The sequence below is a fragment of the Lygodium microphyllum genome, chromosome 25, assembly GCF_053477565.2.
Source record: "Lygodium microphyllum isolate KBCC chromosome 25, Lygodium_microphyllum_v1.1.10, whole genome shotgun sequence".
Taxonomy (NCBI): Eukaryota; Viridiplantae; Streptophyta; class Polypodiopsida; order Schizaeales; family Lygodiaceae; genus Lygodium; species Lygodium microphyllum.
In genome coordinates this window covers 87,038,625-87,326,982 of record NC_141159.1, presented here as the reverse complement: position 1 = coordinate 87,326,982, position 288,358 = coordinate 87,038,625, and the positions used below count along the sequence as shown (strand labels likewise).

The 288,358-nt window shown below is 40.1% G+C and overlaps 1 protein-coding gene and 1 long non-coding RNA gene across 7 annotated transcripts; one reads left to right on the top strand and one right to left on the bottom strand.

The window, feature by feature from the left end:
• The first annotated feature begins 91,400 nt into the window (after positions 1 to 91,400).
• On the top strand, positions 91,401 to 92,245 carry LOC148014464 (uncharacterized). Its single transcript, XR_015688604.1, has 4 exons — positions 91,401 to 91,495; positions 91,613 to 91,698; positions 91,785 to 91,880; positions 91,985 to 92,245. It is a non-coding gene; the product is annotated as an uncharacterized LOC148014464 (long non-coding RNA).
• Positions 92,246 to 122,999: 30,754 nt separating this feature from the next.
• On the bottom strand, positions 123,000 to 260,757 carry LOC148014463 (protein REVEILLE 6-like). 6 transcript variants are annotated; one of them, XM_087666135.1, is made up of 8 exons: positions 260,277 to 260,755; positions 257,110 to 257,167; positions 248,901 to 249,015; positions 248,617 to 248,790; positions 191,281 to 191,390; positions 185,056 to 185,168; positions 184,898 to 184,934; positions 123,805 to 123,932 (listed from the first exon to the last, which is right to left on the bottom strand). In XM_087666135.1, the coding sequence occupies exons 1-6, from the start codon at positions 260,405 to 260,407 to the stop codon at positions 185,163 to 185,165; spliced, it is 594 nt and encodes a 197-aa protein (XP_087522261.1). In that variant the 5' UTR covers positions 260,408 to 260,755; the 3' UTR covers positions 123,805 to 123,932; positions 184,898 to 184,934; positions 185,056 to 185,162. The 6 variants fall into 6 exon arrangements, with proteins under 6 accessions (XP_087522262.1, XP_087522257.1, XP_087522261.1 ...); XM_087666131.1 differs by lacking the exons at positions 184,898 to 184,934; positions 185,056 to 185,168 and adding an exon at positions 123,001 to 123,726 and having other exon boundaries at positions 260,277 to 260,748; XM_087666132.1 differs by lacking the exons at positions 184,898 to 184,934; positions 185,056 to 185,168 and adding an exon at positions 171,198 to 171,521 and having other exon boundaries at positions 123,820 to 123,932; positions 260,277 to 260,757.
• Between the last annotated feature and the right edge of the window lie 27,601 nt (positions 260,758 to 288,358).

The window sequence follows — 288,358 nt, the reverse complement described above, 5'->3', positions numbered from 1 at the left end:
TTGTAGAGTAAATTTAGCTCATACACTTTTGTCCATTTCCATCACTAAGCTTTCAAGAGTTCCTCAAGCAATCTTAGGTTTGCACCAAGGTTATTGCATAGTTTATTTTTTGAAAATTCCAAAACTCTAATTATCTTCATTTTGTTTGTAGGCACATGGTAGATTATTCTAGGAGCTACATGTATGCACCTTACCATCATACAAATTGAGATTGATGATAGGTCTTTGAGATGTGTCTTTGTTACTTCTTTTGTTATTTTGCATGGTTCACTTTATCGACTACCCTTGTGTAGTTATCCTTGTCTTCCAAGAAGGCCAAGTCAATAGTATCAATAATGGCATTCGCTCTTGCTCATCATCAAGATAGGGGATGTATTTTGTGAGCAAACCATGGTGCAATTTTAGTATCACCCTTTAGTAAGGTAGATATGGCATCTAGGTTGACTGGTTAGGTCTTCCATGTATCCATCTCGATCCTAATTACTTCATCCAATTTTTGAAGAGCATTCAACCATTACCCCAATCCTTGATTACTTATGCGCTTCTCATCCAAGGTCTATTGGGGGGCAAGGCACCTGTGTTGAGCCACCCATGTATTAGTTACACTGAAGACAATACCTGTATACCCACATACCTATTGGCACTACAGGTGGCAGGCGCCTATCATTGTTACTTCATTCTTTATTCTTTCAGTGACATTTGAATAAAGCGAATGCCAGTCACACATTGTGACTATTGTTAGTTTCCACATCTTGTGTGTGTCTCTCTCTTTCTCTTGCTTGTTCCACCATAGCTCTTGCTTCCACTCCACCCTTCCACTTCAAGGCTCACTCCCTTCAAGATCAACCAAGTAGGGTATTATAATCCATTTCCTTCATGAAAATTCTAGTGTCATTTGCTTGGGTTGTAGTCATAACATTCAAAGGATTTAGAGTGGCATCATCATTGCAATTTTCAATACTAAAGAGTATGAGTGGTATTGATGGTATAATTACTGAGCTAGTGGAGGGCTTTCATCTAAGGCAATCGGGATAAAGGTATGTAACATCATACTCTGGACATCTCAAGTTGGCTTTGTTCTTATTCACTTGTTCCTTTTTCAAGCATCCAGATGAGATGTGACTTGCATGACCACAAGTCCAATAGATGAGAGGTTTCTGTGTTGGTTCCCTCCCATGCCTCGACCTTGTCCCTTTTCCAAAGCCATAACTAGAAATAGTCCAATAGGTGAGATGTTTATGTGTTGGTTGGTTCCCTCCCATGCCTTGATCTTGCCCCTTGTCCAAAGCCATAACTAGAACTAATCTAAAATCCATCAAGATCATATATCCCTCATAGTTATAAGTGAGGCACAGATTCACATGTGGTTCTTCTTCCAATGGCTCTTCCATGAAATACACATGAAAATCACTAGGTGGATGGATAACAATGGTTCCATGTGGTCATGCTATTCTTGTCAGATTGATATTACCCTAGGAACTATAGGTCTCCATTCATTAGGTGTAGGTGTTGCTAGTGCAAGTGAAACTCCTCTAAACACATTGGAGATAGCTTTTTGAATAGGTAATTTAGCTATATGAATCCTCTTGTAGAGATGTAGATGTGGGTAATCTAATTACAAATTTATTCCTTGTCTTCCTAACCTACATTCATTAGTTTGACAATCAACTTGTTTGCATACCTATTTTCGATGATCTCTTGAAGAGTCCTTAAGTATGTCAAAGCTGTTTTTGCATGGCATTGTTAAGGTTGATAAACCAAGTGTTTCCTTTTCCCCTAGGTATAACACAAAAGCTTATGCATGTTGGCCTGTTGAAGATTGTTGGCCTTGTAGACCTATTCAAACTACTCCATGAAGCTATAAAGATAAATTTTCACTTTGTACTTCTTGACTTGTTTTGTGATAATAGGGATTTTTTTTGGCACTGGTGTTGGACATTATTCCCAATCCATCTCAAATTGAGGCAACTAATGATGCCAGGAGACATATTCCACGGTGGATTCCATGATTTTTTTTATTCCATCATGGATTCCATGAGGTTTTGCGGTGGATTCTGTAAAACTATATTTATTGCAGGGCTTGTATACAAGGTGGATTCCTTCTGCGAGAAGTTGATAGGGACGTCTGTCCTTTTCGAGCATCAGATTAATTTAATGTACACGTGGGTGATTCCGCGGCGGGTGATTTCGCAAAATACATATTTAAATTAATGGACGCTTATGAGTTTAGAGTGCACTCCTATTAAATTAAGGTTAGGAGAGAGTTCCAATCTATTTATTTATTTTGTAGTTGAAGACTGCTAGGTATTCACTTTTGTTAGTTTAATTTTATTATTTTCTAACAATTGTGAATGCTTGAGTTGATGTGTAGAGCAGGTATAGCGGTGGTGTTGGGTGATAGCGTGTATTCAGATTATCTAGAAAAAATTATCATTTTTGATGGGCGTGCACCTTATCATTAAAGGCGTGGTGCTAATATTTATTTAGGTGCGTTTATTTATTAAAGCACTTGACAAACATTTATTATTTTGTATGAGCATAGGCACTCGGTTTAAATATTTTATTATTGGACATTGTATTTGGGCATAGCCCCGATTCTTGGGGAACCCAATCACTTTATTCTTTATTTGGACAAAAGCATACACAAAAGCTAAAAGCATGCTAATTGTAAATTGGACTATTTTTGAGCTTTGAGATGAATAATTTATAAATATATACCTTGTGAAGTGCTCACACAAGGCATGGGGGGAGATTGTACCCAATTTGTCTCTTTTCTTCATGTTGTGCAAATCTTTCTTCTTGTTTTATGAGCTTTGGTAGAGTTCTTTTGTTCTTGGAGACCTTCCGACACTCTCTACGTATGCATCCAGCATTTGATTTGTGCACCAGTGGTATCAGAGCGAAGGTGAGATCAAGGGCTTCCAATCACTTACCATCTCGTGCAAAGGCGAAGCTCTTGGAACGAACGGGCTCTACAAGCAGACTCGCAACTCACGACGAACCGTCAATGTCAGTGTATTCCTGGTGGTGAAGAAACCCCCTGTTGTGATGTTAGATCACGAAGGACCACTCTCTGGAAGCGCATGACTAGTTGGGAAGCTCCTTCATAAAGACATTTTTAGCAACTTTCAATTAGTTTGATTACAAAGCTTAAGCCCCAAATTTCATTGTGAGCGGCGGCAGTATGGACTAAACGGCGTTGACGTCAGCTAGAACACGCCGCCGTCCTGTCAAATTCCCAAAAATCATAAAGCTTTTTATAAAGATTAAAGTCTTTAAGCTTACTAAGGCTCAAAACTCAATTTTCAATCTTCCCATAGCAGCTGTTCACACCAAACTCTTCCCGAACTACTCTCAAAAGCTTCAACAAGCCTCTGTTCGTGTACTACACCCTGACAGAGATAGTTTCTAGCAAGCAAACTAACACATGCAGTCTGTTTTCCAATTGGAAGAAGACCTTTGTCAATTGGAAGAAGGCCTTCATCAATTACTGTAACTGCAAAGAAGAAAGATCGCAAAAAGTCATATATAAAAAAGAAAAGTAACTTGTAAACCCAAACTTGAGCTACGCTCCTTCCTCTAACGAGATTTTGAGTGTGTGAGGTTGTTTGAGATTTTGTAGGATGTTTGATCAAACCATGGAATATTTTATGGCCGAAGGTGATTTATCGGAACTAACGGTGGAGCAAAAATTGGACCTAATCATGATGCAGATATCAGAGGAATGAAGAGCACGTCAAACTTTGCAAGCTCAATTGGCTACTCTTCAATGGTCCACTGCTAATCAATATGGTTCGCAAGTTGAAGATGTTATATGATGTACGATCGATGTGACACTTGAAGCACATACTTTTAATGAGCAACGTGATGGAAAAACTATTCTCACTTTTATTAGTCAATTTGATGATTACTTCCATGAAGAGCAGTATGCTGAGAAAGATAAACTCAAATGTGTCACTAACCATTTAGTGGATAGAGCATCGTTATGGTGGACTGTTGTCCGCAAGAGTATTGATTGAACTACTACTTGGGAGGCTTTTCAAAACAAATGTTTGCAAAATTTTCTTTCACCTCAATTCCATGAAAAAGCAATCAAACAGTGGGATCTTCTGCAACAAAGAGATCATGAACCTATTCCGCAATACACTGAGTGTTTTTGGAGTGCCTTATTGCAACTTCGAATGCTTGAAGATGTTCCTAAGGTGATCTACAAGCACAAGTATATGTCTGGTTTGCTTAGTCACTTCTATGCGGAGGTGAACATGTTCAAGCCAATGACTCTAGAGGATGCGATTTCTCTAGCCCATGATGCTGAAGACAAAAATTCGTGTACAAAGTTTGGTACAAAGCAATTCAATTCTAACTTTTGAAGATTTAATCAAAATCGTTTTGTTTCTTCTTTTTTCCATAAACCCCGGACGACACGACCCCCTACTTTACCATCAAACACAAATTCAAATCCTAAGCCATTTCTCCAACCAAATCCCAACATACCTAAACTTCCAGCCATTACCAATAATGTTTCCAAAGCTAAGCCTATAGTTTGCTACAAGTGTCAACGACCTGGACACTTAATAGTGAATTGTCAATCCAAAAAACCACATGTTCAAATCAATTATTTGGGAGTGACTGAAGACGAAGACAATCAAGATATGCCAGATTTTATGGAAGATGATGATGATATCTGCGATGCTTCAGATATTTTACCAGATAGGAAAATTCCTCATTCATTATTAACAATGAAATGTCTTGTGTATGGTAAAGAAAAGATTGTTTTGCATGATGATGAGAGCATACATGATTTCATTTCTGTAAAATTGGTCAAAGAATTGAATTTACCTACCGTTCCAACTCATTATCACATAAAAGCTGCATTCTTAGGCACTAGATACAACGGTACACAAGAAGTTCATGATTTAGAAATTAAAATTGGTGATTATGTTAAACACAGAAATTACTTGGTTGTGCCTTTGCAAGCTAGTGACATCATTTTAGGAATGCCTTTGCGTCACAAATATAATCTCGATATAGATTATTCCATACATTCCATGAAAATTTATTCTTACGGAAAACAAATCATATTACTCGGAACACATACTTTTGATAAATTTTCCTTGCTTAGTCACACACAGGCTAAACGTGCATTAAGAAAAGGTAGTAAATCATATTTAGTATGGGTGAATGAAATTGAAGCTAAGGAAAATCAGATGCATCCTAGGCATGCACAATTTCTTTCACAATTTAAAGATTGTTTTGGTGCTGATTTACCCCTTGGTTTACCACATGCACCTTTTGAAGATCATAAAATAGATTTAATCCCAGGTTCTCAACCACCATGTAAAGCACCTTATAGACACAATCAAATTGAATAGAAAGAAATCCAAGCCCTAGTTGAAGAACTGTTAACCCGAGGACTCATAAGGCTCAGTAGTTCTCCTTTTGGTGCACCTGTCCTATTAGTCAAGAAGAAAAATAATACCTATAGGATGTGCATTGACTATCGTACCCTAAACAAGATCATTGTCAAGAATAGATATCCGATCCCTAGGGTAGATGACCTCATGGATAAACTACAAGGAGCCACTATTTTTAGCAAGATAGATCTTAAATCTGGATATCATCAAGTATGATTGGATACACTTGAAATTTTTAAAACTGCATTTAGAACTCAGTTTGGTCATTATGAATTCCTTGTTATGCCTTTGGGTTTGACTAATGCACCAGTTACATTCAGTTGAATGATGAATCGAATATTTTTGAAATATCAGCATTGTGTAATTGTTTTTTTTATAACATATTGGTTTTTCAGTAAGAATGAGAACGAACATTGTGAACATCTATCTTTGGTTTTCAAATTGTTGAAAGAGAATTAATTTTATGCTAACCTTGAAAATAGTGAATTTTTCAAACCCAAATTGAATACTTAGGTCATATCGTGTCTTATGATGGTATTAAAGTTGAACTGGCCAATTCCTAGAAATGTGCATGAGTTACATTCTTTCTTAGGTCTTGCTAGCTTTTACAAAAAATTTGTGAGAACTTTTTCATTGCTTGCATTACCTTTGACAAATTTTTTAAAGAAAGGTGTTGTATATCATTGGTCTGATAATCAACAAAAGTCTTTTGTTTATTGAAACATGCTTTAACACATGCACTTGTTTTACAATTACCTGATTTTAATTGATCATTCTTTCTAGTAGTCACTAATGCTAGCGGATCAAGAATAGGAGCTGTCCTTATGCAAGACTCACATCCAATAGCCTATTCTAGCTGCAAACTTAAACCCTCTAAACTGAAGTATTCTAGATATGATAAGGAATGGTTAGATGCAGTACAAGCTTTATGTCAATGGAAACATTATCTGATGGGATCTGAATTCATGATCAAAATTGATCAACAAAGTATCAAACATCTCCTTAGTCAACAACAAATCTTTGACCGTCATATTAAATGGGCTGCTTTTATTCAAAGTTTTCATCCACTTATTCAATATCAACCTTGAAAAGAGAATGTTGTGGCCGATGCCTTAAGTAGAAGACCAAGTATCCATAATATTTCTGTTCTATCTTTTGATTTCCTTACCCCTATGAAAGATACCTATGACCAAGATCCCAATTTTCAAGCTGATTGGAATAAATTAGTTGCTAATAACTGGATTCCAATTGATTCTTTGTCTTATTCTGATGGATTTATGTTTTATGAGAAAAGATTGTGTGTCAGTGTTCCATTTAGATCATTTGTGTTGCACAAAATTCATTGTCCCCCATATCAAGGCCATAGAGGTATTATTTCTACTTTATGTACATTGATTGAAGATTTTTATTGGCCACAAATGGAATCTGATGTTTCTAACTTTGTATCTGAGTGTTTAATTTGTCAAAGAGTCAAGCGACACCATGGTAAGCAATATGGTTTGTTAATGCCTTTATCAATTCCTAAACGACCATGGGAATATATTTTAATGGATTTTATAACTAGTTTGCCTAACACACAAGCTAATCATGATATGATTTGGACTATTGTAGATCAATTTAGCAAACAAGAATATTTTCTTTCATGCAATAAAACATTAATTGCATATCAAGCCGCATAATTGTTTTTGAAGACTGTTTTCACTAACCATGGTTTGCCAAAAGTTATTATTATTGATCGTGATTCTAGATTCTGTAACAACTTTTGGACTACTTTGTTTGGTAATTTAGGTACTAAGATTGATTTCTCATTTGCATTTCATCCTGAAACCAATGGGCAAACAGAAGCTACTATCAGTACAATTTCAAAACCACAAACATGGGATACACATTTGCACCTACTTCAATTTGCACACAATAATACACCACATACAACTACACAAAAAGCACCTTTTGAAATCATTTATGGACATAGATTGCCTACATCTGTTACATCATTGTCAAACAAAATTAAAGCTACTGATGATATTGCCAATATGCATGCTATTATTTTTGCTGAAGTTAAAGACATGATTGCGAAAGCCTAGCAATCATACATGAAACAAGCTAACAAGAGAAGAAAAGCCACGAGTTTCAATGTTGATGAATATGTTTGGTTATGCATTGAAAAACGAAGATTGCAAAGTGTTGAGAGACACCCTGTTGTTAAGTTAGCCCCTAGATTTTATGGATCTTTCAAAATAATTCACAAGTTCAATGACAATGCATTCAAATTAGAACTACCCCCACATTGGAAAATCCACAATACTTTTCATATCATTTTGTTACGACCTTTTAGAGGCCAATTACCTGTCCATCCTGTCTATGAAAACCCTCATTTGTTAGAAGAAGAAATTGAAATCCTTGAACCTGAAACTATTCTAGATATTGACTTTATGACCACTAGAACTAGCCGTAGACATTCTAGATATTTGGTTAAGTTTAAAAATCATCTAGTTAAAGAGGCCCAATGGATGCACGCCCGCGACCTAAGTGCTTACCCCTCACTGCTAGCTCCACATTGAGCTAATAGCAATTGACAATTGCTATTCCACTTGGGGTATGATGCCAGGAGGCATATTCCATGGTGGATTCCGTGAGTTTTTTATTCCACGGTGGATTCCGTGAGGTTTTGCGGTGGATTCCATAAAACTATATTTATTTCCGCGGCTCATACACAAGGTGGATTCCTTGTGCGAGAAGTTTACGGGGACACCTGTCCTTTTTGGGCATCAGATTAATTTAATGTGCATGTGGGTGATTCCATGGTGGGTGATTTCGCAAAATACATATTTAAATTAATGGACGTTTATGAGTTTAGAGTACACTCATATTAAAATAAGGTTAGGACAGAGTTCCAATCTATTTATTTATTTTGTAGCTGAAGACTCCTAGGTATTCACTTTTGTCAGTTTAATTTCATTATTTTCTAACAATTGTGAATGCTTCAGTTGATGTGTAGAGCAGGCATTGGTGGTGTTGGAAAGCATTGGGCGATAGCGTGTATTCGGATTATCTAGAAGAAATTGTCATTTTTGATGGGCGCGCATCTTATCTTAAAAGACATGGCGCTAATATTTATTTAGCCCGTTTATTTATTAAAGCGCTTGACAGACACTTATTATTTTGTATGCGCATATGCACTCGGTTTAAATATTTCATTATTGGACATTGTATTTGGGCACAGCCCGACTCTTGGGGTGCGCAACCGTTTTATTCTTTATTTGAACAAAAGCAAACACAAAAGCTAAAAGCATGCTAATTGTAAATTGGGCTATTTTTGAGCATTGAGATGAATAAATTTATAAATACATGCATTGTGAAGCGCTTATACAAGGCATGGGGGAGATTGTACCCAATTTGTCTCCTTTCTTCATGTCATTCAAATCTTTCTTCTTGTTTTATGAACTTTAGTAGAGTTCTTTTGTTCTTGGAGACCTTTCGGTGCTCGCTATGTATGCATTCAACATCCGATTTGCGCACCAAACTAAGGCCTACTACCCTGCTCGTGGGCCAAATTATCCAACAACTACTTGATCTTCAACTAGAGTGAGCTTTTCCTCGAGGGCTCTTTCTCTAATTACATTGGCTTTTGGGTGGCTCATGGAACATTGACGGCTAAGGTCTCTATCACTTATTTCTCTCAAATGTTTCCAATAGTTGGCTTGTGTTTCTTTACATTTTCCTTTTCTTGGCACAAAGTATTTGTTATTTCAATATTGTATATTCAAGTTTTCATTTTTCCCTTGGTCTCTATCAGTGTCATCTAGATTTTGTCTTATGGTTCCTTTCAAATTAGCCCATTATGTATTCTATATTTATTTTAGTGTTAAATACAATGCACTACCAAACTTCCAGTTTTTGATAACAATGTGATTGAATGCTTATGCAACTATTCGTGTGACAATGATGCTTCAATAAAATCTTTTTACTTATTTTAGCACAAGGTATAGAAAAACATTAGCCCCTAAAAGCACAATACATTTAAAATTTTAGCTTCAATTTTGATGGATTAAACACTCGAACTAGTTGTGTGGGTCAAACTTGTCACTCTCTCTCTTGGATTGAGATAATCAAATCTACTTGTGGTAGCTCCTTAATTCATTGTGTGTGCATTTGCAATTCCTATCCTTTCAACCCCCCACCAAACCCCTTTCAAATCTCTCTAAAAACAGAGTCGAATGATCCATGAAGAGCCCTTGCATCATTCCTTGTATCTCTCAACAAGTCTCAACCTTTCAAAAGGTCCTCCTTGTGATGGAGGAGGGTGGATCTCTCTCATTTCTTATTTCAATTTTCTTAGAGTTGCAAGGGTTTCAAGTGCTAAGATTTCCACTTCTACTCTTAGTCATCACTCAAAATGGCAATATGCTCCATATAAAAAAAGATTCCCAATTTGTAGAATTTACTAACTATATTGGCGTTGCAGTTGGATATGTAACCTTACACTACCTTGATTCTTCTAAGTCTTTGAGTCAAGCTCTATGCAACTCTCACTATAAAAGCTTGTGGCATTGCACGGTGGGCGATCGTTATGGGTAGCTTCAAGGTCGAGATTTCAAGGAGACGATGGCTCAAATGAGGTATGCTCCTTGGTACTAGGAGAAGGGAAGTTTTCATGAGATCCATCACATAGCAAGAACTTCTAAGGTTTGAAATATGGTTCAACCTAGGAAAAATCACTCAAAATCATCCCAATTCCCTTGCAAGGTTTTTTGGCCCCCAGATTCAAGGGTCTATAGCTCAAATTATGCCTAAAAAAGTGATCTAAGCTTTGATTTTTTTAACTACACAATCAACCCTTCTCAAGGTGTAAGTGCTTGTCTTCTTAGGGGCTAGGGCTTACCCACAATGCACAGAGTCCTAGGGACTTTTCCTGACCTATTACATGGGTTTGTTCCAATGCTTCCAAAGAATCTTCCTTGTTTGGCCAATGCATCCCCTATTCTAATATTTCTTTATAGAAACTTTACTATACTCCAAGTCCCTTATGGTATAAGTCATTGAAGTTTAGTGCCATATCATGTTGGTGGTGCAATTCAGACCTAGGGTCTTGGATTGATTGCTAGCATGCAAGTAGCTACAGAGTCCCTATTAGAATTTTCCCAAGAATATTATTTTGAGCATGGCTATCCAACGAGTCCCAAAATTCGCTCAATGTGTTCAAATCCTTCTTGGCAAGCTCACTTTTGCAAGTTATCCTCTATGTTGATAGGGTGGTTCTTCCAAGCTCCCTTGCTCACAGATCCTCCGTAAGACACAATATAAATAAAATAGGCCCTAAGTTGTTGATGGCTCTAGTGGCTCACACTCAAGCAAGTGTGAATAGGGTTCATAAGAAGCTAGGAAGGGATATAAATACTCATGGGGTTCATGACCCAGGCAAACAAAATATTGGGTTGCACATAATTATGGCCCCCCCTTCCACAAATTTCTTATGCAATAGGATTCAAGCCTCTCAAACGTGAGATAGTGTGATCACTTGCTCAAATGGCCAAACCTAGTAGAAGACCAAGCTTAGTGTGTCAATAACTTTGTGTCCCCTTAGCGGCCGCTTAGTGCATGGCCTTTGAACAATAAAAATGGTCTTCAAATTGGTCTTAATTGGCAATAATTAAGGAAATGAGAGAGTAATATAGCCTTTTAATGGTCTTAATCAAGCCCTAAGTTGGCCATAGGCAAGTATTTGATTGTTCGCCTAAGTAAGGCCTAATTGGCCCCTATTTGGCATGTATCCTTGGTGTTCAAGTATTATTCACCAAATTGATGCCTTTGTTACCTTGATTGAGTGTTTTTTTTTGCTAAGGCTCTAATCAACTAGGGTTATATCAAGCCAATTGATTTTTAAAAGGCTCAAATGAAAAATGCCATGGCCAAATTGAGCAGTCCTATGAGCAATAAGGCCTCATGGACTTATGAAAAGTCACTCGACCCCTTTTTTTTCTCTCTTATGCCTTATGTCCTTGTCGTCGACGAGCCTATGGACCATTGAGGCCAAAATTTGACTTTTGGTTAGGGTCTAATAAGGGCCAGTTTGCATATTTGAAATTGTTTTTTTAAAAAGTATTATTGTTGTTGTTGTTGTTGTTATAATTGTTAAAAGGAAAGTGATCATTTAAGCCTTTAAGAAGGTCATTTGTGATCAAATGAGGGCCTTTTAAAAGGCCCATTGGCCTAATTATTGACCATCTAAGTTTTCATTGAGGCCTAAAGGCCACATTATTACGCAAGGCCTAATGCCTAGCCTCATGATTTAATCCATCTTTTTTAACCTAAAAAGAACAAAAGTTCCATGGCTGCAACAACTCATGTCTATTATGACCAATTATACTAGCTTGGAAATGTTTTACAATCTACACTAGAGTAAGCCCAAATCTCTTTTTTAAATAGTGCCACTCCAAAAGTAATGTACCCTTGCTTCCAACACTTTTTCTTTTGTTTTCCTAATTTCTTAAATTTTTTCCTACCTTTACAAAGAGAGGTTAACCATATCCCTTCCTAGAGTATTGCCAGTCCCCTGGCACTCCGTAGCCTAGTTGGTAGCATTGTGCTTAGGCTAGTCATAGTGGAGTATGAAAGGAGTGGTAAAGGGAATTGATGTTGCAGCCTAGCTTATCTTTGTTGCAAAGGGAATGAAGGTGTTCATGGCATATCTCATAGAGCTCAGGGAAGGAAGGAAGCAGAGTTGCAAGGGACCCCTGATGTCATTGGAAGTCTTCTTGTTGCATTTATGTTAAGAGCCTACAATTGATAAATGTGCACTCCCTATGGGGTGTGCTTACCTTATTGTGCTATGAGGGTTTATGCAAGTGTGAATGCAACTAGGAGATAGGTCAAACTCCAAGTAAGCTTGGATTGTTATTCCGCACTTGATGATCAAGTTGATGTGAAAGGAGGACCTAAGGAGTGTCACCCAAGGTGATAGGTCTATCAAGTGAGCCCAGGATGTCCCACCCTTGATGAGCCTTGAGATTTGGTCACAGGTAAAGGGATAGGGAATTGGGAGTAGAGCATGTTGATTGAGGCCAGAGGGACACATTCAACTTAAGGGCCCCTAGGTGATGTCATTGTGGGTGTACCTATTCTACATTAGATATTTTTATTTATCTAATTAATTTTTCTTTTTCTTTTCTTTTTTTCCATTTTTTGGGTGGTTATTACTTGTTAGTCCTTTTTCTTCTCTTATTTGTTAGAGGAAGTGGCTTCAATAACTTTTCAATATAGGCTTTGCTTATTATGTAATTATTTAGGGCTTGCCTTGCTACCAATGGTGTTGTAAGGATGGAATAGATGGATACAATTTGTGAACCTTGTAGCACTCATGTCCCCCAACAACTCGAGACAATATATCGGTAGAATTGTTGGTGTTATTGAAAAGAAAAATAAGCATAGTACAGAGATTGCATGAGCCTTGAGTGGCTAAAAAGAATATGCCTAGTTATTATTGTGTTGAAGTTGTATCTATGGCTGTGCATATTATGTAGGACTCCCACTACTACTAAACATGATGTGAGACTAGAGGAGAAGTTTACTGGCAAGAAACTAGATTTGTCACATGTTAAAGTATGTGGATGCATTGCATATGTACATATGCGTGATGAGCTAAGAAAGAAGTTGGATCTAGAAGCTAAAAGACATGTATTTGTTGGCTATTTACTTAAGCAAAAGGGTTACAAGTATGAGCAGAGATGTTATACTTGATAAAATGAGCAATTGGTATGTTGCTAGAAAATAGATTGTTATTTCATTATAATGATGCAAATTGGGTAGGTAGTGTGTCTAATAGGAAGTCCACTAGTGGTTATGTATTTTCCCTTGGGAGTGAAGCTATGACTTGGAGCAATAAGAAACAACCCACTATTGCATTATTGAGCATAGAGGTAGAGTATAGGGGTGTTGCTATAGCAGCATGTGAGTTAGCATGGATGTGAAAGCTAGTTGATGATTTGGAGATACATCTAGACAAGAGAGTCTTCATTTATTGTGACAACATGAGAGGCATATAGTTGGTGAGGAATCCAATGTTTTTAGCACACATGAAACACATTAAGATTCGTTATAATTTCATCAGAGGGCGAGTCGTGGTAGGTGACATTGATCTCATATATGTGAGCACAGAGGAGAAGGTTACATATATCTTCACTAAGGCCCTAGGAGTAGGAAAGCTTTGACAATTTTGGAGCTTACTTGGAGTACTGCCATGGAGTTGAGCTTGAGGGTGTGTTGAGGTATCAAGCTCAACATGAGCTGACACTCATGTACTTGGATGATCATTTTCACATTTATATCATTGATGTGGTTGGTACCTACATTGGTATATCATTTCAATGATATTTTATAGCTGGACATCAATTAGTTCACCTACCCAAGTTACGGGATATCTATCGAGTCACATTTGTATTTAGCGTATTCACACTACGAACCACTCATATATTATGTATGTTATAATCTCTCTTTATTCTTGGTAGATTGTTATAGTAAAGAAGAATAAGAAGAAAGACTAGGGTTTTCAACTTTGTATCTTGTGTGCATTCTCTTTGTATTGCATGCCTTGCAAGAGCTCAAGCTCCCTCTCTCTCCCCCCATCTTTTCAAGGGAAAAAGACTGGAGTCATAGAGCTTGAAATGATTGACTATGACATAGATGGGCACATAATAGAACAAATTATTATTGAATCTAAACTAAGGAAAACACATGCATTGCTTGATGTAGTCAGAAATGGAATGTAACATGACATGGCCAGAGTATCTAGAAGTGCTACATTATGAGCTATCCAAACTTAGCCAAGCTAATTTAGTATCATTATATTAAATTGGGGTCACCTTTAAGCTAGGACTGCTTGGAGAAATACCCTAATCTAGTGAAGTCTAAGACTTTAACTTTGAATTTGATGGTGGCTCTAATAGTGATCCCAAAATCCATTTGCTACTTGGGTAAAGGTGCCTGTGCCTAGACACTCGTGTATTACTACACTAATAGTACCTGCACCTGCATACTGCAAGCGATGGGCACCCATCACTATCACTTCGTTCTTTATTATTTTACTAACATTTGATAAAAGGGAAGACCGATCACACATTGTGACTATTGGAGTTCCCACATCTTGAATCTCTCTCCCTTGCTCCATCCACCATAGCTCACACCTCTCTTGCTTCCACTTGCTTGTGCTTCCACTTGGGGTTCTCCCTTCAACTGGTATTAGAGCCTTCTTTGTCATGAGCTCAAGCTCAATCCAACATTGCTTCAACTCTCATTAGAGCTACCTACTCACCATTGGCAGCCATAGCTCCATCTCTTGAGGTTCATATTGAGTTCTCATTGCTCTAGAACTTCTTAGGACCTATTGGGGCTATCTCAAGGCATTCTTGAGCCTACATTGAGATTATTTTAAGGATTATTTAGCTCAACATTCAGAGCTGGAAATAAATTGAGCTTATTTCAAGGAGTATTTAGCTTAGTATTCAGAGCTGGAAATGCAAAAACTTTTTTTCCCAGCTATGGCCTTTTTCAACCACTTGTGCTTGCTCAACCATTCCCTAACATTGGACAAAGGCTTTGGCATTGTTGTTTACCACTCCCAACATTTACCATTAACATTGAGAATTGGTTTTGAGTAATTGAGCTTTAGCTATTAATTGTGCAAATAGGGTAGAATGCTGTCATAAAATATGGATAGCCATATCTTCAATGTTTGGAGCTCATATATGCTTCTCGAGATGCTCATATACCTATGTTTTGTTGCTGGATACAGGGGGGATCATATGTCATTGGTTTGAGATGCTATTGGATTGATTTGAGCACTCTTTTAGCTCAATGTTCTCATAGATATCACTACTATCATAACAGGGATGAATACTATTTGTCTAGGAAATGTCATGCTCTTAGCTTATGTGATGCTCCTAAGAGACTCATTTGATGCTAGACACTTGGGGGAATGTTTGGCCAATATATTGGAATACTTTTGGACTGATTTGAGCTCATATTTGGCTCAATTTTATTATCATTTTTACTATTGTAATAAGCAGAGCTGAAGGCTATTTTATCAGTGAAAGCATATGCCTATTGCTTGATGCTTCTTGGCTACTTGGGATGATATATTGATGTCTATGGTTGATGCCACATGCTTGGCCATGCTCTTGCAATGATTTTGGGACTTGATTGAGCTCACTTTTACTCAGACTTGACTATCATTTTACTATTGTATATAAAGTGGATAGTAATCTTTTAACATGGGTAGTTTATGTCTAATGCTCTTTCATGCTATTCAGGCATTCTATCGGATGTATTGAGGCATGCCATTGAAGCTCTATACTTGGTTATGCTATTGAATGCATTTGAGCTTTGATTTGAGGTAAGGATGTTTGACATTGGCTATAAGTTACTTCATTGGATGCTCTAGAGGATTATGATCTTATGGGCTTGAAGCTTTTATTGGGTCTTATGCTCTCAACTATGTACTTGATGTATCTTGGATGCTTGGATACCACTCACATGAGGATTTGAGCTTTGTTTGCTCTGACATCTGACTTTTATTCCAGTGGAAGCCACTTACTTGATATTTGGATGTTACATTGAGCTTTGGATTTTATTTGTAGTTGAGCTTGAGCTACTTCAACTTTTGCTCGCATAGTATTGCAGGTTGTTTTGTATCAATGATTGCCCTTGTTTGGAATTGATTTCTTACTACTATACCTCATTTTCAGCATGTTGTAATTATAGACTACTGTTGTATTATTTATGAGAGAAGTCCCCTCCATTTAATGCTATTTTGGTCCATAGTTTGTGGACAACTCATTATTTGGTCCATATCTATTGTTTTCAACTTGTTTTGGTAGTGGTTTTGGGATTGTTTTTGCAGGTATTACAATAGCCTGTTTGGTTTGTACTGTGCCTCTTTTTTCGACAATAGGCTTGGTCATTGAACCATATTCAACATTGAAAAGTTGGATGGTAGAAATTATGACTATTGGAAGACCCAAAATTGGCAGGTTTTGGTACAAAAATATCAGATTAGGCCAATCAAATGCAAGAGCATTAAGCCTGAAGGCCAAGATCATGATGTATGGGATGACTTAAAAGAGCTTTGCAGGTCAAGGATTATCCTATCCCTCAACAAGTAGGTTTATTATAATGTTGTCACAGATGGATAGTTTACATGGGATCTTTGGAGAAAATCTGTAATCTCTATGATAAGTAGAGCCCTGCTTCTTAGATGTATTGCCTAAAGCAGCTTATGGACCTTTATATGAAGGAAGGTATTTGAGTTTCTCAGCATTTGAGTAAGTTTCATGCTATCATTGGCTAGCTATCATTGCATGGTATTGACTTTAAGGACAATCTTCCACCTTTGTTTTTGTTGGTCACACTACTTGAGACTTGGGACATATTTCATACTGTTATGTGTGCAAATATACATGAGAATGGGTTGAAATTGTCTCATGTAGAGGATGCACTTGTGATAGAGGAGATAAATAGGAAGAATGTGGATGCTTCTCATACTGCTCATGCTTTGACTATTCGGGGTTGCCATGATGGTAGGAGCAAGAATGACTGTCATGGTAGAGACTCGTAGAAGTCTCATTCTAAGTCCCATGGACAATCTTACAGTAAGTCTTGTAGTTGTAAGTCCGATTTGGCATGCCATTATTGTGGGAAAGTAGGACATATAAGGCCTCAATGCCATAAAATGTGCGATAACAAGCACAAGGAAAAGGACAAAAGTGCAAGACAAGCCTAATGATCATAGCATTGTCCTTGATAAGTCCACTGCTAAGATCAAAGAGATCAATATAGTGCAGCAACTTGACTTTGATGATGACTACATACTTGTAGCTTCTTCTTTGGATGAGTCATAACTAACTAATGTCTTGCTTGGTTTTACTCAGTGTTGATTGATGGATTTAGGGGCTTCCTTTCATGTGACCCCTCATAGAGAGTGATTCCACTCCTATCGCAATATGACTGGATCTATATGCTTGGGGAATGACTTGGCATTGTAGATAGTTGGTATTGGTGATATCCAACTATAGTTTGGTTCAAGAAGTATGTTTACTTTACATAATGTTCAACATGTGCTAGCTCTCATGAAGAGTCTTATCTCTTTTGGCACACTGGATGATGAGGGTTACTTTGTTTCATTTAGGGATTCTTCTTGGAAGATCACTATAGTGGGAACCTTGTTCTGACATGTGGTGGCAAGTCTCGCACTTTATATCCCTTGGTTGTATCTAGATCTGTAGATCATATTCCACTCCTATCGCAGTATGACTAGATCTATATGCTTGGGAAATGGCTTGGCATTGCAGATAGTTGGTATTGGTGATATCCAATTGTAGTTTGGTTCAAGGAGTATGTTTACTTTGCATAATGTTCAACATGTACTGGCTCTCACGAAGAGTCTTATATCTTTTGGCACACTCGATGATGAGGGTTACTTTGTTTCATTTAGGGATTCTTCTTGGAAGATCACCCGTGGTAACCTTGTTTTGGCATGTGATGCCAAGTCTTGCACTTTATATCCCTTGGTTGTATCTGGATATGTAGATCATGTTTTGTCTATGGCTATAGTTCCACATGTATCTCTTTGGCATCGTCACCTTGGGCACATGTCCTTAAAGGGAATGAAAATGCTTACTCATTTGCAGTAACTTCTACCCCTTGACTATAAATGTTTTGAGTCATGTGATCATTGTTTGTATGGCAGGTAGACACGTAGTACGCACGAGAAGTTTTGCACTCTGTGCATGGGTGAGCCTTTGGCTCTTGTTCATTTTGATGTATGTGGACCTATGCCCTGTTAGTCGTTAGGAGGTGTGAAGTACTTTATCACATTCATTGATGATTACTCACATAAGGTTTGGACATATCCCATAAAGTTGAAATATGATGTTTTGGCTACCTTTCAGCATTGGCTTGCATTGGTTGTTGAGAACTAGTTTGGGTAACAGCCGAAATGCTTATGAACAATTTTGTTTTGAGAGGGGTATTAAGCGTCAGTTGATAGCCATGTACAACCCACCCCAGAATGGTATGGCTGAGTGCATGAACATGACAATATAGGAAATGGTCCATAGTATGCTTAGCCATGCAAGCTTATCACAATAGTTTTAGGCTGAGGTAGTGTCTATTGCCATACACTTGATCAATCGATCTCCTTGCAGTACTATTAACTTTCAGGTTGCAAAGGAGGTGTGGTCTAGAAAATCTCCATTCTATGTTCATTTGCATCTCTTTGGTTTTCTTGTGAGGTTTTCTGCCATGTACCCAAGGACAAGTGCACAAGGTTGGATCCTAAGTTCGTGAAATGTATTTTCTTAGTTATGAGGATGTAGGTGAGATGGGCTATTGCCTATGGGATCCACAGGCTCAAAAAGTCATCCGCATCCATGATGTAGTTTTCCATGAGGAAAAGATACATAAGTAGCCTGAGCGGATAGTCAAGATATGTAGGGCTATATTTCAAGAGGAGCCTCCTGCTCCTGTACAACCAGCTAGAAAACCTGCATTGTGGCAATTGATGCTCCAATGGCCTATGACCATGATGTTAAACAAAATGTGTAGGTCTTAGCTTGTTGCCTCAAGACATTCTGCAAGAGCTAGACATTCTCTTGGATGGTTTGAGCCCTCCATTGATTATGTGATGGTGATAGATGCAGGTAAGTCTCTCACTTATGATGAGGCTATACGCCATAGTGATAGTCACTCTTGGGAGAGGGCCATACAGTTAGAGTTTGACTCTTTACAGAAACATCATATATGGGAGTTGGTTCCTTTGCCTGGTGGAAAGCGTGCATTGCTATGCAAGTGGGTGTACAAGTTGAAGAGCACCACTAGACGACCCAAGCCTACTGATAAGGGAAGATTGGTTTCTAAGGGTTTTAAATAGGAGTATGGTGTTGACTTCGAGGAAGTCTTTTTTCCTGTAGTTAAGATGACACTATGCTTGGTACTACTGGCATTGGTTGCTCAGTTAGACCTGGACCTTTATTAGATGGATGTTAAGATGGCTTTCTTACATGGATACTTGCATGAGAAGATTTATATGTAGCAGCCTAAGGGCTTTGAGGAAAAAGGTAGGGAATACCTAGTATGCAGATTGAGAAAGAGCCTTTATGGCCTTAAGTAGGCACCTAAGGAATGGTACCACAAGTTTGATGCTTTTATGCATTCACAGGGCTATACATGTAGCGATATGGATCCGTTTTTATACAAGAAGAAGGCTTGTGATAGCATCCTTTTGATTTTGGCACTCTATGTGGATGACATGTTAATTGTTAGGAGAGCTCTTGATGAGCTGGATGCTTTGAAAAGTCAGCTCAAGAAGATATTTGAGATGAAAGACATGGGACATGACTCACATATTCTTGGGATGTGCATTACGCATGACTGGTCTCAAGGGCTCCTTTACTTATCACAGAAGGAGTATATCCAGAATGTCAATTTCATATGTACAATGTTAAGCATATTGGCTGTCCTGTGCCTTCTCATGTGAAGGTGAGCCATGCCGATTGATGAACAAAAGACTAAGATGGCCAAGATCCCTTATGCATTCGTAGTGGGTTTTTTGATATATGCCATGATAGCCACTCGTCTCGACATAGTCTTTGCAGTGGGAGTTGTGGCACGCTATATGACTATACCTGGCAAGACAACATTGGGATATTGTCAAGGGTATCATGAGGTATCTGAAGGGCACAACAGATAGGTGCATATGTTATGGTCTCTAGGATATAGGAGTCATGTGGGATACAATGAATTTGATTATGCAGGACATGCAAACAATAGGAAATCCATCTTTGGCTATGTGTTTGCCTTTGCTAGGGGTGCTCTTTCTTGGATGTTCAAGATGTAGAAATGCATGGCCCTCTCTACTACTAGAGAGGCCGAGTATGTTGTGGCCACCATTGAGGCTTGCAAAGGAGACTCTTTAGTTAGACCATTTACTTTTTGTAGACCTTGGTATAATGAGTGACATGGTCCCTACATTGCATTCATATTCTATGAGTTCTATCTAGTTAGCCAAGAATCCAGTCTTCCATGCAAAGAAGAAGTACATTGAGGTATGGCACCACTTTATTAGAGATGTCATTGAGGAAAAGTTTGTTGACCTTGTCAAGATCTCAACTGATTGAAATCCTATAGATCTACTCATGAAAAGTCTCTCAGCAAAGAGTGTTGCCTTCCTTACGAAGTTGATGGGCGTTGGATGAGATGGCCTCTATTCCTCATCCTATTGTACTCTATGTACACATTGTATTTTGTCACTTTTTTCTTGTTTCCTCTTCACTTGAGGAACATTCACCTTTAACTGCGAAGTTGTTTGGGAGTAAAGGCACATGTACCTAGCCGCCCATTTATTACTACACTGATAGTATCCACACCTACATACTGTAGGTTGCGGGCACCCATTACTATCACTTCATTCTTTAGTCTTTCATTGACATTTGAAAAAAGGGAAGGCCAGTAACACATTGTGATTGTTGGAGTTCCCACATCTTGAGTCTCTCTCTCTTCCTCTCTTGCTCCATTCACCATAGCTCACACCTCTCTTGCTTCCACTCATGCTTCCACTTGGGCTTCTCCCTTCACATGCACTTGCGGTGTAAAAGATTAGAGGAGGAGAGAAAAAATATTGCCAAAAGCTGCAACATTGCGAAATACATTTTTTTGTAAGATCTCCCTAAATGCTTCATGAAGTTTAAAATAGGAGACCATATAGTGGTGTTTCTAGGGGAAAAAATGGTAGGGATAGACCAAGGAGCCAATAGAAGGGCCAACCAAAGTAAAAGAAGTCAATTTAGCTAAAGAAGGCAACAAGCCTAGACTAGTCTTCATAGTTGATGACATTAGCAAGGACGAGAAGACTAAACTTATAAGTCACTTATGAGAGTTCAAGGATGTATTTTCCTAGTTACTTGAGAAGCTCAAAAGGACAGACCCCAACATAATCACCCACAACATTTCCATAGTACCACATGTAGTGCTTGTTAAACAAAGCATTAACGCAATAAATCCTAGGCATATTCATGTTATCAAAGAGGAGATTGACAAACTTCCAAATGCCAAATTCATTCATGAAGTTGAGCATGGATTGGGTCTCCCCTATTATCATTGTGCTAAGGAAGAATGAAAAAATCACACAGTGTGTTAACTATAAAAAAGTTAAAGTTGCTACGAAGAGAGTCAAGTATCTGCTACCCTACACTCAGCACTTATTGGAAAGGGTTGCTAGAAAAGAAATCTACAATTTTCTTGATGGATTCTTAGGCTATAATCAAGTGCAAGTTCATCTAAACAATAGGCGTAAGATTGCCTTTGCAATTGAATGGGGAGTATTTGTATACATAGTGATGCCCTTTAGCTGGCCAATTCCCTTGCCACATTCTAGTGACTCATGTGCAACATCTTCAAGGACATGCTTCAAAAATGGTTGGAGGTTTTTGTGGACAATCTCTACATACACACGAATTGGATGGAATACCTAGAAAACCTTGGAGCTATCATTGAATGTTATAGACAATACAATCTAACCTTGAAGTGCCATTTTTGGGTTAAACATGATTGTATCCTAGGGCATGTAGTCTCTAATGCAATTGGATTTTCAAAGGTCAAGATTGTCAATCCACCACCTCCAATGAACTACAGCTTAGTGTTTCCTTGACCATAAGAGATACTATCAAAAGTTTATACTAAACTTGTGTTGATCTCTCCAATTATTGATTATTTTTGGATGGGCCCAGGCAGCTATGAGGCACTAAAAACAAATCTAACAACAAAACCAATTTCACAAGTGCTAGACTATAATGCGACCTTCCATGTGCATGTTGATGCTTCAAAGTTTGCCATGGAGGTAAATCTATACTAGCCTAACTAACAATCTAGACTATCTAGTGAGCTTTGTTAGGTGCCATTTCACTAACATTGAGAGTAACCACTCTACCATTGGGAGGGAAGGATTGGCAAAGGTGTTTTTCATAAAGAAAAATTCCCAATTATTTATTATCAACACCATTCACTTTTATGTGGACCACTAGGCCCTACTATACCTTGTAAATAAGCCATGCACTACATGACAGATAGCCATGTGGTTGCTACTCCTTGAATTTGATTTCTTAGTGGCTATAAGGAAAGGAAAAAAGCACTACATGGCAGATCATTCATCTCAACTGCCTCATAGCAAAGACCCTATAGGGAAAGGCATTGTAGATGGTCTCTCAGATGCACACATATTTAGAATTTCCAAAGAAGAGGAATGGCCTTAACCCTTGTTGGGCTAATATGTTATTGAGATGTTAGAAGAAGGGATATTAGATTGCCAAATTGAAAGCCATCTCATAATCAAAGAGAAACCTATAATCTTATTGCTAGGTGGATGTTGACTAGGCTAGGATGGCCTGCTAAGACGATGTGTTTGTGAGCATGAGATGGATGACGTTTTAGATAAAGCATATAGGGAGTTGTAGGAGATCATTTTTTGACAGAGATTCCACTTCTCACAAGATTTTGCAATCTCAAATGTGGTGGGGCCCACCCTCTTCCATTGATGTAGCTAAGTTTATGAAACATTGTGACAAATGTCAATGCATAAAGGAGGTAATAGTAAGGAAAGATAAAATAGAACTTACACTAGTATTTACATAATTTTTTTTTGAGAAGTGGGAAATAGATTCTATTGGGCCTATAAATCCTATAGCCCAATATTCACCTCATATTCGAAGGCTAGATGTATTATCATTGCTACTGATTATCTAACCAAGTGGGCTAAAGCTAGAGCCACTAGAAAGAATGATGCATGAACCACACAAAATTCTTATGGGAGTAGGTAATCTCTTGATTTAGTTGCCCCATCAAGATCCTAAGTGATCGAGGCATGCATTTCATGAATAACATAATCACACACTTATTGTCTACATCTATGGTTATTGACTTTTCCCTACTACCTGCCACAAACAAATGGCCAAGTTGAAGTAACAAAAAAGACTCTAATCAATGTGTGCAAACCAAGATAGTCTCAACTTCTCAAAGCAATGGAAGCAACAAACTTATGGCAACATTGTGGACATATTGTATAGCCTACAAGAGTGAAATTGACCAAAATCCATTCAACTTGACATGTGACATTGATGCTATCATGTTAGTTGAATTCTTTGTCCCAAGTATAAGAGTGGTGGTGGTTGCACATGCTAGATGAAAAGGTTAGGAAGCTTTGGACTAATTGCTTAGTGGAGCTCGAAAGGCTATCTTAATGTTGGCATCACACACTCTCATCTATGAGAAATCTTGACAGAAGGGATGGTTTGGCAAGCATGTCAAACAAGGGTATGTCCAAATAGATGACTTAGTGTTGCTTTATTCTATCAAGGACCATAAATAAAAACTAAGGTTTAAAGGTATCAACCACTTCCATGTGTGATCAATGAGTAGAACCAACAATGTGACTTAGTGTTGCTTTATTCTATCAAGGAGCATAAACAAAAACTAAAGTTTAAAGGTATCAACCCCTTTCATGTGTGATCGATGAGTAGAACCAACAATGTGGAATTGGAAAAACTTGATAGTGAAGGTATATGTCTTTTTAACAACAACTAAAACAAAAGATACTACCCATTAGTACATCCACTATTAAAATTTCCAATGGTATTGGCACCTATTGCCATATGAGCAATTAGAATCACCAAGATCAATCTCAAAGATAAAAATATAATACTAATTTCTTCTCTTAGGGTCAAGTTGATAGCAAAGAATTTGCACACAAATCAAGGCCTTGATGATGAAGGTGCTAATCATAAAGTCCTGACATATGTAATGATTGGATAAGCATTGGGTAGCCTTTACTAATTTTGACAATATCAAAAGAAAATCCATAAGGATGAACTCCTTATACATTATTGGGAAAATGCCAAATCATGTTGACCATTGAGACTAAAAGTCTACAACCATCTTCTATGTGCTAGCTAACATTGAAACAATTGGAGATGAGGTAATGTTGGGCTACCCACTTAAACAATAAACCAAGTGTGTGGTCAATTTTGAAATCCAAATCATTCTCTTGGAGCCACCCAATGTCAAGATTATTACAACTTTCAACAAGGGTGCTCTTGATCATTCTATGAAAGTACCACCAATGATGCCCTCAACATCTTTGAAAACACCTCCTAATGAGGGGGTGATATTCTTCTAAAAACACTACTCAAAGCTCATGTAGCTGAAAGGATACCAGTTAGTCATAAATCCCACCAAAAGTGGATTTCCAAGGCATGATGTTTAAAAGGAGAGGTCTAGTCTTGTATTGGTCACTCACACTCTAAACTCCATCAAATAAACTATAGGTAGCTATAGATCTCTCTTTTGTCTAGTTCATATTGTCCACAGTCATCACACCATCTGCTCCACTGACTATGAGGTAAAACCAATAACTATGCAAAGTTTTGTGTCCCACTTGAATCCTCAAACCAATCCACCAAAGGTGGTTTTGGGGAACTCATCTCACTCTTACCACATGCTTATGATAGATAAAACCATTGACAAAATGCAAGCAGCTACTGCTATGAACCCAAACTAGCCCAATGAAGTCAAACATATGACCCTATTGTAAGGGATAATCCCTCTTAGCAATAGTTGCTTGCATGGCCATGGATACCAAAAACAAAGGCATAATCAAATTGTATCTGAAGATTGGATAACATCTTTGCATCGTTTGCACACAACTATGAACAACTTAACCTAGGCCTCTTAGACAAGAACACTGCAAAGGATATGAAGTCATAATCCTACTCATGGGAGGAATTTGAATTCATATTCATTAAGGCCTTCTTCATCTCATTGATAAGCTCATCTCAACCCAAATATCATAAGAGAAAGTCTTAAAAGGATGCATAATTACCTTCTTCAAATGTAGCTATATTAAGATAACACTTAAGGATCTCACCAAACTTGACAATTTAGCACAATCTGAGTCCTTGTTTTTATAACAATGGTTTACCTTACAAGCATAATGGGAATGAGTAGGCCATCAAATCATGACCAATGGCAAACAAGATTGTGCCACGAAGACATCTAAGTGTATCCAACTTCATTTTAGGTCACCCATAATAGACTATTACAAGATAATATCATGCTACATGCATAGATGGACCATATCCTTAGTAAAAAAGATCTACATATTGCTAGATGAATAGGTTCACACGACCTTCTTGCTGATGTCCTGACTACAATACCCATGTTGGTATACACCCACAAGATATAGACTATTATGCTACATTTGAACACAACCCTCACTTTTATGACTTGCTGTTAAAAGGTAAGTGGATATCCCTTTGTATATAAAAAAGTGCTCATGCACACCAATGCCAATGTCAAACCACACACTATACCACTTTCCCCACCACTTCCTTTGAACAATCTTGGGAAGTATGGCAAGAAATTAGGAGGGGGAAGAGCATTTCACTCAATTGAAATTTTTTGAGTCTTATTAGTGTAAGCAAGAATGCAAACTTTCAAGTTTTGTTAGTGTAAGTTGTCATAATGATGTATAAATATGTTTTTTTGAAATTCTCACCACAATGAGTTGTTAGAATTTTGAACATGGTAGGCCAAGGAGAAAAGGAGAACACAAGCAATTCACTAATTCCATATATTGAGGAAGAGAAGGTTGATTACAAGCTAAGAATGGAGGTCAAGGGGTATCACCACGTATGGTACTAGTAGATTCACAAACTGAGGAAAGTGGTAACCAAGAATCGAGACACTAAAGATCTAGTAGATCAATGTGGGTTAAACACTTACATGGAAAAATTTGAAGGACATGTTATGAAAAGTGCATGGACCTACAACCTTGATAAACACAATGGGATAATGATGACAATGAATGTTAAAAATGGTCGATAATGGGTGGAAATCCCACTTATACTAGAGGTGGTCCATAAAGCCTTGTGCCTCCAAGACAAAAGGGATAAGACACCAAAAAGAGACATTCATGAAATATTGGGGGTGGAAAAATATAAGGTGTTCACCAATGATGGTGTAAGATTGGGGGATATCCCAGACCTTAGTGTAAGATTCCAAGCAAAGTTAATACATGCTTTGTTTTCCAACAACAAGTACAATTCCATGATGATTAGGATCCAAGTAGAAATGTTGGAAAGTGTAGCTACATAGACAATACATAGTAAGGATCTCAATGCCTTTGTTATAAAGTCCATCCATAATGCAACCAAGGTACTTGAGTTTGGTGCATAAAGCATTGAAAGATCAAGATCCATATTGGGAACAAGTAAAGAAGCAGAGAGATAAAAAACTACAACCAAAGCCACATTAATAGGATTCAAAGATGTGTTAATGAAAATCATATGAGAAATCATCAAGGTCCACCATGATAGGAGAGGACAACAAGCATCCCAAAAATCCCCAAGCATATCAATACTGGAGGTGCTTTCACATACACAAGAACATTGGAGCTTGAATCCTTAGGATAGGAAAATAGAAAATCTAGAGATTGTAGCTGCAAGTGGAGGAAACTACTAGAAGACTTGAAGTAATGCAACAAAAGCTCAAGAATTAGCAAGGATCTAGCACGAAAGCATCAAATCCCATGGCAAGCCCAACTAGAGAAGAGAAAGTGAATCAACCAAAACACATAGAAGCTATTCTTTAAGCTTAGGTGCTTGAGTGACCACCACAATTGAGAAGCAAAAGATTCCATGACCCATGACACCTGAGTTGAGAGATCCAATAGCAATGATCAGAAGAGTGATAAAAAGTGCCAAAATTAGCCATCTCCGATAAGGAACAAATGACAAAGTTTATTATTATAGTATCGGTTACATGAGGAAAGGCCATATAAGAAGAGGAGAAGGAATTAGAAAGAGACAAGGAAGGAATAAGAGGAACATAGGTTGAAGCAGGAGGAGTGATTTGTGAGGAGGAAGAATGATTTAAAAAATAAGGAGAGGAGCACACAGTCCTGGCCATTAGATGGTTAGTTGAAAAACCCTTGAGAGTGGGAAAACTGATATTAACGAGCCTCAACTTGGGAAGCTCATTAGAAAAAAGTCCTAGTGTAGCAAGACCTTTAGAAAGGTCACCAATCATAGGCAAAGGCAAAGGTTCCACTAGAAACACCTCTTCTACCAATTATGGTAACCACATCCTCAATCTTAGTCCGTAAAATAGAACATGTGGCTTGAAGTATGTTCAAAGAGTAGAGAGAGAGAAAGGGAAAGACTCCATATCCATGAGCCTTCAGGCTCTCAAGCTCATTCCTTCATTTCCACACATTATACTGAAAAGCACACTCACTCTACAAGATAAAGTGACCTAGTGTAAATGTAGACTAGATTGACTAACTCTAGTCAGGTCACTGACTGACTACTAACCCGACTTATTTAATGTAGTCACATGTAGACAGATGTACACACTAGCTGTCATAGATGTCGGTCATAGATGAAGACACACTGACGGTGAGCTTGATTTCTAACACTCCCCCTCAAGCTCAAAAACAAAACTCAAATCATCTGCATCACTCCAAGTAGCTGTCTAAAGTGAATGAACTTATCTTTACCAAGTGATTTGGTAAAGATGTTTGCTACCTGGTCTTCAGTCTTCACATGCTCCAAGTCAATCTGATCTGCTAAAACCATTTCCCTGATGAAATGGTAGTGAACCTCAATGTGTTTTGATCTTGCATGATAAACAGGATTGCTTGCTAACATAACACTGCTCAAATTGTCACAGTACAGCTTGACTTTGCTGTCCAAGTGTACTCCCAAGTCATTCAGTAACTTCTGTAACCACTTAGCTTCACAGGCCGCTAAGGCCGCACCACGATACTCTGCTTCTGTACTAGACAGTGCAACAGTAGGCTATTTCTTACTCTGCCAACTGATCATGCTACTTCCCAATCCAAATGCATAGCCGCTGGTTGACCTCTTGTCATACGTGCAACCAGCCCAGTCAGCATCAGTGTACCCCATCAAGTCAAGGGTTTTCCCATATGCATAAAACAACCCATGATCTGTGGTACCCTTTACATATCTCAGAATTCTTTTGACTGCATCCAAGTGTGGTTTGCGAGGCTTCTGCATGAACTGACTGATCAGCCCCACAGCATAACTCAAGTCAGGTCTAGTGATCGTGAGATAGATCAAGCTGCCTACCATCTGTCTGTACATAGTAACATTCTCAATCTCTATCCCAACATCAATCTGCAGCTTGACATTCTGCTCCAAAGGCGTATCCATAGGCTTGCAATCAGCCATACCATATTTCTGTAACATGTCATGAGCATACTGCTTCTGTAGCAGCCATATGCCTCGAGGTGTAGAAACAACCTCAATCCCCAAAAAGTATTTCAGCTCTCCAAGGTCCTTGACCTTAAACTCAGCCTGTAAACATGTCTTTATTTCTGCAATCCCATTTTCATCATCTCCTGTAATGATTAAGTCATCAACATAGACAACTAGAAAAACATAGCCACTATCTGTCTTCTTCGCAAACAGACTATGATCAGCATCTCCCAATCGGAAACCATGGTGCTGTAAATAACTACTGATGCGAGCATTCCATGCTCTGGGTGCCTGTTTCAACCCATATAATGCCTTTTTTAGCCGACATACATGTGCTGGAAATTGTGGATGTACATAGCCTTCAGGCTATTCCATTTAAACCTCTTCCTGTAATTCTCCATTGAGAAATGCATTCTTTACATCCATCTGCCATAGTTTCCAGCCTCTAGCTGCTGCCAAAGCAATCACAGTTCTAACTGTAGCCATCTTTGCTACAGGGCTGAAAGTCTCCTCATAATCAAGACCATACTGCTGCGCATACCCTTTTGCAACCAGCCTGGCCTTATATCTTTCCAATGATCCATCTGATTTACATTTTACCGTATACACCCACTTGCATCCAATAGGTGTTTTGCCCTCAGGCAATTGTACCAAATCCCATGTACAATTTTCAGCCAAACCTGAATATTCCTCATCCATAGCAGCACGCCAATTCTCATCTGAAACTGCCTCATCAAACTTACTTGGTTCTCTAAAACCTGTTACTTTCGTCATATAAGCATAATGACGGGCTGAATATCCAATGTAAGTATACCTGTCAACAGGTCGTCTGACCCTCTCTGATCTCCTGAGCTGTGGCTCACTGTGAGCTTGCCTCTCATGAGGCAGCACATAACGGCTCTGTCTAGCACCTGGCGTCATAACAGACAGAATCCCCAATTCACTATCTAAGCTGTCACTGCTAGATGAATCATAACCTATAGTGAGTGGACCTATTACATCTTCAAAAACCTTTTCTTTTTCCTTATCTGTTCTTCCCCTCACTGACATATCCGTGTCAGTGGATGCAATAGTGCGACTCCGTAATCGTCCTGTCCAAGGACTCACTGTAGATGATACATCACCTGTCTGGCCAGTCATGGAAGTACTCTCTGCAGGAGTATTTTCAGCATTACTCATACTGGGTGAGCCATCAGTAGGCACTGCAACAGGATTCCCATACCAAGATGCTAACTCATCAAATACCACATCTCTGCTTATGAGTGTCTCATGCGTAGAAGGTACATAACACTTATAAGCTTTCCGTTCCTGTGCATATCCAATAAACACACTTTTCACTGCCTTAGGATCCAATTTCTTCCTCTTCTCATCCGGTATATGCACATATGCAATGCTGCCAAATACCTTCAAGTGTGAAATATCAGGTTTATGACCATACAGCTGTTCATACGGAGTGACCTCATGAATCCCTGCTGTAGGGGTTCGATTCAGCACATATACAGCAGTCACCACTGCTTCAGCCCAATAACCATTTGGCAGACATTTTTCATTCATCATAGCTCTAGCTGACTCCATCAAAACCCTGTTTTTCCTCTCTGCAACACCGTTTTGCTGCGGTGTATAACTGCATGTGAGCTGTGTTCTGATCCCATGTTTAGCAAGATACCTGCCAAAGTAGTTTGAGACAGATTCACCTCCTCCATCTGATCTCAAACATGATATGTAACAGCCCAATTCATTTTCAGCATGTTTCTTGAAGTCTTTGAATGCATCAAACACATCATCCTTATGTTTCAAGATATAAAGCCAAGTGTACTTGCTGAAATCATCAATAAATGAGACATAATATCGTGCACCGCCAAAAGAAGCATTATGTGAAGGACCCCAGACATCAGAGTGTACCAACTGTAAAGGCCTAGTGCTGTTTTTTAAATGTCTCATGAAAGGAAACCGTGCCTGCTTCCCAAACTGACATGTAGGGCATACATGACCAAAATCATTATACTTGAATTTAGGTAATCCAAGTACTACTTCTTTCTGCTGCATAGATTTTAACTTTTGTACATTGACATGTTCGATTCTCTTGTGCCAGATCTCTACATCTCTGATGGCACTCTCATCATGAGCAAACATAGCCGCTTTAAGTTCAGGAATGGTCGCTTCCAAAGTAAACATCCTGCCATCCCTTCTGCCCTTGGCAATTAGCTTGCAGCCATTTCCATACTCCTCAATGAAACATCCATCCTTGTTAAACCTCACTTGCAGATTCTGTTCTGCCATGTGACCCACAGACAACAAATTCTTTGTTATGGTCGGTACATGTAAGACATCATGCTGACCTTTCTTCTTGCCATCAGGCATCATCAATGGAACAATCCCTTTATGCTTTATGTCATGTTGGGTATCATCCCCAGTACATACATGACCATGTGTACCTGCAACCATCTCATCAAACCACTCTCCATGCGGGGTCATGTGGTTTGACACTTCAGAGTCAATGTACCATCTGTCATCTCTATCATGTCTTGATGCATTTTTAGATACATGCTGCATGGAAAAGAGTCTTTCAACTGACTCATCATGAGCACCACTGGAAGATGCATAGTGCCCATGCTGTCTGCCCTTTGCCTTCATATCTCCTTGCTTCTTGTAACAATCCTTTGCAATATGCCCATACCGGCCACAATAATGACAGTCCATGTCCTTCTTGGACTGATCAGTAGATTGCCAAGATCCAGATCCACCTCCTCTTCCTCGACGTGATCTCCCCCTGCCTCTAAAACCACCAGATCCTCGCTGGCCCTGTGTATTGGCACCATGCCAATTACTCTGCTGCTGCTGCTGTCCATATGTATTACGAGTGTCACCACGACCTCAAAATGAACCACGACCTCTAGATCCTCTGCCACGCTGGCTAGAGTACAACACAGTGTCTCTACTCTAAGATGCACTAGAACCTGTATTCAAACCAAGTTTGACTTCCTCATGCAGCAACAAAGCAACTAGCTCTTCCCAGCTAGGGGGCCCTTCTCTGATAGAAATGGAAGTGTCAAAAGCTTTGTACTCTTTGCCTAAGCCATTCAAAGCAACAGCAATCATATCATCTTCTGATACACTTGAGCCAATAGTAGCAAGTTGATCAGCTATGGTCTTAATCTCCGTGGTATACGTCTGGATGCTCTTGCCATTCCTAGACATGTTGTTGAACTGCTGTTTCAACTGGATCTTTCTTGCATGTGTCATGGTTCCATAATTTTTCATCAGTATGTCCCAAGCATCCTTCGGAGTCTCACATCAAGTGATTTGAATTACCATAGCATCAGATATACATAAGGAAAACCAATGCAGCACCTTGCATGCTCTTTCATTCCATAGCCTGTAGGCTCTTTTCTATTCATTTGTTGGATTGTGTGCAGGCAACTCAGGAGCAACTTCATCTCCTGTACATAAATCCCAATAACCTCTGCCAACCAGAAAATTTTTCATTCTGAATTTCCATAATGTAAAGTTCTTATTATCCAACTTCTCTCCAACTATCTGAGTGATATTGTCAGTCCCATGTGCATTAGCCATGATGCAATAGACTGTCTATCAAGTGCCTGACTCCCTGCAGTCCAACAGTTTATGACAGTTTTCTGCACTAAATTGCAGGAAAAAACCAGGGTATTTCAGCCCACTGACACCCCAAAACAACCCTCAAACAAGTGGTCTCAACTGTAGATATAACTGTCAATACATAAGCTATGTGTTTGCTTCAGCTTAAGCTTATGTAGCCTCACTGCCAGGGTACATACATGCAGTCTGAAAACTGTAAACTGTGAGTAACCAGCAGCAATTTCAAGTCCAAAACTGAGTGTGTCAACAAATTCAGTTTCAGGTTGCAGTCAACTAGAATTCAGCATACCAAGCTCCAAGCAGCTCCAAAATGTCTTTTGACCATGTCATACATTTACTTTGTAGTGGCAAGTTCAATACATGAGCATCTGAGTAGGCATAGACAACCTGTCTTCATTGACCAATGGCATAAACCTCATGAGCTGTTTGTAATTAACCAGGACAGTGTAATTGCATTTATTTTAGCTTCAAAATTCAGTTTTCAATGATGCTCATTGCTTGCTTCAATTCTCCATGCATTCAGCATGTATAGGCGAGTTCATATAGATGATGGAACCCCCAAGATGACCTGTATTGCTTCACCAATGCATAGTACTTGTCATTGACTGTGTATGACAGTTTTCAGCCTGTCATTGATTTTCAGATCTGAGTATTCTGTCATTGACTGTGTATGACAGTTTTCAGCCTGTCATTGATTTTCAGATCTGAGTATTCTGAGCAACTGTGTATGACAGTTTTCAGCCTATCATTGATTTTCAAATCTGAGTATTCTGACATTGACTGTGTATGACAGTTTTCAGCCTGTCATTGATTTTCAGATCTGAGTATTCTGAGCAAGAGATCTCAGCTTCAAGACATTTGATCCAATGTATACATGCTTTGACACATTCTTGTGCTCCAAAGATGCTTTCTGAGTGTAGTACAAGGCTCCTGTGTGTCAGTAATGACTGAATGCATGCAATCCATTCATGTTTACAACAGTTCAAAAATGATTACAGGTCTGTGTCTGTCACTCCAACTCATAACAAAGCTCCCACATAAGCATTTACTCCTTGCACACTTCAAATACCTTCAATAGTGAGCATACATGCTCTATGAACCTTGTCCAGGTGCCCCACTGAAGATTGACAGGTTGCTATCCACTCAGATCAGCAGGCGCAGATTTTCAGATACAGGTTGCTGTCCATTCAGATCAGCAGGCGCAGATTTTTAGATACAGGTTGCTGTCCATTCAGATCAGCAGGCGCAGATTTTTAGATACAGGTTGCTGTTTTTCAGGAGGCAGTCCACGATTTTCAGACACAGGTTGCAGTCCACGATTTCAGGACACAGGTTTCAGGAGGCAGTCCATGATTTTCAGACACAGGTTTCAGGAGGCAGTCCACGATTTTTAGAAGGCAGTCCACGCTGATTCCTTCCTTTGACTATGGCTTCATTTGCAAGTGTCCAGCTTCTTCCTCATTCCTTACTTTCATCTCCTTTGCATTGCAAGTTGTCATGCCCATTCTCCCACAGCCTCATGGATGAAGCTTTGATACCATGTTCAAAGAGTAGAGAGAGAGAAAGGGAAAGACTCCATATCCATGAGCCTTCAGGCTCTCAAGCTCATTCCTTCATTTCCACACACTATACTAAAAAGCACACTCACTCTACAAGATAAAGTGACCTAGTGTAAATGTAGACTAGACTGACTAACTCTAGTCAGGTCACTGACTGACTACTAACCCGACTTATTTAATGTAGTCACATGTAGACAGCTGTACACACTAGCTGTCATAGATGTCGGTCATAGATGAAGACACACTGACAGTGAGCTTGATTTCTAACAAAGTAGGCTAGAGAACATGGTCTAAAAGCTATCAATGCAAGTTCCATCACTTTCTTAGGGAGATTCGAAGAGGCCACAACCATAGGCACCAAGAGATTAGCAATTGCAGATATCAAGTCAGGACAAAAAACACCAAAAAAGACAAGGGTGGAAGAATCATCAACTTCCATGCCTATAACCACACTGAGCCCATTGAAAGGTTTTGAAGAGCTATTAAAGGAGATGGAAGAGTAGAGGGATTAGCTAGACAAAGAGAGAAAGACAACCTTAGTAGCATTGGAGAGAGAGAAGAAATTACATGCAGCATATCCACAATAGAAGAGTAGACAAATATTTGGTCTAAAGAAAGAATTGGCCATGTTGAAAGAGAGAAAGGATAAAGGAAAGGGATATGAGGAGTTGCGAGAGCAATGTGAAGTGAAAAGAGAAAACTAAGTGTATCTTGAGAGTTAGTATGCCAAAATCATAAAGGAGAAGGCCAAGGTGGAAGGAGAGCTAGAGGTGTTTAGACAACTCCAAGGGCAATAGGTGAGAGAGTTAGAAGAAGTAAAGCAAACAAAAATGGAGGCACAACAGAGGATGAGAAAGCTTGTGGAGTCAGCAAATAAAATAGAAAATGCCACATATAATAACTATACACAACTCCAAAAGCACTAGAATATAAAATGCAGCAAAGGTAATAGCAAACCACATTAGAAGTCCTCACACAAAATGGAAAAACAAAGGGCAAGAGTAGGCAAAGGAGAAGATGAACAATGGGAGGATAGAAATACCAATGCCATGTGAGACTTGGCCATCTACTTAGGTCAGATTGAGTGTGAAAAGAATTTGGCAACCAAAAGGGCTAAAGCAATAGAAGGGGTGATACAAGCACAACAACAAACTTCACCAACACGTTTTTTGAAGTGTGTGGGAGCCATGTGAGGAGGATACTCTTGATAATCTTAAAAAGAAGTTGCAACTCACTATAGCCAAGCAGTCAAGCATAGTCTAGAAATAAGAGTATCCCAAGTGGAATATAGGATGATGAAGGAAGATTAGATGCTATGACTTCAGCAAACTAGATTCTCAATAGAAGATCTAAGGATGTTTGGGATTGTGGCCAGTGATGATGAGGATCCACTCTAGCTATGGAAGAGTTACCAACATCATCTCTTGCACCTAAATTAGTCTAAAAGCTAGAAGAATCTAAGGGACTTTTATCACCACAACCAAAAACCATCATAGAAGCTAAAATGGAATCCACTCCTTCAAAAGGAATTATAGAGGCCACGCAAAGAAGAAGGGAGAGGGTGGAGAGAAATAGAAGAAAGCTCACTATCACATCTTGGTCAATACTAGATATGTCCTTCCCATAAAAAGGGGAGTATATCTCAATTAGTTGGGATAAGAAAATCAATGCCTAGAAGTAGTGGGAGACTCAAGAATTTCTAATACAATTCTCTTTTAACTTTACCCATGGACTTAGAAAGGTGCTGCCACTCACTATAATGCAAAAAGTAATTCAAGTATCCTTAAGGCTAGGGAAGAAATGGCTAGAGCAAAAAACTCATGACCCTAGAATGTGGTAGGGAGAATGAGTCAACCACTAGTAGGAAAAAATGTTTGAAGTACCAAGGACCATGAAGGGCTACGACTCCTAACCAACATGGAGAATGGATATTTTGGAGGACAATATGGAATCATGATGGGTAGCATTTTGCAGTGCACTACTCTTTGGGATTCTAACTTGATTCTAATTATGTGTCTTATCTTAGGAGGCACGAGGTTGGACAATGACTCTAAATAGCATGGTAGGTATGATTTCCCTCTAATCTTTAATGTCAATGTTGACAAGTCGAAAGACAACTTCAAGCTCCCTAAGAAGAACTTGATTCCTTCTCTCAAATGGTTCATGGAGGAGTTCTTAGCTTGTTTAGAGTTTGCTTTCATTACCAATTACAACCACCTAAGGTTACTTCTCCAACAACAAAATCAAAGAAGGTGGTACAGGAAGAGGGTTTGCATCTACTCTTCTTTGACATAAATGCAAGAATAGATATGATCCTTTGTGGATAGAATACAACGAGAAGGTAAATTAGCAAGTTCATTACTTTTTTTTAATAGAGCACGCAATAGTTATGTGAGAGTCAACCACATCTGTGTTGCTTGAAGCGCTTGAAATGATAAGTGTTCCATTAAATCTATCATGCATAGCTTGTGAAATCAACGATATGCATAAATGTTGAAAAGTGAATGGATAAGCTCATTCTTGTGGTTTGCAATCTTGAAAGAGCTCTCTTTTTACTCCTTTCTTGTATGGAGAGTCTTAAGAGATAGAGAGAGAGTGTGTGTTTGTGAGTGTAAGGGAGAGTGAGTAACTGATATGTGAAGTTCTTCTCCTTTTCTTTTCTTTTCTTTCGCTTCTTCTTCATTGTGAGCAAGCTTCGAGAGATTGAGGTTACATGTGATGATAGAATCACTAACTAACCTCCTTTTTAATGCACCACTTGAAATTCAAGGTCTCATTTTTATGAATTCCATCTACAAAAGCAAGTGTGAAGGTTTTTTTTTACATGTGTAGATATAGATTGATTTTCTCTACTAATTTTTTCCTTTTTCAATTTGGAAAAATAGTTTTTCAACTTACTAACAATATTCTCTCTTTCTCTCTCTCTCTCTCTCTCTCTCTCTCTCTCTCTCTCCCCCCCCTTATTCCTTAGAAATTTAGTCATTTGTTCTTCTTCATTAGCTTCATTGTTTATCTTATTCTCCTTCGCCTTCCTTATTTTTTTTGTTTTCTTCTTTTCTTTCATCTTCTTCTTTTTGCTCTTTTCCTTCTTCTTACTATATATATATATATATATATATATATATATATATATATATATATATATATATATATATATATATATATATATATATATATATATATATATATATAAAATTCATTACATATGTCATAGTTGTAACTTTGTGCAATTACGTATTGTTTGTGTGTGCAAATGAGTCTCTAGTAAATGTGAACATGCAACATAATTGACAACACCGTAGGAGTAAAACAAGGGTGTCCACTCTCACTCACATTATTTGGATTATACATAGATGAGGTGTTTGAATATATTGATAGGGGAGGAGGGATTGGAGCTAACTTAGCTGGAGTATTGATATCGATACTACTTTATGCAAATGATATTGTGCTTATCTCCGACTCATTAGAAAGCTTGCAATATCACTTGGATGCATTTCACACTTTTTGTAAGGATAGAGACCTCATAATAGTGAACCTTGGAAAAACCAAAGTGATGGTATTTAAGACATTGATAGCATGGGTGTCTTGATCTATGTATCAATTCACATTCAGAGGGGATGTAGTGGATCGTGTAAGGGAGTATGTATACTTGGGAGTCACCTTTTTTGGCGTGTGATTTTCATCGAGGGGATAGTTGAAGCCCGATTGGCAAGAGGTTATGCAACACTTGGGGGCCTTGAGAGCCTTTGCACTCATGTACAATTTCAAGAACCTTACACCAAATTATGGTTGTTTGACATCTTAGTTACTCCCACTCTCTTGTACGGAGTTGAAATATAGGGTTCTAGCCTATATCACAAACAATTGACCCTACTCATAGATCACATAGTCCCAAAAAGAGAACACTATGATGGTTGGGATTGCATAGAGAAGCCACTAATAATGATGATATCACATATGATAAGAAGAAAGGCTTCTACACCACACCCTAATATTAGAGTGGAGCTAGGGGCAACACCCCATGGTAGAGGCACTCTTTAGAGCTATGACATTCCTACATAGGATATGGGAGCTTCCACACCATAAATACTCTAGATTGGCATTGGTCTTTTCCAAACACTTAGCAAAGGAAGGGGAGAAAGACACTGGGTACTCACAAATGACAACATGGATAATCCTACATGGACTAGACACTAATCAGCCCCCTTGTTTGACTACAGTCTAGATTGATGTAAACCCCCCCTTACCTTGAATTCAATTAGTAGAGTTGACATTTTGAGAGTGGAAATAAGGATCTAGCCACATCTCCCTCTAGGATCAAGAATGGAGTATTATTGATATCACTTTCTACATCTTTGTGAGGATAAATTCATTGTTCGACCATAGTACATGGACACACCTCTCCCATGGTATGTTTGCTGCTATTGGAAAGACGCACACCTCCTCCCACTAGTTGAGGTCATAGACATGCAAGAATATATATAGTACAACAAATGATAGGATAAGTCAACTTTAATATCAAGAGCCCAAAATAGAGGAACAACTATGTATGCAAATGCATAGTTTACTATGATATACAAGGGAGATATCATTATCTCTTCCATGAAGGCTTTGGTTCTCTTTGGTAGGTCATGGAGTACGAGGACCAGAGATGCTTACGAATGTTCCTCCTAAAGCTCCAAACATATTGCACATCATTGTTACAGGATAGGAGACTGGCCCATCCACATGGATTGAGGCAGAGGCTAGTGATGGACTTCTTTCACAGATTAGATTCCATGGGTACCTCTAGCTCAACAACAACAGATGCACCCCCATCTATGCAGACTATGTCTACATCACACTATGGAGTCACATTAGACTAAACCATTGCACTTTGTAGAGCAGGAGGATCTGCCAAGTTGGCTGACGATGACTAAGAGGCCCATACCAGAATTAGACGAGAGCCATCATTGTGAGACATAGGGGACTCACCCCTTAACACATTAGCAGCGTAGCCTTGAACCATTTCAAGATGGAGATTCTATGTTGATTGTAGGACCTAGAGAGGGATCACTCTAACTAGATATCTCATATATAGATATAGTTTTCAATTTTAGAACCACTTTTTTAATAGATATTAGCCTTATATTAGGATATATGTATTTCATTTAACTTAGCTTCTTCATTGTGATGGGAAGACATTGGATATAGATGTATTGGTTTTCATCTCATAGGCCATTGTGCATACGCTAATCTCTCTCTCTCTCTCTCTCTCTCTCTCTCTCTCTCTCTCTCTCCATTTTCTAATCAGCATGGCCCATGACAACCTCACCTAGTCTTTCTAGCCTTTATTTGGAGAGATTTTTGCTTGGAGTCCCTCCTCACTTCCACAAGCAAATATTCTTGCGTGGGGAGGGATCCTTCGCAATTCACGCTCCCGGCTTCCTTCGAATGTGTGCGATGGAACCTCACAGAAATCATGGTGGCTTTGGTCTCTGGGATGGAGGACGTGAGCTTTAAATGCGTGAGAGACAAAACCTCACAGAAATCATGGTGCCTTTGGTTTCCGGGATGGAGGACATGAAGAGTTTCTACGCCTACACGCATGATGGATTGTCATGAAAGTCAAGACTCGCAGCATGGACAATCTTCCTATGTTAGCACAGTTTCAGACTGGTTTGGAAAATCATTGCACACCCTGTGTGGACGAGGACAGCTCGAGGGTGCTCTCCGTGTCCTCTGGCACATCGATGTGCCTCCTTTAGAGTCTATCTGTCTGTATTTGTTGAAGACATGCAACAATACAAATGGCCGTAATCATGCCAAGTTCATCCATGCACACATTTTTCATATCTGTGTGCCTGTCACGGGCTCCCTTGATGACTCTTTAGTCGTCACAATGGCTAAATACGAGGCAGATGATGATGCACTCCATATTCTCAAATCATTGCCATGCCGTACTATCTTTTCTTGGACAGCCTTAATCTCAGCATACACAAATTGCTTCTAGGGCGACAAATCTCTAAGAATGTATCGTTCTATGTTGGAGGATGGTGTGCAGTCAGATGAGTGCACGTTTGTCAGCCTTTTCAAGGCTTGTGGTACCATTCCTGATCTTCTAGCAGGCAGAATCTGCATGAAGATGCACAGAAGAGGGGATTTGATTCAGATGTCTTTGTGGGTAGTAGCCTTGTGATGATGTACAGCAAATGTGGCAGCATTGTGGAAGCAGAGAGCACATTTGGTGACTTATCTTGACATGATGTTGTGCCATGGAATACTGTGAGTAGGGCCAAGTGGAGAGAAGGCTTCGAGTGCTTGCATTTCCATCGTCTCTTAGGATGCTTAAACACACGCCTTTTGCAACTCTTGTTGCTGTATGTGGTCTTTTGCAGGTGAAATGGCACCTGGATTCGAGATCCTTGGTTTTATGTCTCAAACTTGTCATGTTGCATGAGGAAATTGCTTTTGCTATTAAAAAAATGTGTCACTCTAGGTATCCTCTACCTTGTTCAGGTCCCATGCACATCCTAGGAGATCTATGACAATGGCATGATGCTTCAAGTTTGGGATGACATTGAAATTTGTACCCATTCAAAAAATGCATTATACCTTCGTTGATGAAGTCAACATGATTGCATGAAATGCAGACAGACACGAATGCGACTTTAACTGGTATTAAGCCCACTACTTGCATCTCTTCCAATGGTTGTAAGGTCTCTGTAGTATTGTCTTCATCAACACAACCAATGATAAATGTAGTCCATGATAAGACATCACGTTGGATCCATCCATTAAAAGTTGCACGAGCATTGATCATGCTTCTTGAACTTCCATAAACACATCAATGTGTTTGTCAAATCATTGAAATCATAGCTTGCACATGCAATGTCAAAATGAATACGCCTGCAAATCTCTGAGTTTCATGCTTCCCTGTAGGCTTGTAGAAAACATGTGCATGTTATATAATCCATAGGTACAACTTCCTTTAGCATGCATGTTCTCATGATCACAATGACATTATCTATATGATATCTATTGTCTCTCTCAAGCACTTGTGCATGCATATGCACAGACTCTCTCTCTCTCTCTCTCTCTCTCTCTCTCTCTCTCTCTCTCTCTCTCTCTCTCGTGCATGAGCGAGAAGCTGAGTGTGTGTGTGTGTGTATTGTATGCTTCCCTAGTATTAGTTTAGCTAGAAAGTGCACAAGGGGGGGAGGCAATCGTCTTTTGTCTTGCAAATCAGTATTTAATGTTATCGAATGTCTAAACTTTACAAATATTGATTGCTTTTAATGCCAACCCCAACTGTTACTAATTGATGAGAGAACAACCCCCACCCTCCAATAATCACATGCATAGAGTTGTGGCACTACAAAGTCAGGGATTGTTGTGCATGCCACGTTTCATTATATGTTAGGCCAATGCTTTTTGACAAAATTGACAACATGTTTTTTGTCATCATTTGAGTGTACATACACTACCATTAAAAAACCCCTCTAGGCTTGTGCTCTCTCGCTTATATGGAGTGTGAAAGCACCACGATAGGATAGGAGAGGGAGGTGGGATGCTTGTGATGGGGGCCCTTGGGGGGGATCCACCTCCCACCTCAATTTCAAAAGTGCTTTTGCAATTTAGATTTTATAAAGCTCTTAAGGAAATCCTTATGCATTTGCAATACATTGTGCATAATAGTATCACTAAGAAAATACTTAATAATAAAAAGCATCTGCATGGGCATGCAATATTTTTACCCCAATATTTTTTAATAACATATGCCTTATGTATAGCATGGTATTGAAAAAAGTGGCTTGGCTTAATGTCATGTTTACAAGCTTGACTATATTCAATATTAAAGGTTGTTCTCAATTCATTCATATTCAAGGTTAGTCCATCTTTTGAAAACTCAAAACAATAACTTATTTTTGAAAATATTTTGTAGAACAAAATAGTGCAAAGCAACACATATATTTATTGGAATGCATATGGGGGAGTAGCACCTCCCTTTATAATTATGAAAAAAGGAAGAGAAGTGTACTAGCCCTTTGCCATGTTATTTAAATGTGTATTGCTATGTTCTAACAAATTTATAATATAATGTTTGTGCAAATACTAAAACACTTGAATTCCTTAACCAAGTCTCATGCATTTATTGTTATTATGCTTTGCAAGGTAATATTCATCAAAGGCAACATAAAGTACATGAGCAAACCAAATATCACAAGGTACGCCACTTGTCACAATTACTTGTTAATGAATAACTAAGGTACTTGTGGGTTTTATCACAAACTATTTTTTACAAAATGCAGATACTTTTTGAATTGTTTCAACATGATCCCCAAGAATGAATCTTAAGCCCATAGGTAATTTATTCAAAGTATATTCCTCCATTTTTTAAAAACATTTGCACATGCAATGAACAAAGGCAACAAAGTGGGTTCATTTTATCCCAAAATTATGGTATGCAATGAACTAAACAATTATGAACATCACAACCTTCCAATACTCATGTAATGACTAAAACTACCGTTACTTATATCGACATAGTCCAATAGAAAAACGAGCTCTATACAAGTGTCAATTACTACTACAACATCACGAAGAACTTCAAGGAAAAGAAAAGTAATGGCTCTAAGAAAAACTTTACTAAAACCATGTACAATAACTTGGTACTATATGTGCATGATAGAATCCTCCTGGGCTAAGGAATGTGCAAAGATAATTGGCACACTAGTGATATGTCCTATTTGCATGCTAGTCTCAATGTATCATCAGTCCAAACTTTTCCACAAGAATGAAGAGCTTGTAGAAACAATGGAAGTTACAATGGCCCTTGTAAGTACTATCCTTATCCTTGCTTGCAAAAAAACATAATATGGACATTGTTATTAAAAGTGTACTACTTGCCACTCAACCAAATAACGTAATGCATATGCCATTTCATTGCTACCATACTATATAAGAAGGATCCTATGGATTGAGCCTTTGTGATCACAACTTTTGAGTATCATTGATGTTTCAATGTCCGTTACCAAAATAGCAAGGGGCATTGCAAACTAAACACTAGATCATAGATCAATAGTTGGTGCATTAGAATAATACTAACACATGTACCACAACAACTGGTTATGAGCTCATAAAATCGAGTGCAGCTTCTATATTTGCATTCAACATGTCGCACAATCCAATCATCCAAATGTACATGAAAATATCTAACCATTGGCATCCAAAGAAAGGGCTCTGTATCCTTAACAAAGAGTTTGTACAAAGGATTATACAATTGCATCATGACAATTCCCCATTCTACACAATGTTACAAGTAGAGAACACTTCAAGCTATAGTGTATTGGAGAACATAACTGAGCATAGTTGAAGACATGCATTTCAAAAGTTCGATTGACATAAGTTTACATCTTTCATATTACACAACAATGATCAAACTATAGAAATAATGGAACTATTTAGGATAGATGGTTTATCGGCACCAAAGTTGCCTTGCATTGACATCACCTTGAAATGGAGTATTCCCATTCTTATTTCCATTTGGGTGTGGCTTATTTAAGGGTACAAAGTATCTTAGTGAATACATCAAGATACACACATCGACCTTATTCTCAATGTATATTATGCATAAGCCTTACATTATGATTCTATACCAATTGAAACAAGCTACCATGGCTGCAAACAACACGGCAACATGCCTACAAGGAGACATTGATAACTACAAGCATGCAAAAAAAAAAAAAAAAACTCAAATGAAGAAATAGTGCAGTATATACTTTGCTATAATGTTCCTACATCAATACAAGGCTCTCCATCATGGCATAAATGAAACTTGAAGGACCTAATTATAATGGTCGACATTTGGGATATGCCACACCTCTTCTTCACATTTATTGTAGACAAAGTCACTAGTATATGATGGTCGGAGATCCACACATTGGAATCAATAGCAACAAGTTCAATCCAGAATTCTCATGGAAAGATTTCCCCATAGAAAGCACATCCTATTCCACACTAAGTTTCATCTTTTTTTCAACGAACACATCGTTGTAAAGGGTGGTTAACTTGGATGTGATTATGTTGTCAAGTACAAGGTCCAACATAGAGGCTCATTGCATGCACACATCATTCTTTGGATACAAAAGGAAAACATTGAGAAAAATGAGATTTACACATACATCCCAACCGATAATGAGGAGTGAAACGTAACACGAAGACTACAAAGACTAGTCCTAACAAAATAGCTTCACACATGCCACCGAGTTTGCTATGTATTAAGTATTAACGAGCAAGAAAAATGCAAGTATGGGTTTCCATTCCCACCATGCCATACAATGGACACAACAATAGATCCTAAAACACAAAGGCATATAACTATCAACCTGGAAATGAGCATAGAAATGTGGTCCCATACCACCCACCAATACTAATTCTCTTTGGGATGTCCACATGAACATTCAATGAGTCACAAACTCATCCATCTCATTTTATTTTATTAAGTATGCAATGAAAGAAGAGCCAATGGGAAAGCTAAACATCAATGTTGAAGATACACAAATAATGGGATTGTAAGAATTGGACTCAAACAAGTTGAAATTAATCTCGGTTGCAATACTCTCAAAGCTAGTCTCACCTACTAAAGCAGCCTTGAATAACATGCAAGTTCTGATCATGATAAGAAGCGAAACTATTAAGTATATTGATACATCCCCTACAAACATATGTCAACGAAAGCTATCAAGGTTAGGGGGTAGCACTATCTATCATGTCGACCTGTATTGTGCTAGACCAATAGGCCTTGAAAACCTGACATTCTATGAGTATTACAAAAGTTGCAACATTACAAAACCCATATCTAGCCAAAATCTCACTAACACTATGCAAGACACATATTGTACTATCCTACAAAAGCATTAAAAATTGGTGAGATTCACCAACTCCACCCAATCATACACTCAATTGGGACTATCTTGGAGTTTGTCTATAATGACACTCCAAATTTAGCTACTAGTTGAGACGCTTATGAGGTAATATATGACAAGAAATTACATATCCCTATATTGAATATATCTATTGATGTACCAACAACAACTAATCTAGCTACTAATTATATTGTGGGAGCTCTCGCTCAACTGCCAAGACCCACGAACTGTTTATTGCTTCAAGTGTTTCAAGCCAAGTGTAATGGCTACCTCTCACATAGCCATAAGCGCTCTTACACTGACAAGTGTAGTGAGCTTACCTTTATCCTCAATCAAGTTGCCTCCTCCCCCAAGCTCTCTGGTAGCTTCACGATCCAAGGTGCTAGCTCAAGTAAGCTAGATCCTCAAGCTCCAAGCTCCATGCTCCATTGCCGCACACACGAGACAAGATAAGAGAGAAGAAGAGACGTGAAGATGGAGAGCTTCTCCACCACGATCCCTCACCCTCACACACTCACTCCCTCAATCCCTCACACTCCCTCTCTCAAGCACAAGCTCAAGAAAGTAAGAAGAAGAAGAAGAGAAGAAGAGAGCTAGTTTTGGCCACACACAAGAATGATCCTCTTCATTCACTTTTTCCCCTTTTATGCATGCCCTCTTCCTCTTTGGGCACCCATCCTTTTTTACATGACTGACCGTTTTGGCCTAGGCTCTCTTTCCTTATTCCTTTACATTTTCACGATTCCTTCACCCATGCATGTCTATGTTTACAAATTACATAGGAGGGAGCTTGGCACTCTTTTTCAAAATGAATTACAATGCACCTAGCTCTTTCCTTACTAGAATATTTGGTGCACTTGTTATTGTGTGCTTCCTTTTACATTGAGGCTTTTTTTGCATTTTTTAAAGCTTTCCTTTCTCTTTCGTTCTTTTCTTGCGTTGGGCTGTCTTCCATTTTCGTCCCATGGCACTTGTTGGTAAAGGCTTGGGTGGCTAAAGGCCTGCCACGTGGACCAATGATGGGTGGCAATGGAGAAAAACATATTAAAATGGATGAGAGGTTGTGGATGCTAAGGATGGATTGAGTGGATGATGGGGACCTATGATGTCAGTGGTGGTTGATCATATATTGCCAAATATACCTGAAAGGAAAATGAAGTGCACTACTTGGGGGTGTGCTTACCTCACTGTGCAGTGCATGGTGTCTATGCTAGTGGAATTGGGAGTTGGGTCAAACCTTAGGCACAAGCTTGTGGTGTTGTCCTATACTTGAGGACCCAGTTCATGTACAAAGGGAGATACGATGGGTGTGACTTAGGGAGACATGTCTAATTGTAGGTGAGTGGGAGCTCCCTAGGTGTGTCCTATGCTTAAGGTGCCCTAAGTATGTGAAGTGGGGGAAGGGCTAGGGTGGTCCCTAGGTGTAGTGCTTGTGATGCTTGTAGAGTACAGATGGGTTGATTTCCTTGCTATGCTTCTTTTCTTTCCACCTGTCCTTTTTCTTATATTTTTTTCTCTTTTTTAATTTTTTTTCTTTTCCTTTTTTTTGAATGAATAAATTTAATAAGGGAGCATGCTAAGAGGCATCCCATTACTGAGTGGGGGCCAAGTTGCATGGCGGCTTGAGAGCTTTACTGAGAAATGCCTTGCTCTGTAGTTAAGTTGGTTCTCATGTTGAGAGGGGTAGATGACAAAAATGGGTGGTTACACTCGGTGAATCTACTATCACTCATGTCTTCTAAGAGGTTCATGAAAAATGTCGACAACAAGAGAGTGGTTCTCATCATGAGGTGCACCATTGCACAGGAATGTATCCCAACATTAAGATTAAAACAGAGGGGTGGCAACCGCTCTTCCTCTGCAGTAGGTTTCTGTTTTAGTAATACTTGTAGTAGGCACATGTAGAGGAGAAATCCTTGAGGAAACCTACTATAGATGGGCAGAGGTCCCTTTCAGTGAAAGTTATGCTCTTTTTTAGGGATTGAGGCATTTACATTGTAGATAAGAGGGAATTCGCATCTATCATGCACCTCTTAGTTAAAATCTACTCCAAACCTTCTTGGGTAGGGAATGTAGATAGGATGATCTCGCTGATGGGGTAAGGTGCTACAGAAAGCGATCCAAGACTCTAAACTAGAGTCTTAGATGTTCCTACACCACTTAGGCTATGCCTCATATCTCTCTACCCTCTGGGGTACCTCCATTGCCTTATCTTCCTAATAGTCCGCAAATTCGTTCAGCCACCTTGTGGGGTGCCTCCTTTGTTCCTCTAGTCATTGCCTTCCTAGTCCTGGTGAAAGCTTGATGACATCCTCCACCACCCTAGGAGATAATACTCTGTCCAATGTGTGAGCGAAAGTGAAGGAAAACTCAAAGGGATGGCCATGGTTTTCCCATTGCTCCCACACTGCAAGTTCTTGGCCCAGTTGACGGGATTACACTCCTGCTTGTGTGGTCTTGGCTTTCAACTTCTTGTGTGCGTATTCCACTTGCTTTCTGCACCTATGCCTCATCTCTAGGTGGCCTTGCTTCCTCCCCTTACTCTTCTAGTTGCACTTGTAGTTGCATAGGGGGACTTGGTTCGTGTACTTGTACTTCTTCTTGATAGTTTGGTTCAAAATCAGGCCCTTCTTCCCTGACCAGCTATGGTGGCTCCTGTTGAGGTGGCTGCACTTGTTGCTCTGGCTCCCCAAGCCCTAGCAAGGCGAGTTCTTGTGTAGTTAAATCATCTAACAGTAGGTGAGTGCATTGCTCCTCTACTCGCAAGCTGGTACTAGGCTTGGGTACCTTGTCATGAAGTCCACGTTGTAGGGCCCTCCTTGTTAGCTCCAGTTTTCTTCTTAGTTGCTTAAGAACACATTGTTGCTTAAGAACACATTGTTGCTTTAGCATTCCCATCTTGACAAGCCGCAGCTTTGCTTTCCACCAGGAAGTGCTGACTCTCAGAATGGGCCAACTTGTAGGCTAAGTTTTTGATTCACTCCATTTTTGGTTGCCCATTCTTCTGCTTTTTCCTTCATCTGATCTAATCCTTGGTTTTGGTACTGGAATAGGGTGGCAATCACATGCTCTTACTCTCGACACAATGTATGCATTTGCTCTTGCTCTTGATTTTTTCATTCCACTTGCTTTTTTAGTATGTTTTCTTCGTGGAGAACTAATTGTAGTTGGTTGTGTAGCTCCATCAGTTTCTTCGTGTTCTCCTCATCCCTTTGGTTCCTTGCCTCCTACAGCTCTTTTCTAGCCTCTTCTCTTTGCCTCTTCAACTCCTTTATCTCCAGCACTAGCCATTTATTTTTACGAGAGTTGAAGACACACTTGAGATTGGGAGGGTTACTCCACGGATCTTTGAATGGCCAATGCAATCTCCTCTTCCTCCTGTTGCTTCAACTGTTCTTCCTCCTCTTCTTGCCTCTTTTTGCGCTCTTCTACTAGCCTCTTTGACTCCTCCTCCATCCTTTGCAACTCTCTATTTTCCTCAATGGTGAAGTGAGTTTTTTGTATGGGGATTTTGAGAGTGATCTTTTTTCTCTCCCCTTGGCTTAAAAACTATGAACCTTGTTGCTCACAAACTGTTCTCTCGCTTGAGGTTTCTTGCGATCGAGAAGGTTGGATGTTCTCCTCTCCATTATGAAAGGGAAGTGAAACCCAAGAGAAATAAGCTTGGTGGTGAGAGCTATGGCGGATGGAGAGCAAGAGCCAAGAGAGAGAGAGAGACTCAAAAGTGGGAACTCCAACAACCACAATGTGTGGCAGGGCCTTCCTTTATTTAAACTGTCACTAAAAGAATAAAGAATAAGTGACTGTGAGACGGGCGCCCGCCATCTACAGTGTGCAGTGGCGGGTATTGTCATCAGTGTAGTAATACACGGGCAGCTAGGCGGAGACGCCTTTACCCTCAATAATCTCCAACTTAAAGGCAAATGTGCTCTAGTGAGAGAGAAAAAAGAAAGGACAGTACAACATGTACACATGTACAATAGGATGAGGAAAAAGACATCATCTCATCCGATACCCATCAATCTCTTGAGGAAGGCAAAGTGCTCAGTAATGAGGCTTTTCGTGAGCAAGTCTGCAAGATTCTGCTCAGTTGGAATCTTGACAAGGTCAACAGACTTGTCCTCTACGACCTTGCAAATGAAGTGATACCTCACCTCAATATGTTTCATCTTTGCATGGAAGATCGGATTCTTGGCCAACTGAATGGCACTCATAGAATCTGAATGCAGTGTAGGCATATCATGTGTCATACCAAGGTTTGTAACCAAACGGCCTAACCAGATAGCCTCCTTGCAGGCCTTTGTGGCTGCAATATACTCAGCCTTTGTAGTAGAAAGGGCTGTACACTTCTGCGCCCTCATCCAAGAGATAGCCCCTCTAGCATAGGTGAACACATAGCCAGAAGTGGACTTCCTACTATTTGCATGTCTTGCATAATCAGAGTCAGTGTACCCCATGACTCCTGTATCCTGGTTGCCATAACAAAGACACATATCTGCTGCGCCCTTTGGGTACCTCATGATACCCTTCACGGCATCCCAATGTTTCTTGCTAGGTGTAGCATATAACGTGCCACAACCCCAACTGCAAAAGCTATATTTGGACGAGTGGCTATCATGGCATACATAAGACTACCCACGGTTGATGCATAGGGAATATTGGCCATCTCGGCCCTTTGCTCATCTGTCTGTGGACAATCGGCCTGTGAAACCTTCACATGAGAAGGTAATGGATAGCCAATAGGCTTAACATCCTGCATGCAGAAGCGCTCAAGGACTTTATGAATGTACTCCCTCTGTGACAGATAGAGTAGTCCCTGAGATCGATCGCGTGTAATGCGCATACCAAGTATATGAGAGGCTTGTCCAAGATCTTTCATCTCAAAGCTCTTCTTGAGTTGAGCCTTAAGAGCATCTAGCTCCTCATGAGTTGTCCTTGCTAAAAGCATGTCATCCACATAGAGTACCAAAATCAATAAAGAACCGTCACAGGCTTTCTTCGTGTACAAGCACGGATCCATAGCACTGCGGTTGTAGCCTTGTGACTGCATGAATGCATCAAACTTATGGTACCATTCCCTAGGTTCCTGCTTCAAACCATATATACTCTTCTTTAGCTTGCACACTAGGTGTTCCTTGCTAGGGTCTACAAAGCCCTTAGACTGCTCCATGTAAATCTCATCATGCAAGTCCCCATGTAAAAAAGTCGTCTTGACATCCATCTGGTACAAGTCCAGGTCAAGCTGTGCAACCAAGGCCAAGACTAAGCGTAGGGTGGTCATCTTGACCACAAGAGAAAAGACTTCATCAAAGTCAACGTATGTCGGCTTGGGGTGTCCAGGGGTACTTTTCAGCTTGTACGCCTACTTGCATGGCAAAGCCTTCTATCCTGAGGTAAGGAAACCAAATCCCAAGTCTAATTCTTATGCAATGAGTCAAGCTTAGACTGCATAGCCCTCTCCCAAGAGTGACAATCACCCCTGTGCATAGCCTCATCATAAGTGAGAGGCTCTCCTGCATATGTAACCAATACATAATACATAGAGGGCGAAAAACCGTCAGGAGGTCGTCTATCTCTAGTAGAATGCCTCAATCTAGGCTCTGCTACTTGACCAACATCTTGTCTAACATCAGCATGCCTAACATTTGGGCCATGAGCATTAGGTGATGCTGCACGCTGTCTAGCTGGCCATGGAGCGGGCTGAATGGGAGCAAGTGGCTCTGCTACTTGACCAACATCCTGTCTAACATCAACATGTCTAACATTTGGGCCATGAGCATTAGGTGATGCTGCACACAGTCTAGCTGGCCATGGAGCGGGCTGAACGGGAGCAAGTGGCTCCTCTTGAAAGACAACTCTGCGTACCTCAATCACTTTTTCAAGCTGCATATACATTTTGTCCTCATGAAAGATGACATCATGACTGCGGATCACTTTCCGTGCCTGCGGATCCCATAGATGATAATCCATCTCTTCTACATCTCCGTAGCCAATGAAAATGCATTTGACACTTTTAGGATCTAGCTTATTGCCTTTGTCCTTGGGCACATGGCAGAATACCTCACATCCAAAGACACGTAGATGATCATAAGAGGGGGGCTTGCCTGCCCATACCTTCTTTGCAACCTGAAAGTCTATGCCATTGCTAGGCGACCTGTTAATGAGATGCACTGCAGTAGTAATTGCCTTAGCCCAAAAGTGCTCTGGTAAGCTAGCCTGGCTAAGCATGCTACAGACCTTGTCCTGAATGGTCCTATTCATGTGTTTAGCCATACCATTTTGGGGTGGGGTGTAAGGGGTGGTCAACTGACGCTTAATTCCCCCCTCATCACAAAAGTGCTCAAAAGAACGTGATACATACTCACCCCCATTGTCTAACCTTAGGCATTTGAGCCTTTTCCCACACTGGTTCTCTGTCAATGCAAGCCAATGCTGAAATGTGTCTAAGACACCGGATTTTCTTTTTATGGGATAAGCCCAAACCTTATGTGAGTAATCATCTATGAAAGTAACAAAGTACTTTGCCCCACCAAGTGACTGACAGGGCATGGGCCCACATACATCTGAGTACACAAGAGCTAAGGGATCACCCATGCGTTTTTTACCAGACTTTTTATGTGTGTTTCTAGTCTACCTACCATACAAACAATGATCACAAGAATCAAAATGCAAAGAGGAAAAAGACGGAAGATATTGCAAAGCACGGAGCATTTTCATTCCTTGAAGAGACATATGTCCCAAAAATGAGCATGCCAAAGGGATACATGGGGAATAGAACCCACACACAAAACATGATCCAATGTAGCTCCTGATACAAGTAAGGGATAGAGGCTGCCGGACTTGGCACCTCTTGCAAGTACAAGCCTGCCACAAGTAATCTTCCATGTAGAGTCTCCAAAAGACACAAAATACCGTGCATCATCAAGTTGTCCAGCTGACATAAGGTTGCGAGTCAACGTAGGTACATGGTGTACATTATGCAAAACAAAAGAACTGCCAGAAGGAAATTGCAACCTAACATCTCTAATACCCATAATGTCAAGAGATCTGTCATCACCAAGACGCACAGAACCAGAGATGGTACGATAAGTATGAAACCAATCTTGACAGGGTGTCGCATGAAAGGACGCACCCGAATCCAAGAGCCAGCACTGCGCATACATAGAATGTATCTCAGAAGCCTATAAGGCATCGCATGAAGAAGCTGCAAGTATGTAATCATCATCTGAATCAGTGGCCTACATGACATTAATCTCTTCTATCTTGACACTGGACTTTGCAGGTGTAATACTACACTCAGAAGACTTTTCTTGCACTTTTTCTTTTTCCTTTTCCTTGCACTTATTATCACGCATTTTATGGCACTGCGGCCTAATATGTCTTGCTTTTCCACAATAATGACAGGTAATATCAGACTTTCGTCCACGGGACTTATTGCGACCATGTGACTTGGATCTGGACTTCTGAGAGTCCCTGCCTTTATGGTCATTAGCATGCCTGCCATTTCTACCACCTCTAATGGTCAATCCATGTGAAGAGCGGGAAGCATCATTGTTTCTCTTGTTGATTTCCTCAGTCAATAAAGCACTCTCAACATCTTTGATTTTCAGTCCATCAAGCTTGTTTGTGCATATGGCAGTACACGGAATACATCCCATTAGCTGGGCCTTCCTTTATTCAAACTATCACTAAAAGAATAAAGAATAAGTGACTGTGACAGGTGCCCGCCACTTGCAGTGTGCAACGGTGGTACTATCAGTGTAGTAATACATGGGCCGCTAGGCGGAGGCGCCTTTACCCCCAACACATTAATGATTATTTGTGTGTTGTCTTGTTGCTCTTTATGGGTTTATTCTTCCCCTTGTTCTCCTATACTGAAAGAGAGATGCTTGGGCTTGCAAGTGTGGGAGAGCAATGCTCCTCATCGCAGAGATTGGTGACGACTCTAATGTCTCCTCTACGACTTCCCTTTTCGCCTCCTCTAGAGCTTCCTGGATAATAGCCGTTAACACTCCAAAGCCTGTGGTTGAAGCCTTGGAGAAATGTATTTTCCTCTTGAACTCTGCGGTGGTAGCTGGGGACTCTCCTCCTACCACCCTTGGTGTTGTGGCTAGTGCCTTTGTCAAGGCTTATATTGTTTTTCGGATGCAGGCATTCCAGTTCACCTCATCTAGGGCATTAGCTGTAAGGCTTTCTAGCAATGGTACACTGTTCCTATTCGTAAGGGCATTGTATCTATGGCTTGAAAAAAGTGTGTGGACCATTTTAGCTTGTAGCCAAATGGTGGGGTCTGGAATATCGGCTAGGCTGATTCCATCATTGGTGTAGACCTTTCTTTTGTCCATCCCTAGCCCCGGGGGGTCCACATTAGAACATGGAAGATACCACATGAGTTCAAAAAAAATTATATTATATTATATTTAGTAAAATTTCCAAGATTATATTTATAAAAGGGGTTTTTCAATTACAATTTGAAAAAAAATCCATAAGTTTAGTAAAGTAAAAGGGATCATTATAAGGCCTTATAACATGTAAAGAAAGGGTATTTCTTAATATCCTTTGAATACATGCTATATAGATGATTTCTTATAGGTGGACTCGTCGGGTCCTTAGCATTCCATACACATCCCTCTTGGGCCTCTTATCTAACTTCTCTACTAGCCCCAATGCCTTCTCTATGATTAGTGGACTAAGGGCAACCTCCACACTTCTAGAGGCCTCGCATTGCCGGATAGTCAACATGCCACTATTTCTTTGTTGGACATCAAAAGTCCTCGAAAATTCTGTACATTTATCTATGTATTGTCCCACCTTTTCAAAGTACTTGGTAAGGTTACATCACTCTACCATTTGTTTCACAGCCTCTTTGGATGTCACCACTCCTTCCAGATTGTGGATGCTACGATATTTTAATTCGTTGAATGCTCAGATCTCTATGGCTAATTCATATCTTCTATGTTCCTCCTCTAAGAAGGGGAGCCTATTGGCTTTATCTTGTTGTCTTGCCATTTAGGTTATTGTTGCTACACAATATCCCACAATTAGTTTTCTTTAAAGGGCATCTCTTGCATAGAAAGTAAGATGACTAGAAAGATTAGTGCTTGAAAATAAGAATTCTCATACAATGAGGAATATAAGCCACAAAATAAGAATTCTCATACCACTCAATCCACACATTCATTCTTTTCTTTTAGAATTCATTTCCTATTTTGAGTTTTCTTCCATTACTCCCCTTTCCCCTGGAAAGGATGACAGTATTTCCTAGGATTGTGGAAATCAAGGTATATGGGCATTCAGTGTGTCCGTGGTATGCCTTACTTTCTCAAGAACCAGTCATAAATCTTGGGGTTATATTCAAGAGTGGAATAATAGTCAAAATCCTATGGGTGAATGCCTACTTGTGTGATGTAAGTCAATACATAAGTTAAGAGGTCACTTGAGTTGAGTGGACCTGCAATGTGGAGTTCCTCCTCCATTAGAATCTTATCCAAGTATGGGTGAAGCATGACATTGTCTTCTAATGGCCGATTCTTGGTTATGGCCAACACTCAATGAGGTGGGGGCCACATAGGTCGGGTTGTACTAAGAAGTCTTGATGGCATGTCCTTGCTCCTCATTGGTCATGATTTGGTATCCCTCTTGAGCCCATGAAAGGTGAAAATTATACCACTTGCATAAGAAATTAGACTTATATTCAACGAGACGTTGGAGTTTAGAAAGTTCCTTTGGTGGCATGGAAATTTTACCTTTTTGATAAGATGTGATCAAGCATTCAACGCTTAAGGCTTTTTCTTGTGAGATTTCATTGCCAATCATCTTGTTTGCAATAGTGGAAGTCTTAATAAAGATGAATTTGTATTCTTCCCAAGAACACGGTAAGGAACATACCTAATTTGCTATAGGTTTGTCAAGTAGGCCTAGGTATAAACATTCATAACTTCTTGCAAATAGTGTGAAAATTGAATCCAGCCATCATTAGATGCATGTAGCCAAGTCATCCCCTATGTCCATGTCCATATTCGATGTCACTTCAAGAATGGATTGTCGTGGTTGCTGTTAACGGTATTTTGAGAAGGCTGCAGAAAGCGCAAGTGCTGGATACTATTTTTTGGTGGATTACTATTTTGTGGAGCTTCATTGTATTACTTTGGGCACTTGTGTATTACTTTTTACTCATGGACATCATCAGACTATCATGGTTGTATTATTTTGTGAGAGCCGGGCTCACTCCCGTGCACATTGTATTTATCACCCGTAGTTGTTATTGTTCGCACCCGCATGTGTTGCGTGGGTTGCGCACATGTAATTGTAATTAGAATAGTGTAGGCTTGGTCTATTTAGGCTAAGGTTCAAGCATGTTTCAAGGATTGACCGGCCTAAAGCCCACTATGTGGGTAGGATGCCCAAAGAGGGTGCAAACCCTAATTCACAGTTGTGGAAACCCTAAATGCAAAAGGGACGTAAACCCTAACCCTAACCCTAAGCGCAAAAGGGGTGCAAACCCTAACCCTAACCCTAATTCTATGTCTATATAAGGGTGGGAGGTCTTAGTTGTATGGACCCCCTTTGGCACATTCATGCTGCGGAAGCTCTGTTAGTGCAACCATTCAATCTTTCTATTCTATCATCTTGCTTCCATTGTGTTGAGAGTGACTGAGAGGGAGAGAGTGAGAGGTGTGTTGAGCGAGGGACTGAGGGAAGGTGAAGCTTTTCGTCGTCTTCTTGCTTTTCTCGTCATCTCTACTAGCTCTTTGACTCGTTGGTGTGCTTGGTGGTGGATGCGAAGGAGCGACGGCATCGGATCGTGTTGATCGTGGTCATGGAACTATCTTTGAGCCTTTGAAAGGTAAGTTAGGTGAGTCACTACAACTCGAGCTAGTCTTGTGTTCTTGCTTCCTTGGGTTGGAGAGGAGAATGCTTGGTTAGTTAGAGCGGAGAGTGAGAGACAAGGTGAGAGATTGTTGCCAACGTGAGTTGCAGCTTCTGAAAGAATAGAAGTCCGTCCAAAAGTCCCGACTGTTGGTGCGTTTGCCTCAACATTTTGGTTCTGTTGCCGGGACCTAGGATGGTGCAACAACCGAGGTTCTCACACTCCCACCGTGTGGTGGAATAGGAGGCTTGTGCATGGGTGTGGATAGGATCGATGTGGTTCCGATCGTCCGCGTTTGTGGCTAGCTTCCGAAACCCATGCGGCTAGGTTAGGAAGGGTCAAATCGGAAGGAACCGGTTTGTTGGATTGAGATTGGAATAGGGTAGAATAGAAGAAAACACAAACCATAAACTCAAAAACACAAAAACATAAGAAAACACAAAACACAAAACTCAAAGCGCTCTTCTTGTTGTTGGACATCTTGTGTGGGAATGTTGGGAGATGAGGGTTCATCGTTCTTGCTTTTATCATTGGTTACATACATGTTTATGGTTGAGATCTAACCAAATATACTACTTGCCTTTGTACTCGTCTTCTAAAGTTCTTGGCTTGTGAGGTAGAGGAAGGAGAAAGCAAAGAAGGCCAAGAAGAAGTAGATAGAAGATGGTTGGGAAGAAGAAGAGATAGATGAAAAAAAGGGTGAAATAGAGAAAAAGGAAGGGCAAGAGGTAGTGAGGAAGAGAGCTAGAAGAAGAAGAAGAAGATGATGCAAGGATTGAGATAGCAGAACGATAGAAGAAGAAGAAGAAGAGGAGGATAGAAAAACAAGGAAGAAGAAAGTAAGGAGTGAGGAAGAAGAATAAGAGAAGTGGAAGAAAGAGGGGAAGAAGGTGAGGTAGATGAAGGGAAAAAGAGGTGTAAGTAGAAGGTGAAGGGGATAGAAGAAGAGAAGTGTTCCAAGAGTAAGAAGAAGAAGGTGAATAAGAAGAATAAGAAGAAGGGGATAGAAGAAGATAAGAGCACGAAGAAGAGGAAGCGTAGGAGAATATGAGAAGTTGAGGAAGAAGACTAGGAGAGAAGGGAAGTGGAAGCAGTTGAGAAGGAGAAGCGGATTAACGAGAATAACTAGGGAAGTCGGCCAGAAGGGTCGGTAGGGGAATAGGAAAGAGAGATATATATATATATATATATATATATATATATATATATATATATATATATATATATATCTCTTTTTTTCTCACCCTTGCTCTAACACATCAATTCGCACCACCTCACTTACTCACACCACCATCCTTGAACCGCCTAGGGTTTGTATATGAATTTTGTTAGAATACCCACTAAGATCTTGTTTGTGGATTTGGCTTCTTGGCCATTGGCTTGCAGTGAATAATTGAAAGGTGAGAAGGATCGAAGCTTGCACGTGATAGCTATGGCGGGAGAGCAAGAGCATGAAAGAGAGAGAGACCAAATGGGACAATCACAATGTGTGACCGGGCCTTCCTTTATTCAAACTATTACTAAAAGAATAAAGAATAAAGTGACGGTGATGGGCGCCCACCACCTACAGTGTGCAGTGGCGGATACTGTCAGTGTAATAATACACGGCTGGCTAGGCAGAGGTGCCTTTACCCCCAACAACTTTCCACTTAAAGGAAAATCTGCCTCAGTGAGGAGTGAAAAAGAAAAAGAAAAGATAGTACAATGTACACATGTACAACAGGATGAGGAAAAACGTTATCTCATCCAATGCCCATCAGTCTAGTGAGGAAGGCAAAGCGCTCAATAGTGAGGCTTTTTGTGAGCAAATCTGCAGGATTTTTATCAATGGAGATCTTGACAATGTCAGCAAACTTATCCTCCACAAACCCACGTGTGAAGTGATATCTCACCTTAATGTGTTTCATCTTTGCATGGAAGACCCGATTCTTGGATAGCTGAATAGCACTCATAGAATTCGAATGCAGCGTAGGTATAGAATCAATCCCAAGGTCATGAACCAAACGACCCAACCATATGGCCTCCTTGCAAGCCTCAGTGGTTGCAACATACTCGGCCTCAGCGGTAGAGAGAGCTGTAAACTTTAGAACCTTGGACATCCAAGAGACAACACCTCCAGCATAGGTGAATACATAGCTAGAAGTGGACTTCCTACTATCTGCATGTCCTGCATAATCAAAGTCTATGTACCCCACAACTCCTGTATCCTAACTGCCATAGAAAATACACATATTTGCTGTGCCTTTCACATATCTCATGATACCCTTCATGACATCCCAATGTTTCTTTCTAGGTGTATCCATATAGTGTGCCACAACATCAACTGCAAAGGCAATATCTGGTCAAGTGGCTATCATGGCATACATCAAACTGCCCACAACTGATGCATAAGGGATCTTGGCTATCTCAGCTCTCAGCTCATCTGTTTGCAAAAAATCGGCCTATGAAACCTTCACATAATAAGGTAATGGATAGCCAATAAGCTTCACGTCCTACATGCTGAAACACTCAAAGGACTTTATGAATGTACTCTCTTTGTGAGAGGTAGAATAGTCCCTGATGCCTTAATGCGCATACCAAGAATGCGAGAGGCCTGTTCCAAATCCTTCATCTGAAAGCTCTACTTTAGCTAAGATTTAAGAGCATCCAGCTCATCTCATGAGCTTTCCATGCTATCAGTATATCATCCATATAAAGTACCAAAATAAGCAATGAGCCATCATGGGCTGTCTTAGTGTAAAGACATAGATCCATAGCGCTCCTGTTTTAGCCATGTGACTGCATAAAGGCATCAAACTTATGATACCACTCCCTAGGTGCTTGCTTCAAGCCATAAAGAATTTTCTTCAACTTGCACACTAGGTACTCCCTGCCAAGTTTTGCAAAGCCCTTAGGCTGCTTCATGTAAATCTCATAATGCAAATCCCCATGCAAAAATGCAGTCCTGACATCCATCTGATACATGTCCAAGTCAAGCTACACGACTAAGGCCAAAACCAAGCGTAGGGTGGTCATCTTGACCACATGAGAAAAAACTTCATCAAAGTCAACTGCATGCTCCTGTCTAAAACCCTTAGCAACAAGTCTTGCCTTATAAGCTATCTTGGGGTATCTAGGGGTACTTTTCAGCTTGTACACCCATTTGCATAACAGAGTCTTCATGTTAGCAGGCAAGAAAACCAAATCCCAAGTCATATTATTATGCAAGGAGTCTATCTCAGACTACATAGCACTCTCTTAAGAGTGATTTTCACCCCTTTGCATAACCTCATCATGGGTGAGTCCCATTCTCTTTGCTCTTCTCATTATGCAACTAATGACACTATGGGCATATGTGACACTTCTTGCCACAATGATGACATGTCACATTAGCATTTCTTCCACGAGACTTGTTGTGCGACTTACCACATGACTTAGACCTAGACTTCTATGAGTCTCTGCCATGTCCATACCCACGGTCATTCTTTCCATTACCATATCCGCCTCTAACAGTCAAAGCATGCAACACATGAGAGGCATCCAAGTTCTTACAGTTGATCCCTTCCCATAGAAGAGCACTCTCTACATCACACAAGTTCCAAATAGTAGCAAGAGCACATATGGAAGTGCAAAATACATCCCATGACTCACTCAAAGTCCCAAGAAAAAACAATGGAGTAACCTGATCATTAAAGGTAATGCCTTGCAAAGTCAAGTTCTTGAGGATAGCATGAAACTTGCTCAAATGAGAAGACATTTCATATTCTCCTTCATGCATAGGTCCATAAGCTACTTCAACCAATACATCTGACTTGCTGGACTTTTCTTGTCATAGAGTTTCTTAATTTTATCCCAAAGCTGCCAAGCACTCCGTGCTTCCTACACCAAATTGTAATGCACTTGTTTAGTGAGAGACAAGATGAGGGTGGACTTGCATAGCTCATCAAGCTCATCCCATGCATCATCAATCATAGTTTCAAGCTACTTACCATGCATTCTTAGTGGCTTTATCTACGATTTCCGCACCAATACTTGCCAAACTTGGCTCTTCTAGTAGGCATAATTCGTACCGTCAAGCTTAGTGTTGTTGAAGATAGCACTATCAATAGAAGAAGATGCCATATTGCAGTCCAAAATGGTGCAGACAGTTCAAAACTGCTTACTGTTTTCTATTGTAAACAACCAAAATACCACCAAAACCAAGGCAAAATGACAACAAACTGATAGCTAATGATGCTGCCCACCAAGGACCATCAAAAGTACATAAAATCAAGATGATTCAACATGAAAATTCCACATCAGTCCATGCATAACTGCTTGCTGTAGTAAATTACAGCCATGAACAATGAGAGCAAACTATAGGCAAAATGAATGCACCAAGTCAACCACCGACTATCAAAGCATAACCAACATTAAGCAGACATAAATCAACATGTGACAGTCATACGAACATCAAGAAAATACCCAAGCATGTCAAATGAATCCATCAATAAGCCGGCATACCCTCAATGTAATAGGGCAAAGTGTACACAACACTAGCAAGACCTAACACAAAGAGTTGTATGCTCAGGGAGTGCAAAGCCCAAATCAGCCCAAGTACATCTGTGAGGACCAGGGCATATCAACCATGCAACATCCAAGTGAAGATCCTAGTCTCAAGTATCTGAATGCTCAAGTAGCATAAACCACTTGGTCAATGTCTATCAAGCATATCAAGATGCTCCCACTAGCACAAAAGTCGTAAATATCAAGCAAAGAAGCTCAACAAGGGCATATGATAGCATCAATGACAAAAGATCCAAGATCAAGCATCAATAAGACCTCATGAGCATATAGCCGTGTAGCATCCGTACATAGAATCCATAGACCTCAAGTGCATTCAAATTGTAACTCTAGAGCAAGCCAAGAAATAGCCAAAGTAAGCTTCGAGCAATCAAATGTCAAGCCAAAGCAAGGCTCAATAGCATCCAACTCCAAACAATGTAATGGGCATGTAGTAGTGGTATAGGCCAAGCATGTCAAGACCGGTCAGACATAAGCAAAGTATATGCCATGAGTACATCAGAGATGAAGATCCCAATGTTGTGCAAAGCGAGCTCAAGCTCAAGCAATAATTTGAGAGAAAATGCAAGCTCTATGTCGATCCCTGAGAGTCACTACATCAATGTATACATCCAAGACATAGCTTGAATCCAATAGGCATATCCAAACATAAGCAAATAAGCTTCAGTCTTGAATATTCCAATAGCAAGTAAACGTCCCAAATTGAGCAAACAATGGCTCAATCCGAGCTCAAAACCATAGACAAACCATAGGCATACTTTCCCATATGTATAGGCACCAACCATGTATAATTAGGCATCAAATGACTATGTAGCATGAGCATAAAGTGTAATGATAGGGGGCTTCCCTATTTTTGGCTGCTTGTGGGCTGTGTAAAATAGTCAATGACCCAGCAAATTCATTCCCAAAAGCATATCATATCATAGGCATGCATTCCCCTACCATATGGGGAGCATTCAGGACTCACAACCGAGCAACCAATGTCAATGCCAACCAAACATAAACATAAAGTGCTGATGTAGCACTGCTTGTGGCTGCCTGTGGACTATGGAAAATAGTCCTAGACTAAGATAAATTAGTCCACAAATCAATGCCAATGATAACCACTAATTTCAAGCATCAAGGGGGTGTTTCCAAGTGCTAAATGAAGTGTTTTCAAGCTGCCAATGAGTGCCAAGGGACGACTGAAGTAAAAAATGAATTTTTTGCAGGTCTCCAAGCCTGCCCAAACTGATCTAGGGCCTGTGGAAGGATTGGGCAAGGTCAAGGCAAGGTTGGGGGAGTAGTCAAGGACCCCTAGGAGCTCCCTCTTGAAGGGCAAAGTCACCGGTAGAGAGTAGGCATCACAAGAAGCAAGAGGACATGGCTGCCCTGCTTCACAAAACTTGTGGATTTAAGTAAAATAACAAAAGAGAGCTACAATACCTCTGAAGGAATGACTTGAGGGTTCCCAAATGGGCCAGGTAGGTGCTTAGGAAGTGGGGGAGTGACATGAGCTCGGGAGAGTTGGCTACGGGTGCGGGGAAGGAGACCCAATAAGTGTAGGTAATCGATAGGAAGTTGAAGGAGTCATGAATCAAGTTTGAATGCTTGAGAAACCATGCTTTGATACCAATTGAAAGGTGAGAAGGATTGAAGCTTGCACGGGAGGGCTATGGTGGGAGAGCAAGAGCAAGAAAGAGAGAGAGATCAAATGGAAACTTCAACAGTCACAATGTGTGACCGAGTCGTCCTTTATTCAAACTATCACTAAAAGAATAAAGAATAAAGTGACACTGACGGGCACTCGCTACCTGCAATGTGCAGTGGTGGGTACTTTTAGTGTAGTAATACATGGGCGGCTAGGCAGAGGCGCCTTTACCCCCAACAATAATATGGAGAGGAATTTGTGTGGATTATTAAGAAGGTGGATAACAAGTGAGTGATGACTTCATTGATGAAGTGTGTGCCTTGGTCACTAACCAACTCTATGTGGCAACTAGACCATGAGATTACTTGCTCCCATAGAAACTTGGCTGCCACAGTCCTTGCATCATTTTTGCAGGTTGCTCGAGCTTCCACCCACTTGCTGAGATAGTCGTTGATGGCAACAATGATGTATTCAGCTTGGGAGTATTGAGCTGTAGAGGTGATTGGGCCAATGAAATCAATTTTCCACTTCTCAAAGGGGTGGCATGTGATCACTCAGTTTAACTCCATTTTGTCCTTATGAGTAGGGACTTTAGTCCATTGTTGGCACTCATCATAATGTTTTATAAACTTGATTGCATCGCAGAATAGCGTTGGCCACCACAATATGGACTGGAGCACCTTGCATGTAGTAGTGTCCCCACCACTGAAGTGCCCTCCATCTATCCCACCATGTGCTTCTTTTAGCACATCATACATTTTGTGCTCGCAGACACATCTCCTTAAAAGGCCATCCTGTCCTACCCGATACAGTTGACCTGCAATCAACTGATAAGGTTGGATCTTCAAGATTAGTCTTTTTAATCTGACTTTGTCTATATCGGTTGATAGTCCATTCTGGAGTATGTGGACTATGTCATCTACCTAGTATGGTGTGAGATTGGCTCTAAAAAATTCTCATTCGTTGGATATTTTAAAGGTGCACATTTGGTAGATCACCATCACTTATTCCTTGTCTAGTACTCTCTCCTGTGGTGGGTACACATGACATATGATCTGCTATATAATGTTGTTTGCCCTTGCATAGTATGACCACAGAGAAGTCAAATTTCAAGAGCAGAAGTAACCATCAATGTGTCCCATTGCGCAAGGTTTATTCACAAGATAAAGCAATGCTTGATGGTCCACAAAGAAGGTAAAGGGTGTCACTAGAAGATAGTGTTTAAACTTCTTTATAGTGAACCATGGTGAACCCTTCTCTCTCTATTGTGGAGTAGCTTATTTTTGTTTCAGTGAGTTATCTGCTAGCAAAACTCATTGGATAGTCTAGGTTATGTTTGCTAAGCTGGCACAACACTATGCCTATGGCAAATTTTGATGCATCAATGTGCATGTGGAAGGTAATGGACCACCAACCTAGGGCTAACAAGATAGAATCTAAAGTTAGAGCCTACTTAAGTCTTTCATAGGCATGTTGACATTATTTAGTCTACTCAAAGACTATTAGTAGCTTGTACAAGGGTTTAGCAATTAACGCATAGTTTAGTAAAAACCACCGATAATATCCTATGTGACCTAAGAAACATTGAACTCCTCGAAAGTTGGTCGGAGGGGGGAAGGTCTACAATCACCTTGACTTTGGAAAAGTTTATGGATTTCCCATTCCTTGACACAATGTGCCCTAAGACGCACCCATGCTTTATTTGAAACTGGCACTTTAAGGGGTTCAACGAGAGACCGTATTATCAATATCAAAGACTATTTGTAGCTTTTCCAAGTGCTCTTCCGAGTTGGTGTGGACACATAGGTCATCGACAAAGACTTCCAACCAATGCCTATGTATGTCCTTGAAAATGGTATATATGAGGTGTTGGAAGGTAGTGGGGGCATTAGTCAGTCCAAATGGCATGACTATGTAGGCAAGCACCCCCCATTCGGTGGCAAATTCCATTTTGTGCCTATCCTCTAGGGGGTGGACTTGCACTTGGCTATAGCTTGAGAAGCCATCTAGAAAGCTATAGGATTCCTTTCTTGCCACTCTTTCTAGCATATGCTTTGTGTATGGTAACGAGTATTTGTCTCTCTTAGTGGCCGTGTTAACCTTCTTATAGTTTACACATACTCGTATCTTCTCATTCTTTTTCATGACTATAACAATGGGTGACACCCAGTTCGCATGCTTTATCATCTTGTAAATGAATCCAGTCTTCAATAGCTTATCAATCTCCTCCTTTACGGCATGTGCATACTTAGAATTCATTGAGTATGGTCGTTGCTTGATTGCTGGTGCTACATCGGGGATCATGAGGATGTTGTGAGTCACAATACTTGGATATTTCCCCTTTAGCTTATCTAAGGACCATGCAAATACATTGTCAAACTCCCTTAGGATATTTATGAGATCATGCTTGTCCTCCTCAGTTAGGTCGTCTAATATGTACATGGGTCGAGGCTTATCCTTCTCCCTTGCCAAGTTGACCTCCTTAACCTTGGCTCCTTCGATGGGTTCACTTGCTTGCCCTTTCTGTTTGGCCCCCACTAACACCAATATTCTATTGCCCTTTTTGTACTTTGTGAAATGGTTGGGTAGGTCCTAGGGTTTCTTCTGCCTTCTAGCTTCTAAAAACTTGGACCGTTTTCCTTTCTCCTCTCTTAACCTCCTATGCCTTAGGTGGATTGGAAGGTCCTCCATGGTGCATCGGGTCCTAGGTGCTTGAGGTATCTCCAAGTCATTATCAAAGTTTACCTCTGACTCATAATTGTACTCGCGATCCTCACTATAAGAAGTTGTCTCCGTTAGTGCTCACAATTCTAATGCTGACTCAACTCCAAATAGTGGTGAGGTACAATGATGAAATAGTCCTGCTACCACCTTAAGGCATTCTAGCCAAGCTTGATCACAATCTACCTTGGCAACTCGTTTTCTTACTCGGAACATGTTTACCTCTCAAGGTTTAATGTCCACTCTGATCTACTCAATTACTCTTTCCTCCGTATCATAGTCTATGGTCTCTACTTCCTCTTTGCTCTCCTCATTGGTGGATTAGTAGTCTTCGTACTCATCGTTAGAATTCTCAAACTAGGACTGTAGGTCACTTGCAGGATTCCCACTTCCGAGCACTGCCGCACTTGTCATGGGAGCCCAATTATATGACAAATTTAGGTTGTGCACCTTGGTCTATTGCCACGCTCTACTTCCCATAAGATCCTTGAGAGGCTTCAAGTTGGCAACTGGGTTACCCACAAGATGACTTGACAAGTACTTGAGGATTTTGTGAAGTTCAAGTTTTTTTGGTAGGACATGACATGTGATTGGTGTTGGTTGGCCCATGGAGCTTTCGACCATCATGCACACAAGGATACTGTGGGCAGGCTACAAGTGATGGCCCTTTTAGGTTTGCTAGTAGAGTCTACGACTTGCCTAAGTTCATTCACATCCTTCGAGAATGGAAGATCAATGGTTGACAATATGTGCATCCAATCCCGCTCATCCTCAGGACAAGGAATGTACTTTGTTAGAGGCCCATAATCGCTTCTAGATTTTGAGTCACCCTTCATCAAGGTAGAGATGGCATCTAAGTCCATTGGTGAGGTTCTCCAAGTGTCCATCTCTATTCAAACTACTCTAGATCTATTGCCCAAGAATGTTAGGCCATTACCCTAGTCCTCTATTACCCTAGCATTTCTCATCCAAGGCCTACCCAGAAGGATTCATAATTCACTCCCTTCATAACTATGAAGTTCACGGAGAATTGGATTCCCACTATCTTTAGTGGCCAGTCCTTCTGGACTCTAAAGGGTCTAACCTTCATCCTGTTGCTAATGTGACATTGAACCTTGCGGTGTCCGCTACTGGGTTTCCCCAAGCTTGTAGGACTGAGTGACTAAGTACACTAAGCCCTACTCCTGTATCCACTATCCCCTGCCATGTAGTGTCTCCTAAGGCAATGATAGGTAAGAGTGCGTGCATCTTGGTGCCCTCGCAAAAGGCATTCATCTATGGGGACTGAGACATTGGATTCAGCATTAGACTTGGTATGTGTGTCATGACATCGTGGTTTGGAAATTTTTGTAGCTTCGTATGGTCATTACTATGTTCTGCCGATTGCTTCAATACTTGCCAAAGTGTGGAGTTTTGTCTGAGTAGTTCTCCCAATGACAATGTTACAAGAGTTGTTATAAGTGTGGTAAGCAAGTTTCCATCCTCTTTTCCTCCCCAGCCTCATGGGCTCCTTGCAAATGTTCTTGAACTATTTATGTATTCTTGGCCCTCTCATTCTGTCCCATGTAGTTGTTCACACGGTGGCCTTGTCTCTCCTGCCCTCAAATATGTGGGAGAGACTAGTGGACTCATGGTTGAGAGTTCGTTAATCTCTTCCTCAACTGTAGGTTTGACATCTTGAAGGTGAGCATGCGCTTCTTTTATCCACTCCTTGACCTTATCTACAACCTTCAACTATTGATCGGGGTCAAGGTACTCTCCAACCTTATGTGCTCCCATACTCTCTCCTCTTAGGAGCAGATGTTTCTACTTCAACATCCATGACTTGCTTTCCCTTGGTTAATGTGGTCTCAGTCTTGGTCTTGAGCATTATTTTGGCCTCAGTTCTCTTTTTTCTCCATCGACGACTCTTCTTTCCTATAGACAATGCATTTGAGTTGCTAGGCCTAGGTAGTGAGATACCAGCTTGCTTTGTTTGAGCTCATGTCATGACATTTAGGGGAATCGGTGTAGCATTGTTGTCATACAACTCCACACAAAAGAGTCCGAGTGTGGCACAGATGATATGATTGTTGAGATTATGGAGGGCTTTTGCCTTGGGCATGACTCCACACTTGGGGCACCTCAAGTTAGCCTTCTCTCTATTTGCTTGCTCTTTTTTAGGGCAACTAGACGAGATATGCCCAGGGTGGCCACATGTCGAACATGCTATGGGTTCTTGGGTCTGAGCTCCTCCTAGGCCTCTACCTCTTCCTCTGTCCAAGGCCAACGAGACGAGATATGCCTAGGGTGGCCACATGCTGAACATGCTATGGGTTCTTGGGTTTGAGCTCCTCCTAGGCCTCTACCTCTTCCTCTGCGCAAGGCCATGACCAACACAAGTCTATAGTCTATCAATATGGGGTTGCTTTCTTTGTCATAAGAGACATAAGGGTTCAAGTAAAAATCTTCCTCTACTAGTTCCTCCACAAAGTGCACTGGAGCCTCACTTGGCGGATGGGTCACAATAGGTGCTGGAGGTTTGGGAATTCCTATAGGGTTGATATCTAATCCTCAAGGAGGTTGGCTTTAAATTGCTACGTACAAGGAGAGCCAATGGGGCTCCCCTTTTAAAATATGGTTATCTAACTCCTAGATATAGTATGGATGAGTGTAAGTCTACCATCTTGGCAACCAACAGTGAATGGTGTCCTGCCCAAATCTTCCATAATTGGCACAAGGCCTTGATCTGGGCTCAGGGGATTCAAAGGGCAGGTGATCCTTTCCATAGTGCACACATTGCATGTGGGGTTGTACTGGTCTTCGTATTGACTCTTGTAGTCTAGCCAGCTCCGCTTTTAGGTTGGCTATAGCTTGGGTCTAGTCAACACTTTTCCCTTTTTCCTGTTCATTGGAGACTCACTCATTCACCAGTTGTTGTAGCTCTCTTGGTGTTCCTAATCGCATTACTACTCTCCTGTGCCTTATGAGTGCTTCTCTTCTTAAGCAATCCATCTACTCGTATGGCTTCCTCAAAGACTCTCGCAAGCACGTCTCTTTGTATGTTATAGTTCCTTGTTGCGGATCTCATCAATGAATATGGTAGAGATTGCTCTCTCATCAGGCTGCTTAGTTGCAAGTATCTTCTTATATAGAGACTCCTCACATGGGTGACGTAGTCTCATATGTCCTCTTTGTCCTTTTGGCTAGCATTCATCAACTTAACAATGAGGTTGTCGAAGTATCCCACCTCTGAGAATCTCTTAATGAAGGGATCCTTCGACTGGGTGAATTCATTGTATATGGTGTTATCTAGACTAGTGAACCACATCCATCCCTTGTCTCCCAAGCAAATATAAAGAATGCCTATGCTCGTTGAGTGGGGTTCGTGAGGCTATTAGTCTCAATAATTGCTCAAACTACTGAACGAAGCTATGGGGGTCATTGCTTGCCTAGTATTTATTTAGTTGGTTTGCAACTATAGGTATTTTCATTTGGCCCCTCGCATTTGGGGTAACTCCTAGCCTTGCTAGCAATGATGCTGCCAAGGCTGCCCCACTTTGCTCAGTGCTAATATTATCCAGCAATATTTTGGTGAGTGTTAGGACTTGAACTTCACCGTATATTTAGTATTATTTTACACCTTAGTATTAGTATGCATGTATTCTTTTAGATCAGCATATGTAAAGTAGTCCTTATACTTCATATGATATTTTGCTTGAAAGTCAGGGCGTAGGTTAAAAACATTAGGTAGTTGTATTCAAGCAGTTTCTTTTTTATCAGAAATGGAATACGGCTGAGTGCAGCGCCCAGAAGTGGTGGCTGATGTTTGATCCCATTATCTTTTTCTTGTCTCTTGAGTGTTAATGTTATTCTCTTTCAAGTAGTTCAATCAATGATGGCTATGGAGATTGGAAACATCACAGTATTTGATGATCACCAACTCTATGTTGCTGAATATTTCTTGAACGTTATGAAGTGCTAATGGCCGTAAATCCATTCAGGAAGTTCTCTGCTATATTGTGATGTTCTCTCAGGTAGAACACTATGTCTGAATTGTTATGAGGGCAGAACACTTTGGCAATCCCTGCCAGTTTCAAGAAAATAATTTCTTGATTTAGGAGCAGATCTGGAACCAATTCCTGAGAGATTTACGTGACAGGAATGCTGATGGCATTTATCATGTACCAAGTGCCTTTTATGGGCAGCATTTATGTCAGGTAATTACCCTTATTTTTCAAACCCTATCCTTACCAGGAGTAGATCACATGAATTAAGGGAGGCATTGGAAAGGTGGAAAGAGTAGGAATTTTTTCTTGCTGATGCAGAGGTTGTTGCAGCATTAGATAGGCTAGATGAAGAACAGACTGTACCTGATAGTCAGGGTGATCAAGCTGTGGGTCCCTCTGGGGGTACAACAACCGTTTATAATTCTCCTACTGGTTCTGAAGAATCTTTTCCAACCCCTATGACTCTTGAAGTTTCACCTAATGTTTCAGAAGATGAGGAACTATCATTACCATTTAAAGATCAAGAAACCCCTCCTAAGCAGGCACTTGAAAGACTACAACATATAGTGCTTGGGAGATCATTTTTACTGTGAGAGGTACAGTTCATCAATCTAAGAAGTCTTTAAAATTTAATCCTCTACCACCATTGCAGAGGCCTTATAAGCCAAATATAGTGAATCCAAATCAGATTGTTAATCCAAAAGTTAGAGCCTCTATGTTTTCAGGAAAGAAAAAAGAAAACCTCGATTGTTTGTCATGTGGCCCAGTTTGAGATTAGATGGATAGCCATTGGCTTCAACCAAATGTATGGGGACTAGGTAAAAAAGAAACAGTTTGCTGCCACCTTTCAAGGGAAAGCTATGGATTGGTTTTACAATTATGGTATGGTAGCCTTCAATTCATATGATGCTTTAAAAATAACATTTTTAGGCAAGTTCCATAAGGACAAAATTCTGGGAGATACTCTAAGGAAGATCAAACAAAAGGCTATGTTGGTGGAGGACTATGCCCAGAAATTTAGGAACTTGTTGAATAGGCTAGATGTTGATGATACACCTTCAGTGGAAATGCAGATTACCTATTTTATGAAGGGCTTGAGAGGTAAGATTCGGAATCCTATTGCCAATGTAGAGATGGGTTAGAATGATACATTGGACACATTGATAAGGGTGGCTATGAGAGTGGAAAAAAGACTTGGTACCTCTGGATCTAAGAATAGTAAAGATGAGGACTCTTCGGACTCAGATTCTGATGCAGATTCAGGGTCAGATTCAGACACAAACAGTGATGATGAGGATAGTGATTACAACTCCGATTCAAATGATGATTCAAGTGACTCTGATGAGGATAACTCCAATAAAAGGAGGCATAAGAACAAAAAGAAGAAATCGGGATTAGCCAAGACTAAAAAGAAGAAAGCAAAGGACAAAGATAAGAGGAAGTCAGAGGACAACAAGTTAGATAAAATGATAAAACAGAATTTAAAAGATTTGGGTATTTTTGAAAGTAAGAAGAAGGAAAAGCATTGTGATATATGCCAAAGAAAGGGCCATGAGACTAGGACTTACTGGTATAATCCTAATGTCAGGATGGCACATCGATGCCAGTAATGCAGGCTAGGCCAAGACCTATTCAGCCAGTTGTAGTAAATCAGATTATTCCTGACACCATGTTTCAGAGACCCTTCAGAGGACCTAAAAGAATGCAAGCTAGACAACCTTGGGGAAATTTTTAGGCACAGCAGCAAACTACCCAAACGGGAGCATGCCACTATTGTGGAGTTCAAGGCCACTTTGTTGGACCAAACTGTGAACTTTGGGCAAGGCATAGGACTGAGAGAGGAATGCTAGTAGCAAGGTCTCACAATGATGGAAGACATGCAGGAGCATCTCATCAGCAGCATCCACCTGCCCCATTTATAGTAGTCCTTATAGAGTTACCTTATCAAGATGAGAAAATGCAATTTCTTGATGGTACAGGAACTGCTAGCTGTAAGACAATTCAGTAAGAGAAGGTTCAAGAAGAGGCAAAGGAGGTGTCATGTAACACTAATGCTATAAGTATGCATGTTCATTGTGATTGTTCTAACTGCATTGAAATAGAGGAATGTTAAGAGGAACCAATGGTTTTAGCAGTAACCAGAAGTCAAGGTGGTATGAAGCTTGATTGGCAGGAACAAGAGTAGATAAGGAAAAAGGCAACAAAGCACGTGAGAAAGGTGCAAAAACTTGTTGAAAAATGTGAAGTTGATCAACTTGATGATGTAGGGAATTCAGGTCTGCAGAGACCTGAATTGTAGGAGCAGTTTCTCGAGATTCAGGAGTATGCTCTTGAACAATAGAACCGGTCTCTTAAAGATTAGGAGTAGTTTCTTGATAGTATTGTTGCTCAAAAATTACAGTAAGGAGGCTCGGAAGAGCTATTCCAAGCTTTAACAAAGTGTCCTTTGCATTTAACTTTGGAGAAAATCTTGGATCTAATATTGAGATTTAAGGATAAGTTACTTTTGAAGATCAGGTAGAAACAAAAATAAGTCCTTAAAAGTATAACAATTCAAGATCAAATCATTCCTAACTGCCAAGCAGTGATACTAACCCAACAGGAAGTGGTGGATTATCAAGTACCTACCATTCAGGTTGAGTATGCAAGTAGTAAGTATGATGATGTTCTGTTGGATAGAGGTTCATGAGTTAATATACTTCCTAAACATACATATTTGGCAAATAGCAAGAAGATTTATTGCCAGCCTCATTTCAAGTTTGGATGGCAGACCAAAGGAGGTTACAGCCTTTGGGTATTCTTAGAAATCAACAAATTCGAGTTGTTGGCTTGAAGTTTAGGGTCAGTTTTGTGGTCTTGAGAATGTTCGAAATTGGGGATTCTTATACAATGCGTTTAGGGAGGCCATGGTTTAGATTGGCTAAACTCAAGAGGGATTGGGGAAATGATTATGTGTGTATTCCAAGAGGACTCAAGGAAATCAGGTTATCTACAATGAATAAGGTTATTTTGAAGAGTTCATCTAGACTTGTCGTGGCCCAAACTATTAACCTTGCAACTGAAGTAGAAGATGATGAGGAGGAATTATATCTTCAAGCAAATCCTTCCATAGTTCCATTTTTTGAGATAGATGTTGATGGTATTATACAAGGGTATCAAGAGCAACCCAATATGGCTAGAGTTGTATTTTTCGAGTAGCAACATGTTGAAAATGCAGGTCAAAATCAGCATGCACAGCAATCAAAAGGTTTTCTTGAAGGCTAGGAGAATCCTGAATTTCAGGATAGGTCAAGGCATGAAATGAATAAATTAATTCAGGACCGAGGCACCACTCATCCTAAAGTTTTGCAGCACGAAATACATGATAAACAACAAACTAGTATGGACAATTTTAGGGACACTTCTGGTACAATGGATGAGGAAGGGCAGAGAGCTATTTTTTAGGCTGAATTAAGATATGAGCATGCACTGAGAAGATCAGCAAGAGTGGCTGAAGATGAGGTTCAAGAGGTTAGCCTGAATGTTCAAGACGAGCTTAAACCCATCAAGGTTAGTATTTTTATAGAAGATAATTTCAAGCAGGATCTAATTCAGTTGTGTAGAGAGTTTCAAGATATTTTTTCTTGGGATTATGCAAACATGAAGGGATTCGATCCAGCTATGTGTCAGCACAGGATAAACTTGAAAAAGGATGCTAAGCCTATTGTTCAAAAGAGGTATAGAATGAATCCTAATTATGCCAAACAAGTCAAGGAAGAAATTGACAAGCTTTTGAGAGTTGGGTTTATCAAACCAGTTAATGAGGTTACTTGGTTATCTCCTATTATTGTAGTGCCAAAGAAGAATGGGAAGATTAGAGTTTGTGTGGATTACAGGAAATTAAATGCATCTACCATTACTGATTCCTTTCCCATTCCTTTTACTGATTCTCTTCTGGATGATGTAGCAGGTCATGAGATGTATATTTTCTTGGATTGTTTTTCAAGATATAATCAGATTAGGATGCACCCAGAAGATATGAATAAGATAGCTTTCATTACAAAGTGGGGAGCTTATGTTAGCACAGTTATGAACCTTGGTTGAAAAATAGACCACCTAAATTTCAAGGAGCTACTCACAAAACCTATGCACCATATATAATAACTTTTATGAGAGTATTCATTGATGATTTTTGTGTTTTTGGTAGCAAAGCGAAGCACTTAAAACACCTTAGACTAAACTTTCAAAGATGTAGAATGTTTGATATGTCATTAAATCCTTTCAAGTCAGTGTTTGTAGCCAAAAGAGGTGTGTTATTGGGTCATATCTTGTCTAACAAGGGTATGAGTATAGACCCTAGAAATATTTCAATTGTGTAGAAGGCTAAGGCTTCCAGTAATGTGCAAGAAATCATGAGGTTTGTGGGGCAGGTTAAGTGGCATAGCAGATACTTAAGATAGCTGTCACATATCTCTTCTCCTCTTACAACTCTCACAAAGAAAGGAATGCAGTTTGTTTGGAGGGAAGATCAGGAGAGAGCTTTTAGTGTTTTGAAAAAGATGTTGGTGGTGGCTCCAATTTTACAACCTCCAATATGGGATTTACCTTTCCATATTTTTGTTGATGCATCTGATTTGGCTGTGGGAGCTGTTCTTATGCAGGATAAAGTGTCTGGTTGGTACATACCAATTTATTATGCAAGCATGAGATTGAGTGTTGCGGAGAAGAACTATTCAGTTATGGAAAGGGAAGCATTTGGAATGGTCTTCTTGGTGCAAAAATTCAAACATTATTTACTGGGAAATCAGGTTGTTTTCCATATGGATCATCAAGCATTGATGTTTTTTATTAATAAGCCCTAGTTGACAGGTAGATTGTCTAGATGGATGTTGCTGCTGCAAGAGTTTGATTTTAAGGTTATTCATACCCTTGGAAAAGAGCATGCCATTGTTAATTATCTAAGTAGATTGCAAACCTATGAGCCTAAAGCAAGAATTCATGATCAGTTACCTGATGCTGAACTTTTTGAGGTTTAGGTGCTTGACCCTATTTCATACTATGACCGGATGTTGCATTTCTTGAACTCGGGAATTATGCTTGTACACCTTTCAGCATATCAAAGAAGAAGGTTGGCATTAAAGATTAAATTATTTCACGTCATTTTGAAAACACTCTATAGAATGGGAGTTGATAATGTATTGAGATGATGTGTTCTTGAGTTTGAGCAACCAGCAGTATTGCATGAAGCTCATTCCAGATTATTAGGAGGTCATTTTTCAGGAGAGATTAGAGGTAGGAAAATTTTGCAGGTAGGTCTTTGGTAGCCTACTGTATTGAAAGATGCTCATCAATATGCCAAAGAGTGTTTGTAGTGTCGGAAGGAAGGTCAACCACTTAATAGGGATAGGATGCTAGATCATCGTGTATTACCACTTGAACCATTTTAGAAATGGGGAATTGACTTTGTCAGGCCCATCAAACCAGCGGCTAAATGGACAAGTTATAGATACATTTTGGTATGCACTGTCTATGCTACAAAGTGGGTAGAAGCTTAGGCATTAAAGGATAATAAAGCAGCAAGTGTGGCCAAGTTTTTATACTCTAATATTATGATCAGATTTGGTAGTCCTATTGAGCCAATTAGTGATTGAGAAAAGCATTTCTTGAATCAAGTGATCAGATAACTGACTATTAGGCATATGATTCTGCACAATAAATCTACTCCCTCTCACCCTCGAGCTAATGGTCAAGTTGAAAGTTCTAACAAGATTTTACTCTGCATCTTGAAGAAAATTGTCAAGGATAATAGGGAGGATTGGGATATTAAACTTGATTCAGCATTATGGGCCTTCGGGACAACATATAAAGTTTCCATAGGGCTTACACCTTTTAGGTTGGTTTATGGTTTGGAAGCAATGGTTCATATGGAATTTGTAGTTCCAAGTCTGAGAGTTGCTGCTATGCACAAGATGGATCCTGAAGAATCGTTGCAGCATATACTAGAACAACTTTTGAAATTGGAAGAGGACCAGATATTAGTAGCTTATATTACGGGTGTCACACAACAGAGGAGATATGCATGGGTTAGTAGTTATGTTAATAAGAAAAATTTTCAGGAGGGAGACTGGGTTGTAGTATATAACTCTCACCTTGGCAAGTTTCCCGGTAAGCTGAAACTCAGGTATGCATGTCCCTTTGTTATTTTCAAGGATATGGGTCAGGGTATTTTTTTGCTGCAGGACTTGCAAGGAAAGGTTTTATACCCTGCAGTGAATGCATTTAGGCTTAAGAGGTTAGTACAACCCTATTATTCAAATGTTCATGTTATCATTCAAAATGGGACAAACAAATTAGTTATTGGTTGTTACATGTGTGAATGGTCTAAATCTTATGATGTTGAGGTGACACTTAGCACAAAACAGGGTACACTGAGAGAAGACTTGAACTTTAGCATGCAAATGGAAAAGGGCATGTGTTCATTTGGGAGTTTTTCTCCTTCTCCACTCTCGACTCATTCTCGGTTTGCAACTCTCACTATCATGGTGCATACTCGCCGCTCTTTAGCTCGGAAGCTGTCCATAACCAAGCATGGCCACTAGGAGGATGACGATGATGAGCTCTATGTGGCCAATGATGATGACATGTTGGTGCAGCAGGGAGACGAAGAGGTAACACCACTGAAGGTTCCATTTTCTAGTCCTAGTGCTATTGGAACTACCTTTGTGGACTCCACTTTGTATTTGAATGTTAAGGTAGAGGTTCATCAGTCATGGTTGCAAAATATTGGATTGTATGATTATGCTCATTTGCCATGGGATCGGTGGGCATCAAATATTGCAGGTCGTCTTGAGTTGACCCTTGCCATTTGCACTTCCTATGAATGATAATCCGATTGCATATTGGTGCATGAAAGACCAGATGCATTATGTTTTCAATGACCCAATGGGGCCCAAGAATGTTTATGTGTTAAAACTCATTGATGGTGTTAAGAAATTGCAGTTGCATTGGTTTATGGAACGCTTTATGATGTTCATCAAGATAGATAGCATTGCTAGAGATACTTATGGGATTCTTTACTATGCAGAGAATTTGGGGATGCCAAATTGGGCATGCCTTATGTTTGAGAGGTTTATGGCTGACATTAAAATTTCAAAAACCAAGAATATTTTTCAAAAATCTCGAATGGGTTGTTTTCTAGCAGGGTTGTATGAGCATGCACGGGTTTTGTATCCAGGGCTTACGGCTAAGTATTTGTTGAAAATGGATGTTACTTCTTTGGCCAAAGATCCAGTGGAAGTCGATTATAAAGTTGATGTTTCTCATGAGCGTAAAAATGTCAATGATGTTCATGATATGTTATATGGTGATGTTGGAAAACATGCTATTTATCGTGACTTGAAACAGGTTGGATATGATGAGGCATATGCCAAGCAAGTGGCCTCCGAATTTGTTAAGGGAGACCATAGAGATGCAGGTATTAAAGATGTACTTCATGTTGGTAAGCAATATGATGGGAATGCTTCTAAAATGGATGGTAATTTTTATGCAAAGAAGAAGAAAATTGGGAAGATATGGTTGAGGAGTAGGTCGATATCAGAGGAGAAAAAACAAGACACTAATCTTGATGCTCGGAATCATCTTGGCAATGACTTTGGTGATCAGCATGTGGTTGAAGGTACAATAGAAATTCCATTGGGTTCAACTGGTTGTTAGATGTATGATGGCCAATTTGACAATTTTTCTAATGTTGCTGGAGTTATACAGAAACTCATGGCATACTTCCAGGATTATGATAAGCGAAATGCTCAGACAGTTGTTTGGGTTACTGAATTGCAGGATCATTTGGATGCCAGAGGCAGAAGGAAATTGAGGAGTTGAATCAGAAGCGCATCACAAGCAATCAGAGTATGATGCATTAGAATTGGATCTTGGGGTTAAAATTGCATATATGCAGCAAATGTTGGATAGAAACAAAATGTCTACTGCACTTTTTGAAAAATGGACTAGTGAACTTAGGACTCAATGTTTGGAGGAGATGCAGTCTTTTATGGGGAAACATGTTCAACTTCAGGTTGATTATCAAATGCTATTGGAGAGATTTCAGCCATTGTAGGGAGTGGAAAGCAAATTTTGAACAATGTTGAAGTTGAAGTGGATGCTTCACTGGTATTGAAGTTTGACTTTGAGGATATTAGAAATGCATTGGTGGATGATATCAAAGTTGCATGGCAAATGGTTGCAGATAGGTTTGATGGTATGATTTCTCGGCCTTATCATATGCTTAAAAATGTCTTTGTGTAAGCTGATTATAAGGATCTCATGCATGAGAGAGATGCTTTGAGATCGAAAGTGGAAGAATTGGAGACAAAATGCATGAATCTAAATGCAAGATTGGAGAAGGCATTGGATGCAAAAAGAGCAAGTGAAGAGTATGTGGCTTCTTTATTGTAGCATAGAGATTTTTGGTCTGATGAGCATGATTCTGCCATTAAGGAGGTGGTTCATAAACTTCATCAAGATTTTTATATTATGGATCATGGGATAGTTCAAAATCATGATGTTGGAGTTGTGGCATCTAAGATATCTTCGTGCACAGACATCATTTTATATACTTCTAGATGTGTCTAGCTATTACTTTGGATGTAGTTTTGTTTTGTTCATGACATCTTTTGATCATCCCACTGGCTCTTAGAACCAATTATGTAACTGCACAAGAGGATTATGAGTATCCTAGAGGGGCTCTACTCATGGTAGCTCAATGTGGCATTAGGGGAGTTTTGAGGTCTCGAAAATGCCCTGTAAGCAATCCTAGAGAGAGAAAATATTTTAGGAAATAAAATCATTTTTTAATTTTAAAAAACTATAATTTGGTAAGTAAATATATGAAAAATTATTAATAATTCATTGTCGCGATATCCTCATGGTCACATCAAACCTAGAAATCTAGGCAGCCATAAATGTGACAAAGATTGTCATAATCAAGATCTTACTCATCCTCATTAAAGCAAAAACTAATATTCAATTTGAATTTTGTTTGACGTTTGATTACTTCCCTCCATTCTCAGTCTCTTCTTTCTTTCCCATCCTTACTAGTTCCTTCTTCGTTTTCCTTCTTGTTTCTAAATCATATACTTTTTCAATCCAATCTTCTAATCACATCCTTAGCTATGGATCAGGCATCCAATGATCTCTATAGCTCTAGTAAAAGGCCTCTCTATCATCTTCATATTGAGTTGGATATAGTGAGTATGAACCAATAAGGAAGAGAACAAAACCCATTACCGTTACAGAGTCTACGAAACATATACTCAGGTTTGAAGGAAAGAAAACTCTTGATCTTTGGTTAGATGGTAAGCTATATCCCAAAGATCCTAGTAAAAAAAGCACTCCGCCTTTTTATAATAGCTTTTCATTGTTGAGGTTCATTGGTGATGGTTATAATGGGTTTCTAGGCTATACACTTAACTTGGTTGCAAACGAGGATGTCCTCAAATTGGAAAACCATATTTTATCAAAACATAACAATGAGTTACTGTAGAAGCTAGAAGGCTATCAATAGAGGATTCATTTGTTAGAGAAATGCATCAAATCTTATCAACGAAAGCAAACTATTTTAGGACTTTGAAATCGACAAAATGATCTTAGAAATATTGAGAGTCTCAATCAAGGAGGAGGTGGTTTGTAGTAAAAGAATCCAAGCAGCAAGGTACATTTTTGTTCCACTTTAAAAATATGAAGTATGACTTTGTTTATAATTAATTGTATTGATTTGTGATGTTGATTTTGTTTAGGTCTCTTCTTCAACCGAATGCAAGTGAAAGATATTCTTTCAAAGCATCTCAGTTTTATTATCATCATCTTCCTTTAGTAGTTTCAAAAGATATTTTGGAGAAGAAGAAATTTAAAAAGGCAAAGAAACAATGCTTGGAGTCATTTATAAAGGATCTCTCATTGGATACTGAGTTAGTACAAAAGACACTAGATAATATTGGTATCAGTCGAGATGCTTATATACACATATTTCAGCTTTTACTATCAAATATGAAGCAAGGACAAGTACGTAATTGCATACGTCCAAGGCCATCTGTGATTAGAACTATTAGACAAAGAGTGAATAACAAGGTAATGGAGATTTTGGGTGAGCCTTTCCATATCAGGGCTAGCTTCAAGGACAAGAAAAAGGAAGTTTTATTCAATGAATTTAACAATATTTTCCTTGACTTTCCCATCCTACAATGCTTAATGATTAGATTCTATGACTTGTCACTAGAAGAGACACAAGGAATGGCTAGATCTATGGTTAAACTTGATGAAAGTGAGATTGTAAAGTGTACAAAACTAGAGAGGGTCTCTATTACCTTGATGAATAGAGAACTTTCATCAAATCATTACAATCACTCAATGTCATTCAATGTTCAATCTAAACACAACATCTGGTGGCTAGGAGCATTCGAAGTAGATACAGAGGATTTTATATATTGTATTGGGTTTTTCATTGAACACCAATACATGATGTTATTAAGAGACAACAAGCAGGAGAAGAGCTATTTGTTGAAGGATTTGGGAACTATAAGATTGAGTGGTACATAGCTGGTGACTTAAATACACTTAAATGTATGTACAATGTATCAAAGGGAGCCAAATCTAGATCTCCTTGCCTATATTGCATGTGCTTAGCTAGAGAGTTGAACTCAGCAAGCAGTTGGAATAGAGCTCTCTCTAGGCACAACAAGGATTCACATTTTAAGCTAGTCCTAGATATTCCTTCAATGAATGCCCATATCTATACACTTCATGCACTTTGTAGGATAATTAAAAAGCTTGTTCATCTTTATATAGGATTTTCATGGAAGCTGAAGCCATTATCAGCTAGAACAGATGCTATAACAAAGATAGAAAAAGTTTTATCTGCAATTGGTTTGCATGGTGGTAATGTTGTTATTGAACTAGATCTTCGAAAGTCTAAGGATAGCAATTGTGTCCCCAAAAAGGCATCTATTGGTGGAGTGAAGGCTAGAAGGTTCCTAAACTTTCATGGAAGACTTGGTAAGATAGACTCTAGGAATGGTGGCTCAACTATTAGATACAATCAATGGAAGTTCCTACATAATGCAGTTAAGGATCATGCTGATAATGGACAAGCTCAAAAAAGAAAAGCCAATGTTTGGGAAAAACTAAAAAAATTATTCTTTTATTGTGATAAAACAGAGTGGAATGATGATGATCTCAAAGACTTCAAAAACCAATTGAACCTTTTTAAAAAGGCAATGACAGAAGCTTGGGGTAATCAACACTTCACTCACTATATGGTAATAAGTTTGCATATGTATGTCTCTTTATTGTCTGACTCATATAGGGTTTTCTAATTGAATTTCTTTATATTGTTAACTATGTAGCATATTTTATACAACCATGCTCCATATTTTATCAAGAAATATGGATCTCTATCTATTTGGTCAACCCAAGGTATGGAAAAATCACATTATCAAGCAAGAATAAAATACTTTAGACACACAAGACATGGAGGTGGAAGATACAAAGCAAATAGTTTATTAAAGGTCTTTTAACACAATATTAGTGAGTTTGGGAATCTCCCAATTCCCATTTTTTGAATACTAAAAAGGTAGCACCTGGATAACATGCCCATAAGTTTCTCAAAACCATATGATATAACCTATCATTGGAAAGTGCTTGAAAAATGGAATCTATTGAGCTATAGAGCGCTCGATTTGGAGTTATATTGTTCAAGTTATGAAAAATCCAAAGATTTGACCACGTGTCCCAAACTTATGGAAAATTTCCATATTCCCCAATATGGTGTTTTTTAATGATTCTACAGATAAATTTGGCACAAATTCAAGCTCAAAGACACAAGCGCATCATGTAATACATCATCTTTGGCAAGGACTATATCCACTATTACCCAAAGAAGAAAAGAGGGATATTTAAACTCTTGTGCAAAGCAAAGATATTCTGAATGGTTACAAACTAGACAAAGAGATGGAAAATGATGGGTTTCAAGAAACCCTTAACATCTTTTAGTCTGACTCTATTGCAGAAGAGTTTTTAGTTTTAGGGAATTCATTGGGTCCTCTAAGGGAATCTTGTGTTTCATCCCACTCGATGAGACCTCTACATTTCAGAAACTCTTGTTTCCTATAGCTTGGAAGGAGCTTCAAATTCTTGGCATCTCCTACATGGAAGAGCAAATAAGAGGCAAGAACTCCAAAGTATCCTACCCTAGATCCATTATATCTAGGCATGAAGCCAAAAACTCTTACAGCTTCTTCCTTCTCCACCAAAATTATCTTGTCTGAACCTCTATTGAAAGCTTGGGATCCAATCACCTTGGAGATAGCTTTCAAAGCCATTATTGGTAAGCTTGGAGAGCTTGACAACCTGCTATGATAAATTGCAATTGTTTGATTATTTAAGCTTCCAATATAATGACCAAGGCCTTAACTTTTGCCAAGCTTTAATGGCCTTGAGCCCTTGGCTCCTCCAAGAAAGTTGTCTGCATCTTCAAATTTCTATCAGCACAATAAACCACAATAGTATAAGATGTCAGTAGATAAATATTAAAAAATATTTGTGTATAATACATAACATACTCTAATATAAATCACAATGGATATCTTAGAATTATCTTTCATACCTTAGGGTTTTCATATTCTTCAAAAAAACTATCATTATATAGATTTATTGAACTTTTTGGTTTCTCCTTTAATGGAGACTTCAGTTTTTGTGCATACCCCATGTTATCAATACCAAGTCTCTCTTGAATTTGTAAGCACTCTTCCTCTAAAGATATCCCCCCATTTTCATATTCCACGATCTAAGTAATACAAGAATGCAAGGCTACACAACTGTCTTGAAAATTCTCTCCCTCAACATCAATAGTTGCTAGCAATTCCTCTTCATAACCTATACAATTCTTATCATTTTGACCCCATGCAACAAGGATTACCAAGCGGTAATATTATTTAAGATCAAAAAGGTGTTGAATATCATTTAGCAATATATATATCTTTTTGTTGATGAGATAACTTGGAAATGTTGGAACACATTCAAGAGTGCGTCTTTCAATCTCTACGCTCAACTCTATCTCCTTTTTTTCCACTTTTGTAAGGTTCTCACTTTTAAACAAAGCAACATCAAATTCCTACACTAACTGGTTCTCAATATCCTCCTGAAACATTTCACCCTTCTCTTCAACTTCTTTGTCTTTGCATGCAATATCATCCATCTTCTTCTCTTGTATTGTATCTGAACAACAACTATCCATATATTGAAGATATACTAGAAATCCAACATCCTTTTGTACAAGAAGACATTGTTGTTGATTCTGATGAAAAGGGCAATCCGCTTTCCACTTCTTGAATTCTTCATCAATAAGGCTAAAACTTGTTTGCAAATTTGTTCTAGCTATTGAGACTTCAAGCTCGTATGGTATGTGATCGTCAACAAAGTCTTACATGTGTCCAGCTGAATCATCAAGTGTGGGACACTAAATAAGTCGGCAACTTTAGACTTATTCAATACTTGGTGTGAATGGCCTTATAGACCTTAGTGTGTTGTAATCATTTGATATATATGGGTAATTGAACATAAAGAAGAGTGTGTGAGCATACGGATCCTCACAGTTGTTCCAATTCTCTGTCTTTCTCACTTTTAACATGGTATTAGAGCTTCATCTGGTGGACTCTCAAGAGCAAGAGGAACCAAAGAATATCTGAAGAAGTTGAAGACCCAGGTTTGTCAAAGGTCAAGTAGGATGCCATTGTTTCTTGGAGGTATGCATTGTAAGGTTGTGGTCTTCATTGGATGAAATAATGGCAATGGCTTGTTGGGGAGTCTTGTAAGACCATTGAGCACATTAGAGTGCCTGGGCATCATTAGTATCTTCATCACGAGCTGCTAGAACAAGATTACAAATCTGTGTGATTGCGCATGATGCAGACTGAAGCTTCCTTGCTCATAAATCAACACATTGGTTGCATTCTAAGTGATAGAATGCTTGATTATGCCCTTGGGGAGGTGCTCAAAGATTGTAAGAGGAAAATGCACTGATGGGAGCTCATGTGTAAGCTATAATAATGATACACAGATTTGAAAACAATGAAGACCTGCTATTATCAGTGACATGGCAACATATACTTGACCTTGGTTGATGCATTGAAGTCATATGACATGTACTTTGGCCATCACTGAAGCATATGCATTTACTTGAAAGACATATGTACTTGCTCCTGTGCATTGAAGCTGCAATTTGTGACAAAAGCACTTTGATCTGAGAGCTTGTGGCAGGCGGAAAATTGTCATGAATCTATGAGAAGCAATCACTTAATAGCCCTGGAATATTAGATGACTTTGGTTAGTACTATGTAGTACTGGATGACTTGGCATATAGCTTGCAGATGTCTTGTGGATCAAGAAAGGAGTTGAATGCAAAAGTTTGAAGCCGAAAATTAGTGCAGTCATATTGTATTGGCTGGTTATAAATAGTTCGTGTTTCTATGCCATTGATCATTGAAGACTGGAAGAGTATGATTACCTAAATGCTCATGTATTGAGCCTAGCACTTCAAGGTGAATGTATGATATGATTTGGGGTTGTTCTGGGGTTGGAAAGACTTGATTTTACAGAGTATTTGTTCACTGCAATATGTGAACAATATATTTGATACTTGTACTTGTTGGTTATGGGATGATTTGTGCCTGTATGCTTATGTTTGGACTGCTACATATACTAGCAGATGTTTATGAAGCAGGCTGAAAATTGTCATGAATCTATGAGAAGCAATCACTTAATAGCCTTGGAATATTAGATGACTTTGGTTAGTATTATGTAGTACTGGATGACTTGGCATATAGATTGCAGATGTCTTGTGGATCAAGAAAGGAGTTGAATGCAAAAGTTTGAAGCCAAAAATTAGTGCAGTCATATTGTATTGGCTGGTTATAAATAGTTCGTGTTTCTATGCCATTGGTCATTGAAGACAGGAAGAGTATGATTACCCGAATGCTCATGTATTGAGCCTAGCACTTCAAGGTGAATGTATGACATGATTTGGGGTTGTTCTAGGGTTGGAAAGACTTGATTTTACTGAGTATTTGTTCACTGCAATATGTGAACAAGATATTTAATACTTGTACTTGTTGGTTATGGGATGATTTGTGCCTGTATGCTTATGTTTGGACTGCTACATGTACTAGCAGATGTTTATGAAGGTTTGGGACATCTATGATGTGTATACGACTCAGTTTTGGTACTAAATAAGCTGCTGGTCACACTGACAGTCTATAGTTTACAGACTGTATGTATGCATTTTGACAGTAAGGTTGAAGGAGATAAAGTTGAAGCTACATTGCGTATGCATTAATCACTGTACCTACAGGAGGGACTACCTATTTGTGGATGTTTTTGAGCTGTCATTGGACTGAAATACTTTGGTTTTAACAGTGAATTCGGTGCAGAAAACTATTGTAAACAGTCAAAGTCTATAGTTAGTCAGTTAGACTTGTTGACTTGTAGGTAGTCGGGCATTGTTTATGACATGGCAAATGTTGATAGGACAGACAATATTACCCAGATTGTGGGGGAGAAATTGGATAGCCATAATTATGCCATATGGAAGTTTTGCATGGAGAACTTCTTAATCGAGAAAGGATATTGGGAGTTGGTGACTGGAGTAGAAGCCGAGGCTGATCTTCAGAGAGACCTACAGCTGATCAAAGATGACTACACCGAGCTTGGACAAAAAGAGCTCGCACGGTGTTGCATTGGTTGTCTCTATGTATATCAGATGCCATAGTAATGCAGATAATGAGCTGCAACTCTCCTAAGGATGCTTGGGACATCCTGGTCAAGTACTATGGCATGACCACAAGTGCTAGGAAGATCCAGTTAAAGAAAAAATTTAACAACATGGAGAGAAAGAGCAGATCTATACAGGATTATGTCACGGAGATCAAGACCATTGCAAATCAGTTGGCATCTGTTGGATCACAAGTTGAAGATGAAGACATGGTTGTTGTGACTTTAAATTGCTTGGGGCATGAGTATAAGTCTTTTGATAATTTTGTGTCTGTGCAGGCTGAAATGCCTAATTTCAATGAGATGGTTGCATTGCTTATCCATGAGGAGGTTAAACTTGGCTTGGTTACAGGGTTAAGCAGTTCCAAAAGCAAGGATGCAGTCTTTTATTCTAATCAATGCGGCCATGATAGCCGTGATAGAGGCTATGGTTCTGGCAGAGGAGGCCAGCAAAATGTATCCTATGGCAATAACAACCAGCAGGTATCGAATGAAAGAGGTGGTGAAAACTTTAGAGGCAAGGGGAGATCTATCCCTAGAGGTAGAGGCTCCTAGCAGTAGCACCATCATCCACTTGACAATCCGAATAGGATAAGGATTGTCATTACTGTGGGAAGTATGGTCATATTGCCAAGGACTGTGTTTGCTATTTTTCAGTAGTTTAAAAAGTAGGTTGAGAAGGAATTTGACCACTATATCTCTTGCTTGAGATCAGATAGCAGTGGGGAGTATGTGTCAAATGAGTTTGACAATTTTCTGGCTAAAAATGGCATACGTAGGTAGCTTACTTGCAGCTATACTCCACAGCAGAATGGAGTGGCTGAACGTAAGAACAGAGTATTGATGGAAGTTGGTCGTGCCATGATGAATGAGAAGAAGATGCCGGGTTGAGGCTATTATGATAGCCATGTATATATTGAATCAGACTCCCATTGCAGTAAATATTCATGAGGTGACACCGTTTGAGAAGTTGTATGGCTATAAGCCAGATGTAAGTCACATGAAAGTTTTTGGTTGTCTTGCTTATGTGCACATCCTAGATGAGAAAAGGAAGAAGCTGGATCCAAAAGCGCATAAGTGTGTTTTCATTGGATATTCGCAGGAGAAGAAGGCATACAAATGCTATGATCCCTCTACCATGGAGACTTTGGTGAGCAGAGATGTTATCTTTGATGAGATGGCCTCTTGGTATGTATCACCGGCTCCAGTGTCATCGGATATGCCTTCTACTCATGTATCTACAGTTGATTTGTAGCAAAGTACTGCTCATGTCCTAATGGCCAAACGGTATCTCCATGGACACGGAGATTGCGGAGCTTTGGCTCACCATCCACTGACACTACTATGTTAGTGAGGGGGAGATATGATGTAGTGGACATCAAAGGAAAAGGAAAAGTCATTGATGATATATCTGGTGTGATGACACCTGGTAGGATGACTTCAGGCTATGACTCAACTGATAGTCTAGACAGTGAGCTTGGTATTCCAACTATGTATACGCTTGGTACTAGGCAGAACAGGTACATTCTGCCTCATGAGAGAGGGGAATCAAGCAGTGCACCACAGCTTAGACAATCGCAAAGAGTCAAGCATCCTGTGGATAGGCTGACTTATAGTGGTTTTTTTGCGAACCATTTTGCTTATATGACAAAGGTGACTGAGGTCAAAGAGCCTGCTACATTTGTTGAAGCAGTGATGGATAAAAATTGGTGCATAACTATGAATGAGGAGATAGATGCCTTGGCTGAAAATAGTACTTGGAATCTTGTACCACTACCAGAAGGAAAGAAGACCATTGGCTGCAAATGGATCTACAAGATTAAATGCAAGTCGGATGGCAGTGTAGAGAGGTACAAAGCCAGGATGGTTGCTAAAGGATATGCTCAGCAGTATGGGTTAGATTATGAGGAAAATTCAGCCCTATTGCCAAGATGGCAACCATACAAACAATGATTGCATTGGCTGCTACTAAAGGCTGGAATTGCAGCAAATGGATGTGAAAAATGCTTTTCTCAATGGTGACTTGGCAGAGGATGTCTACATGGATCAGCCCGAAGGGTATGTTCACCCTGATTTTCAGCATTATGTGTGCAAGCTGAAAAAAGCATTGTATGGGCTGAAGTAGGCTCCAAGAGCTTGGCATGCAAGGATCAGTAACTACTTGCAAAGCTTGGGATTTACTGTTGGCAGGGCTAATCACAACCTATTTATGAAAAAGATCGAGAGTGGCTTGGTAGTGCTGGTCATATATGTTGATGATTTGATCATTATTGGGGATGATGACTTGGGCATACATCGTGTTATGAAAATGCTAAAATCAGAATTTGACATGAAAGCCTTAGGTGATTTGAAGTATTTCTTGGACATTGAGGTGGTCAAAGCTGAAAATGGTTTATGGCTGATGCAGGAGCACTATGCCATGGAAATGCTAAAGAAGTATGGCATGGCTAAATGTAAACCATTGGATACACCTCTTGATCAGAATGTAAAGATAGACATGAGCATTGGGGCTGAGGTTGAGGATGTGACTATGTATAGGCAGATGGTTGGCAGTCTGATTAACTTGACCATCACTAGACCTGACTTGAGCTATGATGTAGGGCTCATAAGCCAGTTTATGCAGAAGCCCAAAAAGCCGCACATGGATGCAGTTAGACACATTATGAGATATGTTAAGTCCACTCTAGATTATGGGCTATTCTATGTGAGAAATAAGCACTTGAAACTAGTTTGATACACGAATGCAGATTGGGCAGGATGCTCATATGACCGTAGATCTATGAGTGGCTATGCTTTCGAGTTTGGAAGCGGAATGATCAGCTGGAGTAGCAAGAAGCAGCCTACGGTTGCTTTATTGAGTACTGAGGCAGAGTATAGGGGTGCTGCATTGGCAGCATGTGAGATTTCATGGCTGTTTAAGCTTATGGCTGATTTGGACATACAGGTAGATGCTCCAGTGACTCTGATATGTGACAATCTTAGTAGTGCACTCCTAGCCATGAATCCAGTATACCGTGCTAGGACAAAACACATTGAGGTACACTATCAATTCATTAGAGAGATGGTTCTTGCAGGGAGAGTTGATCTCATGCATATAAAGACTGATGAACAAGTTGTGGATATCTTTCCCAAGTTTCTAGGTAAAGATAAGTTTAGTGTTTTCAAACAGCTGCTTGGTGTGCAGTTGATGTCTTGAGCTTGAGGGGGAGTGTTGAGACTTCAAGCTCGTATGCTATGTGACCGCCGATAGAGTCTTACATGTGTCCAACTGTATCAGCAACAAGTGCGGGACATTAAATAAGTCGGTGACTTTAGACTTATTTAGTACTTGGTGGGAATGATCATTTGATATATATGGGTAATTGAACATAAAGAAGAGTGTGTGAGCATACGGCTCCTCACAGTTGTCCCAATTCTCTGTCTTTCTCACTTTTAACACTAGCAGCATTAGAAGCTTCCATTACATCGCTATAATGGACAAATCCCTCAATCTTCCACATGTCTATTATAAAACACCTTAAAATCCTTCAATTTATCTTCAATATCCTTCAAAAGCTATTGCAAATCAAAGGGAACATTGAGCATATCTCTGATGAAAATAAATCTAGATGAATTTCTAGTTACATGAAGAAAATCAAACAACTTTTCATCACAAGTGACCTCCAGATCCTCCTCCTCCATTCTCTCTAATGAAAACTTCCTCTTAGTCATCCTGATTACTCACAAAAGAAAATCCAAAAAACAAAAGTAAGGGTCATAATATACAAATCCACATTTGCTCATATGCAGTAGACTAAAGAAAGATTGCTAAGAAAATTAAGGAAACACAAGATGAAAGAAATGAATTAAAACTTTATGCAACAGAGAAAGCATGAAATTCCAAGTCTCATCGATCAAACTTTGTTTAACATTTTCGACTCATGAAACATGAAAACAATGATTTAGACCGCCTCACAATTCACAAAATCGTGTTTCACATGTCACTTATAAAAAAAACTTAATGAATTCACGTTTTATACATCCAAAAAATTTGAACAAAACAATGCCTCAAGAACATCAAAACCCCATCGTTTTACATGTTTACCGGACCAAGATGAAAGAAATGAATTAAAACTTTATGTAGTAGAGAAAGCATGAAATTCCAAGTCTCATTGATCAAACTTTGTTTAACATTTTTGACTCATGAAACACAAAAACAATGATTCATGCCACCTCAAAGTTCACAAAATCGCATTTCAGACGTCACTTATAAAAAAAACTTGACGAATTCGCTTTTTATACATCCGAAAAATCTGAACAAAACAATGCCTTAAGAACATCAAAACCCCATCGTTTTACATGTTTACCAGACCAATATTTCTAGAAAAACAAAGTAAAACCAATACAAAATTTCTAAGTCCATGATGTATCTTTCTCCTTTTAAATCAACTAACATCTTCAATGCTTCAAAATTCAAGATTGCAGAGAAAAATATTAAGAAAAGTGTGATATCTAATATTTGCAAGCCTTGCCTCCTGAGAATAAATGATTTTTTGTAAGCATATGCTTGGTTTGGCTTGTGATGCTTACAAGATAAAAATCTAGTCAAAGACAAGACAAGATACGTAAAAGAAATAGTAACCAAGACCCGAACCTAAGTGTTCATATATATATACCAACGGACACCGCACGTTTGATCAAAAAGTACGCTGCACTAATTCGAAGGACATGCGCTTAAAATGAAAAAGAAAAAGGAAAAAACTTGAAAATTGAAACTATAAAAGCACTATCATGTTAAAAAAGTAAGTGACACATGGTACAACTTCCCAAGTAAAATAGTCTTTGATCGCACATGTGAAATTAACTATGCATTACAGCGGCCACACGTGTAAACCAACATCATTATAAACCCAATTTTTGAACCGAAAAAGAGTTTTTTCAAAGAAAAAACCCTCTCTATACTCAACCACATGAACACAACGCTAATTTGATTGCAGTACAAAATTATTCTTCCGCGCAAGGGTATCAAAGAAGGTTTCATCGACAACATATGCACTCAACACTCAAGAATGTAAGTTTTTTTCTAAAATATGAGTAAGTTTTGAATCACTTGAACGCTCCTACTAAATCATCCCCAAAAATGCCAAATTTATGAAACATGATGGGTGCTAGGTTTCTCTTGTCCATATGAGGCCTCCTCGCATTTCATACGACTAAGGCCTACAAGTTTCTATTGTAATGTGGGTGCTAGGTTTCTTTTATCCATTAAAGCCATACTTGTGTTTCATGCATTTAACTTGATGCTTTTTTAGAACTTGGAATCTCTTTTAAGTTTCATAAATTATAGAACTTTAAGCTTCAAGTAAATAACTAAGTTGAAATGAAAGAATCTCTTTTAATATTTCAAATGCATGTGTGTCTGTTGGAAAATCATATACTACAAAGTCAAAATTTAAAAAAATTATCAATCAAGAAGGATAAAGATGTTTAGGGTAAATAAATTTTCCCAAAAAGTAGTCTAAAGGATGAGTTGATTCTCCTAGAAGGTTAAAGGTGAAGATACCTCATAGAATACATGAGTTGAACATGACTAGGATTGCCATGTTTTTCATGTGACATATGAAATGCGAACGGTGTTATGTTCTTTTTTTTTAGTAAGGCCATATCGCATTTCATCCGACTTGAGCTTGCATTGTTCCCCTTGTGCCATATGAAACGCGATATGATGTTGAGTTCCCTCTGTCCTTCAAGGCCTACTCACATTTCATACATCTTTGTACTGTTTTATTGAGATTGTATTTAGACTTTGTGATTACTGTTTGCCTATTGCTTCGTGATTGTAGATATATTGATATGAGAGATTAGGAGATCTTTCCTAATTTGTTAGTATTATTTGTTTTTTTGGATGTTTCAGATGGTAGAACTAAGCCCATTGCAAGGAAGCAGAAAGTTGATCCTAGAGGTCTTGCTTCAAATATACATCAGTCCTCTAAGCCTTCCAAACTTTCAAGGAAATCAAAACTAAGAATAAGGTTCTCACAACATGTGAGATGCCTTAAGGAGATTAGAAGTGCAATGAAGGCTCTGAATAATGCAATTCCAAAGCTATCTTTTTAGAGGCTTGTCAGAGAAATCTGTGACAAGCATAGTGTATAGAGTTTTAGATGGACTAGGGCAGGTCTCAAACTGTATTCAAGAGGCTACAGAGGATATTTTGATTGAGTTTTTCCAAGATTCTTATATCTGTGTGGCTCATGCACATAGGATTACGCTTATGGATAAATACATAATTATTCTTAGGAGATTGAGATACATGTTTTCAAAGGTCCTTAAGCCAGTCCCTCTTTCTGATGTCAAGGCTTTCAATATTTTGAATGTGCCTCCATATAGAAAGAAGAAAAATGATACTGGTTTGAAGGTTGAAGATGTTACGCATGAAAATGACACAAGACAGCATGAGAAAGAGGAAAAGGCCATAGGAGAGTAGGGAGATAAATGGAGGGAGTTTAAAAGAAAGAAGACAGAAGAAAAGGAATCAGAAAAACTCCCATCTTTTGAAGAGGAGTTATCTACCCTTCTTGAAAGGGCTGACCCTAAGGGCTTCAATGTTTCTTGCTTTTTACTTGCTGATATTAACAAGAGATCTAATATGATATTTTTGGACTTTGATTGTGTTCCGATTCTCCAAAATAAAATGAGAGAAGTAAATGACTTGATTCTTCTTGTTGGGATGAGGTATAGTTTACCAAAGTTTGTTTAAACTCACCATATTTTTCTAGCAATAAACTTTCATGTTGATGCTTACTATCTCCATTCCTTTGCTAGGTGTGTAATGCATGAGTTGCCCTTTGATATACAACAAAAGATTGAGGTTCTTGATCTATCCATCTCACACTAAATGAGGAGTGAGCTTGATGCAAGTGCTTTTTACCATTGGTTCAATTCAATTGACTTTGAATCTTTCGAGCTTCTTCTAATTCCATACAATGAAAAGTAAATAATTTGATATTTTTTTAGATTTTATGAGATTTTTTTTGCTAAATTATTGAAAGATTTTTGTTTTCAGTTCTCATTGGAGATTAATTGGAATAGACTGTGTGGAGAGGCAATGTTTCTGCATCAATTCTATAAAAGGAAGCCATGGAAATGCCAAGTTGTAAGTTATGTAATCTAGGGTCTTCTTGATATTTTAATCTTTTTGTTGTAGGTAATCTAAATATTTTGATCTTTCTTTTGTAATAACTCTAAATTTTATTGCCTTTTTGGTACAAAGTTTGCAAAAGATTGATTGAAGTGCTAGAGAAAAGGCCTCCCATGCCTTCTGACTTACTTGCAACAATGCAATATAGACAAGTTGCGGTAAGTTCTTGATTAATATGGTTGGAACATACTAAGAAAATTTATTCTAAAAACTACCATAAACAAGTTACTCTTGTTGATTGCAGTGTCCTCATCAGGATGATAGTTACTCTTGTGGTTGGAGAGTAATTGTAAATGCCAAAAGATTGGTTTAGTTTATTTATCTCAATGATGATACAAAGGTAATGTGAAATATACTAAATTTTAAGATAGAGTTTTATTGCAAAATAGTCCATTGTAAAAAATAACAATGAACTAAAAAGATTTTCTTACAAATGTATGGCAGTTTACAAGGGATTGTTATACAAGTGAGCACGTTTGGTATATAAGAGCAAAGCTCTTGAAGTACATAATGACCAATTGTATACAACCAATGCGGGCTTGGACATTGAAGGAGAGGAGGTGCATGTAGCTACAACTGGTGAAGCTATGCCTTCAACAACCAAAGCATCAAAGATAGGCAAAAAGACTCCTAGAAAGGATGTTCCTTCTCAAAAAAAGTAGCTTTGCCTCAGATTGTAAGCCCCTTGTGTATAAGTTATGGAGATGGCTGACAAAAATTTGTGCATGTATTCTATATTGATAGTAAAGAGATCTTTTCTTTAATAACCTTGCATTGTATATTTTTCTCTCTCCTCGTTGATAAATGTTATAAATGTTTATTAACCATGAATATAAATGTTGGTTTAAAAAAGTTATAAATGTTTATTAACCATGAATTGAAATCAGATATACACCTAAATGAATATAATATGAAATAAAAACTTAATCATTTGTTATTAAGCTGGAACACAAATGAGTATGGTAGTTCAATATCTTCATTCTGTAAATCCATCCTCACTTGATGTAGCGTACATGATTATCTAACCTTTACAATTGCAATAATGTCCTCATTGTATCAAACATCAAGATCCACTATAGGATCTTTGCTAAAATTATCAAGATTTTGGTCTAAAGCAACCAGACTACCGCCAACATAACGCCATCTACTGTAATAAAAGATAAGGATGAAATTTTAAGGAGCAATCATATATTTACAAGCTATAGAGTCTTGATCTATCTTACATATAATTTTTCCTTATGTCCTAGTGTCCCATCCCTCATCAACAAATTGTATAGCATGATCATGTGTTAGTCTCTTCATTGAAAGCATAGCCTTTGATTTTCTTATCTCAGTATTAGAAAAGAAGTCAACAAATATATTAATTGGCATGAACAAAGTAACTTTGCACAACCTACTTGAGATACTAGGTTTTAATGCTCTCTGTATCTCAGAAAATATTTTACATCTATAGCCCTCACTAGTAGCTGGACTTGGCAAAGGCCACTCAAAGCTTGAAAAATCTGGCAAAGAAAGGAGGGATATTGATCCCCATTGGCTATGTTGCATGGGGACAATATAAGAATGGTCATAGAAGAATATTCCAGTCTCTGCAAGCTCTATCTTCTTTCTACCTTTGTACATCTCTTCTTCAATCAAGCCTTGCATCACATCAATCACATCAACAATAGACTTGATCGGTTGCCATTCCTCGAGATTAGAGGGATAGACATCTACAAGACAAATGAGTAAATTTTATAATGAAAAACCTTAAATCAAGTTCAAGAAAATAAAGACTTTAAGAATTAAATCCTTACAATTTGGTTTATGCATTGGGAGATTTGAACTTCCAGGTTCCAAATATAGCTCTCTATGCATAAACACATGTTGCACCAGAATCTCTTTTATGCTATTCTTATTTACTCGAAGCTTGAAATCTCGGATTCTACCCTTCCAAGCAAAGATGAACGAGCTCTCATATCTTCACCTTTTCCCACATTTTGCATGTTGTATGGTGATCCAACTGCCTTTGCCAATGATTGTAGGAATCCATCTTCCATCTTTTTGGAATGAGTTAAATACTCATATGGATGTGATTTGGGAGCTTGGACGCCTTATTGAAGGTCGAATTTCTGTATCCATAGCACAGAGAGAGAGAGAGAGAGAGAGAGAGAGAGAGAGAGAGAGAGAGAGAGAGAGAGAGAGAGAGAGAGAGAGAGAGAATACTAGGCTATCACGAGAGGGACAAAAGAAAGGAGGGAAAAAAATATGTGCCAAGATTTTTACTAATTTGAATTTAGAGTAAACATGTCATTATCATGAATTCAGACATATCATTAAATAAAAGAGGCGGGGACTATATATCATTAATGCAAAGAATGTCATAATCACGAATATAAGAGGCTAAAAATAGATATTGATAATACAAATTCATATTATTATTATATATGTATCTTTTTGTAAAATAATTTTTTGCCTTTTTTAAAATAGAAGTTTAGTTATGGAGGCTCCTATTGGTCTAGAGCACTCTCTTTCTATCTCCTAAAAGGCATTTTTGAGACATCAAAACTCCCCTAATGCTTGTTAAGAGGTGCAAGGCCTCTGGCAAGGCATAATTATATTCTCTGATTAGTTCTTTATCATATTTAGTTTTCCTATGTTCAGTTAGCCATCTACATGCTTGTGGGTTCGAGTCATGACAATTCTAGTTATCCATCAGGTTGTGCTAGGTGTTAGGACTTGAACTTCACCGTATATTTAGTACCATTTTACACCTTAGTATTACTATACATGTAGTCTTTTGGATTAGCATATGTAAAATAGTCCATATATTTCATATGATGTTTTGCCTGAAAGTCAGGGTGCACGTTAAAAATGTTAGGTAGTTGTATTCGAGCAATTGATTTTTGATCAAAAATGGAATACGACTGAGTGCAGCGCCCAGAACTGGCGACCGATGTTTGATCACATTATCTTTTTCTTGTCTCTTAGTGTTAATGTTATTCTCTTTCAACTTTTTCAATCAATGATGGCTATGGAGATAGGAAACAACACAGTATTTGATGACTAACAACCCTACGCTGCTTTGAGTACAATGTGTGCTTTGTGTTTGAATGTATTTCTTGAACATTATGAAGTGCTAATGGCCGTAAATCCATTCAGGAAGTTCTCTGTTGTATTGTGATGTTCTCTCAGGTAGAACAGTGTTTGAATTGTTATGATATTCTAAGAGGGCAGGATAGTGAGTAGCTCGCTTAGTGTGAGATCGCCCTCCAGAATTCTCTCTCAATCGTCTTTGCCTCCCATCCTGTGAACCTCATTGAGCTCTCTCTCATGACACAGTCTTGGAGCCCTTTCCTCCTAGCTATAACTTGCCATGTGTTACAATGCCATCCTTGCTAGTCTCCTCTCTTTCTCAAGGTCGACTATGACATCTACCATTGATCTTCCATGGTGCGCTATCCACGTTTGCTTGTCGTATTGTGTGATAAGTCATCGGATATCATCAGGGTGCTGAGCCATGCTAAGGTCAAGGTCAATTTCTAGACTATTCTCATTCGAGCTGGTGCTTGCCATAGTAGTTGCCTCTTGACCCACTAGTGTGTCTATGAAGTCAATTAAGTTGGCTAGAGACGTATCTCTAATCTTAGTGGGCCTTTCCTTTTCTTGGCAATATGATGGTTTAGTCCCCTCTATGTCTTTATTCGTTGTTTTCTGGGTCCCTTGTCCAATTCTTTGGGGTTGTACTCCTATCGACGGGTTTGTTTTTAGGTTAACTCCCCTTAGTATGTTCCTTGTTGATCCAATAGTCTATGATAGTGCAACACTTATATACCATCAGTGCATCTTGATGTGCACTGTGCAAAATCAAGCTTCCTAGTTTTCACACATGATTAAATCTACATCATCGAGTGTGACCTTTGATGGAGTCAACTACTTCAATCAGTTCCTAATCTTAATGCTTTTGGAAGGGGTTTTGATTACTCCCGAGCAATTGAAACTAGGTTCTCTATGGGTCAGCAGGTGGTCAATCGTTAGCTTGGGTCTCTACTCAATTAGTGGCCAAAGGTCCCGAGTCTTTGTCCCCCACAAGCTACTAGTTGAGGTTCCTTCTTTCTCTGGGTGCAGGCAATCCTACAATTTCATTCACAAGTTTAGACCACTAGTCAGTTGGAAGCAGGCCCTAGCAAGCCTCTGAAGGGTTGAAAAAACCCAGTCAAAAAAGGTTCTAAAAATTTGGTTTGAGTCCCAAACTCGGATGTCCGAGTAGTCAAGCTCAGATTCAGAAGAGGGTGCCCATCTGAGTGTCCGAGGTTAGTTATTCGAGGCCCAATGGTTTTTATCCAAGTCAGACATCCAAGAGGGTCACTCCAATGGCTTGGACATCCAAGTCATTGTCATGAATTGGCCATTTGAGGCATGTGGTCATTGTCCAAGTGGCACTTGAAAACCCACCAAATGGCAAAAACGTTCTATTCAATGATTTAATGCTATTATTCAATTCATCGAGGTGTCTAGATCAATATAACACAATCAAGAACCAAGATTCAGAACATACTTGGAAGAGCTAGAAGTGTCGAGGAGAAGGATCATTGGTGTAGTAGCCTCCTATGGACCTGTCACTCACTATCTCACTCTCACTAGCTCTCTCTAGGTCTCACTAAATGCAAATGAGCTCTCCCCACCCCCCTGTTTCACTTTTTGTGTTTTCTCTTTCTCCCCTTACCTTCTGTTTTTCTTCCTAGACATGCAAAATCTAATTCCTTTCTTCCCATGTTGCTCTATTTCCTAGTTATCCAGAGAGTTATATTTTCCTTATTTTTCCTTCTTTTCCAGACCTTAGTGTCTCAAATCTAATACAAGACACACACTCCTGCTCTAATCAATGCACATAAAGCTTTCTATACCTAAACTAATCCACAAAAGAGATCGAATAGCTTCAGACTCCCTTGCTCCCTACCTAAAACCAAGTGCCAGTTTGGAATTGAACTCCTACCTTGTCACTCAATTTAAATCATGCAAGCACTCGAGGCTTGAATTTGTTGGTCCCGGCAATGGAACCAAAATGTGGGAGCTCTCGCTCAACTGCCAAGACCCATAGATTGCTTATCGCTTCAAGTGTTTCAAGGCAAGTGCAATGGCTACCTCTCACATAGCCGTATGCACTCTCACACCTACAAGTGTAGTGGACTTACCTTCATACTCAATTGAGTTGTCTCCTCCCCCAAGCTCTCTAGTAGCTCCAAGATCCAAGGTGCAAGCTCAAGCAAGCTCGATCCTCAAGCTCCATGCTCCATTGCTACATGTGCGAGATAAGAGAAGAGAGAAGAAGAGAGGAGAAGATGGAGAGCTTCTCCACCATGGTCCCTTGCCCTCACACACTCACTCCCTCACACTCCCTCTCTCAAGCACAAGCTCAAGAAAGTAAGAACAAAAATAAGAAGAGAAAAAGAGAGCTAGTTTTGGCCACACACAAGAATGATCCTCTTCATTCACTTTTTTCCCTTTTATACATGCTGTCCTCCTCTTTGGGCACCCATCCCTTTTTACATGACTGGCCGTTTTGGCCCAGGCCCTCTTTCCTTATTCCTCCCCATTTTCACGGTTCCTTCACCCATGCCTGTCTACATTTATAATTTTGCACAAGAGGGAGCGTGACGTTCTTTTACAAAATGAATTACAATGCGCCCAATGCTTTCCTTACTAGAATATTTGGTGCACTTGTTATTGTGTGCTTCCTTTTACATTTAGACTTTTCTTGCATTTTTTTGAGCTTGTCTTTCTCTTCCATTTTTTTTTCTCGTCTTGGGTTGTGTTCCATTTTCGCCTTTTTGGGGCTTTTTTGTTTTGTCTTGGACTTCCAAAGGTGTAACACATATGGAAATTTTGCATGAAGTTACTAAAAAGATTAAACAATCTCAACTAAGCTACATTTTTCATACTAATAAAATACAAAATCATATCATATTCAATGAAAATAATTTAGTATAATTATGTACTAAAACACAAAGAGTTAGGTCTATTGAAAGACATCCAAAAATCAAATTAGCTTCAAGATATTATGAGCCTCTTTGAATTATTCATAAAATTATTGATGGTGCCTTTTGTTTAGATATTACAAACGATTGGCAATAAAGACTCATTTTACATTATTTTGTTGAAATCATTTAAAGGAAATCTATATTGTGTCAATCATGGATGATTCCATATTGCTTTAGAAGGATACATAAATTTTAGTCTCGTAAATTATCCTTGAACATCATAAAAAGACTATCCACACTTGCCATGAATATTGTAAGTATTTGGTTAAATATTAGAATCAATGTATTGAGAAATCATTCATAACCGTTTAGTTTAATATAAAAATCACTCTATTGAGAAATCCCAATGGATTCTAAAGTTATCTCTTTTTGTGATGTATGACTATCTAATCTTTGCATACCATCACAAGTACATTAAAATCTATATCAAACATAAATCTAGATAGTTTTTGAAAAAATCTGATGACACTTATTTTCATGGTAATTGTGTCGATTCGCTAAATGAGGCAAGACATATTCATTGCCTTTTATATATATCTATGTAATGGGGCTCATATTTTTGTTAGTTCCTTGTTAATTTAGATCAAATATGCTACATGATGATGTAGTAGCACGTGACTGATTACCCATGCTACTTTATTTTCTTTTAATTTACTAAGGAAAGTTTCTCTCTTACCCAATGCAGTGGGTTTTCTACCCAATGTTTTGTCGTCCTCTTTTGCTTACCTCTTTCTCCCAAGTTTTAGCTTATGTTGATCTCAATTTACGTATGGTAAATACAATTTAGTTGAATAATTGTTAGTCTATGGTGGAGATTTTAACACCTTGTGCCACTAGAATGAGCTAGAGAATGGTCATTATCATGAATATATATATATATATAACCTAATGAAATTCATGTCAATATTTTTTTAATGGATTGTTAAACATTTAAAGGATTGGTGCACGTGAATGTAATAGTGGAGCTCACAATTTGCAAGATTCTTATGTTCTATGATCCTTTCTTTCTCTTAAAGATTGACGTAGCCCACCTTTGGTTCTTCTTGAGTGAAACACCTCTCCACCTTCATTTCCATTTGTTGAATGCCATGCCTTCTTTAGATGTCCTTAAGATATTCATCTTTAGATGTCCTTAAGTTCTTCTTTAGTAGGGATCCTCTCCATTAATAACTTCTTCTCCAATATAAATGTTCTCTATGCGAGGTTCCTTTGAGGCTTTTGCATTAACTCATATTTCCTCTCCAATGTATGGATCTTCTAAGGAGTCTGTTGACCAAATTATGTGGTGAGTATTTGCTTCTCCTCTACGAACTCCATTTGCATTGAAATGAGAAAAAAAAAAATCCAAGAATAGGGTAAATTAGCAAAAGTTGACCGTAAATTTGACCCATAACCTACAATGAACTGGGAGAGGCAATTCGATATTGTTGGATCACCTCCTAGTGTGCCATGAGGTTTGGATGAAAAATAACACTATTTTTGTATATTTTGCATGTTTGTAGACTTACGAATGCATATTGATGTAATTTTGAATATTGCATAATGATATTAAACAAATTTTTGGATGGGGATCCCTCTTTATTGACTAGTATTGTGCATAATGACTCACATCACATTCTAGAATTGCATTGCACTAGAACAAGTCACATGTTGTATACTGAATATCATCACAAAATTGCATGGCCATAATATTCCCAAGTATCTCTTTGAGTTAATTTTAGCCATTTGGAAATCATGAAAAACACTCAATACTTGTTTGGTCAATTATGAAACTTCATTCTGGCAAGGTCATAACACTCATTGCCCCTTACTTGGTTACTTTGTTTGGAAGTATCATACCAATTCCCTTGAGCACACCAACCAACTTCCATATGCCAAGGCAAAAATCAATTTGACCCCCATCCCAAACACTAACAAAGTCATAAGGTAGGTATCATCTAACCAAATGGCTTGCACCCCTCTTGAAATTAAGAATATCTTCTTTGAAGTTGATATCATTACTCCTTCAAAGCCTTGATTTTAACCATGGGAATTTCAACGAGCTCAAAGTAGCTATCAAAAATTCATCAAGAAAATCCTCTTGTTGAATAGTAGGGCCATCAATGAGGCAATGGAAATGTAGAACCTTCAAGGAGAACAAGATGAGTTGTATGCGAAGTATTACCATATTGACCAAAGAAATGAACCTAAATCCCTATTCCAACTAGGTAAGTTTGACAAACCACCCATGGAATAGTAATTCGCTAGAATCCCAACTATAGAAAATTTGACGGATAAATTTCATGACCTAGAATACATATGACTTCATATACTAGTTCAAACAAACCTATGATGTCGTGTCAAGTGTTCTATCAATCCTCCATATGGTTAAAAACTTAGGGCTCTATTTCATAGGCATAGCTTGAGTTTGGCCAACACCCTTAATCTTACCTTGGTATCAAATAACCCATTACTTGAAATTAATTACCACAAGATCTAGCCCTTCTAGCTATAGTGATAGTTTGGTTGTATTGTTGATAGACTCTAATCAAAGGTGAAATGAAATAATTTTCCATACATGCCATCATCTGAAATGCCTTCCTCCTTTATAATAAGGGGACTACTAGCAAAGATTGTGTGGACGAAGTAACCCCCCCCCCCCCCCCCCACGTGCTAGATAGAGGTGGAAAGTTGCAAGTTGATGAGATTCCCAAAGATTATGCAAGTCTCCCAAAATTGGGGTATGACAATAATAGGAACTAGAAGGATTGTACTAAGCCTTACACCTTCTACTATTGTCCAAGCTTTAAATATACAGTTGGAGATAAGCCTTTAGTCTTATAAATGGAGACTACCCTTGAGTTAGTCCAAGTGGTAAGGAAAGGAGGACATGCAATATTTGGTTAAAATTTAAATGAACTTACTTCTTTCCCTCTCTATAAGCAGGAGAATGACAAGTCCATATGATTAATAGAGGAGAAGAGAAGGCTTGTTTTGGAAAGGGAATCCACTTCCAACTCCAGGGAAGAGAGGATCTTAATTTGATGAACCAAGGGGCATTATCTTGGATCAAGAGACAAAAGAATGCTCCTTGATGATGGTGGTGATAAAGATTTGTCGTGCATTTGAGGAAGCCATGACTAATAGTGATGGCTCCACCAATCAAACCTCTTCTTTGATATTAATATTAAAGTCTCCACCATAGACTAACAGTAAATCAACCAAAGTTGTATTGAACACAAAGAAATTGAGATGAACACAAGCTAGAAATTAAGAGCAAGAGATAAGAGAGAGAGCATTGCATGACATTGGAGTACCATCTTCTCTTGTGCATGAGTAAACACCTTCCTCACACATGTATCTGGTATATTCCAAATTCTTTTATGCTTAGAATAGAATGTTGAATCAACTTTCTACTCTTTTGTATGAATGATCTTGTTGCATTTCACAATATGTAAATCAAATCCTAAATTCTAAATAACATATTGACTTAATAAAAATATGCATAGTTGTAAGGCTACAAAATATTGAATAATCTTGTGCATAAGCATGCTAATAAATAATTCATTATACATCAATAATATCTAGAATATTAGTATCTCACACCAAGATGCTCTCTTGGTAGATATAAAAATCATAAAATCTTCATTTGTTTGACCACTAATTATTTTCTCACCAAAGACATAAAAATTATGAGATTCTCAAACATTTCCCTAGCACATTGCAACTTGTGCTACACAATTACATGTGCAATAGGTCATGTTATGCAGTGAATAATTGAAATAAAATTTTACAATAAATCCAAAAGTTGAATTCACTTATTTTCATTAAAAGTGAAACTAAGCTACTTTCCATAACATAAGGGCTAAGTTTGGGATTGATTCTATAATTATCCATTACTTTGTAGAGACTTTGATAAGCTTATGCTAAAGATTTTTGTTTAATTTGGGCTTTTCCCATATACTTCCAAATAGAGCTAAGATTATACTTATTGAAAAGTATGTTGCAATTAGAACTTTTGGCTTTATGCTTTAAACATTAAAGAAGTGGATACCCTATGCTATAGGGCTTTTATTATCCTACTGCAATGTCTTGGACATGGTCTTAAAGGATAATGTTCTTAATTGGTAGTGGGATTTCTCCACTCTTCAATTTTCCATATTGACAAAATGGTTTATACTTCTCTCAATAAAGGATGTTTCAAACCTTAATAAAATGTGCTCCATAAGGGAAAATAACACATTAGGGCTACAAGAAAATGTAAAACTTATGAGCTCAATTTGAAAATCAAAATGCGATATAGTTTTATCCAAGCCTTTACCATTTTGTTTAACCAAACAAAACATTATATCCATACATTATAATCATGGATTTATTGTTATTGGCCCCCCAAGATTCCATACATTTTTCTGTTTTTTCTCCTCTTTAAGCTCCTCTAATTGCACCTTCTATGCTTCAATCTACCTCAAGTAATGCACTTACTTGTTGACTATATTTTATGTCATATGCATGCTAGATTTGAAAAAACATTTATCACACTTTATGAACCTCCATTTTATGTTGAGAGTGCAAATTCTTATCATATCCTAGTAATGCACTATTTTAGTCTCTAATAAGCCTAATTGAATTATGAAGTGTCCAAAATTAAGGTCACTCCATCCACCCAAATGTTAATGGATTTATTGGATATAACCCTCCATACACCCAAATATGAATGTGCTTCTTACCATCATCTCTTAACCTTTGGGCATCAAATTGATCACATTGAGAACCTTATGATTCTTTCTACTCCATGTGGAAAACAATTCTTTGACTAGAATGCATATTTGGCTCATCATTTTCATCAAAGCTTCATCCATGTCTCCTAGAAGGAAGAGAAAGGCATGAAACATTCAAAACTTCTTAAATGTACATAAAAATAGATGAAAATAAAACAAACACTTGAAGGTAAAACTATTGATAATCCACATAATAACATTTAACTACTTCCTTATGGCATATTCAAGTGCTCGATATTCAAGAGAGAGAGAGAGAGAGAGAGAGAGAGAGAGAGAGAGAGAGAGAGAGAGAGAGAGAGAGAGAGAGAGAGAAGAAAGAAAGAAAGAAAGTTATATTAACGTCTTCTAAAGACCAAAACTGGCCTATGAGACAAACTGTGATACAACTGATGAGGTCCAGCTATCCAAAATAAAAGTGCTGAATGAAAAGCTAAAAACTGGAAACTGAAAATACGGTGCTGTGAGTGTGATAAGTGTCGTGTATGTGTATGTGCATATGTAGCTCTGGTACTCCAGATAATGGCTACAAAAGGGGAACAAATGTCGGTTGTGATAGGGGAACAACTGTCGGCTGTGATAAAGTGGTGCGATGTGTATATGTAACAGATGCAGGGAGATATACTATCCTGGGATGTGGTAGCAGTCGTCGAAGTCGCTAATAGCAGGTGATCCCTCCTGGATGCAGGATGTGGTACATCGGCGGTGGAGAAAGAGCAAACTGGAGATCTGAGATCCAATGTGTCGAGTGTCATTGGATCTCAATCTGCTGTCGATGTAGATCAAGAATCCTCCGGATCTCCTGTCGGTGTGGCTGTGGGGTCCGAAACCCACGGATCCTCATGCGGCGTCGGGTACACTGGTCCTCAGCCTGCTGTAGTGTGAGCCCGGAGGTCTGGCTAGAGGCTGGTACAGTAGCTCTCACTCTGTCTGTCTGAAAGAACTATGTAATAGTGGTCTGGGTGGGCCCCTCTCTGACTGGGACCCGCTGTGTGCTCTGTTCTCTGATGTGCTATGCCTCTCCCAGAAAACGGCCAAATGATCTCTGATCCATATCAGTCATACATCCCTGAAGTGAGCTGCTCAATGTGTATCTAGATCTCAACTCTGAGTATGCCAAGCATTTGAGAATAAAATGCTCCTCACTCTCCACCTCTGATCTGCAAAGGGGGCATATCCTCTCGTCCCGCGGGATGCCACTGGCTCTGCCACTCTCAATCATAAGCTGATGGCTACAAGAATTAAATGTATACTTTTTTGGACTTCCAAACTACTAAAAATATTTTAAAAATAAAAGAAAATTCTTTTGATATTTCACAAATACATTGATGAGTTTCTTAGTTCTTACAATCTAAATGATATCTTAAGCTTCTTGCAATAATGCATACAAATACACAAAAACAAAAAAAGAATTAATGAGAAGAAAAAAGATAAAAAAAAAGCTTATAAATATCAAATACATATTTATTAAGATATCTAAAACTACTCCAAATAAAAAGACAAAGAAAATATATACTGTTGGTATTCCAAAAAATATATCGATGAGTTTCTTTCTTCTTGTTGTTCAAAAGATATCTCAAACTTCTTCCAACCTTGCACATGAATAAGAGAGAAGAATAAATGGTGAGAAGAAGAAGAAGAAGAAGAAGAAGAAGAAGAAAAAGAAGAAAAAGAAACAACAACAAACAAACAAGACAAGAGAATATGTAGAAAGTATAAATACAAAAGTATTGAAAAAATCAAGGAAAAAAAGTAAAATATAATTAAAATGTTAAAAATGGTCATTCGGGGGAATGGGACATAGTTTATGAGAATATAGTTAAATTTTTTGGGAATAGAACTATTAAATACAAAATCAAAGGGAAAAGTGAAAAAAGAATGAGGTGTTACTGTTATTTAATGATAATATAAAACTACATTTAGAGTAAAATAAGCAATTAGTAACATATATTTTTTCCCCTATTATTATCCAATATATAATTAAAAGATTAAGAAACATATGTCATGGTCCATTTGGCCTCAACATGGACCTTAATGAAGAGAAGCTCTCTACTCTATTCTATTCTTGTTCTCTTCAACCATTATCATGTAGGAAAGTTGAGGTGGCCACAACTTTTACCTTGAGAGATAGAAAGTGTGAGTGGGAGGGACTACGAAGATGAAGCTTCTTGTCCACTCGTATATCTATTCTTCTTCTTCTTACTTTTCTTCTCTTCTTAGATACAAGTGAAGTTGGTTGAGATAGAGGAAACTTGATTCTTTGGAAAACTAGACAATAATGAGAAAGGTAAGCTTTGGTAAGTAGAAACCATGGAGTGCAAGAGGGTTAAGAGAGAGAGAGAAGGACACAAGAGAGTTATGTGGATACAAAAATGAATGGTACTTATATTTTTTGTTATCATCACATATATATTACTATACATTGTGTAAATATAGAAGGGATGTCTGCTCAACTATAGACCTTTGGGATTTACCCCAACAACCTCCCACTTAAAGACCAATGTGCCTTTATGAAAGTATCAGATGAAAGTGAAAATATTATCCAAAACTCTACAATGTAAAAAGTGCTCAAAAGGTGAACTCTTCATGTGAGAAGATTTGCAAGGCTATCATCCATATGGATCTTCACAAACTCAATGCACTTGTCCTCAATAACTTCCCTAATTAAGTGATACTTCACCTTAGTGTGCTTTGTCTTAGCATGAAAGACAAGGTTCCATGCCAACCAAGTGACAACTATCATAATAGAATGTAAGCACCTCTCTTGCATTTCCCAATCTTCCACTTACATAGCTACGATTGACAGAACCAAAAGATTGCACTACTTGTGAAAGTGAAGACAAAACTTGTAGTGGACCTCATGAAGCCTACACTCCCTACAAAAACATCATTTAGATATCTAAGAATAGATGCATCCTTCCTTCTGGAGCATATGCACATAAATCTAGTTCCATTCAAGTATCTTATGATACTCTTTACTACTCCCAATGGTTCTTGGTTAGGTTTATCATAAATCTACTCACCATGAAATAGACAATTTCTAGATGTGTAGCAACTGTGGTGTACATCAAGATACCAACTACTAATGCATAAGGAACCTTGGTTATTTTAGCCTTTTGGTCATCTGACTTGGAGCTATCCTCTTGGCTAAGTTTCAAGTATGAAAGAAATAAAACAATAAAAACATTCCTCCTCTCCATATTGCAACACTTCAATATTTTCCCAATGTATTCCTTTCGAACAGTCATCATGTCATCCATATACAAAATCAAGATCATGCGGCTATCAGCCCTATCCTTCCTACTATATGGATAGTAATTAGTCTCACTCCTAGTATACCCCTAAGATCACATAAAGGCATCAAACTTATGATACCACTCCATGGAATCCTATTTCAAACCATTTAAGCTCTTATGTAGTGTATAGGGTATTCATCCTAACTATTGGTGAAAATATCTCATCAAAGTCAATCCCCTTCTCTTGCTTAAATCTTGTAGCCACTAAACTTGCCTTATACTTTGGCAATGCATCAAATGGAGATACCTTTAACTTGTAGACCCACTTATAAAGCAATGCATGTTTTTTCTTAAGCAAATGAACTCTCCTAAGTAGTAGTTTTACCAAAGAATCCATCTTTGACTCATAGCCCTCTTTCACTTATGACTACATTTCCAGCTATGAGGTTGAATTCTCTTAATGAAAGTGATGAGGCTTTTGACTTTGATATCCCTAATTTTTTAATTTTCATTCCATGCAATTGGCAAGCGGAGTCATAAATTAAAATGACAAAAATATTTTCACATTAAGGTGAAAAAATCCATTTAAGGCCAGCACTTCAAGCATTGCCAAAAAGAACATATCACAGTAACACTATAACTACAATAATAAGAAGTCTTTTCAAAAGCAGTGGCTTTGGCCTAAGTAGGGTCTCAATCCTTATCTTCTGACCGATTAACTTAGTATTTGGAGTGTAAGATGATTCACCTTGCCTAACTTGCCTATTACACTTTGTTTCTAATACATGTAGTAGCAAAAGCTAGACAATGTTTAGAACGATAAGTTTATTACAACATTTTGCTTTGAATATAACTGTAATGTGGTAGCAATAGCTAGACAAGGTTTAAAATGATGTGGCTATAGCAAACATACCAAATTTTGGCTAACAGATGGATGTAGTCTTCAAAAATAAGTTTATCACTACATTTTTCTTCTAATACAACTGTAATGGGGATATCTTTATGGCATTCATGATCTAACTTAAAATTTATATTGGGAATGGAGAAACGTATAGTCTAATCTTGATTGAAAGATAGAGCGGCTTAGAAAGGCCAACCAAGATCGGATATTGCTGGTTTTCCACAAAATCTATTGCAGTAGAGCGTACAATGTTTCTGGTTTGGGACAGAGCACTCAATGGGCTAGGGTGGCGGCCTCAAGTCGTGACCAACCTGAAGGGAACTTTGAATACATGCCATAGGTTTGTATAGACAGACTTTCGGTGCTAAGATCTAATAAAGTAAGGATTTAAGTAAACATTATATGTAAAAGGTGGGTATCTAGTTTATGATTGTTTGAAAGTTTATATAAAGGAGATTTTTGTCTATAAGTCATTTCAATCGATTATTTTCATCTAATGTAAGAATTTTTTTCATAATAGAAAATGATAGTTTCTTGAAAATAAATAACAAAATTTAGTCAAACTGAAGGTTCTAGCAATACTTTCTAATGTTAATTTTAATTGAATTTAATTGAATAATCATTAATATGGTACTTATAGAGAGGGTAGAGTAATTGGCAAACTCATCAGGCTCATGATCTGAAGACTATTGGTTCAAATCCAACCCCCGCACTTTATTAATAAAGAAATAGCTATATAAATTAAGTATCTAATCTAAGATAAGAAACTTATGTTAATCGAAAAGTCTTGATAAATGATAATTGAGACATTAAAGAACCTATAATTAATGGTTTCTATACACCATTGTAGATGCAACCAATTTGCCAATAAAAATGACATAAAAATGGCCACATTTATACAAAAAAACTACAAACAATAAGGTTAATGAAGGCATTGATAAAAAATCAATAAAAGGGACTTCACCAAATAGAATTTGATATTTTAGATATTGAGTACGATGATATGTTATTAGAACCTATTTTGAAGTGCTTAAACTAAATGGGAATTGATTTTTGTAAAAGCCATGATCAAATGCTCACCCTATCATAAAAAATAAGATAATATAGGACATCTTGTTTGTTTGTTTGTCAAAGGTCCATCAGGCAACCAAAGCCCAAACCGATTTAGAAGACATGATAACTACTTTTGGCCTTATCGATTGGCTTATTGCAGGCAAGAAAAAGGTAATGTGTTCTTCAAAAGAGCAAATGAGATAAGCTAACTTAACTCATTTAGAAATAAAAATGGATTTTTTTTTTGTGATAACAATACTATACATAATATGATGTCAATCAAACAAGATGCCTTTTCTTAAGTTAATGCCAATTTAATTAATAGCAAAGCTGTTAGCTTATCACACCATGCATTATTTTGTATATTTAAAGTTCTGAACAAAAAGAGGAAGAGATAATGTACTTGGATAGATTCTTTAAGTTTGAAATCTATCGATATTTCAAAGCAAGATGTTCACAATGATCTTATTTTTAGGGTTCGGTGACAAAGTGGTTATGTAGAGGACTGCAAATCTTTGTATGTTGGTTCAATTCTAGTCTTGGCTTCCAATAATATGATGTTGAAAAGAAACATCATATGAATTTTGCCCTTTAGCCATTAACTTTCTCAATTTTAATGTTGCTTTATACAAATATGAATACGAAAATAAAACAACATTAAACATTTCTTAATAAAGTTAATATATAGTTAGGGCAATTTATTGAAAGGAGGTCTTTCATGCCAAAACAAATGATTACCCAACATAAAGGAATTAATTGAATCTAAACCCCCAAAGTTCCTTTCTTTAATGCTTTTGCTTTTATCAGGTAAACATAGTAAATATGAACAATATCCTTAACTGAAGCTCTATATTTCATGGCAATTTTGATTTTTGTATTGGTGATAATGATGTGTATTTAATTTGTTTTAGAGAAAGACAAATTAATTATTTTACTCATAAACCAATTCTTAAGCCACTTAGCCATATCTTTAGCAGGTATGAGTTTTTTTCTATTTATCTCAAAGTACCTACACTTTAGATTAACATGTACATGTACATGTACAACCTTTTTTCTGCACAATCAAAGAAATTTATAGGTATTTATTCTTTTATCCATACAAATTACTTTCCATTTTCTTTATTGGGTTCTTATTTGTGTCTTAAGTAGTTTCATTTATTTGCCTTTTTAAGCACGATATCATTGCTAATTATTCTATTTGTTGACATGTAAATTTTGAATGGAAAATCAAGTCCTTACAAATAGATAAGGCTAGGTACAACAATTTCGCAAAAAAGTTAATGGAGCACATTATGATCCATTAGCCTAATTAAGTCAACTTGACTCCGTCCACCCAAGGGGTGTGAAAACTGTAATGCAAACCAAATAAATTTCCTATCCGAGCATGTCGGCCCAAGCCTACAGTGCTTTAGAATCAAGGTCGTTTGGAGACATTAGTTTGCTACATCAACATACAATAATATTGTATCGTAAATTAAAATCCCATTTCTTTCTCTACTTTCATTTACCTAAGAAACATCGAGATGATGATAGGCATAGGATGACCCATTGAAAATCAACATTAGCTTAATGTTAGTTTCCTTATGGCCATCTCTTATCTTGCTTGTCAAAAAGTTACTTCGTCGTGAATAATGGGAATCAAACCCATATCCTCTACTTGGAAGGCAGATAATTTACTATTAACTTATATTCGCTTAAGTTTCATTTCTATTCTAAATAAATCATTTCCATAATACAAATTAACCAAAGTGGCCTTCCATGTGTGTGTAAAGACCTTATCTTGCTTAAGCACCTAGTGAAATGCAAGTGATAGATTATTTATGTTTAATTTCTTTCATATATAATGATTCATGGAACGCCATCGATGAAAACTTCCCATTCATATATTTCCAATGAGTTAGCAAAAATTCCTTAGCGAAATGCTTAAGATTCATTAAGGTTGTGAAAAAAAGACTTGCACCATTAGAGTTAAGATTAAGGTTAGATCCTTGCAAGTTTATCGGCCCAGTCTTTGGGATCCATATCCATTGTAAGAAGCCAGGACTTAAGACTTGGAGTTATGGGAAATGGTATTTTCTTTGTTTTTGCTATCAAAAAGTCTTTGGGCATTGTTAAGATTATAGGCATTTTTGGGATCATATCAAAAAAACCTTTGGTCGGCTAAAGGAATGAACACGAAAAGAAATGAAATTTGTAGTTGATTAGATGCTAATAATAATAATAATAATAATAATAATAACTCATTATTTTTCAATATTGAACCTGGAGGTTCACCACACTATTGCTTTGGGTTTACACCCATTGATTCTAGTGAAAGGTGCTTTAGATGTGCGTTTATATGTGCGAGGTGCCAAAATCATGCCAAATAAAAAAGAATTGGCTTATAGTTGTCCATGTGATGAGCTAGGTAGGGGAGGTACCTGCAATATATCTCAGCCCAATGGTAGCTCTCTTCAATCCAAAGCAAGGCTTTATCATTAGAGGTTCTACAAAGTAGTATATTGTCACCCCTACTATGCAGTATTTACTACTTGGTGCTATTCAAGTATTGGCAACATGGGAGGCTAAGGCATGGTGTCTTATGTAAAGCCACATATTAGATTGGCAAAATTAATATCAATACAGCCTACCATACTAAAGCTCGTTATGATGCAGGCAATAGTGGTTTCTTCACCACAAGACTCTAGTTGCTAAGTCGTCATTTGATGGTTGTCGAGATGGAAGGAAAGGAAAAAGGGCAAACCCTTGACCAAATCACTTTCATGAAAAAAACTAGGGATGGAGTCGAACCGTCATTCTAGAACCAACACCCTGCCATTATGTTACCTAGTTGGAGGTGATCTTGGCCACCCAAAACTGATGAAACAAAAGAAAAAACAAGGCCATAATGATTTCACATTTGACAATCCCGAGTAAAGCTAATACAATGGCCCTTCCTTTAGGTACAAACAATAGTTTCCCAAACAAACCCAACCTTCCTTGAGCTATAAACAATGGTTTCCTAAACAAAGCTAGCATTCCTTGAGCTATATCCTTATAAATTCTCTAAAAACTATAATAGTTCTTCTACAATTTTGGGAGCAAAGTGAAGATATATTTGAAGTGAAAGGTGAGAAGGATCGAAGCTTGCTTAGAAGAACTATGGCGGGAAAGCAAGAGCAAGAAAGAGAGAGAGACCAAATGGGAACTCCAATAGTCACAATGTGTGACCGGCGGGCCTTTCTTTATTCAAATTGTCACTGAAAGAATAAAGAATAAAGTGATGGTGGCGGGCACCCACCCACCTACAGTGTGCAGTGGTGGGTACTGCCATTGTAGTAATACACTGGTGGCTAGGCAAAGGCGCCTTTACCCCCATCAACCTCCACTTAAAGGTGAATCTACCCCAGTGAGGAGTGAAAAGAAAAAGAAAAGGCAGTACAATATACACATGTACAACAGGATGAGGAAAAACATCATCTCATCCAATACACACAATCTCCTGAGGAAGGCAAAGTGCTCTTCAGTGAGGCTTTTCGTGAGCAGATCTGCAGGATTTTCGTTAGTGGAGATCTTGACAAGGTCAATAGACTTGTTCTCTACAACACCATGTATGAAGTGATACCTCACCTCAATGTGTTTTGTCTTTGCATGGAAGACCGGATTCTTGGCTAGCTGAATAACACTCATAGAATCCGAATGCAGTGTAGGTACATAATCAATCCCAAGGTCATGAACCAAATAGCCCAACCATATGGCCTCCTTGCAATCCTTAGTGGTTACAACATACTTGGCCTCAGTAATAGAGAGATCCATACACTTCTGAACCTTGGAAATCCAAGAGATAGCACCTCCAGCATAGGTGAATACATAGCCAAAAGTGGACTTTCTACTATCTGCATGTCCTGCATAATCGAAGTCTGTGTACCCCACAACTCCAACATCCTAGCTGCCATAGCAAATACACATATCTGTTGTGCCCTTCAAGTATCTCATGATACCCTTCATGGATGTTTATTGCCAGGTGTAGCCATATAGCATGCCACAACACCAACTGCAAAGCCAATATCTGGTCAAGTGGCTATCATGGCATACATCAAACTGTCCATGGCTAATGCATAAGGGATCTTGGCCATCTCGGCCCTCTACTCATATGTCTGTGGACAATCGGTCTGTGAAACCTTCACATAAGAAGGTAATGGACAACTAATAGACTTCACGTCCTGCACCATGCGGAAATGCTCAAGAACTTTATGAATATACTCCCTCTATGACCTCTATGAGAGGTAGAGTAGTCCCTGATGCTTGTCGCGCTTAATGCGCATACCAAGAATGTGAGAGGCATGTCCCAAATATTTCATCTCAAAACTCTTATTTAGCTGAGATTTAAGAGCATCAAGCTCATCATGAGCTTTCCCTACTATCAGCATATCATCCACATAAAGTACCAAAATAAGCAATGAGCCATCATGGGCTTTCTTCGTGTAAAAACACGAATCCATAGCACTCCTGTTGTAGCCTTGTGACTGCATGAAGGCATCAAACTTATGATACCACTCCCTAGGTGTCTACTTCAAGCCCTAAAGACTTTTCTTCAACTTTCACACTAGGTGCTCCCTGCTAGGTTCTATAAAGCCTGTGGTCATCTTGACCACATGAGAAAAGATTTCATCAAAGTCAACTTCATGCTCCTATTTAAAACCCTTAGCAATAAGTCTTGCCTTATAAGCCGGCTTGTGGTGTCCAGGGGTACTATTTAGCTTGTACACCGATTTGCATGGCAAAGTCTTCTTGCTAGTAGGCAAGAAAACCAAATCCCAAGTCATATTCTCATGCAAGGAGTCTATCTCAAACTGCATAGCCCTCTCCCAAGAGTGACTGTCCTATCTCGCCTGCATCTCCATAGCCAAGGACAATGCATTTGACACTCTTAGGATTGAACTTAGTCCACTTGTCCTTGGTCACGTCCTTGGACACATGGCAGAATGCCTCACATCCAAAGACATGTAGATGCGCATAAAATGGAGGTCCATACCTCCTCTGCAACCTGGAAATCCAAACTACTAGAAGGTGATCTATTGATGACATACACAGCTCTACTGACTGCCTTATTGCAAAAGCTCTATGGTAGACTTGTATGGCTAAGCATACTGCATGCATGCTCTTGGATGGTTCTATTCATCCGTTCAACCAAACCATTATGGGGTGGGATATAAGGGGCGGTCAACCGATGCTTAATACTCCTCTCGTCACATTGCCACTCACAAGCCATCTCTGAAACACATCCAAGACATCTGACTTAAGCTTAATGGGGTAAGCCCAGAATTTACACAGAAAATCATCAATGAGCGTCACAAAATACTTTGCACCACCCATAGACTGATAGGGCATGGGCCCACAGATATCCGAATGTACTAAGGGCTCATCCATGCATGTTTGACCAGACTTCTTATGTGTATCCCTAGTCTGTCTGCCATAAAGACAATGCTCACATGAATCAAAACATGCATAGTCAAGGGGCAGTAAGTACTGCAAACCAGAAAGCATTTTCATTCCCTTCAAGGACATATGGCCCAAACGGGCATGCCAAAGAGATACATGTGGGATGGAACTGGCTAACAAAATAAGGTCAACACAAGACCCATCAACTACAAGAGGATAGAAGCTGCCAACCTTGGCACCTCTAGCAAGCACAAGTCTGCTATGTGTGATCTTCCAGTCAGAATCCCCAAATGAAACATGAAACCCAACATCATCAAGCTGTTCTACAGACATAAGACTGCATGTAAGCGCAGGTACATGACAAACATCGTGTAACAGAAAAGTACTACCAGTAGAGAACTGCAGCCATACATCCCCAATGCCAACAATAGCAAGTGACATTTCATCACCTAAGCGAACTGAGCACCAGAGACAGTGTGGTAGGAATGAAACCACTCACGGTATGCTGTAATATGAAATGAAGCACCAGAATCTAAAAGCCAACACAACGCATACATAGAGTGAACCTCAATCAATGGTGTAGCATCACAAGAACTAGCTCCAAGTATGTACTCCCCATCAAAGTCATCAGTCTGCATGACATTTATCTCCTCGATTTTCACACTAGATTTCGCGGGCATAATGCTGCGATCAGAGGACTTTTCATGTACTTTGTCTTTCCCCTTCTCTTTGGGCTTCTCATTGCACAACTCATGACATTGTGGGTGTATGTGACTCTTCTTGCCACAATGATGACATGTCACATTAGTATTTCTTCCACAAGACTTGTTGTGTGACTTACCATGTAACTTAGACCTAGATTTTGCAAGTCTCTGCCACATCCATACCCACAGTCATTCTTTCCATTACCATCTCTACCTCTAACAATCAAAGCATGCAACACATGAGAGGCATCCAAGTTCCTACAGTTGATCTCTTCCTACTGCTACAGAAAGGCACTCTCTACATCACGCAAGTTCAAAATAGTAGCAGGAGCACATAAGACAGTGTAGAATACATCCCATGACTCACTCAAAGTCCCAATAAAAAACAATGGAGTAACCTCATCATTGAAGGGAATGCCTTGAGAAGTCAAGTTCTTGAGAATAGCATGGAATTGGCTCAAATGAGTAGACATCGCCATATTCTCCTTCATGCGCAGGTCCATAAGTTGCTTCAGCCAATACATCTGACCTGCTGGACTTTTCTCGTCATAGAGATTCTTAATTTTATCCCAAAGCTGCCAAGCACTTTAGGCTTTCTCAACCACATTGTAATGCACCTGTTTAGTGAGAGACAAGATGAGGGTGGACTTGCATAACTCATCAAGCATATCCCATTCGTCATCAATCATAGTTTCAGGCTACTCGCCATGCATCCTTAGAGGCTTTATCTACAATTTCTGCACCAATACCTACCAAACTTGGCTCTTCCAATATGCATAATTCGTACCATCAAGCTTAGTGATGTTGAAGATAGCATTGTTGTCAATGGAAGAAGATGCCATATTGCAGTCCAAAATGGTGTAGACAGTTCAAAATTGCTTGCTCTTTTCTGCTGTAAATAGCCAAAATAACACCAAAACCAAGGCAAAATAACCACGAACTGATAGCTAATGATGCTACGCACCAAGTACCATCAAAAGTACATAAAATCAAGATGATTCAGCATGAAAATTTCACGTCAGTCCATGCATAATTTCTTGCTATAATAAATTACATCTAGATACAATGAGAGCAAACTCTAGGCAAAATCAATGCACCAAGTCAACCACTAACTGTCAAAGCATAACCGGCATCAAGCGGGCATAAATCAGCATGTGACAATCATACGGACATTGAGCAAACACCCAAGCATGTCAAATGAATCCGTCAGTAAGCCGGCAAACCTCCTCTATAATAAGGCAAGTGTACACAACACTATCAAGACTTGACACAAAAAGAGGTGTAAGCTTAGAGAGTGCAAAGCCCAAATCAGCCCGAGTACATCTATGAAGACCACTGCATATGAACCATGCAACATCCAAGTTAAGATCCAAGTCTCAAGTAGCATAAATCGCATGTTCAATGTTTGTCAAGCGTATCAAGATTCTCCCACTGGCACAAAATCCATAAGTATCAAGCAAAGAAGCTCAACAAGGGCATATGATAGCACCAGTGCCAAAAGATCCAAGATCAAGCATCAATAAGGCCTCATGAGCATATAGGCTGTATAGTATCCGTACATAGTAAGAGGACATGGCTACCCTGCTTCACAAAACCTGTGAATTGAAGTAAAATAACAGGAGAGCTCCAATACCTCTGAAGGAATGCCTTGAGGGTGCCCAAATGGGTCGAGTAGGTGCTCGGGAAGCCGAGGAGTGATGGGAGATCAGGAGAGTCGGCTATGGCTGTTGGGAAGGAGACCGATGAGTGTAGGTAATCGATAGGAAGCTGAAGGAGTCACGAACCAAGTCAAAATGCTCAAGCAACCATGCTTTGATACCAATTGAAAGGTGAGAAGGATCGAAGCTTGCTTGGAAGAGCTATGGCGAGAGAGCAAGAGCAAGAAAGAGAGAGAGACAAATGGAAACTCCAATAGTCATAATTTGTGACCAGGCCTTCCTTTATTCAAACTGTCATTGAAAGAATAAAGAATAAAGTGACGATGACAGGCGCCCGCCACCTCCAGTGTGTAGTGGCGGGTACTATCAATGTAATAATACACAGGCGGCTAGGAAGAGGCGTCTTTACCTCCAATATGAAGGCATTTCCCCCTCTCATACTCTTGTAAATTAGTGATTTGTCTACATAAAGTAAACACATCATTGTATTCTATTCCTCTATAACTATAAAATTTGTTAAAAGGACTAATATCTAAAAAACCAAGATTGTGAAGTTCTCCCATGAAGGAAAATATTATATTTTTCATATACTTTGAAAATAATTGGGTTCATAACTTAATTCGGTCAAATCACACATGCCTAAATTCCAAGCAAGTATTTCGAGATTAAGTTTTGAAAATTTTCATTTTTCCTTAGTTATATGTTTCTTGCTTTTTCTGGCTTTTGCCATCAACACAGCATAAGGTCTGTTTTTTATATTTATAAATTTTTGTATCATTTGGTGGTAGCAGTCAAGCGTGTTGAAATAGTATGTTTTTGGCAAGTAAGAAGTCTCGCTACAATCTATTGCCATTATATAGTCTAGAGATGGAGTATACCTATCTACTAGTCTAGAAACCCTCATAGACCTATGTATAACTAGTTCAATAGGAGCCCTTGGCTATCCCACTTGGTTATCTTATAAAACATAGGCTATCCACCATCCCATGGCACTCTCACCTAAGCATTATCAAGTTGTCCAAGCCCTACAACATGTATAATCTACTCATATGTTGGCTATGTATCCTCTTGAAATACCACTTTGTAGATCTCAACCATTTTGATAGCTTTCTTATGCATCTAATCCTATTAAAGATGACATCATGGCTACATACTACTCTTCTAGATTTAGGATTACCTAACCAAGGGCTTGGGAGAAGACCTATTGATCAAATGCAATGTTATCTTTATAATTTTAGCCCAAATCCATTAGTGAGACTAGCATTAAAGAGCATACTACAAATCTTTTCTAAATGGTCATATTCATAATCTCAACTTTGTACATTCATGTGAAAGTACTATCCACCATTTTCAGTCCTCAAGCACTTAAGCTTCTTACTTGACCGATTCTTTGCAAATGCCAAGAACTTTTAGAATGCATTTAACTACATCACTCTTCTTACAAAGATATCAAGTGCAAACCTTCCTTGTAGCATCATCTATAAAAATGACAAAGTACAATACTTCGCCCAATGAAATTGTGGGTATTGGCCCATACAAATCACTATGAACCAAATCAAGATATTATGATCTACTCCCACTACTTCTCATATGCGATATGTTTAATTTACTTTTCAAAGAGACAATACTCATAAAATCAAGATTAGAAAATTCTAGAGAAGATAATGCAAATGGCAAAGCTTTCATTTCAATGACTTACATATGTCCCAAACAGTGATGCCATAAAGAAACGAATGGCTATGAATGGTAGCTAAAACATAGTCTTTAACACTCGAAACATGCAAAGGATACAAGGTTTCAAACATTATCCCTTTGGCCACAACAATTGATCCCTTGCAAATCTTCCACACTTGGTCACCAAATATGACTCTATAATCACAATTAGCAAGCTATATTGTATCAAGTCTAAAACATGCCACACATTCCACAAGACAAAAGAATAAACATTTGGTAGTGACAAGTGTATATTCCTAATGCTCTACATTCATAGTTATTTCTAAGATGAATGCATTTTCTCTTTCTAGCATCATAAGTAGAGAATCACTCCCTACGTGGGCTAATATGAAACAATGCTCCAAAATCTAAAAGCCAATTTTGAGACATCATGCCATTATCTATGGCAACCAAAAATTCATCACCCACAGAGAATCCATACAAAACATCACCATCATCACTATTGGATGCATTTATCTCCTCCATCTTTATCTTGCTTTTCTCTTTCCTTTTGCCATTGTCCCAATTTGCCTTTTTTTTTCATTTTTCTAATTCTTCCACCCCTACAAATCCTCTTAATGTCCTTTCTTGTTATAAAAGAAGCACTCTACATCCTCTTTTCTTTGTGGCTTGCTCCTTGGCTCACCTCTATCACAAGAGTTCTCTCTAGTATTTGACCTTCCTCTCACCATAAGTACACTAAAGCTCTTTGACCCTACATTGTTCTTTCTATTCAACTCCATAGTGAGAAAAATGCTCTCAACATTAGTACTCATAAGACCATATACAAATGTGAAATAATAATGGTTCTCTTGAAATTATCTTCAACTCTTAAAAAAGATGACCAACGAAATTATGGCCTTCATTGAACCATGAGTGACAATTTTCAAAGATGTTAGTTGGGTGAAAATAGTGTTGAACTCATTGAGGTGATTAAACATCAAAGTCCCCCTCCTCCATGTAGAGATCATTGAATTTTTTCAGCCACCACTAAATGTACCAGGCTTTACTTTCTTTTTCATATAGGTTACTAAGCTTTTTCCATATACCATAAGCATCTTCCATGTTTTTAACATTAAAATACAACGCATCTAATTAATCCCACACCTCAACAATGGCTATCCAAATGTTAAACTAGCCTAAAACTAATACAAAAAGTGATATTTAAGCACTCCCAAATACGTGAATTTTTTGCAAGTTTAGTAAAGTATTCTGGCTATCTTTTGAGCATCAAACAACCATCACATACCAAGTACATACAAACTAACTTTGGAAATCAATTTCAACCTACAAATCTTTGCAAAATGAGCATGAACAAGCATGGGTCATAAAGGGTACATAATGAGGAAAGCATTGTAATTATAGCTAAGGCATACAATGAATATGATTAGGGAGCCATTAGTTGTAGAACCATGGTTTGATAAATTCTTCAAGATGTTAAATATATCTAATTGTATATGCAAATTAAAGCCAGAAGTAGCCTCCAAGTGTGAGTTGATGTCTAAAATTGTTGTCCAAACTAGAGAAGTTCTATTATGTATAACAAAAAGAACCAAAAACTACATCCAACTCTATGATTACACACTTCTGTAGCTCTCATTATGCTCTTCCTTTTGAGCTATAGAAGATCTCAATCCAATATTTGATATGAAAGATCTAGTGAAAATACTAAGGTGTTGTCAAGCTACCATAATTAGCCACGACTTCTATAGGATGCTCTATATTCACTCAAAATAAATAGAGTGCCTCCCGAAGCAAATGTTATGCTTTGTATTCACTCAAAATGGATAGAATGTTTCTCAAAGTGAATGCTTGATAGGTGTTCTCACTTTTTCCTCCCTTGCTTATACATTTAAGAGGAAGAAAATAGAAGAGAATGATGATTCATCTTCTCTAAGAAAGCTTCAATATTATGCAATCTCTCTTGGCATCCAAAACCTTTTTCTAAATTTCCAAATCCAAGCTATTTCACATCAATTCTAGCCACTAACGATTACCCAAATGCAACCAAATTGGGCTATGGAGCCCTCAAATCGAGCTTCAATGGCTCCTCAAGCCAAAGCACCTGTTTGTCTTAAATGTGAAGCTCGATGAGGAGAATATTATATCTATCAAGATGTGGGAAATAAATATCAATGTCAAATTAAAAACTTGAATTCTTGACCTTTACAACGAAGCTTCACTTCTCATACTCCTTGCTCCAAGTACGAGCTCCCATGAGCATGGAGCATTGCTATGATACCATTGAGAGGGAAGCAATGGTGGAATGTGAGGTAGAAGCTATGGTGTGCAAGAGAACTGAGGGAGAGAGAAGAAGAGCACAAGAAAGTTATATGGGCATAATAATGAATGGTACCCTTATTCTTCATCATAGTTATAGAGGGAAAAGGCCTAGAGAATTTATCTCATCCCATAACCACCACTACTTTGAAAGTCAAAGAAAGTTGAATCTTAGAGATGAACGTTGTATTAAAACTTGATTTAATGGGAAATTTGACTTCAATAAGAAGTTTTGTAAAGAATTTAACAAGTACTCCAATGCTCAAAACCCATTACAAAATGACATCCCTTTATAAACCAATTGAATGTCCTACAAAGTAGCTCTTCTTTAGGTTATATCCTTGCCATGGCAAGCATTCTCGAGAGTCGTAGGTTGTGATAGCATGAATTTTGGCACTTTTGAGTGCTCCAAGCCTCTATATCCATACCTATTCAAAACATATAGGCCACGCTCATAGAATAGAAGGTGCAAAATTGCAAGTTTTTACAATTAGAGCTATGATTTCATTTACAAAGCATAGTCTAATTTCAAGTTCATTGACACTTCATTTTCATATATTATTTTAAAGAGAACATGTATTGAGAAACTTCTCATAAAAAATTGATGGTACAAGAGCCTAAAAAGCATGCTTCAAAAGATAATTTATTGAAAAAAATACCTTGCATATTAGTCCATATGTGTCTTATCTTAAGGAGTAAAGAAACTACCTCAAAGATGTACTTAATTATTGGTTTGTTTGGCAACATCGCATGAGCAACATTTCAAGTAATCATAAATTTTCATTTCGGAGATTATAACTATTGAATTTAAAGAGTTGCATTTGTCACAAAGTGTATTCATGACTCCAAAATTTTAAGTAGCTTTTTGTTTCTCTTTTCTTTGCCATATGTTAGTTCTCTTCTTCAAAGTGTTTGGTTCTTTTTTGGGAGGCTTATGTCATGCTACATGATTTGAACAAATTACTAGAGCACTTTGGATATGCCTAATTATTGTGGTGCAACCACCCTTAGCTAGGCTAAAGGGGCAATGCTTTTAGTAGTCAGTTGGACACCTCTATGAGAAGCAGTTGGACACCTCTATGAGAAGCACCGATCGAGCTTGATAGGATGCGTGGACTTTTCTACCTCGTAACAAAAGATCAAGGCATCAAGCCAAAATAATTGAACCTAAGGGTCCCTAAACTTCTAAGATATTCCTAAAAACAACAATCTAACATCCCTCCTAAAGGGATCACTTTGCAACCTCAATGAGGACAGTAATCAACAATACCCTTGGTTTAAGGAAATTGTGAGATGAGGGAGAGATATGCCTTAACCCCTTTGTCATAGCATAGTTACATTAATGTTCCCCTAAAACAATGTTGGTTTGGGCTCTCTATCCTACTGCATAGGTGATCACAATTGATCAACTTTAATCCTCACAAGCACATAGAAGTCACACTACTAAACAAATCTATACGTTGTTAGGATGTGGTCATTAGGATCTCCATCCAACCACTTCACTTCAAGCATATAACAATATTTAGTTATATAAGCTGTTTATTTCACTACATTGTTTAGCAATACAATTAGCTTCCTTGATATATCATGCTACATAAAGTTCCTTGCACAATCCGTAACACACAATACATCGGCAATGAGGAATTGAAAACTAGTTCCTTTAGAAAAAAGATATGTTATGGACAATAGCCAAGAATATATCCTTGAAGAGATTTGGAGTGGCACTCTTTTCCGTCACTTTCTCTCTCTCTCTCTCTCTCTCTCTCTCTCTCTCTCTCTCTCTCTCTCTCTCTCTCTCTCTCTCTCTCTCTCTCTCTCTCTCTCTCTCTCATTTCCACAATAAGGAATCTATCTCTATAAATAATTCTCTCCCTTCCTCTTTCTCGTTACATGTATATATAGAAAGGCTTATAGGTTTCAAAAATCTCTATCCCATTACCACCATAACTTATGAAACCCCCTTAAGCTTAACTTAGCTAATCTCAAGTGCGCTATGACAAAGGCTAGTAGGTCCTTGATAACTATTTGCCTCTTGTTTGAATAGCCTTGCATACTTGTGAATATATGCATTTGATCAATTGGACCTCACATTGATGCTAATTGGCATTTTTGTATATGCACACTGAATGTCACACATTTAATGGTCCTATAGAGGTGGAGCAATTTTCAGCACATCATAATAGAAACTAATAACATCAAAGCTATTCATTTAAAGATTCAACTTACTTGACTTACAAGAACCTTGACAATTGTTTACCGCTTGTTTGAATAGCCTTGCATGCTTGTGAATATATGCATTTGATCAATTGGACATCACATTGATGCTAATAGGCATTTTTGTATATGCACATTGAATGCCACACATTTAATGGTCCTATAGAGGTGGATCAATTTTTAGCACATCATAATAAAAACTAATAGCATCAAAGCTATTCATTTAAAGAATCACATAGCAAAGAGAAATTGAAAATCAAATGACACCTTTGTTAGCCTTTAATAAGTTAGAAGTAGCACATTGTTGAGAAATGGTTCAACTTGCAAACACCACTCAAAAGTTTATGGCAATAATTGAGAATCCTTGCCTTTTGCACCTCACCTTAAAAATTGCTAGAAAATGCACATTGTTAGATCAAATGAAAAGATGGTTGGAACGTGCAAGCTCCAATCACCCCTTATAAATATGAATGATCATTAAAATAAAAAGTTTTGAAAGCTTCATAACCATAATTTATAGTACTTGCCGATCAAACCTTAAAAATGATCTTCAGAGATTTTTGATAAAGAAATAACACTTGCACACAAGTATGACCAATGGGTACAACCAAAACCCAATACACAAATTTTAAAAACATAGATATGCATCAAGTGGGTGCAAGACAACTATTTGGATCACCGCGGGATTCCCAAAATTTTTGGGTGGGATGGGTCAATGGTTCACCAAGGCAACGAACCAAGGAATTTCCCTTCTACTGCAATTTGCTTGCCTTTTCCTTTTTTTAAAAAAAATAAATGTAAATGGAGAATAAAAAGCTAAGAAATTTAAAGTAACAAAGAGCTGCAATCCATGGAGTCAAGAATTATAAAGCCTAATGTACATGGACCAAGGCTAGTATGTGAGCAATGGAGGTCCAAGCTTTTGTTCCATGTATCTTCCAATTAAGTGGATGCTATGGAGGTCTCATCTTTCAATAAATGTTCTTATAGCATGCAAAGGCCATTTCCTTGGGACGTGGGCATGCATTACACCTGCCAGGTATGCTCACTGCACACACAATGTCAACAAACCTATGGGGGGCTTTTCTTCAACTTCCTCAAACTTTCAATTTATCCACATTGAAAGTCAATGTATCCGCATTGAAAGGTTTAGACAACAAATTGAGAGCCGGGCACTAATCAAAAAGTAAGATTTCCCCTATATTAACTAAAACAAAAAAGTATTTTTTAAAACCTTGTTAAGCCTATGCTCAATATTAGGATCCATACTTTTTCGTGTTTATGCATTAAGAGGGGACATTTCATCATCATCTACCTACTATGAACTCACATTCATGATATCTACTGTGTATTTTTCACAAATACTAGTAGTTAGAACGGTCAAAGTCATTTGAGCATGTGGGTGTATGGGTGCACGAGTTCAAACTGTGGGTACACATCTAAGGCATCTTTCCAAATTTCAAGACTGACTCAAAAAAGAAACCACCAAAAACAAAAAAAAAAACATGGCAACATGAATCAAAGTTCATACATAGGCCTGGAAAGCCAAGAACTTCTTGCATTGTAATCGTGCCCTATGAAGGCAAGAATGACATTTATACATGGGACTGCTCACTACGAGCTTGCATTCCATTACTTCACTTTTGTAGCAGCTAAACAGCCAAAAACCCGTAACAGCAAGAATACAAAGGATAATCATATTCACAACCTGGAAGCACAAGGAGCCCTCAAGAGGCCTGTGAACACCAAAAACCAATTTGCATTGTGATCACAATGCTACTAAACACCGTGCAAAACAAGCAACTACACCTATCCCATCGCCATCTAATTCTTGGCAAAATTTTGGTTGATAACTTGCAAGCTTTGCAACAATGCAAAAACACACACCCTGCACAAAAACAGACAGCCAGTTGAAATTGACAATCACTGCACTTGTCTTCCCTCTTCCAACATCCATTGTTAAGATCAGCTGCTTCCGTGCCAGACTCACTTTGCTTAAACACTGCAGAATCCGTCACCCTAACTTGGTTTGAACTTCATGTTATCAGATGCACATGGATTATATATTGTGTGCTTCTCCCTTCCAGGGGATGCTTATAATGTATGCCTTCTGAATACGTTAATCTGGGTCTATGATCTAGACCGACAACCATCTCCTTCTCATTAAACCAAAATCTGTCACCCCATTTGACGGCTAAAAAGATCCCTTGGATCTAGACTTGACAGTGATTTCTGCAAAAAATCAGCATTAAGCCTATCAAATTATTTACAGTAAATGATATGATTAAGTCTTACCAGAATCAGGCATACCTCTCATACTGCAATGGGGAACATTTTATGGTATGACCACACAGTAGAGGTGAAGATCAATTGCAGACACGTCCTTCAAAGGCAGATCCCGACAAATTGGTGGAAAGGTTATTCATAAGCAACATAATCTGTTCATAATCAAGTCACCATAAATTATCTGGAGTCTGTGCCATTTAAAGCAAAAGCAGCAAATAGTTCTATACAAATGGCAATGTACCAGGCCACAAGTTACAAATTCTGAAGACCAAAAGACAGGACCAAAACTACGATAGAGCGGTTACATTGAACTCTTTATATGAAGAAGGTATGACATCACACAGTTCATTAGCACCTGCAATTGACCTGGATGTTTCGTGCCATTACAGATCAGCCCTGGCTTGATTTTAATAGAGCTTTACAACAGATTCCAGAGCACAGTCAGATGTGATCACATAGTGAAGTGCATCAAAACTGATACACACTCTTTGATGCGGTCTTGGTTCCAATGAATGATCTTTGGCCAATCTAACAAGTCCCTTCACATGTCTTGGTATCTTTGTCACAACCATTTAAAACGTGGGGCTTCAGTCCCAAAGGATATGATTTAGCAGTAAATATTGAGTTCATAATGCAAGGTTGTGGGTTCAAATCTTGTATCTGTATGAAGTCTAGGCTCCTGCCCACTCGAACCACCTACTTCTTGGTAGGGTCACCTAGATGGAGGGTCCTAGCATGATCAAGCTCTGCATTTTATGGGGGAGGCAGCCTGCTTGTGGGCACTTGGGGGTGTCTTATCTGAGGAAAAAATAAGTGGGGAAACCCACCTTGATTCCTTCACAAATAGATAATGCAGGTAACAAGAATATTCGTCAATCATTTAGATGATTCATCATACAAATACTTGTATTAAGTAGATTTGGCAATCATTGAGATGAGTCAGACTAATTTTTTATCTTTTGGTATCCTGACTAGATCCATAATAAGTGTTTAACAGACTCCCAAAACATGTGAACCACCTATTTATTCCAAAAGAAATTCAGGGAACTGGAAGCTCTGTATCTCAGTATAAATGTATTGAAAACCTAACAGATCCACACAGTGGCCATATAGACATGGGAATAGAAGTATCAGAAGCTGATCTTGATAACTCCAAATATTTAAAGCCAAGTTCATGATTATGCATCTGTCAACATCTGCCTTCTTCCAAATGCTAAGCTGTGGAAGAAGTTACTACTATGGAGATTAGAGAGACTATTGTTCTTGCTGATGCATAACCATGACAGTGAAACATTCACCAGTTTTTTAGCACATCCGTGCTACAGGGCTCGGAAATTGTTTTGAGGTTCAATTTTCTGCATCTATTGTATGGACTTGGAGATCAGTATCTTCAGAACTTTATCAAATTGATCCAACCACTATTGAAGGTAGTCACTTCTCTTCAACCAGCTACTTACAAGACACAAAGGCCATGTCATTTCACAGAGGACTCACTTATCCTGAGGAAAGTTCTTTGTGGAGGATGGCAGCCACGGGATAGTACCAGAGCATAGCAGCCACAGGATACATTTTCTTTTCCCAAGAAAAGAAATTTCTATTTAACCTGAGGTAAAATACATAGTACAAGGAACTCTGTGATGAGTAACTATGTACATCACAAATACAATGGTTGTGTGAACAACCAATCCAGTGGGCTGTAATCCCAAACCATACAAGGGACAGTATGGAAGAAAGTGCCTGAATCCCACGTCCGCAGAAAAGCCTCTCTTCTCTTCCTCATCCTCACAGATCTGCCTTGCATCCACTCCCATCTCCTGTGGAGAGAGTGAATGATCTCTGTCCAGATCCTCAATAAGAGTCTCCACAGTGGATACATCCAGAAGGTCAATAAAGTCCAAATATACCAGGCTATGATACTGGCAATCAACTCCCATCTGTAGCAGTATCCCCCAGTCCACTGTGCCTGCGAGTAATCTGGAGTGAGAATCCTGGTCACATGCTGTCCAATGATGAGAAAAGAAAACATCCTCATAGCCACATGCTGGGCCTCTTATCTGTGACCCATGCTATAGCCCCCCAAGTAACCACCACGGTCTGTGCTGTTCCGTGAAATACTATCTTGAGGGCTCTCCAAACCTCATGGCTTCTAGGGCAATCCCATAGGCAATGCCTCTGTCTCTCTGCTGGATCACCACATCTTGCGCATGCCACTGGGTCCTTGCTATCACATGCCAACTGCTAGGCTCCTAGGAGCTACAAGCCATAGGGAGAGAGAGACATTGCTAGGCTTGAAGCTATCTTGTAGCCACCTCCAAAAGCCACATATGATCTCTGATTCCCTCCCTATGCCAATGGGGGGAGGCTACTGGCCGTGCTCTGATCCTGCTCATCTATATTCTCCACCCTAGCCTAGTAGTGTAGCCAAAGAAGTGCACATCACAAGGTCTATCAAGAAATGGATCCCTCCACACCCACTCTCTTGGATGCCACTATAATCTCTATAGAGATTGGCTTTGGTAAGCCCGATATCTCCATCCATCAACCAGACACATGGCTAGGTCTAGGTCAATGTGCCACTCCCTCTTGAAGTGAGCCACTACTCTAATCCTCTATCTAGAGCATCCAATGAATGCTGCCTGGTCGAGGTCCTCTTGCTGGAGATGGCCATCCTTCTCGACCATAAAAGTAAATGTCATGTCACTGCTAGTTCCAAAGATTGCTAGAAGAATGTCTCCTCTGGAGAAGAGACCGATCCAAATCTGAGAGGTGCCTGTATCTATCCACCAATATCATGGAACTCCTTGTGTCACGACCTCAACCATAACTCTAGCTCCTTGAGCCCCTATAGTCTTTGTCTCTAAGCCTCTTGTGGAAGCTCCTGGAATGCAAACCAATCTCCCACTAATACAACCTATAAAGAGAATCTCCCCCATGATAAGTATGTCCTCTATCGGAGTCTTTCTTAATAGGTGATTGAAGCGAAGAGGCTACCTTCTCTTTTCTTTGATTGTAGTGAAGGGTAGCTGGTGAAGCCCCTAGTAGTACAAATCTCCAGGCTTTGATAATAGTAGCTACGAATCTAGCCTCAAAGCTGCTTCCTAAGTCATTGGTCTTGATCTCTTGAAAAATCTAAGGGATGCCAGGCTGCCATGATCCTCCGTGTGCAAGTGTTAAAGCTTGTAGCATCCCTATCGAAAGTTTCTTCCAGGACTCCTCACTTGGAAGCAAACCACTAACAATGAGCTTAGCCATCAAGGCTTTGCTCTGGCTGCTTGGGTCCAAGATCCCCAACCCTCCCTCAGATCTAGGATGTATGATGATATCCCAAGCAAACTTTGCCCTAGCTAGGTTCCCATCTCCTTTGAACCAAATAAAGTTCCTAATAAGGTGCTTCACCTAGCCGATGCATGACTTCAATAGGAAGTGATGTACCACATAGCCACAAGAGGGACTTGGTTAATGACCACTACTCCCCCTACTAGTGAGAGTCTTGCCAAGCTCCAATAAAGATGCTTCTCTCTTGTGCTCAAGAGAAGAGGTGCTACCTACGACGATTCTAGGTAATGTCAATCACCACATGGCATCCAAGATATCTCATTGTGGTCCCATAAAGGACCCATATGAAATCCGGATGTAGTTGTCACTCCAACTCTGCCTAGTGTCAAATACCCAAAATCCATAAGGTTTTGTGCCAATTAATTAAGACACCTATTGCTCCACAAGATATCTCCATGGACGATACAAAGGCCCTAAAGTTACTCTCATCCAAGTGACATAGACTATTGCGTCCTTTGCAAACTCCACAACCAAAAGCTCCTCAAACTCAACGATGAATAAATTGATGCCTCTAATACCTATATTTTGTCTCCCAAGGAGGAGCTCATGGCCTTTGATACAAATAAGAACAAGAAGGGGGCTAGCGGACAACCTTGTCTAACTGATCTCTAAATGCTGAATTTGTCTCTCTATGTCCCACACCGATCATAACCTGGCTATGAGCCAAGGAGTAAATAGCCACTATTCCACTAACCCACTCTGGAAATCCCATCCTCAACATCGTACCCTCTAAGAACTCCCAATTGACACGGTTCTATGCCTTTTCAAACTCGAGAAGTAGCATGATAAGATCTTGGTTCCTACGAGAGTGCCTAGCCAAAAGGAACCACAAACACCGACAAAAAGGAACAAAGAGTAACTACAAGATAAGAAGAAAGAAATCAGCTATAAATAAGAAATACATACCAAATGCATGAGGATTGATCAGTCCTTGCACCCAATCCAAAATTAGTGAGAGCACTAGATCAGGCTAATGATGATGGCAACACTGAAGACGAAGGAAGATGACAGAGTCGAAGTATACACCTACCAAGAAAGAAGAAAGATGATCTGCAAATGAAGTGGGGAAGGCTATAAATAGCCAAATATCCCCAAACCTAGCCAACCTGCAATCTGGAGCCTAAAAATGGCCCAATCAATATTTAATGCTGGAAAAATGTGACATATGCATGGAAAATTTCCGACAAATGTGGACAATGTGCCGCATGTGAGACAAACTGATATATACAGCAACTTCTCGGAAAATGCACACAAAATCCCAACTAGAGGAGAAAATGCATTCGAATGCAATAAACTATTGCTCTAGAATGAGCTATCTCCTCCGTCAAAACAAGTGACAAACAAGTTAGAGCTCCTAAGGTCCTCATCTGACTCAGGCTAAGGCTCACAAGGAGGCAAGAGATGACAAGGCATGACAATCGTGACTGCTAACACCCCCTCTCAGATCCTGGATGTGGCGGCCGGCCAAGGGAGATGAAACTAGCCTTCCTCCTCACATGGGGTGGTAAAAAACCTGATTAACCACTAATCACAGCAATTAACAAATACACAAATCTGAAATGCACACTTTACCATACGATCTTAGACATTGGATACCCAGTTGGCCCCAAAACTAGCACCCGTTCGGTATTTCTTTAACTTTGATTGCTAATGGAATGAGTACAAGCTGAGATTCCATAATCTTCTTTGTTGTTCCAAAAGCCCCTTGCTGTAATAACAATTAGCAAGCAATTCAGGACATTTGCCCCTTGACTTTTCACGCAAGACTTGCACAATTGGAACCACAAACTGGCCAAATGCTACCCCAACTTATAGTGAATGGGTTGGCATCTAAATTCCTTGACAATTACAAAAATTTTAGGTGCTGAATCCAGTGTATGATGCCTTCTCCTATTGGCATGGGTCTCGAGATGGCTCTCAAACCCCAATTTTTACAGAAATTTAGGGTTTACAGCAGAAATACTCCTGTTGTCCACCAAATATGGCTAAGATCTGCTCAAAATGGCTAAGAAATGCTGAGATCTTTTGAGAAATTACTAGAGAAGATGAAAGAAAACCAAGATAAGAGAGAGATCTAATTTTCTTCATGGGAAGACCCTAAAATTTGCCTACTGCCTGCTCTAGTCTGTATTTAATGCAATCAACTACTACCAAGCACCTCCAAATTGCTATTATTTGATCACAACCATGTTGTTACTATCCCTTGGAAGGTGTCTCCCTACTGTCCCCTATGTGTTAAGGCCCCTAGATGGCTGTCTTCTGCAGTAAATTGTTGTTCTCTTATCAAAAAATGAACCAACAACTGTCTCTCTCCCACAAAAACCTTCTCTCTGTTTGCATGGGCATTTTTGTGAAGTGGCAGTCTCCAAACCCCCTTTGTAGTATTATCCGGCCATTTAATTAATTTTCACAAGCCATTTAGTTAGTTTTATAACCTAGGGAGGGAGGGAGGAAGGGAGGGAGGAAGAGAGAGAAAGAGAGAGAGCACTGATGCCTAGTACATTTTTTTATCAAAGAACAACAATATGCTTAGAAGATAGCCATTTGGGGGCCTCAACAGACACGGGACAGCAAGGCGACACTTTCCAAGGGATGGCAATAACATTGTTTTAGAGGTGCTTGAAAGTAGGTGACTACATTAAATACAGGTTGGAACAACCAATAGGAAAATTTTAGGGTTTTCTTGTGAAAAAAATCAAATCTCTCTCTCATCTTGATTTTCTCTCACCTTCTCTAGATATTTCTAGAAAAATCTCAACATTTCTCAACCATTTGAAGTAGATCTAAACCATATTTGGTGGACAGTAGGAGGATTTCTGTTGTAAACCCTAAATTTTTGTAAAAATTAGGATTTGACAGCCACCTCGAGACTCGTGCCAACAGGAAAAGGCATCGTACAATGGATTCAACGCCTAAAATTTGCGTAATTGTCAAGCAATTCATATGCTATCCCGTTCATTGTAAATTGGAGTAGCACTTGGCCAATTTGTGGTTCCACTGGTAAAAGTCTTGGGTGAAAAGTCAAGGAGCAAATGGCATAAATTGCTTGCTCATTGTTATTACAGCAAGGGGCTTTTGGAACAGCAAAGGAGATTGTGGAATCTTAGCTTCTACTTATGTCATTAGCAATCAAAGTTAAAGAAATACCATAAAGGGGGTAAGTTTTGGGCCCAACAGGATGTTCAATGTTCAAGATTGTATAGTAAAGTGTACATTTCAATTTTGTGAATCGGTTAATTGATGTAATTAGTGCTTAATCAAGATATTTACCACCCTATCCGAGAAGGAAGGCTGGTTTCATGGTTCCATTGATGGGATACCATCAATTTCCTCAAATTGGTGGGCCCGAGGTACCTGACTGAAAATCATAAGCTTTGTTCTAGTGCTGAAATTGTATTAAGCTGAGCATTATATCAAGAATATCTTCAACTAGTGAGATGGGATCTAGCAAGGATGATGCCTCTCAATCTGAAAATTCACTAAGTGTTGGGGAAAATGCAATGCTTGATCTTGGACAAGACACTGAGCATGGGCAGCAAGTTGAGAATGAGAAAATTGAACAAGAGGTGGGTCCTCCTAGGTCCCTTGAAGTTGATGACTCGCAAGAGAAAGAGGAATATAATGACTAGTATAAAGATCAACTGAGGACAACAACTGAAATGTTAATGCGATTGGCAAATGATCTATAGTTCATATGCTTTTTGAACCCCTTAAAAGAGTGCAACTAAGATGAGAAGAGAAAATCGTCTTTGAGAGCTTTAGAACAACAAGATGCACTGAAGGAAGAGTCAATACAACAGCATGATATTCTAAATGTGGGTAGTGAGCATAAGCAAATGATGCTAGTGGGGCAATCAATACATATACAAGGCTAACTTGGAAGTGCTAAGCCAATGCTTCTTGACTATACCCACGTAGTCTCTCCTTGGTTATGGCACATTCATTGTGCTACATCTTCCACGTGTACATATGTTGTGGTGCTTTCATATTAGTCTTTTATCATATTGTAGACTTAGTTCTTTTTCTGTGTGGAGGAAGAGGAGAAGGAAGAAGAAGAAGAAGAAGATGATGATGATGATGATGATGATGATGATGATTTCAGCCCTATCTCTCTGTGTACTCAAGTCTCCATTGCCTTTGTGTGTACTCTTGGTTTCCTCATCTCTCTCCCCTCTTGTCTATTTTTATGGTATCAAAGCCATCCCACGACTACGCGAAGCTTAATTGAAGACTGATGTAAAGGTATTGAAGCACAAAAGCAAGCAACGGGTAAGAAGTTCTCCCACCTTGCTCAATTTGCCTTGGATGATAGCCGCAACAGGCTCCTAAGGCTAGCAGGGTTGCAGTCTCCAATTGCAATGAAACTTGGTGAGCAAGAAGAACATTGTATATATTGCAGATATACTCTTTAGGGCTTTTCTACTGTGATTTTTGGCATTTGGGATCGTTTCGACCTTTGTTCTGGATCTACAAGTGGTCCGACAACAGTTTTTGAGTATACTGCAGTTTCGGCTGCATGGACCATTTATAGGTGCACAAGTCACTAATTTTGAATCTGTAAGATTTTAGATACTTACTAGGTTGCAAACACAAAAGGCATCTACATACAAATTGCAAATTGCAGTTATTGTTGTACAGTTACTAAAAAAGATTCTATGTTTAGTTGTGGTGCAACTCATATCAACTTGCTTGTAGATTGCAGTTTTTTACAAGTTTATTTTGTCAAAATGTCTAACAACTTCAACCAAATTATTAGTGAGAAGCTTGATAAGAACAATTCTCCTTCATGAAGTTCAGAATGACAAATTTCCTGAAGGGCAAAGGTGTTTGGAATTACATTGACGAAGATATAGCAATAGCACCTAAAGTTCATGTAAGAAAATGCTATTACAGTAGAGGTAAAGGCTAAGAAAGATTGGGAGCAGACAGAGTAAAGTTATATATTGGTCATTTGTCAGTGCACAGATAGCACGATAGGCTATTTGCAGAACTTTGAAATTCCCACTATTACATAGAAAAATCTGGCAAGGTTATTAGAAGTAAACACAATAGCCATAAAGCTACAACTCAAGTTAGACTTGAACAAAGTGAAAAGAGAGAACATATCCATTAATGATTATGCCTTGAAGATCAAGAGTATTGTGAAAGCTCTAGGATCTATTAATGTGATAGTTGATGATTATGATATTGTGCATATATGCTTAAATAGACTTGGAGATTAATACAAGAGCTTCAAGTCGTCTATGAAAACGAGGGATGATATCTCTCATTTTGTAAACTTCATTTCTATGCTCATACTTGAGGAGAAGATCCTTGGCTTGGATTTCTCTTCTTCTCAAAGCAAAAACAAGTCTAAACAGGTATTTTCTCTACTAGCATAGGTAGAGGTCGTGATAGAGGCCAAGGTAGTGGTTGAGGTCAAAGTTATGATGCACAACAAAATAGAGGACAATCCTGAGGAAGGAAAAGTCAAAGAGGCCAAGTTACAGATTCTAATAGGCAACAAAATTTTGGTAATGGTAGTGGTTAGAAAGGTAAAATTTCTAAACACTCCGTAAAATGAATGCTGAAATTAGAAATGGAAAAAAGCAACAAGGTAATTATATATCTAGCAGCAGAAACAATGATGGCAGAAGTGAATCATTGTTTGTTATACAAAACTTTATGAATATTATAGCTATTGATGATTCATCAAAGAATGATGTATGATACGTAGACTCAGGTGCCTCTAAGCACATGACCTCTCACAGAGAGTGGTTTAGAGAGATGCACAGTCCAAAGTCTCCGAGATTTGTGGAGACAAGGGATGATACAGCTCACCCCTGACGCATGTGGAAAATGCTCCTTTGAGTATGCACGGTGGTAAAACTAAGTACTTCGCAGATATGCATGTACCAAATATTACAAAAAACTTGGTTTCTGTTGGTCAGATGGTAAAACAAGGATTACACATTCGGTTTACATCTGATGATTGTAATATGGAAGATCTAAAAAATGATTGCAAGTTTATCGCAAAAGAAAAACGTACTAGGAGATTGTTTATCCTTGATGTGTGTGTCCTTGGAATGTATGCTACCATGTTTGCACAAGGCTTACGTGTTGTGGTTGGTATTGAAATTTGGCATAAGAGAATTGGTCGTGTGAATGTGCAGTGACTGAAAGATATGCATTCAAAACAGGTTGTGGATGGTTTGCCTAAGTTTAGAGTTGATGGAATGCATAAAGTATGTGAAGCATATCAATTTGGAAAGCAGGCAAGCATGTCTTTCCACATGAAAAACATGTATGTAAAAAGCCACTTGAAATTAATACATTCTGATATGAGAGTTCCTATAAAGACTGCAACTTTGAGTGGATGCAAATATTATGTTTTCTTCATTGATTATCATACTCGCAAAATATAGGTTTACTTTATGTAAGAAAAAAGTGAGATATTTCTCACTTTAAAATCTTTAAGGCTTTGATTGAGAAAGAGAAGATCGCATATTGAATTGGAGGGGAAGATTCTCTCTCCAATGAGTTTTCTTATGTTTTACACAAAAATGGTATGCGGAGTCAATATACATGTAGATATACTCAACAGCAAAATGAAGTTGTTGAGTGGAAAAATAGGCATATTGCATAGTTAGCCGTGCATTGATGTCACAAAAAAACTTGCCTCATAACTATTGGACTGAAGCAATTGCTACTGCTATATACATTATGAAAAGGACACCAACTGCTGCTATATATAGTATGACACCCAAAGAGAAGTTTACAAGTAGAAAGCCAAATCTATCCCATCTGAAAGTATTTGGATGTATTGCTTATGTACATATTCCTGATAAGTTGCATAGTAAATTGAATCCCAAAGCTGAAAAATGTGTATTTGTGGAATATTCTCTTAAGCAAAAAAGATATAGATGTTATAACCCTGTTACATGTGAATTGAGAGTTCACAAGGATGTTTTTTAAAAAAATAAAATTAGTAGCTGATATAGCAATGCACAGAATGTAATTGGGGTTAATGAGCATAACAGTTGGCTGTGCAAAAAACAAGTCAACTGTCACAAACATTGAGTGGATTGCAAGAATCTCTTAGTCATGGTTTTGTTCATAGACCTTCGAGTGACAGACTGAGGTCACACGTTACTTAATCAAGTACATCAAAGATATCAAGAAAAGATTAAGAGAAAGTTAATAACTCACCTATTATGATAGATATATCATCACATTTCTCTCATATTGATGTTGATTTAGATGGCACTAAAGTAGAGCTTGGATGAGAAGTTTGGGATTCTGTCTATTAAAACACCTAGTGTGCAAAAGGCACAAGTGGATGACAAAGCACTTGGTAGTAATCCAAGTCCACATAGGTCCACTAGAGTAAGAAATCCAATGCAGCAATTGACATATTATAGCTGTCTAGCTCATCATTATATATACATGGCTAAGGTTGTGCAAGATGTGAAAGCCACTTGTTTTGAGATGTAGTGGGTAATGAATATTGGGATCGTATTACGGATGAAGACATGCCTCCACTTAAGGATAATGGCACATGGGAGTTTGTGTCTTTACCTAAAGACAATAAAGCTATTAGTAGCAGATGGGTTTACAAAGTCAAGGCATAAGTTAATGGAATCTATTGAGTGCTGTAAGAGGCACGACTACTTACCAAAGGGTATGTGCATATTCATGGTATTGATTATTGGGAGACATTTGCTCCAGTGGCTAAAATGGCCATTGTAAGGGCTATCATAGCAGTGGCTATATCAAAGAGTTAGATCATGCATCAAATGGATGTAAAAAATACCTTTGTAGCGGGAGTTACAAGAGAATGTTTATGTGGAGCAACCACCTTGTTATGTAGATGAGAGTCATCTAGGTTATATATACAGACTTCGTAAGGCCTTATATAGGTTGAGGCAAGCACCCAGAGCATGGCATCATAGGATTGTACAGTACATTGTCAACATTAGATTTTGCAAAGTAATCACTCACTCTATGTATGAGAGTCTTATATACATTATAGTTATTACTATATATATGTATGATTTTATCACTATACGTGATAGTGAGACAAAAATTGACCATGTGAAGGGTCTCCTCAAGACTCAATTTGAGATGAAGGATTTAGGAGAGCTATGCTATTTTCTTGGCATAGAGATAATCAGGACTCCGAAGAATATATGGTTGTCACAAAGAAAATATGTGTTGGATATGCTAGAGAAGTATGGTATGGCTGATTGCAACCATATTTCTATACCTTTGGATGTTAATGCTAAGCTTAATGACCATGAGGGTAACTTGATTGAGGATATCACTATGTATCATAAGATTGTGGGAAACCTTATTTATTTGACAATCACTAGGCTAGACCTAAACTACAGAATTGGTTTGGAGAGTTAGTTTATACAGCTTCCATATAAGCCACATTTGGATACACTACAGCACACAATGCGTTATCTCAAGTTTCCATTAAATTATGCCTTATTCTATGGTGCAACATACCATTGGACTTGTGTGGTTACATAGATGCAAATTGGGTTGGTAGTATTTCAAAAAGAAGGTCCACCAATGGTTTTATGTTTTTCTTTCATAGTGCTATTGTTACTTGGAGTAGCAAGAAATAGTTGATAGTTGCCTTGTCTAGTAAAGAGGCAGAACATAGAGGTGTTGCAATTGTAGCATGTGAGGTAGCTTAGTTATGCAAGCTACTTGGTGATTTGGGGATGCATGTGGACGAGAAGATTATCATCTACTGTAATAACCTTAGTAACATTCAATTGGCTAGAAATCCAATTTATCATATCTAAACCAAACACAGAGATTCATTATCATTTCATCCAAGAGTGGATTCAGGTAGGTGATGTTGACTTGGTTTATATCAGCATTGAGGATCAAACTGCTAACATTTTCACCAAGGCCTTGAGAGCTGAGAAGCTTCAACTCTTCAAGACTATTATTGGAGTTCACGAGCTCATCCTAAGCTCGAGGAGGAGTGTTGAGATATCGAGCTCTACATGAGCTAGTATCCACTACACGCCTTGGTGATGTGGCAAGATATTATACACAAGTATGTTAGGTGACTGACATGAGGATACGCCAATGATTCTACAACTGGACTATACCCATGTAGTCTACTCTTGGTTATGGCACATTCATTGTGCCACTTCTTCCGCGTTTACATACGTTGGGTACTTTCATATTAGTACTTTAGCATGTTGTAGACTTAGTTATTTTTGTGTGTTGAGAAAGAATAAGAAGATTTCAGCCCCCTCTCTCCCTTTATTAACCCCAGCTCGAGACGGAAGAAAAAGAAGTAAGATACAGAGACAATGGAAGAAGCAGGACGGAGAACAAGTAAGGGCGCAAGGATGGCCTCTAAAATCAAGCTAAAGGCAAAAGCGCATCTCTAAGTGAAAGGCGCCCCAAATTTTTTGTAAAAGAGTGCCAAGCTCCCTTCTATGCAAATTATGAAAGGGTAAACAGGCATAAACTAAAGAAATAGGCCAAGTAGAAGGAAACGGGAAAAAGGACCTTGCCACAACGGCCGGTCATGTAAAAAAGGAGATGGGTGCCCATGGGATTTTAGGGCATGTATATAAGTTCAAAAAGTGAATGAGAGTTCATTCTTTGGTATGTAGCAAAAAGAGACTCTTCTTCTTCTCTTCTCTTGCTTGCTTGCTTGTGAGTGCTTGAGGGAGGGAGTGTGAGTGAGTGTGTGAGGGTGAGGGATCTTGGAGGTGAAGCCCTCCACCATCTCCTCTCTTCTCCTTCTCTTCTCTTCTCTTCTCTTGCGTGTGGCTATGGAGGAAGAGGTTTGAGGATGCTTGAGCTTGCATCACGAATTGTGGAGCTATTGGAGTGTTTAAGAGATAAGGTAACTCAATTAAGCATCAAGGTAAGCTCACTACACTTGTAGAGAGGGATAGCGTGTCGGCTATGTAAGAGGTAGCCATTAGTGCTCCCTTGAAACGCTTAAAACAATAAGCGATCCATGGGTCTTTACAATTGAGCGTAAGCACCCCACACCCTTTGTGCTCTAAGTCTCCATTGCCTTTGTATATACTCTTGATTTCCTCATCTCTCTCCCATCTTGTCTATTTTCAAATAGCCTACTTCGTGAAGGCAACTTGGATACCAAGCCTAGTAAGGCCATAAACTGTGAGAACTCGAAAACCCAACCCCAGAACATGAAGGGCCTGTGAAAGGGAGTTTCTTTCAACATTTCTCCTCTTGATGAATCTCCTTTCATAGTATGAATATTTAGGCTTCTCCAAGTTGAAGTCAAGACACACAGCTTAAAGAACTATCCTGTATTTTAGACTTCGACTTTCCTTTCTTCTTCTTCCCCCCTCTTGAACATGCAATAAAAGCTTTGCTAGAGGTGGATCCACAGGCTATGTCTTTGGCATGCTCGTCGTACTCCAAAACAAGCGAAGCAAGCTCCTCCTATAGAAACTTCTCACGGATCCTCAATGTAAGAAGATTGTTATAGAAGAGATCAGAAGAGGAGATGTCAGCTTAGTCAAAAGAATCATGGCCATATCCTCTGAAGAGATTATCTTGCCAAGGGATGCAAGCTCATCCCTCATATCCTCTTACGTGTTGATATGATTCTTCATGGAAGGAGAATCAACAACAACGAGCATCCATAATTTCTTCTCGAGAGTAAATTGTTTTAAGAAGGAAAGAACAAGCTCTTAAGTTGAGCTGATGCCATAAGGCTGCACCATCCATCAATGATCCAATGGTGGGATCCTCCACGAGAGAAATAGGGTGGGTAACAAATTTCCAAAGATCGAAGGTATCAAGGATATACTCCACCTTCCACAACCAATAGTTTGAACTATCAGAATAGATGGAACAAGGAGAAGAGAGTTCTCAAACAAATGGGCTAGGTAACCTCCATGCTTCACAATTGAAGCGATAGTCTTTATTAATCTCGCTACCGTTCAAAGGAGAGTTGAGAAGGCTCCTAATCTATATCATTAAAGCCTCAAAACTAGTTGTAAGACATCTTTGATATCTTGCAAGACATCCATAAGAAATTTGTGTTTTGGCTATAGACAACCCCGAAACAAGAGGAAAAGGCTATAGGATCACAAGGAAGTCAATGTAGAGGGTCTGCCTAGGGAAGAAATATTGTCACCTAGCACAAAAAGGCTATTGCCTCTAAGAAAAAGGCTGTGTTTTCAGCAAAACACTGATGTGGCAAGGCCACCTACCATTCTCGGGTGGTCTTCTCGAGGAATCATCTCTCTGTCTCTCTTAGATGATGATACCATGTGAGAGTATGCAACGGAAAGGAAACATGAACATAGAGACAACGGAACCGAGAGAGATTGCAAGAGAAGAAAAAAGAAATCTTCAATGAACAAGGAAAAAATGCTAAATACAGAAGGACTGACAAGTGCCAGCACGCAGCCCATAGCGTAAGTGGAGACACCAAATCAAGCTGATGTTGATGGCAACACCAAAGACGAAGAAAGATAACAAAGTTGGAATGTGCACCTACCAAGGAAGAATGAATATGATCTACCAAGTGAGTAGGGAAGGCTACAAATAGCCAAATATCCCTAAATTTGGCTTACCTATAATCTAGGCCTTAAAAATGGGTCGACCAGCATCAATGTTGTTCAAAAGCTAAAGATAGCTTTTAGAAAAGCTAAAGCTATAGAGTCTAAAGTTTACGGTTGCAAATGTTTAAACTTTTAAAGCTTAGCCTTAATGTTCTAAAAGCCAAAAGCTAAAAGAAAACACAACGTATGAAGAGATTTAAAAACCATATAAGAAGCTAAGAGAGGCGGTTCTTACCTTGCACTACTCCTTTTAAGCTTCTTGTGTGTGAGAGGAGAGTGGAGGGTCCCATGTGTGTAAGCAGAGTCTTGACATGCTAGTCTGAAGATTGGAAATTTTGATGTTCAAGTGCCGAGTGTCGGCTCAAGGTTCTTGTCAAGGTATGAGAAACTTATTCAAATGGTTTTGTCTTCAGATATGCATGGAAAAATCTTGGCAAATGTGGACAAAGTCCGGCAGGTGAGGAAAACTAATGTATGCAGAAACTACTCGAGAAATGCACACAAAATATTGACTGGAAAAGAAAATGCACTAGAAGCAATAAATTGGCTGCCCTAGAATGAGCTACCTCCTCTGTCAAAACAAGTGACAGACAAGCCAGCTCCTCAAGTCCTCATTTGACTAAGGCTCACAAGCAGGAGATGACAAAGCGTGACAATCATGACTGCTAACAATTTCTAGATCGAGCCAAAGCTATGGACTCGCAAAAAGTGAAGATGTCCAAGATGCTAAGCTCTTGGGAAACCTCTCTCTGTGGAGGGGATGATATTTGGCATCAATGGGGCTAATCTGAGACTGATCACCTTTGCAAGGATCTTATAGGCAATTCCAAGCAAAGTGATTGGTCTCTACTATGTGATTTCTAATCGATCCCTCAAAAGTCTCTATGGCATGACCCCTAATGCCATGATCTCCTAGAAAGCTAAAATGACGCCTACACTGATGATCCCAATAACCCAAAAAGGACTTATCCAGTCCGTTTTCTCATGGACACTTGCCTAAGGGTGGTGCCACAAGTGCCTTCTACACCAGCTCATCTATAAAATGGACCATCGAGTTTCTACTCATCCTGTCTATAATCACCTTTTCTCTACTCTGTCATATTATGTCTCTATTCGTCTCCTCTAAGCTATCCATCTGCACCGTGGCCATCTCTCCTCTCCCCACTATAAGGCAGCCAACAATGCTCTAGTAAATCTCTTCTTAGGCACATGATAGTTGTTTCATGGTAACACGCTAAGGACCCCGTGTATGATCTCATCCTCTTAGACTGGTATAGATCTACCACCCACACCTATCTCTACTATCTCCTAGCATACACCCTTTCATGTGTCCTCTCTACTATAGCTATTCTGCAAGGTGGAGTGGGGAAAAGTCCTTGCAATATGCATCCAAGTCCTCTACCTCCTACTCACTCTCCTATGTCTCATCATCCTCCTCACCTTGCGTTAGGGATAAAGGCGCCTCCACCTAGCCGCCAGTGTATTACTACACTAACTGTACCCGCACCTGCACACTGCAACTGGCGGGCGTCCATCATTGTCACTTCATTCTTTATTCTTTCAGTGACATTTGAATAAAGGGAAGGCCGGTCACACATTGTGACTGTTGGAGTTCCCACATTGTGTGCGTCTCTCTCTTGCTATTGCTCCTTCCACCATAGCTCATGCTCCTGCTCGTGCTTCCACTTCAGGGCTCACCTCCCTTCAAGATTCAACTGGTATCAAAGCCTTCTTCTTCGCGAGCTTGAGCTTGGTCCGAGGCACTCTCAACTTCCATTCAATTATCTACAACAGTCATCTCTTTGTTGGCAGCCATAGCCACTCCGTTCGAGCTTCCTACGGTTACATTCTTCTCAGGAGCCTTCTCGAGTAAGTTGGAGCAGCCCCCATAGCCCTCACCTTGTTGGTCAACATCACGTTGTATTAAACAAGTCCTTTTTTTAGCAGCAACTCACGTTTTTCATCTCCTACAGCATATCTTCTTCATTGGGCACCTATACAAGCACTTGTACACTTGGTTTTGATGCTTGGCATTGATCCTCCCACTCTTGGCATTCCATTTGAGCAATAAGCTTCAGTTTTGGACTGTTGCTTAAAATCCTTAGCAACCAATCAAGCCTTGTATGCTGGCTTGGGGTGTCCAAGGATACTTTTCAGCTTGTACACCCCCTTGCATGGCAAAGCCTTCTTACCCTGAGGAAAGGAAACCAAATCCCAAGTCTAGCTCTTATGCAATGAGTAAAGCTCAAACTGCATAGCCCTCTCCCAAGAGTGACAATCATCCCTGCGCATAGCCTCATCATAAGTGAGAGGCTCTCCTGCATCTGTAACCGGTACATACTCCATAGAGGGTGCAAAACAGTCAGGAGGTCATCTATCTCTAGTAGAACGCCTCAATCCAGGCTCTGCTACCTGACCGACATCCTCTCTAATTATGGTCTTGCCTATGAGATGTCTTATGCATTTACATGCTATCTCTGAGCTTGGTTGCTCATTTGCCATCGACTTTTGTGCCAGTGGGAGCTTTATGCTTATGGTCTTGGATTTAGCCAGAGCTTGTGGATTATGCATTTTAGCTATTACTTGAGATTTGAGACAAGGATCTCTTACAAGTCCTTGACTATGATATTTGCTTGGTAGATGCTTCCATGTCTGCTCTTGGATACTTATGAGCTGATTCGATCCGTCTTCATTGAGCATACACCGATCTTTGTCAGGTCTTGCCAGTGGTGTGTACATCTTGTTTATTACTCAAGGGAAGTATCAGTTGTACTGATGGACTCTCTTGACACATTTGGGTGTTTAGCTCATATTCTTTGGTTGTCATAATGCCTCTATTATGTTCACTTGATGCAGGATTGGACTTAGCAGTCATTGTTGTCATTGGATCTCTATTAGCTTATTGTTTGCTCTCATTTACTCATTGCTGTCATTTATTACAGCAAGCTGTTTTATGCGGACTATGATGTATTTACTAAGCTTAATCATGTCCTTTTGATATACTTTTGGTACTATTTGGTGGACAGCTGGTCATTCTAGTAATTTATCTTATTTTCAGCTTGTTTTGGCAGTGGTTTTGGCTTGTTTACTGCCAATTACAGCAGGCTGTTTTCTGCATAGTCTGCCTCTATTTGACTCATAATGGTTGGTCATCTCAAAGATATGGCTTTGTTTAACATTGCCAAGTTGGATGGCACAACCTATCGCTACTGGAAGTTTCAAATATGACAAGTTTTGGTGCAAATTTTGCAGATTAAGCCACTAAGAAACAAAGGAGAATATGGATGACGATGACTAGGCTGATTTAGATGCATTATGCAAGACCACTATTGTTTTATTACTCTCTTAAGAGGTCCATAATAATGTTGTTGAAGATGAAGATCAGAGTGCATGGAATCTATGGGAAAAGATTCAGGAACTATATGCAAAAGCAGAGCCCTGCTTCACAGATGTATTGGCTTAAACAATTGATGGATCTCCACATGAAGGAGGGGACCCCATTGTCTACTCACTTTAGCCAATTTCATTCTATCATGAAGAATCTGCTTCAACAGGGTGTTGAATTTCAGGATAATCTGCATCCTTTGTTTCTGCTTGGCACTTTACCCGAGTCTTGGGATGTATTTCACACTGCAATCTATACCAACAAACTTCACGGGCTGGACTTGCAAAATGTAGAGTGCTCTTTCGACTGAAGAAATTAATAGGAAAAACAATGATGCTTCCCGCAATTCACATGCTTTATGAGGTGGCAGAATTGGCAAGAAAGATAATGACCGTCATGGGAAGGACTCTCAAAAGTCCCAGTCTAAGTCGTGTGGATGAAGCACGTTCCGTGCACGTAAGTCTGATCTTACATGCCATTATTGTAGGAAACCAAGACACGTACGGCCGCAGTGCTATAAGATGCGTGATGACAAATGCAAATAAAAAGAGAAAGAAAAAGTACAGGAGAAATCCAATGATCACAACATTATACCTGCAAAGTCCAATGTAAAGATTAAGGAGATAAATGTCATGCAGCCTGGGAAGTCTGATGGTGACTACATCTTAGCAGCCTCTTCATATGATGCCTCTCAGCTGGCCGAGGCTCAGTCTATGCATGCACAGTGTTGGCTCTTGGATTTAGGTGTGTCTTTTCATGTGACCCCCTACCATGAGTGGCTTCATACCTATTGTAGTATATCTGGTACTGCACACTTAGGTGATGGTCGGTCTCTTGCTATTGTTGGCATTACTAATGTCACTCTACAGTTTCCCTCTAGTAGCACTTTTATTTTGCAAAATGTACGTCATGTATCCGCACTGACTAAAAGCCTTATGCCTGCTGGGAAGCTTGATGATGCAAGTTATCATATATGCTTTGGTGATTCTGTATGGAAGATAACTCGTAGTAGGCTTGTTCTTGCAAGAGGTGCCAAGTCTGGCAACCTCTACCCCTTGGTTGTATCTTGTTCTACTCTTGATCATGTTTTGGCTGTGGGTTCTATCCCACATGTATCTCTTTGGCATGCTCGTTTGGGACATATGTCTCTTAACAGAATGAAAATGCTTTGTGCTTTGCAGTATATCCTACCTTTTGACTCTTCTGACTTTGCATCATGTGATCATTGTTTATACAGTAGGCAGACTAGGAACTCGCATAAGAAGTAAGGTATGTCACACACATAGGTGAGCCATTGGCTCTTGTGCATTCTGATGTTTGTGGACCCATGCTCTGTCAGTCACTAGGAGGTGCGAAGTACTTCATTACATTTATTGATGACTTTTCACATAAGGTTTGGGCTTATCCCATAAAGCAGAAGTATGATGTCTTGGCAGTATTACAACATTGGCTTGCTTTAGCTGAGAACCAGTGTAAGCATAGGCTGAAATGCCTAAAGACAGATAATGGGGGTGAGTATGTCTCATATGCTTTTGAGCAGTTTTGTGATAAGTGGGGTATTAAGCGTCAGTTGACTGCCCCTTACACCCCTCCCCACAATGATATGGCTGAGCGTATGAATAGGACTATCCAGGAGAGGGTCTACAATATACTTAGCCAAGCAGGCTTACCACAGCATTTTTGGACTGAGGCAATCTCTACTGCCGTGCATCTCAGTAACAATTCACCTTGCAGTGGTATTGACTTCCAGGTTGCAGATCAGGTATGGACACGAAAGCCTCCCTCATATGCCCATTTGCGTATCTTTGAATGTGAGGCCTTTTGTCATGTGCCCAAGGATAAACGCAATAAGCCAGATCCTAAAAGTATGAAATGCATTTTCTTGGCTATGGACATACAGGTGAGATGGGATATCGTCTTTGAAATCTACAAGCACGGAAAGTTATCTACAACCATGATGTTGTGTTCCATGAGGACAAAATGCATATACAGCCTAAGAAAGTTGTTGAGATACACAAGGTTATCTTTCAAGAGGAGCCCCCTGCTCCTGCACAGCTAGCTAGGCAGCCTGCACCAACTGATCCTCATTACCAGGATGTTAGGCATGATGTTAAACAGGATGTTACACAAGATGTTAGATACGATATTGGACAGGCAACATAGCCTGCATTGAGGCGTTCTTCTAGAGATAGAGGACCTCCTGACCATTATAAGCCCTCCATAAATTATGTCTTGGTTACACATGCAAAGGCTATGCACAGAGGTAACAGTCACTCCTAGGACAGGGCTATGTAATCTAAAATTGACTGGCTGCATAAGAATCGTACATGGGATTCGGTTTCCTTGCCTAGTGGCAAGACGGCTTTGCCTTGCAAGTGGGTGTACAAGTTCAAAAGTACCCCTGGACACCCTAGGCCAACATACAAGGCCAGATTGGTAGCAAAGGGTTTTAAGTAGGAGCATGGTGTTGATTTTGATGAGGTCTTCTCTTCTGTGATTAAGATGACCACCCTACACTTAGTCTTGGCTTTGGCTACACAGCTTGACTTGAACATGTATCAGATGGATGTCAAGACGGCTTTCTTACATGGGGACTTGCATGATGAGATTTACATGGAGTATGCTAAGGGCTTTGCAGAGCCTGGCACGGAATACCTATTGTGCAAATTGAGGAAAAGTTTTTGTGGCTTGAAGCAAGCACCTAGGGAATGGTATCATAAGTTCAATGCATTTACACAGTCACACAGGGCTCCAACCATAGTACTATGGATATGTGCTTATACAAAAAGAAAGCCCGTGATGGATCTTTATTGATTTTGGTACTCTATGTGGATGACATGCTTTTGGCAGGGAAAGCTGATGATGAGCTACATGCTCTTAAATCTCAGCTCAAGCAGAGCTTTGAGATGAAAGATCTGGGATAGGCCTCCGATATTCTTGGTATGCTCATTATGCGTGATAGGCATGAAGGACTACTCTATCTATCACAAAGAGAGTACATTCATAAAGTCCTTGAGCGCTTGTGTTTGCAGAATGTAAAGCCTATTGGTTATCCATTGCCTTCTCATGTGAAGGTATCACAGGCTGATTGTCCGCACGCAGATGAGTAAAGTGCCGAGATGGCCAAGATTCCCTATGCCTCCATAGTGGACAATCTTATGTATGCCATGATAGCCACCCGTCCAGATATTGCTTTTGCAATTGGTGTTGTGGCACGTTATATGGCTACACCTAGCAAGATGCATTGGGATGCCATGAAGGGTATCATGAGGTACCTGAAGGGCACTGCTGATATGTCCATATGTTATGGCAACTAGGATACAAGAGTCGTGGGATACACTGGCTCTGACTATGTAGGACATACAGATAGTAGGAAGTCCACCTCTAGCTATGTGTTCACTTTTGCTAAAGGTGTTATTTCATGGATGTCCACGGTGCATAAATGTACAGCTCTTTCTACTACAGAGGCCGAGTATGTTGCAGCCACTGAGGCTTGCAAGGAGGCCATTTGGTTGGGTCCTTTGGTTGCTGACCTTGGTATTGCAAATGCTATCCCTACGCTGCATTCAGATTCTATGAGTGCTATCCACTTAGCCAAGAATCAAATCTTCCATGCGAAGATAAAACACATTGAGATGAGGTATCACTTCATTCATGGGATCGTTGAGGACAAGTCTGTTGACCTTGTCAAGATCTCAACTTACCACAGAATCCTACAGACTTGCTCATAAAAAGCCTCTCTACAAAGTGTTTTGCCTTCATTAAAAGTTGATGAGCGTTGGATAAGATGACATCTTTCCTCATCGTCTTGTAACTATCTACATGTTGTACTGCCTTTTTTTCTTTTTTGCTTGTCACTCCTCACTAAGGTAGATTCGCATTTAAGTGGGAGGTTGTCGGGGGTAAAGGCACCTCCGCCTAGCCACCCGTATATTACCACTCACCACTGTCACTTCGCATGTCTCAGCACTAGGGCAATCTACTTCTATCCATATCCCTCATATACACACTCTCGTCGTGGCGAACAGTTGCTGAGCTAAAACACGCTTTACACCTAATTAACAATCTTGATCAGCCCCCAAAAACGCTTAATTAAATAAACACGCAAATTTGGTACGCAGTTCAAGAGAGTTTCAATGGCCCCCCAAAACCCTAATTCTTTGGGGCACCCTTGAATATCTATAAATAGACAGATTGCCCACCATTCAACCTTATCCTTTTGTGTAGGCTTCTCACTGTGATGTGCAAATTTCAACCACCAGTCACCTACCATTTGATGTCGAGTCATCACCGACTGCAGCCCATCACTATCTAGCCCTAGCAAGGTTACCTTCGTGTGTCATATGGTACTGATCCTACCATACGATTTGTACCATACAGTACCATGTGTATTTGTCTGCTTTCATACAAAAAAGAGCCCTCTTTGGCCACCGCGTCTACCATGCCCTCCTACAACTTCCCGCATTCTACCTGCGTGTTTCAATTGCATGGCACTTTTGAGGGGGTGGGAACCCTTGGATACGTAATCTCACCCCCTTTTCTAGCTATGTGCTCCTCCCCAAACCTCCTTGGATTCCATCCAACTAAAAGCTCTCTTTGACTATTGAACCCTCTTTGATTGTTTGATCATTCTCTCATCTACAAAAGGTGCTCCTCTCCTCCATGCTTTCACACCAATTCAGCAAGCATTTGCCATTCTCAACTCCCTATCTTGGATCTTGAATTTATTTGTGATTTGTAAGGCTCTAGCCTCTCACTCTCTCCTCTTTCCCAAACCCTATAAAGGCTCAAGGCTCAAGACTCAAGTCTCTCCCATTCCCATTCCCTCGCTCTCACTCTTGCTCTTTTAACTTTACCCCAACCCTCTCCCTCGCTTTCAACTTTTAAGTTTCAAGAGTCAAGACTCAATCATCTCATTCTCTGCCCCCCCCCCCTCTCTCTCTCTCTCTCTCTCTCTCTCTCTCTCTCTCTCTAAGGGCCTTGATTGAGGAGGGACAATCACGGAGGCAAAGAATCTATTGTTGTTTTGTGGACCTCCACAAAGCCTTTGATATTGTGCCACGTGCAAGACTCATGCAAAGGTTGCGAGCCATTGGGCTCCCAGAGGTTATGCAATGGTGTATTTATGCATTGTATGAAATTGTGACAAGGAGAGTACGAGTTCCTGGAGGCACAAAAGACTCAGTCTCTAGTACGGTGGGCTAAAGCCAAGCTGTCCCCTCTCTTCTTTTGCTGTTTGGATTGTACATTGGCGAGATCTCCGATTATATACAGAGATGGGGTGGTATGGGAGCCAGCTTGGCTAGGGTACTGATACCAATTTTGTTATATGCTAATGATATTGTGCTTATCTCCAATTCATCAGAGGGACAACAACGGCATCAAGATGCATTGCATGTGTTCTCTGAAGAGAAAGGTCTCAAGGTTAATCTCGGAAAGACTAAAGTCATGGTCTTTAACACCTCAGCAGCTTGGGTAACACACTCAAAGCATTACTTTATGTATGACGGACAGCCTGTGGAAATGGTTAGACAATATATATACCTCGGGGTCACTTTCGAGGGCCCACAATTTTCATGGAAGGAGACTTCAGAGGCTAGGCTTGCACAAGCATATGCAGCTTTGGGTACTCTAGAGCGGCACTGTGCACACATACAGTTTCAAGAGCCTCATACCAAATTGTGGCTTTTTGACACTTTAGTTAAGCCCACACTGCTCTATGGGGCAGCCATTTGGAGCCCAAGCCTTTATCATACTAGACAAATGCCACTTATGGATTGTGATGGACCGGAAGCACAACATTATGATGGCTGGGAATACATGGAAAGATTGCTAGTCATGATGATAGCACGTATGATAAGGGCAAAAGCCTCAGTACCACAAGAGATCATCCGAGCAAAATTAAGCGCTGCAGCCATGGTAGTTGAGGCATTATTCCAAGCAATTACTTTCCTTCAAAGGATATGGCAGCTCCCTAAAGACCGATATCCTAGACTAGCGTTGGAGTCTTCAAGACACCTTGCAGCAAAGAGAGATAGATAGTGTTGGTATGCACACATGAGCACGTGACTGAATTTGCATGGCATGAGCACAAATAGACTACCACTATTTGATTACAGCCTCGACTGCCCTACTTTAAGCCTTAGTCGTGCAGAGCTGAATAATGTGATCAGGGCAGACATCACCAAAGTGAAGATAGAAAGGACTTGGTCCAAGCCCCCTTTCCCATTAGGCACGAAAACGGCACAATACCAAAGTCACTTCTTGTAGCTTTCTCATGACGGTTTCATAGTAAGACCTAGATACATGGATGCTCAACTGTCCCACGGACTCCGAGTTGCTATTGGTCAGATCCGCACCTCATCGCATCAACTGATGATTGAGACAGGTCGATGGAGCCATATTGCAGCCAATGAGAGGACGTGCCAGCTTTGTGGATGGGAACCAGAGACCAAGGAGCACTACATTTGTAGATGTACTGTAACTATGATATCCGAGGCCGCTATAACTGCCTCTTTAAGGAGGGGTTTGGACCACTAAGACGGGTGATGGACTATGAGGACCAAAGATGTTTGGCCTTTTCTCGCAGAGCATTATTGTTACAGGATAGGAGGTGACCCCAGCATCATCCACCCCTCCAGAGAGTAGTTACAGACTACTTCAGCGTAGCTGAACCCCCATCTGCATGCACCCCAGACACTACATCTCCTACTGATAAGCGTTACCGAGATACAACATCACGAGGCATCACAGTTGATAAAGCTACAACACTACGCAAAGCACAATACCCTACAGTACCTACACGGCAACATAGGCGTGCCCATATTCGCCACATTCACATCACGCTAGCTCGGTACAAAGGCAGATTGGCATGATGACTCAGTCGGAGGTAGCTTGCAGAGTCTTGGTGGATTCCATAGACTGAGGGGAGATACCCTACACTCTTGATCTTTTTAAACTTAGGTCTTTTTCCAAATTTTTCAGTTTTTTCAGTTTCCATACATCTCATTCCAATATACCATGTAAACTTACACATAAATTTTATCTCTTCTTATCTAGTGAGAGATGATGATACCAGTTGTATTGGTTATGGTCTCATAGGCCACTCTAGCCTTTTAGAGACGTTAATAGATCTTTCTTTCTTTCTTTCGTTCTCTCTCTCTCTCTCCCGGGCCTCTCCATTCGTCATTAGCACCAAGACTCATGAGAAGCACGAGGCCTTCAATTTGCATGTGATCCATGTGGAGAGGGATACAAAGAAGTCCAACTCCCACCATTGGATATGCAAGTATTGCGAATAGCACCATACAAGTGGTGCAACGCGGCTTCTCCAACATCTATCCAAGACAGGGGAGCAAGTTGCTTCATGCAAGGAGATCCCTCAAAACATCGCAGATGAGAGGGGGGTCCACAAGAGGAGGAGAAAGTGGCTTATCGGCACCAACTCCTATGCCTACTAATGAGAAAGCATCAATCAAATGTGGAAGTATCTTCAACTGATGCGAGAGATGCCTCTACCGTTCATGATGGGGACTCCACATCGGCATCCAGCTCTAGTAAAAGACAGAGTGGAGACTTGTGGCACCAAAGAGACAATCCTCTCTCTCTCAAGCATCCAGTCTTGCGTGAATCGGTTGCCTTTCTTAGAGAAAGGCAATGACTTGCAGACATTAAAATTGCAAGCACGGTGATCGAGTGCAATCTTATATTCAATGCCCTAAAGCAAGAGCAATAGAAAAAGATGGTAAAAGCCATTGCTAATGTGGGTCCATGTGAAGGATGGGTCACTGTCACATACAACGACATGAGAATGAAAAAGATTGACGAAGAGAAGGAGAGGACTGATAGAGCCCTTGATCCTATTCGCGCCGCATGGATAAAATATGGTTGCTCCATTTTTACCAACAGATGGAGTGATCATAAGAAATGGGACATCATCAACATACTCATCTCATATCCACTCAGCACTTACCTTTTGCAGACTGTAGATACCAGCAAGAGAGGAAGGAACATGACATGTACATTCATCTACCACCACAAACGACAACCTATCACTTAGCTATGGATTGCCTTTTAAATTTGTTTCACTTTCTTTCAATATGATTTACGCAAAACTATCCATCTCCCTATTCTAATTTCTCTCTAATATCTATCTCCATTCTCTCTCTCCCCCCGAGCCCCAACCCCCATCTCTCTTCATTCTTGAATCTTGAAAGTTGAAACTTGAAAGGCTCAACTCTCTCTAACCTCCAAGTATTATTACTTGTCATTTGTAAATTGTGCTTGTAGGTAGACCCCTCGAATGTGGTGCAAGTTATTACTAACAATGCATCGAATTGTCAATGCATGGGTCATTTTGTCGAGGCCAAGTTTCCAACGATTGTGTGGACTCCATATGCAAGTCATTGTTTGGACTTACTCATGGAGGCCACTGGGAAGCTCAAGTGGGTGAAGAGGGTGGTCTGCAAAGCTACATCAATCCTCAACTTCTTCGAGTTGGTTTGCTTATATATCACATTGGAGTTGAAGAAGCGTTCTTCGACTTGGTTTGCTTATATATGGTTATTGCTAGAGTGTCTTCATGAGGTGCGGTCCGCCTTGCACCAAACAGTGGTGTCCACTCTATGGACTGAATGGGATGAGCATGAGAAACAGGAGGCTAAAGCCATGTAGTGCTTATGCCTTAATGAGCAGTTTTGGCAAAAAGTATGTGCCGTTGTCGTTCTCATGACTCCCTTTTATAGGGTGTTACGTATGAGTGACTGCGAGAGGTCCACCATGGATACTCTCATTCACTTCTTTACGGTAGCATTCGTGGAGGCACGTACTTGTTAATTAGTTGCAACGTACATATGTTTAAGAGATAGCAAAGAGGAGATGAGCATAGATGCATAAGCCCATCCATGGTTTTGCCGCATTAGTACAACCCGCCTACAAGTCGCCGGTGGTCATGGACCAGCTTGCTTATTTGACTTGTGTGGTCCCTTGGATGACCACAATGAAGTGCTAGAGAAGCTAGGATGCTATGCAGATCAGAGAGGACATGTGGTTGTTTCTTCTTCCACTTGTTGGAGGAGAGAGTCTCTTTGTGAAGCCTTTATTCTGGTGGCAAAACTTTAGATACACATTGGAGACCCTTCAGCTCTTAACCGTGAGGGTCCTTGCCTAGGATTGCTCTTGGGGTATATGTGAGCGAAACTAGAGTGCCTAATATCTCTCATTCACACAAAGACTTGCAATCAACTTAGAATACGACAATTAGAGCGGCTAGTCTATTGCTGCACTAACTTACGCACAATGAGGCCTATGATGAGCATGGGTAGTCCGAAGCAGGTAAAGTTTAAACACTAAACCATAAAATTTAAAATTTGTTGTTTTAAACATTGAACTTTGAAGTTTATACTTTACAATTTAACTTTAGCATTTATAATCTTATGTGCATTGTGTAGGTAAATGCTAATACATTCAAGTTGATGAGCAACACTCTTCCGAGTGTACATCAAGAGGTGGATGAGAAGGATATGATTTTTACAAAGCTCTATAGAGAGCTTATAGCAGCATATACTTGTGATACTCGTAGTCAGCGTGCTTGTAGGCGAGGAGTTCGAGTAGGTGGTAGCAGGGGCATGGTCATTCGGCGCCCTCCGATATCGAGGTGTGGTTCGAGTGGCTTGCAGATATATGTAAGGCAGGATCTAGTAGCTCGCATCTTATGCCTCATGATAACATACCCCCCTTGTCTACACAACTATCACCTAGGGAGCCATCATTTGATAATGATGGCAACCTCATCAGTGAGGATGAGTAAGTATGTCTCATCATGATGTCGAGAAGTCATCTTCAAACTCTCTTGATGAGCACTCAAATGGTTTTGATGATAATAGTTATCCCTCATCATAGATTCATAGGTCTCTCTCTTTTTTGTATCCACTATCATTATATCCATATACATAATGCCACTATGATGCACTAGATTGTAGTTATATCGCATGTTTTGTGCAGCCCATGCGACTGCGATGGTCACCCTCAAGTATTCGTCTTCTTTTGTAATAAAATGACTATTTCCACTTTAAACATGTATTCTATCATTTAATGATTTACGGTTTTTTTTATCACATTAATTTTTCTTAGTACTAGTATTGTACTATCCTTACAAAATCATAAGGTACCATTTAGTATCATATTTTATCATAATTGTATCATACCTTTCGTACTTGATAACTATGAGACCTAGGCGGCTTCTTTTCAACCATCACCCTCCTGTTTTGAGGTCTAGATCTGCTACCTCATCATAGCACACGATCAATCTGCGTTTTTAGCCTCATGCCAGGCAACAAGCTACTCTCATCTCTCCCACAAGGTGACTACTGTAGTACCTGCGTTTTCGTTGTCTAGAAGGCCATCTACATCAACAAATGCCACTCTTCTAGACACCTGACAATTTTTTGCCTCGGCACTCTCATCTCTAATTGGTAGTTACTGCACTTTGGAATCTGTCTTCGGTGTACATCACTCTCCAGCACTGCATTGTTCTGTTCCTTGGGCATCCTGCACTTGGGATCCTTCTTTGGCGCACCCTTTGTCAAATGCCCTATCCTCTGGGGTGACTACATAGACTCCCTTGGTAAGATAACCATTGCTTCTGTAGTCTTGGAAGGCCACTAGCTACCCAACATGCATCTTTGCCTGATGCCCTAGCTGCTTCGGGGTGGGACGCCTTGGGGTATCCAAACATTGAAAACCTTCCCTTTTTAGCCTCATTTTTGGGGCTGAGAGGGGTTGTTGAGCTAAAACCCACTTTACAACTGATTAGAATTTTTTAAGAGCCCCAAAACACACTTAATAAATGAAAAACACAAATTTGGTGCACGATTCAAGAGAGTTTCAATGACCTAAAATCCTAATTTTTTAGACCACCCTTCAACATTTTTGCAGGTTTCTAACTCTACCATGCAAATTTCAACCATGAATACCTACCATCTGTTGTCCAGCCATCACCGACAACAGCCCATCACAATCCAACCCTAAGCAGCCTACTTTCACTCATCGCCCTGTTGTTCTCAGGTCTCCATTTGCTACATCATCATAGCAAGTGATCATATCACACGACAAGATGCTGCCATCTCTCCCAACGGGCGACTATTGCAGTACCTGCGTTTTTGCTATTCAACAAGTCGTCTACATCAGCAAATACCTCTCCTATTGTCGCCCGACAATTTTCTGCCTCAACACTATCATCCTCCCCAAACTGGTTGGTTACTACACTTGGGATACATCTTGGGTGGACATCACTCTCCGATACTATATTGCTCTACCCTTGGGCATTCTCTACACTCTTATATTCATTCACTTCAAAGTTTCTTTTCTCCACGTGTTGTCTCTGTGCTTGAGTTTTGAGTTTTTTCACATTTTGCATTTTGCGTTTTGCGTTTAGGGTTTCATTTTTTCATGTCTCTATCCAAGTCTTTGTGTTTCAGTCTTGGCCGTTCATGCTCTGTTTCCTCGGTGAAAACCCTAGCATATCTTCACATGGTGCTCTTCTAAAGAGTATCCTACGATGATTGTGGAAGCTAGTCTTTGTGTGAGACTCACACACAACTCGAATCTAACTCATAATGCCTCAAGCACCTTTTTCTTTAGATCCTATGACACCCTATCAAGCTTCTCCATCATTGGAGGCTCTAAAAGGGCATTATGGTCTCGAGGAGGAGGTAGACACACCTGCACTTTCATCATCTTCTTCTCGTTTTGGTCATCTTACAGATGAAGAGTTTGAGGAGTACATACACATCACCTATAGTTCGGTTTACACTCCTCCAAGGAGTGCTCTATTTCGTTTGGACCGATTGGTGAGATTGGCCATCTCTCCTGATCTTGGATGGACCACAACATTCAGCATGTATGGTGATCCATCTCCTTCATCACAGCCAAGCCTTGTGTTAGGTTTGTATAAACCTTTTGAGTCGTGTGAGCCAAAACTCTTATGTTTCTCCTTTTGGTATGCAGGATCCGGATGGTTTCTAATATGCTAACTTTAATAGAGGAGGCTCTTGAAGTAGACATAGTTCTTTAGGTATATCTCTACCATCTATTTCATTTAAGCATGTGAACCAAACTTCTCAACTCCCTCCAATCCCACCACTATCTTCTTCACATTCTAATCTACTCACACCCTCATTCCAAAATCTTGGATTACATTCCATGAGGGGTTAGATATTCTATCTCTACTCCTAACACTTTCTATTTCTCCATCCCACCTATACCTACCTACCTACCCTCCACTTCTTGGTGCATTGTTCGAAAGAATGCCACCCTTTAACATTGTACCTTCCACATACCCCCACTTTTACCACATCCTTCCACTCTAGGATGGTTGTGATGGGAATCCCCCCCCCTACCCCTAGACACTCACAAACCCCCGCACATAACCTTTCAAACGCAGGAACATCCATCCTCTACTTATGAACTCTTGTCCACATCCCTTGGGTTACTCCTAGATAGGGATTTTCATCCTCTGCTCCATGTGTCCTTATACCTCCACTATGGGCTCCTCAGCCAATTACCACACCCCTCCCCAATTCGCCCATGCCCACATTTGGATCCACCACACACACTTCTCGTATACATGGTGGACTCTCTGGGATTACTTCCCAAGTGTACTTCACTTTACCTCCCTATCCACCCTACCTCCATTACACACCTCAATCTCCTAGCATTACCACTCCTATTGCACTAGCTAAGAATGTCTCACGGATAAGACTCATTTTAACAGGTCAAATTTCACCACTTGGTCAAACTTCATGCAACAAGTGCTTGAATCTCAGAGACTTTAATACCTCCTTGTTAATAACGAGACCCTCCAGAGTTTTCCATTTAGAAAGGAGATGATCTAAAAGTCAAGTTGGCTGAATATCGACGATTACTCATCAAGTTTATCACTCCTGGCTTCCCGAAGTCAGATGACAATGACCTTACGTTTTTCCTGAACAAGTTGCCTGACAAATACTTCCATTTTATCCAGCACATTATCTCACTCCCTAAATTGCCAACCTTCTACGAGTTTAAGAGCTAGTTCTTCCGTTACAAAAAGCTACACAATGAATTCCACACACACATCCACTCACATGGGCGAGTGTTGGTTGTCTCTTCTTAGAGAGAAAAAACCAACAATGGCAAGAACTCAAAAGATGTGAGGGCAAGCCCAAACAAGGGTGACACCACTTCCTCTAATGGAACCAAAGAACCCTGACCTCTTTGACAACAAATTCCAAAGAAAAATAGCTTTTGCACACATTGCAAGAGATCGGCCCATGTGGACGAGAAGTGTCGTACCAAGGCCCAGGGTCTTCCTTCTAGAAAACCTCCGCAAATTGCTGTAACTGCCTCCACTCCGACTGTCTTCTCTAATGGGGCTATGCCTCCCGCTATTGCACCATTTGCCCAATGGCTACTAGACATGTGACACATGGACAGCCTCAACAATCTATCTCCTTGACTACTCCTAAAGGATAGACTGATTGGTCTGCTAGTAGCTCGCCTATTGCACTTTATCCATCCATTTCTAGAGCATCCACCACACCTTCCAGGACCACTTTCCACCTCACTATACACAATGGTGGTCACACACTTATCTTTCCCTTTTTATACTTCCGCTACATACTTACATACTTCTTGCATTGCACTTAGCTTTGCTTTCTTTTATTTTCATTTTTTCTTTTCGGAGCATCTCACTACTCACCTCTATGCTTGTAAATTTATAATCTCTTTTGCAAGGTTTTGTATTTCAATGTAGGGATAACATGCAAGGTTGCACCTATCCTTCTTGAGCTAGAGAGAGCAGATGTGCGACATTCCTTTCATGGTTCCATCTACTTGGAGTTTTACTCTTCTACCAACCTGGAGGTTTACCCTCCTACAGAAAAACATGCCACATCTCTCTTAACACTATCATTGCAATGTTTTCTATCCTTGCTCTTCCAGTAGATATGCTTTGTCATCTTCATCCACATGATTCTCGACACCACATGAAGACCGACATCCTGTGACTCCTCTTCCTTTTCCGACATCGATATCCCGGTTGACAAGGGGTTCCTACGTTTCTTAGTATTCTACAAGTTTTGACACTTGACTTTGACATCGGCCTTCCCCTTGTTGTACCTTCCCCTATACATCGCATGATTTCATCATCTTTGTACTAGGGCCCTAGAACAAGTGAACAACTTTCCCACAAGGGACACTGTCCAAGTGGCACCTGCTCCATAAGCATTCTTCAACATGTAGCGTACTATGCATCCCATTGTGCACAGAACCACTAGACAGATCCTAAGCTATTTCCACCAACAGATTATATCATCCTTCCTTCCGTGATACTTTATCACCTTTCTGTTGTCATAGATCGACACCCTCCAGTTGTTGGATCAACTTATACTATTTTGTGATGTATTGGGTGTACCATACCTACTTTTATCTCCCGATCGCACTTACTTAATTGGCCACTACCCCAAACATTAACTCTTCATCACTCCAAAGAAAAAGGAAAAACGAAACAGCTTGTCCGATGCCCTGTCCATTGGGGTGATTACTTGGACTCCCTTAGTAAGATAACCATTGCCTCTATAGTCTTATTAGGCTACTAGGCAGTCGACATGAACTCTTTGTCTGATGTCCTCGCTGCTTTGGAGTGGAACACCTTGAGATAAACAATGTAGGTTTTCCCTTTTTAGGCTCAATTATCAACCTAAGAGGGATTCTTAACCTAAAACACATTTTATAGCTAATTAGCATTTTAAACAGCTTCAAAACATGCTTCATAAATGGAAAACACAAATTTGGTGCGTGGTTCAAGAGAGTTTCAGTGGTCTCCCAAAACCGTAATTTTTTAGAGTACCGTTCAACATCTATAAATAGACAGGTTACCCATCATTCAGCCTAATCCTTTTGTGCAAGTTTCTCACCCTATTGTGCAAATTTCATCCATCAGTCACCTAATATTTGCTATCTAGCCATCAACGACTACAGCCCATCACTATCCAGCCCTAGGCAACCTGTTTCCAACCATTGCCCTACTGTTTGGAGATCTCCATCTACTGTATCATCATAATGTGAAGAAATACACAGACTGATAAACTCAAAATGCAATTAGGGTTAGAGTTAGCGTTAGGGCAACCCAAAGATAGTGAACACAATGAGTAATAAAGTGAATGAATAATGAATATTCAATTTTCATGTAACAAACACACTATGCAGTGAATACTCAACCTCGAACTCTCATATCTCTAGGATCAAGGCACAAGTTATGAGCTATAGAGTGTGTTGTACTACGAACAAGTCTCGAAACACAATAGAGGCATCCTTTAAGTATCAAATACCAGCAAACGCAGCCAAGAAAGGCTAAATTTGATGCAGACGACAATGTAGGAGAGAGAAAGACTAAAAACGTGCATACCTAAAGAGAAAAAAATCTGCACAATAGCTATTAGATGCAAACACAGTAGACAAAGGTGAGAGAATGTTAGGGCAGCAGCCAAAAACTAAAAGCACACCATTCAAAGGACAAAGAAAATCCTAGTGACAACAGCCAATAGCTAGCAACAGCATCCAATTATAGGCGATACCTCCACAAGCATGGTAAAAGTAGCAAACATGTAAAGACGGCACAAATCACGTGCGAGATGGTAGTAGATGGCTGCTAGAAGCTCTACCTACGATATCCTCTGCGAACGGGGTATGGGCAGCAAAGTTACGGCTCCTGACTTACAAAAACAAGATTTAGGGAGAGTGGTAGGCTACATGCATATTTATAGAAAGTTTGCGGCACCCAAACGAAGGTTTGATTTGTGGGACACAGTGACACTCTAGAATCCCTTTTTTCTTTCAATAAAAGGTTTTCTTCATTAATGAAGCATGTTTGGAGTTGTTTATGTCAGGCTAATGCATTTTTAGCTCAACACCGCATCTCAAGCCCAAAACAGAGGCATAAGAAATAAGCCCTTATCATATATAGTCTTTTACCCCGAGATGTCCCATCCCAAAGCAGCCAGGGAATCGGGTAAAGGGTGTACGTCAGCTATCCAATGACCTACAACAGTACAAAGGCGATGGTAATCTTACTAAGGGAACCCAAGTGATCACCCCAGAGAGGCCAGAGTATCGAGCCAAGGGTGCATGTCAACTACCTAGGGGCCTACCAAGTCTTGCAAAGGCAACTTTGATGTCTAGTGATGATTACCAGCCCGGAGCAAACTAGAGAATCGCTCCCTACCAACACGCTGCTGCCCGCCATCGCATCCCCCCAGCCTACCTACCATCACACTCACTCCCCTTGTGTTTCTGCCGGCCTTCGTGCCTACTCTCCCCCCCTCCCCCCGCCCGACACACCATCACCCCCCCCCCCCCTTCCTCTCCTGGCCACCATAGCATTGCACCCCGCTACCATCGCACCCCCCTCCTCCAACTTGACTGCCATCACATCGCCCTACACCCCACCCTCTCCTGGCATGTTGTTCCAACCTCCCCCCATTTCCCACCTAATATCTCTCTTCACACCTCCCCTCCCCCCACCCAGTTCCCTCTCCAAGCTGTCCCCGCCTCTCTCGCCTAGCAACCCCGTCCGACAGGCCACTCATGTGCCCCTATAGGGAGCAAGTCATACATGGAGTCCAGCACCCCCTCCACCGCACGGAAAACAGCACCCCCCCTGTTGCTCCCTCCATTTGCAGCAACTCTCCCCCCTTCAACATCATAGCATAGTGATTGGTAGGTTCTCAGCAAGGACACGCAATGGAAACCTTTGGTTAGACGCCAATGCATTTTATGAGTGCCCCCCAGTCAAACACCTTACGCGTCATTCTCTCTAAGGAACAACTCTTAGCCGTCCATGCCACAGAGCTGGAGCTAAAAGAAACAGCAATCTTTGGTCAGGTAATAGGGCACCCCCCATCCACAGCCCACCAGCTTCGGGACTGGCTTCACTCCACTTTCCACATCGGCACAGCACAGATCATGGAGGCAGTCCTCATGGATCAAGGAATCTTCATGGTACAACTCACCTCAACAGATGCAACCCGTGAGCTACCAGCTAGCTCACCCTATGCTTCCACGAAGGGGGTCATCTACATAGTCCCCTGGTACAATGGCTTCACAATGGAGAAATTCGCGCTCCACAACAGTTACCTTAGATACCCAGTCACTCTACTCTTCCTCGGACTGGTGATAGAGTTTCCCCAGTTAGTGGAAGACTTTCGACGACTCTTCGATACCATCATTCCCGCTTCTTTCGCACATGCTATGACACCCACAAGTAACCCAAAGGTACCCGTGGCAATAAAAGAGAAAGAATATACCACAATTTCTAAAGATCGACACAAGAGCACACTCCAGGCAGCAATCTAGTGTGACTAGGCAGCCAGGGCAGTGCCAGCGTTGCCATGACTTTGGGCATCAAGCAACAAATTGCGCGAACTTTGAAGCCAAGGCACCTTCATTGACAGGCCCACAAGTAGACACAGACGGCTTTACACGGGTCTAGAGATGTCAAAGAGGGAGACGGCAAGGGCAGCCGTAGTCAACCCCGCAAACACAGCCACGAAAACACGGAGCAGGGAGCAAAAGGGCGAGCATCACCCCCCCGGCATAACACCACCCGGCTCCCTCCTCCTCACCCCACCCGGTAGGACCATAGGCCTACACATCCACCACCCACGGGGGCATCACAAACCTCCTCACCCAAGGGCCCACATCCCCCTCACCCTTCCCCCCCCTCTCCCCACGGTCCCCCCTCCCTTACCCTAGCGCACAAACCCCCCCTCCCCCCATCTAGGGACAACAGCCTCACCCACACTCGCCTTCTATCTCCGATCACCCCACCATTCCTCAATCCTCCACCTCCCCACCATCTCCCCTGCCGACCAGCCCCCCTAATCCCCACCCAGTACACGGGACCCCCCTCCCACTCATCCCCCCCCACCCCCACACAGGAGGTGAGAAGCCCCATACGCCAACATCCCCCTCTCACCAGCAGCCTAGCCCTCCCCACACAGCCACCAACTTTCGTCATGGGCTGTGGTCTGACATCAGAGTTGCGGAACGCGGAGAGTTCCCACTATCTCTGGAGGTGGGAATCTTCGTTGTACGCAAGACGAGAAGCAGCAAGATCCATCTACTAGCGCCACCAGATAGACCAAACTACGCTTCCTTCCTTCAGAACTATGACATTAAAAGTGATATTTAATGTCACGTTAAGGTCATAAATATGGAATGTGACATTAAAGTGACATTTAATGTGACATTAAGGTAAATCTAGGGAAACATGCACGAGAATGACCGTCCGGGCTCTTGGGCGCCCGAACGGGGTTAAGGGGAGCCTAGAGAGTAAGAGAGTCCAAGAATAGTAGGACTCACCAATAGTGGACGGCTGGCAGAGGAAACGGGTAGAGAGGGGCCAGCACTTATCTAGGCGTGGTTGGGAGGAGAAGAATCACTCGTGCTCAGGATTTTTTTTCATGGTTTTCCCTCTGTCTTCCTGAAGCCATCTTTCATTGGTATCAGAGCCTATGGTTCAACGGCCAAATCAGTCGTTCGTCAGATCGTCAGTCGTCAGTCGTCCGCCAGGTCGTCAGTCCTTCGCAAGGTCGCGTGAGTACTGGCCGAAAAGAGGCGCCGTGAAAACGCGATGGGCCGTGAAGGGGAAAAAAAAAAAGTCAGACGTGCCACGTCACATAAATGTGACACGTTACGGGCAGAAGGAACGTTCAAACGAAACGACCAGGCGTGGGGTCGCGAGGAAACCTTGACACGACTGCAGTAGACGGAGGCGAAATGTGGAACGTGACACGATTGTTGTCACGACTGCTGTGAGATGGACATGATACGACTGTTGTCACAACTGCTGTGAGAGGAACAGAAAAATGTCATACACGACTGAAGTCAAGAAATTGAATTTCCAGCATGACTGCTTTACTGCTCTAGTCTGGGAAGATAAAAGTTGTTCATTACTCTTCGGGCTTCTTTCCAAACCAGCAACCACCGCCTGCCATTAAAATCAGGGAAGTACTTTACTTTGTATGCAAATTTCTTATTTTTGCTTTCCAATTCCAGTGTATTAATGGTAGAAAAAGGGAAAGAAAGGGTAATGGAAAGCTCTAGTTCTGGGGACCAACCTATGGTAGATCCCCATGAACCAGAAATACAAGAAGAACAATGGGAAGAATTTTTTGCTACGCGAGAGCAATTCGATGATCTTACTACTCATGTGCAAACTCAGGGGGTTCAAATGGAATTTTTAACTCAAACACTTACTGAAATAAAATCTCAATTAACTTTATTGTTGGAAAGAGATAAAAATAAGATAGAAATCTCAAATGTCCCATCTTCATCGAAAGATTTAGATGTGACTATGCGAGATCCTAAGGAACCCCAACCTTATCATAAATTGAGGGATAATCCAGTTTTAAAGGATATGAAACCACCTCAATTTTACGGGGAGGAAAAAGATAGGAATAAAGACATAATCTTTAATTTCCTCCAAAAATGGGAAGATTTACATAAATTAAAAAATACCCCACCACATCTCCAAGCACTAGAGGCTAGTTTAACTTTGGGGCCCAAAGCATATAAGTGGTGGTGAACTTTAAAGTAGGCGAATAAAATACCTGAAACTTGGGCTCAATTTGAATCTGTCTTTTTGAAAGAATTTCTTCCTGAAAATGAAATGGAAAGAAATTGGGAAGATTGGGATTATGTCAGACAAAAGGGAAGACCCCTGCTGACATATCTGGAGGAATATCGTGAGATAATCCTCAAACTGGAAGGAATAGATGAATTCCAAAAAACAAGAGGATTCATTAGGGGACTAGATAAAGCCTGTAAAAAGGAAGTAAACCGGAGTTTACCTAAGACGCTGGAAGAGGCAATTAAATTTGCATTAATTTATGAAGATAGTATGCGTCCAGGTACACTCACTAGTCTCACAGATACGGAGCCCAAGTCTAAGGAATTAGAAACCTCAAAATTTGTGGGCAAATTTAAAAGGAAAATGCCATTTTTTAAGTGTAAAAAACAACCTTTTGAAAAGAAACCATATATGAGGCCAAAGTTAAGTCCTGATGACTTTGATAAGGCCAAAAAAGAAAAGTTGTGTTTCAATTGCCTATCCCCTAACCATGCTGCTTGGAATTGCCCTCAAAAGAAAAAGGGGGAAGACAAAGGAAAGGATAAGGACAAGGGCAAGGGAAAAGAAAAACAAATCCATGTAGTGCAGACCTTAGAATTAAAGGGCCATGAAAAGTACAAATCTTTAGAGGTCTTGCACATGGATGTACAACTTAAGTGTTATATGTCAACTTCTATGTGGCAGCCTACTTTTGGGCCACATGATTTACTTAGAGTACATGGATTGATAGCAGGAAAAAGGGTTAGAGTCATGATTGATGACTCTGCCACACATAATTTTATAAATTATGCACTTGTCAAAAAATTGAAACTTCCCCAACAAAACAGTGAGCATCAATATGTTGTTCGTATGATGCAAGGCCAAGACAATAAAATATGGGATACAATGGTATCCAATTTGGAAATTGAGATTCAAGGATATAAAGATAAACTTGATTTCCAAATAATGAACATGGAAAGAGCTGATATTGCTCTAGGGAGGGAGTGGCTATGGGGATTGGAACCATCCTTAAAACGTAGTTATCACCATAATACACTGGAATTTGAAAGGGATGGTAAGACTTTTGTTATTCAAGGTGATCATGAAGTATCTGATAATCCTTTGTTGTGTTCTACTGAAGTTCAGAAGCTGATAAAGAAGGAAGTTTGTGAGGTATATATGCTATGGTCTCTTCCTATACAGAATACTTTTACTTTCTGTAATATAAAGCAACAATTTTCTTATGTTTGTGAGTTGAATGTTAATAATGAATTGAGTAGTTTGTTAGATGATTTTAAAGATGTGTTTCCTTCTGATTTACCAGGTGGCCTTCCACCAGATAGGGGTGATATAAATCACCCAATTGATATAAATAAGGATACACACCCAATTTCAAAACCACCGTATAGGTTAAGTGAAACACAGCATGAAGAAGTTGAAAGACAAATTAAGGATTACCTGGATAAAGGGTTTATTCAACCCAGTAATTCACCTTGGGCTTCACCAATTTTATTGGTAAAGAAAAAAGATGGTTCTATGCGACTTTGTGTTGACTATAGAGCACTTAATAAAATAACGGTGAAGAATAAATTTCCTATGCCCAGAATGGAAGATCTTTTTGATCAATTGCAAGGGGCAAAATTCTTCTCAAAGATAGATTTAAGATCAGGCTATCACCAAATAAGAATTAAGGCACAAGATGTTTCCAAGATGGCATTTCGTACTAGATACGGGCATTATGATTTTTTGGTGATGCCTTTTGGCCTCACTAATGCACTAGCTACCTTTATGAAGCTGATGAATAGTGTTTTACGGCCCTATCTAGGACATTTTGTAGTAGTCTTCTTGGATGATATCTTGATCTTTAGTAAATCAAGAGAAGAACATTTGGAACACTTACAATTAGTATTCCAACTGTTAAGAACACATTCCCTTTATGCGAAGAAAACTAAATGTGAATTCTTTGCACAAGAGGTCAAATATTTAGGGCATATTATCTCGAAAGAGGGAATCAACATGAATCCAGAAAAAGTAAGGGCAATTATTGAATGGCCACCTCCAAGGAACCTGAAGAGCTGCAGATCTTCCTAGGTTTATCTAGATTTTATCGTAGATTCATTCGAGATTATGCCAAAATAGTTGTTCCAATGACAGAGCAACTTAAAGGGAAAGGGAAAAGTTTTAATTGGGGAACAGATCAAAATGAAAGTTTTCAAAAACTTAAGGTAGCTATTGCTACAGCTCCAGTATTATTAATAGTGGATCCCAATAAACCATTTGTGGTTAAAGCTGATGCCAGTGATAAGGCGATAGGCGCGGTCTTATTACAAAAAGGTCGACCAGTTGCTTTTGAAAGCAAGAAATTAGATCGTGCAAAACAGAATTATTCTGTTTATGAGAGGGAGCTGTATGCAATAGTACATGCAATGAAGAAATGGAGGCACTATTTGTATGGTGCCAAACTTTTGATTTTATCGGATCATGAAAGCATTAAATGGCTTAATGATCAACCGGATTTACACGGGCGTAAAGCCTGATGGGTCGAACTCCTCCAAGAGTTCGACTATGAGATAAGATATAGAAAAGGAAAGTATAATATCGTAGCTGATGCACTCAGCAGAATGCCCATCATTAATGAATTGAGTTTTACTCAGTTCACTTCCAATTTGCTTGAATCTTTAAAAGGGAAATGCCAGGTTGATCCGGCATATTCTAACATATGGAAAGCAATAAAAAATGGGGATCCAAATGAAAATGCTTCTACTGAGGAAGGAATATCTGAGGATGTTCAACAAGAAAATGGAGCATCAGGGGTAGCTCAAACTGGATTCAAGTGGAAGAATTTTACCATTGATAATGGTTATTTACTCTACAAGGGTAGGGTATGTGTCCCGAAAGATACAGAAATAAGGCGCCAGATACTCTTTGAGTGTCATGATACCCCTAGTGCGGGATATCCAGGAGTTAATAAGACTTATAGTCTTATTAAAAGGCAGTTCTATTGGCCTGGAATGAATAAGGACGTCCTTGACTATGTGGTCAAATGTAATAAATGCCAGGTTAATAAAGCTGAAAGATTAAAAATGGGAGGACTTCTCCATCCATTAGAAATTCCTTCGGGAAAATGGGAGAGTATCTCCATGGACTTTATTGTTGCTTTACCTAGAACACAGAGGAGGCACGACTCTGTGTGGGTGATTGTGGATAGGTTAACCAAAATGGCTAGGTTTATTCCAACTTCAACTGATGTTAAAACACCAGAATTGGCTAGATCGTTCGTAGAGAACATATACCGATTGTATGGCCTTCCGGCAAATATAGTTTCTGATCGGGATAGAAAATTTGATAGTCATTTTTGGCGTGCGGTATTTAGGAAATTGGATACTAAACTTAGCATGAGTACCGCGGATCATCCGCAAACAGATGGGCAAACTGAAAGGGTTAACCAAATTCTTGAAGATATGCTTAGGGCATATGTAAGTAAAAGGCAAACTAATTAGGAAGAGTATTTACCGATAGCAGAGTTTGCATATAACAGTGCCAAGCACTCTTCCACTGGATATAGTCCATTTATGTTAATGTATGGGTTTCAGCCCAGAGCTCCTTTTGCAGTAGGACTGCATAAGGAAAAGGTTCAGGCAGCTAAAGACTTTTTGAAGGATATGAATAGTATGTTAAAATTTGCTCAAGAAAATATTTAAAAAAGCTCAAAATCGAGCTAGAGCATATGCAGATCCTCACCGAAGAGACATCTCCTTTGAAGAAGCAGAATTGGTCTATCTTAAGGTGCCTGAACAAACTAAAACTATGAAAAAGGGACAATGTCCAAAGCTTTCACCAAGGTATTGTGGTCCTTTCATAATACTTAAAAGGGTGGGAGAATTGGCTTACAAGCTCCAACTACCTGCTGGTAGTAAAATACATCCAGTTTTTCATGTAAGTAAATTAAGGAAGAAGCTGGGTGATTTGGATAATCTAATCTTAAATGATGCTATTGAGGAGCTATTCTATAACCAATCTAATCCACATGAACCAGAAAAAATATTAAATGTTTGTAATCGAGGAACAAGGAATACTATTTATCAGGAATGTTTGGTTAAGTGGAAAGATTGTTCAGAAGAAAGCTCAACATGGGAGCGAGTAAGTACTTTAAAGAAAAGGTTTCCCGATTTACAGTTAGACCTTCCAAGTATCGTTTTCGAGGACGAAACCAATTCTTAAGGGGAAGGAAATGTGACATTAATGTGACATTAAAAGTGATATTTAATGTCACGTTAAGGTCATAAATATGGAATGTGACATTAAAGTGACATTTAATGTGACATTAAGGTAAATCTAGGGGAACATGCACGAGAATGACCGTCCGGGCTCTTGGGCGCCCGAACGGGGTTAAGGGGAGCCTAGAGAGTAAGAGAGTCCAAGAATAGTAGGACTCACCAATAGTGGACGGCTGGCAGAGGAAACGGGTAGAGAGGGGCCAACACTTATCTAGGCGTGGTTGGGAGGAGAAGAATCACTCGTGCTCAGGATTTTTTTTCATGGTTTTCCCTCTGTCTTCCCGAAGCCATCTTTCAAGAACGCTCATACACGAGATTGCACAATGACACAAATAGAGGAGGAGGTGAAGTGCCAGGTAGTAGACCACATCTCCTAGTGGATAGGAGAAGGAGGACTGGCACTTTATTCCCACCAATGACCAAGATGCATGATGGACATTAACTGGTGGGCTAGGGCCGAGGCCCCACATTTGAGTATTATCTTTCGAGCCCCTCCGCAGTGGAGAGCTCCAATGGATGTGATCGACTGGTCCCTAGCATAGGTGACCCAATTCTATCAGTGTACAGAGTTCCGCCTTTCAGTCTGGCTGATTGCTACATCCATCAGCCCCATGGTCTGCCCAAGGGCCACCATGAGGGAATGGAGTTCACGGTCCACGCCTATAGCAAAGCGAATCCGCATACCCCAAAGCTCCTCTTCTTCGTCAATAGCTTTCACACCGAACAGACGTTTGTATGGTCAGTCACAGGTTTTCCCATGAGTTTACATCTTACATATTGGAATGTGAGCAGTCTTTACTACAGTGGAGCATGTGGTTCCAAGAAGTTGATTGTTCAGCAGGAGCTCCAGCCTACCCTTGCCAGACGGATCAACATCTTACTTTTACAGAAGCACAAGCTCACTCCCACCCAAGCCCAGCGGGTAGGGAAGGTACTCCCAAGTAGTTCACACACTTACTGGGAGCACGCCATCGATGCCCACGGCAGGAGTGGAGGCGTATGCACCTCCATTGGCCCAAGCCTCACCGCTCTCGATTAGATTGGACATTGGGAACTCTTGCCTTGGAGTCCTCAATGTCTATGCCCCTACTGAGATTAGGACACGCAGCAGGTTCTAGGTGGAGATTGCAGCAGGACTCCGGAAGGTGGACTCTTGGATTGTTGAAGGAGACTTCAACAACCTGGAAGCCTTAGAGGACCAGTAGGGCAGAGGCAAAAACTACTAGGACATGGATGGGGAGGAGCACAAGGCATGGGATGGTTTTCTACTGGCAGTAGAAGCACGCGATGCTTGGAGAGACCCAGCTTTCCACAAGTGGGAGAGGTCGTTGGATTTCTCTTAGGGATACAGGCACCTAGGAGGAGTCCTCCTAGAGCAGCTCTATAGGTTCTATGTGGAAGAGTGGGCGTGCTCTCGCGGATGCAAGGTAGGGCAGTTTGTTGGCACCACTCTGTCCGACCACTACCCAGTTCTCCTAACACTTGACCTCCTAGCATCTGTCCTAGACACACAATCGTGTCGACTCCCTAATTCGATCTACAAGAGGAAGGAGGTGAAGAGTCAAATTGAGCAGATTTGAACTAGGGAGTGGGGCAGGAGGGACCGTATCGCAAAAGAGGTTGCAAAGGTTCTAACTGAGTCAGCTAGTATCTGCCACAGGAGGGAGCCCTACAGGCTAGACAACAAAGCTAGGAGGAGAAGAGAGCACTTCGGCGGGACCTAGCAGCCATGAGAGATTACTACTGAAGGAACCAAGGAATCCCATCCTCCACGCACAGGAGATGCGCGCATGAGCAACCATTGCCGGCCTAGAGGGCAGGCGCTCGAAGTTCTCATGCCGCATCTTAGCAGCTTTTTGAGCACAAAAGGACACGATGTGCAGGGAGTTTAGCCCCGCACCTCAGGAGAGTAGCTACGCAGCCTTCGGAATCAATATGGGAGGATTTGTTCTAGCCCAGACGAGGTAATGCCCTTATCACAGAGGAGATGGGAGGCTCCATCCTAGCCCCCTTCACAGAGAAGGAACTAGAGGAGGCTTTGCATACACAGGACGGGCACAAATGCTCGAGAAAGAACGGCCTCTCTAAGGCCTTCTTCATTACCTACTAGGAGGTGGTAAAGGACCCCTTATTGCTGGCCTTCCAAAAGATTTTCAGCTCGGGACGGATGCCAAGGAGTCTATCAGCAGGTCTTGTCACTCTCCTCCCCAAAGGGGGAGACCGTTTGGAGTTATCCCAATGGAGACCAATTACCCTGTTGTCAATGGCCTATAAGGCACTGGCAAAGATGATTAGTAGACGACTCCGCCCTATGCTTCCACACATTATTTATGACACACAAATAGACTTTGTCTAGGATAGAAGCATCCTAGACAATGTGTTCACCTTCTTTGTGGCGAGAGTGGGCCCAGCATAGTGGTCAGGGACTGGCGGTACTACTCCTAGACTTTGAGAAAGCCTATGACAGGGTGGACTGGGACTTCTTAGAGGGCACCATGGTGAGGTTGGGCTTTTCCCCCATGCATGGATCCATGGGGTCTCCACACTTTACAGATCGACTACCAACAGGGTTCTTATAGGGAGCAGACGAGGAGAGGAGTTTCAACTGGCGAGATCAGTCTAGCAAGACTACCCTCTTGCCCTATATTTGATCCTACTCTTTGCAGAGGCAATGTCTTACTTCCTCAAGTTACGTGTGAGCAGGTTACGTGGCCCCCGACTTCCGGTGAGAGAGGAGACGAAGCTGTTAGACTCAAAGTATGCAGATGGTACAGCACACTACATAGAGAACGATGAGCTGATGCTGGAGAGAGAGAGACTAGCTCTCGAGGTGTTTTGCATGGTTGTTGGTGGTGGTGGTTTGGGTTGTTCACTATTGTTGTTGTGGTGTTGGTGGTGGTGATTTTGTAGCCCTGATCGATCAACCAAAAAAGGGGGTGGAAGCTTGATTAGACTTCTCATACATGTTTTATTATGATTTATCTTAGAGCCAAAGGCTATACATAAGGTATTCAGGCAGTTCCAAACGTTTCTAATTAATGTCCCATCATTTTTCACACTATGTTAGTGTCATCAATAAATAAATTCAGCACCATTTGAGAATCATCAAGTAGCTTAATCCTATTGATTTTACCTTTGTTCACAGCTCATTTTGCACCACCCAATCCAAAGCATTAGTACACATTGCTAATAAAACCAGGTCAGAGGATAGCTTGGCCTAATGTACCTTTTGAGAATACACGAATTAGTGAATGTACCATCGGTAGCTACTTTAACCTTAGCAATGCCAAACAAAACCATAACAAAATTCATAAATCTTTTACCAAAACCTTTGGTGGTTTGTTTGGTAACTGTTGGTCTCACTGGTCATTTTGGCCTCTTGTAGATGTTAATAAAGCATCTCATGTCATTTCATCTCTCTCTCTCTCTCTCTCTCTCTCTCTCTCTCTCTCTCTCTCTCTCAAGCATACATGCCTCTTATTTGTATGATCATTCATGTATGATGTATCCACTCCTATGTATGTACTTGTAAGTTGTAGCGCATGTTGCGCATGAGGCATATGCCAGAGGTTTTGGCGTGTTACCCTCAAGTATTCATCTTATATACTCCAATAGCATTGCTATTTAGACTTTAAACATCTGTTCTATCATCTATAGTTCAAAATAATGAAGTTATTTTTTTTTCATACTAATATCATACTGTACCTTATAAAATCTTAAGGTACCATTTAGTACCATATTTTATCGTATTGTATTGTACCATACTTTTCATACCTGACAACTATGTGTGCGCCGAAGTACAAGAAAATAAGGACAGACTAGGATAAGTGCCTAGGGATTCCTCTATATGTGTGTGGGTATGTGTGGATACCAATCATAGTGGAAGTATATGGAGAGTAAGACAAAACGGGGTGGTAGATCCAAAGTCAACCACTCCCATGATGACCAAAAAGGAATAAATGTGCACAAATGCCTGTTTACATGAACAAAATACTGATGCATGAGATAATGCAAAGAAAATTGCAAATATTCACGTTCATACAAAATGCGATGCAACGGTGCCACTTGAACATTGCCCTCGTAGGGAAATTATACACTTGCCCAAGCATCCTTTTACAATCATATCATTCTGACAATGTGGATGAAGTTATAGATGTATATAATACATAATATGTAATGCATAAAAAATAAATGTCTGAAAGTGAAAAATCTATAAACATCATCACTGTCACTATCAAGAGAAAGAAAGCACTCCCTCTCAAACTAGAAGGAAAAGTAAGAGAAAAGCACTCTCTTCTTGTCAATCTAAGAAAATAGAGGAGGGTATACCCACAATCCACACTAAAAGATACTGTAAAACTGGCCGACCTTGGTCAAAAGATCAACAAAATTGTCGATTGATGGTACAAACTCTAGGTGAAGAATGCCTAGCTCAACTTGCTCTCTAGTTAAATTGTAATGAATCGCCGCGTGTCATGTCCAAGAGAAAATGATAGGATTGCCCGTAAAGACAATAGTACTTTGGTTATCATAGCACCCAGAAAGTTTAGAGACGGAATGTCAAAAACGTGTTTTGTAAGTTTCTTTCAAGAGGAGGTAAAATAAGAAACACGGGTTTTTTAATATAGGGATTTTTAATAGTTTTGACTAAGGAAAGAGGTTTTAAACCGCTATGAAACTCTCTCTTAAACAAAGAATGGCTAATTGAGCTTGAGTGATAATAGAGTCAATTGAGAATAATACGTTAAACGTTACATATCCATGATCCATTATTGACTTGTCGCTTATCTCAAAGTTAGTCTTTGGACAAGCTATACTATAGTTTAGAACTCAAAAATTATGATTTTACATATCACACAGATAAAATTGAAATTAACATGTAAATAGCATATCTATAATATGGACTGAGTCAAGTTGCAATATCATGATTCTCAATTTCAAAAACAAACTGACAAAATGTCAAAATTAAGAATGAATCATAATATATCATAAATAACTCGTAAATAAGACTAAAGTCGTATAATATTCAAAAATCAAGACAAGAATAGATACTAGATTAACAAAGTTCAATACCTAAACAAAATCACAAAAAAATCAGTCTCATCCAAAATCTTGAGCCCTCACGAGTCATTACACATCATCATCATCATGTTTAACATTGCCCGTTAGTTTTTATCAAAAAAACAATGTTTTGGGTTCCCACTCACCAAAAAAATAAAGAAATATTAAAGACGCCCACGTTTTTTACTCTCAAAAACGTTTTGTACTTTAAGAAACGTTTCGTAAGTTTCGAATTCAAAGAAATTGTAGGCAACTCCTAAGGGAACTGAACCGCAACAAGCAAGTTTCTCAAATAGATAACCCTCGTAGTGTTATCAAAGAGCACCCGACACTCTCCCTCGGCCAAAAAATTCGCCACCATCTCCTGCTTATACTTAGTTCGAGAGATGGGTGCCGTGTCCAAGGCGTAGAGGCAGCCTCCATGAGAATGCCGAGTTTCAAGATCTCTGCCAGTCAAAATTAGTGTACCCCTACAAATATAAACCATGACCATAAGTTAGTCCAAAATTATTGATACACCTTAAATATCTTAGCACACGAAGACAAAAAGTCCAATGAGGCATTCTAGGTACATTAAAATACTGACTAAGCAAACTAACTAACAATGCAAGATCTAGCCTAATATGAATCAACCAAAGTAATTTTTCTACAATAGAAGGATAGGTATGAGCATCAAAAGGCTAACCCAAAGTATCCATGAGCAAATGGACCGTGGAATCTAGAAGCGTGGCCACTAGCTGTGTCTGATCAGTGCAATAATATTTCACAGTTGTAGAGTGTACTTGTGCTGTGATAGAAAGATACTTCCCTCGTATCTAACAATCTCGATTCCTAAGAAATAAAACAACAATCCTAAGGCTGTCATCTCAAAGGTGGCATAAAGCAGCTTTAATTTCTACTACACCCACAAAATATGAGCCAGTGAGCAGTATATCAACAACATATAGCAGGGTTTAGTTGACCCGCGCTAGTGGGGTGCATATATAGATTTATATCATAGGGGATAGAATGATATCCCTAAGTCCATAAAAACTCGTCCACCATGTGGTACCAAGATCTCAATGCTTGCTTCAGTCCAGTCAATGGACGAAAAGCCGGGAGTCTACTCATTCAAAAAGTCAATTTTGACGTCCATTTGATAGTTCAGCCAACTATGGTGAGCAGCAAGTGCAACCTGTTAGCATTTGAGTCATCCCCTCGACAGGCTATGTTAGGGTTTCTGCACAGTTAGGGTTTGGTACAGTAGACAGATTACAGAGGACACTTCAGCAATCGGACAGCAGACAGAGTACAGTGCCGCGTCAGCAGCCAGCCACATCAGCAGACTGCGCAGGTGAGACATGGCATCCTGCAGTGCAGTCAGACAGTTTTTTAGGCATTATTTTGCAGCCGACCTGTTTATTTTATGCCTTTTATTTCTGCTTTATATTGCAGTCCTCCAGCACATTGTTGACACATTATTCAGTGATTTTAGATTCTGATCTTGAGATCTATTGGCTGAGACATCGGGCTGACGGAGATCGAGGTCATCAAGTCGGACACATACGCAGATATTTCCTCTACCCCCTTGTGTATCTCTGCACTCTTATACAGCATACTACACCGCAGATTTTCTGCGTTTACATTGTCTTCTTTTCTGAAGAGAAGATTTCAATGCAACACAAGGTTGTGTTTCCAGGATTCGAGGGCGAGTGGGAGGGCTGCGCATCGAACGTGACCGTGCGGGAAAGGAGTCTAAATCGGTGAATTTGCTCAGGTTATTGCTGTTCGAAGGGGACGGAGACTGCATTTGAGGCCTTCCATTGCAGATTTTACCTTTTCATCACCTCCGGCAGGTGAAGAAGGTTTGGGCAGTGGAGGAATCAGCCCTAGAAGCCTGCATTTTCACAGTCAGAGGGGGATGCTTTTGCGTTTGTGCAAGTATTGCACGTTAACATGTCTACAGAGACTGATTTGGAGTTCCAGGCGATCATGGACAGGAAGATGCTTGTCCTACTGGCTCTTCCATCGGATCAAAAGCTTGATGGTGACAATTACCGCATCTGGCAGGTGATGATGTTGGCCATTTTGGAGTCTTATGATTTGGCAGAACTCGTGATGGAGGAGATTAATAGGCCCTCTCTAAGGGATGAGTCCAAACTCTCTTCCAAAGCTCGTGCGGAGTTGACCAAGGCCCAATCTCATTGGCACAAACTGAATGCCAGGATTCGATCTTTTCGGTTTCTGTCTTGCACTACAGCCGTGATAGCTCACATTAAGCACTTCACGGTGGCTCATGAGATATGGCTGGAGCTCGATCAGATGTACAATCGGATGACCCTGATGAAGAGGGTTTCTTTGGAGGTGCATACGCGGACTTTGTCCGTGAATAAGTCTTCTTCGGTTTGGGAACACATCAACAAGCTTCAGCAACTGCAGATGCAGGTTCAAAATGCGAGGAAGCCTATTTCCTCCGAAGACATGGCGATCACTTTACTATCCTAGTTGCCGCCACGATTCGGTACTTTTTATTCCACTCTTATTCATTAGGGCGGGAGTCCACTCTTCAGTGGGAAGAGTTGGTTCCTATGGTCTTGGACCAGGAGGAACAATTGAAGGGACAGAATGCTTGCAAATTGGAGGCATTGGTTTCTTGGACCAGGAGGAACAATTGAAGGGACAGAATGCTTGCAAATCGGAGGCATTGGTTGGTCAAGCCTCTCAGAAGAAGGAGAAGAACCAAAAGAAGAAGGAGGACAACAAATCCAAGAAGGACAAGGAGAAGGAATCGACTTTCCATATTTGTGGAAAGACCGGTCACTGGAAGAAGGATTGCCTCGACAAAGACAAGAAGGATACCAAGAAGAAGGACACCAAGGACTCTGGAGCGGTGGCTACATCCTCATCAACTGCTTTTCTACACTTAGCAATCATTGAGGACTCTACACAGACAACTTCTGATGCTGCGATGACAACTCCCCAGGCTCGAGAGTGAATTGTGGACAGTGGTGCCTCATGGCATACGACTCCTCCTTCTGTTGGTGTTGCCCATTTGCAACCTTCGCGTGGGCAGATTCTCATTGGAGACAGCTCTTCTGTGTCTATTGCTGCGTGGGGTGAGATGCAGCTTATTCCAGATGGACGTGGTGGTACCCACACCTCTGAGGTGTTGCATGTGCTAAGTTTGGGGTATCATTTACTTTCGGTTCATAAGATTTGTGCTCTTGGTCTCTTGGTGGAGTTTGAGTGATACTGTTCGAGTCCTTGATCGTGGATTCAGAAAGGTTCTCTCTGCAGGGTATGAGAAGAATGGCATCTATAAATTGAAGTCTTTTTCAGCTCTTACTTCTCTTCTTCTTACTTCTCAGACACAGTCCGAGCTATGGCATGCTCGGTTTGGCCACCTGAACTACGAGTACCTTCAGAAGGCATCGCAAAGATCATTTGTCCCGAACATAGTGGTGAGCCATCAGCCATGTGTCTCCTGCATTTGTGAGAAACTGCATCAGGATGCGATTCCCAACAAAGCTTCTAGGAGGTCTACTTCACCCATGGAGCTTGTATCTACGGATCTTTGTGACTTGATGAGGACCAAGTCCCTGAATGGGAGCTTGTACGTCATGTTGATCGTAGATGACTACAGCAAGATGACTTAGGCATATTTCTTGACTTTGAAGTCAGAGGCTTTCTCTCATTTCACAGATTGACTTCTCTTTGAGGAGAACCATTCTGGTCAGCGAGACTGAAGACCTTGTGTTCAGACAAGGGAGATTAATTTATGTCTAATGAGTTTGCTCATTTTTGTGTACATAGGGGCATTCACCAGGAGTTTGCTAACACCAACACTCCCCAAGAGAATGGCATTTTGGAGCGGAAGAACCAAAGTGTGATCGAGATGGCACGCACCATGATGGAGCAACGATAGACAACTCAATTTCTGTGGGCTGAGGCAGTGGCTACCGCAGTTCACGTCCTTAATCGATCTCCCACTTCGGCTGTTGCTAGGATGACACCTTTTGAGGCTTACTTCGGGACTAAGCCTAATGTCTCTTATTTCAAGATCTTTGGCTATGACGCTTATGTGCACATTCCGAAGACGCAACGTGATAAGTTCGAGGCGGCTTCTCGACGACATGTTCTTGTTGGCTATAGCTCCCAATCCCAAGGTTATCATCTGTTTGATCTCGTCAAGTGGAATGTCTGTTTGATACCATCAGGTGAGATGTGCGGTTTGTGGAAGTTCCGGCCACAGAAGGGGGTGAGAAGCACCTCGTCCTTCGAGATCCAAGTGAGAGTTGGGCTCCCAAGACAGTTCCTTTGGAGCCAGAGTCTCTTGATGGAGATTCTTCTTCCAATTCAGAGTCTTCTTTTCCACCGGTAACCCCTGAGAAGCTTCCACCAGTGGATGTTCCTGAGTCTTCAGCAGATGGAGAGCGACGGGGAGAGGTTCGTCCTCCTCGTTGGGCCCGTGACACCCTTCGAGCTTCAAGGATCGAGGAGGTCCCTAAGGAGTGGAAACCGCAGGATGGACCACGGAGGTCACGGAGGAACCAGGCACATTCTTCGAAGCTTGACTGCTCCAACTATTGTTTATTGACCCGTGTTATGCAGGATCGAGAGCCTACTTCAGTGAAGGAGGCTTTGCAATCTGATCATTGGCGGAAAGCCATGGAAGCCGAGTTGGAGACTATTGAGAGGAATGGCACTTGGTCTCTTGTGCCTCGTCCCTCTCACAAGAAGGTGATTGGTGTCAAGTGGGTCTTCGAGATCAAGTACATTAGCGATAGCTCTTTGGACAACCACAAGGCTCGCCTTGTTGCTCAAGGTTTTGCTCAGCACCCAGGCATTGATTTCCATGATACTTTTGCCCCTACTTCTCGTATGGCGACTATTCGAGTTGTTCTTGCCTTGGCTAACCATAGGAGATGGCTTGTTTATCAGTTGGATGTGAAGTTGGCCATTCTGAATGGTGACTTGCAGGAGAAGATCTATGTTGAGGAACCTCCTAGCATTGGATCCTCGAATGGGAAAGTTTACAGGTTGAAGAAGGCATTGTATAGCCTCAAGCAGGCTCCGCATGCATGGAACGAGAAGATTGACTCGTTTCTTCAGTCAAAGTTGAAATATCGACGCTCCAAGGCCCATCCCTAGCTTTATGTACACACTTCCGAGATTGGTCGTGTGTTGTTCGTATTATATGTTGATGATTTGATTTTGATAGGGGATCATGCACAGAAGGTCCGAGAGACCAAGATAGCTTTACATCAGGCATTCGAGATGACGGATTTGGGGCTTCTTCATTTCTTCTAGGGTCACGAGATTTATCAGTCTCAGAGGGGGATTTTCATCTCTCACCAAAGATAATTAAGGAGCTCTTGGTGACTTTTGAGATGGAGACTTGTTGGCCCATTACTACTTCTATGGATCCGAATTGGAAGGCCAATTCACACTCAGATTCTCCCGTGATGGATGCTTCACGCTACCGTCAGTTGATTGGATCCTTGATTTGGCTTCTCAACACTCGTGTTGATCTTTGTTTTTCTATGGGTCTTTTAACAGGGTTCATCACGGAACCCAAATAGGTGCATTGGTAGGCTGCCCTAAGGATTCTTCTGTATTTGAGGGGGACCTTTGACTTAGGGATTTCTTATCCCGCAGGTACAGATGCTTCAGATCTGGTTCTTACAGGTTGGAGTGACTCGGATTGGGCTAGCAATGTGGACCACTGACGGTCTACAACACGCTACTGTTTTATCTCGGGTACAGGTGTTATCTCTTGGAGTAGCAAGAAGCAGCCCACAGTAGCCCTTTCTTCTACTGAGACGGTGTATCGAGCTGCGTCTTCCACCACATGTGAGGTTGTGTGGCTTCAGAGATTGTTCGAGGAGCTTGGCTGCCCCCAAAATCGTCCTAGTCTTCTGCGACAATGAGAGTTGCATTGCCTTGGTACGGAATCCAGTATTCCATGCCCGGACGAAGCACATTGAGATTCAGTATCACTTCATTCGAGAGAAGCTTCTGGATGGGACTATTGATGTGGAGTATTGCAAGAACGAGGATAATCTTGCAGATTTGTTTATGAAGGCGCTTCCCCAGGCTCTTCTTCGGCAGCATTCCAGATCCCTCATTCTGATACCTCGTCCAAGATCTGAGATGGGTGTTAGCATTTTAGTCATCCCCTGGATAGGCTGTTGTTAGGGTTTCTGCACAGTTAGGGTTTGGTGCAGTAGACAGATTACAGAGGACACATCAGCAGTCGGACAGCAGACAGAGTACAGTGCCACATCAGCAGCCAGCCACATCAGCAGATGCGCAGGTGCCACGTGGCAGCCTGCAGTGCAGTCGGACAGTTTTTTAGGCATTATTTTATTGCGGTCGGCTGCATTTAATGCAGCTGACCTGCTTATTTTATGCCTTTTATTTCTGCTTTATATAGCAGTCCTCCAGCACATTGTTGGCACACTATTCAGTGATTTCAGATTCTGATCTTGAGATCTGTTGGCTGAGACAGATTGTGCTCGGGCTGACGGAGATCGAGGTCATCAAGTCGTAGACATATGCAGATATTTCCTCTGCCCCCTTGTGTATTTCTGCACTCTTATACAGCATACTACACCGCAGATTTTCTGCATTTACACACACAATCTCAGACAGACCAATTGGATTAGCAGCAGACCATGCTATTCTAGCTTTCACAATGCAATATGGGCATATACATGAAGCACAGCCAAACATACCAAAATTACCACGCTATGATTTTGTGGAAGCGACCTCACACATATACAGCACTACTGTGGGAGATGCATTGAGGGAGCTAGACACACAGGCCTCTTTGGATGAGTTTACAGGACAGTTGGCCGAGATAATACACACTTCAGCAGCCTACGCTTTCTCACACACTACATCGTCAGATAAACCTCCACAATAAATGCCCCACAGAATGGCTAGTATGATGATGAGTGCAGAGAGACACGAACACGTTTTCAGCGAGAGATGGCACTAGGCATATGTACACATAAGCATGCTCGAACACTCTTCAGACGATTGGTACGCAAAATGAAGTGGGAATACCTGAGCAGACTAGAAACAGAAATGTATTCCATGTTCTTGGGGCAGGACAGCAAGAGTGCATGGAAAAAGATGCATGAGAACCAGCCACCCCTACAAATTACTAGACCGGATGATTGGCATGGATATGCTTGCATACTCTATGATGTTCCTGGCCAAGAGCCTATGCCACTCCCCTCAACCTCAAGACCAGAAAATTGCAGATTTTTCACAGAAAAAAAAGTGAGGAATGCCATATGGAAACTGAAAAATGGAAAAGCCCAAGATCATGATGGTTTAGTGGCTGAACACTTGGTGCATGCCTGTGATATTTTGGGACCAACGCTGGCTCACATCTTTAATAGGGCAGTTTGTGAGGGATTTCCAACCTATTGGTCAGACCATATTATTGTGCCGCTCTTTAAGAGTGGAGACCCCGTGCTACCTAGTAACTATCGAACTATCATGATTGGACACATGCTGGCCAAGATATATGGCTCTATCGTGGAGCAAGCATTGAGCGAATGGGCCGAGATGCATGGCCTGAGATCAAAAGGCCAGGCTGGCTTCAGGAGGGGATATACAACTCTAGACCATATCTTTACATTGAGGGCAATCATCGAAGAAGGCAAGGCATTCAAGAAAAAGATCTAGTGCTGTTTTGTGGACTTTCGCAAGGCCTTTGACATAGTGCGACGTGCTAGACTCATGAGAAGAATGCAAAACATTGATGTGCCTGTAGAGATACAGTGGAGTATCTATGCCTTGTATGAGACAGTGACGGGCAGAGTACGAACACCTAAGGGCATCTCAGATACAGTCAATAGCACCATTGGGGTGAAACAAGGCTGCCCACTTTCACCGACACTATTTGGGTTGTACATAGATGAAATTTCAGAATGTGGACAGGACTGGTGGAGCCGGAGCCAACCTAGCTGAAGTGTTGATACCATTGTTGCTTTATGCCGACGATATTGTACTTATATCTGACTCACCTGAGGGACTAAATAGACACTTGGATGCATTATCAGCTTTTTGCAAAGATAGAGATCTTAAGGTGAACCTTGGGAAAACTAAAGTTATGGTATTTAACACTTCAGCTGCTTGGGTGACAAGAGCTGAGCACCAGTTTACTTTTGATGGAGAGCCAGTGGAGATGGTTAGGCAGTATGTCTATTTGGGCGTCACATTGAAGGGACCACAGTTCTCTTGGAGAGAGACATCAGAGGCTCGTTTGGCAAAAGCATATGCAACCTTAGGTGCATTGGAGAGGCAATGTGCTCGCATACAATTTCATGAGCCGCACACCAAATTGTGGCTTTTTGACACCCTGGTTACACCCACACTCCTATATGAAGCAGCTATTTGGGGTCCGAGTCTCTTTCACGCGAGGAGACAGCCTTTGGGAGACCAGGATGCACCAGAGAAGGAATACTATGACGGGTGGGAGCATATGGAAAGACCACTGGTCATGATGATATCACGTATGATACGAGCGAAGAGCTCGACCCCACATGAGATTATCAGAGCTGAGTTGGGAGCATCACCCATGGTGGCTAAGGCCTTGGTCCAGGCAGTGACTTTCATACATAGACTATGGGAGCTCCCCCAAGATAGATACCCACGGCTAGCCCTCGCCTCTTCTAGACAACTAGCAGTAGATGGTGACAGACATTGTTGGTATGCTCAGATGAGAACATGGATGAGTCTACATGGGCTGCAGATTGACAGACTACTCCCCTTTGACTATAGCCTGGATTGCCCTACACTTGACCTAAGCCAATCAGATCTAAACCATGTGATCAGAGCAGACATACTGAAGTTAGATACGGAGAAGACCTGGATCCGACCCCCCTCCCCCCATGGCACGAGGATGGCACACTACCAAACCCACTTCCTTCAAGTATCTGGGATGGTTTCATCACCCGACCCAATTACATGGATACACAGCTGCCTCATGGACTACGCACAGTTATTAGTCAGATCCGAACCTCATCCCACCACCTGAGGATTGAGACAGGCAGATGGGAAGGTATACAGACAGAAGAACGCATATGCCCACTATGCGACAAAGAGCCAGAGACAGAGGAACACTACATCTGCCGCTGCACTATATATTATGATATACGAGGTAGATACCACTGTCTGTTTCGAAAAGGCTTTGGACCCCTGAGACGGATCATGCAGTCTGAGGATCAGAGATGCTTGGGATTCTTCCTCTTGGAGCTCCAGAGGCGCAGAGCAACAATTCTACGGAGTAGGAGGCCCCCACAGCTCCGCTCACATAGACAGAGAGCAGTCACTGACTTTTTCACTGATACCCGACAGAGTATGGCAGATATCACTACTACTGCCACACAGCCTACAGGAGTACATCATCATTGGACCTCATCTTCTGTAGGTGTCCCTTTGGATAGAGCAGTGGCACTTAGCCGGTCTAGGCGCCCACATCCACCTGGATGAAGGCCTAGACATCCACACCACAGACAAATTAAAGCCATCATTGAGCGCCATAGGAGACAAATGCCGAGACGCCTTGGCCATGTAGGGATACACCTCCTTAGAGGACAGACATATCATTGATGGAGAGTTTTTCCTTTTTCTACTCACTTTTAGATCATTGACATGTTTCCCTTTTATAGGACACTATTTCATTTTTTCAGTCTTATAGGCATGTTTTTCATCTTTTCTCGTTCCAGATGAGAAACACACCATCACAGTATTGCTTTGGTCTCATAGGCCACATTGGCCTTTTACAGACGTTAATATACTCTCTCTCTCTCTCTCTCTCTCTCTCTCTCTCTCTCTCTCTCTCTCTCTCTCTCTCTCTCTCTCTCTCTCTCTCTCTCTCTCTCTCTCTCTCTCTCTCTCTCTCTCTCTCTGTGTTCACTCTCTCTCGGTCTTTGTCCTACGCTTCCGCATTGCTGCACTCTGACACAGCCAACAAATGAAATGATGTCACTTAAGCAATAGTTGCAAAAGTATATTCATAGTCAATGGCATGCTTTTGCCTGAAACCTTGCACTACAAGACGAGCCTTGTATTTGTCTAAAGTCCCATCAGTTTTAGCTTGGTCTTAAAGATCCACTTCGTCCCAATGGCCTTCTTTACATTGTAACTAGGACAATCCACCAAGGTCTAAGCCTCGTTCTAGTCAATATTGTCCAATTTCTTTTCCATGGCCTTACGCCATAGAGGATACTTGACAGCCTTCTGCCAACTATCCCGCTCAAAATGTGCAATGTAATCAACTGTAAGCAACGATGCATATAAAGCATGAAAGCGAGTCGAGTAGACCTTCTAGGGCCCTCTAGAGTAAGATATGGTAGAAGGATCCTCGAATCTCATGGCCTTTTTTACCTTGTAACTAGGACAATCTACCAGGGTCTAGGTCACATTCCAGTCAATATTGTCCAATTTCTTTTCCATGGCTTTACACCATAGGGTATCCTAGAGAGCCTCCTGCCAACTATCCAGCTCAAAATGTGCAATGTAATCAGCTATAAGCAGCGATGCATATAAAGCATGAGGGGCAAGCTGAGCAGACCTTCTAGGGCCCTCCCGAGTAAGATCCGGTAGAAGGATCTCCGAATCTCATATGGTCTACTAGTATCAGCGAGGTAACAAGTCTCGCGTAGGAGGCCGAGGCACTCAAGTATTTCGAGAAGGTTAGAAGCCGACAATAGACGCAACTCAAAAAGCACGTTTTCAAATTATGTGAGCGAAGGGGAGGATGAAGAGTCCAATGCAGAGGATTGCATGATGTCCCTGTCATCAAAGATGACATCTCTCCTAACAATCATCTTATTCATCGAACAAACGATAGGCTCTCAATTTAGAAGAATAGGCCACAATAATCAAGAGATCTGCACAAGGGGTAAGCTTTCCTATCTTGTCATCAAGAGTGTGCATACAAACAAGGCTTACTAAAAACTCTAAAGTGAGAAATAAGAAGTCGACAGCCAAAGAATACCTCATACGAAGTCATTTTAGGGACCGCCGCAGTCGAGCATTGGTTGAGGATGTACACTAAAGTGTTAACAACCTCCACCCAAAGGCCCTTAGGAAGCTCTGCTACGAATAGCATAACCCGTGCTATATTTACGACAATCCAGTTCCTATACTCTACAACTCCATTCTGCGCAAGATAGATGTGAATTGGCATGCAATGCCCTACTCCCGTAGAAACTTAGAGAACTCATGGGAGATAAACTCGCCACCAAAATCACTCCTCATAGTATCCATACAATGCACAGTTTGGTTATGAAATAGCAACACCCAAGCACTAAAATAAGTAAAGCCATCGGACTTGTGCTTGAGAAAGTACACCCACATGTAACTAGAGAAATCATCCACTATCAAAAAGAAGCACAATGTGCCTCTTCAGGCAGTAGTGGATGTGGGACCTTAAAGATCTACATGAATAAGCCTAAGGGATTCAACAGCGCAAGTGATGGATTGCTATATAAGAGCATAGGATATTGCTTATCTACCTGGCATGCTTTACAAACCTCTTGAGATAGTCTGAGGCCTGGAAGGTCCTCAACCATCCCCTCATGCGACGGCTCATAGAGAGAGTGGTACCCAAGATGTCCTAAGCGAAGATGCCAAAGACACTCAAAGTCCATAGGCTCCCATGTGGCAGCCAAACCTAGGAGCGATGAAACTCCGAATCATCGGCAATCGGCTCGGTAAGAAAGTGGGTCATCTAGTAAGGGCAATTAGACTATACCTTGCTGCAAGCAATCACTAAACCAGTCTCTGAGTCTAGAACCTCGACAATGGTCGCTATGAAGAAAACTACTCGCCCAACTAACAAAGCTACTAAATGGACAACAAGTTAACTCCCAAGCCGGAGGACATGATAGACATCATCCAGCAAAGCGAGATTTGGACCCGAGTCAGTGGAAAAACTGACACAACCATGAGCTTGATTCGTGACCGAGAAGTTATTTCCTACACACACACTCCCGGCAAGAGGGGCTTGGAAAATAAAAATGTCCGCTCTAGAAGTCATGTAGTAGGTAGCTCCACTATCCACAAGCCAAACAGATACTAACATGCTTGATTGTGACCAGTGGGCCTCTACAGGCACCTCATCAAGAGGCAACTCGTAGAGGTCAATGAGACTTGTATCTGATGTCTCTAAGAAGATGACGTGGACCTCTACAAACCAATCAAACATACTCTCTAGAGTTGAGTAGTTCGCCAACTATGATGACGGACCGGTGGTAGTGTAGGTATAGCCTCACCAATGCTCTTGCTAAGGACTGGCACCAGCTTGCTTTCTTGGTTGCAAGTTACCCGACTAGGGTGTGGAAATCTGATTCTTGGATTTGGGATGTGTGTCTCTTGCCTTAGATGAACACTCATCGTCATAATGGCCAACCTTTTGACAATGTTGACAATACCTATTCTTTTTAGGTACATTCTGCCATCTTGAGTTAAGTGTCGATTAATTGTTTCCTTGGGATTCACTAGCCTTAATTTGATTTTGATTTTGATTTGAGCGTTGTGTGTCCTTAGCATATTGCCCCCTCTGAGAAGATACAACAAGAGTCTCTCTATCGAGGACATGTTATGAAATTGATCAAACAACTGTGTGTAACGCAACAGCTAACACTCAAAACTCATAAAATCTGAGCGTCTCAGGCTGTAAAATCACCTGTTGCACAAACTGGAAATATATTCTTGGCAACTTGTTAAGGAACAGAGTAACCTAATCGTCAGAGGACTTAGGAGCCCCAATTGTTAAAAACTTGGTGAGAAGACATCGATACTCAGCCAACTTGACTTTCAAGTCATCCTTGTCTGTGATTTTGAAATTTTGGAGCTCATGATCCAAATCATTGCAATGCGTCCCATCTCCAGCAGCATAGCAGTCAGTCAAATGTGCCCAACGCTCGAATGCTAAGTCGAAATGCTAAAGCTAAGAGTGAAACTCAAGCAACAAGCCGTGCATAAGCTTGACAATAGCGGAGGCATTACGAGCCTTCCATGAGGGGACAACTTCGAATGGAACAAGGGAAATATCAAGTTGGGATTCCAACCCCAGCACTAAATTTGATAGGTTCTGAGTCTAAGATATGCCTCATCAAATTTTACCAAGTGGTGTAGTTTGACCCGTTGAAATGAGTCTTGTCATTAAATGCATGCTTAGTGAATCAAGAACTAGAACCATGAGATGTCTAGGAAGATGGATAGATGGAATAAGATGGAGGTGATGGTGGTGGATAAGGAGAAGGGTAAAGATGGATACGTAGAAATAAGCTATTGATGTCCAATGAATATTGATTGTTGCATCGGTACTGAAATGGAGATAGGCCCATATGATACCATAGGTGTAGATGAAGCCACTTGGACATGATAGCATTTGTCCAAATGTCCGCTTGAGCACTACAAAATGATCGGATGGTTCACTAGATAATGCCATAGAGGCAAACTGCGGTATCAAACAATCGACACTCGAAGATGCCCTGGAGGGGGAAAACTCGAAAGTATATGCGTGGGAGGATGAACTCCTATCAAAAGGACACCACCTAGAAACTGGTAGGTAGAGATCCTAAAGTTTGCGCCTAAACGTGCAAAACCCTCTAGTGTGGTGCATTGTGGAAACATAGGTGCACTTAATGAAAGCAGAAAGCGAGGTCTAGCGGAAGATGAGGGAAGAATGGATAAACGGATTTGTGATAGATGTGGTGGTGGTAAAAATTGTAGGTTCCTTTTGTCCATTAAATGCACTAGATGAAGATGCATCTACTCCATATTGACCATGAGAAATAAAATCATTTGAAGGAAAAGGAAGGGTAGGAACACTTACAAGTTCTACTTTTAGCTTCTTACCTAGTTTTGAGTTCCTGAAGAAATACATGTCTCACTCATTAGTTACAAATCAAAGCTTGTTGCGATGAGCATTTTCAGATCCAATAGAAAATACATAATCAATTGACATAGAATCTAAAATAGTAGGATTTGTACCTGGCATTAGAGAAAAGTAGCATTGTACAAGTGATGTGCAATCCGAATCAGGTTCTACTTGTAGATGGCCAGTCCGTAGTGGACATTCCGAAGGTCTTGCAAGATTATTAGTTCTGTGCACCAAATCCAAAGGAGAAAACTCAGGTTTACCTTCAATCTCCTACTCAATCCTATACATAAGAATGAGATCGTATTCACTGGCACAAATTCGATATGGTCTGTGGACTCCATGGTAGTCCGATGGTTCTCTGTCCATGTCAGATCAAGCATTAACAAGCTAGGAGGCTCACCCCTGCTTATTTTTTTCCATCTTTCGCTGTGGAGATTGAAGAAGTGTTGTGAATGTGTTCGCAGTCATCTAAACCTTCTATTGTTCCTATTTTCATGAATAAGCTTTCCAATCAAAGACCAAGGTTTCTCAGAGAGTACCTAGCTTTAATACCATGTGAAGAAATGCTCTAACCACAAAAAGCTTGAAACCAATCGTACGACAAAGCACAAACTGATAAACTCAGAATACAGTTAGGATTAGGGTTAGAGTAACTCAGAGACAATGAACACAATAAATAATAAAGTAAATGAATAATAAATATACTGTGCTTCTACAACAAACATGCTATGCAGTGAATACTGAATCTCGAACTCTCGTATCTCTGGGATCAACGCAAAGTCTATCATACTCCAAACGGATCCTGAATCATAGCAAAGGTAGCCTTCGAGTATCGAACACCAATAAATGCAGGCAAGGAAAGCTGGGTCTAATGTAGACGGCAATGCAAGAGAGACTAAAAACACAGGTACCTAAAGAGAGAGAGAGAGAGAGAGAGAGAGAGAGGGAGTCATCTCTTAGATGCAACCACAGCAGACAGAGGAGAAGGAATATAAGGGCGGCAGCCAGAAACTTCAAATGCAACATCCAAAGGACAGAGAAAATTCTGGCGACAACATCGAATTATGGGTGGCAACACTCAACTATAGGCAATAGCTACAGAGGCCTGGCGACAACAACAAACATGTGAAGAAGGCTAAAACCGGGCGCCAAATAGTAGCAAGTGGCTAGTGAAAGCTCTGACTGCAATGTCCTCTGCAAAAGGGATATGTCCTCTGCAAAAGGGATATGGCAGCAAAGTTATGGCTCTTAAATGTGCAAAAACGAGGTTGAGGGAGAGTGATGGGCTGCATGCATATTTATAGAAAGTTTGCGGCACCAAAATTAGGGTTTGTAAAAAAATCACACGGCGCAGCGAACAGAATTTGAGAAAGAGATAAAGAGTACACAACAGATAAAAGGAGAATAAAGTAAATTCTTTAGCTCCAAACAGCTGATACAAAGATGGCTCTCTCCACCCATGTGCTTCCACTATGAAGCATGGATGGTAATCTAGACAGAAGATAGGTGAAGAGCTTAAGGCTAGCTGGAACAACTCTGACTAGGTGAAAGATAGATGATAGATGGCTATGAAAAGCTTTAGCTTTTATAACTTGGAAAGGGGGTCATGATGGATGACCTTCCATATGCACCTGTGTCGATTGACATTCCATGTGCACGTGTTTGTTGATCTTCCATATGCACATGTGTCTGTTGACCTTCCATATGCACATATGTTTGTTGACCTTCCATACGCACCTCCACTAGTTGGCTAGGGAATATTCCCTTTACCGTTGGCTAGGAAATATTCCCTTTACCGTTGGCTAGGGCCCCTGATAACTCCCTTACCCCGCATCTCAATGCAATGTGCCTCAAGTTGCTACCAACTTAACTACTCCATCTAACCCAAAGATTAGACCCACAACAATCACATTTTTACCATCCGATCACATAGACCTCATCTGAGATACAAGTCAGGACTCAACCAATATCTGAGCTCACATATGGCTTCTCCTCATAATGGGAGTCTTAAACTTTAAGCACCATGGATCATTGGTGGCACCTTATGAGGGTGGAGCATTCAACATATCTAACAAGGTTTTGGATCGCGTTTCTTTTTAAAATAAAATGTTTTTTTAGTTAATTAAGCATGTTTTGGGGCTTTTTAAGTCAAGCTAATACATTTTTAGCTGAACACATAGTACCTGATCAACCCCCGTTTTCAGCATCTCGTGCCAGGTGACAAGCTCTTGTCATCTCTCCTACTAGGCAGCTGTTGTAGTACCTACGCTTTTGCTGTCCAATAGGCCGTCTACATCAACAAACACCTCCCCTCTTATCGCCTAACAATTCTTTGCCTCGACACCCTCTCCTCTCTAACAGGTGATTACTACACTTGGGATCTGTCTTTGATGGACGTCACTCTCCGATACTACATTACTTTGCCCTTGGGCATTTTGTACACTCTTATATTCATTCACTTAAAAGTTTCTTCTCTTTATGTTTGTCTCTATATTTGACCTTTGAGTTTTTTGCATTGTGCATTTTGCGTTTAGGGATTGAGTTTTGCATGTCTCTATCAGAGTCTTTGTGTTTTAATCTTGGTCATACATGTTATGTTTCTTTAGTGCACACCCTAGCATATCTTCACAGCACTATCTCTTATTTTGTCTAGCATTGCATTGTCTCTAGGGCTTTGCATCACTCCTCTATGTGGGCCTTTTAATATTGCGTCGGTAAAGGTCCTCTCTCTCTCTCCGTATGACATAGCGGAATGCAGTATCAATCTCAGAAAGGTATGGCATGAAATACTTATCGAGGCAAGAAAAAGAGATGGCGATAGTAATGTCACCTCCAAGCAATGAGTATTCTGGAGTATCGATATGTCTGTCTTAAGTATGCCACTAATGATCTAATATCAAGCGGACTAGTCACAACCGCTGCCTCCATCTGCTTGGGTGAGCTAAACTAGAGGTTGAAACACCCCTTCCCTAAGGGTATCACTCATGTGACCTTGGCAAAAGTGCAAGTAAGAGTTGACCAGATGTAGTCCTTGAGAATACGAATGAGCAGGCGATCTCCAATCAATCTACAAGCCAAAGTTGATGCCTCAAGGGCCGTCACTCTGTCCCTAAGTGTCGACTTTGTGTCCAGAGCAAAGCGAATCGGTGGGAAGGTATCCGCTAAGAGCATGCAATGGCCACATGGAGCCCGTCACATTGCTCATTGAAAAGCTTCGCTTACACATTCAAAGATAGTTAAGAATTTTTCATTGCATTGCTTGAGTGTTGTGTTGTCTGCCTTGGTACATCTCGGTGGCGTCGTGTGCATGCACTGATTGATTCACATGCTAAAGTGATCACTATTCAACATAAGGGCAGGGCCCATACTTTGAAAGGGGAATCTATCCCTGCTGCATCAACTACTCCCATTTCTAAACTTTTGAAAAATCACCTTTCAACATGCTTGGTTTTCACTGTAACTCAAAAACTATACATTTGCATCAATCCTTGGTTTTATGGACAGCAGTGTGTTTTATGAATGCCATTGATAGTTCAGCAATGGTTTATGCTCAGTTTCAGCTTTGCTATGATTGTTTGACCAAAAGAGTTGAGATATGCGAATGAGAAATTCATTGTATGGGTTTCCCGCAATAGTTTTGGATTCTTTATAGATCTTATGCTAATGTTATGCTGGCTGGAAATTTTTTGCAAGTGTTTAGTATTAGCATGGTTAAGCAGTATTGACCAATGTTGTTTGACTATAATGCCTTTTAGGAAATTTGAGTGCAATATGTTTTTCTTCACATATTGCAATGCAATGCAATGCAGGATCATTACAAGGATTTCAAAGAGACGAGGTTCTCTCATAAGGACATGAAATTTTTGATGATTCACCTAGCATTTCATTAAAAAATAATCAAATGTGCAAATGTGACTTGCACATGTGAAGTGTAAGTCAGTTATTGCACAATGAGGGTGTCACAATGGATGTCAAATTTTATTGCTTTGCTTAGGGTTTGATTAAAAGTTAATTAAATGTGCTAATGTGACTCGCACATGTGAGGTGCAAGTTAATTATTTCACACTGTGGGACCCACGACCCTCAAGCATCACTTGATACCAAAGACCAAAGTTGTAATAGTCTAACAAATACTAAGAGCATAGGCATTAATTAATTCATACACATCTAAGAGCTAATAACTGCTCGGGGATACTTGGAAGAAAAATTGGTCTGGCCAATCAAATTATTAACTAGTAGAAGTATTTTTCTGGGCACTCTAGTCATTATTAAGTTAATTTTCAGAATTAATATTCTAAAAATTAATTTAATAAGCTGAATAATAATGAAAAATGGGATTAGACAACTTCCACTTGGCAAAGCTTGCCCATACAAGTGGGAGAAAACGTTTTTGGGAGCTGGTAAAAATCTATTCTAGCCATTATTAAGAAGAAGGCTATTAGAGAACAAGGGGATGCTATTGATGTAATTTGCAACCACTAGGGACCAGTCCTACAACAAGCAACAATAGTTTGGAGCCCTCCATGTGCAAGCGATAGCAATCCAAGATCCTTCTAATGCAAGTGATAGCATACAAGAGGGGTAGCACTCTTCCTGGTGGTTATATATTGTAGGTGATAGCTTCCATAATTGCTTGAGCATGGCAATAACATTTTTTCAATCTTTCTCGCAATAAAACCTTGAAATTTGAAATTCAAGAGTTTCAAGGTGATTCAAGAGACCGGCCAACCTATACCAAATTTGGAGCCTAATTTGTCTTTCAAGAAGCAAAATGAAGGTCGATCCCCAAGCAAACCAAGGGGAAATTTGGTTTAAAGGCTTGCTCGTCAGTTTTGACAACAAGAGGCACTTTTATTAACAAAGGAGATCAAAGAATCTCAATTATACTCCATCCATTTGCAATACAAGCTAAGGAAATACCGCAAGGCCTGGGTGCAAAATGCCAAATTTATAACAAGTTATACTAGACTAGGTGGAACCCACTGTCAATTTAGCCTAGGCCATTTAATTACCCCTAGGTATCAGTGGTGACACTAGTCAACAGTCATTAATAAATTAATTAGTGAATCTCAGTTCCGAAGCTAATGAGTGCTTAGGATCACTTGGGTAATAAATTGGCTTAGTCAATTTAATTGTTGGTGTATCATATTACTTTTTTGAGAATGATATCATTATTGAAATAATTTTTACAATTAATATTTGAAAAAGTATTCATTATTATTAAATTATATCTTCTCATCCTATCCTCTCCAAATGGCATCTTCTGCTACTCTACTGATGATAAACTTCATGGCCTTTACTACCTTACATGGAAGCATGGTTTGTGCACAAGCAATCATGGTACATGATTTCAAGAGCTATTGTGCGGACTCCAACACCTCTTCCAAATGATTAAGACTATGCTAGCTATGAGGAAGCTGTGCTTATAACCTAGGTGGTGTATATGCTTATGATGATGATTCCTATGTCCTAGCTTCTAATAACACTAACAATTTTCTCTCATACATCATGCCATAACTAAGTCCCTAGGGCAAGGATATGTCCTCTTCAAGAGCAAGAACAGGGCTCTTCTAAGAATTCTACATACGCTCTACTTGGTGTGGAGAAGAGATGCAACATTTATAAAAAATAATCTTTTAGCTATGGTTCATGCCTCGAAAATATAGAAGTATTATTTTTTTAGGAAATGAATTTCTTGTAAAAACTCATCATCAAAGCTTGAAGTGAGCACTTATACGGGAAACATGCAAGATGGAAAAATTACTCATCAATGTCCTATTTTCAAATTACATACAATCCTAGAAATTGTAATGTTGTTGCACATGCACTTTCTAAAGTGCCTCAGATTGCATCTACTAGAGCGGTTCACCAGGAAGACTTCCAAGAGATGAGGAATATTTTCAATAAAGATGTCAACTTTGCAACAGTTTGGGCCCGAAACCAGACTTCCTTCTTGGCAAGGGTGGTGATAACCTGAGTTAACTCAAATTAAAGCAAGCACTAAATACACAAATTCTTCTTGCATGAATTGCGTCAAGCAGGCAAGGCATTTAAAAAACTAATATTGTAAAATGTTTAAATGGAAATAGCTGCATATGGAAGGCCTGAACCTTCAAGTCTATCAATATCATTGACAAAAGAACAGTATTCATATTGCTGCTTACTGGAGTGAATGGTAAAAATTCATGCATTATCACATCATTAGGAAAAAGGGAATCCATCTGATTTTACCTACTTTATTGAAGTAAGCGAACCATGCAGACTATCCTGTTTGCAGCGAATTGAACAAAAACTTGATGTTTTCTTGATGTTTACACCCGAGATAAAAGACATACTGTTTCTTGATTGATGGGAGTCATTTCTCTCAATTTGCTGAGATGACCTCCCACATCAGACTCAAAAACGTTTGCTAGGAAGGTATAAATCTCTGCAAAGTCAGGTGCATCTGTTTATGGAAAAATACATGTAAGCATTTGACATGACTAGAAATGCTCCTCTATACTCTCGATAATGACAGTTCAAAGGATCATGTTGCTGCTATTAAAGAGGCACAGATTAATGTTAATTGCATTCCGTCCTGACAAATAATGACATCATGCAACAACAATTTCAAAGCCTCAAAATATTTTAACACTTTTAGGTTTGAAGTACTACAAACAGATCATAAATTGGTTTGCATACTACTACACTTTTAGGTCTGAAGTACTATTAACAGATGATAAATTGGTTTTCACACCAAAGCAATAAGCAAAAACCACTGGTCATTGCATTTGTACAAAATGATGGTTTCTCCAAGAAATGTGACATGATCACAATTGGTGCAAAAGTGCATGTAACCTGCTGAGAAAATTGACATCCTTTGCTCCCTGCAAAGATGATCTTCCATCTATATTCCAGCTTAATATTCCTCATGCCGATCTTTTATAAAGTGGATGCCCCCTGAATTTTACTTCTAATTCAAAAAAAAAATTTAAAAAGACATTCTAATAATAAACACTTCAGTCAGAAAACCAAGGTAATGATGCAGTAGAGGTCCTGTATGGGATATCGATGATACAAGGGCTGAGTGAAGAGCCAATCAGTAGGTCTATATTACCAGACCCTAATTACACTCAAAATATAAGAAGATGTCAGAATCTCATAAACAAGAAAAGCATCCCTCATCCTCATGCACTCAAACTCACATTGTAGTCTCTCACCATATTCCAGAGAGTGTATGGTTGATCTACATCCAAATCCTAGAGAGAGCCTCCATGATAGAAGAGTCTTGCATATCAAGGGTATGACTGCATCTTGTGTTGTTCAACCGAACCAAATGGTTATATTAGCAACCATCTCCCACCTATAAGAATGTCCCTCACTCCACTCAGTTGCGAGAAGCTTGGTGGAAGAATTGTGCTTAGGTACTATCTAAAAATAAGAAAAGAGATAAGCTTCCCTAAAAATTCTCAAAGCTAGCAAATGCAGCGGAGTTCTCTTTTTGATCCAAGCTACTGCCCTTAAGAAACCAAATTAGTCTTACTTGTACCATCATGAGGCCTCTCCTCCGTACCTCTTCAGCACTAGTACAATCCCATACAAAGTGTCTCTACATATCCGCAACTTGACATAAGCTACTAAGAGCCTAGCATAGCCTAGCCATGTGCCAATTACCAAGGTCCTATATGCTACAAGCAATAGGAAGATTGAGATCTTCTCAGGCATGTGCACACAACACATGCAGGCCCAAAGGTTGGTACCCCTTATGATATTCCTTTGTCATTATTCGAAGCTTTGCACGAATGGAATGTGACGTACTATCACAAACCAGCACTCTATTGATGCCCATGAGCCCCATATGCCTTGCTCTTGAATCACTACCAACTTGTCTCCAATTTGGTACCCATGGTGGTTGTTAGCATGAAATTTTATTGCTTTGCTTAGCATTTGATTAGAAGTTGATCAAATATGCAAATGTGAGGTGCAATTTAATTATTTCACAATGTGGAACCTATAACCCTTCGATATCAATGGGTGCCAAAGGCAAATGTTGTAATAAGTTATGCCTTACATGTACTAAGTGGTACCTGGTGTTGGATTTGGGCCTAGACCAATCTTTTGGCCACTAATATCAATGGCGATATTAGAGACTAGGAATTATATTCTGAAAATTAATCTAATATGCTGGGTAATGCTGGAAAAGAAAAATGGTATTCGAAGGATGCACTTGGCAAAAATTCCCCATGCAAGTGAGAAAATAAATTTTGAGACTGGGGTTTTTTTTTAGGGGGGCTCCGGTGGGAGGGAGAGAGAGAGAGAGAGAGAGAGAGAGAGAGATCCCATTGTTGCTACAGCAGTCAACATGCCATTTCCAGCTACTAGGAGATCCTCCATGAGCTAGTGACATGCCCAACAAAGACTACATCTCTAGGTGACAGCAATTTGAGGGTTTTTATAGCTGACCAATATCACATTCGAGAAGTTCCATCACTTGAGACACACTTCAAGACTCTCTAGATAGGGTAGCAATTGATTTGTTCCATTTTCTCGAAAATTTGACTTTTCTCTTCCTCCAACGTTCTTTCTCATCCTCCAAAATCCAACCATTTTTGTCATCAAGGGTAGAGATATTGGTTAATCTCTAATGTAAATCCTTACTAGGGTTAGTTTGACAGCAAAGTCCAAATGCATGCTCAGAATTAAGGGCTTAGGACTTGAATCTCAACAACTACAATTAAAGAATTTCAAGGAGATTCAAGAGGCAAACTAGCCAATATCAAATTTGGGGCTAAATTCGTCTCACAAGGAGCAAGGTGAAGGCCATTTCTCCAAGCAAACCAAGGGGTAGATTGGTAGAGAGAGAGAGAAGGCTCCCATTGTTGCTACAATAGTCGACAGGCCATTTCCAGCCAACAGGAGACCCTCCACGAGCTAGTGACATGCCCAACAAAGACTACATCACTAGGTGACAGCAATTTAAGGGTTGTTGCAGCTGGCCAACATCACATTCAAGATGCTCCATCACTAGAAACACACTTCAAGACTCTCTAAATAGGGTTGTTACAGCTGACCAACATCACATTCGAGATGTTCCATCACTGGAGACACACTTCAAGGCTCTCTAGATAGGGTAGCAATTGATTTGTTCCATTTTCTCAAAAATCCGACTTTTCTCTTCCTCTAGCATTCTTTCTCATCCTCTAGCCATCTCTCAAGTTATCTCAACAAAATCCAACCATTTTTGTCATCAAGGGTGGAGATATTGGTTAAATGTAAATCCTTACTAGGGTTGGTTTGACAAATACATCCAGTTGCATGGTCAAAATTAAGGGCTTAGGACTTGAATCTTAATAACTGAAATTGAAGAATTTGAAGGAGATTCAAGAGGCAAACCAACCAATATCAAATTTGGGGCTAAATTTGTCTCACAAGAAGCAAGGCGAAGGCGAATTCCCCAAGCAAACCAAGGGTAGATTGGCTTGAAGGCTTATTGGTCATATGACAAGCAACAATACTTGGATTAGTGGAGGATATTGCTGAATCTATTCCACTTCATCCATTTACAATAGGGCAAAAAGTTTTCTATTGTCAAAGATTAAAGTGGTAAAGTGTGCAATTCAATTTAAGTGATTTATTTACTTGCTGTAATTATTGTTAAATCAAGTTATTACGACCCTCTCCAAGGAGGAAGGTTGGTTTCATGGTTCTATTGTCAGGATACCGTCACCTAATTGAAGGTCAAAAATGTTGTTCTAAGTGTTGAGATTGTGTTCAATTGAGCATTCACAGTAAGAATGTCTTCTTATAGTGAGATTGGATCAAGCAATGATGATGCATCTCATTTTGAAAATGCACATAATGAAGGGGGCAATGCAATGCCTAACCTTTGAACAAGTTTACAGCAGGGGCAGCAAGCAAAAAATGTGGTTGTTGACTAAGAAGCACATCCTTCAAAGCCATAGGATGCTAATGACTAGCTAGGAGATGAAGAATATGATGCCCAATTCAAGGCTCGGTTGAAGGTAGCAGCTGACATCTTTATTCAATTGGCCAAAGACCCCACTATTTGAGAGATTTTTGAATTCTCCCAAAAAGGACAAGGGAAAGAAAATGTCATCTTCAAAGGCCTTTGGACAACAAGAAGCTTCTAGTACCAGTTTTGAGCTAAAAATGTACTAGCTTGACTTAAACAATCCCAAAACATGGTTAATTAATGAAAAAACCTTATTATTTTAAAAGAAATGCAATCCTAGAGAGTAATTGTGTCCCGCATGCCAAACCCTAATTTGGGTGCTGCCAAACTTTCTATAAATAGGCATGCTACCCACTGCTTTCCCTCAATCTCGTTTTTGCAAGTTTCAAGAGCTCTAGCTTTGCTACCCACGCCCCGTTCACGAAGACATCTCAACCAAGCCTTTCCCTTCATGTCTGCATCCATCCAACGCCTCATTCCAGCCTCTTCCACCATGTTCTCAAAGTCACCTACCTCCTGGAGCTATCACCATCACCAGAGTGTTTGTGTTTGCTGATATCAGAGCATCTACACATAGTCACCATCATCAACATCCTATCGCCATTAGTAGCACCTATTGCCATCATCTGGAGCATCCTCTAAAGTCTCCATCCAATCGCCATCAGCTTTCGCCTGCATTTGGCATTTATATACTGTGTTTTCAATGATTCTCTCTCCAACAGCAATCATTATCATCATTTGCATTGTTGCCATTAGTCTCTACCTTTTGCCCAACGTCAATGAGCTTGCATTTGTCTGCTCTTTCCTTCAGCATAGTCGTCAGCTCCTTTTCTGCATTTTGAATCTCATTCATCTCTCTAAGCTATAGCAACTACGTTTGTCGGTGTTCAACACACCAGGCTGCTTTGCTACATTTAGGGAATTGTTCAAAAATGACACTCCTCCAGCTCATAACCTCTACCTTGATCCTAGAGATATACGAGTTTGAGGTTCAATATTCATTCACTACATAGTGTGTTTGCTGCATTAGCATCGTATATTCAATAGTCATTCTCACTTTATTAATCTCTGAGTTACCCTAACCCTAACTGTGATGTTCTGTGTTATCAATTTGTACTTTGATCGTACGATGGGTTTTGTATTTTCTATGTATGAAGCATTTGTTCACCTAATACCATAGCTAGGTACTCTCTGAGAAACCTAGACCTTTGATTGGAAAGCTCATCTGCAAAAGCAAGAACAGCAAAAGGGTCAAATGACTCTAAATACATTCACACCGCTCCAATCTCCACAGCCAAACATGGACAAAAACAATCAATAGTGGGCCTCCCAATTTCCTATTGATGACTGATCTGACATGGAAAGAGAACCATCAAACTACCATGGACTCTAAAAACCATATGAGATTTCCACTGCTGAGTATGATCTCGTCATCCTTATGCGTAAGGCTCAGCAAGAGATTAAAGGTAAGCCAGTTATGTTTTCTTTCTGTATGAGGGATGGAGTATTGATTGATAGGGATTGAGATATTGTGAAAGCTTATTGAATAGTTTTTGATGGTTTGGAATGGTTTAAGTATGAGTTATGAGGTTTTGATGACCTTCTGTAACCTTCTATAGGTCTTCTGTAGAGCTTCTGTCTCTGTACTGTCTCTGAACTTGCACGACCTTCGCAATCTCCACTATGGATTGGCCATCTCCAAGTGGAACCTAGCTCAGATTACACTCCACTTCCATAGTGCTTCTTTTCTCCAATGCCAACCCTCTTATGTAAGATTCTATGCCAATTTATTCTGTCTTTTCTATTGGATCAACGGATGCTCTTGAAGAAGGGAATCTTCAAAATAACCTTTGGTTTCTGGTAATAAGAAAAATAAGTATTTCTTTATGAATTCAAAACTAGGTAAGAAATTAAAAGAAGTGTGAGTATTCCTTCCCTTTCTTTTCCTTCAAAAAATTATGTTTCTCATGGTCAATTTGATGTAAATGCATCTTCATCAAATTTTCAATTCAACGCAATTAATGGACAAAACGAACTAACTATGTTTCCCACAACAACATCAATCACTCATCTTTTGCTGAGTGTACCACATTTAACACATTACACCACACCACGGGTTTTTACAACACTTGGATACAGCCTTTAGGACCTCTACATACCCTTTACCGAGTGGTGTACTTGGAACAAAGGCTCAACCTCCCACACCCACACTTTTGGGTTATCCCTATGGGAGTGCGTCCAAGACATACTGAAGTGTGGATAGTTTGGTACCATAGTTTGCCTCTATGGCATTACCTCATGGACCATCCGGTCATTCTATTGTGCCCTAGCCAATATTTGGACAAGGCTATCGTGTCCCAATGGCTCCACCTCCACCTTTGATACCATATAACTACAGTAGTTTCGGTACCTCCACATTAATCGTGCCTCATTAGACATCAGCAGTCTCTTCCTACCTACCCACCATTGCCCCCCCCCCCCCCCCTTTTTATTCCCCACCACCACCACCACCATCTTATGCTTCACTATACCCCACCTATTCACCTACACACACACCTCATGATTCTAGCTCCTCATCAGCCAAGCATGCTTTTGATCACAACACTCATTGCAATGGATCAAACTACACCACTTCGTCTAACTTTATGAGGCATGTCTTAGACTCTCAGAACCTATGCGATTTAGTACAGGGATTGGGATCCCACTCTTGATCCATATGAAGTCATCTGCTCATGGAAGGCTCGTAACACCTCCGCTATTGTTGATCTTATGTAAGGCTTATTGTGTGAGTTTCACTCTCAACTTTAACATTTCGACTTCAACATCCGAGCACTGGCCACACTTCACTAATTGCTATGTGGCTCGAGATAGAACCTGTCGCATCAATTTGAATCACGAGCTCCAAAACTTTAAAATCACAGACAAGGATGACTCGAAAGTTAGACTAGCTGAGCATTGATGTCTTCTCGCTAAGTTCTCAACCACTAGGGTCCCTAAGTCCCCTAGCAATCAGGTTACCCTATTCTTTAACAAGCTGCCAAGAAAATATTTCCATTTTGTGCAACAAGCGATTTCACAACCTCAAATATCCACATTTTATGAGCTTTGAGTGTTAGCTATTACATTACACATCATTGTTCGATCAATTTTATAAAACGTCCTTCATAGAAATGGCTCTCATTCCATCTTCTCAAAAGGGGCAAAAGGACAAGGGGAAACAAAATTCGAATCAAAATCAAAATTAAAACAAGGCTAGTGAATTCCAAGAAACCACACAATCAACTCTCAAACCTAGATACTAGAATGTAGCTAAAATGAATAGATATTGTCAACATTGTCAAGAGGCTGGCCATTATGACAATGAGTGTTGATCTAAGGTAAGAGATACACAACCAAATTCCAAGAATCAAACCCCCGCACCCCAATCGGGTAACTCCCAATCGAGGAAGTAGGGTGGTGGCAACCCAAAGCATGGCGAAGCAAGACCTACCTTCCCACAGATCAGCCATCATAGTCAATGAATTTTTCAACTCCAAAGGGTTTATCTAACTAGTTTGCACAAGCCCACATCATCTCCTTAGAGACATCGGATGTAAGTCTTCTTTACATCTAAGAGTTGCCTCCCGACGAGGTGACTACAAAGACCCACTCGTCATCACAGCTGAGCACCTCAGCACCTATTTGGCTTATGGATAGAGAAGCTACTCATTACGTGACTCCAATAAACAACCTTTTCATTTCCCGATCCCCTACAACCCTAAGAGAGCCTGCGTAGAAAATAACTCCTTGGTCAAGATTTGTGCCCAAGATCGCATCAGTTTTGCAAGTAACCAAGGTCCAAATTTGGCCTCGCTCGATGATATCTATCATGTTCCCAAGCTTGGAGTGAACTTCTTGTCCGTTCAACAACTTTGCCAATTGGGGCAAGCAATTTTCTACACAACGACCACAGTCCAAGTTCTAGACTCTCAGACCGGTTCAGTGATTGCTCGAGGCAAGGCACATCCTAATGGCCTTTACCACATGATCCATTTTCTTACCGAGCCGACTACTAGTGATTCAAAGTTTCATCACTTCCGAGCCTTGGCCACCACATGAGAGCCCACGAACACCAAGTGTCTTTGGCATTTTCGCTTAGGACATCTTCGTTATAACTCTCTTTACGAGATGTCGCATCGAGCGATGATTAAAGTCCTTCCATACCTAAAACTATCTCAAGAGGCTTGTAAAGCAGGTCAGCCAGATAAACAGCGTCATACACCCTTCCCTCAATAGTCTACCACGCGTGTTGAGGAACCCCTTAGGTTCATTCATGTAGACCTTTGTGGTCCCACATCCACTGCCGCCTTGAATAGCGCATTGTATTTTTTTTCTAGTGGATGATTTCTCTAGGTACATGTGGGTGTAATTCCTCAAGCACAAGTCAAATGCATTCACTTATTTAAGTGCTTAGGCGCTACTGATTTATAACCAAACTAGTCGTCCTGTTGGTGATTTTGGTCGCAAGTTTCTCTCCCAAGAATTCTCGGACTTTCTACAAGAGCAGGACATTACACGCTAACTCACCTCTACCAATACCAACTCTTCTACACAAAATGAAGTTGTAGACTGTAGGAACCAAACAATAACAATAGAGCTTCTTGAGCGCCTTTGGATCGACGCTCTTGACACTTTGATGTAGATCATTAATTGATTTCAACTATGGCGGTCCCTCAAAAGACTCTGTACAAGGCATTTTTTGACTCTCGCCTTGTTGTTTCTCACTTCATAGTCTTCGGTAGTCATAGTTATATACATAACCTTGATAACAAGATAGGAAAGCTTACCCTCGAGCTGATCTCTTGATCTTTGCGGGCTATTCTTCATAGGTGAAAGCCTATCATTTATTCGATCCTTGAATGAACAAGGCAAATGTTAGGAGGGATGTCTATCTTTGATCAAAGGGACATAGTGTAATCTTTTGCACCAAACTCTGCATCCTTATCTCCTCTCACATTCCATAAGATCGTGCCTTCTCAGCTAGGTCTACTACCCCCCTGCTCCTAACCTTCCTGCACACAGTTCAGCTCCCAGGTCCCCCTTCATGAGACCCATTACCTAAGTGGTTGAAACCAGCCTTCCTTCTTGGAGAGAGTAGTACTTCCCAAATTAAGCACTTGATTACCTTGCTGAAAATTTCCAGCCAGCATAATCATGATATAAATCTGAAAAACAATTTAGAAATGTTGCTAGAAGCCCATTGGATACATCCATAACTCGTGTTTCTCAACTGTCCTAACTTCAAAACCACAGTAAAGCATTATTTCCAACATAAACCATGGCTTAAACCCTCAAAGGCATTTACTCACATACTACTATCCATAGAACCAGCTGTAAACCATTGAAAGCTGAGTATAATCTGATAATAAACTGATCATTTGCTAATCTAAACTGATTACAAACTACTAAAATGTGACCCCAAGCTGCTTGCAAAAATTGATGATCAACTGATGCAAAACTGATCCCAAAAGTGGCTATAAATAATTCTCAAACTAATCAACAACTGAGTTGAAACTCATCGGAGATTGATCTCAAAACTAAGGCAAGCTCATATCCAACTGATCCCAAACTAATGCAAAAGTATAGTCTCAGAACCGCGATAACAACCATACTCATTTGCATATATCTCATAGTGACTAGTACACTGAGTAGTGAAACATACTCTGAGCACAATACCTTGGATGCATGCTAAATACATCCCAGATCTACTACATACGAGAGTTGTCCACAACTAGAGAAGTGGAACTACTACCTCCCCCTTTGAGTATCAGGCAATACTTCAAACACCTGCTCTACTAAACCTAATTGAGTCAGAACTAAATTCAGCTCTAACTGAAAGGCATCTAAGTAAAGCTACAACAACTGAGGATGGTCAACCAAGTCATCCATTTTGCATCTATTGGTGAAACAATGCTAAAGCTTCACCAAGAAGCATATGGAAACTTTACCTCTAACTTTACCTCGGTCAAACCTCTACTAGATTGCAGGCCTTTCTTCCCCTTAAACATTGTGATACTTAATTCTTTCACATTGTTGCAATTCCCACTTAGCTAATATCCAACATTTCATTCAATAGACATGAGCAGAGCACTAGATGCATAAGGAAACATTTGTGTATGCATACTTTGGACCATTGTAATGTGACTACGCATGGGAATTTGTATACTACCAGCCATACAAAAACACATTTTCCCATACATTGCGTGCGTTACTAGCAACATTTTTCATCATGACCAACACTATATGGAGCATTTGCATGACCAACATTAATACCATGAGTCCCAAACACAATGGGCTGCATATGCATTACCAAACTAGTCACTTTGAGCCCCAACATCATGCCAACATTGATATACATGGGTTTATACATATTACCAGCAATACCCAAACACATTGGGCCTTGCACACCACGCATCGGTTGCCGCATATAATAAGGCATACATCCCCATCTGCGGCCCTTGACCCACCACAACATGGAAACTAGTACCACCACCAAAGTATCATAGCTGCTCCATCATTGCATGTATGCTCTATTGTCCAAAAAACATTGGATTGGCACTTCCAAGTTGGCCCTGTATTTGCATCAATTGGCCCACTAGCATCACTTGCTTATGCTCACTTTCCACATTTAGAATATCATGCTATTGTATTTGCTCTTCCTTTAGTGCATCTTTCTATCCTAAAGCTCTCAAAGACGATTTCCTCTTCTTGCCTTTGCTACCCTTCTTTAAAGATTCAAAAAGCGCATAAACTAAGGATCAATTGCCAATTGCACAAACATTTTAAATATTGTCCTCAACTTATTTTTACACTAGTCATCAAATTCCTCTTCCTCTTGCTCGTCGTCACCTTCAAGAGACCTAGAAGAACCCACATTTTGGTCTAAGCAAACATTATCAGTCTACTATCCATGTTGCGTGCCTTGTCCAAGATCACGCATTATATTTTCCCTGACATTGTGTGAATTTTCAAATCAAGAGGCATCAACCGTGCTTGATCCGATGTCACTATCAGAAGACAGTCTTCTTGTAATGCTCAGCTAAATACAATTTCAATACTAGAGCAAAGGTTTTGATCTTCAATCAGGTGCCTCAGGCCCACTAATTCAAGGGAATTGATGATATCCCAGCATTGGTACCATGAAGCCAGTATTCCTTCTTGTAGAGGGTGGTAATTCCTTGATTAAGGACTTAATTATAGCAATCAGCAAATAAACATAAATTCAAATGCACAATTTACCTTAATAACCTTGGACATTGGACACCCTGTTGGACTCAAAACTCATGCCCCTTTTGGTATTTCTTTAACTTTTATTGCTAATGGAATGTGTACAAGTTGAGATTCCACAATCTCCTTTATTGATCCAAAAGCCTGTTGCTGTACATACAATCAACAAGAAATTTGGGTTGATTGCCCTGTGATTTTCACCCAAGAATTGCACAAATGGAATCACCAACTAGCCAAATGTTGCCCCAATTCATAATGGATGGCCTGGCATTTGAAATCCCTATCAATTCCATGAATTTCAGGTGCTGATTTCAGTGTATGGTGCCTTCTTCTATCGGCATAGGTCCCAAGGTAGCTGCTAAAACCTAATCTCTGCAAAAATTTAGGGTTTACAGTAGAGATCTCTTTGCTATTTACCAAAATATGACTGAGATCTACTCAAAATGGCTAAGATAAATGCTGAGATCTTCTCAGAATGTATTGGAGAAGGTGAGGAAAAGCCAAGATAAGAGAGAAATCTGATTTTCTTTACGAGAAAAGCCTAAATTCTGCCTATTGCTTGCTCCAGCTTGCATTTAATGCAATCATCTAAAGCTAGGCAACTCGAAAATATTGTCCCTTGATCAACAATGCTGTTGCCAATCCTTGAAAGCTAACTCCCTACTGTCCCCTCCCTACTGAGGCCCCCAAATGGCCGTCTTCTATAGCGAATTGCTATTCTTTGATCAGAAAATGGACCGGCAGCTCCCTCTCTCTCTCCCCCTCCCCCCAAGCTGTAACTAACTGAATGGCTGAGACCCAACCCCCAAAATGTTGCATACGCATTTTTTGCCAAATTGTAGCCTTCTAAACCCATTTTTCAGCATTATCTAGCCATTTAATTAATTTTCAGATAAAAATAATCACGAAAGTTAATTTCAGCCCTTCTAAACCTACCCAAATAATTAACTTGGCTAGGCCATTTGCAATTTGGAGTGGTCTCCAACCTCATGCACTAATTAATTAATTAATGCTAGTCCCAAGTGTCACCACTAACACTTATTGGCCAAACAACTATCCTAGGGTCAAACTGACACTAACTAACCCCTAGAGCCTAGTTTGCATAACTTATCACAACTTTTTTCTTTAACACCCACAGCCTCCTCACGGTCCTTGGCCGGTTATTATGAAATAACTACCATATGCATCACATGTGTTGAACAACCTTGCAATTTTGATTAATAAGTTAATCAAATGTTATCGGCAAGATCAAAGCATCTGAAATTTTCACGTCCCCGTGACACTAGTACTAGCAGATTATACAGGATTTGGGGATCCTTCCACGGGATTCCACTCCAAAGGGCCGCAGAAGATCTACTCCATTCGCCACCCATCTTTCCTACGCATTGCTTTCTACAGCTTATTACATTGCAGATTCCAAGCCAAACAATTGGCAAGAGGTCTCCAAGACCCTCTTTGATGCGAGGCCATGGAAAAGGAATTGGGAAGTATCGACCGAAACGAGACTTGGACTTTGGTGGATCCTCCTCATCACAAGCCAATCATCGTGACCAAGTGGATTGTTAGGACCTAGCTAAAGGCGAACGATACTTTAGACAAATACAAAGCTTGCCTTGCAGTGCAAGGTCTCGAGCAAAAGAATGGCATTGATTATAAGAAACCTTCACAACTACCGCCCAGTTGACATCTTTTCGTTTGTTGGTTGCACTAGCCGCTAACCTTGGTTGGCCAATCTATCATATAAACATCAAAAGTGTCTTTCTAAACAATTATTGGGAGGAGGAAGTTTATGTGGAGTATGTTGTGCTAAAACACACTTTACAACTCATTAGCATTTTTAAAGAGTCTTAAAAGAGCTTAATTAATGAAAAGTACAAATTTGATGCATGGTTCGAGAGAGTTTCAATGGTCCCCCAAAACCCTAATTTTTGGAACACCCTGCAACATCTATAAACAGACGAGCTGCCCACCATTCAGCCTCATCCTTTTGTGCAAGTTTCTCACTCTACCGTGCAGATTTCAACCATCAACCACCTATCATTTGCTATCCAGCCATCACCGATTGTAGCCCATCACTATCCAGTCCTAGGCGTCCTGTTTTTAGCCATCGCCCTGCTATTTAGAGGTCTCCATCTGCTGCATCATCATAGCACCTGATTAGCTTGCGTTTCAGCATCTAGTGCCAAGCAACAAACTTTTCCCATCTCTTCCATCAGGTAGCTACTACAATACCTGTATTTTTGTTGTCCAATAGGCCGTCTACATCAACAAACACCTCCCCTATTGTCGCCTCAAAGTTCTCTACCTCACGTGATCAATTTTCAGCCTTCTCTAGTGCTATACTATTGCATTTACTAGATTTCAGCCTCCAACTGCTGTGCTTTGGTAACCAGCATGCTGCCCTAAAACCCTAAAATGGGGCGCAATTCGAAAGAGTTCAATGGAGACTCCTAAATTTTCTATAAATAGACAGTCTACCCTCCATTCTTCCCAATCTCGTTTTTGCAAATTTTAGGTCTAACTGTTTGCTGCCCACACCCGAACACGGACGACATCCCAATCCAAGCTGGCCATTACTGTGTACAACAGTCAGGAATTTGTTTCCAAACTTCCACCCACTGTTTGAAGCTCATTTCAACCAAGCCACTACTGCTCTGAGTTTCCCTACTATCACCAACCTGCCACGTCACCCACTTGCCTTCGTTTGGCTGTTGGAGCTGCCGCCTAATCAGTTTTCTCACTCTTCAATTGTCGCCACACTGTGCAGGCTGTTGCCCAACCTCTGCTGGCTGCATTCGGCAATTTTCTCTCTCTTGAAACTATCGCCCAGCCCTAATAGACTGTGTTTTGTTATTTTCTCTCTCCTCACTCTACATTTACTACATATTTTCTCTCTTCTCTGCCGCCTGCATCAGATCCAACACTTATGTTGTTGCCTTTGCTGGTGTTCCACATCCAGCGGCTGCCCTGCTGCATTTCAAGATCTGTTTGGAATATAACACACTCTCCAACTCAATACCCTAGCCCTAATCCTCGAGATATAGGAGTTTGTGGTACAGTATTCACTCTCTGCATAGTATGTTTGCTGCATAAGCATTGTATATTCAGTAATTATTCACTTCATTATTATCTGTGTTCATTGTCTCTTAGTTACCTAACCCTAACTGTGTTCCGTGTTATCAGTTTGTGCTTTGTCGTATGATCGATATTGTGTTTCTATGTTTAGAGCATCTCATCACAATTACATAGGTTTAATATCCAAGATTGCAAACCTATGTGCACTATGTCTATGCATAATGGTGAAGAGATGTCTAATGTTGCAACTTACAGCCAAGTTGTGGGTTGTCTTATTTATCTTTGCAACACACGCCCTGACATTCAATATGCAATATCTCATGTGAGCAAGTATATGCACAACCTGCGAACCATACATTGGTAAGCTATTAAGCAAATCTTCAAATATTTACAAGATACTCAATCGCATGCATTATTATTTCCCGAGGGGGAGACTTCCATCTACAAGCTTACAGTGACTCAAATTAGCCTAGTGATGAAGATACTAGGCAATCTACTAGTGGATATTGTTTCTTTCTGGGCCGCACATGCATTTCATGGCTAAGTAAGAAACAGCCTATAGTGGCTACCTTGTCTTGTGAGGTTGAGTACAGCATAATCTTCACTACAACCATGGAGTGTATATGGCTACATAGATTGTTGACTAAACTACAAATTTCTTTAGATAGTCCTACACCCATTCTTTCTAACAACCAGAGTGCTATTGCACTGGCACACAATCGTGTGTTACATACTCGCATGAAACGCATTCACATACATTACCATTATGTCAAAGAGAGATGCTATGTAGGAGAGATCAATTTGATGTACGTCCCTACACAGGAAAATGTTACAAACATTTTCACCAAAGCACGTCCTTGTGAGAAGTTTGAGGCTTTTCAAAAGTCCTTGAACTTGCTACCCTTTGGTAATTGATCTTCCTATACTTCTACCACATTGGCACTACGAGGGGCTGTTAGAACTTGCCAATTCTATGGCAGGGCCCAATGTTTTAGTTAGTTGGTTTTCTAGTGTGAATATATCTACATTAATAAGTTGTCTCACCACTTCTAGAGTTAGTCCTAGAGTTAGATGAACTCTAGTTGAGTTAGGGATAGGTCTTCCTTACTTAAAACCTATTGTACTTTCATTCTGTCATTTTAGCACTTGCATCTTTTGAGTGTGAAACTACTGCCCACTCTTGCTCATTGTCTTATGCTCACACATACACTCTCCATTTTCAACATGCTCTTAGGCTCTCATGTGGTGGCTAAACTTTAAAGCCTGGAAGTAGTGGAACTGTGAGCCCTTGACTGTCGGCTCAGAAAGAAACTAGGTCATGTGGTACAAGCCATTAGGCTATGCCTCACCACGAGCAATCACTAAACCAATTCGAGAGTCCAGGACCTCGACTACGGTCGCTATAAAGAAAACTGCTCATCCCAACCGGCAAAATTGTTGAATGATAACAAGTCCATCCAAGCTAGGAAACATAGTATACATCATCTAACGTAACAAGATCCACACCCTGGTCAGTGGTAAAATTGACACGATCATTAGCCTAAATATTGACCGAGGAGTTGTTCCCAACGTGGACTCAGGGACTCGAGAGAAGAAAATATTCGAGATGGGGATCATATGATGAGTAGCTCCATTGTCTACAATCCAAGGAGTAACTCAAGTACTCAGTTGTAACGAGCAGGCCTCTACTATCACCTCCGCTACAGGCAACTCAGAAATATAGAAAAGACTCGCATCCTCAAATGTCTCTAAGGAGATAATGTAGGCGTCTGTAGACCGCCGGTCAGACATGCTTTCTAGCGTTGAGAACAATGTAGAGTCAAATGGGCTGACCAATGGCAACTGGATCTGGCCTCGCCACTTCCCCTATTGGGATTCGCCACCACCTTACCTCCCCTGCTAGGGGTTGCCCGATGGAGGGGTGGGGGTCTAAGTCTTAGCTTTTGGTGTTATGCATCTCGCCTTTGAATAACACTTGTCATCACTGACTTGCCTTTTGACAATGTTGACCATACCTATTTTTCTAAGGTGGGAGTCCCCTTAGGTCTCACTAGCTTGGTTTTTCTTTTGATTTTGATTTGATTCTTCGTTTTGCTTGTCCTTCCCTTGTTGCCTCATCTAAGAAGGGGCAACAAGAGCCCCCTCTATGGAGGTTATATTATGAAATTCATTGAACAACCAAGAAATAACGAAGTAGCTAACACTCAAATTCATAGAATGTGGAGATGGTAGGCTATGAAATCACCTACTGCACAAAATGAAAGTGTTTCAACAGCAACGTATTTAGGAACAATGTGACCCGATCATCAAAGGACTTAGGAGCTCTCGTCATAGAGAACTCGGCAAGAAGTCATTGGCAATGAAACCAATCTTCCTTGTCAAATAGGATGGTACTAACCTGATTTAACAATAATTACAACAAACACAAAATAACATGAACTGAAAATCCAAATGTTACCACTCAAATCTTGGACAATGGACAACTTGTTGGCCCCAAAATTAGTGCCCCTTACGCTATTTCTTTAACTTATATTACAAATGAATAGAGATAATTGAGATTCTTTGTTCTCTTCCACTAATCCAAGCATCTCTTGCTATCAAAACTAACCAACAAGCCTCCAAACCAATTTGCCCCTTGATTTTGGCTTTCATCCTTCTCCTTGAAGGACAAATTCAGCCCCAAATCTCATATTGGCTAGCTGGCCTCTTGAATCTCCCTGAAATTCCTCAATTTCAGTTGTTGGTATTTAAGTCCTAGGGCCTTAATTTTGAGCGTGTATCCCAAGGTGGCTATTAAATCCTAATTTTTATTGTACGTTCAAATTTACAACAAACGTTTTCTAATATCTCCGCCTCTAATTACTCAAATGGTTGGATTCTACTAAGATTACTTTGAGAGATGGCTAGGAGATGAGAAAGAATTCTGTAGAGAGAATTCAAAAGTTTCATCGCGAGAAATGCTGAAAAACTATCACTACCCTACTTAAACCACCTTGGAAGTTGTCACCTACAGGTTAGGTCTACCAAAAGGACTACTCTCTCCTATATGCTATCATCCATACCACATGAACCTTGGCTTCCTGTCAGTTGCTCCTGGAGGGCTCCAAGCTACAATCACTTGCTATAGAAATGATCCCTAGAGGCTGCAAATCACATTAGCAGCATCTCCTTGCTCTGTAATAGCCTCCAACTCACTCATAATGGCTGGAGTAGACATCCACCAGCCCCAAAAACGTTTTTTCCACTTGCATAGGCAAGTTTGGCCAAGTGATAGCCTTCTAATCTCATTTTTCCAGCATTATCGAACTTATTAAATCAATAAAAATTATATCTTCCAAGTATCGTTGAGCAATTATTAGCCCTAAGATTGGCATTAATTAATTAATTAATGCCTAGTCTATAATGACACCATTGACATTAGTGGCCCATAAATTAGTCTAGGCCAAAATTTGACACCGCGTATCACCAAGTACCTGTCAAACATAACTTATTACAACTTTTGCCTTTGGCATCAACTCATATTTGGAGCCCTAGGTCCCACACTCTAAAATAATTAACTTGCACCTCACATGTGCGAGCCACACTGGCACATTTGATTAACTTTTAATAAAATGCTAAGCAAAGCAATCAAATTTTACGTCCTCATGACAGATACTCAACCAACTTTACTTGCAAGTCATCTCGGTCACCAATTTAAAAGTTTTGGACCTCATGGTTAAGATCTATGCAATAGGTCCTCTCTCAAACACATAGCACTCAATTGAGAGTGCCCAACGCTCTGACCCTAAAGTCAAAGCTGAGAATGAAACTCATACAATAAACCCTACATCAACTCAACAAAAGGGAAGGCATTCCTAGCCTTTCATGAGCAGACAACTTCACAAGAAACAAATGCAAGATCAAGTTGGGGTTCCAACCTCCACATAATATCCCACAGGTTTTGTGAGTCAAGGACATGTCTGATCAGATTGGACCAAGTAGCGTAGTTAAACCCATTAAAACAAGTCTTTTCACTGAAGGCGTGCTTGGTTGATGACGAGGAAGAACCATGAGGTTTTGGATACGTAGGACAAGAAAGATAATGAAAATAAGAAAGAGGTAGTGAAACTAGATGAGAAGAACAACGACAAGGTGCATAGGTAGAAATAGGCTGAAACTTAAAAGTGTTTAATGGGTGGTGATTGATATGGAGATACTAAAACATGAATGTTTCCATAATGTGCCTAGAGGCATGGAGACTTGTGAGCTATATTGAAATATTGGCTAAGGCATAGCAAAATGACCAGAAGGCCCACTAGATAATGCCATGGAGCCAAACAATGGTACCAATTGATCCACACTCTGTAATGGCTGGGTGGAGTTTCCATACCATAATAAACCTGAAAGTGTAGGGACAAGAAAAGGAGACTCCCTCCTAGGTACACCATCTGGCTATAATAAAAAAAGACGAGATCCTAAAGGTTGTGCCTGTAGGTGAAGGACCCCCAATATGGTGTGTATGACGAGATGCTCTAAACACAAAAACACAATACCAATTGTACAACAAAGCACAAACTCGTAACACACAACACAATTAGGGTTAGGGTAACTCAAACACAATGAATACAAATAATAATGAAGAGAATGACTGTTGAATATACAATGCTCATGCAGCAAACACGCTATATAGAGAGTTAATACTATACCACAAACTCTTGTATCTCAAGGATTAGGGCAAGGGTAATGAGTTGGAGAGTGTGTCGTACTCTGAACAGATCCTGAAACGCAACAAGGCAGCCTCCGAATGTCAAACACTAGCAAATGCAGCAATCTAAGTACTAGATTTGATGCAGATAGCAGAAAGGAGAGAGAATATGTGGTAAACGCAAAGTGAGGAGAGAGAGAACAATATAACGCAGCCTATTAGGGCTGGGCGACAACTGCAGGAGAGAAAATACTAGTAGCAAACACAATAAAGAGAACACAAAACACAATTAGGACTGGGGTAACTCAAAGACAATGAATACAAATAATAATGAAGTGAATGAGTACTGAATATACAATGCTCATACAACAAACACACTATGTAGAGAGTGAATACTATGCCACAAACTCTTGTATCTCAAGGATTAGGGCAAGGGTAATGAGTTGGAGAGTGTGTCATACTCCAAACGGATCCTGAAACACAACAAGGCAACCTCCGGATATCAAACACCAAAAAATACAATAGTGTAAGTACTCGATCCGATGCAGACGGTAGAGAGGAGAGAAAATATGTAGTAAATGCAGAGTAAGGAGAGTGAGAATAACAAAACGCAGCCTGTTAGGGCTTAGCGACAACTGCAAAAAAGAGAACGCTACCAAACGCACCCTAGGAAGGCTAGATCTTATGCAGATGGCAATGCACGACAGAGAGAGACTAAAAAAGCAAGTGAGGAGAGAGATACTAAGAACATAGATGATCACAAAGAGAGAGAGAGAGAGAGAGAGAGAGACTAAAAATGCAGGTGAGGAGACCAATAGCAGCAGTCAACAGGCTGAAATTAGTTCCGAACAATGTGAGAGGCTAGAAATAGGCGCCAGATTGTTGTGGACAGCAATGGCCAGCTTGGACGGCGATGTCTTCTGCATTCGGGGTGTAGGCAACAAGCTGAAAAACCTAAAATCCGTTTTGTTTTTGTTTTTATTTTTTGAGCCGGGTGCCTAAATAAACTCAAAGGCGGAACCCTATGCCACTAGCTTATGATTTTGCTACTTCCTTCAGAACCAAGGTCATTGGAAGACTCCTCCCAAAATCTGCAAAAAACGAGATTAGGGAGAGTGGTGAGCTGCATGCCTATATATAGAAACTTTTGGGGCACCCAAATTAGGTTTTTGCCGGGTGCCTAAATAAACTCAAAGGCGGAACCCTATGCCACTAGCTTATGATTTTGCTACTTCCTTCGGAACCAAGGTCATTGGAAGACTCCTCCCAAAATCTGCAAAAAACGAGATTAGGGAGAGTGGTGAGCTGCATGCCTATATATAGAAACTTTTGGGGCACCCAAATTAGGTTTTTGCATGTTGGACACAATAATTCTCCAAGATCGCTTTTTTTTTTTTAATAGAAGGTTTGCTTCATTAATTATGTTTTGGGGTCATTTATGTCAAGCTAATGCATTTTTAGCTCAACACCCCCTCTCAAACCCAAAACAGAGCCATGAGAAATAATCCCTTAATATATATAGTTTTTTACCCCAAGGCATCCCATCCCAAAGCAGCTAGGGTATCAGGCAAAGGATGCACGTAGTCCTACCCAATGACCTACCAAGACTACACAGGCGATGGTTATCTTACCAAAGGAGCCCAAGTAATCACCCCAGAGAGAACAAGGCATCGGATCAAGGGTGCACGTTGGCTACCCAAGGGCCTATCAAGTCCTGCAAAGATGGATAGAATCAGCAATAGACTTTTTTTTTTAAAAGAGCAATTGCCTTAATTTTTTGTGTTAAGAGTATCTCCTTTGAGTGACTCACAAACAATGAATACAAATAATGATAAAATGAATGATTGCTAAATATGCAACGCTCATGTAGCAAACAATATTGTACTGCAAATTCCTGTATCTCAAGGATTAGGGCAAGGATAATGAGCTAGAAAGTGTGTCGTACCCCAAACAGATCTCGAAATGCAACAAGACAACTTCCAGATGTCAAACACTGATAAATGTAGCTGAGGGAGGCTGGATCTGATGCAAACAACAATGCAAGAGAGAGAAAGACTAAAAACTCAGGTGAGAAAAGAGAGAGACTAAAAACGCAGATAAGGGGAAAGTCTAAAAACATAGGTAAGAAGACCGACAGCAGTAGTCAACAGGCTGAAATGAGCTTTAAACACTGTGTAGTAGGCTAGAAACAGGTGTTGGCATGTTGTAGACAGCAATGGCCAACTTGGACTGCAATGTCCTCCATGTTCGGGGCATGGACAGTAAGCTAAAAGACATGAAATCTACAAAAACGAAATTAGGAAGAGTGATGGGCTGCATATCTATTTATAAAAAGTTTGGGGCATCTAAATTAGGGTTCTGCATATGGGACACAATAACTCTCTAGGATCGTGTTTTTTTTTAAATAAAAGATCCGGTTCATTAATTGAGCATGTTTTAGGACTGTTTAAGTCAAGCCAATGCATTTTGAAGTCAATAATGTGTGAGGACATATGAGATGCACTTGATGGATGTGTAAAGGAAGGTGCAATGGAAGAAGAGGGAGGAATGGATGGGAGATTAAACGGATTGATAGATGTAGTTGTGGAAATGTTTTGGATTCCATTTTTTCATTAAATGCATTGAATCAAAATGAAGAAAGAGATGATTCACCTACTTCAAAATGACTCTGACATGAAGAAACTTAAGGAAAAGAAGAGAGTAAACTTACATATGGTTGAATTAATATTTTATACTCTTCACATTTCTTTGAGTTCATAAACAAAAGTCTATCTTCTGCATGACTAATGAACCAATATCTTGATTACATGGTCTTTTCTTCATGAGAACCACCAAAATCTTGTGGAAAAGAGGAAGAATCTTCCGGAGCCGGCATAACTATGATGCTATGGTCGTCGACAGCGGCCGCCTCCTGATATACAAAGGATGAGACAAAATGACGTTTTGTTTAGAGAGCTGCAGCCATAGCTAGAAACACTTGCTCTTGCACACTAGAAACGGAAAGAATGTAACAAGTTAGGCATAGACCTTTCTGCCGCCTCTAACAAGTTAGATATAGAACTTCCTACCTACCTCTAAGTCATCAACAAGTACCTTCCAAAGACGTGCTTGTTCTCTGAACTCAAGCTCTTTGCAAATACTAGCTATGGGCCACCAAAGAACACCTCGCCTCTCACGCATGACAACGAGCTTTATAGGACACCATCCACTATTCCATCTTGCCTCAAGCATAGAAACCCTAATTTCTCCAAGGAACTAGCGTCCAGATGGATAGAAAAGATGGAATCACACTTTTGTGAGACTTGCAATTTTTTTCATGAACTACACTACAGCATAGGATTCTTGAAATGAGCATGCTTAGAGAAATGATTCATAAAAAATACCAAGGTAGTAGAATCAAAAGATTGAAAAGTATGAAACAACAAACCTAGCATAGGAGTAAATGAGGATGGAGATGTGAATAGCATAGAGAAAAGAAGTAAAGAACTTAATGGTGTGGATGTAGATGAAAGAGAGAGAAACACTTTGTACTCCACGCCCGTTTCCATGATAAAATGGCCCAGAGTCCCTTCTAGAGCTTTCATACTTTCTACAAAATCATTAGACCAGTGCACTGACTCTAAACAAGAAAATTCAGATTTACCATTAAGGTGTTGTTGAGCCCAATACATAAGTATGAGGTCGTACTCAACTGATGAGATCTCGTAGAATCTTTGGACTGTATGGTAGCCTACAATCTCTTCGGTCATATCAAAACTTTGAGAAGCAAGCTGTGAGATCCACTCCTGCTCATTTCTTGATGGATTTGTGACTCAGGAGAATGAAGGGGTGATGTACTATTCGAAGTCATCTTGCCCTCTTGTTGTTCTTTCTTCTTGCGAAGGGCTTTTAAATCAAAGGCCTAGGTTTCTTCAGAGAGATCCAAACTTTGATACCATGTAAAGAAATGCCCTATCGCAAAAAAACAAAAATGCAATCGTACAACAAAGTACATTTTGATAATAGAACATAGTTGGAGTTAGGGTAACTCAGAGACAATGAACCTAATACCAACCTCCCACTTAAAGGTCATGAGAGAACCTTTAACACCAATTCCCACTAGTCTAATGTAATACTCATGTTGAGCCTTTTTTGGACTATTAGTAAGAACATCTGCAAGGTTATCTTGTGTTTTGATCTTAGTCAGTGTGACTAGATCATCATACAGAACCTCTCTGATGATAAAGTGATACCGCACATCAATATGTTTGGTACATGCATGAAACATGGCATTCTTAGCCAATTATATAGCACTCTTGCTATCACGTCCAAGTACACAAATTTTGGCGACGGGCAGCCCAAAATCCTTGACCAAATAACCAATCCAAACAGCTTCTTTCGAAGCTTCAATGGCTGAAATATATTCAGCCTCATTGGTAGAAAGTGCTACTATCTTTTGCAATCTAGAACACCAAGAAACTGCCCACCCAATCAAGGAAAATATGTACCCACTCATAGACTTGCAAGCATCCAAGTCACCTGCCATGTCTGCATCACAATATCCCCGCAGATCTAACATACCCTTTCCATAGCAAATACATTTTCTTTGTGCACCCTTAAGGTATCGGAAGATGCATTTCACTATCTCCCAATGTACTTTGCCAATGTTTGATATAAACCTGCTCACAACTCCCACTACATGAGCAATGTCAAGTCTAGTGGCAACAATAGCATATATGAGTGACCCACAAGCTGAAGCATAAAGAACACTATTCATAGAGCATGTTGCTTTATAATCTTTTGGGCAATCTACTTTGCTAAGCTTAAGGTATGGCGGTAATGGAACACCAAGTGGCTCAGCAACTGCCACAGAAAAACAATGAAGTACTTTGCTGATATACTTTTCTTGTGAGAGAAATAAGAGTTGTTGCTCTATATCTCTCATCATACGCATGCCCAAAATGTGTTCAGCTGCACCCAATTCCTTCATGGAAAAGGCTGAATTCAGCTGTCTTTTTAGTGCATTAACCTGGCTCTTATACTTACCAGTAATAAGCATATCATCCACACAAAGCATGAGAATAATATGGCTTCTATCATCAATCTTCTCTTTGTTAGCGATCAGATCCTGTCGGCAGTCAGTCGGACTGCCACTGTACCTGGACAGTCGGCTGCATTTAATGTAACCGACCTACATTTACTGGGCGATTTTATGCTGGCTATTTATAGCCATTGTTCTGCAGTCTCTCCCATCACTGATCGCAGATTTCAGGCTGGAGACTCGTGCAGATTACATCTCTGTTTGCAGATTTCAGGTTGGAGATCGTGCAGACTGCAGCGGACTTCGAGGTGAACAGCAGGTTGCATCGTCAAGGTGGAGACACGCAGTCCCGCGCACTACGCCCGTATACATATCTGCATCATATCTTTGTATACAGCACACTTTATACAACAGATATTCATCTTCCACTGTCTCTTCTCTCTCTTCTCTCTGCGTTCTCTCTCTCTCAGTCTTGGTTCCACGCTTCCCCATCGCTGCACTCTGACACTCTTCAGCTGTACCCAAGTCCTTCATGGAAAAGTCTGAATTCAGCTCTCTTTTTAGTACATTAACCTGGCTCTTATGCTTACCAGGAATAAGCATATCATCCACATAAAGCACAAGGATAATATGGCTTCTATCATAAACCTTCCTTGTATATAAGCAGTGATGTTTATTGCTTCTTTTAAACCCATGTGAGAGCATGAGGATATCAAATTTATTATACCACTGTCTAGTAGCCTATTTTAAACCATACAAGCCTCTCTTAAGCCTACACACCAAACACTCCTTTCATGGCATATCAAAGTCCTCCGGTTGTTTCATGTATAAATCTTCCTTTAAATCACCATGCAAGAATGCAATTTTAACATCCATCTGATCAAGCTCAAGATCCATAGATGCTACAATAGCAAACAATGCTCGAAGAGTGGTAATTTTGACGACAAGTGAAAAGACTTCCTGAAAGCCAATCCCCTCCTTCTGTGTATAACGCTAAGCCACAAGCCTAACTTTGTATTTTTTGTACCTTTAGAGAGAAGAGATTCATACTCAGCTTCCATGGCCTCCTGCCATTGTTCCTTTTGTGGGGATGACATGGCATCACTATAAGAGATAGGGTCTCACAAATATTGAGAGCATTCTCAAGAATATCAGCATCATAAATATGATAAGTACCATGCTTACAGCATCATAAACATGATAAGTACCATGCTTAATATCAATTAGAAGATCAACATAAATATCAACGCCAAGGTCATCATCAGCAATAATAGATGCAAGTTGTGAATCCTTATTTGAAAAGTCAATATTATTCCATAAAGGAGGTTCATCGTCATATAGAAAAGGAAAAGAAGTGAGTAATGACTTCATATCATCAATGTCCTCTAGTGACCACATCCACCTAGCATCCTCTTAAGACCATGTGCTACACATAAGTTCCTCATTGAAAATCACATCACGACTTAGGATAGGATTACCTTCTTGGAAGATGGATCATAAAACTTGTATCCCTTAGAAAAATCTGAATATCCAATGAAAATTACTTTCAAACCAGGAGGATCAAGTTTTCTGCGACTCTCTTTGGGTACATAAATATAAGCAATACATCCAAAAGAAAATATAAAACAGGAGTTTCACCCATCCAAGTAGTAATCGGTATTTTACCAAAATGAGCAATTGTAGAAAGATAATTTTGCACAAATACTGCTATTAAGACTACTTCAGCCCAAAAACTTCGAGATAAGTCGGAATGAATGAGCATACATCGCATGGCATTGAGAATAGTCATATTTTTACATTCAGTAATACCATTCTGTAGAGGAGAGTAGAGAACCATATATTCATGATGAATACCCTAATTATTACAATAATCATCAAAATCAAAATCATTTGAAGTGTATTTCCAACCATTATCACTACGAAGTTTCTTGATGCGACGACCAGTATGAAGTTTTGCAGCCTTTTGATATGGCTTAAAAGACAATATGTTGAGATGGCAAGCTCAACACGTGCGGACATTGATGATGGACCACCTAGCAAGATGGGTCCACATGTCTATACTTAGCATGTTGGTGGTCATTATGATACTCAGATAGCCACTGACGTATCACTTATTATATTTAGTTTATTACACCTACCTACAGCTAGCAAAGATATAGCGCCAGTCGATTAGTGTAGTCTGTTATGCATTGTTTGACTTAATAGGCCATTTTCCTTTATCTTGTATCTTATCTATACTTTGTGTACATTGTATAGCGCGTGGAAAAAGAAAAAGCAATCAGCAAGAAAACGTTTTGGCCTCTCTCTCTCTTCTTGTGTTCTTAAGTGAGCTTCCTCTTGTGTATATAGTGTGTGTTTGGCGTACCAGCTCAAGCAAGTCTCCCCACCACGCAATTCTTAACATGGTATCAGAGCGGCGCCACTGAGAGACTAATTTTGAAAGCTGAAATGAAGAAAAAGAGCAAAGTTCAAGCAAGCAAGCAAGCAATGGGTAAGAAGCTCTCTCATTCTTCCACTCTTTCTCTTGGATAATGCATGTGGAGGCACAGGAAGCAGGATAGAGTAAAAATCTCAAATTACTGTGAGATTTGGTGTGCGAACAGAGCACTGTATATTCTACAAACAAGCCCTTTAGGGCTTACACGCTGTTTTTTTGGGCATTTAAGGCCATTTCATGCCCCATTTTAGAGTTGCAAGGTTGCAGACAACAATTTCAAGGTATACTGTGATTTTGGCTATATTGATCGAAAGTAGGTGCACAAGTTACAGATTTCAAATATGTAATTTTTGAGGTATTTGCCACGAAGTAAACATAAGGTTTATCTGTAAACAGGTTAAAATTACATGTACTATTACGCAATCAAAGAAAAATGTTGCTTTGTATATTGTTATGTACTTGTTGTGAAAGGTTATAGAAGACTAGCTTGCTCTGTTGTATTATTTTTTGTGATAATGGCAGAGAACAGTGAAAATCCCAGTATTGAGAAACTCGACAAGAACAACCACCCTTCATGAAAGTTCCGTGTGATGAACTTTCTCATTGGAAGGGCCTTTATGAGTTTGTTTCAGGTAAAGAAACTAAGCTAGAGCTGAGTATCCCTCCAATTGCAAATGAATTCAAGGCATGGACAGAATATCATGCAAAAGACAAAAAGGTGATATATTCGCTATCTGCAATCAATGATAACACTATGCTGAGACATATCAGGAATACAGAAACTTCACATGTAGCTTGGACAATTTTTTAGAACATGGTTTCAATAAATGCAAAGGCTCGAAAGATTCAACTCAGGCAAGAGTTAAATACCTTGAAGAAATAAAAAATTTCTATCAATGAGTATGTTTTGAAGGTGAGGAGCATTGCAAATGCATTAGCAGTGATTGATGCAATGCCTAATGATGATGATTTGATTTCATCCACTTTGAGTGGCCTTAATAATGAGAAGACATAAAAATCATTTGTCACTTTTGTATACGTACGCAAGCCATTTTCAGATTTTGATGAGCTGGTCTCTCTCATAATTATCGAAGAGATCAATATGCAAGGTGACTCATCTAAAAGAAAATAACCAGCAAAACAGGTTAAATCAGCAATTTGGTAAAATGCATGTTTCAAGAGGCCGAGGAAACTTTAGAGGCAGGGGAATCTCTAGAGGAAGAGATGAAAGGATAAACAGAGGTTCTGAAAATTCTGCTATTATTTGTCATTATTATAGCAAAACACGTCATATTGCAGCCCATTGTTATGCTAAGAATGATAATATTCACAATGGTCAATTACAACAAGGAAACTATGCATCGTCTTCACGACAGAATGAATACAAAAATGAGCGGTTGTTTCTTATGCAACATATTATGAATGCAGTTATAGGAAAGGGGACACATGATGATGTATGGTATGTCCATTCAGGTGCATCTAATCATATGACCACTCATGTTAAATAGTTTGGAGATATGCAAGGCTTACAAAATCCAAGTTATGTATAGACAAGTGATGATTCATGCCACCCAATTTCACACATTGGAAAGGTTCTCTTGTTCTTACATGATGGCCAAACAAAGAGTCTGAGAGATGTATTACATATGCCATCAATCACAAAGAATCTAGTGTCTGTTGGCCAAATGGTAGAGCAAGGGTTGCAAGTTCGATTCAATGCAAAAAATTGTTTTGTAGAATACTTTAATTATAAGTGTAGGTCGATCACAAAAGCAAATAGAGTTGACCACATGTTCACTTTAGATGCTGGAATTCCTGCAATGGATACTACTATGTATGATAAAAGGAAAGGAGTGGTTGCACACATTAAAATATGGCATAAATGTATTGGACATGCAAATGTGCAAAGGCTGAAATTAATGTAATCCAAAGGATTGATTACAGGGCTGCCTTCTTTCAGAGTTGCAGAATTTCATAAAGTATGTGAAGCATGTCAGTTTGGTCAGCAAAGCGAGAACCCCCTTTTTGCATCACAGAGAAGTGAGCAGAAATATACTTGATATAGTGTATACGGATGTTTGGGAGCCTACACAGAATGTATCTCCTGGTGGCAGCAAATACTTTGTTACATTTATTGATGATTATTGAAGGAAGATATGGATATATTTCATGAAGAAAAAGAGTAATGTATCATCAAACTAATGCTGCCACACATAGAATTTTGTATATTACCAGTCATACCCGAATACATTGGGCCTTGCACAACATGCATTGTCTACTATATATCATATGAAGTTGTGCTATATATTCCTGTACGGGATTCTTGTTGCATGAGAAATAGTACTACCACCAAAGTATCATGGTTGTAGTAGCATTTCCTTCTTCCCCATCTAAATGTCCATACTGAGAGGCATCATCATTGCTTGATTCCATCTCACTTTATGAAGACATATTGCTATAGAAGAGTACCTCTCTAATGAGTTTAGTGGCTTCTTAAGGACTCATGGGATAAAAAGGCAATTTACTTGCAGAGGTATACCCCACAGCAAAATGGGGTTGCAAAAATAAAAAATAGGTATATTGTAGAAGTTGCATAGGCATTGATGGCTCAAAAGAATATGCCAAAACATTTTTTGTCTGAAGCTATTCATACTGCTGTCTATATTATGAGCAGAACTTTCACAGCTGCAATTCATGGAATAATCCCCAAAGAATGCTTTACATGCAAGAAGCCCGATATATCACACTTGAAAGTATTTGGATGTGTTGCATATATTTATGTGCCAAATGAGCTGCGGAAGAAGCTTGATTCAAAGGCTGGAAAATGTATTTTTATTAGATACTCTTTAGAGCAGAAAGGGTATCGTTGTTATAACCCTGTCAAAGGTGAGTTCAAAGTGAGCATGATGTTATTTTTTATGAGAAGCACTTGATATGCACCTGCTAGTGATTTATTAGATGATGATAATGATCATGATAGCTATGTGTAGAAAAAAAAGCAAGAATCACGGAGTCTTAGTGGACCACAAACATCATCTGATACTATATCTACACTAAGCCCTTGGTTTGGGAGACTAAGGAGTAGCCCCACATCTTCAGGCGGATCTATAATATATCCCATTTGACTTATAGAGGAATACGCTAGCATACGCTTCATGCTTGTCTGAGTCACGGCAATCAGATTTTTTGATACCATACTGAGTGTTGCAGGTAAAGACAAAGGAAATAAGAAAGTGTTGGATGGTAATGATGCATCTACTAGTCATTTGGCACTTCATAGAGATTCTAGTGGTTCAGAGAGTTTGGATGATGAGCTTAGTATCCTTCAGTCAGGACACCAAGTGTACAGACAAAACATAGTAATGTAAAGGCTCCACTAGGTGATCCAGTGATACGCAGATCTAGCAGTGTCAGATACCCTATCAAAAGATTTGGTTTTAAAGGTTACGCAGCTCATCATTATGCTTATATGGTGAAGATAGTTGACGATGTTGAGCCCACTTGTTTTGAGGATGCTATTGGTCATGCTTATTGGGATGCAGCAGGATGAGAAGATGGCTGCATTAGAAGCTAAGAAGACTTGGGATTTGGTATCCCTGCCTAAGGATAAGAAAGCTATTGGCTATAAGTGGGTTTACAAAGTCAAGTATAATACAAATGATTCGGTTAGCAGGTATAAGGCTAGGTTGGTTCCAAAAGGCTATGCTCAAACATACGGCATAGATTATGAAGAGACATTCAGTCCAGTTGCTAGGATCGCAACTGTTAGATACGTGATTGCCTTGGCAATAGCCAAAGGTTGGAGTTTGCAGCAAATGGATGTTAAGAATGCCTTCTTACATGGTGAATTCCAAGAAGAAGTGTATATGGATCAACCAACAGGTTATGAGGATTAAGAGCATCCCATATATGTGTACAAGTTAAAGAAGGCACTTTATGGGCTGAAGCAAGTACCTAGCGCATGGTCTGACAGGATCGGAGAGTATCTTGTCAATAATACCTTTCATATTTCTGATGGTGATCACTCACTTTATGTGAGAAGGGGAGATGCAGATTTCGTCATCATAGTCATCTATGTGAATGACTTAATTATTACAATTGACAGTGACAATGGGATTGATAAAGTTAATAACTTCTTGAAGAAAAAGTTTAAGATGAAGAATTTGGGTGACCTGAGATATTTTCTTGGTATTAAGGTGATCAGATGTGATGATGGTATATGGCTATCCCAAAGGCAGTATGGCTTGGATATATTATCCAAATATATAGTATGACAACATGTAAGCCTCTTTTAGTGCCATTGGAGCAAAATGTGAAGTTAAGTGCTGACATTGGGGATAAGATAGTAGACTCTACTATATTCAAGAGAATAGTAGGGAGTTTGATTTACATGACTATCACAAGGCCAAGACTTCAGGTATGTTGTTGGCCTTGTCAGTCAATTTATGCATATGCCTAGAAAGCCTCATTTGGATGCAGTTGAACGTATATTGAGATATATGAAGTCCACTTTACATTATGGACTTTTTTATGAGACATGTAAGGATGTACAGGTCTTTGGACACACAGATGCAAATTGGGCTGGTAGCATATCAGACAGGAAGATCTACTAGTGGATTCATGTTTTCCCTTGGTAGTGCAGCAATTACATGGAACAGAAAAAAGCATCTTACAGTTGCTTTATCCAGTACAGAGGCTGAGTATAGAGATGCTCCTATGGCAACATGTAAAGTGATATGGCTGCAAAAGTTATTAGGTGATTTGGATGTGCAAGGAGATGGTCCAGATTGTCATTCATTGTTACAACATGAGCAGCATAAAGCTAGCTAAGAATCCATGTTCCATGCTAAGACAAAACATATTAATGTGCACTACCACTTTGTGAGACAGAAGGTACTTGCAAGAGAGATTGACTTGGTATGTGTCAGCACTAAGGATCAGATAGTTGACATTTTCACAAAGGTATTGGCTGCAGAGAAGCTTCGAAAGTTCCGAAGCTTACTTGGAATTGCAAAGATAGAGTTGAGCCTGAGAGGGAGTGTTGAGATAGCAAGCTCAACACATGCAGACATTGATGAACCACCTGGCTAGATGGATCCGCATATCTACACTTAGCATGTAAGTGATCATTATGATACTCACATAGCCACTGACTTATCGCTTACTATATTTAGTTTGTTACACCTACCTACAGCTAGCAAAGATATAGCACCACTCGATTAGTATAGTTTGTTATGCATTGTTTGACTTAGTAGGCCACTTTTCTTTATCTTGTATCTTATCTATACTTTGTGTACATTGTATAGCGTATGGAAGAAGAAGAAGAAATCAGCAAGAAAACGTTTTGGCCTCTATCTCTCTTCTTGTATCCTTGAGTGAGCTTCCTCTTGTGTATACAATGCGTGTTTGGCACAGCAGCACAAGCAAGTCCCCCCGCCACGCGATTCTTGACATAATAAAGCTTTTGATTTGTGTCACGAGAAAAACACTGATGTATCTTGAGAAGTCATCAGTAAAACTCATCAATTACCGATATTGAGATCTTGATGGAGAAAAGGTCCACAAATATCAATGTAAATAAGATCAAGCAAATCTCTAGAATGAGTTCTAGTGAAAATGGAAAAGAGGTTGCAAAAATGCTTTCCAAGTGCACAATATTCACAAATACCCATATGAGGACAACCTTTGAATTCCATACCTTGAACAAGGTCACACCGATAAAGATCGACAAGCTTAGAAAAATCAGAGTAAACAAAGCGATGATGTCATATTTTCCTATTAAGATTGCCAGGAGCTGTAACAACATTTGCATCATCTTCATTTGAAAATAACTCAAAAAGATTACCATTTCGAGAAGTAATAGCTATGGTTTGGCCGTCTTTCTCAATGCGATATTTAGTATGCTCAAAACCAACAAAGAGACCAAGATCCATAAGTCTTGCAACTAAAAGAAGATTCCTTTGTAGATCTGGGACATATAAAACTCCACGCAGAATTCTTGTTGAAAAAAGAGTACCGAGATATAAATCACCTATATCTTTGACTTAACAGGTTGTGTGTCAAAAAGATAAATCAATTTCTTGATAGGAATAGAATGATAATTATGTAACCATTAAGACTTATATGTCAAGTTTCCTGTAGCACCAGAATCAATAATTTAAAAAAATCCATCACGAACATGAAGTATCATTTTTGAAGAGATAGAATAACTCACACAATTTGCTTCTTCAGTAGTGTTGTCATGTGCAGCAGCATATACTCTATTACGATCTGAAGATATGCTACATAGGTATACTTTTTGATTTTCTTCTTCAAGGAATTGGTTGTAGTCGATCATGATAGCTCCGATACCATGTTGAAATGTAGAGAAAAAAGATATGTAGAGACACGATAGAGAGAAAAGAGACACACCATATACACTCCCAAAGACAGAAAAGAGAGAAAGATAGAAAGAGAGAGAAAGAAAAGGGAAGCCATGAAAGCTGGAAGGAAGGGTAAAAGAGACTTGATTATTGATAGCTAATGCCCTAATTGGATCTCCCGACACCTTAAATACCCCGTCAGTATAACTAGGTATTCCCATGCTAGCCCATGTCCTACCCGTACATCCCCACTCTTTTACATGCCATCCTAACCCCGAAGGTTTTGGCCCTTAAAAACAAAAAGAGAACTTATGGCTCACAGCAGAAGGAGGGGTTCCAAAGTACTACTCTGCTCAGCATTACAAAGGAGAATATAGGTATAGGAAAGTATAATCTCATGTGGAATTGGGGCATATAAATGTGTATATGATGTATACGACATTTGCAAGTTGATAGCGTATGAGTTTGGCCACCAATTCTTGACAATTAGGGTCTGAGAAATAGTGGACAGCATGCTTTCCAAAACATGCCTGCTGAAGAAAACTGGTCATAACTGCCTATGGGCAGCTCCGATTTAGGTGTGTGACAAGTCAAAATGAAGCTCATGAAGCGTACTTTCAGGCCATATAGGTGACACTTGACTGTCATTAATGCAGGGTAAAAACTGTTCTAGAATAGTGTGCTGTCTGCGAGTTGTCTATAGTGCAAACTAGGGCAAAGTTAACTAATCCTCAGTCAAAATTGCACCCTCGAAGTAGGGGGAGGGCTGCACTGGTGAAATTTTGATCGAGGTAGGGCTTTTTTGAACCCATTCCTTCCCCGAGATCATCATATTGATCACAATCTATATATATATATATATATATATATATATATAGGTGAAACCTAGTCTAGATAGGGTGAGCTATATATAACTCCAACAATCCCAAGGGCAGATTACAGCATATACATAAACCAAATCTGATTTATATGCATAAAAGACATCTCCCATTTCAATAATAAATCACCATAATGCCCAAATGCAATAACCCAAGTGTTGTATGTACCACTATTTCACTACACTATGCGCATTCAGCAATACATGTACCAAGAGAAGCTGTCGTTTTACAACATTTGATACATCCGAAGTCCAAATTTCTCCCACTCAACAGTGAATTGGCTGTAATTTAACTATAAAAGCACAAATCGGCTCAAAATGCATCACCGATGTGAAAAGCCCCAAAAATTTTGCAATAAATCTATGCCCCAATCGCATTAATACATCATCCCGAGTGTGAAATAGGGGCAAATGTTGCAGAAAATTCACAAATTCTGCAAAACCCTCAAATTTAAAGGTTCAAATGTGCACAAATTCCAGTGAAATTGGCTCAACTGAATGAAATTTCACTTGTACATGAAAAGCCCCAAAATTTCCGGAGCAAATGCGCACAATGTCTGCAATTTTTTGGTCAAATGTCTTTGTTTTGCATTAACAGCATCACATCTCGGAAAAGCCCAAAATTTCGGGCACAAATCTGAGAGTTGTGCTTACGTGCACAAACCCCCATCAGTAAGCAAGGGGTCGGATACAAAAATTTCAAAAAAAACTAACAAAAATGCCTGCAATGTGTTGAAAATACTGTCATTGTCCTGCTGACAGCCTCCCGTGACCTGCGCCTACTTGTTGCCAGCAGCCTGTCCCTGCTGCTGCTTGGCTGTCACCTGCTACAAACTGTAAGCACAGGCCAGAAAACTGATGACCCTACCTGTGGGAGATGATGACATGCTGAAATGTGTCACCTCAATGCGTATGCAGCCGCCTACTGAAAAACGACCTACTGTTTTCTTCACGCATGCATGCAGAAACTGACCCGCACAGTTCTCTAAAAGCACGCACACCTTAGCCGAAGCTCTGATACTAGTTTGAAGGGGAGCGGAAGTGCCTAAGTGGTGTGCGCAGCGAGAATGGAGTATGTTCAGCAGTAGAGAGTGCAAAGAGAGCAGAGACTTGAGTTGGGTGTGTATCAGTGTGATACACACAAAGAATAAAAGAATGTATTTTTACTTAGGGTACAGTACACTCACACCTGCAAGGGTGCCGTCACATGTACAAGTAAATATATACACGGGAAGTGTAGCGGAAGGCTTTTACACCCAACAACGAACACAAGGAATAATCTACAATGAATGAATCTAAATAATACAATGCTCATGCACCAAATGCACTATGCAATGAATGAAAACTATACCTCAATTTATCATGTCTGGGAGGACCAAGGTAGAGGTAATGAGTTGAAGAGTGTGTCGTACTCCAGCAGACCCTAAAACTATAGCACGGCAGCCTCCGAAGGCATCTTGCAGCAACAAGCAATAGTGTAGATGGATTAGTGTCACACAGACAGGAGAGAGAAAAGTTGAAAACATAACTGTAGGAGGGTAGGCGATAGACTGGATGGCTCCAAGAGAGAGAAAACATAGAAAAAATAGTAAACACAGCCTGGTAGACAGCAAACACAGTGTTGTGGGGTGTGGCCAACACCTGAAAGAGTCTCTCGAGCAGCAAACACAGCTTGGGGCTGGTCGCCAGTAGCAAACACAATAGATGAAAGGGCTGGATCACTTGCCGATGGCTGTAGGAGGAGAGATCAGCAGCAAGGACACTAAAAGCAAGCACCAATGGGTAGTAGATAAATTGAGGCAGCTTCAGCTAAGATGTCCTCTACACACAAGGTATGGCCAGCAAAGCTCTAGCACCTACAAACTGCAAACACGAGATTGGACTAAGTGGAAGGGCAAGCTATCTATCTATAGAAAGTTTGGGGCTCTCAAAGAGCTCCCATTTAAAAGAAATGGCTAAAACTCATAAATTAACTTGAGTTTTGGAGTTCTTTAATGAGGCTAATTATAATTTAGCCAAACATCACCTACAACTCTAAAACTATACATTTGCATCACTGTATGATCATTAGAGATCGATTATCGATTCCTGATTTTCAATGGATGATTATCAGTTCTAACTGGTATTCAGCTAGTTTTGTGGACTCCAGCATGTTTTATGAATGTCATTGATAGTTCAGATATGGTTTATGCTCAATTTATGATTTGCTATGGTTGTTTGGACAAAACAATTGAGATGTGCTAATGCAAAATGCATTCTATCAATTTTTTATAGCAATCTTTTGAATTCTTTATGAATCTTAAGTTATATGCAATCGAGGGCAATTGCCACAATCTCAAGGGGGTAGCCTATCACAAGGACATGAAATTTTATTGCTTTGCTTAGCATTTGATTAAAAGTTAATCAAATGTGCAAATGTGTTTTACACGTGAGCTACAAGTTCATTATTTTATGTGGGACCCAAGACCCCAAGATATCAATGTGTACCAAAGGCAAAAGTTATAATTAGTTATGTCTAATAGGTACTAGGTGGTATCCGTGGTCAAACTTGGGCTTGGACCAATTTATTGGCCACTAATGTCAATGACAAGATTAGAGACTAGGCATTAATTGATTAATTAATTAATTGATACATGTCTAAAGGTAAATAATTGCTCTAGGATACTTGGGAGACAAATTGGGCTAGCCAATTTAATCATTGGCTAGTAAGAAAAAAATTGAGCACAAAAATTAGTATTAAATTAATTTTCAAAATTAATAGTTTGAGAATTAAGTTAATAGGATGATTAATGCTAAAAAATGGGATTAGAACGTTGCACTTAGAAATAGTTACCCGTGCAAGTGGAAAAAACGTTTTTGAGGCTTAGGGGAGGGAGGGAAGGAGGGGGAGGAAAGCATTCCAGCCTTGTGCAAGCTGAGAGAGGGACAAAGCATAATCCAACAGATATCTAGAGCTAATTGATAACCAACCGCTCCAACATAAACCGTATAAAATGAACTATCGAAGGAGTCATCCTAAGTCGTGGTCTAACCTACCAATCACACTTAGGACTAGACCAAGAACACCTACTTGGTAAGGACTCCTATAGCCTGGTCTTTAATTTTCACATACTTTTTATTTATCACTTTTTTACATATCAACACTTGGTACTCAGGGCATGTAAAAAGGAGGCAGCTAAGCATATTGTGACCCAAGGAGAAGAGGGCATAGGTCTTAGGTCCTATCTCGCCACCCAAGAAACTACCAAGCTCTCACGAGGCTACACTACATTATTTTCCCATACTCGCTTTTATTTTCACTCCAACCATCCTTACTTTTTTTCTTAGCTAAATGTCACCCCCAGGCAGACAAGGCATCAGCCCCGAGTCTCTGACTCATCTTGAAGAACCTACTAAGCCTTCACAAGGCAATGAACATTTGTTGTTAGAAATTTGTTCTTTCTTTATTTTCTTATTTTATGGGTCAGAACCCCTTTTTACACACCTCCATATTGTATATTTTTAGATATATCAATTGTTTCTTCTCTTTCTTTTATTTGATAGGCTTCTTTATCTACCTCACAACTAATAGAAGCTCCTAAAAACAACTACCTAGTAGGCCAACAAGATAGAGTCACTAAGGAATGCCTCAAAAGATATCTTTAAATGTTATACAATGCCTTTACAAGAGCCAGCGGACAACTACTCAGATCTCCCCTAAATATACCGAACCAAAACCTGGGATGTTATGTCTTGACTTGCTGGTCCCTAAAAGAAGAAAATTATCCACAAACACGTATACATTCTAGTGGGTCCCTAGAATGTGATGCAAGTTGTTACCGACAATGCATCGAATTGTCGACGCATAGGCCGTTTGCTTGAGGCCGAGTTCCCTACGATTGTGTGGACTCCATGCGCAAATCATTGTTTGGACTTGCTCATGGAGAACATTCGGAAGCTCAAGTGGGTGAAGAGGGTGGTCCACAAAGCGGCATCAATAGTCACCTTCTTCACAATAAAGGTAAAGGTGCTGGTGATGTATAGTGAGCATAGCACACTGAAGTTGAAGAAGCCTTCTTCAACTCCGTTTGCTTACACATGGTTATCGCTAGAGCACCTTTATGAGATACGGTCCAAACTTGAAACAGTGGTGTCCACTCTATGGAATGAGTGGGATGAGCATGAGATAGAGGAGGCCAAAGCCATGCAGCACTTGTGCCTTAATGAGAAGTTTTGGTAGAAAGTCTGTGTTGTTATCATTGTCACGACTCCCTTTTACAGGGTGTTACGAATGAGTGATTGTGAGGGGTCCACCATGGGCCTTCTTGCTCACTTATTTACAGCAACATTGGTGGAGGCACGTGCTTGTACAATGATCAAAACAGACACACGTGGGCATGTTTTAGACATAGTAGAGAGGAGATGGGCATGGATGAATAATCCATCTATGGTTTCACCGCATCGGTATATCCGACCTACAAGTGGCCGGTAGTCATGGATGATACAGAGCTCCGTTCGGACCAGCTTGCTTATTTGACTCGTGTGGTCCCTGTGCAAGACCACAATGCAGTGCTAGAGAAGCTAGGATACTGTGCAAATCAAAGAGCGCATGTGGCTTTTGCTTCTCCCACTTGTTGGAGGAGAGAGTCACTTGTGAAGCCTTTATTTTGGTGGCAAAACTTTGGATAGGAATAGGATCCCTTCAACCCTTGGCCGTGAGAGTCCTTGCCTAGGATTGCTCTTCGAGTGCATCTGAGAGAAACTGGAGTGGCTACTCTCATTCACACGAAGATTCGCAATCGGCTTAGCACACGACAGTTACAACAGCTAGTCTATTGCCGCACTAACTTACACATGATGAGGGCTATGGTGAGAATGGGTAATCCGAAGCAGACAAAGTTTAAACACAACCATAAAATTTAAAATTATTGTTTTAAACTTTGAACTTTGAAGTTTATGCTTTACAATTTAGACTTAAGCATTTACTATTTATTATGTGCATTGTGTAGGTGAATGTTGAGACATTCAAGTTGACTGGCGACTCTTCCAAGTGTACATTAGGAGGTAGACAAGGAGGAGGAGGAGATTTTTGCATAGATCTATAGAGAGCCCTTATAATAGCAAATACTCGTGACACTCACAGTCAGCATGCTCGTGGGCGAGGAGTTCAAGTAGATAGTGTTAGAGATTAGCTACTTGCAAAAAAATAATGAGATCCCTAAACCTTTTCGAGCATGATAGCAACATGGCAATGCTTGTATATATCCTCAAAACTTCTCTTAACATATCAAAGATTCAATGCACATGATCTTCAAATGTTTGTTTTTTAAAAATCACATCTACTAGAGTTTGAGAGAGATTGCTTGAGTTCTCTATAATTGTGATGTCTATTTTGTTAAAAGGCAAAACTTTTTTCTAAATATTGACGTGTATGTTATATTGGTATTATGTAGGGTGGTGAAGCTTTTGCAAAAAAGACAAGTGAGAGGTTCTTGATTGACTATGGTCCACATGCTAATCCCCCAGCAAAACCTTCAACAAACAGAACCTAGTGGTACCTTGACTCAAGATGCTATCAAGTTGGGCATGGTCATTCGGCGCCCTCCAACGAGGAGGGATGGTTCAAGTGGCTTGCAAACATATGAAAGGCAAGGTTCTAGCAGCTCACATCTTGTGCCTCATGATGACATCCCCCCCCCTTGCCTACATAGCCGCCACCTGGGAAGCCATCATTTGGTGATGGTAACCTCATCCGTGAGGATGAGTATGAGTGTGTCTCATCATCCGATGCATAGGAGTCATCTTCAAACTCTCTTGATGAGCACTCAAATGGTTCTAATGATGATGATGATGATAGTGATGCCTCATCATAGATTCGTAGATCTATCTCTTTTTTGTATCCACTACCATGCGACCATGATGGTCACTCTCATGTATATCTTATTTTGTAATGAAATAGCTATTTCCACTTTAGACATGTATTCTAACATTTAATGATTTATGATTTTTTTAATTATGTTTAAAAAAAATTCGTACTAATATCCTACCGTACCTTATAAAACCATAAGGTACCATTTAGTATCTTATATTATCGTACCATACCGTATCGTACCTTTCGTACTTGACAACTGTGTGTTTATTCTCAAAGATTAAAGTGGTAAAGTGTGCACTTCAATTTAACTAATTTATTTACTTGCTGTAATTATTATTAAATCAGGTTATTACTGCCCTCTCCAAGGAAAGATTGGTTTCGGTTGCTCTCACCAAACTTCTTTTTTCATAGCTAATGCTTGGAGGCGAGGCACCCACTCCTTGTGGACATGGGTAGCATCAAAAACCTCTAGTACATATGGCATATATTCTAATAATGGATATAACCATTTGCTAATATTTACATCCACTTCGGCAATAGCAATATCAATCCACTAGTCAATGCGAGTAGATTCAACAATTGGACACTACAAACAACGTGCAATACATGCAAATCTCAGTTCCAAATTGATTTGACCTTCTTTACCAAGCCTCAACCCTATTCATGCATCATTCCTAGTGCTTTTTCACACCCACTTCATTGTCGAAGTGAGTAAATTCAGGACTCCATTGTTGCCACACCAAACCATCATTCAATCCACGCCCAAAAACAAAGCACAACTACTTTGATCCCTATGATATGCATACCATTAAATTTTGTCTTGTAATTTCCCAATTTTCCCATGCATTTCTTGCAACAAAAAAGATGTGATCTCTCTTTTGTATGCTTCAACTTACGAACGGTTGTATTTTGAGAGACTTCACATGACACGGTTGATCAACACATGTTCAATGACCGACCTTGTCACCTTCAATGTTGGTCTCCCACCAACATTAAAGTGTTCAAAAATGCACAAGAACAATATAACTTACAAAACCCTAAAAATGACAACAAGCATTTGAGCCCAATTTCACAGACCATTTGCTTTGACAATTATCCTATATAGTCTCCTTGCAACCCACACTATTTCTTGAGCAAATATTATGCTTGTGCTTGTTTTGTCACATCAGCCCATGAGTTGACACTAATTGCTTTAATTTCATGTTGTACCTTTGGGGTAAAACCCCCCCCCCCCCCCCTGCCCTTTTTTTATACAAATAACACCATATGGCTTTTATATTCTTTCATCCCCTCTTGGTGTTCCTCCACAACATGATTTTCGAACATGTTTTTTTTATTTCACTGTTTCCATTTGTCTTCTACATGCTTTGAGTTCTTCTCTCTACTCCATGATGACCACATTAAAGCATTTCTTTCATCCATGTCCCTTTCAATGTTGTCTTTCCATGACACAATTGTCCTTCCATTTCTGATTTACATTTAGATAGCATTTGTATCATATCCACCTACATGGATTCCCATTTCATCTATACATCTTCTTGATTGCTGCTGAACAATTTCTAGCTCATTATCTTGAATTTTACAACTCTCATTTAGTGCATTTATGCAATTATGCACATGAGTCGATTTCATGTTTATATTGGCTCCATACTCCATTGTATTCTCTCTCTAGTGCGCCCTTAGTGCAAGGGGTGTCGAGATGAACCTACTATTCTAATTGACCAAACATCTAGTGTCGTTGCTAAGAAACGTAAATACATAGCCCTTGTTATATTCTTCTATAACTACTACCCTTTTCTACACACTATTGCTACAACCCACACACGCGCACACGCACACACACATATATAGAGAGAGGGGGGGGGTGTGCCAAGGCTAATGCCGTCAGTCTTCTAGCTACCCCTTGTCCATTCCTGATCAGTACTGACTCCACCATGACCAAATAGAGAGGAGCCATAATTGATGCACTACTGTGAGCATGCCAATGAAGCTTGCAATCTCATCACTGCAAAAAGAGAGAGAGAGAGAGAGAGAGAGAGAGAGAGAGAGAAATGAAATGAAATGATATATTAACATCTGCAAAAGGCCAAAATGACCTATAAGACCATGAGTTACAAACATGTGTATGATGGTACAACTCTCTCAACAAAATATATAGCATGAAGCAAAAGAGAAAGAAACTGACTAAAGCTATGTGTAACACATAGAACTCTGTCTAGTAACAATGAGCTCACAATGGTACAATCTCATGTGGATATCGAAGGCCTAGCTCTAGCCCATGTGATAATCTCCTATATCCGCCTATGAAGGTGTTGTCGATGTCTGTGTCGAGGCCTAGGATGTTTGGATCAGCTTAGCTGAACGGCTTGATCAATCAATACTCTCTCTCTATTTGTGGACTATGAGAGAATCTCCCGTGTGGGCTAGGGTATAACTATACTAAGGTCTCCTGAGTCTCCCTCACAAAGAAGTCTATGAGCTACTTTTGTGAAGTGCCTCATTGTCTTGGAGTAGCTATATCCTTGAGGAGCATGTCACAAAGCCGTCATATTGCAAGGAGAAAGAGGCCGAGGCATCGCTCATTGGTCGGTAAAATCCATGACTCTAGATAGTGATCCAAATATATATCTAGATAGACAATGGAAACGGCCACAGACCTCATAATAAGCTAGGCAGCAGCAAACATAATGCTCCTCTATCTCTCACTCTAACCGTTGTATCTAGCATATGCATTCCTTTGGTGGGATGGATCTATATTTGCCAGTCTCAATCTCTACTTATGTCAGGAGGTGCACAACTAACGAATAGTACATTTGATCCCATGTGAAAGGTCGATGTCTATGTATCTCGAGCGAACAATAAATCCATCATCTATAATATGAAGAAAATGCTCCCGATAAAAAGTCATCTTTGTCCCCAGCTTTGCATTGGCATCAACCATGTCCACTTGATATCCAACTCGGTAAGATCCATAGTGATGATCCTAGAAATCTCTAACCTGCATGAAGGGAGTATTGGAAGGGGGGTAACCTATCCATGCTAAAGCCATGTAACTTAAACTAGGCCAACATCTGTGTATACCAACATGAAGTATACTCCTCTTTGGCAAGCTACCTAGAGGATTCGCCAACCATGCATATCTATGTCTAGGTAGGTCCCATAGCCTATTTATGTATGTGATCAATTGAGCTAGGGCCTCCATCACAATCAATGTAGCTACTAGCTCCACTCTACTAATCTCATGTGGAACTGAGGCCTTTACATCTAATGATCCTGGATATCATGGACATGAGACCTCTGATTTGCAACCTTCGATTTGAGACTATGTAATTGGATTTACATTCGAGCATGTTTTGGTCTATGTTCACGAGTTAGAGATAGTTTGTGTACAAATCTAATAAGGTTCGAGAACTCTATAAATCTTGTCATTTCATAAACAAGTTGCAGGTATTAGGTGTGGCAAATAGTATTTGTAGATTGTTAGACATTACGTGTTACTTAGTATATGCTTATGTAGAGAGACTAGTATAAATGAAAGTTAACTTGAATTAGTAGGTTAGTTAGTGATAATAGTAGATTTTGGGGTTTAACTGCACAATATCTTAGGGGTTTAATCAAACTGTCAAATACAAGCTTGACAATCATAACTTCCATACTTGGAATCTTAGATTGACCAATTTCCTTGTGAAAAGATTATTGGGACTATATTGAAGGAGATAATACTGAGGCTCTAAAGTTAGTGGAGGAAAATACAACACTTGAGTAGGCCAAGGCATTTAAGGAATAGAACCAGGGTGCTCACGAAGCATTGGCTTTCCATAACTATTTCAAACAATACGATTGGGCATATACAAGATGCAAATAGTCTTGTAAAAGCCTGTAGTAATCTAGTCGAGTTGTTTGATACACATACCAAAGCTAGAAAGTTACAACTGAAGTCTGAGTTAAACAATGTCAAGGGTAGCAATATGTCTATCAATGACTGTGTGGATGTGATCGACACATCAAACAGCCGCAACTTGGTGCAGGGTTCTTGGAACTGCACCTTTAAGCACATTCTCTCCAAACCACCTATTATTGCATATCCACAAGACAATCTAGTGTCTAGTGCCTCTTGCATAGAGAGGGTGGGCCCCGTGAATAAGACTCCCAAGTATGTATAAGAACCCACATACTCCAACTCCTCCTGTCCATATGTGAGTTTAGATGTTGATCTCCTAACCCACTACGGCGCTGTTTTAAATACCATCACATTGGTTTTACCAAGGTTCATGGAAAGCCCGCTCTCCAATGCATAGGAGTGTAATGCATCCAAGCGTCTCTATAGTCGCTCTGAAGAGTAAGCTATCAATATAATGTCATCTGCATATAGTAGGACAAGTATCTCCTAACCCACTGTGGTGTTACCCCAATGGTGGAGTGAATAGGTACTAAAAGGCCTTGTGTGTCTGGACTCTACTCGCAACCCTCTTATACAGCACCAAAATATCCCAACTAAGCTCTTTCGATACTCCCATGACATGCAATTTGCGTATCAACCCATCTCTTGGCACTGTGTCAAAGGCTTTGCGGAAGTCCACAAAGCACCAATAAGTCTATCCGCCATAGGGCCCTTCCTTCCTCAATGATTGCTTTGAGTGTGAGGATATGATCTAATGTGGAGACTATCGCACATGGCTCTGTTAAACATATAATCTAGGAATCTTGCCATCAAATCTCTAGCATGAATCAAGTGCTTGGCTACTAATCCATCATGATCCTGCACCTTTCCTCTATTGTGTCTATCAATGGCCTCTCAAACCCTACTCTCTGTAAAGAATGTGGTGATCTCTAGACAAGGCTCAAGTGGATTAAGAAGAGATGATTAATCCTCTATAGTATAAAGACTATCTGCATACTCCTCCCATGTAGTAGTGGATATAATAGGAAGAGAATATACATAGCACAAGGAGCAAATACACCTCGGCAACGCAATCACTTTGATAAGTAGAGCAACTATAGACTAGTGGCACTAGCACACACAAAGTAACAACTTGCAAAACAAGCCCAAATCCCAACGGGAGTTGCATGAACAGGCCTATGTGAATTTGCTACATAGAGCTGCCTATCTATGGCACAACATAGAGAGAGAGAGAGAGAGAGAAAGATTATGTATTAACATCTACAAAAGGCCAATTATAAGACAAAACCAATACATCTATATCCAATGTCATCTCATCACAATAAAGCTGAAATGAAGTTACATGAACTAAATGTATCCTAATATGAGACTAAGATCTATTGAAATATAAATGGTTGCTACACGGACACACTGTGCAAAATCCTAGAGTGAATCATCATCCAGCTTTCTTATTAATCTAGAGAGTCAATGTCATATTAGTCATTAGTGTTAGTGTCCATAGTATGGATAGCTCTAAAATATGATATTTTTGGACAAGTTTAATCTATTTTTGATATTTTGGATATTATTTCTTGCAAATATCCTAAAAAGGTCTAGAAAACTTCTACGATAGGGTGACATACAAAAAAGCAAGTTGCTTTTCAGCTAGTTTTGAAGATCTCATGCAAAACGAAGGGCTTCTGAATTCGCACGACGCGCGATCACAAACGGTAACCACTTGAAAAAATAGAATATGAAACCTTATGTTAAGGATGAGTATGACAAAAAACCCTGGTCATAATTTTAACTATGAGGCTCCATCCAATTTTTGTGAAGCCAAGGAATAAGTGTGCTTTCAGTCTAAGGAAACTTCATGATGCTATTTCATTCAAACTTGTCTCAATCAATTCATGATTCTCATGGGGATACCCAGTTTTTCCAAAGGCGAACTATCAAGGAGTGTTAGAAGGATGTTGATCAGTTGATAGAGGTTGGAAAAAAGAAATGGAGGAAAAGTTAGTGGAGCAGCAAAAAGAGATGGACATGATGAGGTCAAGAATAGAAGAAAATTGAACAAGAAGTAGCGCAGTTTTGCAATCAGCTTGTTAGCATGACTCGATTCTCAAGTAGCAAACAGCACTATGGACGGGAAGAAGAAGAAAGAGCAATTTGGAAGAATTCTAACCATGCATCCTAGGGATTTTATCCCCCTTTCAAAGCCAAGGAACCATCAGATTTTGCCGTCTGAGCAGCAAAGAAGAAGCTAGTGTTTGGTGCATGTTTTTTGTTTATCAGGGAGCTCCAAGAGATCTAATGCTTGGAGATTACTTCCGAGTAGTCCCATACAAAGATTTTGTTTATCTTCTCGGGTTCTATCAATACATAGTGCTTTGAATCATTGAGCTTTGTCTTTATCTTGTGTACCTCCTGCCTATTCTTTTTCTTCCCTTCTATCTCCTATTCTCTACTTCTTTCTCTCTTTGATCCCCGATGGATACGACCTTTCAACTAAAACCCCTCCAACATTGGTGAACCCAACGTGAAAGGTGGTTGAAAGGAAAGACAGGATGGGAGAACCTTCAAGCACAATTTCTAGTTATATTTTGCAGCAATTAGTGCAGAATATAAACGTACTTATGCAGAAACAACAACAACAAGTGATGCAAGCTTCTGCTCAAACAAAAATTGTTGTAATGAATGCTCTGCAGGCAATAGAGGGAGAGATGAAGTTGTTTAATGGAAGGAAAGCATCTGCATATTTGCATACCTATGCTCAAAAGATAAGAGTTCTTTGGGGTGGCCCAACTTGCATGGAGCCAGTATTTTGTATGGGCCATTGTACATGAATTGAAAGCCCCAATTACTGAATTGTACATGCAAGATGCTGACTAGGTAGCTTTCAAGAAGACATTCAAGGAAGAATTTTACATTGAAGACATAAGTTTGATTACCCGCAAGACTTTCCAAGTGTGGGTTCTACAACCAAATAAGAGTCTTGTGGCTACAAAGTTATTAAGAGAATTTGAAAGTCGGTTTGAGCAATTTAGATTTTGTAGAACAACAAGCTCTTGCAAGTCAGAAAATTAAATTGTTTCTACAAGCAGCAGATTTTGAGCTTCAAGAGAAGCTTGATGATTTGTAATAGGATCGAACTACAAAGACAGGGCTTAAAATAGAGTGGAGGCATATTAAGAATGTTAGAAGAAGAGAAAGATTACATGTATCTAGCTTGCCCAATGTTACGAGCAAAACAATTTATGTATCCAGTAAGCCACCTGCTTCTGTGGCTAACCCTATGGCTGAATCTGTTGTTCCCACTTTCAAGGAAGATGTATTAGATGAATTTGTTAAAGGCATGCGGAATCTTCAATTGAAGGTCACAAAATCGGACGAGAAAAAATGAGAGAAAAGGAAACAAGCAACAGCTCCTAAACTAGGAAAAAGATGTATGTGGTATGATAGTTTGCAACATGAAAGGAAAGATTGTGCTGCTTATCAGGAGACCTTGGTACGACAGTATACGTGTGTGCGTGTGTGCACATGCATATGTGTGAATATCTAGCTAGAGTGATCCCTCTCTAGGTCTCAAGATTAGCATAGAATCTCCATCTTGAAAGGGACCAAGGCCGCTTTGATGATGTGTCAAGGGGTGAATCTCTTATATCTCGCAACAATGGCTCTAATCTAACTGTCGTATGGGCCTCTCAGTAGTCATTGGTCAACTGGTCGAGGTCGTGCTTTGCAAAGTGCAATGGCTGGGTCTAATGTGACTCCACGGCGTGATGTAGACACACTTTGGATAGATGGGGCTGGATCTGCTAAGCTAGTGGTGCCTGTGGAATTTGATCTATGAAAGAAGTTTGTTACTACCCTTTGCCTCGGTTCCTTTGGGTGGGCCAGTCTCCTACCTCATAACAATGGTGTGCGATACCTTTGGAGCTCCAGGAGGAGAATCCCCAAGCATCCTTGGTCCTTGTACTCCATGACCCACTAAAGAGAACCAAAGCCTTCACGAAAGAGACAATGATATCTCCCTTGTATATCATAGTAAACTCAGCATCTATATATGTAGTGTTCCTCTATTTTGAGCTCTCGATCACAGAGCTGACATATCCTATCCTTTGATGTAATATCTATCCATCTACCTGTCTCTGATCTCAGCTACTGGAGGAGGTGCGCATCTGTCCAATAGCAACTCACATACTATGGGAGAGGTATATGTCCATATGCTATGGTTAAAAAATGAATCCATCCTCGAGGAGATGAAGAACATGATCCCAGTAATGTTCCATTCTGGATCCTAAAGGAAGGGATGACTAGATCCCAGTTCTCCCTATTTCCACTGTCAAAATGTCAACTCTAATGACTAAATTCAGCTCAAGTCCGATAAGGGGGAGTTTAGGGCAATCCAGACTGTAGTCAAATGGGGGAAGCCAATTGATATCTAGTCCATATTGGCTCATCCATGTTACCATTTGTGAGTACCAACAGTCTTTCCCCCTTTCCTCTACTAACTATTTGAAAGAGACAGATGTCAATCTAGAGTATCTATGATATGAGAAACAAAGAGTAGAAACTTTTGGCACATGGTATGACTTGAAGGTGGCATTTGTCAACAAATTCAGGCACAAAACTTTTGAGGAATGGATGGAAGAAGAGTTCATGAACTTAAGTCAGTCCTTTGGAGAATGGATGAAACCATATGTCTCTAGAATGAAATCCATACTGAAGCGACGGACTAACCATAACTTGGATTAAGACATCTAGAAGAGAGTTTTTCCTAGAGGTCTACAAATAAAAGTTTGTAAATTTGTGGAGCTAAGAAGACTAGTCAATTTACAAGCGACAGTAGAATGTACAAGACTCTATGATGCAAACAATGTTATAGTATAGTGCACTGAATCCGCACTGGCCCCATCGTAGAGAGCAGTGCCTCAAATGATGGTTCAACCAGAATAGCAATGGCCTCAAATAGTTCCCTTGATGAAAAATCAACATAATAGTGGAACCCTACCAACTGGAAGTAACAAAACTAAAAGTCCCGATAGGAGCTCTGAACCAGAGTCAAAACAAAGGACCCTCTATATCAACCCAACTAGTCTATGCGATGATTACAAAGATGTCCCAAAATCCTTCTCCAAGTACTCTAGGAGGAGAAAATTTGAAGGACTATTTGTCTAATTCAATTGTAAGCATTAAAAAGAGTTGATGGATGTGATCATAAAAGAGCTACAAACACTCAAAGTGAATACTGCTAGTATATCCAATATTGGAGGAGGTAAAAGAGATGTGATGACATCAAATACATGGTATGAAAAGTGCTATCAAGCGGTCCATCTGGCCATTGAATGTACCTAAAAGCTAACTATCCCACCTAAAAGCTAACTATCCCTACAACATTCTATTCTTTTTGCCTAAGAAAGAACCATACAGAAGGCATCTACTCTTTGAAGGATATGCATGAAAGGACGAAAAAATATGAGGAAACAAGGTTCAACCTATTGGAATCCAAGATGAAAACCCAAGATATTCGCTTAAAGCCTAGAGAGTTTGGTCCTAATTTTGGTAGGAATATCATTGCTCTTAAGTGTGCCTCTACAAACATTAGGTGTTGCCCTTAGCTCTACTCTAATGATAGGGTGTGGTGTAGAGGCCTTACTCCTGATCATACGTAATATCATCATTATTAATGGCCTCTCTATGCAATCCCAACCATCACAGTGTTCTCTCTTTGGGTCAGTGCGATCTACGAGTGGAGTTGGTCGTCTATGGTATAGGCTGCAACCCCATATTTCAACTCCATATCGGAGGGTACGAGTGACTAGGGTGTCAAACAGCCATAACTAGATGTGGGATTCTTGAATTGCACATGAACGCACTAACTCCCCAAGACCCCAAGTGCTGAACGGTCTCCTACTAATCGGGCCTCAACTACTTGCCTTAGTGAAAATCTCAAGCCAAAAAAGGTGATTCCTAAGTATACATACTCCCTTACATGGTCCACTACATCCCCTCCAAATGTGAGCCACATCAGGTCACCCATGCTATCGATGTATTGAATACCATCACTTTGGTTTTTCGATTGGTTCACTATGAGTTCACTATCCCTCCAAAAAGTACGCAATGCATCCAAGTGGTATTGTAAGCCCTCTGGTGAGTCAGAGATAATTACAATATCATTTGCATAAAGTAGTATTGGTATCAATACTCCAACTAGGTTACCTCCAATCCCTCCTCCCCTATCAATGTATTCAGACACCTCCTCTATGTATAGTCCACATAATGTGGGTGAGAGCAGGCATCCTTGTTTTACTCTTATGGTACTATCAATTCTTTCAAGCATCCCTCAACCCTTCCACTACACTCCCATCCCTTGAGGCGGACATCTCGGTTCGTGCTTCACACTGCCCTCACACCCCTTGAGGTTGGAAGCTCCAAGACTTGGATTTAACAAGGTTGAAGGTGAATTTCAGCTGAATTTAGATGGAGGACTACCTAGCCATTGAATTTGGGGCATTTCCATCATCTATGAAGTGGGTGAAGGCCAATTAAGTGCCCGAATCAAGGGGCAAAAGTCACTTTGGACAAGCAAGGGGAGTTGAAATACCGGAAGGGATTGGGAGAAACCCATTGTAAATTAACTTCTTTTTCAATAAAGCTAAAGAAATACCGAAAGGGGCGCCAATTTTGGGGCCAATCGGATGTGCATTGTCCAAGATCAGTAGTAGGTAAATTCGTATTTTCAGATTTGCATGAATTGTTTGCTGTTGTAATTAATTGTAATCAGGGATTTACCACCCATCCACAGAAGGAAGGCTGGTTTCATGGTTCCATTGCTCAAACAGTCATGGAAGCTGTCACCTACAGCTTAGAACCACCACAAAGACTGCTACCCCCTCTTGTATGCTGTCATCTGCACTAGGAGGACCTTGGGCTGCTATCACTTGCTATCATATGCTGTAGGACTAATTCTTAGTGGCTACAAATCACATTAGCAACCTCTTCTTGCTCTCTAATAGCCTCCTCCTCTCTCACAATGACTGAAATAGACTTCACTAGCCAACTAAAAACGCTTTTCCCACTCGCATAGGCAAGTTTTACCAAGTCGCAGCCTTCTAATCCCATTTTCCAATATTATTCAGCTTATAAAATATTAATTCTAAGAATTAATTTAATAATTATTCTCGTGCTCTACAAATTAATTTCACCAGTCAATAATTAAATTGGCTAGGCCAATTTTTTTTCAAAGTATCCCGAGCAATTATTAGCCCTTAGAACGGCATTAATTAATTAATTAATGCCTAGTCTCTGTTGGGTATTTTACTCACGCCTTACTTACGCCTACGCTCATATGGGAGTGTCGGTGATCAGTAGGACACTGGGGCACTTTTTACTCTCAGTAGGAGAGGTTTTTTCCCCCAGACTTATGGTCTTATTATCGTATGTACTTATGTGCTTATGTTACACACATTTAGGCACTTAGTGTGTGTCGGGTGTGAACACCCCCCTACAACCCTAAGGTTTAAGGGTTGTACTTTGTACTTTCAGATTACACTGTGCGTTGTTCCTGGCGTTGTTCCTCTGTGCGTGGCTTTTGCTCCTTTGTACTTTCAGATTACACTTTCAGATTACACTGTGAACACCCTGGCGTTGTTCCTCTGTGCGTGGCTTTTGCTCGAGTGTCCGTCTGCAGCCCGCCACGTCAGCCACCAGTCTTGCTGAGACACCGTCTGGATCGTGCAGCCCATTAGTCACGCTATCTGTGCCTGAAAACGGCTGCCTACAGTCGCCTTGTAACGTCAGCAGCACGTCGCACATCCTGTCCACGTCCTGTCCCCGGAGTCAACGCCTGCTCGCGAGCAGCACCACCAGCCTGCCAGTCCGCACGCAATCTTCGTCGGGACGACACCCATTTGACCATCGTCACCCGCCTGCCCGCCTGTCTACTTCCACGTCAGCAACTCGCGACGTGCGTCTGCTCTTCACGCCGCCTGCCCTGTCCACGCGCAGCTCGCCTGCCCATCGCGACTGGTCAACCTGCCAGACGACCACGTAAGGTGCAATTTAAAACTTTTTTTTTTTTTAAATTCAGCCCAAGACAAATTCTGGAAGCGGAGGGTCACACGCGCCAACACAGAACCAATGCAGGGAAAAATTTCATGCAAATTTTTAGACAGGATCGTCAAACATTTTGGGGCTTTTGTGTATTTGGAGGACAGATGCATTTAAACTGCTGATACAGTCACAGAACGACTGTTTTTGACAGAAATTTTGGCAAAAATTTTGGGGATTTATTCATAACAGTGTTGCATTGCACTGTTTACACCTTGGGAAACGTGCAGTAAAAGACAGTTTTCTGACAGAGTACGCCCTTGCACATTAATTGCAAAATCGTATTTGCTGCAATTTCTGGAAATTTGCAGATTTCCAGTTCGTACTGCTTTGACATTGCTCATTTTGTCTTTGGAGATTTGTCATCATGGCAAATCAGGGAGGTGATGTTTTTACGTATGTATCCAAGGAGGACAGACTGGACGGAAACAACTATTCCCTTTGGTCATTTATGATGAAAAATGTATTAATGGCCAAGAATTTATGGGATTATGTCAGTGGAGAGGAAACTCGGCCGGGAGTTGTAGCTCCCGCTACTCCTCCTCCCCATGGCGCACGTGGACAACGGGGACCTCAGCCCGCTCCACCTCAGCCACTTCCTCCAAGAACTACAGCTCAAAAAGCTTGGGATACCCGTGATGCACAGGCCTTGTCGCTGATTGCTCTGGCAGTTCAGCGGTCCATCATACCTCATATCCGTTCGGCATCTTCTTCACGAGATGCATGGTTGACTTTGGAGCATATGTTTGCAGGAAAAAATGAGACACGGATCTCTTTCTTGAAGAAAGAGTTGGAAACTCTGAAGATGCATGAAGGTGATTCTATGCAGGATCACTTAAACAAGATTCAGGACTTGAGGGAGCAGCTCATGAATGTAGATGAGTATTTTTCGGATGCACAGTTGATATCCACCACCTTGAATTCCCTACCTCCTTCGTACTTGTCTTTTCATACTGCATTGAACCTCACAATGAGGATTGTTGAGCACCCACTCACTTTTATTCAGCTGGTTAGCTTGCTTCTAGAGGAGGAGTAAACACGGAAAAATAGTGGTGTGGATGCTATAGTCTCTGAGCAGGCTTTTGTGGCAAGACAGAAAGGCAAGAACAGCAAGGTGAAAAATGCTCCACAGAGTTCTGGCACTTCGAGCACATCGCAGAATAAGTCACAAGGGGGGACGCAAGCAAAGAAAGGAAAATGTCATTATTGTAAGAAGCCCGGCCACTATATCACTGAGTGCAAAAAGCGCATTGCCAAAGAGAATAAAAAGGAGTCAGGAATGTCTGTTTCTACTACTCCTTCCACTGCTAGTGAGTCCGCGTCCTTTGTTGTGGACAGGGACTATTGTTTTTACACTTGCAGTTATGACATCTCTTGGGCCGATAGAGCACTTAGCTCTACAGAGGATGCTGACACTTGGTTCTTTGACAGTGGTGCTTCTAGACATATCACATCTCGCAGAGATTTGTTTGCTTCAGTTAGTGCACCTCCCGTTGGGAAATCGATACAGTGTGCCAATAATGCATCATACCCTGTTCGTGGTATTGGGGAGATTCAGCTCACAGCCATTGATGGTTCTATTCTCCGCCTGCAGGATGCTTTGTTTGTGCCTGGAATAAAGAAGAATTTGCTTTCTATTTCTTCTTTGGCACGTTGTGGTATGCAGGTCACTTTTGATGATGACCGTTGCATGGTTCGAGAAAAAGAATGCATGACATTGGTCTTGACAGGATCTTTGTGTCATGGATTATATGAGTTGGATGCTCTTTCAGTAGATCAGTCAGCATACTTGACATCCACTCTTACTCCTGCCATGATACAGGCGGAGTTATGGCATGCTCGTTTAGGGCATGTAAACTTTGGCAGCTTGATGCTTTTACAGCGTACTCAGATGCTGGATGGCTTACCTCTCTTGGAGAGACCTCCTGAGCACTTATGCGAGGGATGCATTTTGGGAAAAATGCATCGTTTCTCATTTCCTCGTGATGTTGCTTTCAGGGCAACAACCAGATTGGAGTTGGTGCATTCAGATGTTTGTGGGCCTATACAGACCATGTCATTGGGTGGTTGTTATTATTTTGTGACATTCATTGATGACTTCACCCATTTTTACTGCGTCTATTGTTTGAAAAAAAAATCAGAAGTATATGATGCATTTTTGGCTTTCAGTGCACTTGTTGAAAACCAATCTGGATGCCACATTAAGACTCTCCGTTCGGACCGAGGGGGGGAATACATGTCCTCTATGCTGAATTCTTTTTTGCAGCAGAAGGGCATAGTACATCAGTATACTACAGCTTATACTCCACAACAGAATGGGGTAGCAGAGAGGAAAAATCGATCACTCATGGAGATGGCCAGATGTATGCTGAAGGCAAAGAGCTTGCCTCATAGTTTTTGGATGGAAGCAGTCATGTGTGCTTGCCATATTTTGAACAGATGCCCTACCAAAGCCTTGAAGACCATCACACCATTTGAGGCTTGGAACAGCCGTAAACCTTCTGTTGGTCACTTTCGTACCTTTGGGTGTCTTGCCTATGCCCATATTCCACAGGTACTTAAAAGAAAATTGGACAACAAGGCTGTTAAGTGCATTTTTATGGAATATAGCAATGAGAGCAAAGGCTACAGACTCTATGATCCCGTTACTAAGAAGGTTTTTGTCAGCAGGGATGTTGTTTTTGATGAAAAATCAGAATTATCCTTGGCTGGTTTGGACACATATCAGGCTGCCCGTGATGTTTTTGAAGGGCTGCTGCCCATTACTTTTGGTGACTCAGCTGGAGGTTCACAAAATGAACCTAATGTTCAGCCAGCTGCTCCTATGGAAAGTGCAGAAATTCAGCCATTGGCTGATCGGAATACTCAGCATAATGCTGAAACAGAAATTCAGCAAGAGCTTGCACACAGCCAGGATGCTAGACAGCTACCTAGATGGTATTTGCAGACTATGCAAGATAGTCCTTTGGATGCACCCATGGCTGGTCGTACTAGAAGGCAAACTCGTTTGCATGATTCAGCACATACCATGGAGTTTATTATGGCAGCAAGTACTTTTGATCATGAAGAGCCTGAATGTTATGAGGATGCACAACACAGTGTGCATTGGATGGCAGCCATGCAAGCTGAATTAGATTCTATTACTAAGAATCACACTTGGGATTTGGTGTCCTTGCCATTTGGGAAGAAAGCCATTGGAACAAAATAGGTCTACAAATTGAAAAGAAAAGCAGATGGATCCATTGATAAATACAAGGCACGGCTGGTAGCTAAAGGCTACGCACAGAAAAAGGGCATTGATTATGAGGAGACATTTGCTCCTACTTCCCGTATGACGACCATCAGGTCTATGATTGCTTTGGCTGCACATTATGGTTGGACAGTTCATCAGCTAGATATCAAGACTGCATTTTTGCATGGGGAACTTCAGGAGGAAGTTTATGTACAGCAGCCCATTGGTTTTGCAGTTGAAGGCTCAGAACATTTGGTATGCAAGCTCAAAAAGGCACTATATGGTTTAAAACAAGCTCCTAGAGCTTGGTATGAAAAGATAGATGCTTTCTTGCTTGGTCACGGGTTTCTAAACAGTTCATCCGAGTCTACCCTTTGCGTATGTAAAGAAGGGGGATCTATGCTGATTTTATGTCTTTATGTTGATGACCTTTTGCTCACTGGAACACATGCTGATCAGATTTCAGCATTCAAACAAAATTTGCAGCAAACTTTTGACATGTCTGACTTGGGAGTTTTGCATTACTACTTGGGCATCCAGTTCATGCATACTGCTCGAGGTATTGGGTTATCACAGTCAAGGTATATTGGGCAGCTTCTTGAGAAATTTGGCTTACAGGATTGCAAGCCAGTTACTACTCCCATGGAACCTGGACTGAAACTGTCATTACATGATGACAGTGATTTGTTTGATATACATACATATGCTCCTGCAGTTGAATGCCTTATCTATCTATGCAATACTAGGCCGGACATACAGTTTGCAGTTTCAGCCTTGAGCAGGTATATGCATCAGCCACGTATGTCACATTGGCAAGCTGTCAAGCGTGTTTTCAGCTACTTGCAGGGTACTCGTTCTATTGGGTTGCTTTATGCCAAGGGGGGACCACTGCATTTACATGCTTACAGTGATTCTGATTGGGCTGGTGATTATGATACACGTCACTCTACTAGTGGCAATTGTTTCTTTCTTGGCACTTCTTGCATTTCTTGGCTTAGCAAGAAACAATCCACTGTTGCCACATCGTCATGTGAAGCTGAATACAAGGCAGCTTTCACCACCACAGTTGAATGCGTATGGCTTAGACGCTTGCTAGCTGATTTGGATGTATCTGTTACTGAGCCTACTCCTTTGTTCACTGACAGTCAGAGTGCCATTGCAGTGGCACGGAACCCAGTGTTTCATGCTCGCACGAAACACATTGAGATTCACTATCACTTTGTCAGAGAGAGGCTACATGCAGGTGATATCAGCCTTGTCTATTGTCCTACCACCAGTAATGTGGCAGACATCTTCACCAAAGCTCTTCCTCGTGACAAATTTGAAGCATTTCGCGATGCTTTAAATTTGATATCCTTTGGTGGTGGATGATCCTTGTACTCTTGATCACTCTTCATTCCAAGGGGATTTGTTGGGTATTTTACTCACGCCTTACTTACGCCTATGCTCCTATGGGAGTGTCGGTGATCAGTAGGACACTGGGGCACTTTTTACTCTCGGTAGGAGAGGTTTTTTCCCCCAGACTTATGGTCTTATTATCGTATGTACTTATGTGCTTATGTTACACACATTTAGGCACTTAGTGTGTGTCGGGTGTGAACACCCCCCTACAACCCTAAGGTTTAAGGGTTGTACTTTGTACTTTCAGATTACACTCATTCAGTCTATTCTCTTGGGTGTCGTGCTTCAACTCTGTCTCTCTCACTCTCACACTGTCTACTGAATCTGGCTGTACCTTGATCCTCTGCTCTCACAATCTCTAATATCACCATTGATATTAGTGGCCAATAAATTGGTCTAGGCCTAAATCTGACTCCGAGTTCTACCAAGTATGTGTCAAACATGACTTATTACAACTTTTGCCTTTGACACCCACTACATGTTTGGGATCCTTGGCATGTTACCATGATATAACTACCATGTGGATCACATGTGCGAAACAACCTTGCACATTTGATTAATAACTTAATCAAATGTTATCAACAAGATTAAAGCATCTTAAGATTTCACGTCCCTGTGACACAGGCACTCTAAGGCTGCTACCCACAAATAATGTTCTTTAGACAATGTGAAAAAGGTTACAGACCACCTTGGACTCACCCGCATGGCCACCCAACTAATAGCCTCCATAGATGTCCTTGTCGTCTTAAGGTAATTTCTACAAATCATTAATTGTCATTTATTGGAATTTTCAAATCCCCGTGACTTTGGAGCCAAAGAGGACTTGATAGGGTGCCTACATTCTAAGCCTCAACAAAGATGGTTCCTAATCTACCTAACAAGTTACAATGAATTTAAGCCTTGTAGAAGTCACTTAATTGTACAAAGTCACTTCACTGTACTATCTCAATCAAACTCTATCAGATTGGAATCAGGCTCTAAAACCTTGAAGACTTGCTCATAGAGATCATGATGTTTTTGATTGATTGCAAAGACAGTCCTCTGCAATGCAAGCAGAGTAACACCAGCTTTCAATATCGACCCCCCAAATAAACTACAAACAAGAGATGGAAGAAACTCAGTGGGGACATCCTCCTCACAAATTCAGGTATTCTCAAAAAGAAATTACTTGTCGCTCGGCACATCAGCCAGGCACAAGTAGTTTCTGATGAGTGGTGAGTGTCAAAATTAGCAGATGCCAGCAGTCAATAATGTGCAGATTGGGAGGATCACAGGAGGAAGTTCATAATTGCCAAATATATCCCTACAAACTGATCTTGTGATTGAAGGTGGTCTTTTATGTTCTATCCTATGAGAGTCAAATGACTAGTTGTGTTTATACTAGACCAAAAATAGTTGTTGGCAACAAGAAAAATGTATATAGTCAAACATAAAAAATGCAGTATAACTGTGTCCTTTGCATTATCAATTAATGCCCTTTTACAACACTCTAGATAATGGAGGTGCATCAAAATTGGCTTACCACCCCTGTTCAAACTTGCATTATCTGACTTCTCCAAAAGGTGCATCCAAGTGGATGCTACAGGAGTGACCATAATAGGCTTCCCAAAATTGGTAAAAGGATGGTTCACAGAAAGACGTTCGTAGTGATTTGTTGAAGAACAAAGTAGAGAAGGGAAAGCAGGCTGCAGAGAAGCTGCCAAAAGGGAGATACCAAATCAAGCATAAGTTTAAGCAGAGGTAAACAGTGTTGTAGCCAGATGAAGGTGAAGAAATGTAGAAGCTTTGTTCTGAAAATCATCTTACCAGTTTTATGTGGATATGGTTGAGCAGATCTTTTCTTTGGACGAGGTGGAGGTACATGTTCTCCCGTACCACCTTTCTGCACCTTCAAGAAGTATTTCTGGGCATGGCTCCGAATCTGCATAACAAACAAGCTTTTCAGGAACTTAACATGTCGCATATTGATGCTCGAGTAATACAAAGTACACATGTTGCACCACTCCTCACTATACACTGTGCAGGACTTGTATGAATCCAATCTTGATACCAAAACGAGAACTTTGGACTAATGGTCATCCTCAAACATCTGTTACATATGTTAGGAGTGGTCCTTCGCAACACTGTCAGGTGCTTCTTAGAAACTGAATTCTAATCAGGCCCACTGAAAACTTCTCTGAATTTCAGAAAAACCCAAAGAAAACTATCCACAATGGTAGACCACACAAAGCAACAACTCTCCCACATGCAGTGTGCTTACATGGCATGCAGTATGAGGAACTGAAAACCAAGCCAGCACACAGACACTCACTGGTGCCAAGCATGTCATATTCAGTATGTATAAGAAAAGAGGCTTATGAGATGGCTGACCACCGAGGTGGCAAGAGCTTCTCTGGAAGTTGTCTTGCAGAAGGACATGGTGCCTTCAGCAGCAATTCAGAGTGGTCAGCTGATCTGACAGGAGTACTGGCAGCTTGGATAAAAGAAAAAACATGCAGGATTGACTGGCCATGAATTCTCTCATGGGTATGATGTGTGTTGATCATGCAAAGAAGGCCATTGACGTTTTGACATGGACCCTGATAGGGTAGCCGGCCGTCACAGAGTTCCGGTGCATTAGAGCGTGGGACAGCTTAGCTCGTTTTTTGTGTAGGTGGGAGCCTTTTAAAGGACTATAAAAGCAAAAAAGAGAATAGGGAGGTCAACATTTTGGAAGTACAGCGGCTGTTGTTGGAGAGAGTAAAAAATGAGGGCCGAGGGAGATGGAAGAATCAGGACGCTGCAATTCAGGAAACGAAAGAGATAGTAGAAGGCAAGGATGCGTAGAAAGCAGAAGGGAGCAGTGTCTTTTGAAGGGCAGCTATTATTGTAGGGGAAAAGCTGGGCCGCACCTCTGCAATAAAGAGCAGGGTAGTGCAGCTCACCAATGTTGTACTCTGTACTCTAGGTTCCAGCTTTTTCATTTATTGTTCTATGGTTCCAATACTGCTGTGAGTTTCATTTTAAGTATGTTGTCCCTTGTTTGTGGATTACTGCAAGGCTCCCTTGGGAAAGTATCCAATAAGATCTACTATTCCGCTCTTAAAAGCTCTTTCTTGGATATGTGTATAAGTGTTGCAGTCTCATGAAGTATACAAACAGAGAGACTACAATACTCTTTGAAAGCTTTACATTATAGAACAACTACTATTGATCTTTGAAACATGTTGGTGGCACCGACTCTTGTCAAATTCCCTAAAATGCCAATTCTCAATTAAGCATGGACTCATCTCGAGTTGTGTTTTCCAAGACTGCAAAGCAGCTAACATTGCTAAAATTCGGGTTATGAAGGACTTACCTCCACCGACTAATTTGAAGGGGATTCAGTTCTTCTTAGGTCACATAGGTTACAATAGGCACTTCACAAGCTCCTAATAATGTGGATTGATCTGAGCAATGCCAAGCTACTTATGAAACCCTCAAGGAGGCTCTTACAACAACATCAATCCTACAAGCCCCATACTGAAATAATGCTCTATGTTCGCATTATACATTCAAAGTGGCAATTGAAGTTGTAGTTTGCCACCCTAGTAAACACAACATGGTAAGCTTTGCTAGTAGACAGCTCATTGATGCGGAAATGAAATACTTGACATTTAAAAGAAAAAGAACTAGGTATAGTGTGTGCAAATAAGAAGTTTCAATACTACGTGTTTGCAACACCATTTACCTTCTTCAAACACTAGTTTACATACTAAATAAACTATGCGCTATAGGAAGAATTGCAAAATGGCTACTACTACTACTACTAGAGTTCAATCTCATTGTGATTGTGCACAAGGGAAAGTAGCATTATATGGCCAATCACATGTCTCACATAATAAGTGGTCAAAAGGCTACATGAGTTGATGATAATTTGCTTGGCACACACTTGTTCAAAATCAATCAAGAGACATAACTTTTTGAAGCTGAAATCTCACCCTCTTGGGCCAACAATATTATGTGAATTCTTGAAAAAGGATCCCCATAATGCTTGCTAGAGCAGGCAAGACTCAATCACCTTCGTCTAGAGATCCAACCCTACCAAATGATCACTCATCCATTATATCACCTCAGGACATGGTGGTCTTTCAAGAAGATGTGGATTGTGAGCATGAAATGGAGAATGTGCTCCATGAAGCACATGGCGGAATCACAAGAGGCCACTCTGAAGCAAATTGAAACCAACATACCTTCTTCAAAAGGGTAGTGAACAACCTAATTATTACAAGAAGGATAAATTTCACATAAACTTGTTTACAAATATTACAACTTAATCTTGGACACTGGAGTCTAGACACCTAGTTGGCCCCAAAAATTGGTGCCGCTTGCAGTCTCTCTTTGAATCTTCAATACATCTTGCTAAAGGTTGAAGTACACTAAGACCCAGCCTGATCTCCTTCAATCTTCAATACATCTTGCTGTCGTACGTGACCAACAAGACTTCTAATCAGTTTGTCCCTTGATTCACCCAAGGATTGAACTTCAATTGACCCTTGGCTGGTCAACTCTAGCCTCGAATCCAATTGGGATGGGCTCACCTCTTGGAAATGTTGAAATTACACAATTTCCAGCAACTGTTCCAAATACTAGGTCTTCAATATGGCTGGCCTCTTGAAATCTTTAGCCAATTCCACGAATTCCAACTGCTGATTTCAAGCACTAGGCCCTCATTTTCTTGCCACTGGACCCCAGGTGGCTGCTAAACCCTGATTTCTGATGAACATTAGGGTTAACATCAGCAAACCAGCAAACTCAGCACCTCCAATAGCCATAGTGGCTGAAATTCGCTGAGGAGTTATGTAAAATGGCTGGAGAATGAGAGAGAATTCTGAAGAGAGAGAAAAATCTAAAATCTCTCACCAGAAATGGTTAAGATCTGATGTTACCTGATCTATGGCAACATCAAATGATGTCGCTTGCTCCCAAAGGACCCTAGAATGTTGTTGCCCAGCCTCAAATGCTGTCGCTAGCTGGTGGGGCTGCTTGGGAAATTGTCGTGTGCATTCCTTCAGCCTTTGGGTGGCCGCCACCTGCCAATTTCACTTCCTAGCTGGATGAAATCTGCTCTAAAACAGGTGCCAAAAGCAGCAACAGCCTCTCCTCTCTCCCCCCCAATCCCCACACCACTGGAAAGAACCTCTACTAGCCTCCAATAACCTTCCCTTCACCTGAATGGAAAAGTTCTGCCGAGTGTCAAGTTCCTAATCCATTTCCAGCAATTTTCAGAAACTTAATTAATTGTAAGAATCAATTAATTCTGAACATTAATGCAGCCCTTTGTCCCTACCTGAAGAATCATTGTGCACCTCCACATCAAATTGGCTAGGCCATTTTGACCCCAAATGGTCTCGTGCATTATTTGACCCTTGAACTAGCATTAATTTATTAATTAGTAACTAGTTCCTAGTGTCACTATTGACACTTATTGGGCAAATAAATGCCCTAGCCAAAACTGAAACCACACCCGACCTAGTACATGTCCAGTATAACTTGTTATAACTATTGCCTTTGACAACAACTGATATGTCAAGGTCCTTCACCCATCATTGTGAATTAACTATCTTGCACAACATGTGCACCTCAAATTTCATAGTCACGAGTGATGGACAAGGCAAACCCTTGGGGCACTAGGACACCGTTCCCATAACAGATCCATGATGGGATGCGTCACTTGTAAAAGTGATGTCACTTTAGCATGTATCACAAAGTGACAAAATGGGGACGTGAAATGTGATGGGAGACTCTTTTAGAACTATTTAAGGGGTAAACTAGAGCCTTGTCTCAAAGGGCCTTGAGGCTTGAAACTATTGAGATTGATTCAGAATAGTTTAAGTGTTGTAGCCTTGTCTACTAAGATTATTTCAAGTCCCCAGAACAACTAGACCATTGTTTATTGAGACTATTTCAAGGCCCTTTGAGAGCTAACATTCTTTCAGTGGCTTTTGAGTATCATAGTCTAGTCCTGCTAGTTCTTAGATGTAATTCTTTGCATATTGCAAGAAGCTGGTTCCAAGCTTGGCTACAGTTGTTGAAGTTACACCTTTCTATGTTACTTTCATAATGCACATTCTGAATTTCAAAGTTAAGGCAAAAAAGATTTTAATCTTTTAAAAATATTTAGAATTTTTTAATGTCTTTCCAGTCCCCTATCCCCTATTTTTGTCAAACCCACATCCCCACCCCCATCACTATCACCATCCCCATTCCCTGTCATTTGTGACTGCCACATTTGCACATCTAATTAATAACTAAATAAAATACTAAGTAAACTATCAAAAAATTCAAATGCCCATGACACAAACACCATTACAATAAATGTTCTTCAATGATAATTACAATGACCTACCCTGTTTAAAGATACAACTTTATTTATTAAGCATTGTGGTAGGTATCAGTGCACTAAGGTGCCGATTAGTAAGGAAAGATGGAGTCAATAACATTGATCATAGCTCGTCAATCCTTCAAGAAATGGGGAATGGATTTCATCAAACCTATTAGCCCAAACACACAATATTCTCAAGCGAAGTGCATCATAGTGAAAACTAAGTATATGACAAAGGGGGTTGAGGCTAGGGCCACTCAAAGAACAATATTCAAACAACAACAAGGCTCTTGTGGAAGTATGTCGTCTCTACTTATGGTTGCCCCATATAGATGTCAATGACCAAGGATTGCACTTTATCGATCCAATGATTGAGCAATTACTCTCCATGTTCCTCATCATTAACAAGAAAACACCTCCTTACTATCCTCAAGCTACTGGCTAAGCAAAATCCAAGAATAACATAGTATTAGACATTTGCACTAAAACAATCTCTCTAGAAAAAATTGCGATAACAAATTCATGGCAGCCTTACCACCTTATCAAATAGTCCATAAAGACAGTTACTCCATTCACACTTACTTATGGCACTAATGCCATTATGCCTATAGAGTTCTTAATCCCTAGTGAAATTCCTAAGCTTCTAAGAGTTGTTGATTTTCTTAAAGCATTGGACCTTCAAAAGTAGCTCCAAAAACCTCTTTGTGTAGTCATCAAGTCACAAAGGACTTATTTTTCCTTCGTCAAAGCCCACCCTATTCCATTTCACATCTCTTTCAAAATGAACAAGAGGAATTATCCTCATATAGTGCAAATGAAGGAACACCAAGATTTTAGGGCAACATGATTGTATTCCAAACCTGTCCACCAAGTGTGGGCTAGGTCAGTCAAATGTAGAACTACAAACTTAATCTTCTCTTTTTCTTTATACTTGGCACAACCATACAAGATTTGAAATTGATGAATAAACTTAAGAAAAATATCAGCATTTCGAAAACCATCATACATATTGAATTTGATCTTCTTTTCAAGTTGAGATGGTGACTTAGTCTTCCTAATCTTGTGCCTTTGTCCATGACCAGATCTTGAGTTGAAGATGATGAAGTGATTGATGGGGATGGGGATGGGGATGGGGATGGGGATGGGGATGGAAACGAGAGTGAAAAGTGTTGACGCCTCTATCAATGACAAGGTCTTTCACAAGAAGGATGTAACTCTTCATCGCTTAATGAGAGACTATCAAAAAAATGCACCATTATTTATACAAATATAATCAATATCATGTGAAGAATTACATCAAAGACTATAATTTGAAACAACAAAATATTAAAAGAAAAGACTTCAAAAAATGAGAACAATAAAATACGACGATAGAAATTTTTTTTACATTACATCTTGAGATATCTTTACGTAGAGTTTGGATTGCATACAAAATGAAAGAAGTCCAAGCTAGAAAAGCTTCGATAAAAATACATCAGCAAATATAGGCAGATTATGCTACAGCTACCAAACATGGATACAGACACCAAATTACATGGATTTTTATTTGGGATGCAAGAATGGGCTAGAAGAGATGTGGAGAGATAGGAGCCAACAAGCTTAGCAGAAGCCATGAGAATGGCCGAAAGATTAGTTGACCTAGAAGGCAGAAGAACAGCCCAGGGGAACCAAAGCAGGTTCAACACCAACTTCAATAACTCCTCCTCATGGAACCAAAGGCCCAATGCCCCTAGAGGGCCATTCACAAATACAAGGAGCCAAACCCCCACCACCACAACGGCCGTGTCGCAAACCGCATTGGTACCAAGAGGAGCAACAGGAAGATGGGGAAACAACCATTACAAGCCAACCCCTAGTACATCATCCATTCGTCTCTCACTTTGAATTTCTCCATCTTTGGAATGAAGTAGTCTTTCAGTTCTTCCTGGAGTTCTTCCCACGAAAAGATAGTGTGGCCCTGCTCTTGCTCCAACAGGTACCAATTGGCAGCGTCCTCCTCCAAGTAAATAGCTACCACTTTTGCCTTCCTGTATTCGATTATTCGGGAATACTTCAAGTACATGTCCACCTCTGCGATCCATTTCTTCAGGACCAGCCCGTCTCTCTCTCCTTTGAACTTGGTTGGTTAGGGCATGTTGAATTTTCCATAGTCATCTTTTGAACTGTCACTATCTTCCTCTTCTCTTCGATTGTCCTTCTTCTCCTCCTTCTTGTCTTTCTTCTTACTCCTGTTTCTACTATCTTCTCCTTCTCTTTCCTTGTATCTTGCGCCCTCCTACACGTCTCCTCTCTACCCATCCTATCCATCTCCTCTTGCATTTTGTCTTTTCTCCTCTTCTTGTTGTTGTAACACCCATTCTCTATAGCCCTGCTCCACTTCTAGTTTTCTCTTCCTTTCCTCTTCCTCTTCCTTCATCTGCATGTTCCTCCATATTGACTCTAGCATGCCTAACATGCCCTCCAACTGCCTTTCCAGTCCGGCTATCTTCTCCTCTTGGGCCACTCTCCATTCTTGCCCTCTACTCTTCTTCCTCTCCTCCATTGTTGGGAGGGTGACATTCTCCCTTTCGTCCTCCATGTGGTTGGTGGTATTGTCGGCAGGGGAAGCCGCGATGTGATTGATGGTGTGGTCAGCGCGGGGAAGTCGGTCTCGCCTGTGGTGGTAGTGGTTGTGTCACAGGGAAGCCGCGTCACGTCTTCAGACGGTGGGTGGTGTCGAGGTCGAGACGTCACGCCGAGGCCGATGCGAGGGGGGCTTCGCAACGGGGGTCAATGCGACGTGGGGTGTCACGATGTAGGGCGTCACGACACGGAACGTCACACTGTGGGTCATTACGACTTCGTTCTCTTTGGGGCATTGGATCTTCTCTCCTGCTTCCGTGAGCACTCCTTTACTCCGAGCAAGAGTTGCTCTGATACCAACTGTAATGCACCTGCACTCGTTACGCACTCAACACGGCACAGAAAGGTAACACGATATGCGAGCTCAAGGTATACTCTTGTATTATTCAATCCAAAAAGCGGGACAACATAGACACATCCCAGGACTACACCCTCGTGACGCCGCACATGAGAGGGTTCACCATTGGGTATAGGGAATCACACGTAGTGTGGAAACAAGGCAGGGCTTTGAGTCACTACTACTCCCTATATAGGTGCTTCCGATGATAACGGCATGGTATAGCTACAAAGCCCTTACAAGGAAAGGGGGGGGGGGGGGCGGGGAATGGGGGAGAGAGAGAGAGAGAGAGAGATTGCAACTGCATGAATTCAAGGTTCGAGCATGGCAACTTCTTCTTTTGTGAAACTTGTGGAGTCGAGATTGGCAAATCCTAGCAACTAAGTGATTAAGCACAAAGACAAAAGAGAAATTGCTACATCCTATGGCAGTACATGCAGCCTAAAGGCCTAGCACCTCGCCATGCTGCAAATGAGGGTTGTTAATGGCCAAGCTGTGTCCTGTCAACAGGGAAAATGAGCATGACTGCTTCAGCTGGCCTGTGTTTTTAAATAAACCATATGTTAAGCCTTCCTTACATATTCTCTAGTCCATCCTCTTAGTCACCACCTTGATTTGTCCAAAAATGAATCATAACTTAGTCAATGATATTAGTACTTCCAGCTAGAACGTGCAATGGAAAAACATATATACCATTCAAGACCTTTTATTACCTGTATAACTGTTTTGGATCCTACAAAGGCTTCAATTTTTTTCCAGTCACGATCAAACCTGTATCAATCCAAAGGCTTGAATTCAGCACAAAGCAAACAATTGATAAAATACAAAAAATTTCTGTGTTCTTGAGAACTGGAAGGAAACAACTCCTACACACTGAAAATCCCATTTTCTGTTAATGAATTAAGGACTGCTATGCTGTTTTGTGAGACTGCAAAATGCATATAAATAGCAACCATATTATTGCACATCTATGAAGAATGATGAAAAAATTAGATCCTCTCCTTTTGCAAGGAAAGAGTTTTAAGTTTGTCATTGGAAAGAGGCATAGAAAGAGATTTGTAAACAGCAGTTCCCATCCTATCACAATTCTAGACATATGGTTCACCTGCACACTATCATGCTTTCAGCCAACCACCCTTGTGGCTAATTTTAAAGATCAATGATACAATAGTAAAACTCCACACAAGGTAAGAGAGTTGAAGGAACAAAATTCGGAAGCAAGATGCAAAACTAACATATTAGTTGTAAACTCTCCGAAAACCTTTGACAAATTGCGACCCGCAACACTCGTACTCACTAGGTGATACCATTCAACGTGTTCTTGGATGAAAAGATGACATCATTATTGTCCATAAAGGTCAGCACACCTATCAAAGTGTGATTGTCTGCCCACTATTAGTTCTGTAGCTAATATCAAGAGCAACAAGATTGTCCACCCACTAGTAATTCTGTAACTAATACTAACTCAGCTCAAGGGCAGAGTAGAGGAAACAAAGCTCTGGTGCAAGCTGCATGCAAGGGGAGCTACTGGTTTCTGAGCTCACACACGACCTTTAACTGTTCCACAGCTTGTCTGATCTAACCCCAAATGTTATATCTTGACATCCAAGATGCCATCAGGGCCACACTTCTATACCAGTTCTTCCCATACATATCCCACGCAACATATGCAAATGAGGATGGAAACAGGACTGAAGTCTAATGCAAACCTTGTGGCTGAATAGTATGTCGCCTTTTATTAAAAAATATAAGAAATATACCATTAAAACTAGTGATCATACCCTACAATAATCAAACAAGTTAAGCTCTTACTATAAAGTGAATGTTCAACAATCAAGGCCACATAACAATCAAACAAGTTAAGCTCTTATTACAAAGTGAACATTCAAACAATCAAGGCCAGATACATAAATTAGCACTTGTTAAGCTATAACAATGAGCATGACGGTTGTCCAAAATGCCCTATTTAAATGTGTTCATCATATGGTATGGTAAGGTATGATAATCAAAGCCATATGAGTTTGCATGCAACTATGACCACAAGTGCAACAAGGCAGGCTACAACTCATGTAGCACGTTGTTTAACAATGACCACACACCTTTCTAATTGTAAGGGGCATCTAACCACAGTTGATAATTACCCTGGAGCTGCACAACAGTGGTCACTTGCCCAATTCATCACAACAGTGGTCACTGGCCACATAAACCTATCCCATGTGGACATCCATTTTTTCCAATGGGCAGCTAATTACATCTTCATGACATCATTCGAAACCTGAGAGCATGATTCCAAGTTAAGAGGATCCTGCTGTGCAACAACTTGCAGGACACTTTGTTCACAACATCAGGTCAGCATCACCACTTTGTTCCATAGAAATAGTGGCTTTTCACACATCACCCACTAAATCGACCCCATGAATTTTAACCCCTGATCCCGCCTTGGGAACCAAAGGTTGTTACCATGTCACAGTGGGAGACCACAGAGGTGAATATCCACAAAACCTACAGCCAGAAAACAGGAAAGAAGATGTTTCTATGATCATCTGGAAAATTTACAATTTTTTAAGAGATTATCTCTCCAACTTTCATCCAGCTGGGACCTGTAATCTACTATCCAACAAGTCAAGTCCACCTGTAAACAAGGACCAATGTGTTTCTGTTTGGCTTCTACACACAACATAAATCCACTGAGTTTCTGGGTACCATCAATGTTCCTATTTGCGAAGAGTAAACTATAAGTCTAGAATCAGCCATGTAGTCTTCATATCAAATATCTGAAGACTACCTACAAAAACAGGACTAATGTACTCCTGTTTGATGTCTAGAAACAACATCAACCTGTGAAGTTTCCAGCTACCATCAATAAACTGGAAATCACCTGCAGGGAAAAACCACATATATTCCTATTTGGCTTGCAGGAAATCTGCTGATGTGGGGGCTCTAGACACAATACAGATCTACTGAGTTTCTGGCCACCATCAATGATCTGAAATCTGGTCACAAGTTAAGGACCACATATATTCCTATTTGGCCTTGCAGGAACTCTGATGATTTGTGAAGAGGAAATAATAACCTCAGAATCAGCCATGCAGTCTCCATAAACTGTCTGCTGAGCTACTGCAGTCTCTTTAGATAATGAACCTCTAGGAACAGCTGTCATAACAACACCATCGGTCTCCATAAGACATGTTCATACATCGTCAGCTTTAGGATACACCATAGTTTCTCCTAATGATGCACACAAGCTCGGGTAAATAGCTCATTTGCACCCCCAATCACTTCTCTGGTGCAGGTGTAGGACGCAACTGTATACAACCTTGAGTACCTCTTATACATTGCTTTGAAACGCAACCAATCTTCTTGCACTTGTAACGAACGTTTAAGGATAAGAAGAAGGCTTCAAGGGAGATGAAAACATTCCAAAAATCCCCAAGCCAACTTGAGAATTGGCTCTTGTATATATGTATATTTGGAAAGACCGGTTTGTCTCTCCAAGGGATTAGCATATCTAGGTTCGGAACAGTAAAACCCTGCCAAAGAAGCTGACAAAATGGAGAAAATATTCTGAGTAAGGTATCAGACAATCTCCTCTTAGTATATCATTTTCGTGATGGCAGTTCTATGGTAGTGTTCGTACACCGGACAATGAGATTAATCCCTCTTTTGAATCAAGATGAGGCGACAGTTGCATAGGATTGCTAAAGCAATTAGCCCTACCTATACAAGCTTATTAACATCTTCATGTCCAACGATACTCAGAATTCGGTTCAACTGACAGTTGTGAGCGAGCGAAGGCAACCACATGGTACCAATAAGGAATTTCTTGAAAACAAAAGGATTCCTGTTGCTAACGCAATGGAGGAAGAATCAGAAGCCTCACAGTTGAATGGCTTCAAGAAAGCGGTCGTGCTCTTGCTCCGTCCAGCTCTCGCGAGATTTGGTGATCGTGTACGGCTTACGGATTTTCTTGGAGAGGTCCTCGGCAGTGTTTGCTGTTGCCATCATTGGCATGTACCATCTGCAGGACAGGCTTCTTTATTACAGTAAAGATGGCAGGTTTAAAAACGGGGGAAGAAAATCTAAGACGATCGATTTGATATGAACAAGGCAGATGATTCTGGAATACATCAGTTAACCCTAAATTGTTGGCATAGAGAGAGAGAGAGAGAGAGAGGAGAGACAGTGTGTGCCTCCTGGAGTGGGTTTCTTATTAGAATGTCACGTTGCACGGGCTGTGTACGTGGCTGCTTGCCATTACTTCGAAAGATCGCTGTCTTTCTGCATACAAGGTAAGATTGACACGTCAGATTTGACCACGGGACCGCTTGCAGACGTGGACTATCATGTGGCTCTCGCGGAGTTTATCGGCCACAAATTTTGAGAGCATATTTGCTGTCTGCTACTCTTTAAAAAAGCGCAATCTTTCATGGTTTTACCTGAGCTTGTGTCTATCTGCTATCATTCGGCGTGGATACCAACCGCACTAGTTATGGTGCAATTAGAGCATCTTCACATGCCGCCTACGTACAGCTCAAGCTCCACTTGACGCACCCACTAGATGATCGTCCAATTAGATGTCATGATCAAAAACTCGCAAGATTTCTTTCAATTCTAATACTTTAAGCCCTGCTACGTTGCTTTTACTACAATGTTCAACCTACACCAATTGTCCTATATGCTAAACATTGCCTACAACTTGGGAAATTTCCAACAATGGGGAAACATAAGGATTCGTTTGCTCCACAATGTTTACCTTGTAACCTAACACAACATAAAAAGTAAGGAGGCACCACTAAAAAGTATTGCAACACTACCAAGCGGTTCGACACCACCAAAGAGTGATGTGGCAAAATACTAAAAGCAGTATCAAAATACTTGAAAGTGATGTCGACAAAATAGAGGTAGGCTGAGAAACGGTAGGGGATAATGGTCAAAAACTGTGGTGTGTGAGCACACTCTTTTCAATGTCTACCAACTAGTTAACTTACATAATGACCACTTCACAATGGTGTTCAAATATTGAGTGTCAATAAAGAGTGCGGATTTTTGTTTTGATGTAGTTATTGAACCATATGAAAGTGCTCACCAATCAATGAAAAGATATGACAAATCAATAGAATGATATGCCTGAGCAATTATAAGTGGTGGCAATCCACAAGCTAATGGATCCAAAGGTAAAGACTACAAAACCATCATCCAATTCTAGAAAACATATACGACCTACTCACTATACAACTCCCATGGAAAGTTTCTCTTACATAACAATAGTATGGTAGATCATGATGTCGGTCCGCACGTCGATACTACATTATTATTTGAGCTACAGGTTCAGGAGGTGTTGAAGCACTAGGGAGCTCCCAAACCTAGCTCCCAACCAGACCAAAGTCTTCATATATCATTAATTGCTCACATGATTGGGGGTAGAGAGAAACGTAAGTGGTCATTAATCTCTCACATGATTGGGTTAATCTCTCACATGATTAGGGGCAAAGAGAACCGTGGTCTCTTTCCACCACCACCTCCTCTCACTCTCACTCACACTCATGGGCATTAGGTAGGAGTAGAATAGGACAGGCAGCAGGAGGATCAGTAGTGTATAGAGGGTTGGGAGCAAGCACGAGCAAACAGCAAGCATGAGCAGGCATGTCAGTCCCCTCTCTTTATAGTTCGGTAGTCCAACTGCCACGATCTCCAGTCTAGCAATCTCGCATGCTACCACATAGTCAGTAGTCTATCTCAGTCTGACAGTCTAGCACGCTGCCACGCAATCTCTCTCTCTCGAGTGCCAGAGTGCCATGCGGTCCGGCAATCTAGTAGTGCCACATAGTCTCAGTCCGTGGGGGGCAGCACGAAGTCAACGATGCACTGTCAAAGCATAGGCGGCATGAAGTCAATGACGGAGTCGCCGACTATCAAGGCGACTCTCGAGGCACATGTCCTGCCGGTGGAAAGAGAGAGAGAGAGAGAGAGAGAGAGAGAGAGAGAGAGAGAGAGAGGTTGGTTAACTTTTTATTTTATGTTACTAGTTTGGTTGGTAGGTTAGTTGTTAGTAGCTTAATTAGTTAGTGGTTAGGTTAGTTTAGTTTAAATTGTTAGTTTGGGGTTACCTTAAATTGTTTTCTTAGTGGTTTAGTGTTAGTTTAATTTTTAATCAATTGGTTGGTTAGTTAATTATTTATATTAGACGTGTGATTTTAATTGTTTCATTAGTTAGTTATAAGTTAGTCCGTAGGTTACTGTAAGTTAGTTGTTAGTAGCTTAGTTAGTTAGTGGTTAGGTTAGTTTAGTTTAAATCGTTAGTTTGGGGTTAGCTTAAATTATTTTCTTAGTGGTTTAGTGTTAGTTTAATTTTTAATTGATTGTTCATTGGTTAGTTGTTTATATTAGATGTGTGATTTTAATTATTTAATTAGTTAGTTGTAAGTTAGTCGGTAGGTTACTGTAAGTTAGTTGTAAGTAGGTTAGTTGTTAGTAGCTTAGTTAGTTAGTTAGTGGTTAGGTTAGTTTAGTTTAAATTTTTTGTTTGGGGTTACCTTAAATTGTTTTCTTACTGGTTTAGCGTTAGTTTAATTTTCAATCAATTGGTTGGTTAGTTAATTGTTTATCTTATACATGTGATTTTCACTATTTAATTAGTTAGTTAGTTAGTTTGGATTATTTAAATTGTGTATTTAATTTTGTTGTTTAGCATTAGTTTAATTTTTTATCGTTTGGTTAGTTGGTTAATTGTTTATTTTATGTTATTAGTTTGGTTGGTAGGTTAGTTAGTTAGTGGTTAGGTTAGCTTAATTTAAATTGTTAGTTTGGGATTACCTTAAATTGTTTTCTTAGTGGTTTAGCGTTAATTTAAATTTTAATCGATTGTCGGTTAGTTAATTGTTTATCTTAGACGTGTGATTTTAATTGTTTAATTAGTTAGTTGTAAGTTAGTCAATAGGTTACTGTAAGTTAGTTGTAAGTAGGTTAGTTGTTAGTAGCTTAGTTAGTTAGTGGTTAGGTTAGTTTAGTTTAAATTGTTAGTTTGGGGTTAGCTCAAATTGTTTTTTTATTGTTTATCATTAATTTAATTTTTAATCAATTGGTTAGTTAGTGAATTGTTTATCTTAGACGCGTGATTTTAATTGTTTAATTAGTTAGTTAGTTAGTTTTGAATACTTAAATTGTGTGTTTACTTTAGTTATTTAGCGTTAGTTTATTTTTTAATCAATTGGTTGGTTGGTTAATTGTTTCTTTTACGTTATTAGTTTGGTTGGTAGGTTAGTTGTTAGTAGCTTAGTAGGTTAGTTAGTTGGTGGTTGGGTAAGTTAGTTATTAGAGGGGGGTGGTGAGAGATTAATAATAATTGTAAGTTAGTTATATAGTTACTTAGTTGATAGGTTAGTTGTTAGTAGCTTAGTTAGTTTTAGTGGTTAGGTAGGTTAGTTAGAGTACATTGTTGTAACTTAGTTATGAGAGAGAGAGAGAGAGAGAGAGAGAGAGAGAGAGAGAGAGAGAGGTTTTCTTTGTGAGGTTTAATTTATTAGTGTTTGGTTTGCTTGGCACTATTTTGTTTGTGGGATTGGTCGTTGGGGCAAATTTTGACAACTATTATTCACGTTGGTGATCTCTTGCCATATTTGTTAGTTGATATGTTGTTTTTATTGGTTTGGTGTGTGGATTGGTTGGTTGGTTTGTTGGTTACGTTTCTCTTTCTTAGTTGGTTAGTTAGTTAGTAGGTTAGTTAGTTTAGGGTTATTTGCTTAGTTTAGTTAGTATGTTAGTTGGTTAGGTAGTTACAGAGAGAAATCCATGTGATATTAGTTAGTTGGTTAGCTACTAGTAGGTTCCATCTTCTTCTCTCACCTCTGTCGCTCCTTCTCTCTCCTCCCTCTTCTCTCTTTATCTCTCTGTTTTCTTCTTTTTATTATTATTATTCTCTCTTTCTCTCTGTCTCTCTCTCATCTCCTTCACCCTCTTTTCTCACCTCTCCTTTTTCTTCTTTGTCTTCTTCTTCGTTTTCTTCTTCATCCCTCCTACTCTCTCTCTCTCTCTCTCTCTCTCTCTCTCTCTCTCTCTCTCTCTCTCTCTCTCTCTCTCCTGCAACAAACAAGAATATGTCTGTAAAAGATATTATACAATGCACTCCTAACATGTAAATGAATGCACGCAAAATAAAGGAAACCACAAGGAAGAAGGCACTTCGTCATGCGCTTAAGCATGTTGGAGGGCATGATAGTTCCATTGGTTCCTTGAGATTTATTCGTCACTTGGATGGGATTGAAAAGCAAGTGAAGACATTGTTTTGGCATAAAAAAGCTTCGATTTCTATTTGTGAGAACATTGGTGACCATCTACAGAGGACTGAGAGAATGTTGGAATAGAAATATGAAGGGCACCTTCCTAATGGAGTAACGATACGAGTTAGAAGAGATCAAGGGTTATATAGGTGACATTTATGAACATATCCAAAAAAATTGGTGGCCGCGTGCTGGCTCTTTGAATGAACAAGAAGAGAAGTTGAAAGATCTTCTTAATAGTGATAGTGTGGGTCATATAGAGGATGGAGTATGTGAGTTGATTGCTCACAAGAACGAGAGCTTGTTTGCACCGAAGAACATTGCTCTTGACGTGTAACTTACTTCTTTAAAAGTTTATCTTAATAGATTTTCATCAATCTTAATGTAGATGAATTGTCATGCAGGCTCATATTCTGGCACTGGAGAACATTGCCCTTGATATACACTAGAGAACATTGCTTCTTTGAAGAGTGGTTCGCGATAGGTTTTTGGCAATGTTAACCAATGCTTCTTTGCCATGGTCCGCCCGTGTATTACTACACTGATAGTACCCACCATTGCATACTATAGGTGGTGGGCACCTGTCATAGTCACTTATTCTTTATTCTTTTAGTGACAGTTTGAATAAAGGAAGACCCGACCACACATTGGGGTTGTTGGAGTTCTCATTTCTTGTCTCTCTCTTTCTTGGTCTTGCTCTCCCGTCATAGCTCTCGCATGCAAGCTTCGATCCTTCTCACATTTCAATTGGTATCAGAGCAAGTCCTTCGCGAGCACTTGTTGGCCTTCCCCGGCATCTACACGAGGTATGAGAGCTTGCTTCTCACTCAGTTCTCAACCATTCTTTGACATGAACAACAGGGTTTCATGAAAAGGCAGCCATAGCTTCCATCATTGAAGCTTGTTCTCTTCACCTCTTGCTTGGACTTGTCCTAGGCTTGTATAGGCCTATTGTAGGCCCCTACCCACCCTGATTTGGCCCCTCAAGTATAGTAGCATGCTCGCGTTTTATTTGTGCATGTTTGCAAAAATGGCTCAAAAATCACTATTTTTGTCATATTTCGGGCATTCAGAACCCGATTCAAGCAAACAGATTTCAGGTCTGAGACAGCATGTATGTGTATGCCTATGGCTTATGTGATGCTTCTATTGATGTCTATTGATATCGGATCACTTGTGGATGTTATGCCTCTTATGTGAGACACATTTGGAGCTTATTTAGCTTAGCCATTGACTGTTTTGAACAGTCCCAGATCTTGCTAAAACAGGGCAGCACTTATCTCTTGAATTCTATGCTTATCGGGATTGATCACTTGATGCATATTGATGCTCGGATGATGTCTACATGTATGGAGATGCTATGTTAATGGATTGCCATCATTTTGGTACTGATTTGAGGCCTGAAATACTCAATCTGGAGCAGTGAATGTCTGTTGTAAACATTTGGGCTAAAGTTATTCTACTCACGTATGCTTATGCCTATGCTATTCGGGTCATGTCTTGGAGATGTACATTGATATATTGACCATCGGGGATTGGAAAAGAGTTCGACATTGCTTCTTGATCGTTGGTTGAGATTGAGCTCCTCTTTTCATAGCATTTGGATATTTATCTTGGATGTATCTTGGCACTTATCAGTCTATGCTTGACCGCTTTAAACATGCACTTATGCTCATGTCACCTACCCATGTCAGTTGCATTGTTTGAGCTTGGATACTCTTGGAGCTTTACTTGGGCTTGACATTCGATTGTCTAGAGCATATTTTGGAGATTATTGGCTTGCCAAAGTTTATTTTGGGATATACTTGGTGTCTATGGATGTTACATATGGATGTCACACTGCCTCCATGTCCGGGATATCTCATTGATGCTTGATCTTGGACACTTGTCATTGGTGCTTGTACATGCTTTGTTTGAGCTTTGTTGCTTGATATTTACGGCCTTTGTGCTAGTGGGAGCGTCTTTGGATGCTTGACAGACATTGAGCAGGCGATCTATGCAATTTGAGCTTTTGAGACTATTTGGGATTTCTTACCCTTTGGGATGATACATGGTTCATATGTCTTGGTTCCTTCCAATGCTTATGAGCTGAATCTTTGACGTGGGTCCCTTTTGTTGTGAGCTGACACCTACTTGTGTAAAGTCTTGGTAGTGGTAGGCACACTTTGCTTCGTTGACTGGGGGGTGTGCCTACTCACTGACAGATATTTCATGACATGTTTGGGTGTTGGATTCATGGTTATTGACCGTCATATGCCTATGTTATGCTCGCATGATGCTGGTTATGGTCTTGGTAGTGTATGATTGACGTGGAATCCACTTCTAACATAGTAAGCTCTCATTTGTTGAAATCTATCATTTATTACAGCAAGCCGAAATCTACACATTTTGCGCACTCCTTTGAGGGTAATGCTTACTATTTGATGTTATCTTGGTCATATTTGGTGGATAGGTGCTTCTCTTGGTAAAATCCACTCTTTCAGCCAGTTTTAGCACTGGTTTTAGTGCATTTTCTACTAATTACAGCAACTTGCAATTTTGCCTTTTTGCATTGATTTGGGACAGTATGGCTGGTCATCTGAAAGACACAGCTCTTTTTAACATTGCCAAGTTGGATGGTACCAACTATGGGTATTGGAAGTCCCAAATATGGCAGGTTTTGGTGCAGAAGCTGCAGATTAAACCCTTGCGTTTCAAAGGTATCAAACCTGAGGATATGGATAATGATGTTTGGATGGAAGTTGATGAGCAATGCAAGTCTACCATTATTTTGTCACTCTCAGAAGAGGTCCATCATAATGTTGTTGAAGGTGCGAAACGGAGTGCATGGGACTTATGGGAGAAAATTCATGAGCTTTATGTGCAGCAAAGTCCTACATCACATATGTATTGGCTAAAGCAGTTAATGCATGAAGGAGGGGTCATCCCTATCATCTCATTTCTGTTAGTTTCATGCTATCATGAAGAATCTGTTGTCACAAGGTATTGAGTTCAATGATAACTTGCACCCACTATTTCTGCTTGGCACCCTTCCTGAATCATGGGATGTATTCCGTACTACCATATGTACGAACAAGCTTGATGGGTTGAAAATCAAAGATGTTGAGAGTGCTTTATTGACTGAGAAAATCAACAGGAGAAACAATGATGCTTCTTGCTCTTCACATGCATTGACCGTTAGAGGTGGCGAAAATGGCATGCATGATAATGATCATAAGGGCAGGGACTCTCAGAAGTCCACGTCCAAGTCACGTGGTCGCAGTAAGTCCCGTGGACGGAAGTTTGATCTTACCCGTCATTATTGTGGGAAAGCAAGACATATTAGGCCACAATTCCATAAAATGCGCAATGATAAGTGCAAGAAAAAGGAAAAAGAAAAAGTGTAGGAAAAGTCTTCTCAGCGCAGCATAGTACCTGCAAAGTCTAGTGTGAACATAGAAGAGGTTAATGTCACACATGCCACTGATTCAGATGATGATTACATACTTACAGCTTCTTCATGCGATGCCTTACAGACTTCTGAGATACATTATTCTATGTATGCGCAATGCTGGCTCTTGGGTTCGGGTGCGTCCTTTCATGTGACACCATGTCGAGATTGGTTTCATACTTATCGTACCATGTTTGGTTCTATGCGTCTTGGTGATGACATGTCTCTTGACATTGTGGGCATTGGAGATGTTAGGCTGCAGTTTCCTTATGGCAGCTCTTTTGTTTTGCATGATGTACGCCATGTACCTACGTTGACTCGTAGGCTTATGTCAGCTGGATAGCTTGATGATGCAGGGTATTTTATGTCTTTTGGAGACTCTAGATGGAAGATTACTCGTAGCATACTTATTCTTGCAAGAGGTGCCAAGTCTGGCAGCCTCTATCCCTTACTTGTATCTGGAGCTACATTGGATCATGTTTTGTATGTGGGTTCTATTCCCCATGTATCCCTTTGGCATGCTCGTTTGGGGCATATGTCTCTTAAAGGAATGAAAATGCTACGTGCTTTGCAGTATCTTCCGCCTTTTGATTCTTGTGATGATTATTTGTATGACAGGCAGACTAGAAATACACATAAAAAGTCTGGTAAGAAACACATGGGTGAGCCCTTGGCTCTTGTGCACTCAGATGTATGTGGGCCCATGCCCAGTGTCAACCACTTGGTGGGGCAAAGTACTTTGTTACTTTCATAGATAATTACTCACATGAGGTTTGGGCTTATCCCATAAAGAGAAAATCCAATGTCTTGGACACATTTTAGCGTTGACTTGCATTGGCAAAAAACCAGTCTGGGAAAAGGCTAAAATGCCTAAGATCAGATAATGAAGGTGAGTATGTATCATGTGCTTTTGAGTAGTTTTGTGATGAGGGGGGTATTAAGCATCAGTTGATCGCCCCTTACATCCCACCCCAGAATGGCATGGCTGAACGCATGAATAGGACCATTCAGGAAAGCGTCTATAGCATGCTTAGCCAGACTGGCTTACTGCAATACTTTTGGGCTGAGGCAGTTGCTACTGTAATGCATCTCATTAACAGGTCGCGTAGCAGTAGGATTGACTTTCAGGTTGCAGAGGAGGTATGGGCAGGTAAACCCCTCTCTCATGATAATTTGCCTGTCTTTGGCTATGAGGCATTTTGCCATGTGTCGAAGGACAAACTCAATCAGCTGGATCCTAAAAGTGTCAAATGCATTTTCATTGGCTATGGAGATGCAGAAGAGATGGGTTACCGTCTATGGGATCTGCAAGTGCGGAAAGTGATTTGAAGCCATGATGTCATCTTCCATGAGGACAAAATGCATATGCAGCGTGAAAAAGTGGTTGAGGTACGCAGAGTTATCTTTTAGGAGGAGCCCCCTGCTCCCGTTCAGCTCGCTCCACGGCCAGCTAGACAGCGTCCAGCATCACCTGATGCTCATGGCCCAAATGTTAGACATGCTGATATTAGACAGGATGTCGGTCAGGCAGCAGAGCCTGGATTGAGGCATTCTACTAGAAATAGACGACCTTGTGACTGTTTTGCACCCTCTATGGATTATTTACTGGTTACAGATGCAGGAGAGCTTCTTACTTATGATGAGGCTATGCGTAGGGGTGATTGTTACTCTTAGGAGAGAGCTATACAGTCTGAGCTTGACTCATTGCATAAGAATAAGACTTGGGATTTGGTTTCCTTGTCTCAGGGTAAGAAGGCTTTGCCATGCAAGTGGATGTACAAGCTAAAAAGTACCCCTAGACACCCCAAGCCGGCATACAAGGCTCGATTGGTTGCTAAGGGTTTTAAGCAAGAACATGGTGTTGACTTTGATGAAGTCTGTTCTCTTGTGGTCAAGATGACCACCCTACGCCTAGCCTTGGCCTTGGTTGCACAACTTGACCTAGACTTGTACTAGATGGATGTCAAGATGGCTTTTTTACATGGGGACTCGCATGATGAGATTTACATGGAGTAGCCTAAGGGCTTTGCAAACCCTAGCAAAGAACACCTAGTGTGCAAGCTAAAGAAGAGTCTATATGGCTTGAAGCAAGCAACTAGGGAATGGTACCATAAGTTTGATGCATTCATGCAGTCATAGGGCTACAACCATAGTGCTATGGATCCGTGCTTGTACACGAACAAAGCCCGTTATGGTTCTTTACTAATTTTGGTACTCTATGTGGATGACATGCTTTTAGCAAGGACAGCTCATGAGAAGCTCGATGCTCTTAAGGCTCATCTCAAGAAGAGCTTTGAGATGAAAGATCTGGGACATGCCTCTCGTATACTTGGTATGTGCATCACGCGTGATAGATCTCAGGGACTCCTCTATTTATCATAGAGGGAGTACATGCATAAAGTCCTTGAGCACTTTCACATGCAGGATGTTACGTCTATTGGTTGTTTATTACCTTCTCATGTGAAGGTTTCATAGGCTGATTGTCCGCAGACAAATGAGCAGAGGGCCGAGATGGTCAATATTCCCTATGCATCAACTGTGGGCAGTCTTATTTATGCCATGATAGCCACTCGTCCACATATTGCTTTTGCAGTGGGGGTTGTGGCACATTATATGGCTACACCTGGCAAGAAACATTGGGAAGCCAAGTATATTGCAGCCACATAGGCTTGCAAGGAGGCTATCTGATTAGGCCATTTGATTGCAGATCTTGGCATGATAGATGTTATGCCTACATTACATTCGGACTCTATGAGTGCCATTCAGTTGGCCAAGAATCCGGTCTTCCATGCGAAGACGAAACATATTGAGGTGAGGTATCACTTCATTCGCGAGGTCCTTGTGGACAGGTCTGTTGACCAAGATTCCGACTGAGCAGAATCTTGCAGACTTGCTCACGAAGAGCCTCACTACTGAGCGCTTTGCCTTCCTTAGGAGATTGATGGGCATTGGATGAGATGACGTCTTTTTCCTCATCCTGCTGTACATGTGTACATGTTGTACTATCTTTTTTTCTTTTTTCTCTCTCACTGGGGTAGATTCACCTTTAAGTGGGAAGTTGTTGGGAGTAAAGGAGCCTCCTCCTAGCCGCCCGTGTATTACTACAGTACACGCCACTACACACTGCAGGTTGCGAGCGCCCGTCATAGTCACTTATTCTTTATTCTTTTAGTGACAGTTTGAATAAAAGAAGGCCCGGCCACACATTGTGGTTGTTGGAGTTCCCATTTCTTGTCTCTCTCTTTCTTACTCTTGCTCTCCTGCCATAGCTCTCGTGTGCAAGCTTCTATCCTTCTCACCTTTCACTACTTTTTAACCATTTTAATAGTCCCTCTGTCTCTCTGTTTCTGTCTCGATTACTATACAATTTTTTTAATGTGATTTTGTAACTTAGATTGGATTAGATACATAGAATGATAGAAGCTTTGACATGTTGGGACGTTTTGTATAGTTTGGTGTTGCAATTAGACTCTCTCTCTCTCTCTCTCTCTCTCTCTCTCTCTCTCTCTCTCTCTCTCTCTCTCTCTCTTTCACACACACACATACACACACACACACAAACACACATTTAGGTGGCTTATGTGTGGCTCCCTCACTGTGTCTTACACTCTCTCTCATTCTTCTCTCACACACATACAGATACACTCTCTCCTCACATTCTTCTTATTGTTTTTCATCCTTCTCTTCTTTGTCATGTTGGGACGCTTTTTATAGTTTGGTTTTGCAATCAGTGTACATATGCTTCTCTCTCTTCGTTATTGTGAGTTAGTAAGTTATTGTAAGCCATCTCAAAATATAGTCATATGGGATTGGCACCAATAAGTATTTCGAGACTCGAGACACATTCCTGTGTAGAACATGTTATTTTCTCTCAAGAATGTGCAGATGTACATGAATGAACATCCATTGGCAAGACCTTTAGGCAATGCATGGCTCGTGCTTGGTGAGTGCCATGTGTGCATGATGGCACTCATGCGTAGCATACATACATTCTTTTATGCATTTAGGATTTGTGGTTGCGAATGTGTCTATCACTTATGTCTTGAATAGCTTTGAGATTTATTTGTTGTGTGACTCAGTTCTCTTTAAAGTTTGCTGTAGCCATGGAACAAAGTGAAGCCATAGGAGATATTCTCGATGTAGTGCTTTCGACTCCATTGAATGTAGTGAATTCAGTTGAATTAAACATAATAGCAACGACATCATCTCTTCGACACTTGCCAACTTGGAGCCATTCGCATGGGTATGGAAGATAGTTGCTTTAATTGTGCTTGCATCAAAGTGCTATATATATTTTTGGAGATGATCCTTTATATATTTCATTGTAGCCAATGTATGGGCTCTAATAGAATGAATGTGCGAAAAATGAAAGAGGTGGCAAGGGGACAAGAGATGCATGTTGCTAAATGTACAACAGCTACAAATATTCGGAGAAACACAAGGGCTACTTCAAGTGCTTCGAACTTTAAAAATCTTAAGGCCACGATGAATGAGTTTATGGAAATGCAGACGGGTTTATGTGCGTGTGTTGATCGTGCACTTGCCATGTACTCAATGGAGTTACATGAACAGGCTAAAGGTTTGTATGGTGTTGTGTGTGAGACAAAGCACACATGGGGTGTTCTCCAACAAGTGTTGACTTATCTGGGTGGTGAAGTAAGGGCACTTTCATCAATTATTTCAGAGACAAGTAGATTAATGAATCTATTGGTGAATGATATGTGGGCTTCAGTCTGGGGGACTTGGAGATAACCACGAACATGTGATTTGCCATAGGGGTTGTTGGTTGCCATTCTTGCAGTTTCAAATGAATGCTAGTAGGTTTAATGCCTTGGTGCAACAATTGAGCCGTCAAATGAACGGTCACATTTAAGGAGAAAGAATTGCTTAGGGTGGAGCTTATAGGTTCAAATTTTCTTGCATATTTTTAAGTACTTGGGCTAGCACTTTTTGCGATAATATATGCTTCTTTTTTGTAAAGCCTACGTGGAATTTGCTAAGATGTGCAACACTTTTGATATAACAAAGCGTATTTGAGTGAAATGTATCGAGTGTGTATAACATGACATCTCTTTCTTGAGGTTTACATCAAGCAATTTTGGTAATCCAGTGATGGTTAGTATATTTGCATTTGATGTATTGCGTACATCAAATGTATGCAATACATTTAGTTTTGAAATCAAACCATGCCTTTGATAAAGTGTGCTAATAATTGTTTCTGTGGTTGCATGTTTACTTTGTTTTGTTAGTTAATTGAAATGGATTAATAATGCATGTGTTTGTATCTAAAGTCTCTATCTCACCAAAAGGGCTCTCTCTCTCTCTCTCTCTCTCTCTCTCTCTCTCTCTCTCTCTCTCTCTCTCTCTCTCTCTCTCTCTCTCATGGGCAGGCCCAATGTCTTTGTAGACAGATACACTGACAGGGTTGTAGGCATTGACTCAAATACATTGACTTGGTATTTCGTGTCTTGATATTTAATCTTTAATATTTAAATATTTAAATATTAAATGTATTTGTACATATATGTTGATCCATGCCTTTGATGGAATTAATTGATAACAGATTTTGTGGCCAACCAATCAATATGGGGTATTCACATCAAGCAACTGGCAGAGACTATGTATTACATGTTCGTAGGGGTGTGCTTACATCCACAAGGTATGAGCGACGGCACGTTGCTAGGCTCAGGGCTCAGAAAGGGATTCTAGATCATGGTAGACCCATTCGTAGGGATATTGAAAACTTGCCTCTTCATCACGAGATTCTAAGTGGTCATCATGAACTAGGCCAACCACAATTTGGTATAGACTTGGCTAATGTTTTGCCATCAGCGAATAGAACCATTAGGGGATTTCAAGTTCAATGTCAATTTGGTGTGGATTTTGATGAATGTTTTTCCATCGGTGGGTGGTTGCAATGGTCTTAATCATGTGATTATTGAGTCACGCATTAATAATGTTTTAATGTCTAAGTGCCAGAATGGGGAAAATCTTAATGGAGTGGTTTGTGAGAGTGTGTCTCGCCATGTTGAAATTGTAAGTGGGGATAATGAGCCAGTTGAACAGCATATTGGTATAGATTTGGCAATGATGCATGTCGATCGTGTTGTGCCTGATATTTTTACATCAACAGATGGTTGTGACTTTGGGAATCACCACAATGTGGAAATTTCTGTGGTTAATGAGTCACGTGCTCATAATATTGTTGTTTTTTATCCCCAAAATGGTGGATTGTACTCCATTTTACATGCTTTGCCTACAATAGATGTTCACCTAGCAACAACGGTACTGCTATTTCAAGAGCCAGATGTGCATTCCATGGGAAGTCTTTTTGAAATGTGTGAGAGATGTTTAGCTAAGTTGTGGAGGTGCGAGACTCGGGTGCAAGGCCGATTTTGTTTGGAAGGCAATGATGTCAAAATGGAAAAGTAATGTTGCCACCATTGCAATGTCCACCACCCAGCCATTGCATGATTTGTTGCATGGTATGCACCCTCAGAGTAGAATATTTAACGATAACATACAAGCATACAATTGTGCTATTGCATTTGTATCACTCAGAGCCAATGTTGACGAGCTACCTGTTATCGGGAATGGTTACACCTTTAGAGTTCATGGCTTTGTTTATCACCGTATAGGTACTTTGCTTCCTGATGTGCAACGTCAAGAAAGGCCAAGATTTGCACAACTCTATGTTTATGATACCAAGCATGAGTTGCTTAATAGGTTGGGGATTATGCATGATTTATTACCAAATTTGGTAGGGGTGCTTCATGTATGATGCATCGACATAACATATATGCATAGGCTTTTAGGTCTATGGGTTTGCAACTGCAAAATAATCCCGTGCAAGAACTAAGAATGAGTATTTTTGGTGTTCAAAGAACCAGTAAACAATACTCTACTCGTGCAGCAACTGAGGTTGTAGCTATCATGCCGGGGCAAGGTGACAAGGATACTCTTGATCGTCGAGATATTCATGTTTACACTTGGGGTGGTCGATGCATTGCTATTTCAAACTTGCATATAGCATATATGCCAATGCTATATATCCTCCTTTTTCCTATGGGAGATGATGTTTGGCATGTAAAGGTAATGTAAGTGTTCCTGTTAACATATATGAATTGTCCAATAAAGATTGTCTTACCCAAATGAAATTTTAGGCATTCCGTCTTCAAGTGTGCGAAGATACTAAGGTGTGCATATTGCATGGTGGTTGCCTATTGCAACAATTTATTGTTGATGCTTATTGTGGTATAGATCAGTGTAGGTTAACTTGGTGCCACCAGAATCAATCAGTGTTGCGATCGGAGGCCTACAAAGGCCTAGTAGACATGGTGGGGGCAAACGATAATGGGCCAATGCAGATTGTTGGTGCCTCTGTTGGCAAGAGGATAGTTTTACCGTCGTCATTGACGAGTGTACCAAGGCACATGTATCAATTATATCGGGATGCCATGGCTATAGTGCGATGCAAGGAAAAACCTGACCTTTTAATAACAATGATATGCAATCCAAAGTGGTTGGAGATAACTAATTCTTTGTTGCCTGGGCAAAGTGCTTATGACCATTCGAATTTGACTGCTCGCATGTTTCGTAAAAAACATGTTGATTTAATTAATGTACATGTTGTTGCAGAAGGATCTCTTTGGAAAGGTTGCAGGCTATGTTACCGTGATTGAATTCCAAAAGAGGGGGCTACCACATTCTCATACTTTACTAATTTTAGAGCCTTCTTTCAAACCTTATGAAGCATGTCACTATGATAGATTGGTTTGTGCTAAGTTGCTAGATAGAGTTAAGTTTCCAGCTTTATTTGAGACAATTTCAAAAGTGCAACATTCATGGCCCATGTGGAGGATCCCCAAGAGTCCATGTATGTATAAGGGTAGATGTACTAAAGACTATCCATGAAAATTAGTGGATATGACAACGGTTGATAGTTGCGGCTATCCCATTTATCGAAGACGAGATGATGGAAACTCTGTCATTATAAATGGTAATGTTATTGATAATCAATGGATTGTTCCATATAATCCTTTCTTGAGTAAGAAATACAATGCACACATAAATGTGGAAGTGTGCTCGACAGTTGTGGATGTTAAGTATTTGTATAAGTATGTGTACAAGGGGCATGACCGTGCAATCGTCAAATTTTCTGTTGGGGTTGATTCAGCACGGAATGGTCGCGATGTTCACGAGGTGGACGAGATTTAAAGTTATTTGGATGCATGATATGTTTCTGCCTCTGAGGCATGTTGGAGCTAATCTATGATTATGCATTACACGATGAAAAGCCTGATATACAGTGTTTGCAGGTTCACTTACCTGGTGAGAACTACGTGGTGTTTCGAGATACAGATAGTATACCAGATGTTGTGCAGAATGAAGACCTCTAGAAAACTACTTTTACTGAATGGTTTGTGTACAATCGCATTCATCTAGAGGCTAGGACTATTCTCTATCAGGACTTTCCAGTGTGTTGGGTGTGGAATGCACGACTTAATATGTGGACTAGGCGGAAGTGTGGGAATACATGTGGTCCGATGTATTTTGTCACGCCTACCTGTGGTGAGCTCTACTATTTGCATATGCTTTTAACAGAGTGTCAGGGATATACTTATTTTGAAGATTTGCGTACTATTGATAATGTGATCTATGATACTTTTAGGGATACTTGCATTGCAAGGGGCATGTTGGAGAGTGATGATGAATATGTTGTGTGGTTAGAAGAAGCTGCCTCTGTGCAAATCGGTGCTCAACTCCGTTCTTTATTTGTTGCAATTTTGATCTTTTGGGAGCTAGAACAACTGGCCATCTATGGGTAATATTTCTGGTGCCAATGGTAAATGATATCATGTATAGATTGCATCTACAGCATGTGCACACCTCTCTTGGTGTTCTATAGCATGAGGCATCTAACATGGCTTTGTTACATCTACAAGACCTTTTGCGCCATGTAGGGCGAAGACTCTTTGATTTTGATGTGTTGCATGAACCTCATCAACCAAACTCACAACTCCATGCTATCCCTCTTTTGCAAGATGAATATGCATACAACACATCGGAACAATGTAGGGTTTCCGAATCCATGGAGGGAATGTTGAATGAGGGACAATGAATTGCCTTTGGTGCAATTATGGATGCTGTTGACACAGATAATGGGGATATATTCTTTTTGGATGGTCCTTATGGGTTTGGAAAGACTTTCTTTCATAAATGCTTACTTGCAAAGGTACGTAGTGGTGGCCGTATAGCGCTGGCAATCACATCATGTGGCATTATTGCCTTGCTTTTACCAAGTGGTCGTAGTAGAATTAAATCATCAATCTACCTGCAACATTGATGTTGAAAGTGACCTTGCTAAGTTATTGAGACAATCGAGCCTTATTTTGTTGTGGGATGAGGCTCATATGACCCATCGATATGCCTTTGAAGCAATTGATAGAACTCTAAGAGATGTTATGAGTTGTGATAAGCCATTTGATGGAAAAGTTGTTTTGTTTAGAGGGGATTTTATGCAGGTCTTGCCGATTGTGGTAAAGGATACACGTGAGGATATTGTTAATGTTGCATTATGTTACTGTGATTTGTGGCATTGCATACACGTACTAAGGCTATTCGCGAATATGCGACTATAAAAAACTTGTAGTGTAGGGACAATGGATTCATTTGTTGAATTCAAGGAATAGGGGATGGAGTGGGTATTACCAAAAGTTGTGATAAGTTGTGTGTTCCACATAGCATAGTATTAAAAAGGCAATCTATCGAAACCTTGATTGATAGTATCTACAATGACGTGTCCTAGTGAGTGGGCTATACTTGTCTCGCAGAATACAGAGGTGGCTACTCTGAATGATCATGCATTGCAACGAATGTTAGGGGAGGTCAGGTAGTATTATAATGTAGATTCGATTGCAATGACTGACGACTCATTTTTATACTCTGTTGAGTATTTAAATACATTGGACCTTGGAGGTGGATTTCCTCCTCATTTATTGTTGCTGAAGATAAATGCACCTATTATTCTTCTTAGAAACCTAAACCCAGGAAGGGGTATGTGTAATGGTATGCGGTTGATATGTAGAGCTTTCAATAGGAATGTGATAAATGCTGAGATAATAATAGGGACAAATGTGGGCGAATGAGTTTTTATTACTAGATTACTTTTATTTCCAATGCTACACAATTGCCATTTACTATGAAACGGAGACAGTTTCCCATCCGGTTGGCATTCGCTATGACAATCAACGAGTCAAATGGACAAATTCTGGGCTTTATCTAAAGGCACCAATATTTACACATGGTCTGTTGTATGTTGCATTTTCAAGGGTAAAATCTTCACATGGTGTGAAAGTCCTACTGGGTGAAAAGAATTGAGATATGACCACAAACAATGTATACAAGGATGTTCTTCGAAGGGTGTAGTAATGTGCATCACTTTCTTTGCGGAGATGTAGTTATTGATGACCATGTAGGGATAATGGTTTTGCATATATGTGAATTGCTCTCTGTGCCCTGTTTGGTTGGCATATATTCTCCTAGAAGTAAATTATTGTTTATATTTCGCTATTTATTTAACTTTTACAAATGCCTACTCTAGAGTGGCACTATTACCCAACTTCTGAGTATCAAAAGGAGCTATAGTGCAAGTTGCACATAATAACGAGTGATGATATCATAAGAACGACACTTGCAAGGGTCATCGAGTGTTTATATGATGATGTTAATATTGACATCAAGCTCTCGGTTTTTATTGAAGTTGTACATTGTAGATACACACAAATTTTTTGGGTGCATATGTACAAGGTTGACCATAAGAAGAGATCTCAACGCTCTCATACTGATAAGATACCGAGGCATTGGTTCAAGTATGGGTTCAAGGATTTGGGTTGTTTTGTGACGTTGCATCAACATCTATCAGTACCTACTGAATGATTCACAAATGTTCGACCACGTATTATTATTGTTGGGATGAGAGTGGTCTTTGTTCGTAGTTCCATGTACTTATATTGTGATTTTTGTTCCAATGGAGGTGATAAAGAGAGAGGTAGGACTATTGCATCGCCCATGAGATTACCAATGGAAATTGTGGGATCATTCCCTGCTTCACATTTGCATGTTTTGCTCAAGGAGGAAGATTTTGTTAATGATTCCTTAAAGAAGAGAAAGCTTTCTTTCTATTAGGCATCCTGGAGACATTGTCTTTTTTTGTTGGCATCGCCCATTTTCCTGTGGTGCTTGGGAACACTCGGGTGTCTTATACTTGGCCTTTGTGGCTCCATTTTGACTAGGTCACTTATAGAAATTCTTTTTGTGGTGCTTGGTCTTTGCTTGATTATGACATGTTTCAATATAACGTTGTTGTTTCTAAGTATCGCGCAAAGCAAGCATGTGATTCCTTACATTGATGTCAAGAGGAAAGTTTGTAAGTATGGTGCATGGAAGGGATTGTTTCTATGTTTGGCATTCTATGTTACAAATTTGATAAACTACTTTTAGTTTTGAGTTTGGGGTGTGTGTGTGTGTGTGTGTGTGAGTGCTTAGAGAGAATTGGGGGGAAAGAAAGAGAGCGAAAGAGCGAGAGAAATAAAACATATTGGAAATGGAAGGGAAAAAAAGGAGGGAGAAAGAGGAGAAATGGATTATTGAGCGAAGTTGAAGTGCGCACAAAACGCTAGTTGGAGTTGAAGAAGAAAGGAAGAGAATATGATTTAGGAGAATAGTAATGGAGCTCTTACACCCAAATGATAGAGCATGCACACATGAGAAAAGATAGAAAGGGAGACAATTCTTTTATTGCTTTATGCACCTAAAAGTGATTTACAAAGAAGGATTAGCAACTTTTATTGTATGCAAGTTTCCTCTTGCTTAAGGGTTGTTTTCGTCTAATTATTGCTTTTTACAAGGCCATTGAGGCTCGGATTAGTATCTTAGATTACCATTATTTATGGTTAATTATGGTGGTACTCCTTGTATTCATGTTAAATTTCCTCCCTAACTATTGGACTACCAACCCCTTTTGGCACTCAAGAGTAGGACTAGTTATTGTGTGATGTGTCAAGCTACGAAGGAGCTAGGGGGAGGAAGATTACCAAGTTCTTAAATTATTTCCAAACATGCCCCTAATTATATTCAAGGTAGTTCTGAAGACGTGGGCATGGTAGAGGGGACGGCAATACACTTGTTAATTGTGGATATATTTTTCTCTCGTAGTATAGAAGGTGTCATCAACATCCTTCCACACTTTGGAGAGGGGATCAAAGGCAATGGGTGATGGGTGTTCACCTATATCATTCTCATTCTACTAGTGGAAGGCTTGAGGATCTCACTTGTTGGCCATAATAGAAGAGAGGACAATATAAGGAAAGGGGAGGGACTAACAATGGGGGAAAAAATGAGGGGATGAAGAAGGGAAGTGGTGCAAGGGGAAGAGGGTTGACAAGAATATAATGGGAAATACAAATAGTTGAGAAAGAGGTAGAGGAAAACAAAGGAAAGGTGAAAACAAAAAAGAAGAGAATGAGAATGTTGCGACAAAAGGAAGAAGGGATAGTGGCCATTGATGGAGCTAACCAACAACAAGGTCATCATGTGTCATTGGGTTGAGAACACTTGGTCTATGTGCATGTCCACCTTCCCCACCCACCCCCCCCCCCCCCCCGCCCCCTTTTTCTTTTCATTTTTAGGCCATTGGGCCACTATAAAGGGGAGCATGAGTAGCCTTTTGAAAAATTGCAAGATGCAAGAGAAGATAACCTTGCAGTAGGGCATGAATGAGGTAGGTGGCCCATGTGGAATCACAAATTATATAGGTAGTTGGAAAATTCGTGACAATGATATCTTCTAACATACTAATGTATATGATAGGAAGTAATATGGCATAGAGTTAGAAGCAAAGTATGGCATATACCCTAGTTGAGGATTAGTATATGAGTGGGCCTAGTTACTCAGTAGGGTTGAGAGGGACTAAGGGGAGATCTTTTAGAGAATGAGGTATTGCACAATGAGAAGTATCATATTATAAGGGTAGTTATTGTATACATGATGAAGTTATCCATGATTGGGATGTAGTGTGATCAACCCACATAAAAGAGTGTGGCACTATCAATCAAATAAAAGTGTGGAAAGTTCTAAGTGATGTGTTTTTTACACTTTGTCTAAAAAATGTGATTTTCACACTTTGTCCTATGGTTGTGACATTGAGGGATGACTAAAACTTCAAGTTTAAGTGGATTTGGCCCAAATGAAGCAATAGTGGTAGGGGTTCTAAAAAAAGGGGAGACATGAAATGTGGATATTGACTAAGTTGCTGAGGGATATGAGTATGTGTCCATGCTATGCCTAGTGGAAGTCATCTTCATATGCGGCTCATGAAAGTAGTAGTGGATGAACCTTAAATTGAATGGGGCATTGGGATCACTATGGTCTATTGAAAGCTTGCAAGGTGGAGGGAAGAGCATAATGCAACAATAGTCCTAAGATTTAGACCAAATGAATTGTCTTGTTCTTTTTGGCCCTTACTATACTTTTCATTATTAAAAGGAGGAGAAGTAGGGTAGGTCGAAAGAGGGAAGTTAAGTGCTTATTGGATAGTGGTCAGGAGAGTTGGGGTTTAGCTAAGGATGGTGGAGTGGATGACAAGGATAGGAGAGGAAAGAAGGGTGAGAGGGACAGGTCATTTGTCCAAGAGGCAAGTGCGAGGGAGCATTGTTGGTTGAGCCATCAACCTTATCTAGGTCACTAGATTAGGTGCTATTATGGGCACTATGAAAATTTCCATGAAAATAAGGTGGTTTCATATTCATTCATTTGTGGAGTTTCATTGTCCATTTGTTGCATAATCATCACTTGTTACATGTAAGCACTATGTGGGACATTTGTCACATTGTGCTTAACAGATAGATGGCATGAAACTAATGTCTTATGTGTTGTCCTAAGGAGTTTATTGAGCAAAATTAGGCAAATTAATATTTTAAAAATAATTATTAACAATAAATCAACTTTAGGTGAATTTATATAATAAGTGTAATGTATAATAATAGTACATATTTACATGATATTATAATATGCATACATAATATTATGTATCATTAAAATTATCATTTCATTTATGATTTATAAGTTTAAGCTTCTTTAATGGTATTTGTAATTAAGTTATTTATTTTGAGTATTATTATATTTTAACTAATTTCTTTAATTTAAATAATACTAGGGTATAAAATTTAAGATATGCTTTTATCAAAATAAGATTTATTTATGAAATGCTTTGTTATTTTCTTTATATGGTCCATCTTGAGAAAGCTTTCCTAGCTTTCTTTATTAAAGCAACATGATCAAGTGCAAAATATGATAATAGGGTTAAAAACTTAGTCTTGGTGTTTCTTCCTCATCCAAAGTCAAAATGTAAAGTTTTCAAAGTCATTTGGGGAATTTTTACATGTTTAAGACACAATCATGATCTCAAAACGTCACAACTAGGCACACAAAACTCTCTACATGTAACCTCTTAACACACAATACTTTGCATTTTGATTTATGTTTCTATTTTCTTTCTAATTAGATATATGATATGAATGTAAACAACTATGTAAATTAATATTCTGTAATGGAGGATGGTAGACCATGCCTTTTGTTGTGGGAAAGGTTGGGACCTATAGTGCATTTTTCTCTTATTCTTTATACAAATTTTAACTTATATAAATTCTTTTATGTTTAGTAATTATGTTTGTATCTAAGATTTCAGACCACCTAGTTAGCATCACAATGGGGAGGAAGGGGGGAATGTAAGGGCTTTGTAGTTATACCATGGCGTTGTTGCTAGAAACAGCTATATAAGGAGTAGCAGTGACTCTAAGCCTTGTAGTCAGCATAGAGAGTCATTGGTCCATTTCTTTTCTAAGACAAGAAATCCAATTAATGTCCAATGAGCCCTTGTGCAACTTCTATTTCAAGTTAGATAATAGAAAGGTCAAGAGACTCGTAGTGAACAATCCTTGACATGTAAGTACTGTGCTTCTCCACATATTCTTGAGACAATGGAATCATTGTGAATTTTATTATAAAGAGAAAATACGAACTTTTTTAAAACTTCTCTGTACGTTTGATTTTGATAATTTTGATTTATTGTGATGCAAGCATGTGAGTATATATGTTGTAATTAGTCAATCGTGCTGGTTAAAATAACAATTAAATTGCAAGCTGTATTTCTATAGCCTTTGGAATATTATATTTGCATAATGATATATTGTAGCTCATCTTTTCTACTCATTTTTTGAGCGCTCGCTCTGTTTTGAAAGGAATGAAAATAAGTGTTCAAAGTATTTAGATTTCTAGTTGTTGTGTTTGAAGGTCTTTTAGATTATTTTATTTAAAAATATCTAATATTTTCTTTAGTTAGACTTGATATACTCAGTGGTCCAAACATATTTGAGGATATAATGAAGTGTAACGAAGAGTTTGTCTACTTGAATACTTTTAATGGTGGCTTTCAATTATTGAAATAAAGTATCTATGGTTAGGGTTTTAATTTGAAACTTCAAGGCTAAATTTTTTATAAGAACCTTTATTTAAAACCCTTGATGCATAAAAGTTAGTTCTCCAAACTCATTCTTACTTCTATTCTCTACTTCTCTATACATATGCTCTCCATTGTTCTCTCTCTCTCTCTCTCTCTCTCTCTCTCTCTCTCTCTCTATGCCATGGCTACTACTTCCATCTTCGCCACATGGATTAGCTCCACACGCTACCACCTATAGGAGACAAAATTTACCCGAGGTTTTGCATGACCTTGAATCTAGAGAGCTCACTTTCCATGGTAGATCCTAGCTCTAGCATATTGGCATCATTTTGTAATGAGAAAAACCCTCTCACTTATTCCATCCCAAACTCGGCTCTTAGGTGGATTTCAATAGATTTTTTGTATAGTTTACATGCGGGATTAAGCCATGTAAAGGTAATAAATAGAGCTCTGATGTATATGGGGCAACAACTCCGTGCTAGAGCTATACCCACCTCATCCCATGAACATATCATGATGAATCTCATCGAGCATGATGTAGCCTTTGCTATCTATGTTTTGTGCATTGATATGCAAGAGGACATCAATGAAGATATCAGCTACAGTATTTCGAGAGGGAGCTTGAGAAAATCACTCTCGATCTAAGCAAGAAAGTGGCACATAGCTTAGCTATTGTACACCCACCTCTGTGCCCTGCAAAGATGTTGAGCAATGAGCCACCTTTGCTTCTCTCCATGCTATCACCATCAAGGGGGTTGAATACCTATTTATACAAGATGTGTTGGAGATTTTGGAGATAAGAGAAGAACTATACTCTATCATGGTGTGTGATACACTAGATGATTTTATAGATTTTGATGTACAGGATGCCCCACCATATGTGGATGAGGTAGCTCAATATGATGGCACGAGCGTCGATGACATCTTTGCGGTTGTGAGTATCCAAAAGTAAATTAAGGATGCGGTGCCAAAGTATGACATTTGCAACCAGGACTTTGAGCACTTGCTAGAAAGCCTTTTTGGTCCTTGACCCCCTACAATATACCTTCCTAGGAGAGAGATGAGGGTGGCCCGATTATAGGAGCAGACTTGGATCCTCCATTAAATAGCAAAAAGATGATGTGGAGAATATAATATTTTTGGTTTTCAATGCAACTTCACCCATAGGACCTCTAGGGCATAAGGATCCACAATATGCCACAATATGAAATTTGACAATGATTTGATCCTTGCAAATGTGAGCGTGTGGATAGGGCTCCTCTAAGGTTGCGATCACGGTCAAATTTCATGTTGTGGGTCCTTATGCCTTGGAGGCTTTATGGGTGAAGTTGCATGCAAAAATGAAGTGTATATCTTTGATACTCCATAAATAATGAGTCTAATATTGAACTTATGTGATGTAGGACATTATCTATATAGATACGTTTTTATCTAGGCAAGGTGGCCGATCTAGTGACCAAGGAAGGGTACATGACTCCACATTGAAAGAGTACATTGGCCAAGGAAGGGTACATGACTCCACATTGAAAGAGTACATTGGCCAGCTTGTTAGCAACATAGTAGTATTTCACAATACATGTTCTCCTACTTTCGATGAGAACTTCTTGAAGTTGAGGGCATTGACGAAGACTAGCCCCTTCAAGACCATCCCAACAACCTTCAGCTTAGAGAAAGTAGTGGTGCTTTAACTTTCGAAGCTGCTCTACTTGTTCACAAGTACATGTCTTGCCCACTTTTCTCCATGGTGACCCGTGGTATGGTTGGTGGAGTTGAAGATCCCACTGTCATTGACCATGGGGAACTTTTGGGGCAAAATGTATTGTTGCCTATGATAAAGAGTAGCATTGACCATGGGGAGTTTCGCTCCAAGAAGCCTAGGATAGATTAGATGTACTTACTACCTAATGATGTCTCTTTTGCAATGTAGCCCTAAATCGATGTTGTTGGATTTGTGTACAATGTAGTTTGTGATCTGTCTCATTTATTGTTTTTTGTATTTGAATGTAATACTTATATGTCGAATTTATACGCAACATGATTCATTATTTAAATTTATTACATAACGATTTGTCGAATTCACGCATAGCATTTATTTATTCAAAAGCACACAAGGATAACTTAACTAAATAAATAAATAAAACAAATAACAAGTGACTAAACAAAAATAAGATGTGCCAAAATTTTTGCATTTATATTCATAACAATTTATAAAGGATTTGACACAAGCTCGGTTTTACAAAATCGTTTCAAAAACTAGATTCCATAGATGTTTCACTAGTAGACCCTTATTGTTGTTGCTCTTCACCAAGACTATCCCTCCATCGCCGAAAAAATGTCACTATCCGTAAATCCCTATCAGTGATGACGATGACCCTCCTTGCATGCACAGCTACATAGACTGAGTCTCCGAACAAGTTAATGAGGAAGGCTTCAAAAACTTCTCATAGTGCAAGGAGGGCCTAGGCAGTCCACCGATCAGGTTGATCCACACTTGAAGTATCGGGAAAGTGCCTCCTGTTATTTCTAATCAGTATATTCTGCATTGTCTCTTGCACCACCTTTTGGAATGTACCCTTTGGTATTAAGAGGTGTGTGGTCTTTTGATAATGGCAGATCTCTTGAAGGGCCATTGTGCTATGCTTCCCTCGAAGCTTGCGATGGTGGCATGGTGCTGGGTGCAGAGGGAGGTTGCCTTTGCACACGGGAGTTCTTGGGGGCAATCTTCATGCGTGCTATGTCTTCCAGGAGTGAGAACTTAAACACAAAACTCAAATGGGTAAAATGAGGCGAAACTTTCAACTTATAGCCAAACTTTTTAAAAATCTATAAACTTGAATTAATGTATCCAGAATTTAGATAAAATATAGGCCCGTGGTGGCTCGTTCACTATCCACATCCGCAACATTGATACTCTAGGAAGCAGTGCACATTGGAGTCCATCTGCATCTCTTCAAAACTTAATAATATAGATTGTGTGCATAATATTTACAGTATCCATAGTAGAGCATTTTGACCAATCTAACCACTCCTAATCCACTGCCATACGCCTCAATGCATCCTTGCACTTCACTAACCTAAGATTAACCATGTGTTTATTAAGGGAATATGAAATAACTTATATTGGTAAGTTATAAATCATGATTACAATTTGCAGTTTGTAATAAGGATAAGAAACCTAATCCAATTGGTAAGTCACATACCTACACAAAACTAGAAAAGATAGCAAAATCTTGTTTTTGCTGCGGTCTTACAAGCTCCCATTGGCAATGATGTCTAAATAGGCCATGAACAATTTACTTTCAAAGAACAAAGTTGATTAGCCCTAAAGCTTTCTCCACAATAGATCCAACCCATGGAATCAATCCAATGTCCTCCATCATCAAGTTAATGGAGTGGGCTATGCATGGTGTTCATGCAATGTGTGGGTATCGGGCCTCCAAAAGCTCTCCCATACTCTTGCAATCACTTGAATTATCTATTACAACATGTACAACATGGTTTGGCCTAATCTCCTAGATTGCTTCATTGGTATGATTAAATATTACCTCTCCTATAATGTTTCATTGATATGATTAAATATTATCTCTCCTATTACATTATACATAGCTTATTAGTAGCTAGGCTGAATACAAAATTAACAAAAAATAAAGTGTACTTACAACTTGGAACTAGAAGATACCTATGATCCACATACCACAGCCTAATAGATCTACGGATCTTAGAAATATCCTTCCAATGCAAGAAGATACCAAAATATTCATTAAGTGGCACTTGCGAGTGTCTTTCCATCCATCTGAGATAATTGTGCATCCGTATTTCTCCCATGATGCTTTATGACATTCCAAGTTCATGTGAATCAGATCAATCTCACGATTCAATCTAGTGGTCCTTAGAACCTTTGAATCAACAAGAGCAATATGTGCTCTTGTAGCCGTCATAGCTAAAACAACATTGGTTAAACTCTTATAGGCACCTATGTGAGACACATGAAAGGCAACATTACATTGATTGAAAAATCTCTCTTTTGCTATTTGAACTTTCTTTTTCAAGCTAGGTGCCCAACTTTGTTGCAATGTGTTTGGACGTGATGATACACATGCCCGCTTACTAGAAGGGCCTTGTCTTGTAGGCATTGGATGTGCTCTAGGCACAACACTAGCACATAGGGTGTTAGTGACTAATGGTGCTCTAGTAGTAGCACATGGAGTATCGGCCCAACCGATGACACATCCATAGTGCTAGGAGAGCTAGGCTCATGAGTTGATGTAGCGACTACCTCACCACTTACTTGTGTTTGAGTTTGAGAAGCTTGGCCTCTCACTATTGCATTCTCTCTCTCTACCATCATGTTGAGCCTATCTTGATCAATAAGACCTTTTAGCTCTCCCAAATTTCTCAACCACCTTGATTGTTCTCCACCATAGGCCAAAAATACAGATTTAGAGACCCTTGTGCATCTGCCTATTCCCTCACCACTTACCCATGTAAGATGGGCTTTTGTTCAAGTGACACCACTTGCAAGTACCTCTCTGCAATGCTTGCATATCCACTTCCTAGAGTTGGATTTGGGATACCTTTTAATTACAATTACTTCTTGCCAAACATTAGAAGTGTTGGCTTGGATGCTACTTGCTTGTTTCCCTTCAGTAGTTTCCCTAACCATGTTTAACTGGCAAACAAAAGATGAAAATAATAAAAAATTTATGAGACATTACAATTTAGAAAGAGTGCCAGTA

What these genes read in the sequence shown, in the direction of transcription:
- LOC148014463 (XM_087666131.1), bottom strand. Translation starts at nt 260,407, where the DNA reads ATGCCAATGATGGCAACAGCAAACACTGCCGAGGACCTCTCCAAGAAA. An exon ending in GATCCAAAACAGTTATACAG is followed by an intron (nt 249,016 to 257,109) that starts GTAATAAAAGGT and finishes TTTGTTATGCAG; the next exon opens with ATTCGGAGCCATGCCCAGAA. An exon ending in TGCAAGTTTGAACAGGGGTG is followed by an intron (nt 191,391 to 248,616) that starts GTAAGCCAATTT and finishes TTCCATAAACAG; the next exon opens with ATGCACCTGACTTTGCAGAG.